Source organism: Corvus cornix, chromosome 28, assembly GCF_000738735.6.
Source record: "Corvus cornix cornix isolate S_Up_H32 chromosome 28, ASM73873v5, whole genome shotgun sequence".
Lineage (NCBI taxonomy): Eukaryota > Metazoa > Chordata > Aves > Passeriformes > Corvidae > Corvus > Corvus cornix.
The window spans coordinates 1,190,366-1,466,727 of NC_046356.1; the positions used below are offsets into that span (position 1 = coordinate 1,190,366).

Sequence of the window (276,362 nt, forward strand, 5' to 3'; positions counted from 1 at the left end):
AGGACTGTGGCCATCCCTGCCCCAGCCTCCCCCAGACTCCCATCGATGCCAGCCCAGGTTTCCTGAGGGGAGGTGAAGCTCTCCACGGGCTCAGGAAGTTGCTGCTGGGTTTGAGCTTGGGACATGGATTTTGTGGGAAGAGAGGGAGGTGACGTCTTGGGACAGAATTACCCCGGTGCCCTCCAGTGAGACCCTTCAGGTGTGAGGCATTAACCAGGGGCTTGGCTTTAACAGCTGGGGATGTTCAGCTGGAGAAGAGAAGGCTCCAGGGAGAGCTCCGAGCCCCTTGCAGGGCCTAAAGGGGCTCCAGGAGAGCTGCAGAGGGACTGGGGACAAGGCATGGAGGGCCAGGAGCCAGGGAATGGCTTCCCCAGTGCCAGAGGGCAGGGCTGGATGGGATCTTGGGAAGGAATTGTTCCCTGGGAGGGTGGGCAGGCCCTGGCACAGGGTGCCCAGAGCAGCTGGGGCTGCCCCTGGATCCCTGGCAGTGCCCAAGGCCAGGCTGGACATTGGGGCTTGGAGCAGCCTGGGACAGTGGGAGGTGTCCCTGCCATGGCAGGGGTGGCACTGGATGGGCTTTGAGGTCCCTCCCAACCCAAACCTCTCTGGGATTGTCTGAGAACACCACGGAGAGGGAGGAAGAGGAGGGCCACGAGTGGGAAGGAGAGACCCTCAACAATGTGAAATTTTTAGTTTTGTGGGAAAGAAAATTCATTCCACATTTTTGGGAGAACCATTGCAGGTTTTATTCTTTAGGTACTGTTTCTAAAAGCTCCTGGTCCCTCGCAAAGCCCCTGAACAACTGAGAGGCTCTTTTCAAACTCACTTGGAAGCCTGGGGGAAGAAACAGAAGCTTCACCTTCCCAATGTGCTTGAGTTTGTTGTGTGATTAACGTGAGACAGATGTTGAGAAGCAGAGCCCACAGCAAGAGATTCCCCCCAGCCCAGGAGACCCCCGGGCCGAGCTGGACAGGCCATGGGTGCAGGGAGGGAATGGCAATGCTGGAGTTTCATGGAGTCATTTAGTTGGAAAAGCTCTCTGAGATCATCGAGATCATTAACCCAGCCCTGCCAGGGACACCACTAAACCACGGCCCTGAGCACGCCTGCAGGGTTTTTTTGAACACTTCCAGGGACAGCGGCTCCACCACTTCCCTGAGCTCCCCAGGTCACAGCCGAGCCACCAAGGGGCCCTGGGACAGCATCTCCTCAGCAGCTGCCTCCGCTATCCTGGTGCTGGGGGGCTCTGGGGGGCTGCAGGTCTCCACAGAGGATCTCCAGGGTGCTTGGATCTGGCACTTCCCTGCCCAGGTGCCTGTGGACATCGTCGCTGTTGCTCCATGTCTGTGGTGCTTTTCCAGCTTCTTTTTCCTCTCCACTCTTCCGCAGCTTTTTTCGCAGCCCTCTCCATCTGCTCCTCTCCTCACCATTGAGCTCACAGCCCCTGGGGGGGGTTTCACCCACCACCCCCCTTTCTACTGATCCGAGGCCTCCCTGAAATGCCACATCGAGGACTCCAGAGCCCAGGGGAGAGGGAAGAGCTGTGGAATAACCTGGAAAGCCGGGTGACACGGGCTCTGTTTGCACACCAGATAAATCAGCCGGGAGCCTCCGTGCCCAGCGCACACGTGTGTGCACAGCCCTTTACAAATGAAGAGCAGGAAACAAAAACTTCATCCATTAACATAATGACAGGTATTTCCCTGTTCTTAGGCCAGGCCTGGCCGAGCAGAACGCTTAAGTACATGATTAATTTGAAGTCTAAGAGACTTAAGCACATGCTTAAGTGTTCGGCAGCCCCGGACCTAACGACAGAGGTTTCCACAGAGCAATCCATGCTCCCGACATGTTCCAGTGGTGCTCAGATGTATGGATTAAGGGTGCCATAAACAGTTGAGATATTCTGTTTAAACAATCATTTGTTGACAAGACTATTCTAAGCCCATCGAATCCCTAAGTGATAGATGTATGTTGTCTCTCTGAGTCTCATGCTGTATCAGCCATTGATTTTTTCCAGCCTGGATGCTAAGGTAACCTTTACCTGAGAGCTTAGGCAGAAAGCCATGGGTGTGTGCTCGCCACGCCGGCTGTTTGCACGGCTGGGCTCAGCTTTGCGTCCGTCCTCGTGGCACAAGGCTGCCCCGGAGCGCTCCGAGGGCCAGGGATGAAGGAGCAGCTCTGGCTGCATCACTCGGTGCCGCATGGCACAGCCTGGGGATGTCTGCGAGATGCTCCCCCCTTCCCCAGAGCTTTTTCCAGGGTCTCCCCCCAGCCCAAATCATGGCTCACGGTGGTTTCTCACCCTCCAGGGAGCAGCAGTCTTGTCCTGCCATCCGTCTCCCCACTCAGCACCCACTCCAGGGTGATGTTTCTTTCCAGAACTGCACAGGTGCTCTGCTGGCTCCATCCCTGTGTGGCGGGACACCCTTCTTGGAGATCTGTTTTAATCACATTTATACACTGTAACCACGGGAAGGAATCTATTGACAGTCTGTCTTCACATTTCTGTCAATTCTTCCGGAGACACCATTAAATCCAAGAGTGGATCTTAATTTAACGTGTTAGCTAACGGGTTATTTAATTAGTTTTCAATAACCCCCCAAAAAAGTGGGGGGTGGGGAAATGGGTTAAGTATTAAGGGGAGAAAAGACCCAGCAAACCAGAGAGCAGGATGATGAACACATCTCGGTTTCCCGGATCTGCAGAGAAATCGTCTCCTCAGCCCCTTCTCCCCTTCTCTCTCACAAGAAAGAGCCCTGTTGCGTTTTCCCCCTCTCCCCACTGTGTTCAATAATAAATGAAAACGGTAAAAAGCAATTCATACACAGTCTAAGCGTCTGGATTTATTATCAAGACAATTACACCGAGGAGAATTCCCGGAAAATTACTCTTCGAAGTCTTTCTCTGGCACCCCCTCCCAGTTTGGATAAATACAGCAGCAATTACTGCCGCGGGAGAGAGGAGGTCACGGGGAAAGGGGGTGCCAGCACCTCGTGCCCAGCCAGGCTGGGGCTTGGGTGGCATCTGCCACCGGGGGGGCCCTGCCACGGGGTGGTTTTGTGCGGCCGGGTTTCGCGGGAGGGGCGGCTTCGGGGGCACTGGATGCGCGTTTCCCTGCGCGGGTCTGTGCGGTGGTGCCGGCTGTGGCTGCTCCGCGCGTGTGGAACAGCCCCGGCTGGCTCTGAGCCACTCGGGATTATTGTGGTGACCAGCGCTGCGTGTCCCAAGCAAGTCCGGGTGGGCGAGGGGCAGGCCCGGGCATCCCAATCTGCAGGGACCGCCTGCCTGTGGCCCAGGGCAGCTGCTTGCTCTGGCTGGGGGTGGGCAGGTCCCTGCCTTCTCCCTGCTTCGTCCCCGCTGATTGCTTCACTTTCTGGTTTTCCCTCATCCCCATCTCTGCCTTGTCGCTATCCCTGCCTCGTCACCGTCCCCGCCTTGTCCCCTTCCCTTTCTCATCCCCATCGCTGCCTTGTCATCATCCCTGCATCATTTCCCATTTTCCTCATCCCCCTCCCTGCCGTGTCACCATCCTTGCCTTGTCCCCTTCCCTGTCTCCTTTCCCACTTTCCCTCACCCCCATCAGGGTCTCTGTCCCTGCCTGTCCCCATTGCAGCTTCATTTCCCACCTTCCCTCACCCCAGCCCTTCCCGCCCCCACCCCTGCCTCCCACGGCTCTTCCCGCAGGACGGGCCGGTCCCCGCAGCCCCGGGCCGGGGTACCCCGGTACCTGTTGCGGGGCTGAGCCTCCGGGACCGGGGGGCAGGGCCCGCTCCCCCTCCCCGGGCCGCTCTGCAGATGGCACAAGGCCCTGCCTTCCCTCTGCCCCCGGGAGCGGGGAGAAAAGTGTCCAAAGCCGGGATCTTAGCGAAAAAGCAGAGACGGCTTCTCCCGAGCCAGGCGAAGGAGCCTGAAGAGGCAGGAAAATACCTGCGGGAAACAGAGAAACAGAGGGAAGAAAATTAAAAATACATAGTGTATTTTTAAAATGGCATTTATATAAAATAAATCCTCTCGCTTTGTACATATATTATGTATAAGACATATATACTATAGATTATCTATATTGTGTATAAAATAACTGCATCTGGCTCGCGTGCTGTGGGTGCACAGTGGGACGCGGCGCGGCAGAAAGCACCCGATTCCTCCCCTTCCCTCAAGGTTTTACCGGCCCCGGCCCCGCCCCGGCTCCTGCCGCCAAACCCCCGAAGCCTCACAGAGCTTTTGGGGTGCTCAGAGAGGCGGGTTTGAAGGTCCCCAAAATGCAGAAGGAGCAAAAAGTGGCAGAAGGCAGAGCAGGGGGAACAAGGACATTTCGGGGCTCTGGGGGACACCCGCGGTCCCGTCCCGTAGAGCACGGGCAGACTCGTTGCATGTGTCCCGCTGTGGGACACCTGCATCCCAACCCGGCTCGGGGATGGCCGGGCCTGACCAGGGAAAGGTGGAGAGACAACGGGAGGGAGGGGAAAAACTAGGAAAAAAAATTAAAATAAAAATTCGATTGTATAATTTTTATATCTCGCATCTGGGCGAAATCCCAGAAATTTTTCAACGCTTTTTCCCCGAAATCTCCAACCGGGTCGAGCCCTCTCCGTGCCGCTTCCAGGGTGTAAAGTTCAGTGCTGCTCTGCGAGGAACTTTTGAAAACAAATTGCGGCTGAAAAAGGCTCCCGGAGATTCCCGGTGGTGTTCGCGGGGCGGGGGCGGCGGGGGGGACCCGGGCCCCGGTCCCCGGCCGAGGTGGGTGCGGAACCCCGGGGGCGCTCGGCCCCGGCCCGGGATGCGCCGCAGCTCCGCGGGGCCGCTTCCTTCGCGGAAAACCTGCGGGGCTTACATCGAAAAGAGCCACGGCCCGTCCTCAAAGTGCTCGCCCGGGGCGAAATCGAATGGAAACCCCCCCGGCCCCACTCCCCGCCGCCGCCGCGCCCTCGCCGCTGCTTCCCGCTGAGTTTCGAGGCCGCCCAAAGTTTCCGGGTAAACGAGAAAAGTCTCCGGAAAGGCCGTGGAGGGGCCGGTTCATCCCCTAGCCCTCCCCGCCGACCCCCCGCTTCGCTTCCCCCCTTTGCTGCTGCTTTTCCCCCCTCCCAGCGCGGCCCAGGCCCGACCCACCGGGACCGGGGCAAGGCGGGCGGCGGAGCCGGGCGGGGGAGGGGGCAGGTCCCGGCGGGACTCCCGCTCTGGTCCTGTCCCTAAACACCTCCTGGGCCGAATCTGCAGAGAGAATGAAAATTTTCACGAGGGCAGAGCATTAAAAAAATTGCATTATATCCCGCCAAAGAGAAAGGGAAAGGAAAAGAAGCCGGGAGGGGTGGGGAAAGGGCCTGATCTTGCAGCTGAAACTGGCTTAAAATTGAAAAAAAAATAAAAAAAAAGCCTGCCAGGGCGCAGATCTCGATGATCGGCCGAGGGGGGCCGGAATTTTAAGGAGAGGAAGCGGTCGGTGGGGAAAGGGCCGGAGTTTTTTTCCCGGCTCGATTCCTTCCCGGGGCGCCACAAACCACAGTGCAACGCGACTGGGCGCCGCCGGGAGAGCGGGGAAGGGAAAATCGCGCCCGAAAAGGCGGGACAGGGAGGGAAAGGGGCAGAAGTGCGGGGCTGCCCCAGCCCGCGGCCGGCCCGGGGGAAGCGGAGCCCCGCGGAGGGGGCGCGGTAGGGGACGGCGGGGCTGGGGGCTGCGGTCCCGGCGCGGCGCCCCCCGAGCAGCTTTCTCCATATCCCGCTTTAATGGCCCCAAATCCAGGCGGAACTTTTCCGGCGTGGCTGGGTTTTTTCCTGCTTTGTTTTGTTTTGGAAGCGAAAGCGTTTGAATCCCCTTCAAGAACCGGTATCAAAGTCTCTTTTTTTAAAAGCTATTGATTGCAAAAGTCTTATTTAAACCAACACATTTTAGTTTCTCACATTTTAAAACATCATCTGGGGCCCATTGTATGGAAAATCGATTAGCAGGAATTGCCACGCTCTTTGCCTCCCGCTTGATTGTTGGAAAATCGAGACATCCATAGGCAAAGGCTGGGCTGGGGAAGGTTTGGAACCGAAATGAAAGGGTTTGCGAGGGATCTATAGGCACTAAATAATTCACCTGCCAGGCGATGGTGCTGTTATTTTGAAGCCTTAAAGAACTTTAAGGAACTTTTTGGCTCCCGGCGGGGTGCGTGGAGCCACGTTCCGGCTCCCTCTCTTTCCTTGCCCCGTAAAACCCGACGGTTTGGCCGGTGCCCGGTGCCTGCTCGGCGGCAGCACCGTCCGCGGTGCGGCCCCTCCGCTGGGGCTGGTCCTGGCAGGGGCGTTTGTGCCTTCGCGCTGTTCCTAAGTGCGATGGGGGGGGGGGGAAAAAAGAAGAAAAAAAAAAGAAAGAAAAAGAAAAATACAACAGATTTGCGCTCAAAACAGCCCTCGAGCTGCGCAGCAGCACCGGCGGGCAGCGGTACCGGCAGGGGACCAGCAGGGAGGGGTCCCGGCGGAAATGCTCGATAACTCCCCCGGCTCCGGGGCTGCGCACCCCCCGCCGCCCCTCCGCTGCGGGCCGCCCCAAGAGCCCCGCACGGCCCGGGGGCAGCGGGGCACGGGCGGGGGTGCTGAGCGCAGGTCTGGGAGGCTGGGGGGGGGTTGGGGAGGGGGGCTGCTGGGTCGGCGCCTCTCTGCCCCTCGCTCCGCCTAAGCGAAGCCGTGGTCGCTGCGAGGACGTGGCGGGGGAGTGGGAGTAGGGGCCGGGTGGGGGCTGCCCGGGCCCCCGCTCCCCCTCCGCACTTACCGCTCTGCGCCCCCGGGTGCCCGCGCTGCCCGGCTCCGCTCGGAGCGCTGCCCGGGCGGCTGCGGAGGAGCAGAGGGAAGGGAATTAAATAGGGAGAGGGAGCTCAGGAAGAAAGAGGTGGCGAGGGAAGGGATCAATAGCATCCAGCTGGCGAATGGAGCCGGGGCCTCTCCCCCGCGCTGCGTCCCGGCCCATCGCCAGAGCCTCTGGGCGCTCCGAGGGGCTTCCCCCGGGCCGGGGCCGCCGGGCAGGCAGGGGAACCCCGCGGCTGGCTCGGACCGCAGCGACTCGGCCCCGGGCCGGACCCCGCAGGACGGCCCGGGGAGCTCCCGCCGCCTCCCCGCGCCCCGGCCCCGCGTGTCTCGGTGCCTCTCGCCCTAATGATATTGCATCGATCGGGGAAGGGCCGGGGGGGCAGGAGGGGGGCGCGGGGCTACCGCATTACTCAATTATGTCGCACTAATTACTAAAAAGTCTCTCTCTTTTTTGCTGTTTGCTCGGTGAGAAGCTCGGCGAGGGCAGAGTCCAGCGCCCGTTCCGGGGGGCTCCCGGTGCTGCGGGCCCGGCGGTGCTGGGATGGAGCGGGGGGGGGGGGGGGGGGGCGGCAGGAGCCCGGCACGGGGCCGCGGTGCGGGACGGCAGCTGCAGGGATAGATCTATCGATGGGCGGTCGATGGGCCGGTCGATGCGCTATCGCCATTATTACACTCAATGAAACCCTTCCAGACGCGGTTGCTTCATCCCTGGTTTGTTCCCCACCTCCTCCTCGCCGCTCACCACGACACTCCTGCTCAGCATCCTCTGGCGCTGCCCGACTCCGGACCTCCCTGCCCATCTCTGCCCGGCTCCGAGCCCTCCCCTGCCCGTCCCTGTCCGGCTCTGGGGCTCCCTGCCCACCCCCAGCACCTCGACTTGTGGCACCCCCGCTCATCTCTGCTGGACTCCAGACCGCCCTGTCCATCCCTGCCCGGCTCCGGGTCCCGTTACCTGCCTGGAACCCACCCCCCCCGCTGGATATCGGGGACTTCGCATCCCCGGCAGAACCCCCGGGCTGTGGTTGCCTCCGTTTTGGGGGTCCTGCTCACGGCCCGCGGGCTCTCCTGGCAGGGATAAACCGAGGGGGAGACCAAGGGAGGGCCGGAGTCCTTCCATATCCCGGCTCGGCTCGGCCCGTGCCGGCTCCAGGGGCTGGATCGCGGTGTAAGGGGCAGAAAAGGGGCTGAGGGGGTGGCCTTGGTTCATCATCTGCCCTTACTCTCACGTCCCGGGAATTTGCGGGGCTTTATTTTAATGAACTGGGCACTTAATTGACTTCTCGGAGAGGGTGTCAGATGGGATAGAATACTGTGGGATGGATGGTATGGGATGGACGGAACGGATGGGTTGGGATGGGGTGAGGTGAGATGGGGCAGCTTGAGATGGCTTGTGTTAAAAGCACTGAATTTGGACGGGATGTGACATTTGGCGGAATTACTCCCTGAGCAGCCGGGTGCCGGGTGAGTCCCCACGAACACCCCCGGAAGGGCCGGGCCCTGCTGCTACCCCGCACCGGAGCTCCCAGGTCCTCCGGGATGTCCCTCGGCTGTGGAAGCCGCCCGGAGCTCGGCAGTGGCCGGGAACTGAGCAGCCCACGAGAGGCTGGCGGCCCTCACCCACAGGAAGCTATGGATTTTATTTTTATTTTTTCGGTTTGTTCAATAAAGCTTGGGAAACCGGCACGTGCCGACCTGGATGAGCGGATGCGGCCGGGAAGGCCAGATTGCGCGGGGAGCCCAGCTCGGGGAAATGGGGCCGGGGGCAGCTGAAAACCTGTCTGGAAGGACACCGAGCACCAGCCCCTCCGGTGGCCTAAAACCGGCTCACGTTGGCTCTTCATTCTATCTTCCTCACCCTCCTTTCCTTTACCTTTCCGTTTCCCCTTTCCCTTTCAATTTTCTCTTTCCATTCTCCATTTCTCCTTTCCATTTTCCATTTTCCCTTTGCGTTTTCCATTTTCCATTTCAGTTTATCCTTTCCCTTTCCTTCTTTCCTTCCTTCCTTTCTTCCTTTTTTTCCTCCTCCACCGCTGCTGCTCAGGGCCCTGCAGCACCGTGTGTCGCCCCGAGCGTGTCCCTGTCAGCTCCCCTCCCCGTGCCAAGGCGACCTCCCCATCCCGAGGCAGTGCCAGCCGAGGGGCAGGGGAAAGGCGGTGATGGGGGCACACGCATGGGGAAAGCCGGGGCTGCGGGGACAGGATACTTGGGGTAGGCAGGGACAGCCGGGCCCTTGGGAGGGGCACGGGGTGGAGAACGGGGCAGGCAGCGGCGGAAGGGGGGACAGGCACATCCAGGGGCGGCTGGCACAGCCAGATGTGTGCACAGGGAGGGGGCTGGGCTCAGCCAGATGTGCGGGGGCGCAGGTGGGCACTCGCCACCTGCAGCGCTTCCGGACGCGAGCTGGGTACCGGGTGCGGCGGGGCGGGCGTGCCAGCCGGTACGGGGAGGGTCATCCCGGTGGCAAGGGATCACCCCGGGGCGGCGGTGTCACCGCGGAGCGGGGGGAAGGTGACCCCGGCGGGGCTCCGGGCGAGGGCGCGGCGCGACCCCGCGCTCCCCGCGCCCGTCCCGCCCCCGCCCCCGGCGGCACCGGGAGAGGTGCGGGGGGGGCTCGGTCCGGCGGGGGGCGGGGCGGGGCGGCGCTGACGTCACGCCGCGGGCCAGAGCGAGGCTGCCGGGAGCCGGCGGCCGAGGCTCCGCAGCCGCCCCGCACCGAGCCCCGCGCCCCGCGCACAGCCCCGCGCACGGCCCGCGCCCCGAGCCCGCGCCCGGCAGGGCGGGCGGCGGGCGCACCATGCCGGCCTGACCGCGGGGCGCGGACATCGATCCCCGGGCGCGGAGTCTGAATTAATCCGGGCAGCCGGCGCGGGGAGGGGGGGCGGCGGTGGAGGAGGAGGAGGAGGCGGCGGCGGCGGCGGCGGGGGGGTGGGGGAGGAAGGCAGCGAGCGAGCGGGCGAGGCAGCGGCAGAGCCCGGCGGCCACCATGGAGCTGGCGATGGAGAACCTGGGCAGCCTGCACGGCGTCCCGCACTCGCAGCCCACCGAGCTGCTGAGCCCCGCGCACGGGCGGCAGAGCTCGCACCGCAACCTGGTGCCGCACGGGCGGCCTGCCATGGTCTCGGGCATGGCCTCCATCCTGGAGGGGGGCGACTACCGCGGCGAGCACAGCCTGGGAGCCCCGCTGCACCCCGCCATGAGCATGTCCTGCGAGTCGCCCTCCGGCATGAGCCTGAGCAGCACCTACACCACGCTGACTCCCCTGCAGCACCTGCCGCCCATCTCCACCGTCTCGGAGAAGTTCCACCACCCGCACCACCACCACCACCACCACCACCCGCACCAGCGCCTGGCCGGCAACGTCAGCGGCAGCTTCACCCTCATGCGCGACGAGCGGAGCTTGGCCTCCATGGGCAACCTCTACAGCCACTACCCCAAGGACATGCCGGCCATGGGGCAGCCCCTGTCGCCGCTTCCCAACGGGCTGGGTAGCCTCCACAACGCCCAGCAGCCGCTGGCCCCCTACGGCCCCGCCGGCCACTTGCCCAACGAGAAGATGCTCTCGCCCAACGGCTTCGACTCGCACGCCGCCGATGCTGTCCCGGGGCGAGGAGCACCTGGCGCGGGGGCTGGCGGCGCCCAGCTCGGCCATGATGCCGCCGCTCAACGGGATGCACCCGCACGGCCACCCGCACGGCCAGCCCGGCGCCCTCGCTGCTGGGCGAGCGGGAGCGCCCGGCGCCCGGCCCCGGCTCCCAGCCCGGTGGCTCCGGGCAGGTGGAGGAGATCAACACCAAGGAGGTGGCCCAGCGGATCACGGCCGAGCTGAAGCGGTACAGCATCCCGCAGGCCATCTTCGCACAGAGGATCTTGTGCCGCTCCCAGGGGACCCTCTCGGACCTGCTGAGGAACCCCAAGCCCTGGAGTAAGCTCAAGTCCGGCCGGGAGACTTTCCGCAGGATGTGGAAATGGTTGCAGGAGCCGGAATTTCAGAGGATGTCGGCGCTCAGACTGGCAGGTAGGACACGGCACGGCACGGCTCGGGCCGCCCGCCCCGCACCTCCGGGCGGGTGGGTCAGCGGGCGCTGCGAACGCGCGTGGGAACCCTCGGGGGTTCCGGGGTTGCCATCGCCAACTGGGGCCGAGCTCGGGCGGGTGTTACCGACCCGGTTTGTAACCTTAAGACCAAAGGGAAGGCATTTAGATTAAAGGTGAGTTACACCTAAGGCGACCTCCCGCCTCCCTGGGCCTGCTGCTGCCCGCGAGAGATGCGGGATCGAGGGTGGAGGGAGCCGAGAGGCGCCCGCCTCTCGCCGCCGCCCGTCCGCCTGCCTCGGGGATTTCCCTCTCGGTGCCGCCGAACTGGCCCCTTGGCGCTGGGATACCCTGGAACTCCTCCGCGGTCGGTTCGGCCGCCGCCGCTCGGTACCGGGGCCGCGCTCAGGGGAATCTCCGGGCCATCCCGCCGGGGCTGCGGGACCGGGGCCGCGCTCCGCTCCCTCCGGGCACCGGCTGCCCTCGGCAGAAGGAACGAGCCCCGCCTGCCCCGTGTCTCCGGTTCCCAGCTGGGTTGAGGTCCCGCAGCGCCGTTCCCCGCGGTCTCGGGCCGGCGCTGGGCCGAGGCTTTCCGGGAGAAACGCGGGCTTCTGTGCCGAGGGTGGGCGGGGGTCACGGGGAAAAGGGCCGGAGGGTAGGACAGGGGGGACAGCGGCGAGCGGGGACGTGCCCGGTGCTCCCCGCCAGCCCCGGCACAGAGCCGCTCCCCCCGGAAACGACCGGAGCTCTTGGCTCCGCGGGGCCGAGCCGTGGCGGAGAAAACACGCGTTAGTGATTTTTAATTTATTTTTTAAGAAATCCGAGCTCCCCGTGGGGACGGACAAAGCCAGCGACGAGGACCCGCCGTTATTTATGGGGAAGAGCAGCGTTCATATGTATTTAGTGTAATTCAGTTGCTCTTTAATTAGGGCAGGGTAGTGGCATCTTTTAGTTCCAGTCGATGCCCTATTGAAAAGCAGTTAATAGAATGCAAATTGTTCCTGGCTTTACAAGGTTCTGGTAAATAAAGATTTAAACACTGCCGCGATCGGCCGTTTAATGCCCCCGTTGTTGGGGCTAATTGAGCAGCAGGCTTGGGCTTCTGGCTCGCCAGAATTGGAAATAATAATTAATAATTCAAAAATAATAATAGCAATAATAATTAAAATTAACCGTGATGGTGATGATAAAAAGGCGGCCGCAGCTGGGGGAAGCTCGGGGGGAACCCTGTTCTCGGACCGCCTCGAGAGGTCCTTGTCCCCGGCCCGGGTCAGGGTTCCCTGTCCCTGAACCGGCTCGGAGGGTCCCTGTCCCTGCTGTCACCTCTTTGCTCCTCTCGCCGCCGTGGGAGATTTATTCTCCCCAAAATGATTTTTCTTCCCCGGCGCCGCTTCCCCCGGCGCCAGGGCCGCCATGTCCCCATTATTTACGGGAATTAACCCCCCAGATTTCCGGGGAACGGGATTTGCTCATTTGCTCTCTGTGAAAACAGGAAAAAACCCACCACCAACCACCAACCCAACCTCCGGTCACGAATCCGCCCGTGGATCCGCACCTCGCTCCCCACGCGGGCCCGGGCCGCCCCACGCCGCTCGCAGAGGGGCTCGGCCGAGCTGCCCCCCCGGTCCTGCCGCTTTGTTCCCGGCCCCGAGCCCTGCTGGGTCCCGCTTTCGTTTCGCTCCTGCCACCCTCTCGCCCACCCGGGCCCGGCCGTGGGGTCCGTCCCAGCCCCTCGGGCTCAGCCCCGGCCCGGCTGCCCCGAGCAGCGGCGTCTGGGGGAAGGGGTCGCGCTGGGGGGGGGCCGGACCCGAGCCCCCCGATCGATGCAGGTGAATCCCCAGCCCGGCCCAGCCCGAGGCCTCGGGTTGACTCCGCTCGTTCTTTCAGGCTGCCCCGCGCTGGGGGCCCAGAGGGGTCCGGATGATTGCAACCTTCGCCCCCCGCAAGCAGGGAAGGGACCTGGCAAGCGAGCGGAATTTTTCCTTCCCGGTAAAAGGAAAAAAAGTGTTGGACGTGGGGCAACGGCCGGGGCAAGGACTGGTACTGGTTCTGATCCTGTTCCTGGTCCTGGCCTGGTTCTATTCCTATTTCTCTTTTTGGTCCTATTCCTCGTTCTGGTCCTGGTTCTATTCCTATTCCGATTCCTATTACTATTTCTGGTCCTATTCCTGGTCTTGGTCCTGGTTCTGGTCCCGGTCCTATTCTTATTCCTAGTCTCTTTTTTTTGTTCCTATTTTTGAACCCGGCCTGGTCCTGGTCCTGGTCCCGGTCCGGGGCCGCCCGGCCGCAGGAGTCCATCTGATGGATTAGTCCGAGTCAGTGAGCCGAGGATCGATGACCACGCCGGGCCCCTAGAAATGGCACCCGCCGCTTTTCTCCTCTTTCCACCCCAGTTCCCCCCATCCCGCCGCCCCCTCCGCAGATGAGCCATTAATTATTCAGCTGGGAGACGAGGGGGCTGCAGCTCCCGCCGCCCCGAGCTCCCTCCGGCCCCGCTCGCCCCAAGGGGCTCCACAGAAGAGGAGCGGTCCCACGGAGAAACATCTGGGCAGCAGCTGGCGGTGCCCAGCCCGTCCCCTCGGGCCATTCATCTCTGCGATTCCCAGTCGCGGCTGCAGACCCCCGGGCCCGCTCCAGATTCATCTCCACAAACTTCGTGACCACCCCACGAGGCCTGCGAGGGCCCGTGGGTGTCGGAGAGCTCCCACTGTGACACTTTTGGGGGTCCCCGCAAGGGTCTGACACCCCCACCTGCTAAACCCCTGTCCCTCGTGCCCTGGGGGCGGAAAAGGCATCGGCTTCTTCCCCGTGGGATGACGAGGAATCGGGCGCGTTCCTGCGCTTCCACCCTCGCGTGTCCGCAGAGGGCAGTGGGTGCCTTCCCACCCCGCGTGTCCCTTGGTGCCCTCCAGCCTCGCGTGGCCGTGGGTGCGCTCCCATCCCAGCGCCCCCGACATGGGAACCCCCTCCCCGCCACGGATTTATTCCGGCGCTCAGGACCAGGAAATCCGCTCGTGAATATTTTTCGGGAGGGCGACAACACCGTTGTGGCCCTTTCGCGACAAGGCGCTCCCCGCTCGCCGTCTTCTTCCATCCCTAACTCGAAGGGGCGTTCGGGGGATGCCTCCTCCCGTGGTTTTCCCCGCGGCTGTGCGTGGAATTCACCCCCGCGGGTGGGGTACGGCTGGCCTGGGCAGCCCTCGGAGCCGGGCAGTTCCTCCCGCTTTTACATTCGCTTCCCCTTTTCCCTCTCCCACCTTTCTTTTTATTTTTCCGTCAGCACTTCCACCCCTCACCCCCCACCTCCGTTTTTTCGTTCTCCATTTTAATTTTTTTGTTTTAAATTGGTTTTGTTCGTTTTGTTTGGTTTTTCTTTCTTTCTTTCTTTCTTTCTTTCTTTCTTTCTTTCTTTCTTTCTTTCTTTCTTTCTTTCTTTCTTTCTTTCTTTCTTTCTTTCTTTCTTTCTTTCTTTCTTTCTTTCTTTCTTTCTTTCTCTTATTTTTTCCTTCCTTCTTTTTTCCTTCCATTTTTCCTTTCTTTTCCTTTCTTCCTTTCTTTTTCTTTCTTCCTTTCTCCTCTCTTCCTTTCTTTTTCTTTCTTCCTTTCTTCTCCTTTCTTTTTTAATTCTTCCTCTCCTTCAGTGAATTCCTTCCCCGAACATATCTCCTTCGCAGCACAAACCGTCGTTATTCAACACAAACCCCAAAACCACCCCAAAACTGCGAACACGACCGCGGGGCTGGGCCAAAACTAATGCCCGAGAGCTTTGACAACACCAATAATTAATGTCACTAATTAATACCGCGAACTAATACCCAGACTTGCTAGAAAAAGGAACAAGATGGCGCTGAATAAAACCTCGGGAAATATAGATATATATTTAATATTTTTTCACGAGTTTTGTTTTAATTTCAGCCTCTTTCAAACGACTTTGGCCCAACGACGGCTTCTCCCGGCCCGCGGCCACCGGGCACTGCGGCGGCTCTGGGCGACCCCGGCCCCGGGCCCCCGACCCCGGCCCGGCTCCGGCCCGGGAGAGCGGCGGAAAACCGCGGACGGTTTCGCTGCTTTCGATCCGCGCGTGGCCGCAGGCGAAGGGGAAAAGGCGCCGCAGCCGCGGGAGCTTTGCAGGACCGGGAGCGAATGGGTTTTGTAGCCGTAAAAGGGGCGAAAACGAGAGTTTGGGGGTCCCGGCTCCCAGCGGCTCCTCCCGGCCCGGGAGAGCTGCCCAAGCCGGGAGTCGGAGAAAGATTCGGGAAAGGTGGCAAAGCTTTGTCCCCGTTGGGAAGAAGAAGAAAAAAAAGAGTGGGTTTTTATTTTGGTTTGGATTGTATTTTTTAAAAAACCTTGAATTTCTTGATTTTTTTTCCTTAAATTACTATTTTATCCTGCTATATTTTTTCTTTAGCACGTTAATAGAGTTGGAACGAGATGAGCTTTAAGATCCCTTCCGATCCAACCCGTTCTGGGATTCCATGAATAAGAGGAGACTTCCTCCGCCGGTGCGGAGCCGCCCGCACGGAGCAGCCACCGCCGGCGTGCCCGCTCCTCACCCTGCACCGTGTCCCGCACCTCCTCGTGTCTCTCACTGCCTGAACCCCACGTCCCGCGCCTCCCCGCACCCCTCCGTGCTCCGCACCCGCGCCCCGCACCGCGCCCCGGCCTCACTCCGCCCGCGGCTGTTTTTCTGTTTGCTCCCAATCTGCGCGTCAGAAGGGGCCAATAAACCTCCCGCAGGTTAAACATTAAATGGGGTTCCTTCCCCCCACCCCGCAGGAAATAACCTCCCCTCTCCGCGGGGTGCCGGCTCCCACCCACCCGCGCCCGCGGGGTTCTGCTCCCCCAAACGCTGCTCCCCAAATCCCCCACGGGCTCTGCACATCGGCCCAGCCCCGGGGGCCGCACCTGGGGCTTTTCTTGCTGCCTCCTTTTTTCTTTTTTTTGGGTTCACATTTTGGGTGGGTTTTTGTTGGGTTTATCTTTTTCTGGGTGTACAACACGGGGGTGATAATTTTTTTCCTTGTCCTGTCAATCGCCACTGAAACCATAAGGGAGAGATAACAGAGAAGAGAAAACTCTCGGAGTGACCTTTGAATCAATTTGAAAAACCTCATTTAACTGATAAGTCTTGAAAGGCCCAGAACTAATTTGAAAATACATCTATTAAAATCTCATTGCCGCTGCCTGGGAGCTGCTGGGAAGGGTGTGCGAGGCGACTTCCCGGGGTCGGGGGAGCCGGGAGAGCAGGTTTAAGCCCTGGTCAACAAAGAGATTGCAGAGCTGACTGCAAAATGATGGGGCTTAGACCAGGAGAAAAATAAAAATATTAAAAGAAAAGGGGTTTTTCTCTCCCAGCTGGTGGGGAAAGGGGAGATTTACAGCATTTTCCTGCCATAACCAGGCACAGAGTCTGGGATCGCAGACAGAATATTGGATTTTTTTTTTTTCTTCCCTTCACAAAACAAATCCAATATTTTCTCATTCTGCTCAGAGGCAGCTGCAGGGCCGGGGAGCCTGTGGCTCTGGGAGGGCATCCGTGCCCCACTGAGGAGCTGAGGAAGAAGCTCTGTGCTCCCATCACTTCATTTTCTGCCCAGCTTCCTTGGTGCCAAAAGAGCAGAGGAGGCAGAGGGATGGTGAAGGCAGGAGAAGACCAGAGGCAGGGCCCAGGCTCCTGTTTTCCTGCCTTGGGAATGTCCTGCCTTGCCCTGGGCATCACCTGGGTGCAAAGGGAACACAAATCCCCGCAGAAACCTCCCGGCACAGGGGGCTCCTGGTGTGAGGCCATGGTGGGCTTGGAGCAGGGTGGCGATGGCTGACTGGAAACACGAACACAAAAACAAGATTTAAAATGAAATAAACTCCATCAGAGCCTGGTTTGAATGAACTGAGGCTTGGCAGCTCAGTGGGGGTGTGGAAATCCAACTGTGCTCCTGTTCCAGACCTTGGGGTGCAATTTAGGACGCTGCTGCCTTAGGACAGGCTGCGTTCCCTGCGGGAATTGCTGCCTCCCCAGCTGGGACAGAGCTGGACCCGTCATCCCCCAGCCCCAGCACTTCGCTGCCTGGGGAGGAAGAGTCTCCTGAGGTTCCCTGAGGTTTCCTGGAAAGGTTCAGGCACCCTGAGCAGGAACGGAGGCATTGGGCAGCTTTGATCTGCCCTCACCCCATATCCACACTTCCTGCATGGCTCTGGCCATGGGTTCTTTTCTGGATTTGAGCTGAGATGTCCAAATTCCTGTAGTTTAGCATGAAGCTGAGGCTTAAAGGAACCCAGGATGAGTCCCATTAACCCAGGAGGTGTCCCATCAACCCGGGATGTGTCCCATCAACCCGGGATATGGTCTGATCCAGCTGGGATGTGCACTTGCCATGGCCCTACTTCTGCACAGCACCAAGGGCAGTGCAGAGAGGTTGGGGCCAGCCAACTGGCCCAAATGAGAAAGTTGGAGGCCAAAATTTTCCCCTCCAGCCCATCCATCCTCATCCAGAAGCAATGGGAGTGATGCAGGGAGGCGCTGGGGCGGGGAGGTGCTGGCGAGAAGCAGCTTTTGGCAGCTGAGTGTGTTTAATCCTGGCTCCGTGCAGGACCGGGGCCATCGAACGGCAAAATTTGCTGATTTAATGGAAATTCAAAAATCTTGTTAATACCTCGAATGATACAGGGTGATCTCTGTATCCAGCAGGACGTAAACCAAGTCGGTCTTGGACGGGAGAAATGGATTTTTAAAACATTTGGGGTTGTTAAAAAATAGCGAAGGAAAAAGGTGGCGTGGATTCTCTGGTGCTGGAAGGAGGGACCAGGGTATTTGAAAAATAAAGACCCGATATTAAATTTGAGAGATGTTTGTATGGGCATGGGTAAGATTTCAAGAATGACCTTAATAACTCAATCTTAGCATATTTATATATATATATATATATTCCATTAGGGACCTGCACCACTGCTCTAAACACTGGTGCTTTCTGTAGTGCAAGGAGAGGAGGTTCAGAAGTGATTCAAGAGGGATTCCATGGGGGTCCGGGTGTTTTATGGCTGCAGAAGTTGGGGTTCAAGGTGTTTCACGGGTGGTGAAGTCAATGCTTTGCCCACGGCCCCACACGGGTGGGATGCAGGGACGGTGGGCGGAGGTGGGCAGGGCTGCAGGTTGCTCGTGTTCCTTGTATTGCTCGTCTTCACTTTGGGATCTGGGGAACCTTGTCACCCCTGGCAGACTCAGGGTGGCTCAGCTCTGCCCAGCCTCGGAGAAGGAGATGGAAAATCTCCGTACGGAGCAGGAGGAGAAAGCAGGGGCTGCTGTGGGGAGGCTGGGACTGGCTGTATTCCCCTTGCTTGTGGAGAAGGGAGGAAAATCCCAACATCTGGATCAAAAAAAAAAAAAAAAAAAAAAAAAGAAAGATGCAAGAGCAAATTGCAGCTTTTTCTGCTGCTGCTGCCATGCCAGGGGTACCAAGCCCGCTGTGCTGAGCTCAGGGCTCAGCAGAATGATGAGCAAGGGGAGCTGCTGGTCTCCCATCCAGGCTGGAGGAGAACAGAGGTCTCCTGCTGTAGGAATGAATCCAGGGAGCCCTAAACACTGGGGCTTGCACGGCTGGGTGCGCTGAGGGCGCTCAGAGTGTGGCACAGCTCTGAGGGCACTGCCGGCAACCCAACGCATCAGGCTTGGCTGTCAGGGACCCTATAAAACCCCCAAATGGACCAACAGCAGGGCAAACACCTCGGGCCACAGCGATCCTCAAAGGTGATGGTGTCCCCAAGGAGCGCCCACAGAGGTGCCCAGCCCCAGTCTGGGGAAGCCAAGGGCCATGGCAAGGTTGGCTTGGGCCACTGGGAAATGTCCCAAAGCTTCCCCACACCAAGTGCCACCACGTGGAAGCAACACCAGCTGTGACGTGGCCGTGGACTGAGAGACCGAGCATCCACAACCCCCTCGTGCCTCAGTTTCCCCGGGAAACAGTGGGGATCGGGGGCTTTGGCAGCGTGGGGCAGAGCTCTGGCAGCGCCGGGTTATCAAATCCGAGGAACTCGGCGATGCCACGGAGCCTTTCAGCCGGGAGATAAGGCCCCTCCGTGGGAGTCACGCTCCTCCCGGCTGATAACGAGCAGGTAATGAGCGAAGTCTCTCCATTAGGGATAAAATTGCAAATGCACCGGGAGCTGCTGACGGGCGATAGCATCAGGGGCTGACAGAGATCTCAGCGGCTCCGGGGAAGCTGCTCCCACTGTGGAGCAGCGCAGACCCCGGCACAGGGCCGGGGAACGCAGTGGCAGCGTCCCATCCCTGCAATTTTCCCACAGATCTGGCCCTACTCTGCATTTTCCCCCATTTTCCTTGTTTGCCCTGACGTGGTGCCCCCCAGATAAATTCCAGCTCGGGATGGGGGATGGATCCCGCTGGGTTTTCCTCTGTGGATGGAGCAGCACCTGGCCCAGTTTGGCTGGAATGGGATGCTCGATGATGCCAAGGTGGTTCGGGCTTCCAAAGCCCTCCCAGAATGGGGGGTCCCTTCCCCATCTCCCCCCAACTCGCAGGGGGAGGTGGGATGCTGACACTGCCCTGCCAGGCTTCGGAGTCACCCCAAGGCCTCTGGAAATGGATCCCTGGATCAATGCCTGATGTTAACTCTCTTTTTGGGGCCAAACTGCAGGATTTTGGTGACATTTCTCAAGCAGAAGGCAGTGAATCCCTACCCTGGTATTCCCAAGGGAGCTCCTCTACTGGATTCCTGCTGGACCACCCAAGGCCACTCGCTCACTTGCCCACACACACGGGCAGCCAGAAAGAACAGAAATTGAAAAATAAATCATCAAAATCAGGGCATTTCTTTGAGGAAAGCTGATTCCAAACTGGCTCGCTTTTCCTGGAGAAAATCTGAAAGCATCTCCCCAAAACCTTTTCCACCCCAAACTGGTGATTCCTCTGCCTTCAAAACCTCCAAGAAAAACCCAGATTGTTTATTTGCTCTGGTTTTTGTCACTGTGGCAGGGTGGTTGCCCCATTGTGGGTACCTGGGGGTGAGCCAGTTTCTTCATCCTTGGGGGGGTCCATAACCCCCCTGGAAAAGGGACCTTGGGGGGACATTTAGGGCATTGGGGGGTTCAGATGCCCCCCTCAGCGTCGTACCCCAGCATTTTTTCAGGGTCTCTGGAGGGTTTGTGCTTCCTCTGGGTGATGGATTCATTCCGGTGCTCCCAGAGCCCAGCCCGGGTACCCCGGGGGTGCTGCTGGTGGGAGGGGGCAGCCCCTGGCAGCGTCACTGTCACCTGGCAGAGCCCCCCGGGAGCGTCTCCTGTTGTGCCAGAGCGGGAGAAAAGAGGCAGGAATGGAAAGGGGGACGGAAGGTGGGGAACAAAGGGGCTGCTGGGCGTTGGGCTTGGGCAGAGCTGTGGCACCCGGCGGGTCCCCTCGCTGCCTCTTCTCCTCGCCTCCCTTTGCTCTTCCTCCTCCTCGTTTTCTGTTCCTTTTACCTTTTCGCTTTTTTTCTTTACCTTTTCTTTTTCTCCCCCCCCCTTCTTTCCTTTTCCCTTTTCATTTGTTTCCCTTTTCCTTTTTCCTTTTTCTTTCCCCTTTCCTTTCCCCTTTTCCTATCTTTCTCTTTTTCTTTTCCTTATATTTCTCTTTTTCTTTTATCTTTTTTTTTATTTATTTTTCTTTCCGCTTTTCTTTCTTCTTCTGCATCTCCTCCTCCTTTTCCTCTTCTTCCTTCTCTCTCTCTTCCTTCACTTCATTCTCTTTCCTCTTGCCTCATTCTCTCTTTTGCCCTTTTCCCCCTTTCCCTCTCCCATTTTACCCCCCCCAACCCCTTTTCCAGCCACTTTCCAAGAGAAGCCATTCCCTTTAACTTCTCCTAAGCCCCTTCCCCGGGCTGTGCTGTCACATCCCACCGTCCCACCTTCGGGGGGAAGCCCTGGGGACGGGCAGCTCCCTCCCGGGGAATAGGGCAGGGAATAGGGCAGCTCCTCCGGGGTGAATCCCCCCTTCCCGCAGCCCTCCCTGCAAACCTGCCCGCGAGCTCCCGCCGGTCACGTCGCCATCAAAGTGATGTGCCAGCAATATCCAACACGCAGTTAAAGCCACTCGTGGGAGTTTCAATAAAATCGACCGGGCAGGATCAATGGGCTGCGCTGGCCCCATCCCCACACGGAATGGGGCGGGGGGCAGGAAAAACACCCAGGGCTGCGAAATGGGGGCGGTGGGAGGGGGGAGCTGATTACAAATCTATCCCATCCTTGCCGTGATTAATTGCTGCTTTACCAGAAGGAACAGCGCGGGGTGGGGGTCATTTTTAAAGGTAACGTTGAGGAGGGAGTTTCTCTGCTGTCTTTGGAGGGAAGGAGGCAAAAGCCCTTTCTCCCGTGGGTTTCCCTCCCGGCAGGATGGGGCCGGGAGCAGCCCCCCGCGGGCACGAACTGGTCATTCAGCCCCCAGCAGCGATTTGGGAGTTGGGAAGAATCCTCCCCAGCCACTCAGGGCAAGCCGAACCCCATCCAGCGGGCATCACTGGTGTCCCTGTTGTAGAGCTGGCTCAGCTCCCAGCCAGGACCAGCCTGAGGGACCAGCGGTGTCCAGTTCTGGCTGCCCCTCACTCTAAAGCACCCCTGAGCAGCCCCTTCACCCCACACCGGCACTTTGAAAAGGCTCTGCGCCCTCCCCAGCGCTCAGGGGGTCTCGGTCCTGCCCTGCCCTCCCCGGAGATGCCCAGCTCAAATTAAAACATCATCCATCGTTACAGTGGCAGCGCATAATCCCGGGCAGATCAGTGCAATTACTGCGGGAAATGCCTTGGGAGCTGAACTAATAACGCCGGGCCGGTGTATTAAGAGTCACTGGCTTAGCGCCGGCCACGCCACAGCGGCCCACGCGCGTGGGAGGACGGCCGGGGACACCCCGGGGGCACAGGGGTGGTGCCTGGGTGGGGGTTTTGGGGTGGTTTTCCTGCCCCCCTCCTCATATGTGTGGAGCAGTTGTGGGGTTGGGATGGAGAGGCGCTGGGCAGTGATGGGACAGTGGTGGGACACGGTAGAGGGTGACAGTGGAGCAGCTGTGGGGCAGGGATGGGGCAGGGATGGGCACTGATGGGACAATGATGGGCAGCGATGGGCAGTGATGGGGCACTGGGGCAGCGATGGGCAGTGCTGGGGCAGTGATGAGCAGTGCTGGGCAGTGCTTGGGCAGTGCTGGGGCAATGATGGGGCAATGATGGGCAGCGATGGGGCAGCGATGGGCAGTGCTGGAGCAGTGCTGGGCAGTGATGGGGCAGCGATGGGCAGTGATGGGGCAGTGATGGGCAATGACGGAGCACTGGGGCAGTGCTGGGGCAGTGCTGGGGCAGTGCTGGGCAGCAATGGGCAGTGCTGGGGCAGCGAGGGGCAATGACGGAGCACTGGGGCAGTGCTGGGGTGGTGCCGAGGCAGTGATGGGGCAGTGATGGGCAGTGCTGGGGCAGTGCTGAGGCAGTGCTGGGGCAGTGATGGGGCAGCGATGGAGCACTGGGGCAATGATGGGCAGTGATGGGCAGTGATGGGCAGTGCTGGGGCAATGACGGAGCTTCCCTGCCCCGCACCCGGGCCGGGCAGCTCCCGGGGCTGCCCATCCCGTCCCCCGTCCCCCCCCCCCAGGACGCGAGTGGACCGCTCCGTCCCGTGTGCGCGGAGCGGCCGGACCGGCCCATCGCGCTGAGCGTGAGGGGGGGAAGGGTCGGTCCATTGGGCAGCGGGGGGGCGTGGCGGGCTGTACCACTGCCACCGCCCCGGGGGGGAGGGCGCCCGGCCATCCGCAGGGGGGCGCCAGCGCGGCGGGACGGCCCAACGCGGCTGCGGGGGGGCGGAACAAACCATTCCCGGCTACGGGGGGGGGGGGGTCGGGCAGGACCAACGCTCCGAAATGGCGGGGGGGGGGTGCGAGCTGGGATCCTCGAGGCTGGGACCCCCCCTCACCCTCAGCCCGGGAGGAGCCGGCATCACCCTGGGCCGGAGTAGCGAGGGGAACACACCTGAGGGGCCACACCGGGCAGCAGAATGCGGTTTTGTCCCCACCGCTGTCACAAAATTCCAGAGCGGTTTGGGTTGGGAGGGACCTCAAAGCCCATCCAGTGCCACCCCTGCCATGGCAGGGACACCTCCCACTGTCCCAGGCTGCTCCAAGCCCCAATGTCCAGCCTGGCCTTGGGCACTGCCAGGGATCCAGGGGCAGCCCCAGCTGCTCTGGGCACCCTGTGCCAGGGCCTGCCCACCCTCCCAGGGAACAATTCCTGCCCAAGATCCCATCCAGCCCTGCCCTCTGGCACTGGGAAGCCATTCCCTGGCTCCTGGCCCTCCATGCCTTGTCCCCAGTCCCTCTGCAGCTCTCCTGGAGCCCCTGTAGGCCCTGCAAGGGGCTCTGAGCTCTCCCTGGAGCCTTCTCCTCTCCAGGTGAGCACCCCCAGCTCTCCCAGCCTGGCTCCAGAGCAGAGGGGCTCCAGCCCTGGGAGCAGCTCCGTGGCCTCCTCTGGAGTGGCTCCAGCAGCACCCCGTGCTCCTGATGTTGTTCCCCAGGGCAGGGGCAGCTCTGCAGGTGGGGTCTCAGCTGAGCGGGGCAGAGGGGCAGAATCCCCCCTCCCCTGCTGCCCACGCTGGGGCTCAGCCCAGCACAGGGGGGGTTTCTGGGGTCAGTGCCCATGGCCGGGGCAGGTTGAGCCTCTCACCACCAACACCCCCAAGTCCTTCTCCCCAGGGCTGCTCTCCCTGAGTTCATCCCCCAGGCTGTGCTCAGGGCCCTGCTTGCTGTGTGGAGGCCGGGCTGGGCACCTGCCAGCTGTCCTGGCTCTGTGCCGGGTGGGAACACCTGGGATTTGGGGTCACATCAGAGCCGGGCTGTGACATGGGCTGATAGAGGGCTGTGAACTGCCTGGAGATCCTGGGGGCCTCCTGGAGAGGGGCCTCACACCTTGGAAGGGCTCCAGTCTGGGATCTCTTTCCTGCTGGACCTCAGGGATGACCCAGAACAGCCGATGTCCCTGTGCAGATCATCCTGCCCACCTTCAGAGCATCCTGGAGACACAAACCTTGGACACGCCACCCTGAGGATTACAGACTGCCCTGGTTTTCCCTGCACCGCAGAGGAAGAAATCCAGCAGCCCACTGAGAAGTGACTCGGCCAAGCTCCAAGGGACCTTCCCATCTCACACCCGGGACCAGATTTAATCAGGAAATGCAGAAAACTCTTGGGTTTTTTCCCCCACTGCCTCTTCCCTCTCTCCAGCACACATTCTGTGGCTGATGATGGCTCTGGGCCCTCCTGGACACCATCTCTGCTGAGACCAGCTCAGGACCAACACAGGCTCCGATGAAAGATGTGTCATTGATGCTGAGTTTGTTCATTGTCCAGCTGCTCAGACCCTCAGGTCCAGGAGCAGCTGGAGGCAGGGACAGGCTGGTGGGAATCCCTGATGCCGAGGGGAGATCCTTGCTGCTGCTTTCCTGCATGAAGGGGCGAGGACAGAGGGCAGGCAATGCCATGAGTGTCACAGGGACGCCACCCCGGGACAAGGCTCCTTGTCCAGCATTACCTCGTTCTCACGGAATGGCAGAATCCTGGAATATCCTGAGCTGGAAGGGACCCACAGGGATCATCGGTGCAGCCCCTGGCCCTCCTGCACAGACACCCCAACAACCCCAGCCTGGGCATCCCTGAGAGCGCTGTCCAAACGCTCCTGCAGCTCTGGCAGCCTCGGGCCGGGCCCATTCCCTGGGGAGCCTGGGCAGTGCCCAGCAGCCTCGGGGGGAAGAACATTTCCCTAATGTCTGACTCAACACCAGCCCCCCCTTGCAGCTGTGACACAAATCAAACCCCAAACTCCCCTTCCCCCCCCCGCCCCCCCATTCCGTAGCTGGGGCTCTTGCACCAACGCTGAGCCCAAGTAAGTCCCACTGATTCCAAGGAAAACTTATTTCAGGGGATGGAGGTTTTCCAGCCGCACCCCCACCTCATCCCCTCCGCACTGCCATCCCTCCGGGCCCTGCCGGCTGCTGCCTGACTCCGGCACTTCATTAGCACCAATTTGCTCCCGTCACGTTAAGTGGTGCTGACTCGGAGAGAGGAGTGAGGAGAACGGAGCAGCCTCGAGCACTCCCAGGGCTCCCGTGTCCGGCCCTGCCTCACACCAGCAGCTGGGCCGGTCCCCGGCAGCAGCTCCCGATGGCCGTGGGCTCCACTGGAACAATGGAAGCAGCAGATCCTGGTCCAACGAAAGGCCTGGAAAGGGAGGAAATAGGACAAATGGGGGGAAGCGACTTTCCAGCAAAGCCATGAGCTGATCTCGGCTCCCCTGGGTGATGGGGAGGGCCCGGCAGGGCACCGGGTCTGCCTTTACAAAGGTGGCTGGAAAAGCAAGTGGAAAATGAAACCCCTGCAGAAAGGACATGCTTTTAACAACAAACTCACCTCTTTAAGTCATGTGAAACCATTTCGGTGTCCCTGAGAGGGGTTTGGTGCCAGAACAGCTCACCTGGAAAGGACAAGAATAAAAGCAGGGCAAATGTGGAGGGATGGAGCCAAGCGCAGCTGCAGCAGCCACAGCTCCTTTGTATCCCTTCAGCCGCCCTCAGACCAGGCAAACCCGTCTGCTTCAGTGCTGCGAAAGCTGAAAATGCCGCCCGTGGAAGAACAGGCCAAGCTTGAGAAGTGCAGGAGAGGAAATGAGGTGTCCTGGGGGCTCTTCTGCGTGTTGGGGCGGCTCTGATGATCCCAAATCGGGAAGACACACGACCCCCATCTCGGGAAGGAGGACGGAAGGCTTGTGCTTTCCTCTCCCCTCCTGTCCCTCCAGGTGCCAACCCCTGGGAGCCCCGGGGCTGTGGGCAGTGTGTGGGGTGGTCGGTGTGGGCGGCTGGCAGAGCCTCGCAGCCCCGTCCGGGTGGATCAGAGCTGCTCCCTGCGATGAGCCACCGAAACCCTCGGCGTGGGAAGGGCAGGGAAGAGAAGGGAAGCGCAGGCGGCAGCGCTTTGTCTCATCTCATCTCGTCTCATCTCATCTCGTCTCATCTCATCTCATCTCCTCGTTTGCAGCGTTCAGAGGAAGATTTAATTTGCTGGGCTCGGGGAAGCGGCTCCCCCTGCAGCGCTGGCTGCATACCAATGACCAGGGGCTCTCCTCGTCCTCCCCGGGCTGCCAGGGGAAGCCTGGCCCCACCGAGGCGGGGACACGTGGCACGGGGACACGTGTGGGGCTGGCAGCTCGGGCTGGGCCGTGCCGTTCCTGCCCAGCAGGGCTGGGAGGCTCTGCAGCGGCATCGCAGCTCCTGACCGCCTCTCTCGGACTCTGAATGGCCTCTGAGCTCTTTTTTTCACTGCGGAGTGGCTCAGATGCTGTTGGGACCATGGCACCCAAAATTCCCCACAAGTTTTGGAGCCCAGAAGGTGCTTTTTTTTATCATGTGCTGCTGAAAACAGGGGGATCCCAGGAATGGGCACTGCAGGGCAGGCTCTGCTCAGGTCATTCTGTGGTTGACACCACATCTGTGTGTTCGTCTGTGTTTGGAACCAAATGGGGTTTCAGAAAAAAAAAAAAAAAAAAAGAAAGGCAAAAAGAAAGTTGAAGTTTGTTTTTTTGAGCGCTTTTCCTTTGTTCTGTACTGCTCTGCCTGTCCTGTCAGCATCGTGTCCTCCCAGCTGGAGAAAATCTGAATTTCTGCTGGAGACCCCTCTTTGTGACAAATCTCGTTGGGCTCTTTTCCTACAGTGCAAAGAGAAGTCAAACCAAGCTCTCAGAGCTGCCCCAGCACCCCGGCACTGTGCACCAAAGTGGTTCTGGTTTGGAGATAAAGCTCCCTGATGTCTGCTCCAGGCTCTGCTCCAGCTTTGGGGGAGCAGATGCCCTGAGGTTCACTCCGACCCTGTGTGAGGCACTGGGCTCACCCCTGTTTGCTGGGAGCTGGAGCTCCCAGAACCTTCCAGAACAGTGGGGTGGGGGCTGAACCAGAAACACCCAGCCCCCTTCTCTGGGAAGGGGAGTGACATCACAGAACCGTGGAATTGTTAAGGCTGGAAAAGACCTCTTAGATCAAGTCCAGCCATCAACACAGCACCACTCCCATGTTCCCCACTGAAACAGGTCCCCAGGTGCCACATCCGCACCTTTTTTGAACACTTCCAGGGATGGTGACTCCACCATTTCCCTGGGCACCCTGTGCCAGGGCTGGGCAACCTTTCCCATGAAGAAATTTTCCCTAATATCCAATCTATACCTTCTCTGGTGCAACTTGAGGTCATTTCCTCCTATCATTTGTTATTTGGGAGAAGAGACCGACCCCCACCTGGCTACACCCTCCTTTCAGATCCCTCTGCCCCTTCAAGGAGAGGAGGAAACTGAGGCAGTCCAGGGGCTGGACCCGTCTTGAAGGCGTGGAGAGAAGCCAGATTTGCTCAGGGCCCATTTCCCACCCGGTGCCCACCAGTGGCATCAGCTCATCCCACCTTTGCCCCAGGGAAACCTGTTCCAACCTGGCCAACCACATCCAGGTTCCCCCTCTCCATCCCTTCCTCCACCTCCCTCTGAGCCCATAAACGCTCCTCGGTCCCCTTCCACCCCTGGGAGATGATTTGACAAGGAGAAAAAGAGAGAAACTGGTGGTTTTTGTGAGGTTTTTTTTCTCCCCTAACCTTGCTTACAGCCAGCGCACCGGCTCTGAAAGCCCCTGGCTGTCTTTTGTGATTTCAACAAATCACCAGCACTTAAGCAAAGTGGGCAGAAAATTACAGGTTGTATTGCAAGTGAATGGAGAGGGAGAGCACGCTGGGGCCGAAAAACAGAGGTTTGTGGGTGTAATAGAGCAAGCAGGGACTGGCAGGCTGCGGAAGCCTGCAAAGCCATCAGGTATTAGTTAAATGCTTAGCGGGGTTCACGCTGCGAGGCATAATCACAGCTCCTGAGCAGCAGCCATTTGATTGTCTCTATTATGTCCCCTCTGAAATGATTTGGGAGATGTTTCGCTCGGAGCTGTCAAGGTTAAGTCAAGGAAAACGTGCTCCCTCTGACGTGAGGCTCCCGGGAGGCAGAAACCCTCGGCAGAGTCCTCCGGGGAGGAGGGTGGGATGCCTCTGCTTCTGGAGCTCTTTCCTCCTGCTTTCCCTGCCCGAGGTTCCTCCTTGTCTTTGCTCCCTGTGGTTTTCCCACAGCCAGGTCAGAGCTGCCTTAGGGATGGGATTGTTTGGATTGCGTGCCTGGCGTGTGGAAGGATCCATGCTGTCACCCCATTCCACTGCGTCTGGCCTCCCCTCCTTGTGACTTCTGGGCTCCTTGGTTGGGTTTGGAGGGCATGAAATGAGCTGGGGAGAGGTGGAGGGAGGAGAAAACCCCCATTGCGGGTGAGCCCAACCCATTATTGGCCAACAGAGCATCCCCCGGCCATGGGAGACCTCAATCCATCTCTGCCACGGTTGGTCCTGGTACTGCCAGGGTCCTCTGTGCCCCAGGAGGAGCAGGACAAGCCCAGGAATAAATCCTGCAGAGGCAGGGCTGGAAATGACCCCATCCCCACCGACCACAGCTGAGCCCAGACAGCCAGGAAGGACATGATGGAAAAGCAACATTAAGCCAAGGTTGGGTTGTTTGGATCTTAGGACTTGGGGGAAAAAGGGATTTTGAAGCACAAAGAAAACACCTCACCCATGGCTGATCTGGGTGGGAGTCAGAGCCGTGCCCCTGGCTGCCCCTCGTCCCTGGCTGCCTGCGGGGACATGGGGACGGCCACCGCCAGCCTGCCTGGGAAAGCAGCGCCCAGGGGATGGGGAATGGGAAAAAGATCCTCCGTTGAGGGGTTGATGGCTGCCGTAAATAGATCTGAGCAGCGTCCCCATCGATCGCTGCTGTGCGGAGCTGTAATTAGATTGAGCTGGGGGAGAGGGGTGTTGGGCTGCGTCAGCAGAAAGGGAAATTAATAAATAAACAAACGAGCACAGGAAATGTGGGATGCGGCCGCCGGCGGCAGCGCAGGCCAAAAATAACCCAAAATACCAGGGGGCTCAGGGGTGGGGAGGGGGATGTCACCTGTGCCTGAGCAATGGCACCGGGTTTGCTGCAGGAGCCCAGTTTCACCAGCAAGGCCCTGATGGTTTGTGTTTGCCTCGGAGCTCGGGGTTGTTATGGGAGCCTGGGTTGTAACAATCACTCCTAAAAATGGGATGGGGGTTGGAATGTGAGGCTGGAAAGCTGAAAGGCTGAATCTCAGGCTGGCGGCCCAGCACTGTGGTGGGAGTGGGTGCCAGCAGGCAGGAGAGCCAGAGGACAGGGTGGATTGCCAGGGTGACAGCTGGGTCACATCCACAGGTCCCGTGGGGATGTGGGGGACATTCCAAGCACCATCCTGCAGGGCAAAAGCCCTGTGGATGGAGTGTGAGGAGCCCACCATGGACACAGGAGGAGCTGAGCGTGCCATGGGTGCCGGGAGGGCGCGGGAAGGGTGGGCGAGGGGCACAAGTGTGGGGGGAATTTTTCTGTTTGTTGTTTGGCTTGGGGGGGAAGTTTGGGGAGGGTCTTTTTTTTTTAAATTCATGTCTGGGGGAAAAAAGTCAAATTTTCTATAAAGGCTTTTTTTGTTTGTTCTTTTTGCAAGCATCTGATGGTCATAGGGTAGGTTTCCACATTCTCTGCTGGCTGTTTGAGTAAGGTACCCCTGGGACAGGGTCCCCTGGCATCACTCAGAGTGTCCCTTTGTTCCTTTGCAGCCAAACCTGCCCGGGGGGAGAAGGGGAGGGGAAGGTTCTCCACTGGCTGTACCAGGGGTGGCTGATTCGGACAGAGAGTGGTTGGTTGTGTCCAGCTCGGTGCCTCCCATCCCCTACCCCAGTGGGAGCAGAACTGGTGGCTTCCAGCACCACGTGGGGACAGGGCCAGGAGCGAGCCCAGCAGCTGGGACACAGAGCTAAATCTGCTGGATAAGCTGTCTGCTTCACTGAGCTCCAGATTTGCCCAGCTCTGGGTGGAAGGGGTGGACATCATCCTCTCTCAGGTGATGTGGAGAGGGCTTGTAGGGGCAGCCAGCTGAGGAACTACAGGAGGAGGAGCTTGCTTGTGTTCTAGTGAGGAAGACATGACTCCAAACATCCTCCCACTCCTCCTAGGCTACACACGGCCGCCCCTTGGGCTGTGGAGGTGTGTTGGGAGAGCAGGAAGGTGTTCAGCCCACGGGGAATACCTGTCCTGTGCTGCCCCATCCCTGCAGCGTTTCTGCCTTGGCCTCCAGTCCCTCCAGGCTCTGTGCTTGGAGCTTGGAACTTGCTTTGACCCCTCCAGGCCAAAGAGGCTCCTGCAGGTGCCTGAGAGAAGCCAGTTGAAATCTGCCACCCAGACAGCAAATATCTCAAGGGACCTGCGCCCTCCCTGCAAAATCCTCCAGAAGATCTGAACCGAGAAATCCCAAAGGCTGAAAACTGCTGCTGCCCTGGGCAAGAGCAGGACTTCCCCTGGCCCACGGTTTGCTCACTCTTTTCGGAGCTTCCTAGGAGGAAATGCTTTGTTCCCAGCCGTGTAGGGTCAGATCCATGCCCTGCCTTGCCTGTGGCATCACAGGTTCCTGCAGTTCCGTGTCTGGTTGAGTCCCGAGCATTCAAGTCCGTGAGCACCCACATCAAACCTCGACAGCTTCAGGGCCGACCCTGCTTTGAGCAGGGACTGGATCAGCTGCCTGCACCATTCCATAGTTTTCTAGGAAAACACCATAGCAAAGGTCCCCTTGCCCCACCTCTTCCACCAACAGTGTGCTTGATATCCCCACAGTTAAAATTCATTTATTTCTTTATTTAACTCACTCCCCCCTCTGCCCTCATGCAGTGGGGTGGGGTCAGGGGGGCTTTCCTGGCTCTCGCTGTCCTTCCCCACATGACATCCCCTCTGTGTTGACCTTTGGCTTGGGCCAAACCTGTAGGGAAGGCTTTTAATTCGATGCTGACAAATGTGCCCGAGGATCTGGTAGCAAAGGCACACAGGGGAGACAGAATTTCCTGGAGCCTCCAGTGACTCAGGCAGGAAAACCCCTTCCCAGAGCAGGTGCATCCATGATCGGTCCTTCCAAGCTGGTGCTGTGGGATGTGGAGGCTGCAGAGTGACCTTTCCATAATGTCCTTGTCCCCGGCTCTTCCCTGCACTTCCGAGCTGGCAGCTGGATGGGGTGGCCAAGAGACACCGGGTCCCTGAGTCCTCCAGGGAGACCCACAGAGGTGATGAGGAGGCGAGTGAGACCGTGCTGAGGGAGGCCGATGGATTTGGGGATGGATCCCGGTAGCCAGTCTCTGTGAGCAGAGCAGTCCTGGGCTTTCCTCAGTCTCTAGTCCCAGGGTCAGCTGCAGATGCTGACACTTCTCCTGGCCTTCCCCTGGGCTTTTGTCACACCGGTGTCACAAGAGGCCACTGTCCCATCTCAGCAGGTGCTCAGGTGCACAGGGAGGAAGAGGAGGGAGCGGTGGGACACGAGCCAGCGAGTTTCCTGGAGGGAAGGGCCTGGATTTCGGGAGGCAGCCGGGCAGCCTGCACGCGGGCCAGGGTGGGGAGCCCCAGTTAACAGCCCTGTTCTCTCTCTTGAACGCCTGCAGCTTGCAAACGCAAGGAGCAGGAGCAGCAGAAGGACCGGAGCCTGCAGCCCAAGAAGCAGCGCCTGGTCTTCACGGACCTGCAGCGCCGCACCCTGATCGCCATCTTCAAGGAGAACAAGCGCCCGTCCAAGGAGATGCAGATGACCATCTCCCAGCAGCTGGGCCTGGAGCTCAACACCGTCAGCAACTTCTTCATGAACGCCCGCCGGCGGTGCATGAACCGCTGGCAGGAGGAGCCGGGCGCCAACCCCGGGGTCCCCTCGTCGTCTACAAGCACTTTCTCCAAAGCATGATGTCCCCCAGCCCTCCCTGCCCCTTCCTGGATGTCCCCCTCATGACAAAGCCAACCCCAGACTCACACGCATGGCCTGACCGGGGTGGGTGCTTTTGGGGTGGGTCCATCAGCCTCCCAAACCCTCAGCCGGGTGTCACCCATGGATGGGCCTCGGGCCACCTCCTGCTGCCACCTTGTGCTGCCACATCCTGCCAGCTCGTGGAGCAGGGACAGGGTTTGTGACCAGGGCAGCTCCGTCTCCAGGAGGGCTCAGAGGAAACCCTTGTGGAGCAAGGGGTGGTGTGGGATGGAGGGAGGGAGCGAGGCTCTGTTTGGAAGGAAGCATCCCTGGTCCCTGGGGATCACAGAGCCTTGTCTTCACCTGCCCACAAAGGTTTTTGGGGAGAGGGGCCCATCCTGACCTCTCGCCCAACCTTGATCTCTGTCACAGCCATCCTTACAGCTCCCACAGGGGAGGGGTAAAGGTGGGGGTGACACAAGGAGTGCTGTCATGGGCTGGGTTCTGGCACAACCCCACTGGACCAGGGCCAAACCTGCCGCGGTTCAAAGCAGGCTGAGCAGGGAAAGTGCTCCTGGTGTGCCTGGAGGCCTCCCGGGCTGCTGCCAGGGCTGTGGTTGCTGGAGGTTTTCCCCTGCTGAGGTGCAGTGGGTTCCCCAAGGCAGCCAGACCCTCTGTGCCATCGCCACGTGGCACTTCTGTCCCTTGAGGGTTTTGGAAACCTGGCTGAGGACATTCCTGCACCCCTCATATCCTCTATGGGCACCTTCCTCTGATCCCCCCAGGACCCTCCCAGGAGCACCCACACCCCAGGCCCCTCACACACTCACAGCCCTCGACCCACGAGAGCGCCCCGGCCCCAGATCCCTCCCGGAGAAGCTCCACGGCGAAGGAGTCCCCTCCTGCCTCCACGGACCCGAGCACCCCCGTCCCGAGGGGACCCCAGCTGCTCCGCGCCACCCGGCGCCCCAGCAGGTCAGAGAAGCACATTTTAGCTACAGAAATCGGGTATTTAAAAATAACAATTGTTCGAAAGGAGACGGGAGGAGAGACTTGGAGAGAAGGATCTGATCTTTCCTGGTGACTGGCTCCACCTTTCACCTCTGGATTTCTGGTTCACTTTTCGGCTGAGGAATGGACACAGACAAAGCAGATTTGTTGGCTTTGCATCTCGCCCCATCCGCCCCTCGACACACACTCTTGTCCCCTCCCATCCCCCCTCTTCATCTCTGTTACCAAAGAAATTACAAAACCAAAAACCCAATGACAACAACCAAAAAAAAATTCCCTCCTGGGAACCAACATCGGTGCATGGTGGGAAAAGAAAAATCCGAGGGATCTGGTGGCGAAATCCAGCCCTGGGTGTGAGAAGGGGGAAAACTCCCCGACAAGATTGAAAGGGAAAAAAACCACCCCTCTGAAAAAAAGGAATAACAACCGAAACCACAACCAAACAAGCTCAGCAAAGACCGGCAACTTACCAAAAAGACACCAGATTTTTTTTTTTTTTTTTTGTGCCAATTAACAACCTGCCTTAAACGCGGATTTCTGGAGCAATGGTACTTAGCTTCAAAGGGATCGTTTCCTCCGAGCTCTCAATGGTGACTTGTGCCATATAAAAAAGCAATCACGAGGCCAAACCCTTACAATCAGCCCTCTCCCAGCCCCCCGAGGGCTCCGAGGAGCAGGAGGTGCCGCTGGGGACGGGGAAGGGCTGGGAGAGGCTTGGGGATGAAAGGGGAGGCAAGGTCCCCTTCTTCCCCCACCACTTGGGGAAAATATCCTCCAAAACCAACCATCAACGAAGAAAAAGGGATACTCTTGAATTTATGCGGGTAAAAAGTACCATCTGTGTTCTAGCGCTATGGTTTCTTCGATTCACTTTACTTTGAGAGTGATCAGTTGTGTCACAGGAAGGCACCTTGTTGAAAAGAAGGAAAAAAGAAAAGAAAAGAAACGAGACGAGAAGAAAAGGGTATGTGTTCACCAAAAAAAAACCCCACAAAACCAAAAAAAAAAACAAACCAAAACCAAAATCCACCCCAAAAAAAAGAGGAAAGAAAGGACGAAAGAATGAAGAGAGAAAGAAAAAAAGCCCTGCACACGAAGCCCTGAGCAGGCAGGGTCAGAGGACGTCTTGAACCAAAGAGCTCCTGGGGTAGGTGGGCGGTGGAGGGGCTGGGGGGTGTCAGACTGGACACGGTCACACCAAACTGAACCAATGCATTGCTGGACAGAGGGCGGGAGAGAGGGATCGGAGAGAGGGAAGAGCAGGAAGGGGCGGGTGCCGCAGCGTATTTTGCCAACCAGAACCCAAAACCTAATGGGAATCTCATCCCCCCAGGACCCCGCTCCCCGCCACTGATTTTTTCCCCTGATGTTGTTTCTTCGTCTTGTCGTGACGTGGTGACGATGGTGGTGGATTCCTGAACCCCATCGAGTAGTATTCAAGGGCTGAAAAGCCAGGAAGGGGGCCTTGGTTTGGGAAGTGAAAAACACAACAGGAAAAAAAAAAAAAAAAGGAAAAAAAGGAAAAGAAAGAAAAAGAAAAAAAAAGAAAAAGAAAAAAAAAGAGTAAATGCCACAGGCCCTCAAGGATGCAAAGACATTTCTAGTGAGAACCCGAGACTAAAGGCTACCTCACTTGAGTTTTCAATTTCTGTGATTTGAAAATCACGTCTGATACCAAAGATTTTGTTGCCTTGTCTGGTCTGTGCTGGAAACGCCACTTTCCCTGCTCCCCGTGGCCAGCCCGGCCCAGAGCCCCTGGCCACCCCCAGCCCCAGCCCCAGCCCTGTCGAGTCCCCAGAGAGCGAGGGAGGAGGCGAGCGAGCGACTCCGGGATGGCAGCGTGGTAGATGAGTGCCTTTTTCTTGTACCAAAGGTGTGTGGCCATTTCTTTGCTCCTCTGCTTTGATCCTAAAGACTCACTATTACCTCAGCTCTCCACAGGGACAAATTCCCACAGCTCTCGTAGTCTTTGGGTGTTGGGATGAAGGAAAGAAGCCCAACACTTGTCCTAATTGAAGAGGAAACATCCCCCTCGCTGAGGGAAAGGTGCTGGTTCCCCGGCATGTCCCCCCTCTCTGATGTCCCTGTGTCCCCCAGCCTGGTCCCCAGGGTCCCTCCCTCCAGCCCCTCTTGCCCCAGGAGCACAGACCTGGTGTCCAGAGACGCTGCTCCCAGGGAAAGGCTTTGCTCCGTGTCCTTCTCCAGCCTCTCGGTGCTGCAACCCTGCAGAAGCCCACGGGGTGACCAAGTGATTTTCCTCACAAGGTGACCAAGTGAGTTTCCTCACGGGGTGACCAAGTGAGTTTCCTCACGGGGTGACCAAGTGAGTTTCCTCACGGGGTGTTTTTGCTTCACGCAGCTCAGATTCGGGCTTCAGTTCCCGCTTTGGGTAGCACAGCTCGTGGCATTTCTGTTTGGACAGATGAAGGCAGGAGCCATGGAAAGCTTCACCAAACTCGTCCTCCAAACTCTTCCTTTAGGGAATGGGCTGGAGCTGCGAATCCTTTCAGTAGGAGCTGTTTCCAGGTCCCCAAAGGGGCGTTTTTGGCTCACTGGGGAGGGTCTCTGCAGCCCCATCTGCTCCATTCTGTCCCTTGGCTTCAGCAGGAGGACCTGCCAGAGATGTTCTTCCCCAGCAATCTCCAGAATGCCCAGTTTAGGGAAAACTTGGGTTGAATTGTACCTGCCTGGTTCAGGCTCCGGCCAAGGCGACTCCTTTGAGTTGGACCAAACTTGCCCAGGGCCAACCCTGGTGTGATTCTTGGGGCTGTCCTGTGCAGGGCCGGGAGCTGGGCTTGGTGATCCTTGGGGGTCCCTTCCAGCCCAGGAGATTCCAGGATTCCAGGATTCTAACACCCCTGGTGAGAGCAACCCCGTGCGGGTTCCCCATCCTGCTGGGCAGCCTGAGAGGGCTGGTCAGACCCTGTCACCTCCCTGTGCCCCCCGTCCCCCTCCACACTATTGCCTTGGCCAGGGCTTGCCCGCCCTCCTGGCCACGCCACCCCTCTTGTCCCCAGTCCCCACCTGGCTTGTGATACCAAAGACGTTCTCTATGCAGGAGAAAGCCTTCATTGCCACCCAGCACAGACCTTACAAGCCTTTGACAATGTTCTCTGAAATACCTCAAAATATTTAATGTATAGTTTATGTGATAAAAAAAAAAAAAATTACTTAGCTAGTTTTTGGAATTTGTGACTTGAAGCTTTATACTGTTAAATTATAATTTTGCAGAAGACGGCATGTTCTTATTTCTTTGATGCGTTCAATGGGAGACATATTGAATGTTAAGGAAATGAAAGCTGGATAGTTTCACGATTAAAAAAAAAGAGAGAGAAAGAGAGAGAGAGAAAGAGAGAGAGAAAGATTAAAAAAAAAAAGGACCCTTGGTGTTTACAGATTTCATATTTAAACAAGTCCTTTTAAAAAAAAAAGAAAAAAAAAAGAAAAACTAATGATGATGACGATACCTTTGCGTTCAGATGTGTTACTTTTCTCTGAGTCATGTCGTACAAGAGTATTTATTATATGTGTTCTGTGTTCAAATGTAATTTAAGGAAGACAAAAAAAAAGGCAAAAAAAAAAAAAAGACAAGATGAGAATTTGATTTATGCATGAAAAAAATATACTCTTTCTTGAAGTAATGTAATAATTATTCGGGGAGGGGTGGTGGGGTGGGAGCGGGAGGGGACAAACTGTGCTTTTTTTGTCCACGAGTTTTTGGTTGATGAAGATTTCTCTGCATGGATCATGGTTCTGTTCCAACTCACAACCACGGGAAAGTCATCCTTTATCCCCTTGGTTTCTTCCTTCACCTCTTTTCTTCCTTTCCTCACCCTGAAAATCGCGTGGCAGCCACAGGGGGAGGTGGGGGCTGCTCGGGGGACCCCCGGGGAGGGTGGGGGGCAAAGCCTGGCCCCGTTCCCAGCAAACAGGGTAAGGGAATCTGGGACACGGGACCCTGCCGTGCCCACCCGTCCCTCCTGCCTCCCCCTGAGCTCTGGCTCCTCACTCTGCTTTGTGGTTTCTGTTTGTTTGTGGGGGGTTTTTGGTGGGTTTTGTTTTTTTGCTTTATCCAGCTCTGTGGGTCAAATCCCAAGCGCAGCCAAGAGGAGGAGAGACAATCAGCCACCACCAGAACCTGAGCTGGCAAAGCCATGGGGCTCCTCGTGTGCTCTGAGACAAGGGAAACAGCCCTGGGCACCCCAAAACCCCTCTCAGGGCTGAGTCCTCTCCAGGTGATGCTCCCATCCTTGGGACCACCTCACAGCCCTGCCTCTGCGCTTGCCCTGCACAGATAGAGCTGCTGAAGATGGTGCTGCATCAAGGCCCAGCTGGACCCAGGGATGGAGTGACCCATTTCTGGGGTCTTTGTCCCCAAGAACGTGGTTTGGGTCAGAGGCACACCCAGTGCTCTGTCCCTGACAGACTCTCCTGTGCCGCCAGCCTGGCTCTCACTCTGTGCAGAGATGCCTGTCCCGGCTGAAGAAGAAGAGTGCAGGTGGTGGAAGAGGCCCTGGAGGATCCCAACCCAGGATCCCAACCCACCAGCTGGGCTCAGGGCATTTTGGAAGGGCTTTGGAGCTTTCTGCAGTGTCCAGAATCCACCTCCCTGAGTGGCTTCTTCCTCCCTCTGCTCCTCCTCTTCTCCCTGCTTAAAGACGGGGGGAAGGAGCAGTGAGAAGGGAGGCCAGGAGGGCAGTGGGGACCTGGAGGAGGCAGTGGTGCCATTCCCAGAGCATTTCCCTGAAACTGCTGCTTCCTCAGCCCTTTCCAACCTCTTCTCCACTCGAGGTGGACCCAAAGCTCAGCTCACCATGAGGAAAGAGATCTCAGCTTCCTCAGGCCCCACCAGAGTGGCCCCCAAAAGCCAAGGAAGGTGTTTTTCAGTCTGCAGCTTTTGTCTGGTGCCGTGTCCCTGCAGCCTCTGCCGCCAGCCCCGAGATGCTCAGCACCAGGTGGTGGAAGGAAGACCTGCTGCCCAAGGACCTGGCTCTTAGGAGGAGATAATGTTGGTTCCAGCAGCACCACTCATCTGCTGACCAACCCTTCTGTCCTCTGGGGAGCTCAGCATCTCCCCCATGTCCCATTTCCTCCTCCGAGACCTTTTCCACCATGAGAAGCTTGAAGGCCAAGACCACGATTCCGACTGCAAGAAGGTTGACCAGGCTTGGATACAGCCCCCAGTCACAAGTCCTCGGACCTTACAGAGACCAGCTGGATTCCATCCAGGGGAGACCCTGGAGAAGCCAAGATCTGAGCCCTCTTCCCTGTCCTTTGGCCCAGCGGGACTCTCTGGCTCAGCTGAGTCCTGCCCACACTGGGTCTGGCCATGCCTGCTGCCCACCCCAACCAAAATGCCTTGAGGAGCAACTTGCCACGATACCAAAGATTTTTTTTTCCCCCGCAGGTAATGACAATCTGAGCTCTGTCCTAAAGACAATTCTCTTGACCAGGGTTGCACCCAAAGGGCATTTTTGTGCTATGGGGAGCAGGAGCGAAAATGGGGCCCCGGGAACACCTCCAAGGGTGACAGAGGGCAGTGAGGAAGAGGAGGAGACCTGGGATCTCCCACTGACACCTACTGGTTCACCCTGGCCGCTGTCTCCTACTTGAATTGTGGAAGTTTTCAGGGATTTGGGTCATCCCATTACCTGTGGTGCCCCCAGCCACCCCAGTTATTCCTCGGGTGGAAGTTTTCCAACGATGGCTTTTATGCTTTGAAACCCCACCGCCGGCAGTGGGGCAGCGCTGTCCCCATCCCACTGGGAAAGCAGGAGGCTCTTGGGGTTGATTTTAAGCATCTTTACCCCACTCTGGCACAACCAGAGCCAAGCTCCAACAACAGCCGTGCCGGTAGGACATTGGCACAGAGTGAGAGAAAGAGCTTTGCCAAAAAAATCACCGTTCACCCTTTTTCCTGACCATGCCGAGTCTGGGTGGGGAAGACGATCAGCTCCTCGTTACCTCTCTCCCCAACCCATGTTGGGCACCGTTGGGTGGTCACTGCCCTGTCTGCCTGTCCCTGGCACCACCACAGCCCCCAGCGTGGAGCTGGCTCCTTTCCCTTGTCTCAGAGGACACCTGGCCACGGGGCCAGACCTGCAGGAGCTGCCACGAGGAACCCACTTCCTCTCATGTCTTTCTTTGGGGTTTTTAAAGAGAGGAAATTAAAAATGCAAAGAACAAAAATTGGGTTTGGTTTGGTTTGGTTTTTTTTGTTTTTCCTTTTTCCCCTTTGATTTCTAAAGGAAACAAAGGAGTCAGACAGAATCCACAGCCTCGGCTCTGCCAGCCCAGCCTCCTCCAGAAAACATTGCTCATTTTTCTGTATAGCAATAGGTGACGCTCGTCCTCGTCCCGTGCAGTCCGAGGGCCACATCTCTGAGTTTTTAAATGACTTTTTCCTTCTAATTAAATTAATTTAATTTTTTTGCTGCTGCTGCTTCATTGTTACTCTCATGGGATAAGTTTTATTCTACAGCGAAATGCAATTGTTACTCCTCTGTGTCTTGCAACTATATTTGTTTAAGCTATTTACAAACGTTAAAAAAGAAAAAAAATAAAATAAAAAAGAGTCTTATGTGTCAGGCACTTTATCCAAACTGTGCTGTGTGCTCTGGAGTTTGTTCCTTGTTCTTTGCAATGACTCATGCAGGGGAAGTTATCAGGAAACTTAACTCCAGCCTGTCAACAGGTTTTAAAAGAGAGAAAAAAATTAATCTCTATTTGTTCATCCTCTACTGGTCATGACTGTGTTGTAATTTCTGCAGCTTTCTGTTTCTTCAATAAATTATTTTCTAGTCATTCACCCTGGCGTGTGTGGTGTCCTGCAGTGGTGAGGGGCTCAGTTCCCTGCCCGTGCCCCCTTTCACCACCTTTCTCCTCTCCCAGATCTGGCCTGGGAGATTCGGGGATCATGCCCAGGAAGCTGGGGAAAGTTTCTCCCCATTTTCCACCTGGCAGTTGCAGCAGCGAGAGCTTTCCCAGAGGAAAGATTTTTATTTCTTGGCACCATCCAGGCCCTTCTGGCCAGAGCCCAAGGGAAACACTTTAATTCCCACAAACCCGGTGCAGATGAGGCCAAAGCACTTGTAAAACAAACCCATCGAATCACGTGTGCTGCAGGCAGGGCCAAGCGCCCATGGATGATTTAATTGTGTATCATTTTACCCAAATTTCTTGTCCTACTGTGCCTTTTGCCACTGCACGAGCACTGCTGGCACAGACCAAGAGACCACGGGACTTTCCTGTGCCTCTTTCACCCTTCGTGGTGTAGCAGAGATTACCAGGAGAGGAGAGAAGAGCTAAAAAGTCATTTTAATTAAAAACCAAATCCAAAAAAAAGGGTGACCCAGTCACCAGTCAGTTTTCACACACAACTTCTCCAGCAGCCCATGCTGGTGGCCCTGGCTCTGTGGGACTTAGCCCCTGTGCCCACCAGGCAGAACTTATCCACATCCCCCCCAGAAGTGCTTTTTGGGGCTTTGCAGAGCCTGTGGCCATAAGCCGCCCCCAAAGGCGGGGACACCAGGCCTGGGGGAGCCGTGTGGAGATGGGGCAAGGCACATAGAGGTCACCTGGCCCTGGTGCAGGGACAGCAAAGGCAGGAGGTGGGAGCGGTGGGGAGCGACAAGGAGGGGCTGCAGGAGCCAGGCTGGTCTGGCTGGAGAAGAAGAACCTGCAGGTGATCAATCAATCAATCGATCAATCACACCTGGCTGCCCCTCCAGAAGTTAGGGGACATTTTAAAGTTACACTGCTCGAGCCTGAGCCACCTGGGCTGGTGGAGGTGACCCTGCCCATGGCAGAGGGTGGCATGAGATGGGCTTAAAGGTCCCTTCCCACCCAAACCACTCTGGGATTCTGGGATTCTGGGATTCTGGAACCTGTTCTATGACAGAAAAGCCCCTGGACCAAAACCACCCCTGGTGGAGAACACAAAACAAGGTTCTTCGTGCAGCCACTGCAGCTGCAGTGGGTGGGAATGAGCAGGGGTGAGGGTCTGCACCCCCACCCAGCCCCACCGCTGCTCTCCATCGGGGCATTTAATTAATTCACAGGTGGGTTCATGAGCCTGGGTCAGCAGCATTGCTTCTGTGGGTCCAGCCTGGGTGGGATGAGCCTCTCACAGGGGGAAACTCTGGTTCCGAGAGCTCAGCAGAGGGAAGGGGGCTGGGCTGCCAGCCAGGGCTCACAAGGTGAGGGGACAATCCTGGTGGCAACGGACAGTGGCAAAGGGGGACACGGAGCCACTGCAGGGGACGCTGGGGGGGACTCTGAGCCCAGGGCTCAGCGCCTGCAGCAGCAGCTCCCCCAGGCTGGGCCAGCCCCTCTGCGACCGCGGGGGCTGCAAACCCACCAAATACCATTAAAGGTGGCCCCTGAAAGGCGGGGAGCAGCCAGCGGTGTGCCCTGCTGGCCCTGCCCCGTCCCAGCGGGGTGGCAGGCTGATGGCCGGGGCAGCTACAGCGAGGGGCAGCTCAGGGAGGACACAGCCGGGGTCTCCTCGGGGCGCAGGGCACCCGGGGCGGTGCCGGGGGTGGCCGGGGCACGCAGGCTGGCCCCCGAGGCTGTCCCCGCAGGCTGGCCCCCGCAGGCTGGCCCCCGAGGCTGGCCCCGCAGGCTGGCCCCGCAGGCTGGCCCCGCAGGCTGGCCCCGCAGGCTGGCCCCACGGCTGATGAGGCCGCCGTAGCCCTCCTGGTGCGAGAAGGCGTAGCTGGAGCGGCGGCGGAAGGAGCCGCGGGGGACGTGGGATCGCAGCTCCACCGAGGGCTCGGGATCCTGCTTGGCCTTCAGGTGGATCTTCTGCAAGGACACGGGGACATCAGGGCTGGGGACACCTGCCAGGAGAGGCCTCACCCCAAGGGGGGACATGAAGGGAGCGTAGGGGCACCTCCACCAGGAGCTGGTTTGGCTCTCAGCTCTGCAGTGACCTGATTTTCCATGGGGATGAGAGATGTGGGGATTCTCCCGGGGACGCGCAAAGCTCCTGGAGCTCTGGAGCACAGTGTCAACCCCTGCTCCCACTCAGGCTGTGGACACCTCCCAGGCAAGCCCTCACCCCGAGGTGGGACACACAGGGACACCCTCCAGCAGGACAGGGTTTGGATCCCAGCTCCACCATGACTTCATGGTGGGATGAGGAACGTGGGGACTCTCCCAGGGGTCTGCAAAGCTCCCAGAGCTCTGGAGCACAATCCCAACCCTTGCTTCCACCTGGGACTCTTTGGAACCACAAACCTGATGGGGGTGAGCTCCACCAAGGCTGGGGTGGCACCGGGACCTGCACCAGACCCCAGACCCTGCTGGGGGGTCCTGGAGGACAACTCTTACTTCAGCCAAAGGCAGACCCTCTCCAAGAGCTGAATCGGGTCTCTTGGCCCAGGCCCCCCTGCTGGGCCGTGGAACAATTTGGGGAGAGCCCCTGGAGTCAGAGCTGGGTGCCGGTGACCACCATGAGTGGGGCCACCAAGGAGAGGCGACATGTCCCAGCACTACGCTCCTGGGGAACCTGCCCTTGCCATCACCAATCCCAGACACCAACACCGGTGGGAAGCAGGACCCGCCCCTGCCGGTGCCCCCCAGGCCTCACCTGCTGGGTGGTGGCTCTGCCCAGGGTGGCACGGAAGGCGTGGACAGTGAGCGAGGGGAGGGTGTTGACCACCAGGGACAGCAGGACCACGAGCAGGACATAGGGGTCAGTCAGGGCATTCCAGCTGGCATCTGTCGACACAGGGAGCTGGGGGTGATGTTTGAGTGGGGAAGGGGGAGGGGGCAGAGGGAACAAGTGCTGGGGGACAGGCCCCCACCCGGGAAGGTGCTGGGGGCTCTAAAGAGGAGATGGCACCTAAATTGGAGTTCAAAGTCAAGACAGCAGATCGAGAAGTGGCAACGAGGACATGATCTACAGGATGGGAAACAGCTCCTAGCACCATGGGCAGGGAAGGGAAGGATCCCTGGGGCACCTCACCTGGGAAGCGGAAAATGGCGGGGGCTATCCTGAAGGCATCAACACTTTGGGTCAGGAAGGAGAAGAGGCAGTAGAGGAGCAGGCTGGCTGTGACCATCAGGAAGGACAATACTGTCCAGTACTTAGTGTCCAGGACGATCTGTGGGGACAAGGGCAGAGCAGGCAGAGCCCCATGAGAGCCGTGGTGACCCTTGTCCATTCAGCTGCTGTTCCCAAATTCCTCCTCCAGCCCAGGGAGATCAAACCCCAGCCATAAAGCCACTGGGGGATGGTGCCAGAGCCCAGGGACCCTAAAGATCAGCTGTGGGGCAGGATGAGGAAGAGCAGATCAGTGCTCACCTCCACGAGGACCGACAGCAAGGCTGACAGGGCCACTGTGACAGAGAAGGACTCGTAGTCGCCCACAGCCTTGGTGCCAACGTGGTCTTCAAAGGCCCAGAGCGCGACGTAGAAGCTGATGAGGGAGGTGCCCACCCCGTGCAGGAGGGTGACACCAAAAACGCGGTAATTGAAGAGCTCGTCCTGCTGCCCGACCATGTAGAGCTCAGGGAACTCCAGGCTCTTCTTGGCACTCACGTCCTGCCGGGAGAGCATCCCAGAGGGGATGCAGGGATTGGGAGAGGGAGAGAATCGCACACGGGCTGCAGGGATTAGGGGAGGGAGAGCATCCCAGAGAGGGTGCAGGGACTGGGGGAGCAGCATGGGGCCGCCCCACCCCACACACCCTCCGGGACAGCAGTAGAGATGGACACACGCAGTGTGGGTCCCTCTGCCCAGCGGCTCGGGGGTGGTGGGGGACAGGCACCCCAGGACTGAGGGTGAGCTCCAAATGCCCACCAAGCTGCCGATTGTGCCTTTGTGTCCTGGCACCAAGGGCTGTGCAGATGGGTGCAGGGACTGCCGGGCTGATTCCCACCTGCCGAGGGTGGCACGGGGCTGGGTGAGCCCGGTGAAGCCGTACCTGCTCCAAAAGGCCCACGGACAGCACAGGGTAGGCAGTGTAGAAAATGTTGTAGAGTGCAAGGAACCAGCCCTCATAGAGAGGCTAGAAGGGAACAGGGAGAAGCTGTGAGCTCAGAGGTGCTTTGGAAAGACTCACAAAGGATGCCTAGGCCCCAGGACACTCAGATCCAAACATGGAAATCCCCATGGACTTGCCCCATTCCCTGCATCAGCCCCACACTGTCTGTAGGGCCATGCTGCAGACAGAGGTGGAGGCTGGAGCCCCACACGGTGCTGGTCAAGTCACACTTGAGGATGGCCCTTGGGATCAAAGCTCCCATTGTGGAGGAAACCAGCTCAATGCACGTGGGATCCTGCATCTGTCCAAGGCTGAACTGCAGCTCACAAGGAGATCCCAAATTTCCCCGGGGTGCTTTTCCCAGTCCAGCCAGGTGAAAAGCAGATAACTGGTGCAGATAACCAGCTGTGCCTCAGCCAGGCAACCCCAAGAAACTGGACTTGGCAAGGGAGAAAAGGGGACTGAGGTGGCGATGTGGACACGTGTCCTGCAGGCAGTCCCAGGCACGATCCCTGCAGGGGATCCTGAGCAGGGGGAGTTGTAACTCTGGTGTAGAGACGTCCACGGGATGGATGTGACCCCTGCAGCCCTCACCTGAGCTGTGAATCCGCTGTGGAAAGCGAACCACACCTGGCCCAGGAGGCCAGCGAAGGTCTTGTAGAAGAAGTAGCGGAGGAACTTGCAGATGCGCAGGTAATTCCAGCGGCCGTGGACGAGCAGCAGGCGCTGCAGGAAGGAGAACTGGGCCAGGGCGTAGTCGCTGCACTGCACGGCCTGCAGCCCCTCCAGCCCGCTGATGCCCACCCCGATGTCCGCGGCTGCGGGTGGCAAACGCACGTCGGGAGGTTTGGGGCGAGCTGGGGGCTTGATTTCCCCGTGGGTTGTCCCCAGGAATGTGAATCCAGGAGTGACAGACAAAGGGAACCGTCCCCCTCTATCCCATGTCCTGGATATTCCAGGCGTGGTGTGCCAAGGGCACAGCTGCATGTCAGGGCTGCTGGGAGGGGCAGGGACGGCTCTGCCAGCTGCCCACGTTGGGGTTTGAAGGTTCATCAAGGTTCATCCCAGATGCCGAAAGCACACGGGCCACCCTGCACTTGTCTGGGGCTGGTCCCTGTCCTGTGCCTCTCGCTCCCCTCCCAGCACAGCAATGTGGGGAACAGGTTTGGGGCTTCCCCTCCCAGCTCCTCACCCCAAAGGGGAGGCTGAGGTGGTGGAGATGACAAACGGGGCAGCACCATCACCAGCGGGACACACCAACTGGACCCTAACCCCCCCTGCCCGAGCCTCACTTTTGATCATGTTGACATCGTTGGCGCCGTCCCCGATGGCCAAGGTGACGGCCTTCTTGTGCTTCTTCACCAGCTGCACCATCAGGGCTTTCTGCTTGGGGGTCACCCTGCAGCAGATCATGGCCTGGCAGCTGGTGGCCAGCTCTACAAAGGCCTTCTCCACCAGACCTCCCCTGTCCTGTGAGGCCTCGGCCCTGTCACAGCACAGCCACCGCCATGGCCACCCCTTCTCCTCCTTCAGCACCTCTCCCGTGTGGAGGATTTTGTCCTTGGGGGAGAGCACACGTGGTTGGGACCTCACCCATAGCCCTCAGAGCCCTCAGCTCCTCAACAATGCTCGTGAATGCTCCGAAAGAGTGCCTCTGATTTTCTCCAAGTTCATCACAGAGCAGGTGCTGTGACCCAGTATGAGCCCAGCATGTCCCAGTATGACCACAAGAGCTTGTGTCACCCAGCCCGCGTCACCCCAGAACACTGGGCAGCTTTGGTCAAAGCCCCCCAACACCAAATGGTCAGTGCAAGGTTGTTCTCCTCTCCACCCTTTGTTCCCCAGTCCCAAATGGGCTTTTCCCACCTTTCAGCAGGAGGAGCACCACGTCCTACACGTGCTGGTGCCACCCAGGACTTTGATACCGCCACGGTGGGAACAACCATCAGGCAGGGAGCAGAGAACAACATCCAGGTGCCACCTTACCAGGAAGTCCCCGCTGACGATGATGGCTCTCTGGTGGCACGGAGCCTCTGGGCGCTGCTGGGAGAGGCGGCGGCTGCACGGGGCGTCCCCACTGCCACTGAGGTTGTTGTTGCTCTCCCAGTAAACCTGGAGGATCTCACTGTGGGAGGAAGCGGGGGTTGGACATGAGCTGGGGACACTGGGAATGCTGGTGAGACCCACAGTGGGCCTTGGTCATCTCAAAGCCAGGGAGATGGGACTGTGGTGGGAACAGGGGGGACAAAGAGGAGGCTCACTGATAACAGAAATCAGCCTGGTTTAGAGGCTGGAGAGAATCTGAAACCCTTTCTGGTCAAAGCCTGCCAAGGAGGAGTGTGGGGGCAGAAACAGGTGGGGAGGCCTGGAAAAGCATCAGAGGAGGACCATGGACATCCAGGCTGGCACAGGGAAGGAGAAGCACCTCTGGCTGAGCTGAGCTCTGCCCACCCTGCCCTGGCCCCTCTGCCCTCGGGTGTCCTCAGCAGGGGCAGCACTGTCCTGAGCCAGGAGGTGACGATTCCTCACCTGACCTCCTTCTCCTCCAGGATCTCCATGTCGTCCGTCAGCAGCCTGCAGGCGTAGCCGATGTTCACTGCGGTCTCTGCAACACCCAGCTGTCAATGGGCCATGGTGCTGCCCCCAGCCCAGGGCAGCCCCCAGCCCTTGGCTCCAAGAGCCCTTGGTGGGCAGCAGCTGCTTCCCCTGCCTCAGTTTCCCCTGCTGCTACTGGGGAGTAAAGGGAGCAGCAGAACCAGTTCCTGCCCACCCCCAGCGGCCCTTCTCCTCTCTGGTCCTGGTTAGGGGAGAAGCTGAAATGTGTTGGGGGGTCTAGGGGTGCCCCCACTGACCTTGTTTGTCTCCTGTCAGCACCCACACTTTGATGTTGCCCAGTTTCAGCAGCTGGATGGTCTCGGGGACTCCATCTTGCAGCTTGTCCTCGATGGCCGTGGCCCCGAGCAGCTGGAGGGGGTGACGGGGTGTCATGGCATGGGGCAGGGCAGGATACGGGGGTGGGAATCACCCCTGGATCCAACCAGCAGCCCTTGCTGGGGGTAGACACAACTCGACAGCTACAGCTTAACACCCCGGTGTCCGCTGGCACGTCACAAAGTCACCCTGGGGGAAAACTCCTCCTGTCCTCCCACCCAGGGAATGGGCATTGGGTTGGACACTCACACCTCATCCTGGAGAGCCAAACCCCACGTGCCTGCCCTCTGGAGCACAGAGAGCTCCTCCTGACCCCGGCCCCATCCCACCTGCAGGTTCTGCTCCATCTCCTCGTAGAGCCTGTCCAGCTCCCGCGCGCGGTCCTGCAGCAGCACCGTGGCCTCGCGGTGCCTCTGGCTCCAGGCACGGAACTCGGCCTCGCTCACCTCCCTGCTGGCCACGCACAGCGTCCTCAGCGTCTCCTCTGCAAAGCGCTGCAGGGAGGAGACATCAGGACTCTCCTCCCTCCCCAGGATCACTCTCACAGGACCAGGGATCACCCCAGGCCGGGCGTGGGCAGAGCCAGAGACACTCCAGGTCCTGGGCATCTCTCTCTGGGCTCTGACTCCCTTCCCCCATCCTAGAGCATCCCCATGAGCATCCTCGGATGCAGCTGGTCCACGCAGAACACCGAAGGTGGATTCCATGCCCTCTTACCCCCTGTCCCATATGCAGGTGGGGCTCCTAGGGCAGAAGGCAGAACCCAAATCCCTAATGCAGAGGGAGGAAGAGCAGCAGGGCACTGCAGGACACCCAGCCCAAAGCCAGCAGGAGGGAGAGCAGTCCTGTCGCCCCGGGCTGGTGTGGGACTCACATCCAGCGCCCTCTCGGTGAGGGTCTCGTTGGGCCCCCGCCTCCGCAGCCTGTCCAGGATGACGGTGTCAGCACCCTTGGTGTAGAGCCGGATGGTGCCCTGGGGGTCTCGCACTGGCAGGGAGGGGAAGGACACCTTAGGTCCCCTCAGAGATGGCTCCCATTCATCGCTGTCCCTGCACAGCAGCCACACTGGCCCCTGTTGAGCCCCAGAAGGCACCACAGGGCTCGCTGGTGCTTTTCCATCTGTGGCCATGGGAAGCACAGGAATATCCCAGATCTGCACCACCACGGGGCAGGACCAGGCCTCAGGGACTGTCAGTTCCTCACACAACTCCTCTGAGCCCTGCATTTACCTCCTCTCTCTTGGCTGCTCAAACCCTTCTTTGGCTGCCTTCACCAAGGGTGAGCAAATCCACAGGGATGACCAGGATGACCCTTAAGAGCCCGGTGCCAGTTGTGGCCACCTGCAGCCATCCCGGTGCCATCCCTTATAGGGCTGAGCACGGAAGGGACCCTGGAGGTCCCCCTGAGACAGCCCCCATCACTCACCCAGCACAGACATCCTCTTGCGGTCGCTGTTGAAGTCCAGCATGGCCAGCAGCTCATAGGTCCTGGTGCTGCCCAGCTCCCTGATGGTGATGGTGTCCTGTGTCCGGGCCAGGAAGACGTAGCCCAAGTTCTTGGCTGCCAACACCAGCGCCTCCTCATCTGGGGAAGCTGCCTGGTAAACCAGCTGGTCTGCAGGAGAGGGGTAGGGATTGCACACAGGGATTCCCAGCCAAACCACACTGGAACAGCTGAAACACCCCGTTCTTACCCAGCAGCAGCTGTGACACCCTGAAGCCTGAGCTACCAGGCTGGGGAAACTCAGTGCTGCTTGTTTCATCTGGAGAGAGACCTGGGGCAAGGGCCTGGGGTGACAGGGCACGGGGAATGGCTTCCCAGTGCCAGAGGGCAGGGCTGGATGGGATCTTGGGAAGGAATTGTTCCCTGGGAGGGTGGGCAGGCCCTGGCACAGGGTGCCCAGAGCAGCTGGGGCTGCCCCTGGATCCCTGGCAGTGCCCAAGGCCAGGCTGGACACTGGGGCTTGGAGCAGCCTGGGACAGTGGGAGGTGTCCCTGCCCATGGCAGGGGTGGCACTGGATGGGCTTTGAGGTGCCTTCAAGCCCAAACTATTCTGGGATTCTATGACCCCTTTTGCTCCTTGTCCCAGACAGGATTATCCCCCTTGTGCTTCTATTGCCGCCCATGAGCTTTAAAACAGCCCCAAACACAAATCCATGACACAGGGGCAGTGGCACGAGCCACGCCTGGGCTCTCACACCCACTGCTTCCCACAGCTGAGCTTTGCTGGGCGCTGCCAAGCCCACCACAGCCCCACTGCCCTGAGGAGCAGCTCAGCCCCGCTCCCAGCACCTCAACCCACCGCCCCTGTCCTCCACCATGACGGTGTGGCAGAGGGCCAGCAGCCTCAGGAACTCCCTCAGCACCGGGTCATCGTCCCTCTGGGCGGCTTCCAGCAGCGCCACATCGCAAACATCCAACTTCTGCTCGCCGGGGTGCTCCCAGCTCAGCCCCGAGCCCTGCAAGAGGCACAGGCAGGATGCAGGAGCCCGGTGGGACTGAGCACGGGGCTCTGTCCTCAGGAGCAGCGGGGATGGGACACAGTGGCACTCTGCTGGCACGGACCCAGGGCAGAGGCTGAGCCCAGCTCTGCACTGCCCACGCCAAGGGGGTGGGAATGAAAAATCCCGAAAAATCAGAACTGCATTATTTTATAACCCTGGTTCCCCTGTCCTTAACGGCAGCTGAGGAGGGGCAAACTCGGCAGGCCCCTCTGAGAGCCTGGACCCCGCTGGGAGCCAGCTGAGCTCCTCAGCACCAGGCTGGGCCACCAGTGACAGCCCTGTGGCACGTGGGAGGGGGGACTTACGCACCGGTGGTTGTTTGTTCTCGTGGCCTGTGCCTGGACCTGCCAAAATAAAAACAACCCAGTTAATAGAGGGCTGGCAGGGGGCTTGGAGCAGCTTCTCTGGAGGGACTCGTGCTCCTGCTGGCCAAAAAAATGGCCAAAAGTCACCAATTCAGCATCTCCTCAGTGTCAGACCCCACTGGGATATCCAGGCCTCACTTTTTTGGCTTTTTGTTCAGATTTTCACCATGATTTTAATGTTAAAAATTCAGGGCTACTTTCACCTGCATTTCCTGGGAGATTCTGCATTTGGCCAAAGACTTGCTGGGATTAGGGTGAGGCTGCTCCGCAGAGGTGGAATTTGCTGCACCAGGCAGGGAAAATTTGGTTTGTTCCTGCTTAAAAGCTTTGTGAGGTTTTTTTGGCCCTCCTTTTTGCTTTTACCACTGTCCATTTGTCTCAAGCACATGATGCTTATCTCAGGGAAACAGAGCTCCATGCTAAAGCTTGGGTCTGCCCTGCATGTTGAGTTTCACTAATTTAGCATCATGACTAATCCCAAAGTGAGCCAAGAGCTGGAGCAAGTACAGCAATGAGAAGAGGAAGGACTTGGCAATTTTCAAGGTTTTATGGGGAAAATCAAGCAGAATAATTAAAAATAACAGTTTTTTTAAATGTAAAAAAAATGTTAAAAAACCCCCCAAAAACCCCAAACAGACAAATAAAAAACCCCCAAACCCAAAAAAGCAAAGAGCAATTACATATGTTCACTCTAATTAAACAACCTAAGGACAATGATAAGTTCCTCGCCTCCTCCACAGGTCACCTGAAAGCCCCAAAGTTTCCCAGATTTGGAAACCGAGCTGGAGATTCCCCAGAAAACGACGCAAAGAAGAAAAGCAACAGCTCCTCCTTCTCTACAAGACCTTAAGAGGAAACAGAAATCCACGGGCTCCCCTGGCCCCTCTCCCGTTACTCCCCTGCCTGGGCCAGCATCAGCTCAGGATTCCAGGCGGGATCCAGCTCACCCACACCGCTCGTGGTGCAGCTGCCCCAGGGTCCTGCCCCAGGCTCCCTTTTTTATCAGGGAAAACTTTGCTGATCTCAGCTGAGTTTGGGCCACCAAACCTCTCCCATGCTGGAGGCCAGGACCGTGCCCTGGCTCCGTGTGCTGGGAACACCAGACCAGAGGGACCTCAGGGGTGGCAACGCCCCAAAAACGTGGGGGATGAGGACAAGGAGAATTCCTACAGCACCAACCCAACACCAATCCACCTGTCCCAAGCACCCTGGCAAGCCAGGAGGAGTGGAAAGAACCAGCTCCAGGTTCACCTGATCCTCTACAAACTTATCCCAGCCCGGGTTACCGTAGATGGTCCCATTGACGCAGCATTTCTTGAAGCTCATGATGTTCTGTGTCAGGGTGCCCGTCTTGTCCGAGAAGATGTACTCGACCTGGCCCAGCTGGTCACTGAGGCTGGTGCTCCTGGCCTCGGCTGGAATGTCCTTGGCACCGTAATACATCTCCAGATCCCAGTTAATAAAACAGCTGTTCAGCAGGTAGATGAATTCAAGCCTAAGGAGTCCAGGAGGAGAAAACAGGGAGAAGGAGGTGGTGTTCCTCACAGCCCAGGGGCACCGGGCACCTGGCACAGGAAGGAGAGGCAGGAGGAGCTCCCCACCTTGATCCTACTGCTCTGGGCTTGGGGGGGGGCCAGAGGGTTTTCACTGCTTGTGGCCAGGCTTCCAAAAGGCTCATCACCCACTGGGTCCCCTCTGGAATTCTGGCCCTTGGTGACCAAATTCACAGACCTGGAGGTCCAGTGAAGGGTCCAAAGTTTGGAAACAGCTTTTTCCAACACAAATTGTGATTGTTGCCTGCACAGAGCAGCTGTGTCTTTCTCCTCCCCACCCTGCTGCTGTCCACAGGAAGCACAGGAATATCCCAGATCCTGCTCCTGGGGAGCAGCACCTTCCTCAGAGCCACCCTCAGCCTGCCCACGATGCCCAACACCAGCACGGGGCTTGGATCCCTGCTCTGCTTTTCCCCTGGGAAGATCTCAGAGCACGTCCTTGGTGTTTGTAGGATACACACCCCATCCATCCCTCCCCTCTCCCAGCTAAGAGAGCACCTGGGAATGACCTTGGCCACACCCTGACCTTCGGTGCAGCCCCATTTTGGGGCCGTGACCCCAGTTCCAGGTGAGGGGCATGGGCAGGGGGCGGGTGCTGAGCGCTGATCCCTTCCAAGCTCCGTGGTCCTTACGTTATGTACATGGACATGGGAATGATGATGCTCAGGAGGATGGTGAAGCCCCAGAAGTTGAGGAAGGCCTGCTGGGCAGGGGTTGTGTGCTTGTAGAGGGCAGCCAGGTAGCTGTGCTTCTCCTGGAATGTCCTGGCCCAGAACCCAGAGGCGACAGCGAGGCCCAGGGACGTCAATAACAGCACCAGAAAGATCTGGGGTGGGAAGCCAGGATGAGAAGGTCCCAAGATGAGAAAGTCCCAGGATCACAGAGCCCACCAAACTCTTCTCTAGAAGGCTCCAAAGAGACTTTAGAGCCCCTTGCAGGGCCTAAAGGGGCTCCAGGAGAGCTGCAGAGGGACTGGGGACAAGGCATGGAGGGCCAGGAGCCAGGGAATGGCTTCCCAGTGCCAGAGGGCAGGGCTGGATGGGATCTTGGGCAGGAATTGTTCCCTGGGAGGGTGGGCAGGCTCTGGCACAGGGTGCCCAGAGCAGCTGGGGCTGCCCCTGGATCCCTGGCAGTGCCCAAGGCCAGGCTGGACATTGGGGCTTGGAGCAGCCTGGGACAGTGGGAGGTGTCCCTGCCCATGGCAGGGGTGGCACTGGATGGGCTTTGAGGTCCCTTTCAAACCAAACTGCTCTGGGATTCTCTGATTCTCTGAACATGTTAAACCCAAGGTACTTTGGGCCAAATATTGCAGGATGAAGAAAATCAGCACCACCCAAGCAGGAGGTCTCTCATGAGGAGCCCTGTGAGCCACCCCAGGAGCTGGGCAGAGGTGTTTGCACCACACCCACCACGACCACCAGCCGGTCCATCATGTGGTCCAGCTTGGTCTTCTTCCTCTTGATCTTTCCACAGTTCCTCATAATTTTGGAATCAAACCCTGGGCAAGAAACATTTCCAAAGTAAAAATGCAAGTCCCCAGAAGGCTCAGCTGCAGCTCAGTGAGGCTGCTCCCCTCCATAATGACACCTCCCCTGCCCTGAAGAGTCCAGAGGAGCCCCTCCCTCCATCAGCATCCATCGAGCCGTGGCTGCACGCTCCAAAACATGATGTTCACATCAGATCTCACCCTCCCTCTCCCACAGCTCCCCACAGCCCAGCCCTGAGCTGCCCTGGGTGGGTTGGATCCGGGACGAGGTGCAGCTGGCAGATACCCTGGGCTGAGGAGAGGTTTGGCACCACCTCACCTCCCACCAGCAACCCCAACACCATCAGGAACACACCGCGGCAGCTCCTCCACCACCTTGTGCCAGCTGGGAACGGCTTGGGCAGCTTAAAACCCCCGTGATGCCAGGCAATTCCTGCCCTTCCTGCCCGGGCAGGGACACTTGCCTGCGTAGAGCACCAGGCCGTAGCAGAGCGCGGTGTTGCGGACGCGGCAGCCCCGCAGCAGGAGCCGGTCGATGTCCAGGGCGTGGGCGCGGCCCCGCCACCGCAGGGTGCCCGTGAAGGTGTGCATGCGGCTGTTGGGCTCCTCGCACGTCACTCGCCCTGGCACGGGGAAGGGCAGGGGCGAGAGAGAACCTTCCTCGCCCCCTCTCAGCCCCACATGTCCCCCCCAAAGTGGGGCCTCTCGGGAGATTCAGGGTGGGATTTGGGTGGCTTGGGTTGAGGGCCATGGAGGCACTGGGAGGTTGGTCAGTGTAGGAACCTCACTGGAGAAGGTACAAACACAACCCCCTTCATCCCCAAGGCTTTGGAGAAGGGAGTTCCGCACCCTGCGCAGGAGCAGCAGGGGCTGAGCTCAGGTTTGGGAACCAGGGCTTGGTTCCAGTGGGAAAATCCAGCTCCAGGGCAGGGGGAAGGTGCCCAACCCCGGTGGATCCATCGTGGCAGAGATGGGAAGTGCCTCCACACGAGGCCTTGGGCTGCCAGCCTCTTGTTGGGCTGATGGCGACAGGGGATCAGAGAACTCCCAAGGTGAATCCATCCCATCCCAGTGGCATTGGCCACATGCCCCCCACCCAGCGGACTCACCATCGAAGGCAGCCATGCTCTCCTCGCTGCCCAGCTCCTGGTGGGTGACCAGAAGGGCCTGTCTGAACTTCAGGTTTGTTTCCCTGTGAGCAAGAGCCAGGGAAGGGGAAATAAAACAACCCCGTGGGGTGACAGAGCTGTTCATAGCCATGAATTGCCAGGTGATCGCACGAGTGGTGGCAGCGGAACACCAGGGAGGGACCTGTGGTGCCACACACGGAGCACTGGCACAGGAAGAGCCCTGGCCCGAGGGCCCTGCCATTAAATCATCCTGCACAGGAGGATGGGCTGGAAGATGGAGACTCTGGCCGGAGGTTGCCAGGTGCTCTGTGGAAGCCTCGCCAGAGCTTTTGGACTCCCATTTTCAAAATCTGGGGCTCAAATCCCCATTTCTGGGCTGTCTGCAGGTTTGGGTTTTGGAGAATCTCCCACACCCTGTGGTTTCTGCTGAACCCTCCCAGCGGTGGGGGGCCCCCAAGACCAGGGTCTCCGGCCTCTGCCCCTGTCCCCCCACAGCCAGAGGGGTCCCTGTCCCTGTCCCTGTCCCCGTCCTCACCCATCAATGTCGGCAGTCTCCACATAGCACAGGCTGCTGGGCTCGGAGCTGCGCAGCAGGAGCAGGTCAGCCTTGAGGAGCAAAAAAGGGGGCAGAGAGCACCTGCATGAGCCCCTGGTCACCGAGCCCTGCCCAGGGCACAGCCAGCCCCGGGCACAGCCAGCCCTGGGCACAGCCAGCCCTGGGCACAGCCAGCTCCGGGCACCGCTCACCGGGACGACGCTGTCCTTGTGCAGCCGGACGATGTCCCCGACGCAGATGTCGCGCCACTTCTGCCAGCGGAAGCTGCAGGGGGATTCAGGGGACAGCTTTTTGTCCCTGCAGAGCAGTGGGAGTGGGGGCTGGGGGTGTTTCAGCCCGTGTCTGTCCCAAATTCCTGTAGGATTTGGGCCTCCAGATTGCTGTGCCACTGTGGTGGCCTCCAGAGGGCTGAGCACCGAGGGTGGCACAGGACCCGTGTGCCACATCCATGTCCCTGTACCTACAGGTGACAGGGACTTTCGGCACCCTGGCCACAGGTGGGAAAAGCTCATCCTTCCCTGGCCCAGTGCTGAGCGGGGACACGGCCCCATGGGCTGGATTTGATGCCCCAGAGGAATTCCGTGGCCAAGGAAAGCCTCCCCCGGCACACCACAGCAAACTGGGCCTTTTGTAATCCTGCTGCCCGTGACTGGAATGTCACCAATCCTACAGGAGAACCTGTGGCACATTTTGGGAGGTGATGGGAGTTTGCAGAGCCCAGGACAGTCCCACCAAACCCCTTCTCAGCTGCTCAAGGATTCTCAGCACTTCAGCTGCTCCATTGTTCCACACGGGTGTGGAAAACACGGCCAGAGCTTCCCAAAGCCCCTCACCTCGTCCCTGCCAGGATCTCACACGGCCTGCTGTTGATGTTCCTGTCACTCTGGTGACGACCCTGCATGGAGGAGAGACAGAGAGGCCAAGGATGGGCCATGCCAGGCTGTCGTGTCCCAAAAAAAACAACCCCCTTAACAGCACCAACCTCCCTCCTCAGCCCCAGACCGGCGTTCTGAGCCACGGGGAGATGTGTTCTGATGAATAAAGAGGCTGAATTCCCCCCCAGGTATTTCTGGGGACCAACTCGGCACTACAGCCAGTGGTCAAGGTGTTAAAGATGGCAGAAGTGGGGGTTTAGACCCCAAGGAAAGCAGCCACATCTTTCCCAAGGGAAACTAAAAGAAAAGTGGATGTGGTGGAGATGATAGCTCAGGGCTGATGGGTGACAGCAGCTCCTGAGCTCCAAAGTTCAGCTCACAGCAAAGGGCCCCTTCCTGCCGTGTCGCCCAGGGCCACCCCCTCACTCACAATGTCATCGATGAGGTCTCGCAGCCCCCGGATGATGAGAAGGCAGCTCAGGGGGAACAGCAGAGTGTACCAGGGCAGCGTGGAGATCTCAGGGAAGGTCTAGAGAAGGAGAATTTTACACCACTGACACAAGTCCTACCCCACCTTGGGACACTTGAGGGGACTGAGTGATGCCCTCGCTCCCCAGCCAGCGCCCGAGGGTGGCCGGAACCCATCTCAGAATCATCAAATCAACACCTCTGCTACAGATGCCTGTTCTGCTGGGCTTCCACCTCTTCTTGAGGTGTGAAATGCTCCTGGGCCTCTGCATTTGGAGGGATGAATTTCTGGTTTTGTGTGGTCAGTGTGAGCTTCGCCTACGTGGCAAACCAAACCCATTTTATAGAATCATGGAATGGTTTGGGTTGGGAGGGACCTCAAAGCCCATCCAGTGCCACCCCTGCCATGGGCAGGGACACCTCCCACTGTCCCAGGCTGCTCCAAGCCCCAATGTCCAGCCTGGCCTTGGCCACTGCCAGGGATCCAGGGGCAGCCCCAGCTGCTCTGGGCACCCTGTGCCAGGGCCTGCCCACCCTCCCAGGGAACAATTCCTTCCCAAGATCCCATCCAGCCCTGCCCTCTGGCACTGGGAAGCCATTCCCTGGCTCCTGGCCCTCCATGCCTTGTCCCCAGTCCCTCTGCAGCTCTCCTGGAGCCCCTTTAGGCCCTGCAAGGGGCTCGGAGCTCTCCCTGGAGCCTTCTCCTCTCCAGGTGAGCACCCGCAGCTCTCCCAGCCTGGCTCCAGAGCAGAGGGGCTCCAGCCATGAGAGCATCTCCATGGCCTCCTCTGGAGTGGCTCCAGCAGCTCCCCGTGCTCCTGATGCTGGGAGACTTTAATTTAAAGCAACCACACCTAACACAGGTTAAACCCCTCCGAGCTCCCAAAAGACCCCAAACACCACGGAAAAGCCACGTCCTGGGAAACCTTTTAGCCTGACTTCTCTGAACTCCAGAGAAGCCTCCTTGGGCAAACCCCTGGCTCACACTCGGTGTTCCCGTGGTGCCCACCCCACCTGGAGGAGGATGACGAAGACGAAGTAGACGTTGGCCATGCGGTGGAACTGCTCGTAGAGGTTGAGGGGCAGGAAGGTGAGGAGGTTGTACTTGGCTGTCCTGATGGCATTGCCCTGTGGAGGAGAGGGGAGTCACAGCCACTGCCAGGGTCAGCTGGGGGAAATCAGGGACCTGCTCTGCAAGTGCCAAAACATTCTGGTGGTTTTAGGATTTTTCACAGCACAAGAGATGCCTCAAAAAAATTATCAAAGCCATAAGGGAAAAGAGGGATTTATCGGGTCCAAGGGCCGTGTAAAATTGAGAACAAAATCATTCGCTTGTGGGTTTGCTCCCCATGTGAGCCATTCAGCAAGAGTTGGGCCCTTGGGTCCTTGTGGGTGCATTCCAGCTCAGGATATTCAGTGATTCTGTGATCTGAACCCCAGCTAACTGACCTCCATGGTATTTAGCAGCAAAAAAAAAAAAAAAATCTGGTTTTGCTGCCTCAACACATTTTGAAAAATCTTACTCTTGATTAGACCACCAGCCTAAAACACTTCCCACAGCTCTGCTCCTTCTCTGACAGCTCTGGGGGGCACCAGGCAGGGAGGGAGCAGCGCTTCTCCTCCCTGGGGATTGTGTGTGTGACTCTCCACCCCTCTGGAGACCCCTCTGGAGCATCTCTGCCGTGCCTCCGCAGCCACCACTGGCTCCGGGGTGAGGGGCTGGGGAAGGGAAGCCCAGGCCCCTCCTGGCTCACCGAATATTTCCTCTTGCTCAGGCAGAAGGCAAATTTCTTCTTGAACTGCCTGTGGTAGCCGCGGTCGTTGGCCCTCACCTCCCAGGTGAAAGCTGGAAAAGCAAGTGGGCATCCAGCAGTTCCCGTGGCAGCCAGGCCCTGCCCTCGGCCCCCCCGGGCACAAGGACCTGCCATGGTCACTGCTGGGGTGGCCTTCCAAGGGCACGGGGACCTTGAGAGCTGCAGGCACAGCTGGGACAGGGCTGGGTCTCAGGGTCAGTGACAGGGGACAGAGAGAGCAGGAGACCAGAACATTCCAGAGCTGCAGGAGCGCTGCCCGCACCCCCCGAGCCTCAGGGTCACTCCTTGGGCTCAGGCCACGTGCAGGATGAGCCCCCAGCCTGTTCTGGTCACGGTCACTCCTCTCCCAGTTCCGTTTGTGCCGTCCCAGTGCAGACCCTGCCGAGCTGGGAACATCCCAGCGCTGTTCCCAACACCTGCCCCCAGCTGACAGCCCATCCTCACCCCAGATCTTCTTCTTCCCCGTCACAACCGTGCCCCATATTCGGCTTCCTCATGAGCTGTCTGAAACCAGGGAAATTCCCCAAACCACACCCGCTGCACACTGACCTGGCAGCTGCTGCTTCCCACGTGGGCAGCCTGTGGCTGGGTCCTGCTCAGCCATGCTGGCACCACTGCCAGGACCTGGGGACAAGGACAACCACAGACATTTGAAACACTGAGCGGTGACAGCGTGATCCCACTGGGATGCTCCAGCTTCCCAAGGCTCCAGGGCAGGACACCCCGTGGGAGGGACATTCTCCCAAGCAGCCTTCGCCCATCCCGGCTGCCTGTGACAATTTTTGCCCTCTGGGGAAGTTATGGGAAATCATTTTCAGTCATTGGTGAGGAATTGGAGCTCTCCCTGTCCTGCCATCCCACCCGAGCTCGCATCGTGCCGGGAGAGCAGCCAGCTCCATCAATGACAAGATTTCCCTCACGCTCGGTGGCTCCGTGACCTTCCTGCAGGGATGGTGGGGAAGATTAATTAATGTTTGTGAAGTGCTTTGTGATCCTCACATGAAAGGAGCCAGTGAGGGATAAAGTATTAATTACCTTATTATTAAATAATCCCACCAGAAGTCAGCCCCTGCCGTTATTTCTTATCTCACTTCTTTGATCACTTTTTCCATTCTTTTACCCAAAGTCTCAACTTCTCTCTTGCTCCTCGTGGGTATTGGTTTGTCCCAACTCACCATGGATGCCACTGGCTGGGCATCCATCCTCATTCCAGGTGAAAGAGACCCCAAACACCAACAGCACCTCAGCCCCTGCAGCCAAGAGCTTGAAAAAAGCTTTGATCCACAAAATCCTTCTTTACCACCAAGGACTTGGTGCTGTCACTGTGCTTGGATCCTAAAAGAGCTCAGCACACAATCCCAGAATGGAATGGTTTGGGTTGGAAGGGACCTTAAAGCTCATCCCATTCCACCCCCTCCCGTGAGCAGGGACACCTCCCACTGTCCCAGGCTGCTCCAAGCCCCAATGTCCAGCCTGGCCTTGGACACTGCCAGGGATCCAGGGGCAGCCCCAGCTGCTCTGGGCAAATTTGGGCTCCAAATGTTGCTTTCTTTGTTTTCACAGCACGGCTGAGGAGGAAGGAAGGGTTTCAGGGAGCTGCTGGGGGTGGTGGGATGCTCGTGCTACATCCCAAAGCTCCTGCTACCATCTGTCCCACAGGTAGGAGGGAGCAGGAAGAGCAGGTGGATCCCTGGAGGGATGAGATCTCTTCCATACAGAAAGCCCACGGTGCCAAGACTGGCTGCCCCCACTTAATTTAGGCAAAATAGGATTTGACTCAGAGAGATGCAAATCTCCCACCTCCCTCCCTGCTGTGCCCCCACCTGTGTCCTTGCCCCAGGGTGCTGCCAGCTGGGGACACCTCTCCCTGCAGACAGACAGGGCTGGATCTGATTGCAGAGGGACAAAGGGGGGACACCAAACCCCTCCATCTCCTGCTCCTGCCAGGCACGTCGCCCTCTCTCCTCCTAACAGAGGGATGGGCTCCCCTGGGATAGGGATGTGGGGTATCCCTCAGAGACCATGAACAGGCCAAGGGATACAGGCTCTGTGGAGGCAGCTGCTCCATAGGGAACATCCAAGAGGAGACCTCAGGGAACCCAGAATGGAGGAAACTGAGTCACCTGCTCACAGCCCTCGAAGCCAGGCAGTGCCCCTTGCTTTGACTGCTGGAGGTGACAATCCCTGCCCTGATCCCATCCCCGGCAGTGTCCAAGGCCAGGCTGGACGGGGCTTGGGACAGTGGAAGGTGGATGGGATGAGCTCTAAAGTCCCTCCCAACCCCTTCTAAGGCCCCAGCTGAGGGCGGTCAGGGCAGGGCCAGGGTGGCAGCCGGGATGAGCCCTGAGCCTCAGCCTCAGTCAAGCTCCAGGGGTCCCGATTCAGGCTTGGGAGTCCAGCGTCAGGATTCTAAAGGGGACAAAGGCCGAGGTGAGGCACAGCCCATCCATTGGGACAAGACACCTCCAAGGCCAAGGACTCACAGCAAGGCCCAGGATTGCGGCCAAGCCAGAGCCAGACCCACCTTCGGGGGCTCGGTCTAGAACTGAGCCCTGGCTGAGCTCCCCAAGCCCAGGGCGATGGGTGGGGGGGTCCCAGTGCGGCTGCTCAGAGCCAGTAAGCTCCGGTTGTGCCCTCAGGGCCCTGATCAGGGGCTCAAAGCATCTTCTGCCCTGGCTCCTCTCTCCAGGACACTGATATTTGAGGCGAGGCTGACACTGAGAAATGCCAAGGTGCTTTCCCAGGCTTGCTGCTTCCAGACCTGCAACGTCGGGGCTGGACCCTGCCCTGAGCCTCACCAACACGCTGGAATTCCTGCCTTTATTTGTGGTTATCCTGGTCCCCACCACGCTCAGGATCAGGCCTGAAGCTGCTGATCCATCCTGTGCCCAGTCAGGATCACCGCTCCCCCCAGCCGTGCTCCCCTCGGCAGCTCCAGAGCATCCCTGCTCCCAGTCGGTGCCAAACAAAAGCACAGCTCATCAAGCACCTGCAGCTGGCACAGGCAGGACACTCCACGGGGCTCAGCGCCCTGCAAAGGCAGCCAGGAATGCTGCCTCTTGCCAGGGCCTGGAGCAGGGGGAAAGGGGGAAAAAAGGTGATTCAAAGCACTGGAAAAATATTTTCAAGGACGTATCCAAGAAACCTCAGTTCCAAGAAAGCTCTCAACGAAGCTCACTCATCGCCTCAGTAATTAGAGATAAAAAGTGCACTTTGGGGAGGCGGGAACAGGCTGGGAGTGGGTGCCAGGGCTCCCTGCCAGCCCCAGCCACACGGGTGGACAGCCTGGACAGCCAAACCCTGTTCCAGCCCGAGCCCGGAGCTCCCTGGGGGGCCAGGGAAGGCTAGCGATGGCCAAAGGCACAGGACATCCTGTGACCACGGCCCCAAACCTCAGCAGTGAGTTCTTAACTCATGGGATGTCCCCAAATCAACACCTGGGATGAGCCAGCTGGTCCCTGCCCTGCCCCGCAGGGAACGTCCCACCCCTGAGGTCTCCAGCTGTAAAGCATCTCCGTGGTGCTGCCGGCTGCTGAGAAGCCCCAAAGCAGGGCTTTCTCACCCCAAAAATGCCGTTCTGGGCTATTGGAGGTTTGCATGGCTGAACAAAAGTCAGGTTTAAGGAGGACCGGGCACGGCGCCACGAGGATTTGGCCCAGGGTGGTGAAACACGCGGAGATTTATGTCCCTGGCTGATCCGACCGCTGCCACGGGAATTCTGTGGAGGTTTTGTTCCTGAAATCACCGGATCAGCGCCGAGCTCTTGCTCAGAGCAGGAGTCGGTGCGGGAGTGCCGCGTTCCCTGGGAGCGCCCGGCAGGTCCGGCACAGGCAGTGCCCACAGCTGGGGGTTCCCGGTCACCTCTGTGCCCTCCTGCTCCTTCCCGGGCGAAAACTGGCGGGGACAGGACCAGCCTGACCCTTGTCCCCCTCCCGGGGCTGGCACTGGGTCCTGTCACCCTCCCCGTGAGTGCTGCTGTTGTTTCCCTGATCCCAGTGTCCCAGTGGGCAACCCCGCTGCGGCATCGCCCCCGGGCCAGCCCGCGTCACCCATCACGACAGGCGACAGTGCCAGCGGCCCAGGACGGGCTGAGCGGGTGGGTGGGTGTCACCTCCCGTCCCCGGCACGCCGGAAACGCCCCCGCGCTCCGGCCGGGTGGATCCTTAAAGCCTCTCCAGGGTTATTTCCCCAGCTCCCAGGACGTGCCCGAGCTATGAGTTTCCCTCCCCTCGCCCTATTTTCCAGCTGCTTTGATGCGGTTGCAGGTGAAAAGGCGGCTCCGCCATCCCCAAGCGCCCCTCCGTGCCCGGCATCCCCGGGGCACCATCGGCCGAGGGGCTGCCCTGGCACCCCGCTCCTCCCGGGGGGAGATGCAGCTCCCCGGACACCCCACGGGACCCGCCAGCCATGTCCCCCCGCAGCCCCCGCTGTCCCAGCCGGGGTGGGTGGCTGTCACCGTGCCACGCTCCGCTCGGGGTCCCCGTACCTTGCACCGATGCCCGGCGACAGCCCCGGGCAGCGCCGAGCTCCTGCCACCTCCGCCGCGAGCGGGACTGCTGCCACCCGTCCTGCCCCACGCGGGACCGCGGGGACAGCCCATGCCACACCTCCGCGGGGACCTGCCCGCCTCCCCTCCTGCCCGGCCCTGCCCGCGGCCGGGCGCCCCCGCTCCGCTCCCCTGCTCGGATTTGCCCGGCTGCTGCTGCAGGAGCCGTTCCCGTGCGATCTGTCCGGGCTCCGGCACACGGTGACACGGTCAGGGTGTCCCTGCCACCATCCCAGAGGAGATGCAGGTGGTCCCAGACTGGATGCCAGGGCAGGGTGGGCACGAACATCCATTCCCGGGGCAGATTTGGGCAGCCCCGGGGCTGGACTGGTGCCACTGGGGATCACCAGGCCCCCCCAGAGCCCCCCGGGGTGTGGCTCGGGGGCTTTGGGCCGGGCCCTGGGGACCGAGGAAGGCGGGAGGAGGGGACAGCGAGGAAGAGGAGGCCGAAGGCACAAAGGAGCCCCGGCACCTCCGGGCGGTGCCAGCACCGGGACTGCGGACCCAGCTGGGAACAGAGGCCACCTCGTTAGTGACGGCAGCTAATGAGGCCAGAGCCTGGTGTCCACCCCGCACTCATCCTGCACACCCGCAGTGGTCCTGCGATGGCCGTCATTACGTTAATTACTGCCCGCAATTAACCGCAGAGAGCCGGAGGCGATCGCCCAGCGCCGGCCCCACAGTCCATAAAGCATTTACTGCGCAGCCGGGAGCGGCTCCTGCGAGCTCCATGAGCGGTGCCTGCTGCGTCCCTGTGTCCCCATGTCCCCATACGTGTCCCCATGTCCCTACACATGTCCCCAGTCCACGTATGTGTCTTTGTGTTCTCCTGAGTGTGCCCACGTCCCCGTACACGTCCCTGTGTCCCTACACATCCTCATGTGCCTGTGTCCCCTTACATGTCCTCACATCCCCCTGTCCCCATGTCCCTGGACATGTCCTGGTGTCCCCAAGTGTGTCCCCATGTCCCCATACACTCCCCACGTTCCCTTGTATGTCCCCGTGCTCCGTCTGCGGCTGACACTGACATCTGCCCTGCAGTGGGGGCAGATTTGGGCACATTCCCATCCTGACAAAGAGGGAGAAGCCTCTGCCAGGCCTTGCCCCGGGGCTGCTGCTCATTGTCCCGCGGGGCTGGTGACGGTGGCACAGGTTTGAAACAAAGCTCGGGGCTGCCGGGGGGGTCCAGCCCGAGCGGAGAGCTCCGGGCACAGCGGGCAGGGAGGGAGGTTTGGGTTGGGAGGTCTGAGCAGGGCCCAGCGGTGACAGAGGGCGGAGGCCACAGCGGGGCTGGGGAGTCACGGAACCGGAGACTGCTTGGGGTCGGAAGGGACTTAAAGCCCAATTCCTTCCATCCCCTGCCGTGGGCACCTCCCACGAAACCAGGGTGCTCCAGCCTCTCCCTGAGCCCATCACCCGCCTGTCGCTTCCGCGGCGATCCCGCAGGGCTGAGCAGCATCCGCACGGAATTGCAGCATCTCAGCCCTCACCTGCCGTGTCCCGCCCGCTGCCCCCTCCCCGCCTGCCAACCCCCTCCGCGAAGGCGGCACCGGCACCGCAGGAAGGGCCAGTGGCCCCTCGGGCACAGCGGGGCCCCGAACCGCGGCGTGCCCCGGCTGTCGCAACCTCTCGCCGCTTCCGGAGCATCGGGGCTGGATTCGGAGGAAGGAAAGGGATTTCCACACCCCACCCCCGTGTCTCCCCCGCAGGCCGCATAGCGGGTGGCTTTGGGCACCCGGGAACGAGAACGGCCGAGGTCACCCTGGCAACAGAGGCCAGTGAAGATGACATTTTCCCAATCAATCGCCCTCTGCAATTAGCTGACACCGCCCCCCCTTCCCGTGTAATTAAGTGAGCGCCAGGAGGCCGGGGCAGAGGGTGTCCCTGGGGCGCCGAGGGGCTGTCCTGGTGTGTTCCCTCCCCCGGCACCGCGGGGGTTGTCCTGGTGTGTCCCCTCTCCGGGCTCTGCAGTGGCTGTCCTGGCATGTCCCCTCTCCGGGAGCTGCCCCCTGGCCGCCTCCGTGCTCACAGGGAAGAGTTAAACCTCTGAGCCAGGTTTTTCCCTCTCCTCGAGGACCGAGAGGCTCCAGGTGCCCCGTTCCGAGCGGCCGAGCAGCTACAAAGCCCCGTTTGTTCGGAGAAAAATAATAATAATAATAATTTAGGAGCTTTTCCCTGCGGGACGGGGGTTGTTTCCCAGCCTGGGAGCAGCCCCATGAGCATCCCCCAACCTCCAGCCGGTACCTCCTGGGCTCCCATTTGGTCCGAAGGTGGTGGCCCTCAGCACCCAGAACTTGCCTTCAATACCCCAAAACTCCCCTCACTCCCCTCTCAAAATCTGCACAATCCGTGGCTGCTGCCCTCCTTCCACCCTCCTCCTCCTCTGTCTCCAGCCCCCCCCCAGCCACCACAGGCCAGGGGACAGCTCTAGGGTGGGGGTCACTGGTGCTGACCCTGTTCCTTGCCCACCAGCAGCCCCAGCTCCCCAGTCTGGCCAGTTCACCTCTCACTGGTGGCTGGAGGGTGCAGAAGGACCCCAGTCCCTGTGGTGACACAGGTGTCACTCAGCTCACCCTGCTGCAGGTTTAGGGCTGGCAACAGGGACCCCAATGTCTGGGGAGCATCACAGCCCCCCTGCACTGCACTTTGGGGCACAGGGACATCCCTGGTGGGGACACAGGGCCATGGCAGGGGCACAGGCCCTGGTGGGAGCATCCCGTGCTGCCACCCAGGAGAATCCAAAGCGCGGAGCAGAGTGACCGAGGTCCCCGGGCTCAGCGCCACGGCCGAGGACCATCCCCGGGCCCAGCCGAGCAAAAGTCTGGAGGAGCGTGGAGGCAGCAGGGGCTGCTGTGAGGTCCTTGTCCCCACCGGCTGTGGCATTGATGTCACCACATGAGGAGCTCTCCTGCCTGCACACACGAGCCATGGGACCCCAGCACGGGATGGACACTCCCCGCCTGCCCTGGCGCCAGCCCTCCCCTCCTGGAGGGTCTGGATAAAATGTGGTAAAAAGCTTTTTATAAAGAGGATCGATGACCGTGGTCACCTCTGACCTGTGCCAGGTGGCTCAGGGGCAGGCAGTGACACAGACACCTGTGGATGTCCCTTGCTGGGGGGAGAAGCCACAGGACAAGGCAGATCCTGTTGCAAATCCTGGAGCATCTGCAAACGCAGGGCTGGGCGTGCTGAGCTGCCTGGTCTCGGCTGAAGGAGGGACATGAAATGGCTCTGAGCCCCCGACGGGCCCCGGGCTGCCCAAAACCTCCCTCCCCCTGTGAGGGGGCAGCTTTGGCGCCGAGGCTGCTTGGATTCGGGTTTGGCATATCCCTCCATCCTTGGGAAGGAAAGGGTGGGGTCAGGGAGCAGGGAAAGCCAGGCAGGGCCCCCCTCCAGGGCTGGGACACTCTGACAGCCCTGGCAGAGACCCTGCGGGGCACTGGATCCCTGACAGCTCCCAGGACCAGACCAGCAGCACCAGTTCACTGGTAGAGTTCAGACTGGGACAGGGGCCAGAGGCAACTCCATGGATATGGACACGGTGTGGAATCAGGGGCTGCACCCCAGTGAGGTGGGGCAGAGTGGGGGATTTGTGATCCCCCAGCACCTCTGAGCCCCTCTCCTCTTGCTGGGGTGGGAATGATGCCTTTTCCCCAGCAAGCTACTTCCTTTCATCTCCCAGGTTTCAGCTCATCCCAGAGGGTTTTGGGAAGGGGAAGGAAGGGGGTTCTGGGGTTCTCTCTGCTCCTTTGCTTCCCCCAATTCAGCTGCAGCAGAGCCCTGGTGTCACACTCAGAGCCAGAGGCAAAGCCACCCAGAAGGGGCAAACTTTCAGAGAGAGAGAAAACTCTTTCTGCTGGTGATGCCCCAACTCCAGCAGTGCCCTGGGAGACGAGATCCTCCAGGGAAAAACAGGAGGGACAGACCCCAGAGGCAGATCCTGAACGTGCTTTGGTGTCGTCGAATCCCAGAGCAGTTTGTGTTGGAAGGGACCTCAAAGCCCACCCAGTCCCACCCCCTGCCATGGGCAGGGACACCTCCCACCATCCCAGGCTGCTCCAAGCCCCAATGTCCAGCCTGGCCTTGTGTCCTCTGTCCCTCCACATGCCTGGGGGGGGGGGTAGGTGAGTGCTGCTCCCTTGGCACCAGGGCTGTTACAATCCTAAAAATCCCACCTGCCTCCAGCCTCGACCTGGAGGAGACTCCAAGGGTCCCTGTCACCCTCCAGACTCCACAAGGGCGACAAAGCAAAATGCTTTTGTCACTGCAGGGGTTCCCTGATGTCACCTCGGGCTGCCAGGTGAGCTGCAAGGGGGGGGACACAGCGGGACCCTCGGGGCTGGGATGGCACTGGAGGTCACTGCCGGAGCACCCAGCGCCACAAAAGCCCGGGGAGGTGGCTGAGAACACGCGCCAGGCGTGACTTTTACAGCCTCCGGAGCAGCCGCTGCCATCACCGAGCCATCAGCCGCGCGTTAAATAAAACACATTGCCAGTGAGGTCATCTAATGGCCCATTATTTTTTTATTTGAACTTTTTACCTTCACCTCTTCCTCCGTGCTGAATCAGCTCCTCGGCTTGGCACTTTAATTCCTGCCCCATTTGGGAGATAGACACGGGCTCCGGGGGGAGCCTGGGCAGGGCTGGGGGGATGCCGAGGCTCCATCGCAGCTCCGGGATGAGGCAGGAGGAGCCGGGATGTGCCCGAGGGGCTCGGGCACCCCTCGGGGTGTGGGGGGTTCGCACAGAGCGAGGGTCCGGCCACGGCCCCCTCTCCTCGTTCAGTGCAGGGGGTTGGGATCGGGGTTCTCTCCAAAAGGAGCGGCACCGGTTTCATCCCTTCCCCTCGGGCTCCTCGGCTCATCCCGGCGGGCGGGAGTGTCCTGGAGGGGCACGGAGAGGAGAGAGCTGGGGGCACCCGGAGGAACGAACGGAGGCTGCAAATGGAAGGGATCGTGGGATCAGGGAATGGTTGGGATCGGGCAGCACCCTGGTTCCAAAATGGCAAAGGGGGAATGGGCTGGGACCCCTCGGGGCTGGGACCCCCCTCACCCCTCAGCCCGTGCCCGGGAGGCGCCGGTGCCACCCGGGGCCAGAGTGGTGGGGGGGACACACCTGAGGGGCCCCACCGGGACCCCACGGGGCCAGCCCCAGCCTCAAGCAGCAGAGCAGGGTCTTGTCCCCACCGCTGTCACAGAATCAGGGAATGGTTTGGATTGGGAGGGACCTCAAAGCCCATCCAGTGCCACCCCTGCCATGGGCAGGGACACCTCCCACTGTCCCAGGCTGCTCCAAGCCCCAATGTCCAGCCTGGCCTTGGGCACTGCCAGGGATCCAGGGGCAGCCCCAGCTGCTCTGGGCACCCTGGGCCAGGGCCTGCCCACCCTCCCAGGGAACAATTCCTGCCCAAGATCCCATCCAGCCCTGCCCTTTGGCACTGGGAAGCCATTCCCTGGCTCCTGGCCCTCCATGCCTTGTCCCCAGTCCCTCTGCAGCTCTCCTGGAGCCCCTTTAGGCCCTGCAAGGGGCTCGGAGCTCTCCCTGGAGCCTTCTCCTCTCCAGGTGAGCACCCGCAGCTCTCCCAGCCTGGCTCCAGAGCAGAGGGGCTCCAGCCCTGGGAGCAGCTCCGTGGCCTCCTCTGGAGTGGCTCCAGCAGCTCCCCGTGCTCCTGATGTTGTTCCCCAGGGCAGGGGCAGCTCTGCAGGTGGGGTCTCAGCTGAGCGGGGCAGAGGGGCAGAATCCCCCCTCCCCTGCTGCCCACGCTGGGGCTCAGCCCAGCACAGGGGGGGTTTCTGGGGTCAGTGCCCATGGCCGGGGCAGGTTGAGCCTCTCACCCAACAACACCCCCAAGTCCTTCTCCCCAGGGCTGCTCTCCCTGAGTTCATCCCCCAGGCTGTGCTCAGGGCTGGGATTGCCCAGAACCAGATGCAGGACCTTGGACATGTTGGACCCGCTTCTCCAGCTGGGGAAAGGATGCTCCTGAGAAGCCTGCCCAGCTCCCCCCCCCAGCTCCAGGACGGCTCCAGCAACTCCCCTCCACAACCCATCCACAGGCAGAGCAGTCCCAGACTCAGGAATGTGCATCTAGTCAACACTCTTTTATTAAAAACAATTACAAAAGTTACAGGTTACAATCGTTCTGTACAACCCAACCAAACCTCTGGTGCCTGGGGAGGCGATGGCAGCCCTGGGCCAGGACTGGCTCTGACCACACCGATGTTGTGGCTGGACACGGTTCCACTTTCCCAGGGACATCCCTTGACACAGGCAACCCCCCTAGAGCCCCACCCCAAAAGCCTCAGTTTAGGCTGGACCATGGGGAAAGGAAGGGGAAATGACGGAGGGCCCGTGGCCTGGCAGGATTCCTGCCTGGAGGAATGTCCTGCCTGCCCCAGTCCCAGGAGATGGGATGGAGCCAAGCAGCTCCACAAGCACGACACCAGCACAGCGTGTCCGTGTTAGAACATCCTGCCTTTTCCAGGGAAGGAGCTGCTGTGGGAAGGCTGGAGCAGGGGCTGCCTGTCGAGGAACAGGCAAGAGGCAGGAGCCACATCTGACACCTGATGTGGCTGCTCCAGGGACATTCCATCGCTGCAGCCAGGGGTGAAGATAAATGGTGGATAAACATGGGAAAGAGGCAGAAACAGGAACAAACCTTCCCTCCCCAGTCAGGAAGCACTGAACCCTGTCCCTCCCACGGCCTGGGCAGGAACAGCCCCGTTCCCTGCAGGCTGTGGGAGAGGGGGACAGGCTGAGGTGTCCCAAGGCTGCTTGGGGTGGAAGCCCCGAGGCAGGGAAGGAGCAGAGCTGGATGTGGAGCACTAGGGGAGGGCAGGGAGCTGCATCCCCAACAGCTGGGGTAAGGAACAGGCTGCCAGAGGAAGCACAGGCTCAGCAGTGACAGGAGCCTTTACAGCCCCACCGCTCCTGGCGGCTCCCAGAGAAGCCACCCCCCTGCCTGCGAGGGCAGCAGTGGCATGGGGACAGTTTGGGGCAGGACATCCCTGTCCGGGAACACAGCCCAGCCCACGCCCCTGCCCACAGGCTGGGACAGCTCAGCGGGACATGCAGGGGACACACAGCTGTCCCCAAACCCTGAGCCCAGCAGGCTACAAAGCAGTGAGTGGGACCCGGCTCTGACAGGAACCAAACCCCAGCAGCTCCTCTGCCCCCTGGCCCCAGCCTGATACAGCCAGCCCATGCCAGGGACACAGGGACCACAGCAGCCACCAAGGGCCACAATTCCAGTGCTGCCAGGGAGGGCGAGGGGTCACTGCCTGAAGGTGCTGCCTGACCCAGCTGAGAGAGCCTGTCCACGGGGATTGTCTCCCTCAGCTCTGCTGTCCCCAGACAGCAGCAGGGTCTGGGCAGAGGGACCCACCAGTGCCATCCAGTCTGCCTGGGCTCTGCCCCCGTCACCCCAGTGTGACAGTCACACTCAGCAGCTGCTTTTGCCCAGGTGCCAAACACACAACGGGGTCCTTTGCTCTCTGCAGAACTTGTGAAGGAGTTGAAACGAAGGATTTTTCCCTATTGCTTCTGCCTGCACCACGTCCCTGCATCAGGGACAGGCTGGTGGGGTGTCCTGCACGCTGCTGAGGCCGCCCTTACCTGTACCCCCAAAAGCCTTGTTCCCTGAACACAAGCTCACTGGGGCCCTGCTGGAAGCTCAGGGTGGGGGAAGGACAGCTTGTCCTACCCTGCAGTGAAGGGATGCAGGTTCTCCCTGGCTCTGGGAGCTGTTTGTGCCCACCCTGCTGTCCCTGCCCTGCCACGTGGCTCCCTGAGGTCTGGGCCAGGTGTGACACTCGTGGTTTCCCCCTTTGCAGTGACTGCAGAACCAGGTGCCAGCCAGCCCTCAGCAAGGAGATCACCTGGGGCACAGCAGGTGCCAATTCCCAGATCCCAGCTCATTCCTCTCCCTCCAGCTGCTCAGAGCCAGCCTCCCTCTTTTGCAGCTCTGCAGTGGGATTGCACCAGGATCTCTTCCCAAGCGCTCGATCCTCAGCTCTTGTTTCCCACACAATCCCCTCACAGCTTCCTGCCCAACCTTCCATCTCCCCCTCTCCAAACACTGCTTTGGAGTACAGAGCCAGTTTAAGTTACATTTGGGGGGAAAAAAAAAAAGTAAACGATCTACCTTTAACTGAACCAGAAAGATCCTTCTGCACATCTCCAACCTACCTCTAACAAGCTTCTCCTAGGAACCAAGAAGTTCTGCTTGTGCTACTCAAAACCACCTTGCCAGGCCCACAAGGCAGGGCTTGGACCACAGAGAATCCCTCAGGTGGAGTCTGAGGATCCGAGAGCCACCACCTGGATATGGAGACTGCGGGTGTGAGTCCAGGAGTCCTGCTGGGATGGCTGGGGAGCAGGAACATGCTGCTGGCATGGGGGGACAGAGTGGCTGCGGGCATTTATTGCACTGCTTCTTCACAGAGGTGCAGGAGGAACAGCAGAGAGACACGCACAGGTCATCGCTTCACTTTCGCATCCTCTTTGATCTTCCACACCATCAGCTCCATGCAGGCTCTGGCGTCCTCGCTGGAGTCGTGTCCTTCCACTGGGGACACAAACACAGGCCTGGCAGTGACCCCTCTGCTGCCTGCTCAGCACAGCACAGCACAGCACAGCGAGTTCCCCAGACAGAGCCAGCTGCTCCCTGGCCCCTGCAGCCACAGCCACACCTGGGAGCACCCTGAGCCATGGCCAGGGATTTAAAGGAGAAGAATTCCACAGAATCCCAGAATGGTTTGTGGTTTGTTCAAGCTCATCCAGTTCCACCCCTGCCATGGGCAGGGACACCTCCCACTGTCCCAGGCTGCTCCAAGCCCCAATGTCCAGCCTGGCCTTGGCCACTGCCAGGGATCCAGGGGCAGCCCCAGCTGCTCTGGGCACCCTGGGCCAGGGCCTGCCCACCCTCCCAGGGAACAATTCCTGCCCAAGATCCCATCCAGCCCTGCCCTCTGGCACTGGGAAGCCATTCCCCGTGTCCTGTCCCTCCAGCCCTTGGCCTCAGTCCCTCTGCAGCTCTCCTGGAGCCCCTTTAGGCACTGGAAGCAGATTTAAGGAGTCCCCAAAGCCTTCTCTTCTCCAGGTTGAACAACCCCAACTTTAAACACACTTTTTTCCCACTAACCCCACACTTTTTGCTGGGCTGCAGCCTGACACCATCAGCTGTGGAACAGCCAGGTGTGGATACAATACTGCTGCTGCCATGTACCACGGCCGGGAGCTTCCCCAGCAGCGTTTGCAAGGTGCTCAGGGAAGGTGGGAAGAACAGGCCACACTTCCAACAGAAGGGTCCACCTCAGCTGGCCAGAGAGAGAAGGGAGGGCAGAGCCTGGCCTTGGCAGAGTCACCCTCAGCCTTGTCACACCACTTCCTTTGTCCCACTCAGCACAGGGAGGGAAGCAGCGGGAGCTCTGCCCTCGGAACGGGGCACACTGCGCCGGGGCAGAGGCTCCTTATGCCAGCACGTTCCCAGCCACCACACACATGCAGGGGAGAAAACACCAGGAGCAGGAGGATGGGCTTGGGGACAGCAGAGGAAGGCAGGGCTGCACCCAGGAGGAACTGGGGTGGAGGTCCACCCTGAGAGGTCTCACCATTGTCCTGGATGATGCGTTTGAGGTAGTCGGCCATCAGCGTGCGCAGGGCCCGCTTGTAGGGCAGCCCCAGGCGGTGGGGGAACACGATGGCTGTGTCCACCACGGTGCCGTGGATCAGCTGAGGGAGCAGCAGAGGAACAGGGTTATTTCCCCTCTCCCAAAGGGACAGGCACTCCTCGGGATTAGCCATGCCGCAGCACCCTTCCGGTAACCTCTGGGGCTCTGTGCAATGCTCTCGGCAGCTTCCGACCCAACCAGTCTGGCAGGAGGCGCTGGCTGGAGGCAGGATGACTCCCCTTGCAGGGTGTGTGCACACAGGATTCCCACTGCTGTGCCAGCCACACACCTGCCCCCAGAGCCCCGAAACCTCACGTTCAGGGCAGCAGAGGTTCGGGGCTGATCCAGTTCGTGTAACTCAAGCAGGACAGGTCAGTCCTTGATCCCCCGGCCTGGAGAAGCTGGAATAGCTCTGGAGTCTTTCCCAATTGAAAACTAAACTGAAGAAACAGCTGACTTCACAACAGCCTCTGTGTAAGTTGTAGCAACCTTTCAACTGCTTCTCAAGATGGAGCAGCTCAGTCCAGTGAGTGGCATCCCCACCCATGGCAGAGGATTGCAACTGGGTCATCTTAATGGTCCCTTCCAACCAAACCATTCTGGGATTCCAAGACGGGGACAGAAGTGGGCAGGATGTACACGACAAAGCAGGATGGACATCACACTGCTGCTACACAACAGGCCTGGCCTTTGGGGTGCAAACCAACCCCAAATCCTCCCATCCGTCAGCAGTGACTCAACAGGAAGTTTTTATCCAGCACCAGCTCAGCAAGGATGGAATGGAACAAGGAAATCCTATCACTGATTCATATCAGAGAGTGTTTTGAGTTGGGACCTTTTAAAGGGCTTCTACTCCATCCCCTGCCATGGGCAGGGACACCTCCCACTGTCCCAGGCTGCTCCAAGCCCCAATGTCCAGCCTGGCCTTGGGCACTGCCAGGGATCCAGGGGCAGCCCCAGCTGCTCTGGGCACCCTGGGCCAGGGCCTGCCCACCCTCCCAGGGAACAACTCCTGCCCAAGATCCCATCCAGCCCTGCCCTCTGGCACTGGGAAGCCATTCCCTGGGTCCTGGCCCTCCATGCCTTGTCCCCAGTCCCTCTGCAGCTCTCCTGGAGCCCCTTTAGGCCCTGCAAGGGGCTTGGAGCTCTCCCTGGAGCCTTCTCCTCTCCAGGTGAGCACCCGCAGCTCTCCCAGCCTGGCTCCAGAGCAGAGGGGCTCCAGCCCTCTAATCCAACACCTCAGCTATGAATTGTCCCCACGCTGGAGGAACTGAGGATGCTGAACAGGTCCAAGTGCTCCCTGCCCTGCACCAAGGGGCCTGGGGACAGCCAAGACACCCCACCTGACAGTCCATAATCATAGGGCAGGCTGGCTTTTTTTAACACTGATTTCTTCCTCTCAGGCTAAGACAAGATTAATCCCTTGCTGTCATGAACTGCATTCAGTGGGAGCTAAAGGAATGTGGATGAAGGCGATCCCATATTCTGAGCACAGGAGTGAAATGCAGGGCCTAAGAGATAAACCTGCGTCCTGACCAAGGGATGGCTCTGCAAGCCCTAACACAGATGACTCTGACAGGACCCTGATAATCCCCTCTCCTCTCTGCCTCCAGGCACCAGCTCATGTTGCAGGACAACCCCTAACTCCACCAGTTACAGCTCCCAGAACAGCTGCACTTTAACAGAAACAACCTGCTCCTCTCCTTGGAGTATAAAACTGCCAACATTATGGATAATCTCCCCTGGCCTGCACTCAGCTTTGGCACCCTCCCAGACACACTGGTAATTACTTATGTAGATCAGGAAGACTGAGGAAACAGGATAATAAAGCTTTAAATAAAACTTGAAATGCCATCAGCACTTGGAACTTGCCACAGCCATTAGTGAGATATGGCTTCACTGCCACAGCCCTCGGCCATTCCGCCGTGACACCCCACGGCCCTGCAGGATTGCTCTGGGCTCCTCCTCTTGGCAGTAGCTGTGGTGCTAAGAGAAAATCAAGCCTCTAAGAGGCCAAGGCAATCATCTCGAGCTGATCTAACTGGGAGTAATGTTTTTCTGATGATGATGAAGCCTCTCCGAGGCTGGGATAAAGGGTGCCACGGAGAGGTAAAGTGTTTTACAGGCATTAAAAGCTCCTGTTTCCAACCCAGCGCTGGGAGCTGGCAGCCACAGAGGCTTCAGCAGGAGAACTGTGGGACAAGGAACGGCTGAGGGAAGTTCTGGCATGTGAGCACAAAGACTTGGCTCCTGCCTGCCACACGCTCTCCTGGTGACCCGGGACAAAGTCCTGGGGCCTCAGTGCAGGACACACTCCCTGGCAGGACAGCAGAGGTGGCTGAGGGATGGGCACACCGGGCTGGTGAGGGCCAGGCAGGAAACAGGACAGCTAAAAGGTCAAAATAACTTCATCAAAGTAACACCACAAGTCCTACCAAAGGAGGCACAGAACAGAGAATAAATCTGGCAGGGGTGAGAGGCAAATGATTTGGGATCAGTCATAGAATCATGGAGTAGTTTGGGCTGGAAGACACCTTAGCGACCATCTTGTTCTACCTTCCACTAGACCACGCTGCTCAGAGCCCTGTCCAGCCCAGTCACCTTTGGACAGGTCTGTCCCCCTGGGCAGCAGCAGCCACTAAAAACTGGGGTGACACCATGAGTGACACACATGACCCCAACTTGCTTACTCTTCCACCACAACCAACTTCACACAGGCTCAGAGACTGGACAGACCATGGAATCCTGGAATATCCTGAGCTGGAAGGGACCCTCAGGGATCATCAGTGCAGCCCCTGGCCCTGCACAGACACCCCAACAACCCCAGCCTGGGCATCCCTGAGAGCGCTGTCCAAACGCTCCTGCAGCTCTGGCAGCCTCGGGGCCGGGCCCATTCCCTGGGGAGCCTGGGCAGTGCCCAGCAGCCTCGGGGGGAAGAACCTTTCCCTGAGCTCCATGCCCAGCCCTGACCCAGCTCCAGCCGTTCCCTGGGCTCCTGTCCCCGGTCATGAGAGTGAAAAGTTCGGTACCTGCCCCTCCTCTTCCCCCACAAGGACATTGAAGACCACAATGAGTCCCCCCTCAGTCTCCTCCAGGCTGAACAAACCAAGTACCCTTAGCTGCTCCCCATGAGCCCTCTCCAGACCCTTCCCCATCCTCACAGCTCCTCTGGACACCCTCTAATGGCTGCATGGCTTTTTTATATTGTAGTGCCCAAAACTGCACACAGGACCTGAGGTGAGGCCGCCTCACTACTGTGAACTCCTGGTCCTTGGAAATAAACAGTTCCTCAACTTAAAGGAGACACCTGACAGCCCCCAGGGTGGGAAAGCACCACAGGGAGATGTGAAGGCAAGAGCCCAAGTTACCTTTAGTGCAAATAAGTCGCTTTCCAAGCTGTGCCCTATCAATATGGTGTCTGCACTGAACATGTTCAGTAGGACGGCTTGGACATCCCGCAGGGTGATGCTCGTGTTCTCCAGGTCCTCTTCTGTCACACCTGAGAATCTGCAGAGCAACAGGAGACAGGTGGGCTTCCTTCACTTGAAGAAGGACCTCAGGGCCCAAAGCCCCTCAGCCCTTAGGGAGTGGTGGCCAGTGGAGCTTCAACAAGTGCTCCCAGCCACGCCAAGCTCCTGAGAGAGCACAGAGCTCTGTCCCAAGGCAGACCATCCTCACCTGGTGTTGTAATCCACCACCTTGGAGTCTGGCTTGACAAAGGTGTCGTAGACCACTTTCAGCTCCGAGTTGATCACAGTTACTCTTGTCAGCTCCAGTCCTTGCTTAGTGTAGCACTGCGAGGAACAGGGCAGATGTGAAGAGAGGCACAGCCCAACCAGAGTGTGGGATCTGTGGAGCCCCTCACCCAAGTGCTGCAGCTCCCAAAACGCAGCACAGCTGGTGCAGGCAGGACCAGGCAGCAGCACTGCCCAGCGTGGGCCAGCCAGAGCCTGCCAGGGCTGCACAGCCCTCAAGTCAAACATACCAATCAATAAGAGCTCATTTACACCTCCAGCACCAATATTCGGAACAGAAAGAAGGAGGTTAGGAAACAGCTTCCCTTCAGCTGCTTGTGTCACACCTCAGCCATGCCCAAAAAGCTTTGTTTTGGCTCTGGACCCACCATTTCACAGTCTAAGGCGTAGATCCCAGGGTAGCCATCAGTCGTGGGCAGCTTCTCAAAAGTCTTCACAAAGCCATCCAGGCTCTCCTTGCGCCCGTCGTGCACGTGTTGCTGAAAGGAAAGGGACAGCTGGTGATGAGAAGAACAAGAAGCCAAAGAGCCCACTCCAACAAACCTGCACTTAACAAAAGTGGGTTTTTCATAATTTCTTAATGAGGAGTAAGTTTTGCCTGCAGTGAGCCTGAGAAGTTCACAACCACAGCAAACGCAGCCATGGGCAACCCTAATTCCAAAGGCAGATCAGGGCTGGTGGCATCCACTGACAGCACATGGAGGAGCAGGACATCAGGTGCTTGGGGAGAAGGAGCTTTCAATGTGGAGCAGAATTAGTCAGGAAGGGCTGAGGCCTGACACTGATGTAACTCCAGCTCCTGGTTCCTGTGGCCAAGACATGCCCAGGGGCAGGATCCTAACCCCAGACACCCCTGTGACACCCAGCTCCAGAGCGTGTCTGTGTGTGCACCCACTCAAAGCCACTGCATTCCAGACCCAGGCAGCCCACACGAACAGGAGCTACAGCCCACCAGCACTTGAGGCAACAGAGAGCATTTCCAAGCATTGCTCCCAGCTAAGGCTCCAGGGTTAACAAGATCCAGCAGGAAAACTCAGGGAGTGATTTCACAAGTGGCTTAAGCCACTGCATGACTGAGCTGCTGTTGCAACACAGGTACTCCCACACTCCTCCACAGCACAGATCCCACTGGTTATCCTGACACCTACTCTTGGCAGCAGGAGTTGCAAGCTGGATGAAGTTTAAAGGGGAAGCAGGAACAGGTAACCAAGGGCAAAGCGGAGCCGTGCCTGCCCTTTTGCCTGCTGACATGGTTTTAGGTAAAACCACACCCAGAGGTGATGCTCTCCCTCCCTTATGACCCTGTGGGGTTTTTTGTTGTGTTTAAGTTTTGTCTGTCCCTACATCTCCATGTATTTGTGCACAACCTCAGCAGCCTGGGCACAGCCTCCTTCGTCATGCTCAGAACCACAGAACCACTGAATCCTTGAGGTTGGAGAGGACCCCCAGGATCATCAGGTCAGCCCAGCAGCCCCATCATGGTCACCACTAAACCACATCCCCAGGTGCCACATCCACACGTTTTTTGAACACTTCCAGGGATGGTGACTCCACCACTGCCCTGGGCAGCCCCTTCCAGTGCTTGACAACTCCTTCTGTGGAGAAATTTTCCCAATATCGAGCCCAAACCTCCCCTGGCCCAGCCTGAGGCCGTTCCCTCTCCTCCTGTCCCTGTTCCCTGCGAGCAGAGCCCGACCCCCCCCGGCTGCCCCCTCCTGTCAGGGACTTGTGCAGAGCCACAAGGTCCCCCCTGAGCCTCCTTTGCTCCAGGCTGAGCCCCTTTCCCAGCTTCCCCAGCCTCTCCTGGTGCTCCAGCCCCTTCCCCAGCTCCATTCCCTTCTCCGGACACGCTCCAGCCCCTCAATGTCCTTCTTGTCAAGAGGGGCCCAAAAGTGGCCCCAGGATTTGAGGTGGGGCCTCAGCAGTGCCCAGCACAGTACAGGGCTTCCCACAGGTCTCACCCTACAAGGAATGAAAGAAACTGTTCTGGTTTGTCTCAGGACTAAAGGCTGGAGAGATGAGGAACTGAGGCTCTTGTAAAGCTGGCATGTGTGGGCAGAGAGAAAACCAGAGCAGGATTTGCATATTTTCCTGCACAGGTCACTACTGCAGGTGCAGCCAGAGCACAGGAACTGCATCATTTGAAGTTAATGAGGCAGCTGGGCTGACACTGAGGCCGATCTCTCCCTGTATCCACAGCCAGCACTGCTCAAAGGCCTCAGGGATCACTGCTTCCCAGGAGGAAGGGGCCACACTTGTCCACTCTGCACCTATGGCACGGACCCTGCTCTGCTGAGGGAATGGGGAGAGCAGCTCAGCAGCCAGGAGACAGCAAACACCCCTCCCTCACAGCTTCAGCCCTTCCCTCCCTGTGTAATCCAACAGAACTGAGCACTGAAGTGAAAAAAAGTCCCCTTTGAGGTATTTTTCTCCATCAGCTGTTGTTCTGAAACTGCCCAGTTCTTCCTGGCTGGGAGGAGGGCAGGGAAGTCGCTCCTGTTTTTGAGACTCGGAGAAGCAGCAGCCTCGGGTACCACAAAGAGCAGCTGCTCCAGGCTCCCGGAGCAGCACGGCTCCATCCTGCCATCTCCTGCCTCCCTGCCTCACTGCAGCACCAGGCAGGGGCATCCCTGGGCTTGGAAAGACACACACGAGCTTTTCTAACCAGCTCCGGGCCCAGTCACTGAGAATGGTGGCTTACTACGAATATTTTCTGCTTTCAACACCCTTCTTCAGAGCTGAAGGGCTCTGTGCTCACCAGTGTCCCAACATCCCAAAATTTCCCTGCGTGCTCTGATGCTGAGCAGGCTGTGGATCCAAATCTGCCAAAGGGTGCTGTGAAAACTGGGGGCTTATAAAAAGGAGGGAGTGGGGCTTTTAATACTGGTATGGAGTGACAGGACACAGGGAATGGCTTCCCCCTGCCAGAGGGCAGAGAGAGATGGGAAATTGGGAAGGAATTGTTCCCTGGGAGGGTGGGGAGGCCCAGAGAAGGGGATTTAAAAAAATTCCTAAATTCATGTGGAAAAGAAGGAAAAGTAACAACTTGATCCCATCCAATCTAAAGGTGTAGGGCAGACTTTCATGGTGCCCAGACAGTTCTTCCTATTGTAACAAACCTTGAATTTTGCCCAGAATTCACCTTCTACCTTTAGCTTTTGGTTCTCCCCTGTGTGGCAGCTGCCAAATATAAAAATGCCACTAAAACAAGTGACAAGGAGCATGCCCAGAGACCTGAGGGAAAGGCACGAGACAGACTGGGGGTGCCAGGCTGGGACACGACTCTCCTGCTGCCTCAGGAAAGAAAAAAGCACCTGTGCAAAGGTATCCCAAAGAGAGCTCTGCTCTACCAAACTCCACATCTGAGCAGGTTTTTCATTCTTTTTTCTAATGCTAAGCTCCCTCAAAAGAAGTTCTGTGGTATTTTGGAGTTACAACAGGCTCCTTGGGAAGGTTCCTCCCCTCATTACAACCAAGGGCAGGCAACAAACAGAAAGCTGGTAAGAAAAGATTTGTCCACCAGGAGAAAGTTACCTCAGCATGGGAATCCGGGAAAGGAAAAGATGGGAAAAGGGGTTTGGCACTCTGTTGCCAAGGCTCTGAGACTGCTCCTTAAAAGGAAATCCCTTATTTCCCATTTCCTCTGTGATTCACTAAAGAACAGGAGCTTTTCTATGTCCCTCAAGTAGATGAGCTGGGCAGCTCAGGATAAATGAACCCAACTCACCCCAGACAGCTGAGTGTCAAATACTGGATTTTCCTACCTTTGCAGAGCAAAACAAAATTTAAGTTGCAATTGTTTTACCCCGTTAAGGGAAGCCACTGTTCTTCTAAAGGCTTAAGCAAGGACTTCCCAGCCACTGCCACTGTGAGCAGAGCACAAGTGTCACAGAGAATAAAAAGGTGTTGTTCCATCACTTACTTTAGCAACCTGGCAGCCTGGTGACCCCACAGCTCCGGAGCAGCAGCTGTAGTGAGTTTCCCACCCACCTGGCACTGAAAGAGCAAGAGATGAAGGGTCAAGGAGAAGAGTCTTGTTAACAAGAGACCTGAACTTCAGCTTTCACGTGCAGATCCCCTGGATGAGCACAACAATAATGTGTCAAACACAGGGGAAAAATAACTGTGGGTTCACAGGCAGCAATCTGAAGAGTTTAAGTCTCTGGTACTCAGCCAGACAAACTCCAGAAGCCACTCAGATGCTCTGATGGAAAACCAGAGCAGAGCTCAAACTAGGTTAGTGCCTTGCTGCAAATGAATTCAACCAAGATCAGTAAACTCTCCTGGGAGTGACAGACCTCTAGTGCTCCCAGACAGCCTCTTAAAAGGCTGATCTTTTTCCAAAAGCACAGGAAGGTTTTTTCCTTCACTTTTTTGAACAAAGACTGAGCACCTCTGCTGCAGCCCCAGTGTCACATTCTGGGGACCGCCAAGCCCAGCAGCTCTTTGCGAGGCCATTTCAGTGACAGGCCCAGGAACTGTCACCACCTGGCAGCGTGACAAGCCCCAAAATCAAGCTGAAACCTGAGGAAGACTCTGTGTTTGGAGCTGGAGCACAGCCAGCACGGGCCCATCCCCCTGGCAGGGCTGTACCTCTCTGCTTGCGCAGCCGCCCCCAGTGATGGACGCACTCCTCCTTCCGGATGCAGTTCCCCGAGGCTGAGACCATGTACTCGGTGCCACAGCGACAGCAGATCCTGCAGGAGGCTTGGGGACAGGAGAGAAACAACAGCCAGGTCACTGGAAACCCCTCACCTGCTTAACCTGGCCAAAGCAAAGCAAATCACAGTCACTCAAGGCCCGAACGCTGTTAAACGACGTCTTCTGTTAAAAGGGATTCCAAACGTTGTTCCAAACTCCTCTAAAGGCACAGCAATCCCTCTGAAATCTGCCCCCCAGACACTTCCCGGAGGCAAACACAACGACTCTCCAGTGGTTTTGGTCCACAGCAGCTGCCCCCCAGCTCCATCACGGTTTGCTGCATTGTTTCTCCACGCACTGCAAATTACATTGGAGTCTAACACAGTTATTTTAAGAAACAGGATAAATAAGTCATTCTTTGGACACCAGAGCTAATGAAGCCTGGTTTCCAGGGGATCTGTGCCTTGTCACTTCCAAATGACATTTTAGCTCTTCCAGGGCACAGCTTTTTTGTAAGGATTTTCCAGCAGCTAAACCCAGGAGCACTTAGGGCAGGGCCTGGCTCAGCCACCTGTGCTTTTACTGCCCAAAATTTGGGGAAGGGAGATGCAAAAAGCCACTGGGAAGAAGCTATCATTCTTCTGATCTCCATGCAACTCCACGAGCTTTGGTGTGAGCATTAAAGCTGTTAGCACATTCCCAGCTCTGCCCAACACCAGCCCACTGGTCACAGCAGCAGCAGCAGCTTTAGTTAAACAAGGAGAAATCCAAAGATCCCACAGCATCTGCAGGAAACTGCAGGAACAAAACCAGGAACGTGAGCTCAGGATCATATAAAGGAACTGGCTGGTTCCCTGGAAAAAAGGGCTCTCACAAATACAGCACATGACAGTGTTAATGCAAGAGAGCTTTTGCCCAGGTTGCTTCAGCAACCACAGGACAAATGTAGACACAAGGTGTTAACATGGATGAGCACTTAACACACTTTAGTGAGGTCTCTCCACACAGATGCTCAGGGGAGCACGGCAAAGCACCTCCAAAGAAATCCCCAGTCTGGGTTTTATCCCTGCTGCAGCACAGCCTGCTTCAGTCAGGGTCTGAGGGGCAGAAATCTTGCCAGGAGTTCAGAAAACTCAAAGGAGGACCCCATCCCATTCTGAGGATACCTATGGGATCAAGGCCAGGTTGGACAGGGCTTGGAGCAACCTGGTCTGGTGGAGGGTGTTGCAGGGGGTGGAATGAGATGGGCTTTAAAATCCCTTCCAATCCAAACTATTTTGTGATTTTATGATCATTTTGTCCAGCTGCAAAAAAGGCTTTGGGGAACTTTTTGGCCCAGGACTGCCACGAGATCAAACAGAAAACTCTGCAATCCAGAGCAGCACAGCAGGACCCCACTGCAAAGCCAGCCTGGCCCAGGGTCAGTCCTTATCCCACCGTAACAGCAGCTCACATGGATAGAGAGAGAAAAAAAATCCTTCCCTGGGAGAGGGGAGGGTCATCAAGTGCAGAACAGGAGCCTCCTTCCAACCTGCCCAATTGCTGTTCTTTGGCAGCACAGAATCATGGAATTGCTAAGGCTGGAAAAGACCTTTAGGATCAACTCCAACCATCAGCACCACCACCATGGTCACCACTAAACCATGTCCCCAAGTGCCACATCCCCACATTTTTTGAACATTTACAGGGATGATGACTCCACCACTGTCCTGGGCAGCCTGTTCAATGCTTCACAACCTTTTACACAAAGAAATTTTCCCTTATATGCAATCTAAACCTCCCCTGGTGCAACATGAGGCTGTTTCTTTTCTTCCTGTCACTTGTTACCTGGCAATTAGAAATTAGAAACCTCCCTCAGCTTCACAGCCCCACAGACTATAAACTTTGGGTCAAAAATAGCATTCTCAGGATGTGAAAGCTGAAGACACTCTCCGTGCAGGAACGCAGCAGAACTCTGCAGTCACACTCCCCGTCACAAGAGGAGCAAAGGCTCCACACTGAGACCTTCACACAAGCCAGAAACGGGCAGCTCCAGCTGTACCCAGCAAATCCTGCAGATGGAAAGAGCCAGCAGAGCTTACAGTCAATCACTTTCTTCTCCTCTGCAGTGAAGAGCACAGCACGTCCAGCCTTCTCGGGGTGAGGCATTGGGTACCCGTTCTCCTTGAGCTGCTCCTCGGTCATCAGGTACTCCTTGAGGCGCCGGTACAGGGCAGCTCCTGCACACAGACACAGTGCTGGGGTCACATCACTAAAGCAGAGCCTGGCTCTCTGGCTTTACCAAGTCTTGGTAAAGCTTGATAAACTGCCCCCACCACTCTGAACTTGCTTCCACTGCCTCAGCTCAGGATGGACAGGGGGATAGGTGTTGGGTGGTAGTTTTTAAAATCTGGTCATTAGTGCACAAGTTGATTTTTAAACTCCCTGAACAAGCAGCGTTAAGTCTGGAAAGCACAGCTGGAACAGAATTCCTCCAAAAGGCCCATCTTCAGCCTTTCTGTTACTGACAGAAGCAACCCAATTTGGGTTGGAAGGGACCTTGGAGATCATCCCATTCCACCCCTGCCATGGCAGGGACACCTCCCACTGTCCCAGGCTGCTCCAAGCCCCAATGTCCAGCCTGGCCTTGGGCACTGCCAGGGATCCAGGGGCAGCCCCAGCTGCTCTGGGCACCCTGGGCCAGGGCCTGCCCACCCTCCCAGGGAACAATTCCTGCCCAAGATCCCATCCAGCCCTGCCCTCTGGCACTGGGAAGCCATTCCCTGTGTCCTGTCAGTAAATGTGAGACTTCTCCCATACTAATGTTTAAATGCTACAGCTGATAATTGGTAACACAGCCCTCAAACACCCCTCTAAGGCCACCCACAGCTCCCTGAAAATTTCATTATCAGAAGTTTCTTCCTGCTACTGATTTCAGGCTGCTCGTTTCATTTCACAGAATAATTATAACTTCTTGCACTCTGCTCAATATCTCCTTTGGCTGCTGCGTTAAACCCTTCCAATATTGCTGGGTGCCCTTTGATGTTGCTTAGCTGAGCTATACTGGCCCTTTTAAGCTTTCTCAATGTCAATTCCTTCTGCTCCGTGGCCTCCCTGTCTCTCCTCTGATCTCCTCCACAATTTGCCTACATCTCTTGGCAACCAAAATACCCATAACTGATTTGAGCCCACATGAAAAACGCTCGTGGCACAACCCTTTGGCTATGATACGACCTTACTGTGACATTGGTGAAAGTGAAACTGAACCCTGCAGAGATGGAGATTTTTAAGTTTGCCTTTTAATATGACAGGCACATTGTAAAGAACTGCTTCAGGGCAAGAAAGTTAAAGTAAAATAATGCCCAAAGCAAAAGAGGCAGCTCTGAATGGTTATTGATGCTCCATCAAAGCCAGCCAGGCTGCAGCAGTGACCTCACAGCCCCAGCAAGGAGAGAAGGAGGACACTGGTCAGGAGTGTCACCATCCACCAAGGGACTCTGCAGCTCTGTGCTGCAGCCAGGTAATAACTTCTAACAGAGAAATCCCAGCACTTCAGATCATAAAATCCTGGAATATCCTGACTGGGAAGGACCCTCAGGGATCATCAGTGCAGCCCCTGGCCCTGCACAGACACCCCAACAACCCCAGCCTGGGCATCCCTGAGAGCGCTGTCCAAACGCTCCTGCAGCTCTGGCAGCCTCGGGGCCGGGCCCATTCCCTGGGGAGCCTGGGCAGTGCCCAGCAGCCTCGGGGGGAAGAACCTTTCCCTGAGCTCCATGCCCAGCCCTGACCCAGCTCCAGCCGTTCCCTGGGCTCCTGTCCCTGTCCCAGAGCAGAGCTCAGCCCCTGCCCCTCCTCTCCCCTCGGGAGGAGCTGCAGCCCCCAGGAGCCTCCCCTCAGTCTCCTCTGCTCCAGCTGAACGAGCCAAGTGCCCTCAGCCGCTCCTCAGAGCCTTCCCCAGCTCCGTGTCCCTCCTTTGGACACTCTCCAACAGCTTTGGACCCTTCTGATCTTGTGGTGCCCAGAGTGCCCCCAGCACTGCAGGTGAATGCACCAGCCTTATTCTGCTCCCCCCAGTCAGTGTTACACCTCAGCTCCACCCTCACAAGTGACAGCCCAGCAGGAGCAGGGTCTGACCTGTCAGATCCTCGGCTCTCAGGCTCCCTGAGCGGTTCAGAGTAAAGCTTGTCTTGGCAGCAAGCTTCCCACCCAGCACAGCTTCGTGGGACACCACCTTCTTGTTACTCGTCTCTGCAAGGAGAAGGGAACAGCAAAAGGGGACAGAGATCAGGTACCCAGTGGGTGACTTCAGTCCTAGTTTGGGACACTACACGTGGGCAAGAGGAGGACTGTGTTTATCCTCTTGGACTCTTGTTTTGCTCCAGAAATGGATTCTTTGTGCCACGTGCTGGCCCAGCATTTCCATTCCAGCACCACAGAGGGTTTTCAGTTCACACTGTCAGCCCACAGTAATTTTAAGGGCAGCAAGGACACTTTTACAGCTCTGCTAGAAACCTGTGGCTCTCCAAATGACCAAAAGCAAGAGAGGAGCCAGCACAGAAACAACTTGACCCCTTCATGTGCTGTGTGGGGGCATCAGCCACCCCCAGGGAGCAGCTTTGATTCTGGGGCTCTGCCGACCAACCTTCCACGCAGGATCTTTCAACTTCTTTCAGAATGGAGCTTCAGAACTCTAGAATATGCTCAGCACATCACATAATGGCAGAGAGGGGCTTTTTACTAATCATTAACTGGCAGCCCTCTCCTAAAGGCCAGCCTCCAAGTTCAGCTGCTCTGCCTAATGGCCAGGAACGTAATGAAGACAGAGGGGAGAAAAGGGAAGAGACCAGGGGAAAAAAATTCACAAGAACAGCACAAATTGATTGTTTAATGTACCCTCTCGAGAGCCAATAATGAAATGTCTTAACCCTCTTCATTTCTCTCTTGAAGCTTAATGTGTGTAACAGATTTCTGTGGTGATGGACGAGTCTATCACTTTGAAGGCATCATGTGAAAGTTACTCCATTAGCAGGGCTTTTCATTTGAAAGAACTTGTGCTAAAAAAAAACCCCACACGTGTGGCATTATCTCCATTTAGGCTGAGAGAGCCAACAAAGCATTGCAGGACCTGCCTCTTGAAGGCCCATTAAAGCTTGCCAGGCTATAAAAAGCTAAACTGGAGCTGTTTGCCTTTCAGCATAATGCTGCTGAGAAATGGGTTCTGGCTTTTCAACAAGTTTCTCTCTGTGGTTTGTAATCCCAGCAGGGCTCCAGTTATTAAACTACAAGGTACCTACTGTTGGTGCTGGCTGGGGAGTTGGGCACGAGGCTGCGGAGCTTCTTCAGGGTGTTCACAGCCACGTTCAGGTAGATGTTGCGGCTGGTGCTGCGCTCATAGGCCACCTTCTCCTCTGCCAGGGCCTGTGAACAGCACAAGTCATCACCACACACTCTCTTCCCACTGTTCACAGAACTCCAGAATGGTTTGGGTTGGGAGGAACCTCAAAGATCGTTTTTCTCCACCTTCCACTATCCCAGGTTGCTCCAAACCCCATCCAACCCGGCCTCGAACACCCCCAGGGATGGGGCAGCCACAGCTTCCACTGCGTTTGGAGAAAAGAAATGTTTGGCTCTCAAAATACAGACACCAAGTAGGACAGCAAACAAAAAACTGCCTGACAAATGAGTAATAAAGTGGAACATGGCACCAATATGTACTGGTGCGGGGTCTTGCTCAGGTAAGTAAGAGAAAAAAAGTAATTTCATTTTAAACAAAGTGCTGGAAAAAGCACCTTCATGTGCAACTTTCTCCAGGAGATTAATAAAAATTTCCTAATTAGCAAAAAATTACTTTCTTCAAACTTTAACATATTTTAATTTGGTGTCATATCATCCCTTCTCTTTTCCCCAATATAAAGTCTGCTGCCTCCTTGGCTTAAGCATTCCAGAGCTGTTCTTGCTACCAGGAAGATCTGACCTGGCCTTGTTTTCACCAAGTAATTCTTGATTCTTGTTCTTGGAACTGCCTGGGGAAGGCTGCTTTCCCCACTTTGGTGCAGTGCAAGATCTTAACTGGTAAGAAAAGGAAGTTTGGCAAATGGTGACTCCTTGGATGTCACAAGAAGTTGGGAAGGTGGAATCCCACAAAAGAAATCCTCGCGGTGTCTGCTTTGTTTCAGAAGAACCACGCCATGTTCTGCATTTACCCCACTAATGGCCAGGGTTTCTCAATAAAATACATTATTTTCTCAACTCTGCTTTTGGAAATCCTACTGCTAGAAGGCTCCTTAGAAGTCTCCTTAAAAGCCTTCAGATGCAGCAAGGAACCAACTCCCAACCAATCACATCTATCCCAAACACTTCCCTGTGCTCAACCCTTTCATTCCAGGAGGTGTTTCTGGCTGTTCCAGAGCAAAAGGTCTTTGACCATAATGCACATTCCCCTGCACTCCTCTCCCAGGGTTATTAAAGGGATCAGGCAAGCTTTCCAAATGAAGGGAAAGATGGGATTTCCTACTGGAAGGCCCCACTGGAATGACACCTTCTGGTAATATTTAATACCAGTTTCCTCAACAGAACTGTTTGTGGATAGAGGAGTTTTCATGGAATCAGGGAATGGTTTGGCTTGGAAGGGACCTTAAAGATCATCTAGTTCCCACCCCCAAGTTTCTGCAAGCATAAATCCAATCCAGTTTTCTGGATTTGCTACCATTTTAGAAGGTCTTGGCCAAACAGAGGATGTCATTCCCTGCTGCAAACTTTATTCCTGAGAAGCAGGGATCTGTACAGACCTTGTCGAAGGCTTCCTGGGAGGAGGAGCAGAATTTCAGGCACTCATCAATGAAGAGATTGAGATACCTCTGACGAATGTTGGTTGGGACTTTAGCACCAAATTCTGTGGGAATAACAGGCCTCTGTAAAGTGGTGCTCTGGAGGTGAGACAGAGAGAGACAAAGAGGCTGGTCAGGCTCTAGGAGGTTGCTCTGAGGCTCTCCCACTTCCTGCTGTTATTAATCATGGGGTGACTTCCTTTCTGAAAATCTGCCCAAAGCCAAACTTAACACGCAGCACTTTTGGTACTAAAAATACCACTTGAGGCTTCACCACCTTCAGTGCTTTGACTCCTTTAGAAAACAAGTGTGTTTCATTCTGAAGTCAGCCAGGAGCCAAGGGCTCCAGTGGCATTAGTCACAGCACTGCCTGCACACACAGGCATTCCAGAGCAGGGAATGCTGACATTTCCAGCAAGACATCCAAGGTTAGGATGGCACCAAGCACCACAGGCTGAACTGGAGCCATGAACACACACCACCACAAGTTATGGGCACCAAAGCCAGGTTTGGTTCTCTGGCTGTAAAGAGAGAACAGGAGGCCCCTCGTGCCGGGCTGGCAGCCACCTAAACCATCCCACTTCCTGGGGCATTCCTGCAAATTCGCTGAATTGGGGGTTTTCTTTCTTTTTTAATGCCAATCATGATGTTCCTAAAAGGATTTCCCCCTTCAATTTAACGGCATGTTCTTCAAAACCTGCGTGTTGGACTGAGCTACGAGCCACCACTGCAGTTTTCCATTTACCACCAGTTTATTCCCCAAATCACAGCACTTGCCTCTTTTTCAGAGAGGAAAATGTACATTCATCTCTAACACACCCAATTGTTTTGTCAGTTGTTCTCCATCCCACCCAAGAGATATCCATAAACCAAACCATCTGCTGCAATCTGGAATAGAAACAGCTCTGGGGAAGATGTCAGCTTGTTCCAATGGGAGCAACTGGTCCTATCTCAGTGGGGAAAGGACTCCTTTTCCCCAGGAGACTCTCACTTTGATGCCCTGTTCAAGGGGATTTGGTCCTTTTCATTAAATAAATAAATTCTCAGTCTAATATGATACCCTTAAGCACCTCTGTAACTCTGCTACATATTTTATCCTTTCAGTTACTTCTCTTCTTTTTAATCAGCTTCAAGTTCTATGTTACTATGGTGGCAGTTTGGGTGGGAAAGGAAAAAAAATGACTTTCACTCTTCTAGAAATAATCAGAGCAAGTTATGACAGATCTTGACACAGATATCATCAATAAAGGGATCTTTAATCAAGTCCTGGCACGAACCACGTTCTGCCATCCACTCCAGCAAACAGCTCCTTATGCCATCCCCAGGCTGCTCTGTGAGGAATTCTTCTCTGAATTGTCTCAGCAAGTAACAGGTTCCCAGTGCTCATGGGGAAAAGAGGAACTTAGAGAATCATGGAGTTTTGGGTTGAAAGGGACTTTAAAATTCATCCAGTGCCACCCCTGCCATGGGCAGGGACACCTCCCACTGTCCCAGGCTGCTCCAAGCCCCAATGTCCAGCCTGGCCTTGGGCACTGCCAGGGATCCAGGGACAGCCCCAGCTGCTCTGGGCACCCTGGGCCAGGGCCTCACCACCCTCCCAGGGAACAATTCCTGCCCAAGATCCCATCCAGCCCTGCCCTCTGGCACTGGGAAGCCTTTCCCTGGGTCCTGTCACTTTGCTAAGGAACTCATAGCAAAGGTACCCAAAGGCTGGGCAGAGGTCCCAGGGGCTAAAGAGAAACAGATCAAAAAACAACTAACGAAGGAAAAACAGTCTTTTCTTTAAACACCAGCAGCAGCATGAAGTTCAGTGATCACACTTTACTATCTAGGTCACAGAGGGACTTTATTCGTAACCACCTGCCTCAGTGTGGCCCACAAAGCCTGGGAAGGCCATTAATCCATCCCTGGCTTCTGAGCACAGGAGGTTCCAAGCCCCTGACCCAAACACACCCAGGCCACTCAGCACAAGAGAAGGCTCAAACTGGAGACAAGTGATCAATATTCACAGAGATCAGAGCAGCACTTAAGTATTTCTACCTTTTTAAACTTCTACCCCTCGAGTGTTTAATTTTTTATACAATGCTATCTAGGAAAACCACAGGAAGAAACAATCCCACTTAATCAACATAATCAAAACACCACTTTCAGGGAGTGCTAAGTTTGGAACAGCAGGATCAAACATCCCACCCTCCCCGGGGAATGACAGGAAAGAATTCAAATTCCCCTTACCTGTAAGGAAGGAACATGTGCTACCCTTTTGGGCACGATGGTGCTGGTGGTCTTGGAAGCCATCCCAGCCAAGGTGCAAGGCTTCAGAGGAAGGGTGGGGGCTTCAGAGTCATTGGAAGGTGTGACACTCCTGCCACCAACAGTCGTCTTACTGCTCCCGAGGCCTGCAGGGAACACAAAACACTCAGGTGCAAATCCTGCACTGGGCTTCAGGCTGCCAGAATGAACTCACTATCAAAGGCCAGCGCTGCAAGCTGTGATTTTCTCAAGTCCAGGTCTCCAAAGGGATACAAATTGGGCAATTTTACCACCTTGCAGGCAAGGATGAAGAAATCTTCTGCCAGGAAACGCGTCTCATTTGGGTTTGTTTTGGGGTAACTGAGTCAGCAGAGTTTAAAGACGTAACTCTGTCAGCTGCAAGGCACTGACACCCCACACGTCAGCTCTGAGTCCTTCCACTACAAAGGGACAGCAATGAGCGTTAATTAGCACTTCCCTCCTGCTCCTGAGACCTCCAAAGGCTTAAATGGAAGAGGGAATGAAGAGCAAACACAATCCAAGGAAGAAACAGAAAAAGGAAAGGCTGAAGTGAGGGAGGCCAGGTGAGACAGATGAGGCTGCACACGTCTGACCTGTTGCTTTTCAGAACAGGGCGGAATTTCTCAGGGAAAGACCTTCCCACTGGACACTATCAGCAAAGATTCAAGTCATGGCAAGTCCTACACATCCCCTGACAGTTTCACATCTGCTCAGGAGAAATGTAAACACACGGTGGTGCCTTTGACCAGGGGGAGGACAGGACAGCGATCCCAAATCCCGCCGCTGGCTTACTTTGCTTGGCTGCTGCGGTGAGGGCTGCATTTGGCACGTGAGCAATCCTCCTCTTTTCTCCTGGCAAACAGAGAGAGGTCTTTTGAACGGCCACAGCCAGCTGTGCTGCCTGCTGCTGAGCCAGCTGGATCCTCTGGTAACACACCTCCTGGGCCGTGGGGGGACGGTACGGCCGCACTACCGGCTTGCTCGGGGCCTCTGCCTGCACAGACAAACAGCGTTTAGGGCCAGCAGCTCCCCTGCTCCATCCACACCCTCTGCCTTCCACTCACCCCAGAAAGGTCTCTTCTCCTCAACCCCTCTGTTAGCAAGTACAGGGTTTGGAGAGGAGAAGATCCCAACTGTCTTCCAGAACAAAGTAATTAAGAATCATCCCTTGACAAAGGTGGCATTCATGATTCACGCTCTGGGAAGGCCTCCCAGCTCACTGGCACATTCCTCAATTGGCAGGTGGTATTAATGAACTGCTTTTAGAGGCGTGATGTTCCCCGTGGCTGTGCCCAGCCCAGTCCTGGGTTCTATCAACACTCTCAGCCTTGCCCTAGAACACAAACGCAGCCCTGTGCTGCCTACTTTGCTTTCTGCTGCAGTGGAAAAGTGACAACAATTCTGCGCTTCCCTGTGCCTCACAATGCTGAGCTCCACTGCTCTCTCCCTGAAGACCCCCTGCATCCACCTCTGCACCACAGCAGCTCCCACCTCTCTGCAGCCCTGGAACTGCTTAAAAGCCTCACAGATATGTATTTATGGGATGAGAGCATTACATAAACTGAGCTCTCAATTTCAAACAGGCTCTGTCCCTGCCCACTTCTGGAGGCACCTCAGTGCCTCGGCCGTTAACAGCACAGGGTCCACACGCGTTTCCTTTGATGGCCAAATTTAGGTTTGCAGGAAAAGTGCCAGAAATGATGTCAGCAAAGAGAGAAGTTTCCTAGCAGCAGAAGTGCAAGACAAGCAGCAGTAGTACAAACTTCACTCTACTTAACAGCCTTTGAAATGTGAGGAACAGGCCTTCCCTCCTGAAATCTCGGAGGAGGGCGGCTCAGTGTAACACCTGGGGGCAAGCTGGCACCTACTGCATTCCCGGCCTCTGATGCTTCTGGATACCAAACTGAGTGCAGTCAGACATTAAGTTATAATTACAGACTTCCAAGCAGGACAGGCCACTCATTTTCTGCCTCACCTGCAATTCCTTTGGCCCCCCCATTTCCCCTGGCAACCAACCCCGAATTCGGCTCCCTCCCCTTCTCTTGCTCGGTCCTTGAGCTATAAATCATGAGCAAGACTTGAGCAAATATTCCACTTGGAGGGACACAGCAAAGCACAGGCCTCAATTCTGAGGTGAAAAGTGGCAGTTCACGTGTTACAGCACCTCCTGGGCAGAGCTGGGAGCTGCTCTGAGCTGACATACTCCAGGGAATGCAGGTCCTGGAGCTGCCCTGGCAGCTGAGCACACCAGATCGGCTCTGTTTGCCCAAGCAAAGGCTGTGCTGGGGCTCCTGTCTTTGGAAAGCATTTTGGGATCAGCTGTCACATTAAGAAAATATATTTAAAGATCTGCACATGTCTAAAAGGCGCCTCTTTACAATAAATATTTGAGTTAATGAATTTCCAAGCCATTTGCTTCAGTCTCTTATCTCTTCACTTTGGAAGAAAGGGCCCTTATCAAACCACATGAACTGGCTGGAGATACGCAGTTAAATAAAACCCATTGTATTGACCCCAGAGCTTCAAATTATTAAAGGCAAAAAAGCCTCTCCTAGGCAGAGAGGAAAGGCAGAACAATTAATTTGGACTACCCAGCTCAAATTAGTGCACAAGCCTCCACTCTTATCCTGCTGCAACATAAAACTAATCTGTGCTCAGCACCTGGAGGGAAACACATTAAACCCTCAGAGAAAACATGAATTAAAATCCCAGGGAGAAAGGAATAAAAAAATCAGAATGTCTTCCTTGCTTTTTTTTTGTTTTAATTCTTCTCCTCTGTATTTTCCCAACTGGGAAAGAAGAGTATCCAAACAAATACTGCTGAGATCTTGGCTGATTCAGAACAGATGTCAGGTAATGGTTTTAAACATCTGACCAAATTCCTGCAGTATCTTTGAGATCACAAGGCACAGAAAAATACCAGCAGATGCAGAGTGACCTTGTGTCCAGTTGATTTTTATTGAAATCACTGAATGAAGCTATACTGGAGAAAAACGAACATCCCAACCTATCCCAAAGGGTTATCCCAAAGAGCAGAATCCATTCACTCTTCCCAGCCTACCCTTGGTTTTAGGAAAGTTTATTAGAGTTTTGCTGCCACTTTTACTGGATCCTAAACATGGGAGCTTTTTGAGAAACTAGAAAGAGAGGAAATAAAACTGCCACAGACTAATTCCAGCACAAACAACTCCCACGCTGCTGCCTGGCCCTGGGAGTGCAGCCTTTTCCAGGGTCAGGACAGAAAATCCTCACTTGGACCAATCTAAACATCTGCTTCTAAATCTGCACTTACATTTCCTTGTTTGACAAGATGAGAGATCCTTCTTTTTTGGCCAGGAAACAAGGTAGTTAAATTATCTTCTGTCTTTTCTTCATTTGCTTCCTCTTTGGACAGCTGGAAAACAAAAAAACAGGAGAACAGACTTGAAGACCCCTCGCAAGAGGGAGATGTGGAAAGTCTCCTTTTGGGTTAACCTTGCAGGGGGCAGGTGAGAACACCTGGTCAGCTGCTGGGCCACTGACAAGAACCTTGCTGAGACCCCAGGAGCCACCAAGGAAGCCAAGGAACAGCAGCAGGACGTTCCCACCCCAGCAGCAGCTCCATGAGCTGGCATGGGGCAGGATCAGCCTTACCTGCCACAGGAGCCTTGAGCAGCCCTCCCCTGCCAGCCACTCACACACCTCACCTCTCATGGCATTCTTACAGTCCAGGGGGTTTGGGGTGCTTTGGATTTTTTAAGAAGTTGGGAACTGACTCATTTCTGCCCCAGGCAGGTGCTGACACCTGCTCAACACCAAACCACAGTGCCCCCACCCCACATTTAGGGAAAGGAAACGTTTCTCTGCAGGTTAATCCACAGCTGTCACTGTAGGAAAACTCTGGTGACACAGCCCAGGTCACATCCAGAAACTCAGCAGGAGGCAGAAGCACCTCTCCAGCCAAAGCTGCTCCGAGCTGACACCTCAGACCTGCTCCTGGACAGGGAGAACCACTTGGAAATCTGCTTGAAATTCGACTCAGTTGTTAACTGATACAAAACACACTTCACAAGTTTATTTTTCAGAACTCCAGCTGCTCTCCAGACAATCTTGTTTTCAGTTTTTCAAAACAACTCCTGGCAAAACTCTGAGATGAGCCTGACAATCTCTGAAACTCAGCAACAGAGCCCAAGGCTGGATTTAGGGATTTAGCTCAGGCACCACTTGAGATAAGCCTGCGTTCATCACCACAGGGGCACTCTGGATGAACACTGCACCCTGAATCACTTGGCTCCCTGGGAACTCCAGAGCCTGTTAATTCAGTTACATCCCTAATAAACTCTCTCAGAGTGCAATTCTCCCAGGTGGAAAAGCACCGCACTGCCCACACACAGCTTCCTGCAATCACAGATCATGGAATATCCTGAGCTGGAAGGAACTCACAGCGATCATGGATCCAGCCCCTGGCCCTGCACAGACACCCCAACAACCCCAGCCTGGGCATCCCTGAGAGCGCTGTCCAAACGCTCCTGCAGCTCTGGCAGCCTCGGGGCCGGGCCCATTCCCTGGGGAGCCTGGGCAGTGCCCAGCAGCCTCGGGGGGAAGAACCTTTCCCTGAGATCCATGCCATCCTCCCTACACATTACTGAGGCCAAACAACACGGGGCTGTGTTGGTTTTGCACAGGCTGGTGTTTGGTAGCGGGGGGACCACAGAGGTGGCTTCTGTGAGAAGCTGCTGGAAGCTTCCACCATGTCCAGCAGACCCAATCCCTGATGGCTCTGAAGATGCACATGGCACTGGCCAAGGCTGGGCCAATGAGAGAGTTGGTAACGCCTCTGTGATAACAGAGAAGAAAGAAGAAAATCAAAACAAAGTGGGGGTAATTTGTATTCCAGCTAGAGAAGAGGAGGAGATGAGAACATGTGAGGGAAACAACAGGGAGACACCAAGGGCAGTGGAGAAGGAGGGGGAGGAGGTGCTCCAGGAGCCAGAGCCGAGATTCCTCTGCAGGCCGTGGTGAGACCGTGGGGGAGCAGCTGTGCCCCTGCAGCCCCTGGGGATCCACGGGGGATGCAGAGATCCACCCGCAGCCCCTGGGGATCCACAGGGATGCAGAGATCCACCCGCAGCCCCTGGGGATCCACGGGGGATGCAGAGATCCACCCGCAGCCCCTGGGGATCCCTGGGGATGCAGAGATCCACCCGCAGCCCTGGGGATCCACGGGGGATGCAGAGATCCACCCGCAGCCCTGGGGATCCCCGGGGGATGCAGAGATCCACCCGCAGCCCTGGGGATCCCTGGGGATGCAGAGATCCACCCGCAGCCCTGGGGATCCCCGGGGGATGCAGAGATCCACCCGCAGCCCCTGGGGATCCCTGGGGATGCAGAGATCCACCCGCAGCCCTGGGGATCCACAGGGGATGCAGAGATCCCCCCGCAGCCCTGGGGATCCCTGGGGATGCAGAGATCCACCCGCAGCCCTGGGGATCCCCAGGGGATGCAGAGATCCACCCGCAGCCCTGGGGATCCCCAGGGATGCAGAGATCCACCCATAGCCCCTGGGGATCCCCGGGGGATGCAGAGATCCACCCGCAGCCCCTGGGGATCCCTGGGGATGCAGAGATCCACCCACAGCCCCTGGGGATCCACGGGGGATGCAGAGATCCACCCGCAGCCCTGGGGATCCCCGGGGGATGCAGAGATCCACCCGCAGCCCTGGGGGAGGTGCCCGTGCCGGAGCGGGTGGGTGCCTGCAGGAGGCTGGGATCCAGGGGCAGTCCCGGCGCAGAGGGGCCCTGCTCCAGGCTGGAGCAGCCTGGCCTTGGAGCGCTGCACCCCGTGGCAGACAGAGCCCGGCGCAGCAGTTTTGGGGGGCTGTGTGCCCGTGGGAGGGGCTCACGCTGCAGCAGGGGCCGTGCGGCTGCTGCTCCTGAGTGGACCCATGCCAGGGAAGTTCAGGAGAGCTGGCTCCTGTGGGAGGGACCCCACGGCCTCACAGGGGAAGGACTCCTCTCCCTGAGCAGCACAAGAAAATCTTGGGTGACAAACTGACCCAAACCCCCCCAGCCCCTGTCTGCCTGCACTGTCGGTGGGAAGGAGGGAGGGGTTGGGGGAAGAAAAAGTGTTTTAAGGGCTTATTTTACTTCTCATTATCCTCCTCTGATTTTCTTAGTAACAAACTGGCTTTGTACCTCTAAGTTGAGCCTGTTTTGCCCTTGGAGTGTTTCCTCCCCATCCTTATCTCAACTCATGAACCCTTCATTTAAATTTTTTCTCTCCTCTGCACAGCTGTAGCAGGGCAGGGTGAGTGAGTGACTTTCATGGGTGCCTGGTGTTTGGCCAGTGTCTAACAACAACAGGGGTTCATCTAGAAAATCATTCCATAAACAAAAAAAATGCCCCATGACCAATCGCACCCAGCGGGTGCCTACTCACCCCCACCCATGTCCCAAAGAAGGATCCCTGTGCTGCACTGAGCCTCCTTCCCAAAGGAGCAGGAAACCAAACCTCAGTGCAGGGATGCAAAGGAGCCACACGTGGCTGCTGAGCTTTGTCACTCCAGGCCACAATTAACTGTTTGCTGTGAGTGGCAGCCCCTGGTTCAGCACTTTCTGAATTCAGTGATTAGTAATTCCTGCTATAGATTATGTGCCCTTCAACTATTTTTCACTTAAACTGGGCAACTTGGAGGAAAAAAAAGGCCAAAAATAAAGAGTTCTTTCCTAGCTGAGAATTAAACTAAACCCTGAAGAAAGAACAGCTGCAATGCTTAATAACTGAGAAGAAAACCATCACACTGAGCCTTATATAGAGTTTCTTCCACCCATTTTGTGTGAGTGTAAAAAAGGTCTTTAATTGTCAACAACACAGAATTCCCTGTGACCAGACTGGGGATGTGAGTGCAGCAGAGAGTTCAGCAAAAAGCTTTAATAGCCCAGCTCCTTTTCCAAAAGCTGAGCTCTGCTCCCCACACGCAGCACACACCCCCTCCTCACACCCATGCTCCTGAGTGCAAGGGTTTGCTTGGGCCACTGCACCCACCCAGCTCCACGAGCCTGGAGAGCAGCACCAATTCCTGCCTTTTGGAGCCAAAGTCAACAATCAATTCCAGCAGGAGAAACTGCCACAGGGTGGTTGTGTGGCTCCTTCTGCACTCGCTTGCACCTCCTTCCCATCCATCATCCCTAAGGGAGGCTGTCTGTGGGTGAAGGGGTCTAAACTGGGACACACTGGATGCCCTGAGGGTGCCCCAGTACCTCCATTATTTTGGGATGCAGGGGAGCTGCAGCTGAAGTCACTCAGTAATTCCTTGGATAAACTCCTGGCTTCTCCCCTGGACCCCTTCTTCCCCAGCACACAGAAGGCACCTGATTTTGTCACCTCACTTCATTAAGCCCCTTCCGGTGTCCAAGAGAGCTGGAGAAGGACTGGGAACAAGGGCTAGAGGGACAGGACCCAGGGAATGGCTTCCCAGTGCCAGAGGGCAGGGCTGGATGGGATCTTGGGAAGGAATTGTTCCCTGGGAGGGTGGGCAGGCCCTGGCACAGGGTGCCCAGAGCAGCTGGGGCTGCCCCTGGATCCCTGGCAGTGCCCAAGGCCAGGCTGGACATTGGGGCTGGGAGCAGCCTGGGACAGTGGGAGGTGTCCCTGCCTGTGGTACTGGATGGGCTTTGAGATCCCTCCAACCCAACCCATTCCAGGATTCTATGAAGCCTCCCAGGTAAGAGAGCTGCCTCACCTGGCACCCCTGCACTGCAGTCAGATGGAAAACACAGATACAAGTTTGGGATGTTTTCTCAATGTTGGCAAATTTGTCACCTTTTACATCTGTAAAGCTCTTCCCAATCCCATTCCCTGAACACCTGGTACAGCAAAATCATCCCAGCCAGGGATGCTGAGGGTGCTGGGTCTGACAGCAAGTCACACACCCCTGCCTGAGCCCAGGAGCTGCTCCCAGCTGGATGGTTTGTCTTGCTGCCCAGTGAAACTGGGATGTCAGAAGATGAAGGACGAGTTTTGTCTGCTCCTACTTCCCTGCTTCAGATGCTGTGGGAGGATCACTGCCAGAAGCTGCTTTCTAACCTTTTACATGTAGAAACATGGAATTGTTAAGGCTGGAAAAGACCTTTAAGATCATCAAGTCCAACCATCAACCAGCACCACCACCATGGTCACCACTAAGCTCTGTCCCAAGTGCCACATCCACTTGTTTTTTGAACACTTCCAGGGATGGTGACTCCACCACTGCCCTGGGCAGCCCCTTCCAGTGCTTGACAACCCTTTCTGGGAAGAAATTTTCCCCATATCCAGCCCAAACCTCCCCTGGCCCAGCCTGAGGCCGTTCCCTCTCCTCCTGTCCCTGTTCCCTGCGAGCAGAGCCCGACCCCCCCAGCTGCCCCCTCCTGACAGGGACTTGTGCAGAGCCACAAGGTCCCCCCTGAGCCTCCTTTGCTCCAGCCTGAGCCCCTTTCCCAGCTCCCTCAGCCTCTCCTGGGGCTCCAGCCCCTTCCCAGCTCCGTTCCCTTCTCTGGACACGCTCCAGCCCCTCAATGTCCTTCTCGTCATGAGTTCTCCACTCTGTTCTAATCTTCAAAACCGAGAGGTTTCCATCCTCCAGGGACCAGTCAGTCACTGCCAAAACTCTTTTTATGTAAATACTGTCTTTTTACCTCCTTAGTCTGAAGCCCCTGGTACCACTGGAAGAAATTCTACCCTCCATTTCTTGCTTGCACCACCCACAAGCTATCCAGAGATCCTCAGGAACTACCTGCAGCATGCATTTAGAATAGGAAAGAGGAATTTGGGGACAAAGTGTCGGTGACAAATACTGGACTTGCACCAACACCCTGTCCAGGTTCTACCTGTCCCTATGTTCCTTAAACTCTGCTGCAACAAGAAGGCAGTGCCCAGACTGGCAATCTCAGATTGGCTTTGAAACCCCCAAAACTCACTCCCTGCAGCCTTTTCTCCCAAGGTTGCCAAGCAATCCACACTCCCAAGGTTCTCAGGCCAGACAGCAGTAACTGATAACCCTGAAAGCTGAAAGCCTTCCACACAAAAGGGAACTGAACCCTCACATTTCACAGCAGCTTTCAACCCAGCAGGTAAACTCAGGTGCAAACACTTCCAAGCACTCAGTCATGACAAGGATGAGATTCTCCCAACACACGGAATCTCCCTCTTCAGCTGCTTGAGATAAGCAACACCACTAAACCGAACCAGCATCCTTGCACCTTTGGAGGGGAGAGCACACACACAACCAGCCCAACCCAGCATTACCTGTTTCCCCAGCCTTCCCTTGTCTTCAGTTTTCACATCTTTAGATTCATTAAAGATCCTCAGACACTCTTCCATGGGATCTGACTCGAAGTCCACATCTTTCTCAAGGATGGAATAATCAATGTCATCAGATGTTGAGGAAGATGATGACGACTTGGACAACTTGGAGCGCTTCACTTTCTTTGTCCTGTCCTTGTCACTCTCAGAGGCTGAGCCAGAGTCGGCCCCATCCGAGTCCGAGCCCACATCAAGTAAGGAGGAGGACAAAGGCCGGCCTTTGTCATCGTCATCTCCACTCTCATCTCCAAACAGGTCCACGTGACTCAAACTCTGCTGCTTCCGACCCTTCTTCGGGTCTCCTTTTCCAGCAGAACTGACCTTGTCTTTCTTTTGCTCCAGGGAACTCTTGGTCCCTTTCTCTTTGTTTTTACGACCAGAGCTTTCCTTGCCATTTTTCACATCAGCTGTTTTGCTCTGCGAGTCCTTCTTGCTGCTCCCCACTTTCTCTGTGCCCTTGGTAACACCTTCGCTCTTGCTTTTCCCTGAACTGCTGGTGGTGGACTTGGATTTTTCTTTCTTACACCCATCCACCTTTTCTGACTTCTGTTTTTCAGGTTTCTTCAAGTTCCCATCTGCTTTCACTTTGACACTTTTGTCTTTGCAGTTTTTCTCTTCATTCTTGATTTTTAATTTTTCTTCTTTCTTGAGCACTTTGTCTTTGTCTGTATTTTTATTTTTCTCCTTCTTCCCAGCCTCACTGAGGCCTGGTGTTTTACTAACATCTGTTTTCTTCCTTTTTGTTTTGTCTTTGGAGTCTTTGTTTTTATTTTCAATTTCCTTGTTGTTCTTACCAGAACACAACTTCACTGCTTTTGGGTTCTTGTCTGGTGAGTTCTTGGCAAGGTTTTTCTGTGAATTTGGAAGGTCCTCCCTGCGCTGTGCTGCTTCTTTGCTCTCCTGGGAAGCAGAGCCATCCACTTTGGTGCTCTGCTCTTTGCTGGACTCACTCGAGTTGTTTGACTCACCCTCAGAACCACCTTTTGAGGGTGAACTACCAGAAGCTGTTTTATATTCCACCTCAGCCTCATCTTCAGAGGAGGAGAACCTGGCCAACACCTCATCGTCATCAGGATCTTCACAGAGCTTCTTCCTTGATGGAGAATAAGACTCCTCATAATCAGAGGCCCTTTCCCTTTTGGACCCCTTGGTTGTGGCTTTGCCCAACAGCCTGGCAGAGTAATTGGAAAGGGGGTCGTATTCCAAGTCTGTGGAGGGCTTGGAGTCATCAATCACATATTTATTGTTAGTGACAGTGCTGCTGTATTTTTTATTCTGCACTACAGCCTTGGGGACATATTCCAGTGAGCTCCCTTTGGAGCGGGAGGAATCCAGAGTGTATTTACTGGACCGGCCAGCAGCAGCCAGAGGAGTGGGGTTGTAGTCTGAGTTATTACTGAAGTTGTAGCTCCCTGGATTATACTCCAAGGAGGCAAAGGAATCATTCTGAGGCCCAGCAGCCGACACAGGTGAGTTTGAAATGAGTGAGGAGCCCTCTGAAGCACCCAACTCCTTCGTGGTTTCCAGGAGCTCCTCGTACTTCTTCTGCTCCCTCTCCACTTCGTTCTTCACTGCCTCAATGGCCTTGTTGACCAGCTCCAGCTCCAGAATTCCGGGTGTGACATCTGTAATGTCAGCCAGGGTGCCATCCTCCGCCTCCAGTGAGGGCCTGGGAAGCTCTGGGTTGTAGGGATCATAGCCTCGCTCTGGAAAGAGGAAAGAAAATCATTTACTGCCAGCAATTCAAGTACAATTTAAAAGAGGTCTTTTCAAGGTCTGCTCTGATCAAACCCCAACACTGAATGACACAACCAGAAGCCACAGTCTTGCACCACAGAATAAATAAATGTTGGATACCAAAAGCCACCAGTGATGTTCTCTGGCCTAGACTAGACCAGATTGTACAAACTACTCCCAGGACTAAAGATCTGCTAACAAAGTGCTTTTAATACTCATGGAAAAGCTCTATAAATTAAATATTCTTCAGGGCACCAAAGAATAATCACTGTATTAGGCCCAAGGGGAGCTGATTGTGCACAGAATTATCTGCTTAATTCAATGAAGCCACCAAGGAGGAAAGAGGATTCCTGCAAGAAAATGTGGATTAGATTCTCACTTCTCACTGCCAACACCTAAAGCCCACCAAGAGCATCCAATATTCCTCAAGGCTCAGTGTTTCTCCTGGCAGCTGCAGGAAAACCAGTCTGATCTGGACTGATAAACTGAGAGCTGCTGGGAAGGAAAAATTACAACAGGCAACACAACTCAGCCATTCAGATCAACCACCAAGACAAGAACACTGAACACCCAAAATATTTCCCTTTTCAGGAAAGTCCCTTCAGTGGCCTCTCTTCCACATCCAGCCTGGAGGAGCGGAGGCTCCAGGGAGAGCTCCGAGCCCCTTGCAGGGCCTAAAGGGGCTCCAGGAGAGCTGCAGAGGGACTGGGGACAAGGCATGGAGGGCCAGGACCCAGGGAATGGCTTCCCAGTGCCAGAGGGCAGGGCTGGATGGGATCTTGGGCAGGAATTGTTCCCTGGGAGGGTGGGCAGGCCCTGGCACAGGGTGCCCAGAGCAGCTGGGGCTGCCCCTGGATCCCTGGCAGTGGCCAAGGCCAGGCTGGACATTGGGGCTTGGAGCAGCCTGGGACAGTGGGAGGTGTCCCTGCCCATGGCAGGGGTGGAATGAGATGATTTTTAAAGTCCCTCCTAACCCACACCATTCCAGGACTCCAGCAAAGACAGTGGCATTTAGCAAACCCACAGAAGCTACAGGAACATTAACGGCTGCTTTTTGACTCTGAACTGCTTTCAGCCCTTGTTTTATCACAGCGTCTCTGGATGCTGACATTCCAGAGGAACTTTTGTTCTCTGCTACAAGGACAGTACTAAAACTGGCTCTCAAACATGGGTATGCAGAAGACCCAAACAATAAGCAAAGAGATAGAAGACAGGAAATAAAAAACCTCTCAGGTCTAAGAGGGATGAGAGAATTTCTTGTAACAGTCAGAAACAAACCGTATTAAAAGAGCTGTTTCTACCATTCTCGTAAGACTGAGGCGTTTGGGGTTTTTTGGAGGGGGAGGCAGGGGTAGGTTTGGGGTTTTTTAGAGAGGATGCATGAATGCCCAGCTTCCTTTGGCAACAGGAAAAGGATCTGTCTAGCAGTTGGCAGAACTGGCCCCCAAGGAAGCAGAATGAAAGAGGCTGGGTTAAAATAAAGGCAGCGGTTTCAGAAAATGCTTTTTAACCCTTTGGGTTTGTGAAGTTTTTTTCCAAACCAATTAGCTCCTGATTGAACGGGGACTCTGGGCAGCGTGCTGTCACCACCTTCCACAGGCCTGTCTGAGCCCTGTTCAGAGCCAGAAACACGGGGGAAGAGGAACAAGGTGCTATTTCTATAAGCAGTTCCCCTCCAGCTATTGCAGAGAGCTGTAATGATGACACAAAGAGCATTTCCAAACCCAGGGTGTGCTCCTCCCTTGGACAGCCAGCACAGCCAGGGACAGAGGGAGCGAGCAGGTGACAAACCAGGACAGTGGGCACTGCACAGGCCAATTCCTGGTTAGAAACCTTGAAGAAAAGCAGGCAACAAGGAAGAAACACGAACAAAGCCATATGCAAACAGCAGCAGCATCAAGGCAAGGGTATGTACAGCTTATCAAAATGATTAGGGGTAAGATCAGCCTAAGAAGTGGTAAGGAGCAGACAGCCCTCCACGCCCACCACTCATCTCTGACCATGGTGTGAAACATCAGCTCCACACTGGACAAAAGGACCGGTGCACTGAAGCCTGGAGGAGTCAGCTACTACTCTCTACATCAGAATTGAGACCTAAAATTCGGCACAAATATTTTAAGGGAACTGCTGAAAGCAGGGCTAAATATGAGATGGTCTGCAAACAGAGAACCCAGAGTCTGGATCTAGAGACTTGCCAAAATAAAGCAACAAACCCTAACCAAACAAAAGCCATCTTGTCCATGCAGAAAACCAAACTATTTTAAATGTATCAGGATCAGGGAAAGCAGAGGGCAACCCCAGCACGGATCTGGTGTCTGGGTCTCTGCTGTTCATCTCTAGCATAAAACTCCTGGCACATTTTCTGTGGCTGGAATGGCCAGATGAAAACACACATTGTAACCTCAGGACAATCCCCAGGCTTTGAGGCAGGGCAGGGGAAGAGCTCTTGTGGAAGTGTGGGGGAGGCCTGATGGATTCTCCAGCACTGCTGATCAAAGGATGCCTGGCCATGAAAGACTTGTGTAAGTGGCTCCACGATGGCCATCAGCACCATCCCCTCTGGCCACGAGGCATCTGCTGATAATGCAGCAGAAACACAGAAGGAGGGGGGTTTATTTCTATGAAAACACACACACAAATATATATACATATATAAATGATGAGGCATAAACACACAAGTCTCCAAATCAGAGATCTTCAACCTGCTATTTGAAATCAGAGCAGCTTTTCAGCTGCCAAACTACACTCCCAGGAACCAGGAAAGGGAAGGATCTTCCTACCACTGGGATGTGACACTCAAAGGAGTCTGCTTCACCTTTTCCTTTATTCCTCTTCCTTTCACTAACCTGGCTACTCAGGGTGTACAGGAGGAGCTACACTGGGGTTGCTGCTCTGATGTACCAATGGCTGCAGTTCCTGAGGCACTCCGAGTGAAATAACTCTTTTTGGAGGGATGGAAAGCAGAGTCTGCTCTGTCCCTCAGGAATCACGAGATAATGAGACTTGAGATGCCAACTCCTTGCAGGATTGTGAACTAAACACTTTTTAAAGTACAAACTATTTTAATAAATTAATGTACCTCAGACATATGAAATAACTCTCCTGAGGCACAAAAGGTGAGGATACCATCAATGTTATAGAAAACAAGTTATTAATATTTTACACAGAACCTCAGTGAACATTTTACTTAACCCAGACCTGCTTTAGAACACACCCAACTGAGCTGTGCTTAAATCAGCCATTGCAGCACAGAAAACATGGAAGCATAAAACAAGATTCTGCCTAAAAAAAAAAACCGGGCTGATGGGTTTTTTCCCTGATTATTGTCACGCTGGTTGTGGAACATGAGGCCTCAGTTCCAAGGTGGAGCTGGATTATTACAAAGCTTCCCTGAGCCAGAGACTGACTCCTCACTGGTCCTTCTAGTTTGGGCAACAGGCAAGGGCAGTAAACAAAGCTGACATTAAAGAAGAGTGGGAGGACAAGGTCGCCTGGGTGAAGGTAAAACTTAATTTACAGTGAATCATTCCAGAGAAAAGTTTTTCCTTTTTTTTGTCCAGCCCTGCCACAGCATGTACCTGAGATGCTTTAAATACAGAAAAGCCCAAATGTGTGACAGGTGCTGGCCAATGCAAACCTGCAGGTTTTGGAAAAGGAGTCCAGCTCTTGAATGCACGCAGGGAACAGAATCCCAGGATGGTTTGGGTTAGGAGGGACCTTAAAGCTCCTCCAGTCCCACCCCTGCCATGGGCAGAGACACCTTCCACTGTCCCAGGGTGTTCTAAGCCCCATCCAACCTTGGACACTTCCAGGGATGCAGCAGCCACAGCTGCTCTGAGCAACTGGATGACAACTGCTTCTTCCAGATCCAACAGAGCTGCTCAGCTGCTGCCAGACAAAAAGGCAGCAAAAATGAAAAACTTCCAAATTTACAGCAATTAGGAATTCAAAATGAAAGGCTTTGCTGGCCAAGCTGCAGAGGGACCAGCACAGGTCAAAAGACACTGAACCTTTCTTGTAGTGAACCCACAAGAGAGACACTGAGGGGCTAGAGCTGGGGAAGGGGCTGGAGCACCAGGAGAGGCTGAGGGAGCTGGGAAAGGGGCTCAGCCTGGAGCAAAGGAGGCTCAGGGGGGACCTTGTGGCTCTGCACAAGTCCCTGACAGGAGGGGGCAGCCGGGGGGGTCGGGCTCTGCTCGCAGGGAACAGGGACAGGAGGAGAGGGAACGGCCTCAGGCTGGGCCAGGGGAGGTTTGGGCTGGATATTGGAAAAATTTCTTCCCAGAAAGGGTTGTCAGGCACTGGCACAGGCAGTGATGGAGTCCTCATCCCTGCAAGTGTTCAAAAATCGTGGGCATGTGACACCTGGGGATGTGGTTTAGTGGTGACTGTGGCCAACTGTTGGACTCAATCTCACAGCTCTTTTTGATTTTCAAGCCCTGCTGCTGCTGAAGTCACCCATTCCCTTGGGTCACCTGCAGCTGGCAACAAAAAGGTGCATTCATGGCGAGGTGGGCAAGGTGAAAGCTGTTTGGAGACTCTCTGGAAAAGGAAAAAATAAAGGCGTTTTTATTTCACGTCATCGGAACAGCTTTGTTGGTTTAAGAGCTCGCTGTGTTTACAGTGCCAGCACTCAGCAAAGGGACAACCTCTGTGATTGCAGGAGAATTATCACCGCTGGAAAATCATTCTGAGCTTTTCATTTAACACTTCACAGAAGAGACAGCAGTTCCTCAAGAACAAAATGTTTCAGAGAGGCTTTACCAGCAGCCTGAGTTCTGCTGCTCTTCAGAATTAAAGAGCACACAAGAAATGGCAGGTTTTGGCACAGAGCTCATTTGTCGGGACCCAAAGCAAATTTCCAACAATTAATTTAACAAGAATATGCAACCGCTTGGAAATAATTAACACTGAGATTTAAAATAGTACATTTCAAATAATCATCCAGAGGAAATGGGTTAGGAGGGCAGGGAAGGGGAGCTAAGAGAAATGTTTCTTCAACTTTAAACTTAACCCTAGTCCAAGGATTTGTTTTGCTCCTTTTTTGTGTTTTTGAGAAGTAAATTTAATTATAAAATTAAGCGTTAAAAGCAGAGATAACCTTGTCCTGGTCAAGGAACATCAGGAAGCAAGGTTTGAGAGGTATTGGAGGCAGAAGAATCCTGTGCACCCCACTCCTTGGATTTGTTCCTCCAGGGGAGCTATTTCATGCCACAGACTCAAAGTACACCATGAACCTCCACAGTCATTTCTTTAGTGGAAAAACGGATGCAGATATGAGAAAAGAAAGTCTGATATTAGCAAGGCTGAAAAAAAGCCTGAACAGTCATCTCTCACTCCAAGGTATTTTTAGCCCTGCTGGGACCCAGCCTGGGCAGCGCTGGTTTCTCCAGGTGTTGTGGCCAATGGGCCACCTGTCCCCGTGGGCTGAACCCCAGGGGTGACACAGCACAGGGAGGGGGTCACACAGAGGGACCAGAGCAGCCAGACACCACCTCTGCATTGTACTCTGAGCCATTTCCTCAGCTCAGCCATCCCAGACTGAGGGCAGGCAGTGGCCAGGGAGAAATCATGGAATGGTTTGGGTTGGAAAGGACCTTGAAGCCCATCTTGTTCCTGGACCCCTTCTACTGTCCCAGGCTGCTCCAAGCTCCAATGTCCAGCCTGGCCTTGGCCACTGCCAGGGATCCAGGGGCAGCCCCAGCTGCTCTGGGCACCCTGGGCCAGGGCCTGCCCACCCTCCCAGGGAACAATTCCTTCCCAAGATCCCATCCAGCCCTGCCCTCTGGCACTGGGAAGCCATTCCCTGGCTCCTGGCCCTCCAGGTCCTTGTCCGAAGTCCTGCTCTCCTGAGACAGGGGCCTGCCCAGGTGGGTTCATTGCAGCAGGAGCAGCTCCAGAGTGTCCTTCCCGAGCTGGAAGTGTTATCAGGGAACGACTCACTCAGTAGGAAACTCATGAGAGCACATCCCACAAAGCAGCTCAGACAGAAATGCCCCAGGATGCAGCACCGACCTCCTCAGTTTATTCAAGAAAACACAGTTTTGGGCAGTTTTATCTCTGGTGCAGCAAAACAAGAATCTGAAGGGTCCTCAAGCCACTGAACGTGGTAGCTTCACCCTCCTGGTGGCTTCACAGAGAGCCCCCAGAGACACCTGGGACTGTCACTGCCTCCCACAGCAACACCAGTTAAATCCAGGGATGCAAAGCCAGGACACGATGACCTGGCCCACACAAACCCCTCGTTCCCATCCCTCTATCCCCAGAATCACCGACAGTCCCACCCACGCTGGTGGAAAACAGCAAAGAGCATCGAGGTCTGTGACACATTTTCCTAAGAGGAAATCACACCATTGGCACATTTCTCCCATAACTTAGGAAAGGATGTGAGAATCCCAACTGGTGGATTGGCCAGGACAGGCAGAGGACAAAGACTGGCACCCAAAATACACCCTGACCCCATGGCCTGTCATGCACAGGCTGGAAGGAGTCTCACCGTTTGAAAATCTGGATAGTCAATGTTTGGGTTCTTTGGAGATCTTTCCATTCCCCCTCTCAGTTTAGCTCTGAAGTTACTCCTCAAAATACAAGAAAAGTTGAAATTCTGTTTGGGGGAAAAAAACCAACAAACTTAACAGAGATTTGTTTTTTTCTGTTTCTGAGAAAAAGACCAAAAAACACTTCCACATCTCCTGTGGATAGTGTTGGATAAAACTAAGGATCTACTCCAAAATGTAATTAGCAGAGCAAGTCTTTTCAAAGAAAAAAAAAGTATTTAAATATTTCAAATATTCTGGTGTCTTCTTTTCCCTCTATTCAACTCCACCTTGAAAACCTACCTCAACCAGCAGAGTCACAAGCAGCAACACCCACCTGTCCTTTAATTTTCCAGCCTTTTTCTAGTGTGCTCAAGATAAGTTATCTTCTCCACACCTGTCTCATTTCTTTAACTAGTGTGGGTGAAAAATTCCCACTTAAGACAAGAAAAAAAAAAAAAAACAACCAAAACCCAACTACTTCAACTCAGTCACAACTGGACACTTGGAAAACGAAGTCAAAAGCTAAAGAAAAGCACCTTTCAAGCTGTATTACATTAAAACACTTCAGTTGCGATGTATGAAAGGCTAAAAGCAAAACCTAAGCTGTTTTTAAAACCTATCTGGCTTCAAACAATTCAAAAGCTGGAATTAAAACTCTGCAGCTCCTTTAGGACTCAGACACCTGCAGCTCCTTGGCCACTTTTAACCACAGAACCCAACACCCCCAGCACAACCCTCACTTCAATAAAAACCCAAAATCCCCAAGGAAATGAAAACCCTCCAAAGCCAAGCTGAGCTTTTTACACACTCCACATGTTCCAGAGGCAGATGCCCAAGGACTCAGGTCTCCTGGGAAATGAATGGCGAGAAGCCTCCCTGGAGAAGTCGCTTCTCTCCAGCTGCTCCTTCCCAGCCGCACCCCCCAAACCACGACCTCACCCCGCAGGAAGCCAAAAACTTCACAGAGAGTTACCTGAGCTGCCCGGGGTCAATAAACACTGCAGATACTTGTTCATGCTGGAGCTGCCCGGTGCTGCTGAGACAGCCCGGCAGGGGCTGCAGGCAGCACGCGGTGCCCGGCTGCTGACACAGCACTTCGTGGGAACTGGGGCAGGACCCGCCCGAGTCCCGCCTTCACCCTCGTGGGCTCCCAGCTCGGTCGGGCTTGGAGTGTCTGCAGGGGCTTCCCGACCCCTTTCCTCTCTCCTAGCGCTGCTCCCCTCACCTTGGAGGAGTTCCTGACCTCCTCCTCCTCCTCCTCTCACCGCTCGCCAACTGCAGCTGCTTTTGGCTTGGTTTGAGCTGCACACGTTGGTGTGTGCGGTGGTTCCCCAAACATCCATCCCCCGGTGGTGCTGTGCCCCCAGCCCGACCCCAACACCCCCCCAGCTCTCCAGCCGGCAGGGGAGGAGGTGGCAGGGCTGGGACACAGCCTGGCCCTGCCTGTCGGTGCCTGCCCAAGCCCACGTGAGCCAGCCCAGCGCCTCCGCCTCGCCCAGCACAGGGAACACGCTCCGGGAAGCCCTGGATTAGTGAGTCGTGCTTCCCACTAGCGCGGCGGGGCTTGGCTAGAGATTAAAAACATAAATCAGAGCAAGTGTTCAAACGTCAGGGAAGATATCCCAGAGGGGAGAGGGAGGTCCCAGGAGCGCAGACAAAGGGCTCCTGGGCAGGTGGAGAGGAGCCGGGTACTCACCAGCACTGGCACAACTCCAGCTGTGCCAAACCCCAAAGCCTGCTGGCCTGATGGAGATCTGCTCCCGCCTCCTGCTTTTCACACATCTGGAATTGGCCCACGTGGGGAGACTCGGACTCGGGGCGGAATCTCCCCACAGTCACAGAAAGATCAAAAATGGGAAGTGTCCTGTGAGCCCACACTGAAATCCCGGCACAAAGGGCACCTGCACTGTCCCCCCCCAGGAAACTGCCCCAACTGACAGTGCAGGGAAATCACCACTAATCCCAAACGGCTGAGAAGATACATCCGACATCAACATCAATTGATTTTTCACTCTTCATTTCAAAACTTGGTTAAAAATAAAATCCACTGGTGGCTTTTTGGTAATTACTGTCCTAAACACAAATGTGGGGGGAAAAAGCAGAATTGATGCCCCCTCCCAGTTCACGGACTAGAGCACCCAACACTGAACACCTGCTTTGCTCTCTCAGAGAAATGATACTGAAAACACTTCATGGGCTTCTACTTCTCCTGTAGCAAATACAGTAATTAAAGCTCTTTGCTGAGATGATCTTGCACAACATCCATTCCAGGAAGGAAAATGCACTGGGAAAGACCTTTTTTTCATCCTTTTTAGGCACGGTGTGAACATGCCCTGCAATGTGAGTCACGCCAAGGCTCTAAATCCCAGCCTGTGCCACGGCTGCTCCCACCAAACAGGCACAGCCCCTCAGCAAAGTCCTGTGTGAGTAACCTGACAATAGCCCTGATCCTGTGGGGACATGTGGGGTGATTAAAGCTGGGTTTTAATTAAAGAGACTCTTTAGGTTTTACCAAGTATCACAGAACCATAGAATGTCCTGAGCTGGAAGGGACCCTCAGGGATCATCAGTGCAGCCCCTGGCCCTGCACAGACACCCCAACAACCCCAGCCTGGGCATCCCTGAGAGCGCTGTCCAAACGCTCCTGCAGCTCTGGCAGCCTCGGGGCCGGGCCCATTCCCTGGGGAGCCTGGGCAGTGCCCAGCAGCCTCGGGGGGATCATCTGGTCACAGCCATCCTATGTGGCTGCTTTTGGGCAGAAGAAGGGAGAGGTGAAGTGCCTCCTGCACCAGTGACAGGATCTGGAGATCAAACTGGGGAGATAAGCCCAAGGATTTCTCCTCTCTTGACCTGAGCCCAACAGTGTTGCAGCAGCTCATTGTGTGTCAATCACACAGAGGAGCAGAACTCTGTCCCTGACACCTTCCACAGATTTGATCCAGGTCTAACCTGCAAAGCTTTCTACGTCCAGATAGAAAATCCACACAGCAAGAAAACCTGCCCCACAAGCTTTGGACCACATGAGAAAACTGCTGAGCAGCTCAGTACACCCCACTGCTGAATAAAGTACTTCAGGCAGGGTGCTGAAAGCCTGGCTGGCTCTTCCCATCTCACACGAACACAAGGATCAGGACCTGAGGGAGTGGCTGGAGCTGGGTCAGGGCTGGGCATGGAGCTCAGGGAAAGGTTCTTCCCCCCGAGGCTGCTGGGCACTGCCCAGGCTCCCCAGGGAATGGGCCCGGCCCCGAGGCTGCCAGAGCTGCAGGAGCGTTTGGACAGCGCTCTCAGGGATGCCCAGGCTGGGGTTGTTGGGGTGTCTGTGCAGGGCCAGGGGCTGCACTGATGATCCCTGAGGGTCCCTTCCAGCTCAGGATATTCCAGGATTCTGTGATCAGAGCAGACCAAAGAGCTCAGAGCCCCAAACCTGGAAGCAGCTTTCTGCTCTGGGTTCAAAAACATCCACCTCTGAAACACCCCCTGACAGCATCAAACCAGCAAACCAGGGCTGCCTACCTTAAGATATTTATGAAGAGCTGTATTATGCCTCTTTTATGTCTTTCAGCATACTCAGGACCTCGACTTTAAAGAGAGACCTATTTTTCCCCTCTACAGCTCTTGAAAAGACGCTTTTAGGACTGAAGGCAGCTCTTCCCTCCTCCTTACAGCGCATGCTTTCAAAGCACTTCACACACATTCAATAATCTTTTCATCCTGCTCTGAAGCAGGTGGGTTTTAGTCGTCTCAGAGATGGAAAGAGCACTTCAGCCAAGTCAGGATGAGAATTTGCAATCTCCAGATTCCCAGTCCTGGATGGAAAACACCCCATCAGCCCCAGCCCCTTGCTCAGTGCTCAGCTAGCACAGAATTTTCCCAAACCTCCAAGGCAGCCACATTCTGTTACCACACAGGCAGATCCCTGCAGTAAAACACAGGAACGGATTTCCCACACCAAGCATTCCATGTTTCAGACCCCAGTTCAAACGTGCCCCTCACTCAGCATGTTTGTATTTATGGAGCTGCTTCCAGGCAGGAAGGAAAGAGAATGCCTGACACATCCAGACAGCAGCAGTCAGGGAAAACTCAGTCCTGCTGCTCCTGCAGATCTCCAAGGGGCATGGAGGGCACTTCACCACTGTCCCCCAGTGCTTGGGAGCACAGGAGCACTGCATGAAAAACAGAGATCCTGTTATGAACACCTGAACCTTGGGAAGTCTGGAACGGTGAGGGTGGGCAAAAAAGGAGGGGAACAGTGCTACATCCCACTAATTCATCTTTTCACATCCTCTCTGCTCCATCTGGCACATGCCCACAGCCCTCCTCACCCCCCCCCAGCCTGCCAGGGCCAGCTCCACTCTCAGTTTTCAAAAGCTCCTTTCAAAGCTACGAAATTGCACCAAGAGTTTTGGGGTTCCTGCCAATCCTCCGGTGATCCTCAAACATCAAAGCCAGCCCCAACCTCGAATCAATATGCTTAGCAGGCCGCTCCTTTAGATGTTATCCTTTTTTTCTAGGCACCATCCCAGAAAACACCAATCTGTGCTGTAGCTCTTGGTGTAGAAACCCACCTGCCTTGGCAAAAAAATGACGCTTTTAAAGCTTCTTTATCGAGTGATGTGATTAAATAGGTCAGATCTGCCCAAGTGCACGGTCAGGAGGCTACTTCAAAACAAGACAGGCAGTTCCCCCGGCAGGGAGCAAGTCCTGGGGGATGGAGAACCTGCTCCCAGAAGATGGTTGCCTGGTTCTGGCTGAGCTACTACACCCTCTAGTGTAAATCCTACAGATCCTTCCAGGCGGCAAGAGCCTCAGGCAGGCAGGGAAGTGACAGGAGCACTTCAACCGGAATCAGAATCGTTCCCAGGAAGCTGAGCCAAGCACTGCCTGCAAAATTAACTGCAGAAGTGTCTCCTGCTCCTACAGGAATCAGGAACATTTTGTGACCCGCTGGAGTCGGTTCTAAAAGCCTGAGATTGCAGCAGGTCCATCGCTCATCTCCCATTTCTCAATTGGAATCACAGAATCCCAGACTCGTTCCGGTTGGAAAGGACCTCAAAGCCCATCCAGTGCCACCCCTGCCATGGGCAGGGACACCTCCCACTGTCCCAGGCTGCTCCAAGCCCCAATGTCCAGCCTGGCCTTGGGCACTGCCAGGGATCCAGGGGCAGCCCCAGCTGCTCTGGGCACCCTGGGCCAGGGCCTGCCCACCCTCCCAGGGAACAATTCCTGCCCAAGATCCCATCCAGCCCTGCCCTCTGGCACTGGGAAGCCATTCCCTGGCTCCTGGCCCTCCCTGCCTTGTCCCCAGTCCCTCTGCAGCTCTCCTGGAGCCCCTTTAGGCCCTGCAAGGGGCTCGGAGCTCTCCCTGGAGCCTTCTCCTCTCCAGGTGAGCACCCCCAGCTCTCCCAGCCTGGCTCCAGAGCAGAGCGGCTCCAGGAGAGCTGCTCCATAGCCCTCTCTGGACTTGCTCCAACAGCTCCCCGTCCTTCTCATGTTCAGAGCTGCCTGGAGGCAGCTCTGCAGGTCGGCGTCTACACAGAATCAACATTAAAAAGTGGCTGGAGGCCAAGCCTGAGCTGAGACAGAACTCACAGATCCCTGTTATGCCAGCCGTGCCATGTGCTAACGTGCCAAGAGTTTGGGAAAGAGGCAGGAACAGGCTCTGAGCCGGCTGCAGGGAGCAGGAGGCAGTGGCTGGAGCTCAGCCTTGTGATCCTGCTTCTTTCACAAGTGGCAGAAACTTCCCCTTGGCAAACCAGGCCCACATTATGGGTTCTATTTGCTAAAAAAACTCTTCTCTAAGTGCTGTAGATTAGGTTGGCTATCAGGAAAAATTCCTTCATAGAAGAAGTTGTCCAGCGTTGGAAGGGGCTGCCTGGGGCAGTGGTGGAGCCCCATCCCTGGAAGTGTTGGAACAACCTGTGGATGTGGCTCTTGAGGACATGGGTTAGTGGTGACCACGATGGGGCTGGCTGAAGGTTGGAGCTGATGAACTTGGAAGGCTTTTCCAACCTTAACAATTCCATGACTACATAAACTCCTACTCCCCAAAACTCAGTCTGCTTCTCCCACGCCTCTGACACGCCCAGGCCAAGCCTAGCAAGGCATTGGGTTATTTTTGTTGCCCTTCACACTCAGCTTACACCAACACTTCCAGCCAGCTCTGGGAGCCTCACACACTTTCCAGGGGCACCCAGAGGTTTTCCCTTCCCCACTTCAAACCCCAAACCCAGCCCCAGCTGTTATCAAGCACAGCAGCACCTGGTGCAGGCCAAAATGAGCAATTCCAGCTCCAAAACTGACACTCCACAGATATTTAAAGACATGCAGGAACAGCACACTGAAAGATAATTATAATCTAAAGAACCATCCTAAAGCATCCTAGGGAGCTTTTAAAATTCAAAAGAGCACTGAAAACAGCAAAAATTTTTGTCTTTCTAATGATTATCTGCCTGTGACAGCCCTGAGAATGCTTCTTTTATTTTAAATTAAACTAGTAGTGGTGGTAAATTGGCCTGGTAACCAGGAGGCATCAAGAATTAATCCCCTTCCAAACTTGAGAGCAACCCAAAGTTAAGCAAGCACACAAAAAACACAAGCTGGGCTTTGTTTTGGCAATTTTTGCTTCAGATTATTAGAGACCGTCCACACCAGGATTATTATGCCATTATACCTAACAGAAACAACAAAGCTTTGACAAAAAGAAAGCCAGCAGGGTCCTTCTAGGGAGAAGAATGAAGGCTTTTTTCTCCCAATAAATCAGGAGAACAGCAAATAATGTGTATAAATAAAAAGACAAGAGCTGCTGGAAGAATGGACAACAATAGCTCACTATTGATCCTTGTGGGTCTCTTCCAACTCAGGATACTCCATGACTATCTGATTCACTGGTTTTTTGTGCCAGGCTGCCTTTGCTAAGCCTGGCAGTGCTCTGTGCCCCACAAACCCCTCACGGGGGGGTGTCTGGCTGACCACAGCCCCCCAGTACGGGCCCAGCCTCCCCGATCCAGCAGCTCCTGAAGGGATCTAACGGCCCGGGAGCTGTCAGCAGGTTTGGAAATCGGCGCTGACACCTCAGCGCCACGTGAGCCGAGTGCCTGGAGCGCCAAAGAACGGGACCAGGGCAGCGCTGCCCTGCTGCAGCTGGGGCTGTCCCCGGACACGCTGGGAAGCTGCTCCCCTCCACCCTGTGTCCAACAGGATCCCACCGACCCCCATCGCTCTCTCACCCGGTGCGGCTGCAAAGCTCCTTCAAACCCTCCCTCGGACGAAGGACGAGGTGACAGCGCACGGCCCGGACAGGGCTGGGCACACGCAGCCACAGAGCCGCGGCACGGGGGGGCCGCACCGGGTGATACCGACAGAGCCCCGGGGGTCACCGCACTGGGAAGGGGCTACGGGGAGCGATCCCGCGGCGCTGCGAGGGCTCAGGGGAGCCGGAGGCACATTCGGGCCCTGAAGGGTGGGGAGAGGAGGAGGCCGGGCACGGTCTGCCCTTGCCGGGGGGAAAACACCCGGGGCACGGGGCGAAAGCGCGACCGGGCCGGGGGCGGCAGGGACGGGAACAGCCGCAGCCCGGGGAAGGGGTGAGGGGGAAGGTGAGGGGATACCGCGGCCCGACCGGGCCGGGCTGTACCTGCACCGTGTCCGAGCGAGAGCCCCACGCTGGGGTCGCCCGAGGCTCCGGAGGCTCCGCACGGCGCCGGGGCCACCGGGGGGTGCCGGAAGTGGCAGTAGGGCCTGCGGCATCCCGGCCCGGCCCCGACCCCCGGCGTTGAGGAACGGGCAGTCGATGCCGCGGAAGTAGCCGGTGGATCTGAGCATCCCGCCGGCTGCGGGGCGGGAGCGGGGCCGGGCGGGAGCGGGGCCGGGCGGGCGGAGGAGCCGCGGGCGGCCGGGACGGGCTCCTGCCTCACACGAGCGGTGCCGGCCCCGCCGCCATCTTGGGAGCGCCGGGCGCGGCAGCGAGGACCCCGCGACGCCACTGCCCGCACAGGGCTGCCCACGGCGCGCCTGAGAGCGGGGCGGGGCGGGGCTGGGGCGGGGCTGAGGGAGGGCCGGGAACGGGGACGGAATCCTGGAATGTCCTGAGCTGGATCCTACAGCGATCGTGGATCCAGCCCCTGGCCCTGCACAGACACCCCAACAAGCCCAGCCTGGGCATCCCTGAGAGCGCTGTCCAAACGCTCCTGCAGCTCTGGCAGCCTCGGGGCCGGGCCCATTCCCTGGGGAGCCTGGGCAGTGCCCAGCAGCCTCGGGGGGAAGAACCTTTCCCTGAGCTCCATGCCCAGCCCTGACCCAGCTCCAGCCGTTCCCTGGGCTCCTGTCCCTGTCCCAGAGCAGAGCTCAGCCCCTGCCCCTCCGCCTCCCCTCGGGAGGAGCTGCAGCCCCCAGGAGCCTCCCCTCAGTCTCCTCTGCTCCAGCTGAATCCCGGCGTTCCCGTTCCCTCGGGGCATGGCCGGGCAGCTGGAGCCGCCATCCAGAATCACCGCTCTCAGGGATGCCCAGGGTGGGATTGTTGGGGTGTCTGTGCAGGGCCGGGAGTTGGGATCGTTGATCCCTGTGGGTCCCTCGCAGCTCAGGATATTCCAGGATTCTGTAATCCAAGCTCGGCCGGGTTTAGCACATCCCCGTAGCGAGGGGAGCCACAGGGGTTGCGGGTACAGCCCGGGGCTACAGCCACCTCATCCTGCTGCCGAGCAGCCCCAGAGTCCCCGGCAGCCCCAGAACGAGTCCCCCGGCTGTGGGCACAGTGATGGTCATGGGTTCCCTGCTCTGTGGCCTGTCAGCCCAGCATCCTCAGCACAGACCACGGTGGAGCACCACTGACCACCACACCAGCACAGCCTGCAGATCCCAGCATGGACCACTGGCCCTAGCACGTTCCAGTATTCCCAGCATGGACCGCCATGGATCACTGGCCCCAGCATGGGCCGCTGCCCCAGCTCCAGTACAGCCTGCTGCCTCCAGCATGGACCACCGTGAACCACCTCCCCAGCAAGGACCTCTGCCCTGGTCTCAGTATACCCCACTGCCTCAGCATGTCCCAGCATGGACTGCCATGGACCTCCAGCCCCAGTACAGCCCATCCGCCCCAGCATGGATCACCTCAAACCACCTCCCTGAGCCCCAGCACAGCTTGGGCCTCCTGGAGAGCAGCAGGACACACTGGACAGGTTTGGGCAGTGGCCCCAAGGCCGAGGCCAGAGCAAGAACTGGTTCCACACCCCATGAGGGCCCAGCCTGCTCCTTGCCTCAGGTAGTCACCACACCTGCATTTACCGGTGGGGAAACTGAGGCACGCAGTGAACTGAGGCTCGCACTGGCAGCACTTTGGCTGAGCTGAGCCTGTGCCAGAGCAGGGACTCAGAGCTGGGATTCAGAGCCAGCCCTGTGGGGATCAAACAGAGAAGGGCCATCCACAGCTCCTGGGAATCACCTGGCACTGCTGCTGCCTTGGGTGTTCAGAGCAGGGAGACTCCACCTCCAGCAGGTGAGGCCCTTCTGGGATATCAGCAAGGATATCCCTCCAAGGAGCGAGCCCTCCAAGGAGAAATCCCAGGGAGTGGAGCTGGACACCCCAGCCTGGAGAGATGGGATGATCCAGGAGAGCCTCATCACTTGTGCAAGGATGAGATGGGAAGCTAAGGGCAGTTCCAGGAACAGTTGGGTGATGCAGGGAAAGGTGCACAAGGAGGAGTCAGCCTTGGCCAAAGGGAGGGACAAGGGAAAGATTGCTAAAGTTGTGGCTTGTAATAGTCTTAAGTGAAAAAAATCTGCTTTGTTCTCCAAATCTGGCGCATGCTGCTCCCACGGCATCCCAGCAGAGTCCAGGAGAGGAGGATGCCAGGAGGGGAACCCAACACTGAGCAGAACCAGCAGCTGCTGACCCTGGGAAACCTGAATAATCCATAAAAAGCTTCTAAAAAGCAGGAAACTCCAGGAGATGAGCTGCCTTCCCTCTGGCAGAAACCTGGCCCTGGCACAAGGTTCTTTACAGGTACTGGAGGAGGGCTGTGCTGAGATCCCACCCACACCTCCCCAGCCAGTTGCCTTCTCCCACCAGTCCTGGGAGAGCAAGCTCATCTTTCCCCCACAAAAACAGAGTGGTTTTATTTTTATGGTATGGATAAATCTATTTTATAAAACTTCAGCTGTAACAGAGAAGCCTCAAGAAAGACACACACATAAACAAAAGCACAGACACACGGGGTACTTCACCGCCTTATTAATTCTCATCCTGTGCTTCCTCAGCTCACAAACCAGCAAAATTAAACTAAATAAAATAAACAATAAAATAAGTCATAAAATAAAATACTTGTTTCTGCCCAGACCTGGAGGACCCCACATGGAAAAGCTTCCCAAACTCAAGGCTGGTCTTGGCTATGCTTTTGCCTCCCCACCTACGCTCAGTTAACTGGGATGCCCACTCAGCTCCCAGTCAACAGCACTGGGAAAGGTCCCGAGGGTCCCTCTGCACACTGAGGCAGCTCCTCTGAAAGCAACAACCCCCAAGTTCCCCCATCCTGCTCAGCACTCCACAGGAATCCCTCCAACCCTGCTCAGGACCTAAAACCCCCCCCAGCCTCCTTGACTGAGCATGGGACCCCCAAAACTGACCTCATCCCCTCAAAGCTCCTGACCCTCTGCAGGGAAATGAGGGGTCCCCAACCCTCCTGCCCCCCTGTCTCACAGCCAAAGGCCCTGATTTCAGCTCAGGAGGGGGACAAGCTGGGGCAGGGGTGGGCACAGGGTGGGGCTGTCACCAACCTCAATCCCTGCAGGGACAAGGGGGATGGGGGTTTGGCCCTTGCCTCCCCAGGAGAGCCAGGCAGGGTGATGTCACTGCATCGGGGCTGGAGCCACCCCTGCCACAGCCCTTCCTGCTGCTGGGGGACACAGGGACCTGTCCCCTGTGACAGGGAGACACCACGCTGTGCTGGGTGACACAGGGACCTGTGACCTGTCCCCTGTGACAGGGAGACACCACGCTGTGCTGGGTGACACGGGGTGACAGGGAGACACCACACTGTTACTGCTGCTGGGTGACACAGGGACTCGCCCCCATGACAGGGAGACACCGCAGTGTGCTGGGTGACAACGACACAGGACCTGTCCCCTGTGACAGAGAGACACCACACTGTGCTGTGCTGGTTGACACAGGCACCTGCCCTGGTGCCAGGGTGACCTCACGCCCTGCTGGGTGTCCCCCACACATCTGGGACCACACGAGGATGTGGCCCAGGAACGTGGCTCCAGGGCTGCCACGGGGATGCTCCTGGTTCACTCCCCAGAGCAGAGCTCACATCCAGCCCTGGGGCTCGAGGGTTTCCCTGGAATCTCATCCCCACCTTCCAGCCCTGCCCCCCCAGCTGCTCCCTGCCCTGCTGTGAACCCCCAGCTGGGTGAACGGGCTCGAGTTTTGGGAGAAGAGTCCAAAACAATGGAAACCAGCTGGAGATGCTGGTGTGACCAGAGCCTTCCCCCACAGAGCCCCGCTCCCTGCTCCTTGTTCTGCATCACCGCATCCGAGCACCCCAGGGCGAGTTTCTGCTCCCCGTGGGGGGGATTTTCTCTCCATCCACGTGGGAACTTTTCCACTGTCCCAGCACAGTCTCGGCGTGAGGTGCCGGGTGGGGTTTGTGAAGTTGGAGAAGGAAACAGAGTTGGGAGAACAGGGCCTTCCCTGGAGCTGCCAGAACATCCTCACACGGGGCCATCTCTTCACAGGGATGGGCTGATCAGGATGGTGACATCGCTCCCAGTACTCCCAGTACCCCCAGCACCCCATCCAGGTACCACCGTACACGTAACCCCCCACGGTCCATGTCCCCCATGGGAGTTGCTCACCAGACAGGGGGTCTCTGTGGCACCTCATAATCCCCTCCACATCCTGGATCTATGGCCTGGCTGCTGCATCCCACCCTGCCCAGCGGGGTACCAGTCACCCTGGGCGATGCTCCAGCTCCCCACGGGTGTTTCCAGCCCCTCAGGATGCTCCTGGCACCCCAAGGGGATGCTTTGTCTTCCCAAGGCCTCCTGGCACATGAAGGGGATGCATCCCAGCCCCTCCTCCAGGATGTTCCGCTCCCTCAATGGGATTTTTCATCCCCCCAGGATGTTCCTGGTGTCCTAAAGGGATGCTCTGGCCCCTACAAGGCAATGCTTTTACCACGGAGGTGCTGCTCCCAGCCCCCCACGGGGATGCTCTGGCCCTCCAAGGGGACATTTCGGTCCCACAGGGTGGTCCCAGCCCCACGAGGACTCTTGTCCCAGCCCCGGTGCGTGTCCCACGTGTGCTGTCCAGGCGTTGTCACCGCGGGGCTGTGGCAGCCCGTGGGCCTCCCTTGGCCGTCCCAGCCTCCAGGCATCGCTCAGGCATAGGATGACAAAGGGAAGCTCACAGGGGGCAGCGGGCCCGGCCCCGCACTCCTCCGAGAGCTCCTGCGGACAGAGGAGAGACGTGAGGGGAGAGCAAGGAGCCTGGGGAGCTGCAGGATCCGAGGGAGCTGGGGGATCCTGGGGAGTTGGGGAATCCTGAGGAGCTGAGGGATCCGAGGGAGCTGGGGGAATCCTGGGGAGTTGGGGAATCCCGGGGAGCTGAGGGATCCGAGGGAGCTGGGGGATCCTGGGGAATTGGGGAATCCCGGGGAGCTGAGGGATCCCATGGCAGCTGGGGCATCCTGGGGGATCCCGTAGAGCCAGGGCAGCTACGGGATCAGAGGGAGCTGGAGATTCTCAGCCTGCCCCACATCTCCAGGAGGTGAAAACCTTCCCGTGGGTCTCCCCGGTGCAACCCAGAGCCCTGGCAGCGCTGCGGTCCCTGGGGATGGTTTGGGACGTGGCAGGTGTGAGGTGCCCAGCGGTGCCGGTGGGTGCAGGGACTGCGTGTGGAACCCGAGGGGTGAGGAGAGGGGCCAGAGGGGGTGTGGGGCTGCTCAGGGGGTGAGTGCACATCTATGTATGAGTGCACATCTGTGTGAGTGCACATCTGTGTGTGTGTGAGTGCACATCTGTGTGAGTGCACATCTGTGTGTGTGTGAGTGCACATCTGTGTGTGTGAGTGCACATCTGTGTGAGTGCACATCTCTGTGTGTGTGAGTGCACATCTGTGTGAGTGCACATCTGTGTGTGTGTGAGAGCACATCTGTGTGTGAGTGCACATCTGTGTGAGTGCACATCTGTGTGTGTGTGAGTGCACCTGTGCGTGTGCGTGAGTGCACATCTGTGTGTGAGTGCACATCTGTGTATGAGTGCACATCTGTGTGAGTGCACATCTGTGTGTGAGTGCACATCTGTGTGTGTGTGAGTGCACATCTGAGTGTGAGTGCACATCTGTGTGTGTCTGTGCACATCTGTGTGTGTGTGAGTGCACATCTGAGTGTGAGTGCACATCTGTGTGTGTCTGTGCACATCTGTGTGTGTGTGCACATCTGTGTGTGTGTGAGTGCACATCTGTGTGTGTGAGTGCACATCTGCGTGTGTCTGTGCACATCTGTGTGTGTGTGAGTGCACATCTGTGTGTGTGTGAGTGCACATCTGAGTGTGAGTGCACATCTGTGTGTCTGTGCACATCTGTGTGTGTGAGTGCACGTGTGTGTGTGAGTGCACATGTGTGTGTGCATGCAGGTCTCTGCAGGGCTGTGCACACACGTGTGTGTGTGTGTGTGTGTGGACACGCGTGCAAAGGTCCCTGCGTGCAGGGCTGTGTGTGCTCACCCATCCATGTGCACACGCGTGTGCAGGTACACGTGTGCTGTGAGCACACGGATCTGCACAGGCACAGCAGGGTGGGGCCATCCCATAGTTTCCCACCCAGGCCCAGGGTCCCAGCCCAGCTCAGAGACCCTCAGGGACCACCACCTGCCACCCCTGTCCCCAGTCCCAGCCAGCAGCGCAGGGCCAGGTGCCCCCCTGGTTCTGGGTGCCGCTCATGACGTGTGGGTGCCCCCCAAAGTTATGGGTGTCCCCTCAGGGTTGTGGGTACCCCCAGGGTGGTGGGTGTCCCCAGGGTGGTGGGTGCCCCTGCCTCCCGTGCCCCTGCCCCCTCACCGTGTCTCGCCAGGGAGGTGCCGCCGGTGTCGCGGTGCAGCTGCGGGCGCGTCGGGCTCTCACAGCTCTGTGCTGCTCGGGGAGTGGGGACACGGGCTCTGCTCCCCCACATCTGCCCCCATCCCTGTCCCTGCTGTCCCTGCTGTCTCCAAGGCCTCCGCCTCACTCGTCAGGCAGGGCAGAGCCAACGAATTCTCCACTCTCCTTGTCCTTTCCTGTCTCCTTCCCGCCACCTCAGCCAGCACCATGCTCTGCCCCTCACCCTGGCATCCCTTTTCTGACGCCGTCCCCTCTCCCAGCCCGACCACCAACGGGATCCTTCCCCTCTGCCCTTTTATACCATCTTTGTTCATATGACAAGCACGTGGAAAACCAGAGCAGAGCTCGGAAAAAAGCTCCTTAAGATGCTTTAATTCAGTTTCCTGGATCCCATGACTGAGCTCGGCCTCTGAACGAGGTCTCATGACTGTGGCACGCAGGCCCCGGCCATCAAAAGCCTCATTTATGCCCCAAAAGAGGCTTAAACCCCTCTTGGCCGGTCACCCAACATCCCCCATGCCTGGCCTGGGCTCCTGTGCCCCCCTGGCTGAGGGCTTCAAACCGGACAGGGGGACACCTGCCCTGACCCAGCTCTGCTGCAGCTGCAGGAGGGACTTCAGGGACACTCAAGGCCTGGCTCTGCCTTTCCCCTCCAGGGAAAGGACACTGCAGAGTCCCCCTCCAGGCACCAAACCCGTCCAGCCCTGTCCCCCACCCAGTGTCCTTCCTTCGCCCCAAACCACAGCACCAGCGGAGGGGACAGAAGTGTCATCCCAGAAGGGACAGAAGTGCTGTCCCAGTGGCTCTTGGCTCAGTTCAGTCCCAGGAACCCCAGCCCACACCCTTTGAGGTCCCTGCAGCTCTTGTAGGGGTGAGTGTTCCTCTCCTCACTCCAGCTGCTCGGTGAGGATGGAGCCTCCATCCTGGGCCAGGAGAAGTGGCAGAGCCAGATCCAAAGCCCTGATCCCAGTCAAGGCTCCCCACCATGGAGGTGGCACCCAGCAATGACGATCTCCATGGACTCCCATATTCCCAAGCTGGCTCTAAACTTTGGAGACCAGGCTGAACTTTACTGACCTTTTGCCTTTGTTTTAAACTGAGGCACAGGAAATACTATCCCAAGCCACCCCGACATCCCCCCAAACCCAACGAGCTCTGAGACGTCCCGCCAGTGAGGCAGAGCCGCCCCGAAGCATCCGCAGCTCAACAGGAAACAGGCAGCAGTAAGAGGATAAAAATACCCTGGGTGCACACAGAACGTCTCTGTGCCGGGATTAGGGAGCCCTGGGACAGCGCAGCCGGAGGGAGCCGGGCTGGGCGGCTTTGGCTTCCCGCACACGTGTGAGCCCAAGGCTCCCAAACCACCTGGCCACTGCTGGCAGAGGGATGGGGAAGGAAGGACTGGGGGGATGTGCAGGGAGAAGCCAGATATCCCAGCTCCTAAATCCCTAAATCCCCCAGGAAAAGCAGTGAGGCTCCCCCCAGAGCCACTCGCATCCTCTTCCAGCTCCTGCACAGCCCCAGCAGCAAGGAAGGGTCATCCCTCCTCCTCTGGAACAGGCAGCTGTGGTCCCGGGGGAGGTGAGGGATGTGTGGGGAGCACAGGGTCCCTTGCCCCCCACCTCGGCCCACCCCAGCTCCCAGCCCCAAACAATAGGTGCATTGGAGTGCTCGGAGCGTGGGGGTGCAGCAAGGCCCCCCCGCCCGGCCCCTGAGCCCCTAAGGAGATTAAATCCCTCCTCACATGAGGCTGGCGGGGCCCAGGGCCTCGTGTTGGGGAGGGGACACCAGAACAGGGACAGGGAGGGGAAGGGGAAGGGGCAGAGCAGTGTTTTGCTGTTTGGGTTGGGGCCAGGGATGTCCCGGAGGAAGGAAAACACACACACACAGCCCTTCCCGGGGCTGTAAGAGCAGGCGGTCCCAAAAATCACCAGCCTGAGCCTCTGCCTTTCCCTGGGGCAAATTCCCTGTGCTCCTGGGAGGACTCCACGGGACAACCCTGCACCTGCCCCATGGCCACTGCACCTCCAGAATCACTGAGGTCCCCACACAGCTGGGGGCAGAACTGGGCACAGAGTAGGTCAAAAATAAGGTTTGCTCCCCCAGGACCATCCCATGTGCCCCAGGACCACCCTGTGTCCCTCGCTGTGCTGGCCTGGTACAGAGCAGGCCATGGGGATGTCCCCCTTCCCCTGTGGCACACCCGGCCCCCCACAACTCCTGGAAGGCTGAGGCCATCCTCCACCTCTGCACCCGTGATCCCACGGGATCCCCTAATGACACGGGACAGGGGCTGGCAGGGGAATGGGTTCCTGTTGTCCCCAGGTCCCACTGGACACATAGACCTTTGCAGCCTGGTCTCAGGGGCCAAGGGCATCTTCCCCCCTCCTGCTGGCTCCTTGGGGCCACCCAGTCCCCAGAGGAGGGCGACAAGCATTGGGGAGCTGGCCAAGGGCAGGGAAGGTGCTGAACAGGGGGAACAGTCGAGGGGCCGGACACCCCGGGGCTGAGTCATGGGCAGGAACCCCCAGGGGTACCCAGGGAAAGGGCACACACGGGTGAAACGTTAAACCTCTGCTCTTTATTCGCTGCCTGGTTCCCTCACCCCGTTTCCCCGGGCGAGTGGTCCGGAGGAGGTTTTCCAGGGGTAACCCGAACACCAGGAGTGCTCTGGGAAGGCTGAGCAGCGCCAGACTGGAGGAGGTGTGGGGCAGGGGGGCACCTCCTCCATGCATCCCCATAGTCCCCTTGGGGACACGGCTCTGCCCCAGCCGCGGGGTGAACACCGGGCACCACCAGCGCTGGTCCCGGGAAAGCTCCATGGAGAGCGGGAACTGCCACCTCCTCTGTCCCGCCCACAGGGACGCCAGGGAGGGGCCGGGCCCCAGCCCCTCTCCAACTCGCCTTATTGCTATGGTCAGAGCAGCAGAGCGGCTGGGAGGGGCTCGGGGCTTCGCCGGTTCGGGAGAGGAGATGAGGACATGTCTGAAGCCAAGGATCCACCGTCGGAGGGTGGGCTCATGTCTCTGGGAAGGGGGAAGGAGGGAGCTGCCGTCTCTGGCCAGCCGGGCCGGTGGTGCCAGCAGCGCCGGGGCTGGCACCGGCAGGGAGGAGAGCTGTGCTCGTGTCCGAGAGCAAACACTGTCCATTCCAGGGCCTCCTGCCCTCTGCTGAGCCTGGAGCCGAGGCTGAACAAACTCATTACAGCTCCAGCAGCAGGGCCTAGGGAGAGCTACCGGGAGAACTGGAGAAACAAGCAGAACCCCCCTGCCTGTTCCCCTGGCTAGTTGCGTTGGCTGGCCAGCTCCTGGGAGATGAATTTCCGAAGGCGCTCGAGGTACTGGCTGTAGAGTTCAATGTCATTGTGCCCGGCCCCGTCCACCCACAGCGGCTCCACGGCCTTGGGGCAGCGCTCGAAGAGCGCCAGGCCGTGGGAGAAGTCGATGACTTCGTCCTCCGTACCGTGGATGATGAGGACAGGAGAGGTGATTTTGGAGATCTTTTCGATGCTGCCAAGAGGGTGGATGGGGAAGAGAGGAGAGAGGGGGGGTAAGCACAGGGAATGAGACATTCCCATTCCTCCTGCCCCCAAAACATCCCCTGGGAGAGGGACCAGGAAACACTCTTTGATCATGGCAGAGCACAGGGACAGGGAGTGACACAGAGTTTCTGCCAAGGGTAAGATCTGCCCCGGTGTGACAGACAAGGAGCAGACAACAGTGACAACATCCCCGTGGGACCTCGGCAGGGCTGATGGGAACTGCTCCAGGACAGCCCTTCCCTGCCGGGATCAGCCCTGCCGGGCTCTGAGGAAGGGAAGCACGGCTGTTCCCAGCCCGGTCCCAGAGGCCACACGAGGCCATCGGGATGCAGAGCGTGGGCTGGTGGCTCCCTGCCACAGCTTCCGGCTCGGGGACTGTCCCCTGGGCCCCACGGGCCGGGCTGCAAGGGAGAGGCAAAGAAGAGCTCGTCCCCTCAGCACTGTTCCTGCCATCTGAAGAGCAGGAAAATCCCCAAGGAATTACTCTTGGGGGAGAGAGGAGTCTCAGGGACACCCAGGACACCTGACAAGGAGCCAGTGGCACAGCCCCAAAGCTGGAGGGCAAAGGCACTGGGACAGGGTGGCCAAGAGGTGATGCCATAGGGTACTGGGGCACACACATGGCACGGGCCTCAGGAGGGGCACAGTGACCCCAGGAAGGGCTAGGACCCCCAGAGGGCACCAAATACAGGGCAAGAAGATGCCGAAGGGGATGCCTAAACCTATGACGAAAATGGGGCCACGTGTCACATGTCCCCTGGCTGTAACCAGAGCTGGTCTGGGCACTGCCCCTCCAAAACCCCCATTCCCTCTGCCCAGGGCACTCACTTGGGGAAGGCATCGAACCAATAGGTCTTCTTGGTGTCGGGGAAGGCGACGCGCATGCCGGAGGTGAGCGGGGAGTGCAGCACGATGGCCGCGCACTCGTAGCGGGAGGCCAGGTCAACCGTGGGCACTGTGCCGATGCTCTGTCCATACAAAATGATGTTCTCCGGGCTGATCCCATACCTGGCAGAGGACAGAGCAGGTCAGTGGCCAGGCACATCGCCAGGAGATACAGCTCAGGGGTCACTCCGCTCTTGCCACAGCACCCACAAGGCTCCCGGGAGGGTCTGGGGTCTGTCCCCCTGACCTTCCCCCAGTTCCCCATGGCTGGGCCCAGTGCAGTTCCCTGCACTCCCAAAGGACCAGGGAGAAGCCAGGGCTGAGCTGCCAGGTGAGTTCTGGGGGTTTTCAAGGCTTTCCCTCACCAGGTCAGGGTTATGGGGGATTCACAGACCCTGGACTGCAGCCATGTGGGGCAGCCCCACCTCTGGGTCACACTGCGAGCCAGGCCTGAGGAAGAGGAGGCAGAGCCTGGCATGGGGCTGCATCCCAAACCCAGCAGGGGAACCAGGGCTGAGCCTGGCACAGCGAGACAGGAAGCACAGCTGTGCCAAGGTCATGCCCCGCAGCATCCCTACCCCTTGGATTCGCCAGCTGCTCCCTCTACAGCTTTCCAACCACCCCTTCCTGTCGCAAGTGGCCCAGTGTTCCCTTTCTGGGAGACTTCCTGTTTTCCAGACTGTTGGAGCACAGGGTTTTCCTGAGGGCAGCAGGGCCGTGCTCCCTGCCCCGGCCTGCCCGGCTCACCGTGTCCGCAGCGCCTGCCACGCGGCGTCGATGTCGGAGTAGAGGTTGCGCTCCGAGGGCTTGCCCGTGCTCACGCCGTAGCCCGAGTAGTCGTAGGAGAAGATGTTGCAGTTGATGCGGGTGCCCAGCCCGATGTAGAAGCTGCTCATCTGCCCCAGGTCCACGGCGTTGCCATGGGAGAAGAGCACCGTGTACCTGCGGCACCGGGACACGGGGACGGAACGTTAATCCCGGGCTGGGCCGCGGGGCCGCAGCTCAGGCACGGATATCCCTGGACGTCTGCCTTGGAGACCAACAACCAAAGCCCGGGACATAAAGGGCCAACACCCCTCTGGCCACCAAGGAAGGTCCTCGTGACACCCAGACCCTTCTGCTGCCGGAGCCAGGGGCTCGCTCCCAGCGGGAACAGGCAGCTTGAAGGCAGGATGATGATTCTGTTCAAGTTTTTGAGTCTATTTTTGGTAAAAAGCTCAGGATTTGGGGCCATTTGCCCAATGGGGATTTCAAGTAAGAATTCTGACAGCGGGTTTTTTTCTCTCCTGAGCCTGGCAAGACACCAGATGCTGAGAGAGAAGTGAATTGTGGGAGTGACAAGGCACAAGAAATTTCCACCATAAGGGGGAAAACAATGTTAATCATAAAAATTAACACTAATAGCAGATTGATGGGAGCTTGGCTCCCTTCTGCCAGAGGGAGGGAGCAGGACCCACTCCCTGCTGAGCCCCTGCAGCTGGTCCGAGGGGTCTGTGGCCAGGCTGAGCCTCCAATGCCGGCCTGGATGCCCAAGAAGCCCCAGCTGGAAGTCAGTGACAGGACGAGCTGCAGGAGGTCAGACAGCCAGCAGCACCTGATACCCCGGGGTTTGGGAGGTCTGGTTCCCCCCAGCCCAGGTTCTGCCCTCCAGCCCTGCAGCTGGGATGCTGGTCCTTGAGGACCTGTTGCTCCTGGTAGGATATGGGAAAGGGGTCAGCTGGGGTGACCTGGCCTCCCTCTGCACCTGAACCCCCAAACTGTGCCACTGCTTGGGGAGCAGCTGCCAAGTCCCCTCCTGCCCAGCCACTGGCAGCAGGAGGAGGTCTCCATCTCACACTCCAGGCTGCCTCTCTCCAGCTTCCCAGTTCACAGACCCACGGGAGTGACCAAGCCCCTCCTGGCTTTCACTCCCATCACTCTTTTCCTTGAGGAATCAAATGTCTCTGTGAATTTGACTAAACCAGGCTCTCCTGGCTGGCACAGGCAGTTGTCCATTCCCATGGTCACCACAGGGCTGGGGACAGGGAGGAGCAGCTGGTGCAGCCACCCCGGTGCTCCCTGAGAACCAAGTTCTGTGCAAAGAACTGGAGCGTTGCACCACTGCCGTGACACTGGGGGACTGTGAGACAGCCTGGGGAATTCCCACATCCCTGTAGCCGCTGGCTTTGCCTCTGCTCCTGCTTTAACCCCATTCCCAGTGAGGCCACAAGCCAGACCGGTCCTAGGAGCCCAGCTCGCCCGTCGCACCGGACGCCTCCAAAGCCCCGCGGCAGGGCCAGCTCCTCCCATGACACTGAGCCGAGGGACAAGAGGGGCCAGGAGCCCCCAGCGCGGCGCCAGCCCAGTCCAGCCCAGCAGAGCGGCAGCTGGCACACCCACGGGTGACTCACCTGGCGCCGGGCACGCAGCGGACGTACATGCAGCCGACGCGGTTCCCCCGGCTGCTCTTGGTGACGAACACCTCGATGTTGTCCAGCTCCCGCTGGGAGTACTGGAAATCCGCCCGGTCCTTCAGGTGCAGCTTCCAGCGGCCCGCGGCGCCTCGCAGGGAGCCGGTGCTGCCCACTGGGCTCGGGCTCGGGCAACCACGGCGTAGGTGGGCTCCGGGGGCAGGAAGGCGAGCTTGGCCGCGATGCGGCTGGGGCAGGGCGGGCAGCAGAAGAGGCAGCAGAGTTGGCTGATCGACAGCCCGTTCATGACGGCGGCGAGGGCGGGAGGCGGCCGCGCCCGGAGCGAGGGAGGATCCGAATCGGACAGAGGCCGGGAACGGACGCCGGCCCGGAGACACCGCCGTCCTCAGCTGGCCCTGGGCACGGCTGGCGCCGGCCGTGCAGCGCGGGCCGGGGCGTGCGGCGGGGCTGCGGTGTCCATCTGTCCGTCCGGCGGCTGCGGGGGCCTGCGGGCAGGGCGGGGGCTCTGAGGGCTCTGTCCCCTCCGTGACCCACGGCCGGGGACAAACGTGCTCCCCCAGTGTCCCCCGCCTCGAGCACCCCCGCAGCTCGCAGCCCCCACCGAGCCCACGCAGCCCCCCCCCCCCCCCCAAATCAAACCTCCTGCCACATTCGCCAGCCCCCGCGGCGGGGGCGAGGACAAGCGCAGGATCGCACACACACCACCCCCACAGCAGCCACACGGCTGCTGGGACAAAGGACACGGCTCCCCCGGGGCCACCTAGGTGCCGGCACAAGCGTGCGGGAGTGCCGAGCTCCCGAGGAAAAAGGGGAAAGGGGAGAGAAAGACGGAGAAGGAAAAAAAAAAAAAAAAAGAAGAAGAAAGAAAGAAAGAAAGAAAAAAAAAGCAACTATTTTCTGCAAGTTTGGGCACAGGCTTGAGCTGAGGAATGTCAAACCAGCCCACACCCCGAGGAATTCGCTCCATCTGCTTCCGAAGGGCTGGGAAAGGGGAGGAAGGGGTGGAAGAGGGATATGGCACTGAAGCTGAGATACGGCACTAAAATATGGCAAAATACTGGGAGTGAAGGGTGCCCCGTGCCCCGGGGGAGACCAGGACCCCCTCGGGCTGGTGACCATCCACAGCAGGGCCGGGGCTGGTGTCACACCTGGCACGTGGCACCCCAGGTTTGGCACCCCATGTGCCACTGGGACCAGCCGCCGTGGGTGGGCAGCCCTGCCCGGCCCCTGCCCTCTCCCCACGCCTGCTGTGGGGGCCCGACCCACCACACACACACTGACCCCACACCCACTGACCCCACACCCACCCCACAGCCACACAGGGGGCATCCACACCGTACCCAGCCACTGACCCCTGTGCGACCCCCCCCACTGACTGCTGGGTGCTCCCCCCTCCCTGATAGGCATGGGACCCCCATCCCACACACACTGACCGGGGTGGCCCTTCCCCCCACTGCCTGCTTTTAGCCTCCCTCCCACCACTGACCCCTCCCCACCAACCCACCCGTGTGGCTCCCCCACCACTGACCTTCTCCCCTCACTGTCCCAGGGTGGCCCTCTCGCTTTGCTGACAAGCACGGAGACCCCCCGACCCCACTCACATTGGCCCGTGGGGGCCCCCGCGACTGCTGCGGGCCTCGATCTCCTCCCTGATCGCTGGGGGACCCTCCCCAAACACACACTGGCCAGCGGGACCCCTCCCCGCTCACGGGGGTGTGTCCCCCACAGCCCCACCGGACCCGTACAGGCCCCCCGACCTCCTCGAGCCCCCTCCCGACCACGGAGGAGCCCCCACGGGCACACACAGACCCGCGTGGGTCTCCCCCTGCCCCCACCGCCTGCCGTGGGACACCCCGACCACCGTAAGCCTCTCCCGACTGCTGGGCGTGGTTCTCACACACACTGACCACACTGACCGGCCCCCCTTCCACTCACCGGCGTGGACCTTTCACCTCTCACTGCCTACTGGGAGGGTCCCACACCTCCACTGACCCGCGCGCGGCCCCCCACAAACACACACTGACCACTGTGTCCCCCCCACAGTGCCCAGCGTGACCTCCCCCGGCAGCCCTGGGCCTCCCCTCCCTCTGGCCGCGTTGTGGGACCCCCCACAAACACACACCGACCGCCCCCCGCCACCGCCGCCGCTGGACGACGGGACCCCGATCCCTGCAGGCCCACCCCGTGTGCCCCCCCCCTGCCCGGTACCTGCACATTCTCCCGGCCCCCCGGCCCCCGGCCCCGTTCGGCGCTGCCCGAGGCCCCGCGGCCGCTGAGGCCTCCCAGGCGGGGGCGGCGCTTGCCCCGCCCCGACCGGAAGTGACGCCATCGCCCCGCGCCCGTTGCCATGGGAACAGCGCGGTCGCCCCGGCGCCTCATGGCGGGCCGCGGCGTGGCCCTTCCTCAGTCCCTGGGTCCCGAATGGGGCTGGAAGGGATCTCTGGAGAACATCCAGTCCAACTTTGGCACGTGGAGCAGGTGGGATTGGAATGTCTCCAGAGAGGGAGACTCCACCGCCTCCCTGGGCAGCTGTTCAGTGCCCTGCCACCCTCAGTGTAAAGTTCTTCCTCGTCTCGAGGTGGGACTTCTTGTGGTTTAGTGTATGGCCATTGCACCACTGGAAGGAGTCTGGCACTCACGTGGGAGATATTTATACGGATTGGTGAGATCCCCTCTTGTTGGAAAATATACCAAGTTTAAAATTCTTATTTTATAACTTGAGGAAAGGGCAGTCAATAGCTAACTCATGTAAGCACAGTTAACTATTGGGAGACAGCAAATGTTAGTTCAGACAGCAGATGTTAATTACAAAACCTAAGAAGCTGAATTCACCCTAATCTTGTCAAGATAGAGGGGACAAGGATCATCTCAGAGACCGCTGAATCATTCCTCAAAGGACTACGCATGCCCAGGGAGAAAGGTGAAAAGGGCACTGTGAGGATGACTACTGATCTTCATCAGAGAGACCCCCGAGGAAGAAGAGGAGCGACCACCAGGACACACAGCGTATGCGTGACCCGTATGCTAATGATATTAATGACTTCCAGAAATAATTTGTATAACCACACCTGTCCCAAGGAATGTGATGAATATTCATAATTTAGCCCATAATACTGTGTTGTAGAGAGCACCAGGTGTGTGTGTTTGGAGGAGCAATCCCCACACACCCGGCGCCGAATAAAGCAAACACCCACTTCTCTGACTCTGTCTCTGAAGTGTCTCCTGGCCCGGTTTGGGGCGATTCAAGATCCCCTCCTGTTGGAAAATATACCAAGTTTAAAACTCTTATTTTATAACTTTAGTCACATTTGTTCGCCTTTGCCCCGGGGGAAGGAAGTTTCTTTCCAAAGCATTTTCCCACCAGGTGAGGCCTGATGAGTTTAGCATCTCAGGGGACTGAGAACAGCACAAGAGATAACACAAGAGATAAAGGCCATCAAGGGCCATTGACGAACCATCAGCAAACATCAGCGAACATCTACTCCAGAGCTGCCCTGGTTGGAGACACCTGGTCCGGAAAAGGCTGATAAGGAAATCCAGGAGTGAAGACTTAATTAACATCAGAGGCGAAGAAATCCGTATCCAGTAGGAAACCAGCTACTAAGAGCTGTCCGGCTTGGGACCAATGAAGGTTAAACCAATGGATTTCATGGGTTTTGGACTGCATAAAGCGGGGTCAGAATAGAGAGTAGAAACTGGTAGAGCTCATGGAGCGCGGTCCCCTGCGGCTGAAGGGCAGCGGGGGCGCCCCGGGGGCCGGCAAGCGGAGGAAGAAGAAGAAGAAGGCGAAAGACAAAGCTCAGATCGTGAGCAGCAAGAAGCAGGAGGAGGAGAAGCAGCACGGGCTGGACAAGCGGACCCCGGCGCAGGTGGCCTTCGAGAAGATGCAGGAGAAGCGGGTAAGGCTTTAAAAACCCCCGCCAGCCCTTGGGGCCGCTGAGGGGGCTGCGAGGGCCGGCAGTAAGCGGCCCTTGTGTGTCTCCTGCAGCAAATGGAGCGGATCCTGAAGAAAGCGTCGAAAACCCACAAGCAGCGAGTGGAGGACTTCAACAGGCACTTGGATACTCTGAGTGAGCATTACGACATTCCCAAAGTCAGCTGGACCAAATGACCGGGCTGCTTGTCACGGCTCTGGAGCTGGACTCGTGTTCTGTTTGTATCAAGCAAGGTTGCTGTGTAAATCTGTCTGTTCTCCATCTTGTCTAATGTATCTTCTGAGCTTTTATGACTTTATCCTGTCCTATTTTATAGTCTTGTTTTTTAAAACCAAACATCCAACACTCTCAGTCTTCCTTGGACTAACCAGGCCCAGCTCCCACGGTCTCTCCTCATCACAGAGATGCTCCAGACCCCAAATCATCTTTGGGGCCTCTGCTGGACCCTCTCCAGTAGCTCCTTGTCCTTCTTGTCCCAGAACTGGACACAGCACCCCCGATGTGCCTCACTACGGCCGAGTAGAGGGGCAGCATCGCTCCCTGCCCCGCCGGCCACTCTTCCCGATGCCCCCAGGGTCCCATTGTCCCCCCTGGCCCCAGGACACGCTGCTGGCTCAGGGACAGCTCGTCATCCACCAGGACCCCCAGGTCCTTCTCTGCAGAGCTGCTCTCCAGTGGGTCACCCCCAGCCTGTGCTGGCACTTGGGGTTATCCCTCCCCGGGTGCAGGACCCTACACTCGCCCTTGTTGAACCTCCTCAGGTTTCTCCCCACCCAGCTCTCCCCCAGCCTCTCAAGGTCCCTCTGAATGGCAGCACAGCCTTCAGGTGAATCAGTCACTCCCCCGGCCTGAATCATCATGAAACCTGATCAGGATCCCTTCTATCCCTTCAGCAGGTCGTTTCTAAACAAACTCAACGAGGCCGGACCCAGTACAGAGCCCTGGGGACGGAGCTGACCACAGGTCTCCATGTGGACTCTGCTGTGCTTATCAGGCCCCTCTGAGCTCTGCATTCAGCCAGGCCCTCCCCCCAAATCCATTTATCCCACATTTCCTGAGTCTACCTACGAAGATGTCATGGGAGACAGTGTCCAAAGCCTTGCTGGAGTCAGTCCTGGTGCCAAACACCGCCCGAATGCCCCCACATGGGTATGGGGAGGGGGGGGAGGCTTTGGGGGCCCACGGGGGTCCCACTGCAGCCCAGGGAGGTGACAGCAGCCAAGAAGGAACCCGGGAGGACCTCAGAGCCCCTCAAACCCCAGCCGGAGCTTCCTACTCAGCCAGAAGGGAAGAATCCCAGACTTAGAGAATTGTCAGGGTTGAAGTGACCTCTGGAGATCATCCAGTCCAACCCCTGGTGGATTTGAGATCCGGAGGGTGCAGGTCCAGGGTGCTCTGACCCCCGGCCAGCGCCAGGTACTGTTAATGATGATCCACAGGGAAACTGAGGCACGGAGCCCCACAGCCCCCCTGAAAGAGCCCAGAGCTGAGTGGTGCCCCCACAGACATCCCTGCCTGTAACAGAGCACCCACAGCATCCAAGCAAACTAGACTGTGTTGTATTTACACTCATGGACAGGGAGGAAGGAACAGGGAAAAGGGCGGTGCTGGAGAAGCAGGCGGCTGTGGGCTTTCCCAACGGATCCATGGGAGCTGCTGCACTTCCTCGGGGCTGGTGGCTGCAATTCCTGCTTCCCTTGAGAGGGAGGGATCATCCTCAGCCAAAAGCTCAGTGGCAAACCCAGCCTGGCCACGCATCAGCTCTGTGCTGATGGCCCAGGTGTGTCCAGGGGTAACACGTGCAGCCACTTGCGTGCTCCAGACATAATGTCAATGTTATCCAGAAGGAAAAACCTGAGGAAAAGGCTGGCGAGAGGCAGCCTTGCTCCTCTCTGTGCTCTCTGTGCTGGAGGGGGGGAGTTTGCATCAGTTTGGGAGGATCGGATGCTACCGGTAACACCACAGGATGGCTGGCAGCTGGCACAGCACACACTGCTTTGGCTGGAGCAGACTGGAAAAACCAAACACTCGGAAGGGTCCCCCACCAGCACTGGGGCAGAACTGCCACAAGCAGGGCAGGAAAACAGCCCTTGGAAGGAAGGAGCTGCTGAGATTTCCCCTGGCTGGGCCTGCAGCTCTGCTCTCCGACACCAAGGGAAATGCTTCCAAAGCGTGGGATGGCCAGCAGTGGGACAGAGGCTGCTGCTTGTCCCCCGGGACGCATCCGGATTTCTCTGCTTGTGAGAGCCAGAGCTCCGTAGCCACAGCCCCGCTCCTGGTATTCCCAGGAATCCCCCGGGCATGGAAGAGGCTGTGGCTGTGCCCCAGGAGCCTCTGCCTGAGCTCCAGGTCCTCCCAACAGAGCCCTCTGGGTGCTCTTTCTGGAGCGGTACTGAGATGGCATTTGCCTTTTCCTACACCTCCCTTCGTGTGTGTGTGTGTGTGTGTGTGTGTGTGTGTGCACTCCCAGAGCCTTCCAAGTGCCTTTTGGGGTGCTTGAGGCCTCTGAGTATGTTCACTGTACCCCAAAGTTCTCCCTCTGCCTTCCCTTACACCCCGGAACCCTCCCTGGGCCTTGCAGCACCTCAGGGAATTCTAGGAGTTTCTCAGTGAGCCCAGAGCTCTCCAAGCACCCCTTCCTGCTCCCTGGGGCTCTCCACAGGTGCTTCTGAGCCCCCACCTGGACTTCTGGGCACCCTGGGACCCTCCTTGTGACTTTCCCTGTGCCCCAGTTCCCTCTGTCTGGCTTGCAGAGCATCTCCTGGGGACCTGGCCCCGCCTCTCATCCCACAGGGAGGGAGGAAGCAGGAGAGGGCAGCTGGGTGGGCTCCCCGAGCTCTCCCCATGGCCCACATGGGAGGAGGGGACCCCACTGTCACCTGGATGCAGGGGCAGGTCCAGAAGCAGAGGTGTGGGGACCTGAGCTTTTGTGCACAACCCTGATGAGAGTGACTCGTGTAAGGCAGAAGGCAGGGAGAGAGGAGAAAAGGGAGAGGAGAAAGGGGAGAGGAAAGACGGGAGAGAGGAGAGCAGGCACACACAGTGCTGAGGGACACACACCTTGCTGGGAAAGCAGCCGGGGTGAACCAGGGGTGCTGAAGCAGGAGGCTGGAGCAGGGGTGTCCCTGGCTCCCTCCCTGCAGAGAGAGGCACAAGGCAGCAAGCGGAACCTCCTGGAAGGTCCTGCCCACGTCACTTCAAGCCACAAAATAACTTCCCAGTGCCAGCATCACTGCTCAACCCCCTTGGTGCTTCTCCAACAGCGTCACAGAGGGTGGGGAGGGGGGTCTGGGGTGTTGGAACTACGGAATCAACTTTTCTGCATCTGAGAGCAAACACGTCCCGGGGAGCAGACGGCAGCCTGGCTGCCAGGATCCCCCAGCTCCCGGGTTTACAGGCAGTGGGAACAGAGTCCAGCGGCTGCTCAGGGACTGCGGCCACAAGCCCTGGGTGGTCTGCAGGACTCGGAGCCGCCGGGAAGGGAGAGGCTGCCCGGCAGAGCCCGGCCGCTCACGCCGTGCAAACCACCCGGTAAGAGGCAAGTCTGAAGGTCTTAGCGCTGGAGCAGCAGGGCAGGACGGTCCCTTTTCCTTTGGGAAGCTGGTTGAGAACACATCAGCTGAGCTGTGGCTGTCGGACAGGCAGGAAGGGAGAGGAGGAACACCAACTGACTGCTAGAGGTGCAAGGAGTCCCCATGTCCAGGTGCCGGTTCGTGTGCGCTGCCGGAGTCACCCTCGCACCACTGCAGGGGCTGGGAGGAGGAGGAGGAAGGCTGGGAGGAAGGGGAGGAGCACCAGGCCGCCTGGCTGCAGTTTGAGCTGCTCAGACCCCTTCACAACTTCTGGATCTTCTCGGCAATAACGATGGGGTTTTCCTTGCGGATCTTCTCGGCAGCTTCTGCCTTGTAGTCGTAGGGGCAGGCGTGCATGTCAGAGTACCGGTGAATGGCACAGAACAGGTTCCCGCAGCGGCAGTCGAAGCCTGAGGGGAGGAAGAGCAGGGACAAAGCCACATCAGGCCCCATCCAGCTGGGCAGGAAGGCGGCAGGGCCTGGCTCCTTCCTGCCACGCCAGGAAATGCCACCCATGCAGAGAGAGGGGCAGAGGAGGGGGGGGGCTGCTGTTCCCCACAGGCCAAAGGGACTTTTCATTTGGGGAAGGCCATGGGTGGCTCTTTGCTTTCCTCTGGCTCAGCAGCTCCGCGTGCTTTGGGCAGCCCCAGCTGTCACATGGTGGGAAACGCTCCCAGAGCAGCTGCTGTCCATGTTCCCCGGGGACAAGGGACATGCCAGGCACTGCAGAGTGCCAGATTGCTAATCCAGACCAGGCTCCCCAGGCAGCCTGAGCTGGAGCTGAGCCCTCCGAGCCAGCCCAGCTCCCCAGGGTCACACAGCAGCACCTGGACTGAACAGCAGCAAGCAGGGGAACTGTCACCACGTCAGGATCATGTTTGAGCTCCTTAGGCTTCAAAACTCCCAATGTAGTCACTTCACCCAGGGGCAATGCTCAGAGTGCACACTAACACAGCACCCTGGGAAACCAAGACAGGAGTGAGCAGGGGATGTGCTGCAGGACAGCAGGGAATCTTGCTGCCAGGGAATCATGCTCTGTCCCTTCACATCTTTCCAACCGCAGGCTGTAAAGCCCACAAACACCTTGCTCCAAGGTGCCAGTTTACTCCTCTTTGAGAGAACTCATTTTATCCTAAATGCCCTGAATTCACAGGAGTTCTCTGCAAGCTGAATCCTAAAGAAGGGAACTTCTCATAGTTTAAAGCTCTTAAGGAAACACTCATCCAGGAAAACAATCCTCTCTGCAACCTGAAGGCTGGGCACAGAGTACCCTGCCCAGTTCCAGGTTTATAGACCCACCCCTATTCTAGGACAGTGCCTGTGGATTTCCAGGCAAGCTCAGGCTACAACTTCCCAGTCCAGACTTTGCCAAAGCCTCTTATATCCATGCAAACAGCCAGTCCCTGGCTGCTGGATGCACCAAGGAGGCTACAGAAGCAAGTGCTCTGCCAGAACAGCATGACCTGCACAGCTCCAGAGTCAACTTTTTTCCAGGGAAGCACTAAATGCCAGAGATAATTTAGGAGAATTATGTTTTTATTAACAAACCACAGCCAAATGAATTGCTTCACTTTCCAGGAGCAGTTTTCCCACTGATAGCAGTGCCCTGACACCATCCCAGCACTTCTCTCTGGCTTTACAGGCTGCATGCTGAGAGCCATCCTGCTCTCAGGAAGCTAAGAGTGGAAATCAGGCAGCATTAACAAATGGGATGAGCCTTGGAGAGGGATTTTTCATTTGGGTCTAACTCAGTTCATGTCACTGTTACGAAAGCTTTACCGCAGACCTGACCGGGAGCAGATTCCGATCCACAGCGAGCTCTGCCTTCCTCGACAGCAGCTTTTGCCAAGAAGCAGAGACAACAAAGAGGTGCTGCTGCATCCAATCCTCCTTTCAAGGGCTGCCAGGACCCTGGCAGCGAGTGGGATGTTCTCCAGGCTGTTGCCTCAGCCAGTGCTGTCGCAGGTTGGAGCTCCCCTCCCTCCTCTCCTGATGGATTTGGGGGCAACCTCCAACCTCTGACCCCCCAAACCCAGTGGCACCGCAGCACTAGCAGATGTGCTCACAGGGCTCTCACTCTGGACTGCTTAGGGCACAGGGAAGCTTTCCCAGAGCCAGGCACTTACCAGTCAGCCCAATCTTCTTCCGGCAGGTGAAGCAGCGATTCTTCTTCGGTTTTGGTTTTTCCGAAGCCGTCTTGCCCTCAGCCGTGTTCTGGGATATCTCAAGCAGGGTACCTGAAACAGAGGCAAGAGTTTTGCTACCCTTCTTGATAAACCAAACGTTCATTTTATTACAGGAGCTGCTTGAGGCTCTAATGACTCTCCATGTGCACACTGCCCTGGCTGACATACCCCCAACTGTGAGATTTGCCTTGTTCCACAGAGATCCCCACCTCACAGCTTTCTCTCTGTTTCAAATGCCTTAAATCCAAGGCTGGAGTGGCCACTGGACACTGGATAGTCACTACAGCTCAGCTGCTGTACAGCAACACAGCTGTCAGCTGAGCCCACAGTTAATCTTCGTAGGGAGAAGAAAAAAGTTAACCCCTTGTAAGTACTACTGATTATTTTTGCTGACTCTTATGTAAGTGTTCCCCATATGTAGGTCTTAGAACGCTTTACACAGATATCCATCACTGCCTCTAATCTACCAAAGGGAAAACTGAGCTCTCAAAGCCAGATTGTTAAAGGTCACTGATGCTTAGCAGGATTTCCTCCAGCACCTAAGCAGGTTAGAGAAGTCAACAGGAGGGAGTAGCTCCAACTGCTCGTTGGAGCACCTGTGGTGCAGGCTGCTCTGAGGAGACAAAAGAGAGACAGCTTTGTGGAGCTGACCCTAAACAGCCTCCTAAAAACTACACAGGCAGAAGAAAGGGGCAGGCTCTCCCAAGCCTCTTTTTACGGTCTCTCACCTGCCTGTTGTAAATTGTCTCCTGGGCTTGCAGGCAAGGGATTACCAAACCCAAAATGCCCAGCCATGTGTGGTGACTAGAGCCTGGCTTTTTAGCAACCAACAGCTCCTGGGTTTTTTTAGCTTTCAATGCAAGCAAGCTGTCAGCTGAGCAAAGGAGGGTGTCTGCATGCAGGATCACGGGCTTATGGCATCAGCTGGAGGATGTGCCACGCTGGGCAACGACTCTGGTGTGCCTCAATCACGTCAGGGCACCCACTGTGTAACACTCCCCCAAGGGACAGGTGCCCCCATCACACGGGGTGACAACAACGGGCCTCCACTACCCCCAGGCACTGTCACAAACGAGTCTCCCTTCTCCAAGACTCGGGTGGATCCGTCTCCCTTCCTCCCCCTCGGGAGCTGGCAGGGGAGTGCCGCCAGCAGCAGCCACGTCAGGCTGTGGGACGCTCCGGGCTCGCTGCCATTCCCTGGGAGAGGCGTCATGGAAGATTATCCTCCTGCCAGCCACTCGAGGGCTGGCAGCCACTCAGCCCTCAGCCCACAGAGAAATCTCTATCAGCCTGCCCTCAGGCACAGCATTTGCTCTCCTCCCTGTCACCAAAACAAGAGTTTCCTCTTCAGCTCTTAGGTGTGCCTTTACACGGGAGGGGACACACCCCGGGGTCAGCAGCTGTCCCTGCTGCTCCAGTGGACTCCTGAGCTCGGTGTCACTCAGACCTGTGAAAAGGCCAAAACAACCACCCTACCTGATGAGGAAGAAGCTGATGAGGCTTCATCTGTCTTGCTGAATTCCTCTGTCTCATTGCTGGTTTCCTCTCTGGATATGCTCATGGCCGTCATCTGATGGGTCACAGGAGTCTGAGCGCTGGGAGCATGTGCAGCAGACAAACAAAAAGAGAAAACACAAGTATCTTCATTTGATGGACAGTTATGTGGGAGAGACCTTCAGCCCTTAAAGTTTATTTCCTTATATTCAAAAGTAGGTCAGGAGTACAGCGGGTCAATCCCCCAGAAGATCTGGGATCAAAGTTCTTTATAGACATAAATGGAACGAATCTGTGATGATCTCAGTTTCCTTTTCCACCCAATTATATCTCAAAGCCCATCCAAACAAGTCCAGGGGCAGGGAAACAGAGTTATGAGTCAGGGCTGTAATGTGATGGTAGAGTTCAGGGCAGCTCTGTCCTCCTTCCCATCAAACAGACCCAAGGTCTCTAATCCTGCTGTCACAGCTTCCAGACTGGGTCAGCAGCAGGTGCTTTCACTTAGAATCACATGATATCCTGAGTTGATGATCCTCATGATCCTTTCAAGTCCAACTCTTGACCCTGGACAGGAAAACCCCAAAAATCCCACTGCTTGCGACTGACTGAGCAGAAGTCGAACAGCTGAACAGAGCAAGGGACAGACAAGGTGCACTGGCTCCAGGAGATCCAAGATGCCACTGAATCTACTACCAACCCTCTGGTACACATCAGACAGCAGCAGGGACATCTCAATCTTACAAATAAACCAGAGTCACAATGCAGAGCTTACCCAGCTCGTTTACAGACTGGCCACATGAAGGATGACAGCCTGTCCCTTGTATCCCAGAGCTGGATTTTAGCAGGGTTTAGATCCCCTCCCCTCCAGACTCTGCCCCTACCTGGCTTTTGCATCCTCAGGTGTGGAGTCTCCCTCCGCGCGTTGTCCTGCGATCGCCTCGGAAGCCATGGGGCTGCTGCTGGGACCACTGGGTGCTACAACACAAGGGCAGGCTTGGTCAAGTCTCTGAGAAGGGTCAGCAAGTTCCTCAGGTGCTTGACAGCCAAGGAGAAAGCAGAATGAGCACTTCCAGCAGGTTTTATGCTCCTGTTCCCTACTGGAGCTGGAAGAGCACACCCCTGTTGGGATCACTCCCATATCCCTGTTCCTACACCCTCCCCTCCAAATTTGTGCATGGGACTCTGTGGGGTTAACAGACCAGGGCTGTCTGGACCCTGAACCCAATGGCACTTTGCAACTTCTCCAAGGTCTAAGAACCAGATCCTCATCTGCTGAAAGGAACCAGCTTCAGCAGACACGTGTGGGTTTGCGTCAGCTGAGGATCTAAGTTGGGGTCCTAAGAAAAACTCTTTGTCAAGAAAAGTCACGTTCCTGAGCATATTTTGTGTGGGTGACTCGAGGAAAGCCATGATTACCCTCAGGAATAAACTGTGGAAGAACCCTCAGAGGCATTTCTCACGCTGTACATGGGGCATCTGCACAAACCCCCAGCAAAAGAAATCCCTGCTCACGTTGCAGAGAGCATCCTTCCCCTGCTCCCATCCCAACTGCAAGAAACAAAAAAAGTCATGTCACACTGTTAAGGTAAGAAAATTATACAGATAGGCCAAATAAAAGTTCATTGTGGGGCTTTGTCATGGCTCCCAGCAGTCAGCTCCTACCTCAGGGAGCAGGAAATAGCTAAAAGCTGGGATCGCCATGACCACACAGGAAATTTTACAGTCTACTGGAAGGTGCTGGCTGGGTTCATAAACTGGTGAGACTGGGAAGAAAACAACTGCCCCACCTGACGGGGAACAGAAATGCTCGAGGGCGTGGGCCCTTGACCTAGAACCTTGGGTATGCATGGAAAGGGAAAGATGATTTTTACCAGGAGGGAGTAAATCTGCTGGCAGCCAGGTACCAGTGCCGTGCTCTGTCGCAGTTGCTGAACACAGTTTGTATCCAGACACCCATTTAAGACAGATTTCCAAAAAAAAATCCTCTACCTGGAGGGCTTATCCGGTCACTGCTCTGCTGCCTCTGCAGGAACTCCTTATAGCACACGGAGCACATCCCGTTGGTGCGGGGGCTGCCATAGAACCCGCAGCCCGTGGTACACAGCAGAGGCACCTGCGTCTGGTTTGTCTCCTGAGCCATCCTCGCTCCTCTGAGGCACCGAGCTACAACCAGGAAGCAAAAATAAACCCGGGACAGCTGTGAGGGCCGGAGCGCTCGGGCATTGTGTGCTGCAGCTGATCAGGAAGGAGCACAAAGGATCCCAAGAGAGCCCGGTTCCCGCACGTGCACAACAACACGACCCCAGGCCCTCGAGCGCTCGGGGCTCCTAAAATCCGTGTCCTGGAGCCCTGAGCCACCCCCAGAGCTCGGCGGCCAGGAGTTGCCCAGAGCCAGGAAAGCCAACAGGAAGCTGGCTCCTGGTTCTCCCTCCTGCACCATGAGGCTCCCTACACTCCCGGTGACAGACGAGCACATCAGACCCGAACAATCTGCTCTCCACCCGTACGAGATGAGCCCCCACAGCACTACTGATGCCCCCTGTGAACACCCACACCTCCAACGCCCAGTGCAGGCCCAGTCAGTCACATTTTGGTTTTCATTTCAAGCCTGGTTTAGTTTTTTAATTCTCAGGAAGATGACGCAAGCGATGCAAAAAGAACCCACTGACGCTCTGTTCTGACATACGTGGGTAAGGGGAACATTAACATGGTTAGGCTGGAAATTAAGGATACAGTTTTCTTTCCAGCAGCAAGATGCAATTCCAGAACACCTTCCCAGGAAAAACAGCTGACACAGTGGAACCTGATTTTAAATTTAATCTTAATAATTTCTCTCTGGATCACATGCAGTTACCTCCAACCCCAGGAATCGGCCCCTTCCAGCCACACACGGTGTAGCATTTACAGGGCCAAACCCACCGCAGCGCTCCAAATGAGAACCATGAGGCACAAACAAAAACCACACACAATTCCAATGTGTGTGGACAACGTGGCTGCAGCCGGTCTAGCTCTGACACAGAACAAGGGGAGAGGATGTGTGCAGGACCATGGTGGGTGCGGGTGGCTCCAGCTCGGGCACAAAGCCACGGCGTTGGTACCAGGAGCTCCCAGCAGTGCTGCCTTTGTGGGATACACAAAGTACCCACCACATCCCAGCCAGCTCTGCCGCTTCCCTTCCTGCTCCTACAAAACTTGCTTCACCAAGGGAATAAACAAGAGGAACACGAAACCATTACCCTGCCAAGGAGCGCTCCCGTGGGACGGAACCGGATCACCTCTGGTTTATTCCTCCTCGTCCTCAGCTGGGGGATGCGGGTTTCGGCTCCGCACCCGGGGGTCCCTCGCAGAGCTCAGACCAGCGCTCCCATCACCGCACCGGGATCCTCCCGGCCCGAACCGGCCTCTCCTCGGGCACTCGCAGCGAGGGCAGCCCCGGTAGCAGTGGATCCCTCGGGGGTCCCGGCTGGCGCCCGCTGCCACACGGACAAACCTTCGGGAGCTGCTGTCGATCGAGCGTCCCTGCAGAAAGACGGGGCCGCGGGCTCAGCCCTCCCCGAGCGCCGCACGGCCCAGCCGGCCGGCCGGCCCGAGCCGCGGCCCCCGCCGTGCCCGGGCGGCCCGGGGTGGCCGGGACCCCCCTCCCGGCCGGGGACAGACCCCCGCCCGCCCCCTCCCGCGGCTGGCCGCGGCCCGCCACCCCCCCCGCGGCCGGGCCCCGCGCCCCGCTCCCGGCCCGCGGCGCTAATCGAGGCCGAGGCTCCGCGGCCTGCGCGGAGCGGGAGCCCCGGGCCGGGCCCCGCTCGCCGGGCCCCACTCACCGGCGGCGGAGGAGGGCGGGCGGCCCCGGGCCGGGCCGGGCCGGCCCCGGGAGGCTCAGGCGGGCGGCGGGCAGGGAGCGCTGCCGGGAAACATGGCGGGCGCGGGCCCCGAGCGCCTCCCCCGGGGAGGGCCCGGGACGGGGGGACGGGACGGGGGGGACGCGAGGCCTGGGACGGCGCCGGGGGTGGAGGTGTGCCCCGGGGACGGGGGGCGATAGGCTGCGACACCCCCGGTACAGGGCGGGGGTGTAGGGGAGGGGGCTGGAGTGTGGGTGTGCTCCAGCAATAGGGGAGGGGGCTGTGAACCGCCGGCTGTAAGGACAAGAGTAAAGGTGTGCTCCGGGAATAGCGGAGAGGGCTGTGACACCTCCCTCCCCCGGCTATAGGGACTGGGGCATAGGGGAGGGAGCTGGGGTATTGGTGTGCTTCAGCAACAGGGGAGATGGCTGTGACCCCCTGGTTATAGGGACTGGGGTATAGGTGTGCCCTGGCTATAAGGGAGGGAGCTCTGACCCCCTTGGCTATCGGGCGGGGTTATAGGTGTGCCCCATCTACAGCTGAGGAGGTTGAGACCCTCCTGTGAGTATGTCGGGTGGGACACAGCCAGACTCGCCTGTAGAGAGAGGGATCTGGGAGCCCCTGCTGGAGGGGCTGGGTCACAATCAGACCCAGGCTGTAGGAAGGGGGCGAGACCCTTGTTCCTCAAGCTATTGGGGCTGGGCTCCAGATATTCCATGACTGTAGAGCCTGGGACACTGCTGGGCTTCAGCTGTAGGGCAGAGGACTGGGGACATGGCTGTAGCTTCTGGGGGGACAGCACTCTGCTCCCCCCCATCCACAGGGGCGGGATGCAGCCGGCTCTACCCCAGCGGTCGGAGCGGGGCTGGGACCCCCAGCTCTGGGTCTGGGGCCATACACCGTCCATAGTGTGGATGGGTGGGATGCTTCAGGGGTCTCCAGCTGGAAAGAATTCCCGGCTACAAACCGTTCCTGTCGCTCTTCACCAAGCGCTGGATGATGTGAGGGTTTATTCAATCAAAGCTTTGCTCAGGTGGCCCAGCTGGTCACGGAGCCCATTCACTTCTGAGCTTGTGTGCCCAGCCTTGAATCCAGGACTCTCCTCCGAGCCCGCGTGTCTGTGCCGGGGGTCCAGGACTCTCCTCCGAGCCCGTGCCACGGGTCCAGTCCTCGCCACGGCCATCGCGATGGGGTTCCCCGGGGATGACCCCGCAGGAGAAAACGCCCGCTGCCAGCTGAGCTGGGGCTGGGGAACACCGAGGAGCAAAACCCCCGGAAAGCCACGGCCAAGCCCTGCTCGGGAGTCTCCCCAGCACCTCCCTACCCAGGGGGACTACAAAGAGCTTTACCCTGAGCTTCGGCGGGCTGGGCGCGGGGTTCGGCTCGGTTTTGGTTTGAGGAGAGGCGCGGGCCGGGCTCCGCTCTCGGGGTGCCCTTGCGGAACCTTCGGGGCAGCACAAAGGTCCTTGCCGGGACATGTTGGGGCATTTCCCACCCGGGCACCCCCGGACAGGGGCCGCGCGGCCACCAGGTGGCACCAGGAAGCCACGGACGTGGGCGCAGGGACCCGCAGAGGGTGGGCACACAGGTACATAGAGATGGTGGGCACACAGGTACCCACAGAGGTGGGCACACAGGTACATAGAGATGGTGGGTGCACGAGTACCAGGGGAAGGTGAAAGTACAGATACCCGGGATGGTGAGTGCACAGGTACCCACCCAGGGTGGGCACACGGGTTCCCATAGAGGTGGGCACACAGTTACCTGGGGATGGTGAATGCACAGGGAAGGTTTGTGCGTGAGTAACCAGGGAAGGTGTGTGCCCTGGTAACGGAGGGGGTGGGCGTAGAGGTGCCCATGAAAGGTGAGGGCACAGGTAACTCACTCACCCTCACCTGCAGCCTCCCAGGCATCCCTCGCTCACTGCCAGCCCCATGCTCCAGCCAGCCCTACAGAGGGGATCCCTGGACCCTACTTTGTTAATGAGGGCCGCTCAGCTAACAAGGCTCCCTTGGCTAATGAGGGTCCCTTGGCTATTGCAGACCAGGGGTCCTGGGGCTGCCAGCTCCAGCACAAAGTGCCCCTGGCTCTTGGGGCTCCCCATGCACCCTCTGGTGCTGCTGTCCCTCTCCCCAGGCCCTTCAGCTTTGGGGGTCAGGGCACCTTTTGGGGGGACAAAGCCCCAGCAGCCCGGCTGGGTAGGTGGAGCACAAGGGCTGCTCTGTGAGAGCAATTACAAGGGGACTGGGAGGTCCCTGACCTTGGGGACTCTGAGATCCCACCCGTGGCCAGGGCAGCATGGCAGGAGCTGGGGACACCGTGCTGGGGAGGCGGGGGGCACGCAGAGCAGGGCAGGCCGGGCAGTGGGATATTAATACACATCTTCCCGTGATGCTCTGGCACAATTTTCAGAGCCAAAGCCGGAGGGAGTTCCTGGCCGACACAGCCAGGGTTTGTCCCTTCCCCACTCCGCTCTCCCCTCACCCCCAGATCCGCCGGTCCCCCACCCCTGTGACTCTCACAGCACCAGGACATGTTGCTGGAGCATCATCTCCATCTGTCCTTGAGTCGTGGGAGAGGAGAGGAGGGGAGAGGAGAGGGGAGCTGCCTCCATCCCTGCCGGCATCAGCCCTCTCCACAGCATCTTCTCCGCCTGGGTTATCTAATGGCTGTGGCAGAGCCTTTAAATGTCACCCACTAAAGAGCACGACGGCGTCCGGGAAGGGAGGGGAGGCTGGGTGAAACAGGATGGGAGAAACAGGAGCAAAACAGTATCGATTTCCAGCCAATTATCACTGTTATCAAAGCAGAGCAATTAAAGGATGACAAACCCAAGATCGCCAGTAGCCGGCTGCCCCTCCGAGGCGAGGCGCGGGCTCACCAGCTCTGTCAAACACACACAAGTACACAAACACATCCAATGCCTCCGGACGTGTGTGCCCGAGTGTGCTCGGAGCACACGCGTGTGCTCACACACAGACGCGCAGGGGTCCTGAGCTCCGCGGCGTCTGCTGAGCTTGTTTTCCCCGTGGAGTTAATCTCCCCAGCCCGCTTCACTGCCTCGTTCTCCGTGCAGCCTAGATGTGCCTCCATCTGCCTCTCGCTGAGCCCAGGGAGGGTGGATGGCGCTGGGGACGGCTGGCAAAGCACTGCCCGCGGCTCTCGCCCGACGAGGGGCTGGAGCTGCGGGAACTTAGCTCATATCTTCTCCTCAGGTCGTCTAAAATGTTTTCTCCCCGTGTGCCCATCCCTCCTTCTCCCTCCTCCTTCCCGCTGCCCCAAGGCGCGGGGACTGGCTCCGACCCTGCTGCGCCTCAGGGCTCTCCCAGGCTGCCAGCCGGGCACTCGCCCTACGGCTCCTTACGCTCTTGCAGGATGGATGTCCGAGTAACACAGCTCCGAATTACACCGTCCCTGACACTCGGTTTGTTCAGCTGGAGCAGAGGAGACTGAGGGGAGGCTCCTGGGGGCTGCAGCTCCTCCCGAGGGGAGAGGAGGGGCAGGGGCTGAGCTCTGCTCTGGGACAGGGACAGGAGCCCAGGGAACGGCTGGAGCTGGGTCAGGGCTGGCATGGAGCTCAGGGAAAGGTTCTTCCCCCCGAGGCTGCTGGGCACTGCCCAGGCTCCCCAGGGAATGGGCCCGGCCCGAGGCTGCCAGAGCTGCAGGAGCGTTTGGACAGCGCTCTCAGGGATGCCCAGGCTGGGGTTCTTGGGGTGTCTGTGCAGGGCCAGGAGCTGGACTCAATGATCCTTGTTAGTCTTTTTCCACTCGGGATATTCCACAATTTTATGATTCTATGATTCCATCACTGGTGGGTGGTGTTTGGGAGCACCAAAGATGCCAGCAGGGACCAGATCCCTGGCTCAAAATGCAGCCCAGAGCAGTAATAGGGATTACTCATCAGCCATACAGTGTGTCACAACACAGTGATCGAGTGACCCTGGCACAGGGTGTTCAGAGCAGCTGGGGCTGCCCCTGGATCCCTGGCAGTGCCCAAGGCCAGGCTGGACATTGGGGCTTGGAGCAGCCTGGGACAGTGGGAGGTGTCCCTGCCCATGGCAGGGGTGGCACTGGATGGGCTTTAAGGTCCCTCCCAACCCAAGCCAGTCTGGGGTTGTACAAACACCCGCAGTGTACAGCTTGAGATGTGGCAGTGTGGTTCCAGCACTGAGAGGGTCAAACCCAAAGCCAGGGTCAATCCCTGGTTGGGCAGACCCCAAGGCCTCCCCTTCCTGGCCTGGCAGCCTTGTCCCCAAGGGCTGTGCTACCCACATCCAGTGGCACAGCTCGAGAGCAGCATCTCCAGCAGCCACCCCAGGAGATGCTTTCCGAGCATCTGGGGAGGAAGGAGAACTGGGATCTGGTCCTATTGCCTGGGAGGGAGTTTATATGGGAAACCATGGAGGCTGACAATGGCAGGAGCCCTGTGTTCCTCGTCTGTCCTTGGCCACACTTCTCTGCATCTCAGGAGCCCCATGCCAGCCCTCACCACTGAGAATTGCTGCTTCCCCAGAGAATGAGCAGGACCTGAGCCCTGACACCCTGCCTGGGCACTGGTCATCCACACTCCCCTGTCCCCTGGATCCCGGCCGTGCACAGCTAACACATTAACCTAGTGCTGTGCCAGCCCCCGGCCCCGCGCTCCCTGCCTGCGTGACACACATCTGGGTGAGCAGAGAGGTGTAGGGGGGCATCAAATCCTTTTAAAAGGCTCAGTGGGTTAGAAACCCCCTTGCAATTACCACCTTCTCCTTGTCTGGCGCACACAAAGGACTCTCCGGGGCGCTGGGCATGTTCCTGACAAACCCAACACAGCCGCAGGAGCCGGGAGGAAGGGACGGATGCAGGAGCCTTTTCAGGCACTGCTATTTGGTTGCAAACTGCTTAATTTCCTGAACAAAATGATATTTTTGTTGTTGTTGTTGTTTTGATGGAAAGGACAGCACTTTTTTGGCATGGTACAATCCCAGGGCTATTCATCCGTCACCACAGCAACGAGCTCCATCAATGGCCATCTGAGATTGCGGATGATTAGAGACAACATGTAAAAGGTGGAAGACGCTGGGCACCTCACAAACCTCATCTTCCCAAATGACTTGAATTATCCTCATTATTTCTCCCCGGCCAATTCTCTCCCCGGTCCGCAGGAGACGTCGCTGTTATATAAACACGGGAAGAGCCAAGTTATGAGAGCAGGCGGATGAGAAGGGAATGGTCCCTTCTGGTGGGGACTGACCTGGAAAGCTCATGACATGGAGGATGAACCCTCCGAGATGCTCAGGGAGTTCTTCCCATGCCCGGAAGGGCCATGCAGGAGTGGGGCCACGCCGCTGTCGGGGCAGTGGGGACCATGGCTGAGCCTTGGGGTGGGGTGACCATGACCTCTGCTTTTCCCTCATCCTGCAGGACCTCCTGCAACTCTTCCCTGAACTGTGCCAATCCATTCTGGGGACACAGTGAGGAGCTTCGTGTTGGTTTGCTCTTGTAGAACTTCAAGGACCCTGCCCATCACCACCACCAGTTTTTGGGGTAAACCAGAGAGAAAGAGGTCACTGGAGCCTGGCGAAGGTGTGGCACATCCCAGCGGAGGGACTTCCTGTGGTGACAGGGTCCTGAAACATGGCAGCCCTGAAACTTTAATGCCCACCTGCAATATTCATGGTGCTTTCGACGGCAGCAAGGCAGGAATTGTGCAGAGCAGCCTGAATATTTCATGGGTGGCTCTGCACTGGGATTTTGGGGATGGTTTCCTCCACTACCACCGCAGCCCCACCCTGCCATGGAGTCTGAGCTATCCAGTGTGGAGGAAGAGTGATGACAGCCTGATTTGCAGCCAAAGAGTCCCTCAAAAATAATCAGTGCATGTTTTGGCCCCTGCCCAGGGTGAGAGGAGAGGTCATGTCCTTTTGGGCATTTCCCTGCTCTGGGAGGATCAGGAGACCCCAGGTGCCAGGCTGTGGGTCTCCAGGGTGACCTCCCAAACTGGCTTTGGTGAGTGTCCCCCACTCTGAGTCCCAGAGCACCACAGAGGTGCCTCGAGTGCCCACCCTGGGCTGGGCTGTCCTGGGGTCACTACGAGGGGCAGGGAGAGCAGTGCTGTCCTCTGTGACTGTTGCAGGGTTGTTCCCTTGCTAGAGGTCCTTGTCCCAGGGCCATGTAGCAGCACAGGAGGTGACAGCCACACAGGTGGCTGGGATCCAGGTTAGCTCTCCACTGGGACGTCCCCACTGTGAGCCAGGTGCTCACAGCCAGTGTTACACAGAATCCTGACCTGAACCGACCCAGCCCAGGACGGCAAAAGTTCCCCAGCCCAGTGACACCACAGTGGTGGGGGAGGTGATGGTGACAACATCAGCGATCTCTGCAGACAGTGAGAACACCAGGTGAGAGCAGCCCCTCCCTAGCCCCTCTCTAGCCCTTCCTGAGCACTCCCTGCCTGCTCTGCAGCAGCTTTGGGGGGCTGCTGGGGGGTGGCTGCCTCTGAAGTCCCCTTAGCTGGAGCCCTGAGGGCAGCAGAGGTCCCCCATGGCAGGGGCAGGGCTCAAGCACCCTCATGGTTCCAATGATGCCCCAGAGCCACCAGCTCTGCAGAGCCCATCATGGTGCACATCCCCTCCTCACTCTGTGCCTCAGTTTCCCCTCCGTATCCTGGGGATGGGCCCTCTCTCCGGGGTGTTTTCCAGGACCACAGGCAAGAGAATGGGATATCCGTGGGCTCCTGACTCCATCCAGGGCCAGACCCCAGCCCTGAGCACACTGATGGGAAGGGTGGCCACGGCACACGAGTGCCCATCCTTCTCTTCACCCACTGGAGTGGCACGAGGAGGCAGAGGGTGGGTGCTTCCCCTGGGCTCAGCACCAGGCAGGATCAGCTTTGCTTCCCTTCTGGAAGGATGTTGGGGCTTGTCCTTCGAGCAGGGGACTGGGCACTGCTGTCACCTCCCCTGAATGGCTCCTGAGGAGCAGGGACATGAGGGACAGCTCTGCCCCAGTGAGGGAAGGTGACTGTCCTTGGGGCAGTGGTTGGTCCTGGAGAGTGAACCCTGCACTGTTTTGACCTTCTCTTCTGCCAGAGCCACCATTGCTGTCCCCCAGTGTCACATGTGAGATGCTGGCACCTCTGCTCTGGGACATTTGTGCCAGTCAGGGGTCCATGTGCTGGCTCCGGGCTTGGGCTCTTCCCCTCCTTGCGTCCCCACCGTGTCCCAGGTCCCCCTGCTTAGGGAGCACCCCTGGCCAGGACCTGCACCCCAAATCCCACCTGCCCCCAGCTCCCCAAGTTTCCCTTTGGGTCCCATCTGTTCCCCAGTAGCCCCAGCACCTCAGGGCAGGGGAGGAACAGCCAAAACCACAACAGGGCCTTGGCAGGGAGCCATGGCTCTGATCAGGCTCGACTGGAGCCGATAATTAACAACCAGAGAAGATCGATAAGGGAAGCGGCTGTGCTGCAGCCAGGGACAGGGACTGGGCTGGGGCCCCTCCTGCCACCCAGAGGGTCCATGGAGCCACTCTCTGGCACCCTCTGCCACCTCAACGCCGGCTCTCTGCTCCCATCCCGCATTCTCAGAGGGGGAGGATGGGAGATGCACATGTACGGGCTCAGCCGGCTCCCCCGGGGAACCAGCCCGCCACCAGGCTGGGGGTGACAACGGGGGGACCCCCCCTTATCCCGCAGACCCCAGGCCACGTGGGCGACGGAGCCGGAGCCGACACTCCAGGTCAGGGAGCTGCGGAGTGGGAGAAGGAGTTAATTCCTACACCGAAAAGCTCTTTGCCGGCATCTCATCTCTAATGGAAGAGTCATGTCGGATTAGCGGGCGGGCGTGCGAGGCGCCGAGCGAGCGCCCTGCCTGCCGGCGCCCGGCCCCGGGGACAGCCGGGGAAGCCATGCGGAATGGCAGATCTGGGCCACTGGGCCAGCGCCGGCGGGGGCCGCGACCACGGCCAAGGACGGGCGCGAGGAGAGCCCCGCAGAGCTCCCACGCGGGTTCCCATCCCCATGGCGGCGCCTCGGGCGTCCACTCCTGGTGCCCAGGGATGCTTCTCCTCTGCTCCCAACTGAGCCAGAGCAAACGGGGGTTGGAAGGAAGGACGCCCCAAGCCTTGGCGACTCTGCAGCCGCTGCAATCCAATCGCCGAGGGTGAGCAATGCCCGGGCGATGGAAAAGTGGGTCAGGCACATTGGACACCATGTGCTCCTCCTCTCCTTTCACACTCCTTATCGCAGCCCCGATGGTAAATAAACCAGCCCGTCTCCCCAGCAACCCAGCCGGGCGCTGGGCTGTGCCGGGAGCGGAGTCCAAGGTGAGCCACGGTGGCAGCCATGGGAGCCAGCCCAGCCAGCTGGGAGCCAGGGATGAGCGGGAACCCCCAGGCCATGGGCACAGGATCTGTTCGGCAGGCAGGGAGCACCGTCCCGGGCTGGTGGGGTGGGAAACGTGGGGAAGGCCACATCTTGGTGTGATGCTGCCTCTGCAAAGGGCACTGAGTTCTCTCGAGCTGTTCATTGGTTCTGGAAATGAGCCCAAGATGGAAAAACTCTAGAAAATGGGAATATTTGCCACCAAGAGGTATTTGAGGCACCTCGTCTCCCTTGGCATCTGTCAGCAGGAGCAATGGCTGAGAGCATCACAGCATCCCTGACCCACTGACCTGTAAAAACGAGGCATCCCAGGGGGCCCCACCCTGTATCATCCCACTGAGCATCCCCCTCCTCAGGTAACCCCAGTGGCTCCCCCGAGGCAGGGGTGGGCTGCTGCCACCCCCCCTCCAGCTGCTTAAATCAAGCAGAGCCCTTTGTTTTCTCCTTTCATATTATTTAATTCTCCTCTCCTCACTTGCACTGCAGGGGCAGTGGCTAAGCCCAGGGCTTTGCTAAGCTGGGATCGTATTAAAAGAACAGAGAGGAAGAGAGTTTCTGGTGCTAAGCTGCTTGTGGTAACAAAGATGGATTTAAGGAAACTGCTCCCATAGCGATATTATTGCCCAAAAGCACCCAACCCCAAGGGAAAGCAGCTGGGGATGCAGGGAAAGGCCCTGGGAGGTTCCTGCTGGGATGCACCAGCAGCAGCACCGGCACTGCAGTGCTGGGGGTTCTTGTGTGGGGCCACCAGGTGAAGCCCCCAGAGGCCACAGCTGGAGCTGGGACCCATAACCAGAGCTGAGCCCCTCAGCCGGGGCTGGGACCGGCCCACGGGCAGCGGTGGGTGGCTCACCTGGGCTTGGCTGTATTAAAAGCTAAGCCCTCTGGCACGGCTTTTTCCAGAGCAGCAGCCAAAAAGGTGCTTACGGGGCCAAGGCGGGCGCTGCCAAGCCCTAATTAGGGCCGCTCAGCGGTGCCGGCGCTAATGCGCAACCTTTCGCCTCTGGAGACCGGGATTTAACGCACCGGGATCGCCTCGGCGACCGAGTGCTGGGCTTGGCGTGTTTGGTGAGAGAGGAAAACCCCCCTTCCTTCCCAAAATTGCACCAGGTCGGGAGCTGCCAAGCCTTCCTGGGCCACCAGTGTCCCAGGACCCAAACCAGGGGGATGCAGAGTGACCAGAGCCTGGGCACGGGGTGGGCCAACAACAGATTCCTGGGCACTTTCCTCTCCCCTCTCTTTCCCTCACCTTCTCTCTGCATTAACATGTTAACTTTGGCCAAGAGCTTTTCCCACTGACCTACTGATCTTTCCTATTTTGGTCCTGGAATTAAGGGATTGCTGGGATTAACTTGCACTAAAGCCTCCAGATCGGCTCTGGAGCGGGACGCCCAGGTATGGGCGCCACGGGCAGCCCAGGGCACTGGGGGCAGGAGGAGGGAGCCCGGCGGTGTCCGACGGCTCCAGCGTGGGTGGGACAGGGCAGCACCCCACACCGAGCAGCTCAGGTGCTGTCAGCTCCTGCTTCTCCCATTCCCAGGGTTTTGGCCCCGCTGTGGTCAGGGCCAAACAGATGATGGGGAGGGTGGGGTGCCCAGAGCCCCCCAGCAGGGATGGATGGGTGCTCTGAGAACCAGGCCCTGTCCTGGCAGCAGGGATGCTGCCGAGGGGCTGTGCAGCTCCCAAGCCCCTTCCCCAGGGAGCAGCTGGTTCCCGTGGCAGAGCCCTGAGTGGGCAGCCAGGACAGGACCTTGACCAGCACCTTTTTCCTGCCACCAGCCACAGCCTGGGGTCCCACGGTCATGCCCAGCTGAGCCCTGGAGGGGGGATGCTCCTGGCACCCAACGAGCCTGCACATCCTGCCACATCCTCTGCCTGCCCCACAGGGTGATGCCCCAGTGTCACCAGCCCCCAGAGCCTCACTGTTGGTGACAAACACAAGGCCACCATCTCGGTGGCCCTGAGCCCTGGGCTATTTGTTTGCAGTGTTTCCACAATATTCCAATTTGGGGGCAAAGTAAAATATCCAAATATCCCCTTTTCACCCCAGTCTGGGGCTTCCCCTCAGAGGCAGGTGGCTTTTCCACCTGGAGGGACCATCCCACATCCCTGCCCCAGCCCTAGGGATGTGTCCCTGCCACATGGCCCCATCTGCCCCAGGACCCCCGTGCTCGCCGCCGGGCGCGGGAGAAGCAGCATCACATGAAACTCAGCAATTTTGTGACTGGGAAGTTCAAAAAGATGGAGGTGAAGGAGGGGCTGGGGGGGGGGGGCAGGAACAACCCGGCTTTGAAGGTGCCTGGAGATTAACTCAAGGCCATGGTTGAGGCTCGGAGACTTTTACAGCAAAACCTCATTAAGGCGGGAGCGGGGGGAACGGGGGGAGCCAGGAAATCTTCTAAGCAGGAGGAAAAATGTTTGATTCAGCAGAAACAAGTGGGAAAAAAGCCCCCTTGAGTCCCCCCACTCCGCTTTTATCTGTCCCGGGGGGATCGGGGCGGAATATGAAATCTGCCCCTTTCCTCTTTCCTGTTTATCTCCTAATTATTACGCTGGAGATTCGGCAGCGCCGCGCGGTGCCCGGGACGGTGCCGAGCGGAGGCTGCGCCGCCCAAGCCGGGGGCGAGCGCTGGGGGGAGCTGCCCGGGGAGCCCCCTGCACCCCACGCCGCCGGGCTGAGCCCCCCGGGGCACCAGGGAGGGAAGGGGTGGCGTGGGGGGGCCAGGACCGTCCTTCAAGTGCCAATTTGGGCATCATTTGTGCGATGAGGTGAGTCAGGGCTCTGCAGTCTGGGCCAGGGAGACGATGCCTTTGCCCCCTCCCCGGGGATCACGGAGCCCAGTGGGGTGAGCAGGGGGTGGGCTCGGCCAAGGGCCGGGGCAACCAGGGATAAAAGGAGCAAAGCCCCCCGGGGCACGTGCTGCAGCCACCCACGGTCACCCAACACCGTGGCCCACTGACCTACTTGGAGCATCACTGCACCACGGGAGTGCAGGATGGGGATGCAGGGGGGGGTGGGGATGTAGGAAGGGATGGGGATGCAGGAAGGGATGGGGATGCAGGAAGGGATGGGGATGCAGGAAGGGCTGGGGGTGCAGAGAGGAATGGAGATGCAGAGGGATGGGGATGAAGATAAGGACAGGGATGCAAACAGGGATGGGGTTGCAGGAAGGAATGGAGGTGCAGATGGACAGGAATGCAAACGGGGACAGAGGCAAGGATGGGGATATAGGAAGGGATGGGGATGTAGGAAGGGATGAGGATGTAGGAAGGGATGGGGATGCTGTCCTCCACCCCAGTGGACACCCACAGCCGCTGCCCGGGGCACAGTGGGGTCCAGCCTGGCCATGACCCGGCCGCCCCCCCCAGCCCCTAAGGAAGGCTCAGCAGCTACTAATTGCTTGGGACACCCCTCGGGGTGCAGGGTGAGACTGAATGTTCCTCCCCCGGCAGCTCTGCTGGCCACGGCTCCAATTAGCCTCGTTATCCTGCGTCGCTGCTGATTAGGGGCCGGGTAATTGCCGCGGCGTTGGGTGTCCCTCAGAGCCACATGGCAGCAGCTATTGCATAAGCACCGGGCAGGCGTTACGTGAGCCGTGAGCGGGTCAGGCCAGCCCAGGGGCTCCGGTTACACCTGGCTCTGCTGTCCCCCAGCCCCCGGCACCGGGCAATGACAGGGACAGCCCCGCACGGGCTGCAGGAGTCAGGGGTGCACCCCACTGCTGCCTCAGTTTCCCCCTTCTCCATGCTCTGCTTTGCACCCGCAGTGTGCTCGAGTGGCACCCACCCTGCACCCAAGGCCCCGTGACCCCACAGCCCCATCCCATGGCCCCAGAGCCCCACACCACAGCCCCACAGCCCCACAGCCCCATCCCATGGCCCCACAGCCCCACACCACAGCCCCACAGCCCCATCCCATGGCCCCACAGCCCCACACCACAGCTGTTTGCTATGGCCCCATTAGCCCACGGCCCCACGCCACAGCCCGTGCCAGCCTTTGCATAAGCAGCACCGAGGTGCAGTGACTCACACCGCTGCAGCGGGGCCACGTGCCCAGCACCATGCCCGATCCCACTGGCTGCCAGGACTGGCACAGCTGGCCAAGCCACATCCCATCCCCATGGTCTGAGGGCACTGCCCTGTTTGGCGCAGCTGAGGGACCCTCATCCTGCACCAGCGAGGCGCTCCGGCAGCAGGGCTGGGAGGAAGGGTGGCACTGACACCACGGAGAGGGCAAAGCAGTGGGACCCAGCCCCTGAGCAGGGGGTGCCCCCTTGTATCACCCCCACAGCCGGGGGGACACAATGAGGCTCAGTGGTTGCAATTGCTGCGGTTCCCCCCGGCCCCCCACTGCTGCCCCCGCCCCCAGCCCGGTATGGGGGGACATGGCTGCACCCTCATCCATGGGGCACATCCCCCTGCCAGCAGCTGAGGATGAGGTTTGGGGACACCAATGCCGCGTTCACCCCGTGACCCACTCCCTGCAGGGCAGGTCAACCATTCCCCATGGGAAACTGAGTCACGGCAGGCGCCTGGCAGTGCCCGTGGCAGGGAGCCCACGGCAGAGCCTCCGCGGGGTCCGGCCGTGCCGGCCCGGGGCTCGCCGAGCTCGGGGCTGCTGTCACAGCCCTGGCGGTGATCGCCGAGTGGGGCGAGGGGCTCTGGGTGTGGGGCGGGCGATGCTGGCAGAAGGTTCCCCTCTCGCTGGGTGGGGCTCGAGGGAGAGCAAACAGTGATTAAGGCGCGATGGTGTCATCCGGAATTCCTGCTCACCTCCGGGCCAGCCAGAGGCAAGCTGGGCTGATCCTGGCGGCAGAGCCGTGCCAGTGGTGGCCACTTCAGTGTTGCCACAGGTTGGCAGTGCCCCGCCGTCTGCCCTGGCCCTGATCACAAAGATTTGGCAGCAAGGCTGGGCGAGGAGGAGAAGTGCTGGATGGTGGCAAGTGTCAGTTTCTGCTTCCTTATCCCTTCCTGGTGGCCATTTCCTTCCTCTGCCACTGGTGCCACCTGCACTGGGCTGGATCCAGCCCCGCTGGACCTGTCCCCCGGCATTGCCCTGGTGGGTGCAGCTCCTGGCACCAAGTCCGGGCCTGACACCACCCAGGAACCAAAGGCCCTCCAGCCCCACTGCTTCCCATCACCAGCAACAGCACCAGCAGATACTGGGGTGAGGGTCCCTGCACCAACGAGCTGTGAACGGAGCTGCACCAGCTCCTGTCACAGCCTGGGGAGGGGGAGAGGGTTTTTGGAGGTTCTGTCACCTCCAGTGCTGCCACAGCAGAAGCAGCCCCGGGCAAGGCCGCTCCTCTCTCAGGAACAAATGTTACTGCAGGGGCTCAGCCACCAGTGAACTGGCCCCACCTCGCTCTGGCTTTCCTGGGGCCAGGACCCCAATTTAAACCCGGCCAAGTCCATGGGGTGAGACCCTGCTCACCAGAAAAAGGGGTCCTGCTCTGGTAGAGCCTCTCCACCTCCACGCTTGGGGCCCCAAAACCACGGGGCCGAGTCCCAGACCTGCAGCACCCAGCAGCTGCTCAGGTAACCCTGCAGCATCTCCTTCTCCCCTGGGTCTTTCCCCGGGTCATTCCCGAACCTGTCGGTGCCGGACCGGGCGCCGCACACGAAGGGTTAAAGAGACGGCGGCGGGGAGCGGGAGCGTGGATGGGTGCGTGGGTCCCGCGTTGCTCACGGCAGGTGTGGTGCCGCTTATGTAACCTCCTCATACTTTTGGGTTGCGCCGAGCACTCGGGGAGTATTTTCGCTCTCGCTCTGGCGCGATTCAGCCACGGCTGTCCCAACAGCAGCAATCGGCGACCGCCTTTTGGGAGGGGCGAGTTCGCCGGGGCCGGACCCTGCGTGCCACGAAGAGTCACTGCGCTGCTCCCGGTCTCAGTTTCCCCATCTGAAATGGGGCTAATGAGGGTGACCTGCTTCGGGCAGCTCCCGTGACCCCGGGGGACGGCAGCGGCCTCGCCGCGCACGCCGCCGGCTCAGGGGCTGCCCCTGCCCGGGGCGCTCGGGATGCGCACCGGGGTGGGATTTCTGGCTCCATCCGGGGCTGTGCTACCAGGAGCCGTGCTGGAAGCAGAGCCTGCGAAGAGCGAGGCGAGACGTCGCCCCGCGTCCCGTCTGCGTGCCCATCCATGCAGAGGGGGCAGGAAAGCCGGGAGGAAGGAGCGAATCCGACCGGCGAGAGCAGCGATCCGACCGGCGAGAGCAGCGAACCCGTTCCCAATCGCCATCAGCAAAATCATGTCAGACAGCAGCACTGGAGCGCGCTGGGCGGCTCGGCCCCTCCGCCCCCCGCACCTCCCGCCCCCAGCCCGTGTCCCCCTCCCTGCCGCAGCCGCTCCCGCACCGCAGCAGAGCCGGGCGGCTCTCGGCACATGGGTGGGAGCACACAAAGTGCCACCACGGCTCAGCCCCAGCGTCCCTCTGCTACCGCCACCTGCCCGTGCCAGAGCAGGGGGACAGTTTCAGGAACAGCAGGGGACCCCCTCTGCCAGCGGCCCATCAGCATCCCTGCACCCCCGGCTCGGCTCAGCCTTTGGGATGGATGTGGGCTGAAATTGCCCTCTTCAGCTGCGATTAAATGGTTTCATTTGAGTGTTGGGGGGCTGAGGTGTCCCCACAGGGCCTAGCTGTGAGGGCAGGAGGCCACCCAGGGAGGAGGCAGGGATGCCATGGGTGGTGATGGTGGCTGCATCTGTGCCTGTGGTGGGTGTTGTCTCCATGTCCATGGCTGATGTGGCTGTGCTATGCTTGTGACCACGACTGAATGCCATGCTCACAGCAGATGCCACTTCCATGCCTGTGGTGATGCCAGGTCCACACCCATGTTGGGTGCCAGGTCCATGTCTGCAGTGGGAGTTGTGCTCATGCCTATGGCAGATGTCTTCTCCACACACATCAGGTCTCCAGGCCAGTGCCACTGTCCCCAGGACCCAGGCATCTCTGGGCACTGCTGAACACTGACCCTGGCACCTGAGCCCAGCGTGACCAGGACCAGCCGCCTCCACCCCTGTGATGTGGCACCAGGGAGGACTCTGGTGACCTGGTGCACCACAAACCCCAGCCAGGGGACTTTGCCCCGTGCCGACATCTCGGGCTCTGCACAGCGAGGCTGCGTTGCGTGGTCCAGAGCCACCATCTCTGCATGTCTTAGGCAGTGTGTCCCAGTGTCCTGTAATCCGGAGTACAACCCCCGGCCCCAAAGCCATCCGTGTGTAACCCAGCATGAAGGACAGGGTGGGAATGCCTCCCTGCCGCCTTCAAAGCTTCCCACTACTTCCATGGCACCATTCCCGACCCGCAGGTCTCCCAGGTGGGATGTGCCCCCAGACCTCAGCATCTGCGCTCTGGCATGGGCACCTGGGGCAGCCGCATGGGGGTCCCCCCGCTCTCCACACCCCCCCAGCGCCAGGTGTTGCACCTTCGGCCAGAGGCCCCCCGCCCCGCCCCGCCCCGCCCTGCCCTGCCCTGCCCTGTCCTGTCGGGGGCTTGTGGGGTCCCCGCGCCGAGCCGGGGACAGCGCCTGGCGGGGGCAGCGGGGCTGCACGGGAGCGGAGTGAAGCAAGGGAGCGGTGATTCAGCGGGACACGCAGCCGGCCCCGTGCCTGGGCGAGCCGGGGCAGGACGGGCACCGGCACGGCCCTACCGGGGGGCGGGCAGCCCCGGGGGCAGCTCCGAGCTCCCCGCGGCCACAGCCGAGCAGGGGTCGCGCAGACCCCGGTCCCGGGGAGGCGCCGGCAGCGCCCGCGCCAGCCGCCGAGCACCGGGCGGCGGAGCGGCGGGGATGGGGATGGAGCGGGAGGAGGAGGAGGACGAAGGGCAGGAGGTGGGGCTGGAGTGAAACCGATTGGGGGGGGGGGCGGGGCGGGCTCGTCATGTGAACGGCCGCATGCTCGGGCAGAAGTGGGTCACGGCGCGGCGGAGGGGCAGGTGCCAGAGCCGCCCGGTGCCGCCCGGTGCTTCCCGGTGCCGCCCGGTGCTCCGGTGCCGCCGCTCTCCGCCGCGCCCCGCGCCGCTCCGGACCCCCGCGCCGCCCCATGCGCCCGCCGGCGCCCTGACCGCGGCGGACACGATGCGAGGTGGGTTCGGGGGGCTGGGGGCTGAGGGGGCAGCGGCAGAAGTTTGGTCCCGGTGGGGATCGGGGGGACCCGCACCAGCCTGGAGGAGGGGGACGGGAAGGACCCGACGTCAGCCCGGACTGGGATACGGGGGATCCGCATCAGCCCCGCGGAGGGGGCCGGGGGGACTCGGTGTCGGCCTGGACAGTGACAAGGGGGGACCCGCATCAGCTTCGCTGGAGGGGGACGAGGGGGACCCGTATCAGCCCCGCGGAGGGGATGGGAAGGACCCCGCACCAGCCCCACTGGGGACACGGGGGACCCGCATCAGCCTGGCTGGAACGGGACAGGGGGGTCCCACACCAGCCCCGCGGAGGGGAACAAGGGGGGAAGGCGCACCAGCCCCGCCGGGGCCGCTCTGCCTCCTCCAGCTCCCCCTTCGTTAGGAATAAAATTCTTGTTTATTTTGCTTTGCTTTCCGACGCCGGCTTAGACGCACTCTTAAGCTTTTCCCCGCACTAAACCCCTTAATCTCCTCTTCAATATGTTGCTCCCACCAGGGCTGGATTTATTGTAGTTTTTTCCCCCTTTTCCCCCTCCCCACGGCGTGGGGGGCAGTTTGGGAGGCTCCTACAGGGATGGGCGAGGAATCAGGTGCAATTTTGGGTGCCCCTTGTCCAGGGCAGGGGTGAATCGTGCCAGCACCTGCCTGGTTTTACCCGTTACCAAAGGCAATTCCTACTTTTCACCCCTCTGCTTTGCCAAGCAGGCGGTGGGGAGGAGGAGGATGGAGGGAGGAAGGCTCCAGCGGGACAATCCAGCGGGGCCTGGTGATGGTGACGCAGCGGTGGCCGGGCTCAGCTCTGTTCCCAACATGCTGGGAGCACCGCTGCAACCTGGGCTGCGATTTTCATCCTCCTCTAAATCATTTTTCCATCATCCCCTGCCTTCCCCGAGCCCTTCGCCCTGCCAGGACTCCTTCGTGCCCCTCCATGGGTGTGTTTTGGGGGTGCAGGTCCTGGGCACGTTTTGGGGTGTGGGTACCAGGACGTTCATCCCCGAGCTCCTCAAATCCTGTTTCCTCCCCGCACCGCGGGTGCTGCGGCTCTGCCCCCACCGCACTCTTGTGTAACGGTGGGGCCGGGGTGGGTGAGGAGGGCGAGGAGAGCCCCCCACATCCCCTTCCTGCCTCACGACATCCTGGGTTTTCACCTTTATTAGGACGGAGGAAAGCATTAACGCCTGTCTAATTACGAACACGCCTGGCTCTTACGTAGCACTTGCACAGCCAGCACCGGCTTAATTAGCAACCGGGAGAACTTTTCCTTTTTTTAAAAAATATTTTTCCTTGCCCCCCTGAATTGCTGTGTGGTGACCCTAATTTAGGGCCAAACCCTCCTGATATCCCACCATTCCCCTCAGTCGGGCGTTTTTCCCGCAGTCCCGCGTCCTCATCTCTCTCGAAGCCCAAATGCCGCATGGCGACGCCAAATTGATTCAATCTCCATTTTCCTTCCCAAAACCGCCACCGCTCTGCCCCGTTCCCCCGGGGGCCACAGCAGCTCCTCGCTCCTGTCCTTCCCTGCGCCGCGGCTGCGCCGGGGCCGGGGAAGAGGCTTTGCCTTGTATAATCCTATACGGTTTCCAGCCCTCCTGCTCGCTTGTTTTGCAAGCAGCGTGGCGAGGAGCGTGCGGTGGCTCGGCAGCCTTTGCGACTTGTCCTAGTGACCTAGATCTGTCATTGGAAAAATCAGAGAGGGCGGAGGAGGAGCTTCCCTGCCCGTTTCGGCGGCGTGCACACGCTGGCGCGGCCGAGGGCGGCTGGCACCCACCGGCCCTCCCGCACGACGGCTGCGCCTGTCCCGGGTACCACAGCGCAGGGATGGCCGTGCCTGGCACTTCCCAAAAAACAAGCCTGCAGGAGAAAGCTGTCCACTGGCTTTATGGGGTCCTGAGGGGTCCCGACGGGATTTGGGATCCCCCACCCCGATAACCCCAGGGGGAGTCAGCACCTGGAGAGGAAAGAGCAGTGGTGGGGGGACGGTGGTCCCTGTGCCCAGCCCAACGTCCCTGTCCCTGCTCCCTGTCACGTTTAACTTTGAACTCGCAGCGGCTATTTAAAGAGCTGCTAATGTCTAAATCAGCACGGTTTATCGGATGTGGTGAGCAGAGCTGCTCTCCTGCCTTTTTTTAGCCCCAGGGAGATAATTCCCCCCGGTTTAGCAGCAGTGCTGGAGGGGTTCTCCCACCGCAGCTCTGTCCCCACCCTGGGCTGCCACCCCCCTCCCCGCTGCCTCACCTTTGCCACCCTTCTCCACCAGCCAAAGTGCAAAGGGCTGCGTCCTGCGCCGGCGGGGCTGGCCTTGGCACGGAGCTGCGTGGCACGGGAGCTGCTGAACCGGAGCTGCTGAACCGGAGCGGCCCGGGCAGGAGCCGGGCGGCCCTGGGGGAGCCACATCGCCCATCCGGCGCTACGATTTCCCTGTTGGGGGCACACAGGGACAGGGAAAAACAGCACTTTGCTGGAGGCTGGGGAGAATGCAAAACTTCCGTCCGCGTGGCTGCAAGGGAAGGTGGCCAGAGGTTGCCCCAGGGCAGGGTGAGAGCAGCTGAGCGCTGTTCTGGCCCAAAGTTTCCAGGAAATCTTTGCTAATCAATTAGGAAAGCAGTTCCCCCCTCCAGCATCACAGCCCGGCACGGGGCCGTGGTTTTGTCATCTAAATTTTCCCTACTGCCCACTTGGCCTCGGTGCTGCCGGTGCTGCCCGTGTCTCTGTGCCTGGAGCCGGGGCTGTGAACACCTGGCTTGTTTGGGGTTCCCCGGGGTGCATGCATGGGGATGGGATTTTTTGGCAGCGATGGCCAAAAATCTCGGTGCTGGGAGACCCCGGAGTGCTGCAGCACTGGAGTCTGTTTAATAGCAAAGCCAACAGCAGATGTAAAGGGTGATAATTCCCTTTATTTCCTTATTTATTCCTACCCCAACAGCAAAACACAGCTGTGGATGGGGGCTGTGGGGAAGCTGTTGAGGGTTGAGGTTGCTGCAGGGGATGCAGGAGCGGAGCCGGGGGTTACGGCAGGAATGGGAAGATGGGGTGGCATCGTAGGTCCCTGCATGTCCCTGTGGGTCCCTGCGTGTCCCTGTGCAGCCTGGACTCATCCTCCTCTCCCTGCTCCGGGTGCACCAGGGGGATGCTGAGTCCCCGTGGAAGGGGAGAAGTGGTGGAGGCAAAGCATCGGAGCATCCCGGTGCCCTGGCTGGGGCTGGGGTGTCCAGGGGGGCTGGCAGGGCTGCTGCCAATTACCAGAGGTGCCTGTCCTGCGGCATCGATCGAGGCCGGCAGATGGATGGGGCGTGAAGCTGCTGTCCCAGCAGGATCACTGGGTAACGAGCCTGGGCACTGGGGAAGTGCCGGGGGTATTTGGGGCAGGGATGGCCCCAGAGGCATGGAGACACCTCTGAAATACTCAGAGCTGGGATGCTCACCCCACTACCTCTGGCAAGGGCACCACGGCCTCGCGTGGCCCCAACCAAGGGAAGGGGTGGCCATATTCTGCCCCTGCGGGGTGACAGCTGTGCAGGCTCACCCTGGGGGACGGTGCAGAGGATTGTGCAGGGATTTGCCAGTGCACCCCAAACATCCCCCTCCCAGGAGACCTCACCCCGCAGCCAGGGGCACCCAGTTCTCCGATGGGAGCGGGGGCAGCTCCAAAAAGCCTCCAGCAGCAGTGGGGTCACCACATATCCCGAGGCTCAATGGGGTGCTGAGGATTTCGGGGTGATTCCCCAAAGCAGTGAGATCATACGGCCGAGGGGAGGGATGGGGGGACGAGGAGGAGGAGGATGGGGCCACCGTCCTCCCTGCACCACAGAGGGGGGTCCAGCCCCCCGTGGCTGCATCCTGCAGGGCCTACCTTGTTTTGTTTTGGGGTGCAAGGGATGCCCGCCCTTGGGGCGGAGGCGATGGAAAGGAGGGTGTGCCGGCGTGGCACCAAGGCTGGTTCCTGCTCCGGGGAGGGCGGATCTGGCTCTGCCGAAACCACCGGAGCCTCCAGCATGGTCTGGGGCGAGAGGTGCTGGGCTGGAGGGGACACACACAGCGGGGTCTGGGGGGTGACAGGCGACCCAGTCACTGTGCAGGGACAGACCTGTGTCCCTCACCTGGAGCTGCAGCCCAGGGTGGCAAACGGGAGGTATCACCCCAAAATGCCCCAATATCCCCGCTCCCCGTGGCGGGAGGTCGGGCTGCTGCCCGGAGCCCCGGCCCGGTCCCGGTGCGGCCGCGGCCCCGGAAGGGTTAAGGGCCGTGGTTACACAAGCGCGCGTGGCCACGGGCAGAAAGTGTGTCAGTGGGACAGGATGGCTCCAACCGCGGGGCCACGCGCAGCCGCCGCACCGGGGGCCATCGCCCCGCCACGGCCGGGCCCCGTGGCCGGACCGTGCCACAAGGGCCACTTACATAAGGGCCGGCCGGTGGCAGCGGGCCGGGAGTTGGGCAAGAAGTGTTTACAGTGGGAGGAGAGCAAATACCACCGCCGGGACATTTTAATTGCCGGCTGGAGATCATTATTACTTATTTTTTTAACCCTTTTGTTGTTTCTTTTATCCTGCTCCCTATTTTAGCCCCATCGGCCCCAGGGTGGAGTTTCCCTGCTTCCTTCCCCAGAGGGGGAAGAGGTTCACCCCCTCCTAAATGCCCCCCCCCGCCCCGTTCACAGTGTGGCCGATGCTGGCACGGTTGTGGTGGGAGGAGATGCCAAACTCTCCGGTGAGGAAACTGAGGCACGGGGGGAGGCGGGGGGGGGAGGACTATCCGGGATTTGGGGTCTACTGTGATGTTTCCCCTGATCACAGTGAGATTTAGGGGATGCAGGAGCTGCTGTGGCCACCTCACCCACACCCGCATTCCTCATCCTTCTGGATCTGCCCCAGGAGGGTGTTTGGGGGTCGCAGGGGAGATGGTCCGGCCGCTCTGGGGGTTCGTGGCTGCGGAACGAGGGGACACGGATGGAGCCGGCTCGGTGATTCAGCCGGGTTTACAATCGGAGCAGCAATTAACCGTGCTGGGCTGTAATTGCCATCGCCAGGTTACGGCCCTATCTCCACGTCAGTTATTTGGGGCGAGCGTCTTACGAGCGGGTCAGGTGCCAGCGGCGGGCACGGCCGGGTAATTAGCAGGACGGTAATTAGAGCCCCAAAAGGCTGCAGGCACACGGCAGGTGCTCAGGGCTTCTCCTTCACCAGGACAGCATCATCGCCATCACCCTTGGCTCCGGCTCGGGGGGCTCTCGGGGGGCTCCCCTCCGGCGCGGGGGCGGGATTTGGCCATCGGCATCACACGAAGCTTTCGGGATCGTTGGTGCTTTTGAGGCATTGCGGGGCGGCATCGCTGGGCTCTGCTGGGTGGGTGCCGGCGGTACCGGGCCGTGCTCAGCCCCGGCGCTTGCCGGTGCCGGTAATTCCGGGTACCGGAGTATCGGCCGCGGGCGTGAGGGCGCGGCGGCCGCGATGCATCACCCGCGCTGCCGGCGGCTGCAATTAACGTTGCATAACGAGCCGACGCCGCTTCCTGCCGGGGGTGGCACCCCCTCCCTGTGCCCCCCGCGATGCCACCACCTCGGTCCCATCCGGGCGATTGGGGCAGGGTGTCGGAGTGGGGCGGGGTCCCTGAGGTCCGGCAGCGTGGGGGAAGATGGCAGCAGGATCCAGGGAATTGCGGGGTCATCGGAGCTGGGTGATGATTTGGGGGTGGCCACACGTGGCCCTCCTGGTGCCTCCGTCCCCCTGCCAAAGGGGTGGCCCTGCGGCTGCGGTGTTGGTGCAGCTGTGGGGGATGTGAGGATGCTCTGGACATCCCCGCCCTGCCCTGCCCGGGGAAATCAGCTCTGCTCTCCCAGGCCCAGAACCACGACAGAGGATTTGGGGAGGGGCACGGATGGGATGTGACTCCCTTGAGTCGGAGGGTGGGGGACAACACACAGCCCTGGGAGAAGCCCAGCTCAGCAGCCTGGGGAAGGAGGGGTGAGCCCCCAAATCCCCTGGTGCGTATGGGGCATTGGGTTAAGCAGTGAGTCAAAGGATGTAGGAGGGATCCATCCCTCTCCTTACACCTGGACTCGGAGCGAGCCCTTCCCCAGTGTGGCCGGAAGCAAACCTGCCCCAGGGGCTACAGGGATGCATTCCTGGGGGAGGACTGATGGCATCCCTGGGGGTACCAATGCCATCCCTGGGACATTGAGCATCCCTGAGGGACTGATAGTGTCCCTGGGAGGGACCAATTCCATCCCTGGGGAACTGAGCAGCCCTGAGGGACCGATGGCATCCCTGGGGGACCAATGGCACCTTGGCTGCTCCTTGCCCAGTGAGGCTTCACTGCCCCATGCCAGCCTCCCCCAAGCAGCAAGGGACCCCAGGACCCTGCCGGGTGCTGGGGTACGGGTGGCACTGGCCAAGCACTGGGATTGTCACCCACAGAGGCGGCCCCACAAAACACATCCCTCGATGAGAGCCAATGGCTCCCAGGGGAGAAGAGAGGCAGAAGGGAATTACCCGAGCAGGGATTTGCACACGCCCAGGAGATTGGAAATAACCATAATCTGGCCAGGGGGGTTATTTTGGTGCAGCGGTGGCTGCCCAGCACCCTCGAGAGCAACGCCAGGCTGAGCCCGGATGGGGGTGTGGGGGCTGGAGCGGGGATTAGAGGGTGCAGAGATGCCGGGAGGCACGTACGAGTCCCGGGAGTGCCGTGCGTCCCCCCCGCACGGGTGGGGAGGGCAGAGCCAGCCCAGATTTGGGGCAGCTGGAAAATGAGGAGGACGAAGCCTATTAGCAGCTCAGTGCCAGCGAAGCAGAAGCGGGGAGGGAAGCGGATTTGTGGGGGGAAGGGGGCTGGGACCTTGAGCTGGGGATGGCTATATCGGTCCTGGGTTTCACAGGAGCTGCTGGGGGGATGGGGGGGCCCAGACCCTCTGCTTGGGTCAGACCTCCAGCGGCAGAGCATGTGCTGCTGCAGGGATGGGAACGGTCCCTGTGCCAAGGCTGTCCCTGTCCGGGGCACACATCAGCTGAAAAACAAGGGGAATGATTCCAAAACAGGGTCCGGGGCAGGCTGGGGAAGAAATATCCCGTGGTCTCCTGGATCCAAGGGCTTTCTTACCCTGTCCCTCACTGCTGGACGGGATGGGGGTACCCCACGCCCTGTCTGAGCTTTTTAGGGACCTCTCAGAGGTGCAAGAATCCTTATGGATTCTGTGGGAAGGGCTGTGCTGCCGGTGGGTGCAGCTCTCGTGCCTCAGTTTCCCCAGGTGCTGAGCCAGCCCGCGGCTGTCATGGACGGGAGGCCACCTCCCTCCTCCCGTTCAGCAGTGACCATTATTAACCACCGTGCTTTCCCCCCTTTCCCCATCCCCCGCAGCCCAAATCGAGGTGATCCCGTGCAAGATCTGCGGAGACAAATCCTCAGGGATCCACTACGGTGTCATCACCTGTGAAGGCTGCAAGGTGAGCCCGGGGACGCCGGGAGCCGGGTGCCGGCAGCGGGGTGGGCACGGGGTCTGGCTTCCAGCCGGGCACTTTCCCAACTCCTCCCGTCCCATCCCGGGCAGGGTTTCTTTCGGAGGAGCCAGCAGAACAACGCCAGCTACTCCTGCTCCCGGCAGAGGAACTGCCTGATCGACCGCACCAACCGCAACCGCTGCCAGCACTGCCGCCTGCAGAAATGCCTGGCACTGGGCATGTCCCGCGACGGTGAGTCGTGCACCCGAGGTGCCCCGGGGTCCCCAGGGGCCACCTGCTCCTCCTCGGAGCGAGTCAGGCTCTCAGGGTGAAGCTGCTTTCCCCGCAGGGCCAGCCCGGTGCAAGGAGAGTTTGGGAAGCAAGAAATGCTTTTGTGTTTTCCACGGGAAAATCTAAACTGGTTCTGTTTGGTTTGACCCAGGGTTGGTCTGGGGCGGGGGGGTGCAGCCAGTGGGGTCCCAGCCCCACTCGGGGCTCACAGACCCCCAAACCAGGCCCTCCCCGGGGAGCCAGGACGTTTCCCAGGGTAGTGGGCAGACGTGGCTTTGCTCTGGGGGGTGAAGCTGCCCTGACACGGCCGCTGTCTCCCCCTGGGGCAGCGGTGAAGTTCGGCCGCATGTCCAAGAAGCAGCGGGACAGCCTCTACGCCGAGGTGCAGAAGCACCAGCAGAGCCAGGAGCAGAGCGGCGGCACCAAGGATGAGCCCGAGCCCCTGAGCCGCGTCTACACCACGAGCGTCAGCAGCGGCCTCTCGGACCTGGACGACATCTCCACGCTGTCAGACGGGCTCCTCTTCGACTTCCCCCTGACCCCCGATGGCAGCAGCACCTACTACAACCTGGACCTGCTGGCCTCGGCGCAGCCCTCGCCTGACCAGTCCAGCCTGGACGTGGCTGATGCCACGCTCATCAAGCAGGAGTCCATCTACGAGCTGATGCTGGAGCCGGCGCTGTTGGCACACGGGGCGCTGGAAGGTGCCCAGCTGCCCCCCGACATCTCTGTCCTAGAGATCGGTGAGCGCCAGTGCGGTGCAGGGCCCCGAGGGTGGTGCTTGGGGCCACCCCAGCACCTTGCAGGACACACCCAGCTCTGGGTACACTCACCTGGTCTAGGGAAAGGTGTCCCTGCTCACGGCAGAGGGTTGGAACGAGGTTTAAGATGAGTAAGTGGATGGGATTTAAGCTTCCAACCCAAACCATTCTGGGATTCTACGATAGTGAGTCCAGCCTCAGCTTTCAGAGCAGCCCCAGGGCTCCCTGATGGAGCTCAGCACACCCAAGGTCATGTGGCACATCCCTCGCTTGCTTTAGGCTCAGCCCCTGCTGCCCAATCTGTCCTCACACCCCGGTGACACCATGTGAGAGCCCCTCTACCCCTCAGCCCTCAGCCCCAGCCGCCCCACAAGAGAGGATGGGGTTGGGGTCCCCAGGTCTCACCTCCCGCTGTCCCCACCTTGCAGACCGGGTGGCCCAGAACGTGGTGAAGTCACACCTGGAGACGTGCCAGTACACAACGGAGGAGCTCAAGCGCCTGGCGTGGAGCCTCTACTCGCCCGAGGAGGTCCGTGCCCTGCAGAGCAAGGTGAGTGCCACTGTCACAGCCCCTGCCACAGCCAGTGTCCCCTGGGGCTATGCCGAGCTGAGGGTGAAGGTGAGGAGGGTGAGGAGAGTCTGTCAGTGCTTTGGGAGCTGCCCAGATGGGGAGTTTGGGGTGGCAGCTCACATCCCAGATGTCCTAATGCCACCATCCCCCATGGATGGCACAGCACTGGGGTCTCGTCCCTGCCCCATGGGGTCACAGAGCCGGGGTGCCGGGGTGCCAGCACACCCTGAGAGTGTCCCCCGTGCCGCAGAGCTGCGAGGCCATGTGGCAGCAGTGCTCGCTGCAGATTTCCAACGCCATCCAGTACGTGGTGGAGTTCGCCAAGCGCATCGACGGCTTCATGGAGCTCTGCCAGAATGACCAGATCATCCTCCTGAAAGCCGGTAAGAGGGGGGGACCCCACCACCCCCTCGCGTCCCTGCCGCCCCCCTTCACGTCCCCACTGTCCCCCTCGCGTCCCCAACACCTCTCCTGAGTGGCAGCTGCAGGGCCAGAGGCAAATCTTTTCTCTTGGCTGGTGCTTTCCTTTCGGGGGTCCCCTCCCTCGCTGCCCCAGTTCTCCCAGTGCTGGGGGAGCAGGTGCTGGGCTGGAAGGAGCTGAAGGTCGCGTTTAAGGGCGATGGTGAAGGGGGGCACGTGGGGAGTGGCTGCCTTGGGCAGAGGCTTTTCTCCACAGCCGCCCTCATCCAAATGTCACCCAGAAACTGGGATGGAAATGGGAACAGAAGGTTTTCCCCTGGGAGAAGGGGTGCCAAACTCAAACGGTAGCAGGAAGGATTGAGAGAAAAGGATTGGCCTCTTCTCCCAGCAAGAGACTGGGAAGAGGAGGATGATGGCAGCGCGCACCCACGTTCCCCACCCTTCCATCTGCCCAAGCTGGCGATGCTGTGCCCAGGCCGGGGAGCTGAATGTGCAAAATCCCCAAAACAGTGGAAAAACCTCGTAGTTTCTAATCTGTCAGAGCTGGGGAGCTGAGATTAGCACCCAGCACTGGGGACATGTGCCAGTGTCCCAGCGGGGTGCTGTACCCCAAAGCCAGAGCTGGCCGTGCCTGATGCGCTGGAGTTTAACTCATTCTTTCATTTCTTCCTTCCATTTTCTTTTTATTTATTTTGTTTTCACCCTTTCCTCTCTCTCGGTGCTCCACCACAACCTCGGTCTCTCTGTGCCTGGCTGCGAATGACTGGATAATATTTCCCTATGGTGAAATATTGTGGTCACAATTGGACACCTAAAAAAACCCAACCAATCCCAAAACCCAAACTGGATTTGTTGAAATACGCATTCTGCTCTTGGGAATGAACAATTTGGACCTCAAACGTGCACTGGGGGCTTTCCTCTTTCTTACATTTGGTCCTGGGGTGATGGAAACCCCCCGACCTTGCCCGCCCCACCCTGCCCTGCCCTGCCCTCGTCTGCGCTCTCTCTGCCTACATCAGGTTGCCTCGAGGTGCTCCTGATCCGCATGGTCCGCGCGTTCAACCCCTTGAACAACACCATTCTCTTCGAGGGCAAGTTCGGTGGGATGCAGATGTTCAAATCTCTCGGTAAGAGCTGCCTCGCTGCCCCTCCCTCGGGGCTCTCCTCTCCTGCTCTCCTTCCTCTCTCCTTCCTCTCTCCTTCCTCTCTCCTTCCTCTCTCCTTCCTCTCTCCTTCCTCTCTCCTCCTCTCTTCCTCTCCTTCTCTCTTTCTCCTCTTCCTCCCCCCCTCCCTCTCCTCTGTTTTCCCTCTCCCTCTCCTCCCTGCGTCTGTCCCTCTCCTCTCCCCCTGCAGCCCAGGCAAGGCTGGAATTTGCAGCCAGGTGAGCACCCAGGACCCTCCTTCACCCATTTCGTCTCCCAAAACCTTTCCAAGCTCTGGGTGCTGCTGGGCTCTGCTGATGGCTGGGCAGAGCAGTGACAGTGATGTCCCTGCTGTCCCCTGCTCAGGCTGTGACGACCTCATCGGTGCCATCTTCGAGCTGGGGAGGACCCTGTGCCGCCTGCAGCTGTCGGACGAGGAGCTCGCCCTCTTTACCGCTGCCGTCCTGCTCTCCCCAGGTACTGGGGGGCCGTGGGGAGAGCCCCACATCCGGGGGTGTCCTGTGGGGAGAGCTGACCCCGTAAACTTCAACGCTGCTTCCTTGGTGGATGATTTCTGTTATTCCTGGGAGAAGAACTTGGGGGAAAAATGCATCTAAAGATGCACAAAATGCATCTGTCAAATCTCCTCAGTGGGAGGAGGAACTGTGTCACACACAGCAGGGAGTGTAGAGAGGAGCCAAGCGTCCCCAAAACCATCCTGGAGACCAGGAAGGCTTAAAAGAGCCAGGGGCCACTTCCCTGTGCCTGGGGGAGACCCTGGGGTGACTCTGACCCTGTGGTGACTCTGTCTTTTGCCTCTCGCAGACCGCCCGTGGCTGACCGAGTCCAAGAAGGTGCAAAAGCTCCAGGACAAGATCTACGTGGCCCTGCAGCACGAGATCCAGAAGAAACACTCCGCTGAGGACAAGCTCTCGAAGGTAGTGGCACAGGAAACACAGCCAAGGGTGCCAGGAGGTGTCTGAGCTGGGGGACGTGGCTGTGCTGGAACTCCTGAGCCACACACAGACATTTTGGGGAGTGAGACCTCAAACCTGTCAGAGGAGAAGAATTTCTCCTTCCAAGGGCCATGAATCTCCGTTGTGGTGCAGGCAGAGGCAGCACCGTGCTGCTGAGCCTGGCAGTGCATCGGGGAGTGGGGATTTTTAGGCAAAATGAGCCGTTTTGGGAATGCCTTGGAGCTGTGGTGGGGAGGAGCCCCCCCTGTGGAACGACGTGGGTTTGGGGGTGAGGCCAGGTTGCTGCCGGGCTGTCCAAAGGTGGGGAATTTGCTGGTGCCCCAGTGCCAGGCAAAGCCAGTGATCCCCAAAGCCACCCGCGGTGCCCAGGGAAGGGGGAACAGCAGTGCAAGGGACACTCATTGGGAACCCAGTGGTCCCCAAACCCCCCTGCTTGTTCCCAAGGGAGGGGGAGCGGTGGCAGCAGGGCCACTACACCCAGGATCCCAGCGGTCACCAGTTCCTTCTCTCCCTGCAGATGGTTTCCAAGCTGCCCTTGATGAAGACCATTTGCAACCTGCACTTGGACAAGCTGGAATTTTTCCGTCTCCTGCACCCGGAGACTGCCATGAACTTCCCCCCCCTCTATAAGGAGGTTTTCAACTCGGAGCTTCAGTACAGCGACCCCCGGGAGAGCTAAGGCCGGGAGCCAGCGGCCCCCTTCGAGTTCCCCAAAACTTGGAGACGAACTGCACTTCAGAGGTTTGGGGCAATTTATTTAAATCAAATAATCAAACTCAAGAGAACCCCGGGGGGGCTGCGGTGCCTCCCCGGCCCCGTCTCCTCGCTGTGGATTGCAATAGCTCTTGAATGTAAAGCACCTTGAAGGAAAAAGCAAATGGACTTTGCCATACCAGTGAAATGAATGTGAAATCTCTGCTCGGGAGAGGAGATGCTCCCGGCAGTGGTGAGGGACCGGCTGCTCCCGGTGACACGGGAGGAGGGAGCGCCCTCCCCGCTGTCCTGGCTGCACTCTCCACCTCTGATTTTTATTTCTTTATTTTTTAATTATTATTTTTATTTTATTGTTTGGTTTGTTTTTTTTTTTACCCAAACACCAGGCATGGGATAAAGAAGGGGCAATGCTGACTCAGCTGGGTGGGGTTGGGGCTGGAGCTGAGGAGAGGGAAAAGACAGAGCCTTTGCTTTATTTCATGTCCCACGGGTGCAGCGGGCCCACGGGAGCTTGGCCAAGAAAGGTCTGGCTGTGGCCAGCGGGGGATTCAGCACAGGATTTTCCTGTGGAGGAGGCTGATTTGAAGGAAAGGATTCCCAGTGCAGCAGGGGAAAAGTTTTGCAGGGTCTCCATGCCCTCCATCACAGCATTTTCCCAAATTCCCAACCAACTCCTCGTCCAGCTGGGCGACCACCTGACTTTGCAGAGTCCATTCAGCAGTTCACCTGCCTCGTGCCACCTTTCTGCATCCCAGAAGCTTTTCCAAGCCCGTGTGACTTCAGCCAGAGATCAAATCCTGGCCATCCGTGGCCACTGGAGGGGCTCCAGGGCTGCCCCCATCCCGCGGTGGCCGCAGCAGCCGTGGCTCTCTGGGTACTGCTGTGTGTGTAGTTCTCTTATCAATCCCATTAAAGCCACCCCACAGTTCAGCACCCAGAGGAGGGTTTGTGACCCTTCCTCCACCCAGACCACAGCTGGTCCCATTCCCAGGTTCCTCCTTCCCACACCACACGTGGGAGCACAGATGTGGCTGCCTGCTGTTGCTTGAGTTGGACTCAGGCTTTCCCCTCAGTGAGCTCCTTAGAACTGTTATTTTGGGGGTTGTTCTCGAGTTAGCAGGATTTAGGAGCTTTTTAGGGGGAGAAACTTCCTCCTGGAGTCAAGGGGAAGTGAAAGGTCCTTATTCCTTCCTGCCAAGGAATAGGGGTGGTTGGAAGGAACGTGGTGTGTTTGGGGCCTGCTGCTCCTTTTGGGAGGCTCAAAAGGGGGTGAAGGGAAGGATTTGTGGGGTGATGCTGTTATAGGCCACAGCAGCAGGGGATGCTTGAGAGACTCCGTGGCTCTGCAGATGGATTTTCCCGTCCCAGTTCCTGTTCCTGCTGTAGCAAATGCCAAAAACTACAAGGGAAAAATCTGCTCCGAGGCAGCCCCAGTTTCTGCTGACAAAGGGCTAAAATCCCAAGCCCCTTTCCTGCTTCGTGCTGATTCCTCGTGCACCCAATCCCATCCTGCGGCAGCTCGGATCATCCCCGAGCGTGAGCCAAAAACCTTCAGTTCCACAACTGCACCCTTTCAACCAAACGAGCAGCTTTCTTAGTGACCTGAGGGACATTCCTGCTTTTATTAAAAGACCTCCTAGGGAAGACCATGGACCAACCTTGACGAGGGAAGACTCCCCAGGAAGCTGATGGGATTTCTGCTCCGCTCGAAGGCAGAGGGAAATTTGGGACCGCGCTCCTTCCCAGCAGCTGCCGCCCGCCTCGCGCAGCCCTGAGCTCCCTGGGTTTGCTGACCACATCCGAACTGCTTCTGGGAGCACACTGGAGCCCGCCAGCCTTGGCTCCCTCTCCACTGGAGCCAGGTCTCTGGGAAAAGGCTGCCGGCCCTCCCACGGCCCCCCGCGACGTCCAGTGCCAATGCGTCGCTGTCCAGCGCAGCGTCCACGGGGTGGGGATGTGCCCGGCTCCTCTCCTGCCCTCTGCAAAGCTTGGACAGAAGTGAGAAGTCAGAACTGCCTTTTACGTCCTGAGGGTTGTGCCTTTTTTTTTTTTGGAAGCATCACTTCCGACAGCACCGTTCACTTCCCGGGAAAAGCACCCCCAGAACCTGACTGTGCTTCTTCACAGCGCCGCCGTGCTTGGAGGGAGCAGCCTGCGGGTGTTTTGAAACGTTTGGGGACAAAGAGGAAAAAAAAAAAAGCACACACCCTTCTTTTCACCCTCAGTATTCGTCAGCCAACAACGCCACCGACTTCATTTCATCCGGCAAAGAACCCAGGAAAGCACCTTAACTCGGGAACAGGCGGAGCCCTCGCCGCCGGCCGCGTTTCTCTGGCTCACGACACAGCGTCCATCCCGTGGGGCGAGATTTGGGATTATTCTGAGCAATAAGAGCCCCCCGTGGGAACCTAGGGAAGACTGGAAGTATTAAATGCGTGTGACTCGACCTGCCAAACCGCGGGAACCTGCACTTTTCAGTTCTCTTTAAAGGAACCGACTTGATTCGATGATTTCTGGGGAGGGGATAAAGTGATTCAGTGTCAATTCCGTGATTCCTGGCCTGGGACGGGCGCCGCGCATGGAAAGGGATGGCAAGGGATGGCAGCCCTGCTGTGGGCTCGCCAGGGCTGTGCCAAGGTCCCTCACACCCCGCTGGGCCACCCAGAGCCCCGAGCTCGCAGGGAAAGGGCGAACGACAAAGCCTGGGCAGAGATGCCTGAAAAAGGGAGAATTCCGCTCTGTGGCCAGTGGGGAGGGTGCCCAGGAGCCCTGAGCCCCGCTGGCTCCGGTGCTCCGTGCTCGGAGGCGTTCCCATCCCGACGTGGGATGTTCCTTTCCAGCAGCCCTGGGCAGCCTCGGCCGCCAGCGATGGCTCTTTTCCAGACCAAGATTGATTTAGTGTTTGTTTGTCTGCTCTGGCAGTTTAGCTGAGTGTCCATTTCCACCCACAGAACCCTCACACTGTGTATAAAGATGGATCAAAAATATATATAATATATATTCTTGTGAATGTTGGTGCAAAAGAGAAAAATATATAAAGTTTCAGTCGGCTTAATGTTATTTTTTATCTCTATGAATGAAAGGAAGAAATGGAAAACCTTTTATTTCCATTTACCACCCCTCCACATACACCTACCTGTAGATACCAACAGGTTTTATGGAAATGTTTTACTTTTTAGATTTAGGAAAATGCTTCTGTTCTCATTGAATGTTCTGTCTTGTAAGATTGTAATTTCTATTTTTTTAAAGAAAAGAAAATAACTAAATAAAATTTCCTCTTTCAGACCAGTCAGCTTAGGAAGGGAGGGCAGGGGAGGGAGAAATGTTTATTTAAGGACAAAACTGTTGTTGGAATTTTTCATAACATTAAATAAAAAGTAATATAATGTATGGATGACAACCTTTTTCCTGAGGTGTGTTCTGTAGGTACATAGATGTATATTGCACAAAATTTATGGGAAGAAAAATAAAGTCTGTTTTACAAGGTAAAAAAAAATATATAATGTTGGAAATAGTGATTTTAAATTTTAGCAAAGGGTGAGAGTGGAAGCAAATCCCTCGAAGTGATGGGAAAATCTTTAATTTCTTCTTTCAGGACCCAACTGTACCAGAATCCCACAATGGTTTGGGTTGGAGGAGACTTTAAAGCCCATCCAGTGCCACCCCTGCCATGGGCAGGGACCCCTTCCACTGTCCCAGGCTGCTCCAAGCCCCAATGTCCAGCCTGGCCTTGGGCACTGCCAGGGATCCAGGGGCAGCCCCAGCTGCTCTGGGCACCCTGTGCCAGGGCCTGCCCACCCTCCCAGGGAACAATTCCTTCCCAGTATCCCATCCATCCTGTGCAGGATTGGGACATAAGGGGAGATTTCAGACTCTGGGAGATGTTCTTGCTTCACTTAATGCCAGGAACACAACAAAGGGAGCCAGGAGGAGGCTGGATTTGTGCCCTGTGGGTGTGTGTTTGGTTTGGAGTCCTTGGAATCACTTCCCAGCCCCTCTGCATGCTCCAGCCTGGGCACTCCAAGGAAGAGCAGAGGTCTGGGAAAGTCCTTCATCTGGGAATTCTGTTTAAGCACCCCTGAGCTGAGGGACAGGGACAGCACCTGGCAGTACCGGGGACACATTTTGAGGCAGGAGATTTGGGACAGGTCTGCAGGGATGGTGCATCTGTGGGAAGGAATCAGGGACAGCCGAGGAGCATTTGGGATTCATTTTCAAACAGTTCCCAGCCCCAGGAAGGAACAAATACCCCTGATATAGCAGGGCATTATACATGGATGTACCTGTATGTCCTGGATTTAACAAGGATGCAACGCCAGGGACAGGAGCCCAGGGAACGGCTGGAGCTGGGTCAGGGCTGGGCATGGAGCTCAGGGAAAGGTTCTTCCCCCCGAGGCTGCTGGGCACTGCCCAGGCTCCCCAGGGAATGGGCCCGGCCCCGAGGCTGCCAGAGCTGCAGGAGCGTTTGGACAGCGCTCTCAGGGATGCCCAGGCTGGGGTTGTTGGGGTGTCTGGGCAGGGCCAGGGGCTGCACTGATGATCCCTGAGGGTCCCTTCCAGCTCAGGATATTCCAGGATTCTTTGAATCTCTGCTCTGGGTGCAGACAGGGATCACTGGATGTGAAATGTGCAAATCTCATCCTCGTTTCTTTCTGCTTCCCCTGCCAATCTCACCAGGTGCCCATTCCCTGCTGCCTGGGCAAGCCCAGGGCTGTGTCCCTCAGCAGCACAGCTGGGCTGTCCGGGAGCTGTGGAGCAGAGGGGAATCATGAAAAGGGATCCTTGGATCAGTCAGGGTCAGTCAGTCGCAGTTCCCATTGCTGCCCTCGGCCATTCCCGGGGGACGACACGGCTCCCCCTCCACCTTCCCACCCATATGGAGTTCAGGAGAAATCCTGGCTGCTACCAAGAGCTGCGAACAGCCTGAAACAGGGCCCAGCCTGTGGAGATGTTGGGAAAGGCCATCACCCACTTTGGGGACGGAGGGAGCGGAGCTGGGGTGTCCAGGGAACCGCTGTGTCCCACTGGGACCACCAGAGCTGGGGGTGCCACCCTTGGATTGCTGCACGCTGACATTTTGGCTTTCATTAAAAAAAAAAAAAAAAAAAAAAAAAGTCTCTTTTTTCACCCAAAAAATCCTGTTTTTTGGTGTATTTCACAAAAATAAAATAATAAATTAAAGCATGGCAATTCCGTTTAAAAATTCCTTGCGAAGAGCTGCTCCTTAAGCAAAAAAATGTTCGGGAAAAAATGGTTCCAAGGGAGAAGCTGGGAATTGTCAAGGAGGTTTCACAGCTGAAGTCCGGGGTCAGGGTGGGCTGTGGTGGGACGGGATCCCTGTGGTTGTCCCAGGGGACAGGAGTTTGGGGGTGGCCCGGGCGGTGTCCCCTCCCCGGGTCCGTGCCCCGCTGTCCCCCAGCAGCGCTCCCGCTCTTACTGGTCCAGCAGCACTGGATTTACTGGGGCCGAGTGACCTCTGCTGGTTCACACCCAAAATATTCCCGGCGTGCCGATGATCCGCATGGATGGGAACAGCAGACCTGACCTTTCCTTCCCAAAAAAACACCCGCCCCGCTGGAAAATCCTGGAGCCAGTGGCACTGCCCGTGCCCGCTTTGGGGACAATCCCCGGCAAAACTGGGCAGCCCACCCAGAGCAGGGGCTGAACGCAACCAGTGAGCCCCGGGAGCTGGATTCCAGGGAAACCTGGTGGGGTTTGGGGAAATGGTAGGGAAAGTTTTACAGAGAGAGGTCTCAGCATTTGGTCAGCTGAGAGGGATGAGCCTGACACTCCCTGGGGCTGGGAGTGACAGAAACCACGGCCCCAGCGCTTGGAAATGACTTTTAAAGCCGAGTTGGGGTTTTATACACCCAAATTAACAGGATTTGCAGAGCTGAGACCTTGGAGGGGGATCCCTACTGACATTAAGGAGTCTAATGTGGTGAAAATAAGAATGTAAGGAGCTCTAGAACCAAACAAAAGTGTTCAGGTTGGAAGGGACCAGAAAAAATAAATAAACTAAATTAAATTTCCTGTTTCAGACCAGTCTGCTTAGGAAGGGAGGGCAGGGGAGGGAGAAATGTTTATTTAACTACAAAACTGCTGTTAACTGTTGTTTGAATTTTTCATAACATTAAATAAAAAGTAATGTAATGTATGGATGAAAATCTTTTTACTGAGGTGTGTTCTGTAGGTACATAGATGTATATTGCACAAAATTTACAGGAAGAAAAATAAAGTCTGTTTTACAAGGTAAAAAAACCCAAGCTAATAATGTTGGAAATTGTGATTTTAAATCTTAGCGAAGAGTGAGAAAGAAATTTTAGCAGAGTCTTTAACTGGAAAAATGTTCATTTTTTCTGTGCTCTCGGGACCGAGCTGTACCAGAATCCCAGACTGGTTTGGGTTAAAAGGGACCTCAAAGCCCATTCAGTGCCACCCCTGCCATGGGCAGGGACACCTCCCACTGTCCCAGGCTGCTCCAAGCCCCAATGTCCAGCCTGGCCTTGGCCACTGCCAGGGATCCAGGGGCAGCCCCAGCTGCTCTGGGCACCCTGTGCCAGGGCCTGCCCACCCTCCCAGGGAACAATTCCTTCCCAATATCCCATCCAGCCCTGCCCTCTGGCACTGGGAAGCCATTCCCTGCGTCCTGTCATTCCAAGCCCTTGCCGAAAGTCCCTCTGCAGCTCTCCTGGATCCCCTTTAGACATTGGAAAGGCTCTAAGGTCTCCCCGCAGCCTTCTCCTCCCCAGACCGGGCAGCTCTCGCAGCCTTTTCCCATGGGAGCGATGTTCCAGCCCCTGGAGCATCTCCCGGTTCTCCCCGGCGGAACCTCCGGGCGGGGTCGGTCCCGGTACTTCGGACAATTCTGTCCCTCCCGGCCGCCGTTCCGCGCCACCGCCCCTCCCCTTCGCCCTGCCCTTCACATGACAGCGGCGGGGGGTGCGCCGCGGAGCACGCTGGGAGTTGTAGTCCACGGAGGAGGACGCGCAGCGGCGGCGGCTATTGGCGGGACTCTGTTTCCCAGTGCGCCCCGCGGCGGCCCGGGAGGAGTGGGACCGGGCGCTCGCTGAGGTGGGCGCGGGGGGATCGGGCCGGGGGCACCGGGCGGGCCGGGGGCGGCCTGGGAGGAGGGATGGGGAAAACGGGGGTCGGGAAGGGGGAGCGGGGTGGGCGAGGTGGAACTGGGGGCCGGGAGGGGGAGCTGAGGGTCGGGGGGGCGGCGGGGGAGTGCCGGGGGAGCGGGAGCTGGGAGTCTGGGGACGTGAGGGGGAGCAGTGGGCCACGGAGGAGGGACGGGGGAGCCGGGAGCGGGGGCGGAGCTGGGCGGCGGGAGGGGTCGCGGGTGGTGTCGGGGGCTCGTGGTGTAGCGGGGGCGGGGGGGGAGCGGTGGCACTCCCTGAGCCCGGGGGTGTAACGGGGGGTGCCCGGGGAGGGGGCGACAGAGGAGGGGGCGATGGGGGAGGCTGTGCTTGGGGAGGTATCGGGGACAGGTCTGGGGGGACGGGCCGTGTGTGGGGAGGAATCGGGGACAGCCCGGGCGGGAGAGGGATCGGGGGCGGCCCCGGTGGGAGCCGCTATCGGGGGCAGCGGGCGGGAGGAGCCGGGCCGGGCCGTGTCCCGAGTGCCGCGGTGGGTGAGACCCCCACCCCCGGGGGCGCTCGGGAATTTGCCTCCCGCGGCTCCTTCCCGGCTGGGACGCGGCTGGCGGCGCTCGTGGGGACGTAGGGGGATGGGGTGACATAGCCCGGGGGCCCCGCTCCCGCTGGGGAGGTTCGTGACAGGGATTCTCCAGCAGCTGTGAGGGTGAACCTCTCTGATGTGCGTGCTTTGGGTACCGGAGATGCGTGTGTTGCCCTCGATAGACAGCACCTGGATGTTGTAGTTTTATTTCCCCTTCTAATTTCCCCTTCTCATTTCTGGTCCCGGTGTTCTGTAACTCTCTCAAGAAACTCCTTTGTGGAACCTGTGATGAAGAGAGCAGTGGGTTAGAAATTAAGCAATAGGTGGATTGATTTATCTGCATTTCAGTGTTATTCTGGGCTAATTAATATTTTTGCTGCTGTCTGCAATCCAATTCTTCTGTGTGAGGCCAGTCTGAGCAGGTGGCAAGGGGTGGAACAGGCTTGTGTCCTAAGCACGGGTGTTTCTGTGCTTTCTGTCTTCTTGAGCCTTTTGAGTTTCTGTTCCTGAGCGGCCACGCTTCACTCCTGGATGTGGTTGTACCAAAATGAATATTTGTCTGCTGTGGGTTTTGCATAGCCAAATTAAGGCTCCTGCCCACCTGCTGCGGCAGCAGGGCTGTAAACAGGCTGGGGGAGCCCTGAGGGGAATTGCTTCCAATTCTGCTGTCTCCCCAGCTCCAGGATGGGGGGAGATGGGGCAGCAGAACCCCCAGTATAGCCAGGAATTCGGAGCTGATCTTGGAATGACGTGGGAGGGGTGTAACCCTTGTAACTTCACTGTTACCTGCTCCTTTTCTCAGGGCACTGCTGCCATACACACACAGAGTTTCCCCGTTCTCCCTGGTTGTGCTGGGTGGCTTTTGGAGTTATTTTTTGGCTGGTTGTGTCACTGCAGGGACAGTGTCCCACCCTGTGAGGGCTGGTGGTGCGTCAGGGAGAGGAAACACCACCAAACCCAAGCTGTGTCAGCTCTGGGTTTATGATGCTGAGTTGATTGTTTTGGAGTGGCTGCTGCAGCCTTGGGCTCTCTGAGAAGTTCCTGGTAAGAGCTGGGCATCTGAAAGAGGCTCAAACCCAGCCTTTTATCTTGAAACCAGTGCAGAGCCACCACTTTTCTCTTTAAATTCAGCTGGAGAGATCATGAGAAAGGCGTTTGCTTGTGTGGGAGCTCCGGAGGCTGTGTTGATTCCCTGCCGAGCCAGGTGATTTCAAATCCAGATCTCCTGGATCCCTGCAGGGGCTCGTTTGTTTTAGGCTCTTCTGAAAGGTCTGGGGTCTGCTGGCTCAGGGTGAGTTCTGAAAGCCTGGTAGTCTGATGGTCGTCCCCAAAGGATCAGCTTGAACCACCGTCAGGAGATGTGTGTTGTGCCCAGGTTCCTCATTCTGCTTGTGTTCCCATCGTTAAATCCCTGTTAATGAGGGAGTGTGGACAGTTCTGCTCTGTGCTGGGATCCTGCCCCTCTGCTTGCTCTTGGCAGAGTGCTCTGGATGAAACCCCGGAGTACAGGATTGTGTGGAAGCTCTTGGCCTCACTGCATCGCAGAATCACAGAGTCCTTAAAGTTGGAAAAGGCTTCCAAGGTCATCAAGTCCATCCTGTGACAGATCCCCACCAGCCCAGAGCACTGAGTGCCATGTCCAGGGCACTGGGACACTCCAGGGATGGGGACTCCAGACCTCCCTGGGCAGCCCCTTCCAAAGCCTGACCACTCCTTCCATGGAGAAATTCCTCCTGATGTCCAACCTGAACCTCCCCTGGCACAACTCGAGTCCATCTCCTCTTGTCCTGTCACTTGTTCCCTGGGAGCAGAGTCATCAAATCAGAATGAAAATAAAAAAGCAGTACAGAAACTGGGGGGTTTGTTGGATGGCAGGCTTGGGATATTGGGCTCTTCTGAGATTGGCTGGGATCTGCAGGGCACAAGAGAAGCCAGTGTCCTGTGAATCTGGTCATGGGGACGTGCCCCAGGTCACTTGGTGGGTTTATGGCAAAGCAGGAATGAGTTCAGCTCTCCCACTGCCCTGTCACTGCTCCTCTTTTGGCATGGCCTTTGCTTATTCTCTGCCACCTTTCTCTGGTTCTGGAGAGAACAGTAGGGAGAAATAACAAACTCTTTGAACTATTTGATATGGGCAGAATAAAGAAGGGGACTGAGGAGTAGCGTATGCAGTAGCAGGAATGCAAGGGATACTCAGTAATTTCTGATGATACTAAATTGGGAGGAGCTGCTGACCCCGTGGAAGGCAGAGAGGCCCCACAGAGAGTCTCTGCCAAACGCCGGGGCTGAGCAGCCCCCAACCCTGTGAGATGGGACAAGGGCAAGTGCTGGATCCTGCCCTGGGATGGGGCAGCCCTGGATGCAGGGACAGACTGGGAACGAGAGGCTGGAGAGCAGCGCCGTGGGAAGGGACCTGGGGATCCTGGTCGGTCCAAGTTGGATCTGAGTCCCCGGTGTGTCCTGGCAGCCCAAAGGGCCACCGTGTCCTGGGGGGCACCAGGCCAGGGAGGGATTGTCCCCGCTCTGCTCTGCACTGGGGCAGCCTCACCTCCAGTGCTGGGGGCACTCTGGGCACCACAAGATCAGAAGGGTCCAAAGCTGTTGGAGAGTGTCCAAAGGAGGGACACGGAGCTGGGGAAGGTCTGAGGAGCGGCTGAGGGCACTTGGCTCGTTCAGCTGCAGCAGAGGAGACTGAGGGGAGGCTCCTGGGGGGCTGCAGCTCCTCCCGAGGGGAGGCGGAGGGGCAGGGGCTGAGCTCTGCTCTGGGACAGGGACAGGAGCCCAGGGAACGGCTGGAGCTGGGTCAGGGCTGGGCATGGAGCTCAGGGAAAGGTTCTTCCCCCGAGGCTGCTGGGCACTGCCCAGGCTCCCCAGGGAATGGGCCCGGCCCCGAGGCTGCCAGAGCTGCAGGAGCGTTTGGACAGCGCTCTCAGGGATGCCCAGGCTGGGGTTGTTGGGGTGTCTGTGCAGGGCCAGGGGTTGGATCAATGATCCCTGAGGGTCCCTTCCAGCTCAGGATATTCCAGGATTCTGTGGTACCCAAAATGTGCCTCAAAGCAGATTCCCACAGGTATTCCTTCACAACATTTTCCCTAATGTGAGATGGTGCAGCATCTCACACTGTAGTCACATTCAAAGGAATGGTGGTGTTGTCTGCCTAGAAAAACAGCACTGCTTGTGTTCGTGTCTTGGTTTGAGAGGGAAGTGGTGTCCCTTGAACTGACACAGGGCATTTTGTCTGCGAGATCCTGGTGAAGAAAAGCTCCGACTGTCTCCAGTGGACTCCTGAGTCATGTGCGTTGGACTGCGAACTTCGGAGTTACTCATTGACCACGGATGAACACAGTGGAAAAAGGAAGTTCACTTCACACCAGAGGTTCCTTAGCGTGTATGGGATTTTCCTCCCTCCACAAGTAGTGGGTTATAGATGAAGAAAATCTCTGCAGTGGGTACAGGGTGCTGGGTTTTACCTATTCCCAGTTAAACTGAAAATGTCCAGGTGAATAGAGATCTGATTTACATACTGGAGAGGGACTGTTTATAAGAGGGTGTAGTGACAAGGCAAGGGGGAATGGCTTCAAACTGACAGAGGGCAGGGTTAGACTGGATATTGGGAAGAAATTCTTGGGAAGAAGCTCCCTTTCCTTTTACCGGGAGCTGGGAAAGTGAACACATCTCAGGAACTGATTACTCAGTGTAAAACACGGCCTTGTGTGCCTGTCCTTGCTGAGAGAAGGGTTCTTAACGCTGCTTTGTGGATCCAAACCACATCTTTCTGTAGGGAAATTAGTCATTGTCCCAGGAACTTCTGTGAGATTACTCATGGAAGCAAGATGGCTGAAGAGGGCAGTATCCAGAAGTTTCTGTTGTAGCTTCATTGTGTGAGAATCCTGGAATCTCCTGAGTTGGAAAGGACCCACAAGAATCATCGAGTCCAAGCCCTGGCCCCGCACAAGAAAATCCCAATTTCATGTGCTCTGTCTTCAAAGCACCGAAGTGTGGCTGGAGTTTGTTAGGAAAGGAGCAGGTGGATAACAACAGCTGGGTGAAAGGAGAAGGGGGTACCTCACCAGAATGCTGCTTTGTCTGGGGGTTTTATTTATTTATTTGAGTTAAAGCCTTTCAACAGCACCACAGGTCTCCTTGAGAGGAGGGAACAGGAAAACCATTGTTTGGCCATTGCAGGAAAACTCTCTCAAGCCAGGAATGTCCCCCTCAGTCTTTCTTTCTGATCCCTTTTCCAGTGGACAGACACCTCTCTGCAGCTGTAGGACACCAACACTGAAGTGCAGCAGCTAAATAATCCTCTTCTGAAGAAGGACCTTATTCACTGGCTCATTTTTCAGTAAAAGATTCCTCTCTCTTAGCGCTTTAGTGTAGCTGCTGTTCATGGGCCATTTGTTCTCCCCCCAAAATTCACGGATCTCAGCCGGGAGCAGCTGCAGAAGGGGGGGGTGAAGTTTTAATGGTGTTCTTAACTGTCTTCATCCTTTATTTTCTATTCACACATTTGAAAAATGCAAAGCAGAAGGCTCCCATTTCCAAACCATCAGTTACAAACGCTGTCAGGCACGGGGCAGTGCCGGTGTTGTGGGACAGCCCGGAGGCCTCAGCTGTGGCAGGGATGGATCCCTGAGCAGCTCCCAGGGGACAGAACCTCCTGTCCACACTCTGTGGCTTCCTTAGAGGCCGGCCCAGGAAAGTGGTATGTTCTCCTCTGTGCAGACTTATTTAAGCTTGTGCATCTCTGCAGAGGGAGAACAGGCTGCTTGTCCAGTCCCGGGTGCTGTTGTCTCCACGGGCTGGGTTAGAGTAGCTCAAATGAAAAGCAAAGCAGCCCAGCAAAACAACTGTGCCAGTGCAGAACCGTGCAGCCTCCAGACCTTACCCGGGGCACACGGGAGGAGAGCACGGAGGTGCAGCAAAGGGGAAGCAGCTGCTGTAAATCCGGAGGGATTTGGATACAGTGTGGCTGTTCGGACCCGCTGCTGCCGCTGCTGTCGGCTGTTCTTAGGGGCAGTTTTTAGTCTAGACTGCCTTCATTTCTGTCAGACTCCACAGGGCTGGTTTGCAGGGCTGGTTTGTGTGTTCTGTGTTTCCATTCTGGGATTTGCAGGTAGGGACACAGAGATACATGGTGTTTTTGTCCTTAAGGAAGGAGGGGTGGAATTAAAGCTCAGCAAAGACCTCTCTGTGTATTTCATCTGTGGGATCAGCTCTGCCAAAATCAGCAACACAGCTGATGCTGGGTAAACTTCCTAGGATTTGCTTCTGCCAGAGTTACAGCCACGCTCAGTGGTGGTAACAGGAAGAATGAATCTGCATTTGTGCAGAATTTCTAAAATAATGAGGGGTGTTGGGTTTGGTTCCAGCTGATTATTTTTTTGTTAAGCAGGAGTTTAGTGCCCAGCTAACAGGGATTATCTGTTTGTTCCAGGAGTTGGGAAGCACCACAGAGAGCCAGGAGCCAACAAATCATCTCAACACCTAAATGAGGCATTAAGTCTGGTGAGCTCTACACATTTCTCTTCCAATGTATGAGCTCTGCTGGGTCCCACCCTGACCTGTGTGGCTGCCCCTGGAAGCTGCAGGTGTTCTGGCAGGGGCTCCCTGAGCATCCTCAGCCTTTGCCAGGGAGTGCCAGGGGCACATTTGTTTGCTGCTGGACAACACAAACCTTCCAAGTGGCTGAATGAGGTGCTGCCAGAGCTTCCTCTGCCCAAGGAGAAATCAGGATCCTTTCTGTGAGGCTCCAGCCTTCCTCCTTTGGGTGACTGGACACGAGTAGTTTGTAGTGGGAAGCCCAAGCTCTTGTTTGTCACACACTGGGAGCATTCCCAGTTCCAGGAGGTTCTCTGGGGGCTGGTTAGTGACATGTGCTGACCTGATTTTTTTTCTCCAACAGATCCGTTGCTCTGTCTGAAACCTCACGAGGGAACACAAGTATTAGACATGGCAGGTAAGAGCACCTCAGATCTGGCAAGGAGGGAGAGTGGTTTCAGAGAGTGCTGTTCATGGTGCTGTGGTGGCTGTAACGTGTCAGGAATGTGACCTGTGTCCCTTCCTGAGACCTTGGTGATCCCTAAAGCTCTTCAGCTACTTCTCTTGCCTTGCTCACATTCACTTTCCTGCTGTCTCCTGATCTGTCTCCTGAGGTTTCTGCCCAAGTGATAAAGGCTCAGGTGTGACTCACTTGAAAGTTTTATGGGGGTGGAATTTATTCAGAAAAAAGTACATGAGAATAAGTCCTTCTTTCCAGAGGCTTTCCATGGTGTTCCTGGCTGTGCTGTTGACATTAATCCATCTGAATTTTACTTGCAGTGAAATTAGGAACAAAATTCCAACTTTTTTTGAAGTAAGAGGAAGTCTGGAATTTGCCTCCAGCTGCTGCTCATGGGTGATGCAGTTTGGTTTTTGAAGGCATGGGGTGCATTTGCTGATCTGATGGGTTGATCCCAGCCTTGATGGGAGAACTGTAGCACTCCAAGCTCTGCAGACATGAAAGGGGATATTTTCATGTAATTTATTTTGTCTGATGTCAGAAGTAACCCAGAACAGCTGGGAACTGCAGGGTCTCAGGGTGGGAGGAGGTGGGCAGCAGCAGAGGTGTAATCCCCAGTCCTGTGTACCTAGCAAACAATCGTGGGGGTGTTTGGACCATTTTATGAGCTTGAAAAACGACAAACTGCAGTGGCTGGTTGGTTTTGGCCCCACCATGTGGGAGCTCTGCACTGGGAGCTGGCAGCAGCTCTGCTCTCCATGACAGAAAATGGGAGAGAGCAGAACCAGAGGAACAATCTGCAGCTTCAGCTGTTGGAGAGGAACAGAGCAAAAGTTTCCTCATCCCTCAGAAAAAAAAAAATGGTTAGAGAATCTGCTTTTACTGTGTTTGATTAATCTTGGTCTTACTGGCTTCCCTAGAGAGCTGTCCCTTCAGCTTTAAAAGCTGTGTCCCCCCCTTTCCCTTGATCCAGCGTTGTTAAATCCCTTTCTAGGCTGCAGGGACACACTGTGCAGGAGAAATCCCATTAGGTGTTTTCAGCAAACAAAAAATTAATGCAAAGGAGTCCAAATTCCTGTGGACTTTGAAAGCATCTGTGGGCCATCAGCTCTCCATGGGATGGAGTCAGCAGTGGTGTTAACCAGTAACTCAAACCAGTTTGGAGGGCATCTGAATGAATGTAAAATGGGTTTAAGGGAGATTTGTGAGGAGAGGCAGAAGGCTTGATGTTTGTTTTTATCAGGAGAAGTCAAATTGGGCTGGTGACTTCAGTCATTATTCCATAGCTACTTCTGATGTATTCCCAGTGGGCGTTCTCACCATATTTTCTGTGTGAAAATATGCATGAGGGAAAGCCTTTTTCCTTCCTAAAGCCTGGCTGCAGCTCTAGGCTCTTCCCTGCCAACCTTCAAACGGAGCTGAGGAGCTGCTCCTGCAAAATGTCTCCTCAGCCGGAGATAATGGGAAGAGAAGGGGAACTCTTGTGCTGACAGTTCTTGTTCAGACATTTCCTCTCATCTCCTGTGCCATTTGGAGGTTTTCCCAGGACATTCTTCATCTCTTCCTCTGGTTGTTTTTAATTCTGTTTACTGGGGCTGAAGGAGGCTAGAGACAATTAGTCACAATGCCCTGGAATCAAACTTTAATCAGCTCTGGAAGGCAAGAGCAAACATTCCCAAACATGTAGGAACACACATCCAGGCACACACAGACAAATCCGGGAGCTGACAGCAGCAGAGGATTCAGGCATTTAATTACTTGGTTTTAAAACAGAAATTCTTCCCAAGGTAGGGTTTTCTTCACCATAAAGCTTTTGGCAGCATTTGCTGATTTATTGTCTCTGAATGCAAAGCTTTTGCTTTTTTTCTTTGCTTTTTTTTTTTTTCCCCCTTAGGGCTTAACCTTGAAGGAAAAACTTGAATGTACCATTTTTCCATTAAAAATCATGTGTGCTTTCAAAACAAGATCATCCCTGACATAAAACCATGGAATCCCAAAATGATTTGGGTTAAAAGGGACCTTGAAGCCCACCCAGTGCCACCCCTGCCATGGGCAGGGACACCTCCCACTGTCTCAGGCTGCTCCAAGCCCCAATGTCCAGCCTGGCCTTGGCCACTGCCAGGGATCCAGGGACAGCCCCAGCTGCTCTGGGCACCCTGTGCCAGGGCCTGCCCACCCTCACAGCCAGGAATTCCTTCCCAGCATCTGACTTACTTCCCTGAACTGGATGGTACCTGGGTACAGAATTCCAGTTTGGGGATGCCTTCAGGCACCCTTCCTTATTGTCCCAGGCTACTGCATGTCCCAAGGCCTGACCCATGGCCAGGACATGCTCCTGCCTGCTCAGAGCTGGTGGCTGAAGGTAGCTCTGCTTGTCTGGACACTGACCAGCCTTTCTTTCCTCTTGCTGTGCATTTCTGAAGGGCTGTAACTTATCACCTCTGTGCAGCTGTTTCCCCCAGATGTTGCTGACACCTCCCCCTTCCTGAGGAAACTCATCCTGGAGCTTATTTTAAGGTTTTTTTTTCCTTGCAGCACCTTTCACACAACCTCACACTGATGTGTAAAGGTGTTGAATCCACCTGATGTTTGTTAGCTTGTTCCTATTCCCCTCTCTCAGCCTTGTGTGTAGTAAAATAAATGTCCTGTTGACTGCTGAGGAAGAAAACCAAAATATTTGTGGTCCAGGGAGAGCATGAACATGCAGCACTGTTGGGAAGGTGTGGAGGATCTGACATATTTCTGCTCCCAGCTGAAATCTGTGTTCTGTGTTCCAGAAAAGGTGAATAACTTCCCACCGCTCCCCAAGTTCATCCCTTTGAAACCATGTTTCTACCAGAATTTTGCTGATGAAATTCCCATCGATTACCAGTTTCTGGTGAAGAGAATCTATCATGTGTGGATCTGTAAGTTGAATAAAAAAACTTGTGCTGGAAAAAGGTATTTGTGTAGTAAAACCCCATAGATCTCAACGATTTATGTGCTTTAAAGTTTTGACTGCAATTAGTTGGTGAGGAGCAATGATCCCCCTTAGAATACTCTGATATAACTTTATGCCTGAATTTTAAACTGTGCCTTGAATCCTTGAAGGATCTTGGAGAAAGGAGGGTGTCAGTGCTGGCAAAGTCTGTTAGTAAATCTGAAGAGGGAAAAAGCAGAGCATGTTTGATACCTTTGTTAATGTCAAATGATCATAGAATCCCAGACTGGCTTGGGTGGGAGGGGACCTGAAGGATCATCTGATTCCACCCCCTGCCATGGCAGGGACACCTCCCACTGTCCCAGGCTGCTCCAAGCCCCAATGTCCAGCCTGGCCTTGGCCACTGCCAGGGATCCAGGGGCAGCCCCAGCTGCTCTGGGCACCCTGTGCCAGGGCCTGCCCACCCTCCCAGGGAACAATTCCTGCCCAAGATCCCATCCAGCCCTGCCCTCTGGCACTGGGAAGCCATTCCCTGGGTCCTGGCCCTCCAGCCCTTGTCCAAATTCCCTCTCCAGCCTTTTTGTAAGCCCTGTTTAACTCCCAAAAATAGCTACCTTAAGGAAATTCCCAGTTCCCCTAAGGTAAGAGGAATAGGAGAATTTTAGACAAAACAAATGTGGCCCATTTGCTGCTACCTGGCTCCCCACCTCGCTCTTGGAAGGCTAAAATTCCCTCTTATCCCCTGATTTTGCTTCCCAATGAAAGCAGTGTCTTCTAGCTGCCTGCTGGCTCTTCCTTAGCTATCCACAGCCCCCAAACACTCCCCATCCTGCTGGAGTTGGGAGCTGATCCTCTGTTATGGCTGGTGATGTGCTGATACTCTGTGTGAACAGAGCTCCTGGCCCTGGGCTCCTGTTTGCCTCAGCCATTCAGAAACCAGGAATGAAAATTGACCATTCTTCTCCAAGGAATGAAATCGGTGTGGCAGGCCTAGGAAACCACAGGGAATGCTTTGGAAGATTAAGAATCTTTTTGCCTTGCTTATCGTTTTTTCCCCAAATGCTTGTCATCCTCTTTACCCTACTCACTGAAGGAAAGCTTGTTTTCTGCCAGCTCTGCATTTGGTGGCGTGGCTTTTATTCCAGATGCACGGGATGTGTGTAGGAGAGAGATTTGTGTGCATAAATAATGGCATAATCCATGGCTCCATTGTTCTTTGGTTATGTGGAGCTGCTGCAATGAGCTCTGTAATTTTCTTGCCTGAAGAAGCTGCCTGTCCCTCCAGACTCACTGGTGCGATGTCGAAGCTGTAAAGCCGCCTTTGTCCTCCCCTCTCCCAAAACAAAGAGTCCCTCAGTCGAGTTAATGGCAGGCTGGAGGAGAGCCAGGGATTTGGGCATGGCCAGGAGAGCTGCCATCTGCACCAGGAGTTTCACATTTCCATCTGCAGCGCGCTTCCTTTTGGGGTCTCCCTAATTTTTTGGCATGGGTTCGAGAGAGACACGTAGAGGGAAGGAGGTAAACAAGAAAAGGCCGGTTTTGAAAAGTAGAAATGCACGAGTCGTTGCTGGAAGGGTGATTGCTCATTACTTTAATTGGATGTGAGCACTGGATTAAGGTGGAGGGAGGTTTGGGGAAGGCTGTACCAGAGCTCCCACTGCTGGAGACCAAACTCTGACCTGAGGCACAGGGAGAGCCAAAAGTTCCTTAAAACTTTGTAGATGCTCTTGGCTTGGCATTGTTTTGTTGGGTTTTTTTTTTAATTAAGTAACTTTTAGAGAATAAATACCTTCTGAAAATGAATATTTGGAGAAGTACAGCTAATTGGTGTATAAATGAAATATCAGATTTGTGGAATCCCAGAACAGTTTGGGTTGGAGGGACCTGAAAGCTCATCCAGTGCCACCCCATGCCATGGGCAGGGACACCTTCCACTATCCCAGGGTGCTCCAACCTGGCCTTGGACACTGCTAGGAATGGGGAATCTACAAACTGTTAGTTTAAATACCTAAAATTAATTAATTTAAATAATATTCTTTCTTCCCCCCCAACATTAAGACACATCCAAACCATTGTGTGTTAAGCCTTGTTGGCTACTCAGAAGACATTTTCTTTGCAGTAAAACAGTGTTTTATTTTACTCTCAGTGTAAGTCAGAAGTAGCAGCTGGGTGTAGGTTTCATTCTCCTGCGTTGTCAATATAATTTTGTGACCATAAAACCTTGCATTTGTTTAGGACTCCCAGGCTGTGTGAAGGCAGGTGGGTCAGTGCCCAGGAGGAGAGGGAGGAGTCAGAAGGACCAAGGCAGTGATGTGCAGATGAGCTGCAGAGCCATGGCAGGGGGTGAAGCAGGGAATGGGCAGGACCCTTGGCACAGGTGAAGAGAAATTCAGGGATTTAATTTTGCCTGAATAACTGAGGCCAAGGTCCAGAGTGTTCCCATGAGCTCATCACCAGGCTGTGCTGGAGGGTCTTTGGTGTTTGGACCTTCCACTGTCTCCTTTCTCTGTGCTTGTTGATACAGGTTACCACAAAGGGTTTGAAGAGTCACCACCAGTTTTCCAAAATAGGAGCTTGTAAATTGGCCTCTTTGACCCTGGCAGTGCCTGGGGGGATGCAGGGACAGGTACAGGGAGCCCTGGCTTGTGGCTGAACCCCCTTTCCAGGGATGTGAGCTCCAGAAAAATGGGGGAGCAGCATCCCTTCACGTACTACTACTTACTGCAGCACTGCTGTGCTCTGGGGGCCTTTGTCAACTGTTCCTTTTTATCCAAGTGACAGGAACGGGAATGTGAAAAGGCCTCTAAGCCACCCCTATGGTCCCATATTCTCAGCCTGATTGGAGTTTGTTTATCCCCTTGCTCAAGGCAGCACTTCAAGCCCTCAAGCTGGTATCCAGGCTTCCTCAGAGGCCCAGGGAAGTGGAGAGAGAGCCTGCAAGGCACTGAGCTGGCTCTGAGATAGCTCCTGAGGCAGCCCCAGCAAGCACAGAGTCATTCAGAGGCAGGGGCAGGGTTACCCCCCTCTCCTCTCACAAAGGATTTTGCTACAAATGGAGCTTAGACCTTGCTCATAATTCATGATAACACTGGCCTGAGTCGTGTGTTGGTCACATCAGTTGCTACCCAAGCTCTCCATCCTTTGACAGGTTGTAAAAGAGTTCTCTCATCCCTCTGCTGCAGGATCCCTCTGGAGCTGGATGTTCCTGTGCTCCCAGCTCCAGGGTCACACAGGAACCTGCGACTCGCTCGGAGCAGCTGCATTGCTGCCCCAGGGACCTTTCCCATTGGAATCCTGGGGGCTTCATAGAGTCCTGGAACATCCTGAGTTAGCAGGGACCCACAAGGACCATCAGTGCAGCCCCTGGCCCTGCACAGACACCCCAACAACCCCAGCCTGGGCATCCCTGAGAGTGCTGTCCAAACGCTCCTGCAGCTCTGGCAGCCTCGGGGCCGGGCCCATTCCCTGGGGAGCCTGGGCAGTGCCCAGCAGCCTCGGGGGGAAGAACCTTTTCCTGAGATCCATCCCAACCCCCCTGACACAGCTCCAGCCATTATCTTTTGTTTCCTTTTCTCATGAAGCCCTGAAACTGCCCCACCCCACGTTTTCTCCTCTGCCCTCTCCCCAGTTTACTGCATCACGCTGGCCGTGAACCTCATCGCCTGCCTGGCCTGGTGGATCGGGGGAGGCTACGGGGTCAACTTTGGCCTGGCCATCCTCTGGCTGATCCTCTTCAGCCCCTGTGGCTACGTCTGCTGGTTCCGACCTGCCTACAAAGCCTTTCGGTGAGTAGGAGCCCAGGAGGTGCTTCTGGTCCAGTTTTCTCTGGAAGCTTCCCCAGTTGTTACTGGGTGGTGCTGCTGGGGAGATCTCTCTGACTGGGATGAAGGTTCAGCACTTGAAGTCTGAATGTCTTGTTTACTTTCGAAATGAAGAAGAATGTGGCTACTTTTAAACACTAGATACGGGACTGAGGGTCACATAAGATTGGAGGTGAGCAGTTTGCCACTTCTAGGGGGGTTAAATTCATGTTTTACTTAAATATCTCAAACTTAGCAGCACCCTCATCTCAGTGCAATAGGTGCTAATTTGGTAAAGCTTCATTGAGGCTTATTTTGATGGAAGACTATTAAGTTATTAGTTTTTGAGAACTCTTCTGATTTCTGTCTCTGGCTACTTGAGAGCTTGTCTGCTTGGCTTTTTAGATAAAAGCAGTTCCCTGGAGTCAGTCCTTCTGAAACTCCACAAATATTTAAAACCATTCTACATTTTTGCTTTAATTAATAATCATTTGCATTTGCTGTGGACCACGAGGCATCACTCAGACATTAATGTGTAAAGCCTGGCAGAGCTGGGAGGGTCCTGAGCAGTTCCCAGCCTGACACAGGGAAAGGAAGGACCTGGCCAGTGCCACCACCACACCCCACACACCAGTCAGGGCTTTGCCCTCTGAAGGTGAAGCTCCTCTTGGTAGGATACTCTGGATTTTGATTATTCACCAGACCCAGTGATGAGCTGGTTTGGGTAACAGCAGAAGCAGCTGATGGAAGTGGGAGGTGGCAGGTGGGTCCTGTCTGTTTAGTACACGATAAATTGTTTAAATGCGCTTCTGAATTGATGCTTTGTATGCCCACAGCACTGGGCAGGTACTGATAAAACACCAGTGGCATCGTGGAGTACAGGGGAGGGTCATTTCTGCTGGAAACAGGAGGGTTGGATTTGTCTCAAAGTTCTAAAGGACATGAAAATCCCAGCTCTGAACTCTTGCCCTCTGGAGCCGGAGTTTGTCCCCATCCTGAGCTCAGAAGCCCCAGGGCCTCCAAGTGCTGGAGCTCTGTTCAAAGAGGAATTTCCATTCTAAAGTCTGGGAAAAATTACTCCTCCCTGCCGACCTCCCTCGGGCTCCACAAGGGCCGTTTCTCATTATTCCTTGAACGTTGTTTGGATGTGTTTATGCAAGTGAATGCTGAGAGGTCCTCGAGGTTACTCTGTGCACAGACTTGCAGTTAAATAAAGACTCAACCCCAGGGACAGAGAGGGGAGCCCAGGGATCATCCCCTGGGACAGCAGTTGGGAAGAGGCGTGGAAATCACTGCGGAGGGGCAGCACTGATGGGATCACAAGTGGTGATTCCAGAGGCAAAATCAGACCCACTTGTCCTGGAGGGGGCCACCCTTCAGTGCTGGCACCCTGTCCTGCAAGGATGCTTCCCTAGAACCTTCGTCATCCCGCTGCATCCGAAATTAAATTAGCTGCAGAGCTTTGGCGCTAGGGCAAAGCTGTAGCAACTCTGCACCAGAAAGCTGGATGAGAAATCACCTTTTCTCTGTATCCTCACTAATTCCTGCAGATCCTTTCAAATGAAGACTCCTCCAGCCCCTTCAGGTCGGAGTTGCAAGAGTCTGTTTGAAGGCTCAGCCTCGAGCCTAATCCTTGTTAATTGGATTCTGACAGGCACCAATGTCAGCAGGCCCTGCCTAAAGTGTTTCTTTCACATTGCTGTACTCTGAGGTGGTATTTGAAGGGTGGGATTGTGAGGATACTCAAGGATGACAAATCTTGCACAACCACCATTTGAGAGCTGACAGACACCCAGACCAACACGGGCAGCTCTGAGGAGCGTGGGCCTGGCTGGAGGCTTCTCCACGTGCCTCACCTCCCTCATCTCCTCCCTAGGCATCAGGGGCTAGAATTGTAATACTAACAACCATTAGCATAATAAAAATAATTAAAATAATAAGCATTTAAATACTTTCAGGGCTTAAGCAGGAGCTGGCAGTGGTTGGAGCTCTTTTGTTAACTCCCTTTTGCACCAAACTCCCTCATAAGCACCTGAAGTGTTTTTTGTAGATAAATCATTGGCCCTTTGAGTTCCTTAGAGTATGGGAATCATTTGCATCAGTAAAAATGATAGTTTGAGGAACTTTGAATGTGCCTGATGTGGCTGGTTTGATGGGATGAAGATGCACTGTGGTAGAGCCCAAACTTGGGCAGGGCAGTGCTGGGCCCCCAGTGCACCCATGACAGAGACTGTGAATGTCCCTGCTCAGCATCTTGCTTGGGGTCATTTTGTACCTAATTATTGTACCTGCATAAACTCAAGGACCTCACCTGTACATCCTGAGGATGGGGAGCCTGCAGAGATGGGAAGTGTGTCTCTGCTTTCAGGGTGTCACCCAGCTCTCTCATGCCTGCTTTCCCTCCTATGATGTCCCAGAGCTGGATTGTTTACCACGGGTGTGGGAACATGATGGCAAGCAGACACTGAGACATTCCCAGCTGGAATTCTCATGCTCAATGATCGCTTCTAGTGTATGGACAAGCTCTACCTGGCAGTGTCAGGCCCCTGTGTGCCCCTTGCCAGGGGCTGAGCTGGGCAGGTATCAGGCTGGGCTGATGTTTGGTCAGAGAATGATTCAGACTCTCTGTGTGGGAGACTCGTGTCCCTCCGCCTCTCCTTGTGTGTCATCATACATGCAATTCCTTGGGGAGAGCAACTGCAGGAGCCAGGTTATTGGGAGACAGTCTGTGCTGCTGAGTCATGGAGCTGTGTGCTCTCACTGCCAGGGAAGGGGAAGAAGCCTCCCAGCACACAGCTGTGGAGGGATCCCTCTGGAGTCCCCACTGTGGAGGGTTTGAATGTGGTGGTGGGGTCAGACACAGGTGTGAAGCAGCACAAGGTGCCAGTGCCCCCCTGACCTCCTCTCTTCCTCCACAGGTCGGACAGTTCCTTTAATTTCATGGCCTTTTTCTTCATCTTTGGGGCGCAGTTCCTGCTCACGGTCCTGCAGGCGATCGGCTTCTCCGGATGGGGAGCGTGGTAAGCAGGAATGTCCCAGCAGGCCCGGGAGCTCTGAGCTGTGGCCGTTTCCAAGGACTTGGAGAGGCTGATGGGAGTCTGTACAGGGTGGAGAGGAAGAAGCTTTCTGATTTCCCCAGTGGCACAGCTGTATCTGCTCTTGGGGTGCACGATTCAGGTTTCATTGCTGTGTTGGCAGAAATCAAGGCCAAGCTGGATGGGACTTGGAGCAACCTGGTCTAGTGGAAGGTGTCCCTGCCCTTGTGGTCTGGCTGGGCTTTAAGGTCTCCCTTCCAACCCAAACCACTCTGTGATCTTCACCTGGTTGCTCTTTGTAGGCTCTTCCCTCAGTGTCCATTTCTTTCACCATTTAACCAGCTCATGTCAGGCTCAGCTTTGCCCTCAGAGCTGGTTGGCAGCATACGGTGAGCAGAGTGTGTGACTCACTGTTGGCCCATGAGAAGTACTGTGAGAGTTCTCCTGTAATAAATGGGAGCTTGTTAGTGTCTGTCCCTGGTTGTGTTATAATTGTTTGGCATTTTAGCTTCCTGTCTTTAGAGACTTGAGAGCAATTCCTGCTGAAACTACAAGTAATGGAAAGTCCTAGCACTCCATATAACACTCTGTTTTCAGAACTGCTGATGCCTCACCTGGTTTTTGCCAGCAAAGGAATGGAGATGGAGTGTAAATCACAGGACCCTGGTGTTCCCTGATCCCAGCTCTGGTCTCTAGATGCACAGCCAAAAGCACCTTGGGAATATATCTTCTCTTCCCAAACTCCATGCAGCTGGCTGTCCCTTAAAGCTCTGAGACTGGCTTAGTGAGGGATGCTGGCAAGTGAGAGTTAAGATCTTGGGGAAACACCTGCATTGAATTCTGTCAATTGTCTTCATTGTTCGTTTCATTTTCAAGAGCTTCAAAGCTGCCTTGTAATTTCTGGGTTACGAATCACAGAAACAGAGAATGGTTTGGGTTGGAAGGGATGTTAAAGCCCATTCCATCCCACCCCTGCCATGGGCAGGGACACCTTCCACTGTCCCAGGCTGCTCCAAGCCCCGTCCAACCTGGCCTTGGACACTGCCAGGGATGGGGCAGCCCCAGCTGCTCTGGGCACCCTGTGCCAGGGCCTTATAAGCAAGTAAACAGTTTTTCTGATAACAAGGACACTTTGAAAAGCAGATTATTATGATATTGTATCTCTTTTTCTGTTTCTTCCAGTGGATGGTTGGCAGCCATCACCTTCTTCAGCACCAGCGTGGCAGCTGCTGTGTTCATGCTCTTCCCTGCCATCATGTTCACAATGTCAGCGGTCGCGATGCTCATCTGCCTTTTAAGGGTAGGTTCTTCTAGTGGAAGGTGTCCCTGCCCATGGCAGGGGGGTGGAATGAGAGGAGTTTTAAGGTCCCTTCCAACCCAAACCATTCTGGGATTCTTCAGATCTCTCTGACTTGGAGTATCCCTGCTGTGTGTAACAATAATGCAAAGAGGCAGCTCAGCAGCCACCACAAGGCATCATTGCTTTGAAAGGTTTCACAGTGCAGTCAGCTGATGTTTCTCAGAGTTTCTGGAGGACAAATCCAGACAGCACAAGACAGCTCAGGCTGGAAATTGTCACGGTGTCGTGTGGTGATGTTGCTTTATGTCATGCAAAGCAAGCTTCATGTGGAGCAACCTGAGGCTGTGTGAAGTGGGGAGGTTTGGATTGGATATTAGGGAGCATTTATTTTCACAGAAAGGGTTGTAAAGCATTGGAACAGGCTGCCCAGGGTAGTGGTGGAATAATCATCCCTGCAAGTGGATGTAGCCCCTGGGGACATGGGCTCGTGGTGAACATGATGGTGGAGCTGGCATGATGGTTGCACTTGGTGGTCTTGCAGGTCTTTTCCAACCTCAACAATCCTGTGATTCCATGATTTGTTGCTCTTTGGGATGGTCAGTGGTGAAGCATCTGCAGTGGGGACCAGGTGGCAGGGTGGGAATTGGGTCTCTGCAGAAAGAAGGATTTGCAGTAGGAGTCTCTGGAAAGCTTTGGCAGATGGGGAAAACAGAAGCCCTGTGGAAGCAGTGGTGTCTGTGTTGGAGAGGTTTCAACCCCCTGGCCTGGGCTGGCTGCCTTGCTGTGGGATCCTGAATCCTGGGCATGCAGCTGAGATGGGTTCAAGTGTTGGGTTGATATTCTCTATCTGCACCTCTGTTCACTGCATTATTGCATTTTTTGTGCTTTTGTTCCTTGGAAATCCAGCTCTTCACGGAGAGAGGAACAAATCCACCATCCCGTTCCCAAGTGGCTCTGCAGGGGCACAGCTCTGGGCTCCTGGTGCTGACTCTTCTCCTCTCCTCCCTTTTATCCCTTAGGTACATAAAATCTACCGAGGGGCTGGTGGAAGCTTCCAGAAGGCTCAAGATGAGTGGAACAGCGGCGCATGGAGGAACCCTCCCAGCAGGGAGGCCCAGTACAGCAATTTTTCTGGGAACAGCCTGCCAGAGTATCCCACAGTGCCCAACTATCCCTCTGGAAACCAATGGCCTTAAGCAGCCACAGCTGCAAACTGCCTGGATTCTCTCCTTTTTGGTCTTTTTATTCTTGTTATTGGAAAAGATCATTTGCATTCCCCCCAAGCACCCCACTCATCTCGGGGACCTCTCTGGTTCTTGTCTCCTGATCCCTGCGGAATGTCCATGCTCTCAGCCCTTCCCACCTCCACTGCACTGCACGGCTGTGGCAGAAAGCTTTTTGTTTGCCTTGAGTCACCAGTATTTGCCTCGTTGCAGACTGAGAACAAACCCTTCACTGCCCTTGCTTGAGGGAATCCTCTCCTGACCATCCCTGGAAAAGGCTCAGCTTCCCCGTGATGGCAACACTACCACAGCTGCTCCTGCTCCTGCTCAGCTTCCATGGAATGCACAGCTCAGCACCACGCCGTCTGCAGCAAATGCAATCAGAGCATTGGTAGCAACTGGTGTTTATTCTCCTGGATGAATAATGTGGAATTTTTCACTCTAAGGGAAATGCAGCCCTTCAATTACTTGGTACTGGTGACACTGACGTGATTTGTGAAAGCCCCACCCCCCGTGGGAGGATCCCTGCAGGTAACAGAGCGTGCCCTGGGTGAGTCCTCGGATGTGAAGTCCCCCCGAGTCCTCATTTGCCTGGCTCAGACTGTTGTGATGCTACAAGTCTTGCTTTCCCTGCTGCCAGAACTTCTCGCCGGATCCACACGTTCCAAAGGTGCAGATTCATCTCCTTAGGTTCAGGATTGCTCACTAAAGCCTGAATCAAAGCCCAGTGGAAACCAGTGCAGAGCTGACACTGGGCCTTGGTGATGTTCACCCTGGTACAGGGACTCGGCACGAGATCTCCCCACTGTGTAACTTCCAGCCAGGTTTTGTGCTGGCCCAAGGAATGCCCCACTGGACACACCTTGTCCTGTTGGGACTCCCTTTTCCCGGGTTCCCAGCCAGGAGCCGGATGCAAGATAATGATTGATCTCAGTGCTGGGGCCCCAGTGTGGTTTGGAAATGCTTCTGTTACAATGAATAGTTTAATTCTGCCTTCTGCTGGTGTGGTTGAACTCCAGACATTACAGTGGGGTCTGGGAGACCAAGGGAAGCTTGTTAGTCCTCATGGCTGCTGTTGGCTGTGGCTGGCAGCACTTCCATGAGAGAGAGATTCCTGCCTTTCTCCAAGGATCAGCTGAAGGGAGGATGAAGCTATTGAGAGGGATTGTTTTCCCTGAGATTATCCTCCACCTTGTCATTCATCTCCATTCTGTGCCTGAGCCATCCAATTCCCAGTGTCCTACAGCAATCCAGGCAGCAAAGGCTGCGGTTTCCTCTTCCCCCCTCAGCCTGCTGTGAATTTTTTCAAACCCGTCCCAACTGGGAGGTCAGTTCCCAATTTTTTTATAGGGAGTGAGTGTTCCAAGTCTTTGGCGCTCAAAGTTTTGGCCAATGATCCTGAGTGCTCCATTTGGGAGACCCAGGAGGGTTTGGGCACCCTGGGGATCAGACCCGGAGCCTGCTGCCTTGGCAGGCTGCTGATGGGGTCACTCCAAATTCACAGTGAGCAACTGGAAAACAAAACTGGCTCCTGGAAAGGGACAGGGACATGGTCCTAGCTAGGTGGAATTGATTTGCAAGTGATCTTTTGAAAATTTTTCTCTACACGTGCCTTATCTAATGAAATCACAGTTCACAGAGGAGAGCTCCCGCTTCCTCCTCGCCCCTGCAGAATTCCCTGTTTCCCTATTAACTTGTCCTGTGTCACACTGTAAATAATGAGGGAAGCACAGCCTGGAGTCTGCACGACCCCTGTGTTACCAGGGCCAAAGCAAAAGCAACCCTGGATGGGAGGGCAGAGCCTCCCCGAATTTGCGTTTACAGCCGCACTGACCCCCTGCTGCAGGAGCAGCCCTCCGCTGGCTCTGGGACACCAACGTGCTCCCAGCACCAGGGGTTTTTCCTGGAGAGTGTGCAATGCACTTGGGAGGATGAGCTCTTGGAGCCTTCTTAACAGAACACGACCTGATGGTGTTGTGAAGCTTTTAGGTGCCTTTGTCCTGTGTCAAGTGTAATTTTAAGTGTTCTCTGTCGCTTGCCATCGGAATGATGAAAGAACTGCCTGGCGTTGACTCCCTGGAAATACGATGGATGCACCACGGGGTGAGGGTCAGCGGGGCTGAAGGTGGGATTGGCCACACTTGGGAGCCAGGACACGGTGCATCCGTGTCCCTCGGTCCTGCCCCTCGCCATCCTCGGCCTCTTGCCAAAATTCTTCAAAACCCTTTGATTCCTGCCCCATTTTAGTGTGTCAAGTTGGAGGTTTCGAAGGAACCAAGAGGAGAAGCATTGCTGGGAGCTCCACATCCTCCTTCTCTTTGGGATTTTCCCCTTGGAGAATATGGGGGCTGTGTTGAAGCACCCACCCTCAGTCACACTGGAAATGCTTGATGCAAGGGGAGGAGGTGCCTGGGAGCCTGCCCAGCGGAATGGTTGGAGCTGGACACCAGAACCACCCCCCATTAGCCTGCACTGCCTGAGATCCCTGTGGAGCTCAATGCACCCCCAGGTGGGATCTGCCATCTCACCCCCCTCCCTCCTCTTCAATGCCAGAAACCGTAATTCCAGAAAGTTGACCCAACATGCTGCCTGAACAGCCATGGCTTAATTTTTTTTTTTTTTTTTGGACTCCTCTGTATGTTTTTAAATGTTTACAATAGATCTCTAAGAGTTCTTAACACCATTAACCCGGCCCTGGCTCCTGGTGTGGTCGGGCGTCACGTGGCGTGTCTGTGTGCAATGTTTCATGTCACCCGTGGAGCTCTGGGTTTTGTTTTGTGTTTTTCTCCTAATCACAAGACAATAAATGCTCATCCTGTGCTTGATGAGGAGAACTGGCCGCATTGGAGAAGTGTCTGTTCCTAGGTAACCGGAGTTATCTGGCAGAGGGAAATGGCAAAAGCTCTATTTTCCTCCAAAGTCTCCCACTGCATGTTGTTCTCTCTGTGAAAGAACAGCATGTTGATGGATGAGGCTCATCCTCTGTGCTGGGGATGGGTGTGAGTGGCTCGTTGTGCTTTGTACTCTCAGAGACGCCCCATCAACTTTGACCAAAGGTGCTGCTCTTACTCCCATCTTCTAACAACGGGATTGGAGAGCAGAGTGTGGACAAAGTCCCATCTCCCAAGCACTGAGGTCATTTTTGTGGCCTTTCCACAGTGCAGAGAGCCTCGTGCTGGCCCCTGGCAGTGCTGGTGTCTGCTTTCCCCAGTTCCTGCCTGGAAGGAGACCATTATCCCTGGAGTAAATGGGCTTGGACAGTGAAGGTGAGTTGACTCCCTTTAGCACATGGCTGAATTTATTACCCAAAATGTTTTTCCAAAGTTATCACAGAATCCCGGAATAGTTTGTGTTGGAAGGGACCTTAAAGCCCATCTCGTTCCACCCCTGCCATGGGCAGGGACACCTCCCACTGTCCCAGGCTGCTCCAAGCCCCAATGTCCAGCCTGGCCTTGGGCACTGCCAGGGATCCAGGGGCAGCCCCAGCTGCTCTGGGCACCCTGGGCCAGGGCCTGCCCACCCTCCCAGGGAACAATTCCTTCCCAATCTCCCATCCAGCCCTGCCCTCTGGCACTGGGAAGCCATTCCCTGGGTCCTGGCCCTCCATGCCTTGTCCCCAGTCCCTCTGCAGCTCTCCTGGAGCCCCTTTAGGCCCTGGAAGGGGCTCTGAGGTGTCCCTGGAGCCTTCTCCTCTCCAGGTGAGCACCCGCAGGTCTCCCAGCCTGGCTCCAGAGCAGAGGGGCTCCAGCCCTTGGGGCATCTCCGTGGCCTCCTCTGGACTCATTCCCACAGGTCCATGTCTTTCTTGTGTGGGGGCCCTAGAGTTTGACACAACACTCCAGGTGGGAATATGGAAATCACCATATTGTGGTGTCACACCCCAGTACCACTCCGTGGCAGGTATTTAATCCTAGAAGAGCCATTTCCATCACAGCTGTTGATGGGACATCTGCTGAACTCAGTGTCTTCCCTTTCTCCAAAGCCCTGTGCCAGGTTCCCCTGCCTGGCCCTCACCATCCCTCTCTCTCTGACAGTGGTTCCCCACAGCTGCTGCTGTGCCCTGGTGTGTTGAGCATGAGGATGAATTGGATTTTCCTCAAATTCTTGCTCCAGGGCCTCAAAATCTGAGCACGAGGCACATTTTAAGCTCCTGCTCCAGCTGCCACTCAGGCAGGACCTTGGCACTTGGAATGAGGGGGTTTTTTGCCTCTGCTGCAGGAGGACTGGGAAGGGTTTGTGAGGAATGCGCCCGGATTCGGGAATGGGGGTGGTTGTGCAGCCAAGCTCAGCCCCCCACCCTGAGGAGCTCCCAAAAAGCTCTGGATCCCTGGCATCAGGGCATGAAGGACACTGTGAGGGCCTGGCTTCTCCTTTTCTCTGGTTCCTGCTGTGTTTCTGTCACTCTCCAGTTTCCCAGGCCAGGATGTTCCAGCTGGGAAGGTGTTGCCCACCTGCCCTGGAGCAGCTCGTTCTCCCGTTCTCCCGTGCAGTCACAGTGGTCCCTTTGTGTTGTCTGCTTGTGAATGAGCCTGAATTGTCTCATGCCCACAGGAGAGGGACAGGGTTCCTGGCTGGATGCTTTCCCAGCAGAAATTCCCTGGCTTTTCTTGCTCCCCGCGCTGGTTCCGTGGCATGAGCTGCTCGTGTCTCTGCAGGCCTTTGGCACACCGTGTGCTCACCGCTGGAGATCTGCCTTGAAATAAAATCAAACCTCCCTTCTTCCCCACTCTCCTGCTTCAGAGGGTGGTTCAGTTCTGCAGCCAAACGTCTGAACAGCTTGTGAGTTCTCAAAGTGTGTGAAATCGCCACAAAATCGCAGACTGGGGGGGTGGGATGGGGCAAAGAGGAAAGGGAGGGTTTCAGTGTGATTTTATCCTCTCCAGAAGTGATTTTATCCTCTCAAGGGGTGGTTTTATCCTCTCCAGGGGCAGGACATGGGGCATGGCCCCTCACCACCCTCCTGAGCTGTGTCACAGCACAGGAACAGGATGGGAGCAGCTGGAATTCATGCTTTCAGAATTTTCCTGGTTCTCTAAAATCAGCATTTTTTTGTAGGAGCAAACACCCACAGGGAAAAGTCCTTCAGCCAAACGTTGTGGGGAGAGCTTTTCCCTGCAACATTTCTGTCACAGGAGAGAGAACCAACTCAAGCAGTGGGAAATGCTGAAATGGGTACTTGGGGTGATGCCGGTGGCTGAAGACCTGATTGTCCCCCAAACCCACACAAACTCATTTTCCCATTGCCTGAAAATCCTTTTGGGGTGGATCTGCTCCATGCTGAGGTGAAGGTGAGACCAGCAGGGTTGTGCAGGGGTGTCCCCTCCCTCCAACCTTACCCTGAAATTCTCAAACTTGGGGGTTGAGAAAAAAAGGGGTGAGAAAGAAACGATCCTCTGGCTGTGCCCTCCTTCGCTGAGGGGGTTCGGGGATGGAGTATTTGTCCCCAGGTGATCAATCAGAGGAAAATGAAAGGCTTTAGGAGGCGGCACTGGGGTCTGCATCCCTGCCCAGTTCCTGTGTCCCTGCCTGGCTCCTGTCCCAGCAGATCCCACTGTCCTGGAGCTCTGTCCCCTGCGAGGCAGCAGGATGGCAGTGGGATGGCAGCAGCTCTGCCTCCCTCAGAGTGGCTTTGCTCAGAGCTGATGTCCCCAAAAAGGCAGCAATGCCTGTAAAATCCCACCCCAACTCCCCTCTGTTCCCATCGGAGAGGTACCACAGCTGTGCCCCCTCTGCGGGACCCCCATTCCCCATCCCGAGGTTGCCCCAGAGGGCCTGTGGTGGGAATGGATGTGAGGAGGGAACTGTGCCCCAAAAAGGGGCTGTACCCCAGAATGGGGCCATACCCCAGAGCAGGGGCTCTACCCTAAAACAGGGTATCCTGTTACCCTGTATCCAAACATCGGGGTTGTACCCCAAAACAGGCGCTGTACCCCACAACAGGGACTCTACCCCAGGACGGGGTCTGTACTCCGCTGAGGGGCTCGCTCACATATTAGGGCCTGTCCCCTCTAACTGGGTCGATACACCCCATGCTGTCCCCGCAACAGGCCCGTACCCCACCCGGAGGACGGTGGCATCCAAGTCGCGACAGCACCGCGACAACCCACGCCGGAGCCGGACCCTACAAGGCACACTACAGCGCGGCCTGTTCCCTGTGTGAGAGCTGCGCCCTCCCCCCCTGCAGGGCGCTGATGCAGCGCTGGCCCTGTCGCGATCAGCGGCGCTTGTCGCGATCAGCGGCGCCGGGCAGCGCGGGGTTAACCGGGGCTGCCGTAAAGCGCGCGGCGCTGCCGCAAAGGCACGCCGCCGCCTGCCGGCCGCTATTCCCGAACGCGCGCTACGCCAGCGCCGCTGCGCCGCCACCCTCGCGCCCGCTGCGCTTGCGCCGCGCTCCGCCCCGCGGGCCGTATTCACGAAGCGCGCTTGCGCCGCTGGCGCGCGGGCGCGCACGGGCGCGGCGCGGCGCCTACGCCGTTGGCGCAGCGCGGGCCGTACGCCGTTGGCGCAGCGGCGGAGGGGAGGCGAGCGGGGCCGGGCCGGGGGCGCCGCCATGGGGGAGCGGCCGCGGGGCAGCGGCGCCGCCGCCCGGCGCTGAGGGACCGCCGAGGTAACACCGGGGGAGCACCGGGGGACGGCGGGGGCCCTGCGGCCGCGGCTCCGCACGGCTGGCACCGGGGAGGGGCGGCCGGGCCGGGCGGCGCCGCGGGCGGGGGCGGCGGGGCTGGGGCGGTGGCGGAGGGGGTTGAGAGCCGGGAAGGGCCCGGAGAGAGGAAGGGGCTGTGGGGATCGCGGGAGTGCCGGGGAAGGCCCCGGCTTGGCCTGGGGAGGTCGCCGGCCGGTGGGGCTGAGGGGGGGTCGGTCTGGGCCGGGGGGATGGGGGGGCTGTGGGGGTCGGGGTGGGATCGGGGGGTGAGGGAGGCTTTGGGGTCGGACTGGGCCGGGGTCTGAGGGCCCAGTGCCGCCTCGCCCCGTCCCCTCCCGGCCGTGACTGTTTTGTGGCCCCGGGGAAGGGGTCCGAGCCCCCCGGGGCCCCCCGAGGCCGGGTGGGCGGCAGGGATGGGGTCGGATCCTCCCCGCCGTGGCCCTCGGCCCGCACCCTGCCCCGGCCTGCCCGAGCCTCGCAGGATGTTGGCTCCTTTGTGTGTGGCTTTCCTCTCTCCGGAGGGGTTGGGAAGTGTTTATTTGGGGAAAGGACTGTGCTGAACCTGGTATTTAAAACGGCTTTTTTTTCTTCAACGAAGCGGGTGAGGATGAATGTGAGAAACGGGGAAAGTGCCCTCCCCCTCCTGCCCCCAGCAGACAGGAGCCGACTTGAGCTGTTCCTGAGGTTTGCAGATGAGGAGCAGCTCTGCCGGGGAGGCCTGTGGCTCCTGTCGCTGGCTGGCAGGAGGGAGCCGAGCCAGGGAGCTGGCTCTTGGATCTCGGGGAGCAAACCACGGGAAGTTGTGGGGGTGGTCAGGAAGGTGCCTTCTCTTTTATGCACTGGGCAGCATGAGGACTTGCCGTGTTTGGTGTGTTTTGGAAGTTAAAAAGCAAAGTTTCACAAACCCCTTTCGAGTTGCCATGATATTAGTCCATTCCAAAGAGTTCGAGTTAACTGGGTTGAAAGATGTGTAAAACCTTTGGAAGTTGCCTCCTTAACGAACACATTTGTTTTCCTTCCTCACAACAAGTGGTTGGAGATGTGGAAGTGCATTCTGAGGAGTGTGTGAGTTCACCTGCCAGCCAGGCTGCCCTGTCAGGCCGCCACACACAGTGTGCCCCCATCTCCCTGCACACAGGTTTAAAAATTGGGCCTTATGTAACAGATTGGAGCAAACATTTGGTGTTTGCCAGTGGTCTGACAAAGAATTGCTGCAAATTAGGGCAGGAGGCCTCCATGGGGAGCCTTCGCCGTGGTGGGATAGGCTTGGCTGCTGTGAGGAACTTGCCAAAGATTTGTTGGTTTTGTTTTAATTTGGTACATTGCAGATAAGAATGTTGTTTGGTCAGTGTTTTATCACTCCTGAGCACCTCTGGGGTGCTGGGAGGGTTGTGGTTCTGGCTGGTCTAATGCCAGCATGCTCAGGTCTGTGGGGACATGAGGTCTGGGGAGCCCCCAGCTCTCTAGGGGTTGTCCCTCAGCATGGAGAGGTGGCTGCCCTCCTGTGCCTTAGGGTTTGATCTCCTCCTCGTTATCTGACAGATCTGTGAGGCCTTATAAATCACTTAAAAATCACTTGTGTAGTTCCTTTGCCGAAGCAGCAGCTGTTCTGCTTTGCCCCTGCATCCACGGGGTGCAGCTGGTGGCGGTTTGCAGGGCAGACCTTGTGTCCAGCAGTTTCCCCGGGCAGACTGGAGGGAGCCGTGTGCTCTGCCCCTGCAGCATGCTGTGTGCTGGCTGCTCTTGGTGCAGCTCCTGAGAGGAGGAAGCGGGCCCTGGCAGCTCAGCAGGTTCCTGGGTGCCGCTCTCCGGAGCGGCTTCGCAGTGCCCCTTGTTTTGTATTCTGTGTCAGAGCTCCTGTGCAGCCCGGGTGTTGTCAAAACTGTTAATACGGGAGTGACTCAGCGGATCAATGGGAATGACATGAGGGTTGTGCTCATGGACAATCAGTATTTTCCCCCCCCTCCAGCCCCACTGGGCTGGAAGACACAATGTCTGAGAGCAGCTGCCAATAAACATCTTTGCTGGACTTGGGCCTGGCTGTGCTCCGGAGCTGTCTCCCCCTGCCCACCCCCTCCCCCCGTGGTTTTCCTAGCTAGGAGGAGCTGGGATGAGCTGTGCTGGAGCAGCACTCCTGTGCTTTGGCTGGTCCCTCCAGGTTTGTGCCCGACCCTCGATCCAGGCCACTGCTGCAAGGCCCAGGCCCTGTGCGAGCCAGGGTGGGTAGGAAGCTGTTTATCTCTGCCTTCAGACAGGAACTGCAGCTACACAGGCACTAAAGGCTTGGTGGGAAGGGTGAGGGAAGCCTCGGGTAAGCAGCAACCCCTGATGTGCTGTTGTGGGGTGTGCAGGAGAGGTGCAGCCCCTGGGCTGGGGAGGAGACCCTCCCCTCGCTCAGCAGGGCTCAGCACTGTGGGGTTTGGTACCAGAGGGCAGTGGCCTGGTTTGCCCTGTGCTACTCCTGTGACTTCCAGCTGCAGTTTGAGGAGTCAGACCCTCTTCCCTTGTAGTGCTGCTGAGCGGGGACAGGCTTGGGTGCCAGCACAGAAGCTTCCTTCGTGTGTTTGCCACGGCTTTTTTCTGAGAGCCTGTGGGAACAGCTCTGCCCACAGCCCTGTAATTGGGCTCTGACTGGGCAGACGTGGCTCGTTGTGGGTGCAGTGAGAAGCTGTGAACCTGAGCCTCCTTCCTTGGCCCAGACATGGTGTGACCTGGAGTCTGCTTCAGTCCAGCTCTACCCTGTGAGCTGGGAGGGCAGGGAGGGAGAGCAGGTCCCAGCAGCTCTGGGGTTCTGCTGGAGAACAAGTCATCTTCCTGTTAAAAAAGCTGTGTGAATAGTTTTGGGGTTTCATGAGAAAGGCTGTTTCTACTCCTGCTGGCACTTGATGTCTCTGGTGGATCTGTTGCTATAGAGGAGCAGCAACTTTGGTTGTGAGGGAGGTGAAAAGCTGCTGGGGCAGGTGAGTGTGGAGCATCAGGGTCCTCTGTCAGGCTCCCCCATTCATGCCAGCTGCCCTTCTCCTCCTGGGGAATTCTAAATCCCTGCCCAGGCTGTAACCCCGCAGCCCTTCCTGTGGGCAGCCCCTCCCTTGCATGTTACATTGATGCATTATTCCTTAATAACTGGCTTTGAAAAAGCAGCCTGTGCATCAGGAACTGGAGTGACAGGACAAGGAGGAATGGCTTCCCCCTGACAGAGGGCAGGGTTAGATGGATATTGGGAAGAAATTTCTGGCTGTGAGAATGGTGAGGCTCTGGCACAAAGCAGCTGTGGCTGCCCCGTCCTTGGAAGTGTCCAAGGCCAGGTTGGATCAAAGGAGCGTCCCTGTCCATGGCAGGAGGTGGAACTGGATGAGCTCTAAGGCCCCTTCCAACCCAAACCATTCTGTGATTCCATGCGTGGAGCCAAGGTGTTCCAGCACACCCTGCCTTGTCTGTCCTACGCTGTCAGGTTCCTGGGTGACACCTGTGGTGCTCAAAGCTGTTGCTCCCCAGCGTGGTGGGGCAGGAGAGAGGGAGGTGCAGTGGCTGTAAAACCACAGGACGTCTCTCTGCCTTCCGCTCGCCGCGCTCAGAGCGCGGCAGCAACAGATCAGCACCCACAATGAGCCCTGTGTGGTGTAGGAAATGGCTCTTAGGTAAGGTGAAACTTCTAGGTAAGGCTTTGCAGGGTGTTTCAAAATGCTACATGGAGCAAGAAGTCTCTGATTTCATCCACTGCCCACGGTAAGGAGAGTTTGCTCCTGGAGTAGAGGAATTCAATTAGTTCTATAAAGACTTTAAATTGGCTTCTTTGGCTCCAGCGAGATGGTGGACAGAAGTTCACCGTGTGTCCAGGAAGATCTCCCAGTGCCTGTGGAGTCTGTGTTCTGCTGAGAGGTTGGTGGCAGTGGCCTTTCCAAGCAGTGCCCTGCTGACATCTGCCTTCCCCACCGCATCAGGCCCCTGGCACTTGAAATGTCACAGCAGAAACATCCTCCTTGTAGGAAACACAGGTCTTGAGGCCACTTCAGTGGTGACAGTGAAACCAAATGTTCTCACAGTCCTGTCTGTGAAAGGCTTGCACTGAGATGGTGACATGGGGAAAGCCCAAAGTCCTGTCCGGTGAGGTCCAGCTGAGCTGACCCCAGGCTGGGGAAGGGTCCCTGTGCCACAGGCCGAGATCTCGGCTTCCCCTCAGTGTGAGCTGTGAGACAGCAGAAACACATCCACTGGGGTCTGGTGGGGACTGTGCTCTGAAAGAGAGCTGGGCAGTGCTGTGTGGTGTTTAGTGTCGGCAGGGCAGGGATGGCAGTAAGTTGGATGTGAGAGCAGGATTTGGGATGAACCATGACATTGTTGCCTAGGAAATAAGGTGCCATTGGCCTCCCAGGGTGCTGGAGACACTGGGAGTCTGGAGGAAAGGAGCGTTAATTTTTGAGTCATTCATTTTTATGTGTCCACCAAGCAAAGAATGTCCTGTAGCCCTTTGTTACTTAATGTTATGTAATGCTTTTTAATGAGGCGGGCCTGGCCTTTGCTTTCCCAGTGGTGAATGAGACAGTTGGCAGGTGATGCACGGGCTTTGTCACCCTGAGAGGGATGTTCTTAAGTTAATAAACAGGGGTTAAGGTTGAGCTTGAACTTGGATTTTGTGCAGCTTTCCTTTGGAAGAGCTTTGCAGCCCTGCAGCTGAGCAGCTCTGTGCAGCAGGAGTGGTGCTGGGAGGGGTGTGGGGGTTCCCTGGGAGCACAGCCAAGTCTCTGGGGGTTCATTTCGTCTTCCCAGGCTGGGGGCTGCAGAGTCTTGCTAAGAGGGGCTGCTTGGGTGTGGGTGGCTGAACGATGGGCTCAAAAAGGTCAGTGGAAATCTAATTTAAACCCGAACAGAGCTGTGTTTGTGCTACAAAAGCTCCATTCTTGCAGACTCTGTCCTCGCCCAATGTTTTCAGGTAAAAGAATCTCACTGCTTTTGAGGTAGCACCGAGGTACAAACAACAAAGCAAAAAACCCTTTCTCTTATCCGTTTTTTAGCAGGGGCTGTTGGCAGTGATGAAGTTTATACTCTGCCTGGTTTCCCTGGTTTGATGCAGGGAGAGGATGGTGCTTTCCAGCACCTTCTGTGCCCTGTGTGTGGGTGAGGGGCAGGCTGAGGCTCTCCTGGAATCCCCCCACCCCCATCTCTGCCAATTTCTCTCATCCCGAAGGCGATGGCAGTTTGAGTTGAAGTCTAGCTTTGGTGTTGCCAAGTACAGGGAATGTTAAGGAAGGACTGAGGCGCTGGGAGCGGAGGTAGGGTCCCTGAGCTGGAAGGGGCTGCTTGGAGGCGGGAGCTGAGGAGCAGCAGTCAGCTCTGGGAGTGCGGGGTCAGTGTGCTGTGGGATGAGGAGGTGTGGCTGCTGACAGGTACAGGCTGGTCTCTGCCTGGAGCCTTGGAAATTCTTGCTCAAACTTGCTGGAGCTCGTTGCTCTATGGGCTTCGGTGGCTGGGGAAGGAATAGGAAGTGCTCAGAGCTTTAACATTTCCCCCAGGGTGACTCGCAGCTGGTTTTAAACCCGTGCTGTTTTCAGAGGGGTGTCTGCCCCATCAGGGCATCTCACTGAGAGGTTGTCAGAGCCGCCAGCAGATTCCCCAGCTTGAAGTGCCATGGTAAGTGTCTTGGAAAGGAATTAGAGAGGAATTCCAGCACAGCAGACCGTCAGAGTTCCCCATCTCACAGAACAGCAGGGGATGTTGCCAGGGAGCAGCTCTCCACTGCTCAGTCCTCTCCTGCCTCCCAGGCCTGCTCAGACCGGGCAGAGCTGAGCAAGGTGCTCCTGGGCTTACTGGGTCCACAGGAGAGTGAAAGGGAAGCTCATTTAACACACCCCATGCTAAATTTAGCAGGACGTAGAACAAACCCTGCGAGTGTGAGTTGGTGTGTAGCACATCTGTGCCATGTAACCTTTCTCAGGGTAACTGTTGTGGTGTTTTCGGGAGAAGCAGTGGGCAGACCCCTGGTGTTGGAGCGGACTCTGGTTTGGGGTGGTTTTGGCAGGGGCTCTTTGGGACCTGCCTGCAGTGGGGGTTGATGGAGCAGCCCCTCTGCTCAGGCTTGGATCAGCAGCATCTGGACGTCACAGAGCTGCTCTGGGGTGCAACGAACCTGGCTCTGCAGGGCTCTGGCTTCAGAGTCATGACAGCAGCTCTGCTCCCCTGATCCATGTAGAAAATGCCCATGACATCCCAGCGCCTGACCGGTGCCATGCTTCAGGTGTACAGGCCTCAGTGCAGGTTTCTTTTTCCTCCTCACCCTTCCCTCTCCCTTTTATTGTGCTGCCATCTCTCTGGCTACTTGGACTCCTACCTTGCTGGGATGTTTTCTTACAAGAGCCAGCATGTCCATCAGGAGCTGGGCTGCCTGCAGAGCAGGAACAGCCTGGAGCATCTTCTGCACTGAAGAGCTGGGCATGGCTGGATGGAGAGGTGGGCACCTTTTGCGGTGCTGGTGGTGCAGCCAGAGGCGGGAAGGACAAGGTGTGCAAATGCCCTGGATGGCACCCATAGTTCCCAGCAGGTCTTCTCCAGTGTCTGTCTGAGGATCTGTAATCACAGACCTGGAAACGAGACTCAGGCTGATCCTGTGCCCGGCGCAGAGGATGCACTGCAGCAGCCTTGGCTGGGTGACAGCAGACACCCGAGGTGTGAGAAAGCACGAGCAGGGACAGTTCCCACTGCTGGTTGTGGTCCTGGCAGGGGACTGGCAGAGCCTGAATCTGACTTCTCCCAGGAGAAGAGTGTAATGCTCAGTGCTCTACTCCTATTTTTGTTCAGAGCCAGAAATCAAAGTCCAGAGCAGTGCTTCTCCAGCCAGAATCATTGAAAGGCACTTGCTGTTGTTTTAGGGCCAATATTTAACTTGTGCCTTCCATGAGGAATGCCTGTTAGACTCCAAATATTTGCCTTAGGGAAGAAGTTTGAGGGAAGAATGTCCAGTGCTGGCGGGGAAGCAGGAGGGATTCAGGAAATGAGTCGAAGGCTGTGCACGTCCAGGTCTGTGTGGCACAGCCTCCGTTGCCTCTGGCACGGCCCTGGCAGGTACGAGGCAGCTCTGGCCGAGCCGCGGAGCGGGAATGGCTGGGAGGAAATGTTTGTGTGCTCCAGCGCTGGAGTACAGGGCGTGTCTGCTCCCACAGCCCCCGTCCTGCGCTGCCAAGGGATTTAAAGGCATAGGCTTGGAGCTGCTCTCCAGCTGGGGCTGGTGTGGGCAGCCGGGCTGAACTTCCCGATAAAAGCAGCTTATGAGAAAAGAAACGCTCTGCTGCTTTTGCTTTCGCTGTGGTCTGTGGTGGCAAGGGTTCATTAGCTGTGAAATCCTCTGCAGTGGAGCCTGCTATAGTAGGATTTCCCATTCCCTGGGCTGGCTTGATGAGGTGCTCATGGCTTCTCCTCACCTTTCAGTGTGATCCTTCACCTTTGTGTGTGATCCTTCTCGCAGGGTGCCCTGAACAACCAGGTAAAGCCTGCTGCTGGTTCAGTGCTGAGCTTGTCCCACGTTTCTGGGAGAGCAGCTGAACGGGGCTGTGTGCTGGTGCATGTCACAATTCGGGTCAGGTTGTGGTGGCATCTCAGGCTGCTCGGGCTGGTTGTGGTGTGTGAGGACACGGCGATGGAGAGGAGCCTGATCCTCTTCCCAGCCCCTCTCTGCAGACAGGGCAGGTCAGGAATTCTGGGTCTGGCTGGGAAGTCTGGGCTTCCTTAGCTCCATGGTAACCCTCTGCCCTGACTTGTCATGCTCTGTGCTGTTGATTGGATGGTTTTGGCCGGGCTTGACTGTTTTACGCCTGGATACAGAGAAAACATGTTTCCTCTTGAAGCAAAACCAAAGGCACGCGGCTGTTTGCAAGGGGAAGGCTTTGCCTGGGCTCCTGCGGGCAGAGCTCAGCACAGCTCTCAAAGGTTGAGAACTTCTTCGTGCCAGTGTAACAAAGGGCTTGCAGGCAGCCCTCGGGCCCAGCCTGACGCTGTGCCAAAGAGAGCCAAGCCCAGCCAGAGCATGGCTCTGGCTCTTAGTCACAGCTTTGGTGCTGGGGAAGCAAAGAGGAGTGAGAACCCCATCCAGCTTGGAGGATAGTGGGATGCTGAGCAGCTGTGGGAAGTCTTGGTCCCTTTCCATAATGAGAGTTGATGGGTTTAGGCCCACAAATTGGCTGCCTAATGAATGAGGGAGCCAGGGGAGCTGTATCCTGTCTGCAGGGGTTGAAAGAGGTGATGTGAACCAGAAATATGAGTAATTAACTCAAAAAAAGAGGAAAGGTTGGGGTTTTGGATGGAAGCGTGTACTAGAGGAGGGTGAACGTGTGTTGGCTGGGGTTTCTGGGACAAACCAGAGAAGTGAGAGCCCAGAAACAAGGGAGAAAGGACAGTCTGTTCGTGCAAATAGTGTTCCAGGTATTAATAGCAGCAAGATGAAATGGGTCCTCCTGGGGGTGTATCCTGCATGTTCCTTCATTGGAACGATCCCTCTGATTTTATAAATTAAGCCCTTTGTGTAGGGTTGAAAGAAGCAGGTAAGGGGAAGGGAGGAACCAGTGAGGTTGCACTGGATGTACCTGTTTGAGAGAGTATTTTGGATGAACCCCTTGAAAGTTTCCTTTCCCAGTGCACAGCACCACCTCTTCAGCTGTAGCCAGTCCTGTGCTCTTCCTGTTTCAGTCCTTGCCTTCTCATCCCCTGCAAAATACACACAGGTGGGGGATGAGGGAAGATGAGAAAAAAACTTTTGGAATGTGCCTTTGTGATGTGGAGGTTGGTGCAAACCAGACCGAGCCCTTAATCCACAAAGCTGTCCCAGTGCTTAATAAAGGGTTGTGAGGCTGTGATCCTCTGTGTGAGGGATGGAGGAGTGAAGAGATCCTGCACAGCTTGTGGTGTGACCGGGAATGGGATGTAGGTCTCCGGTCCCTCTGTTCTGAAGCTTCTCCCTCCCTGCAGGCCAGCAGACGGGTGCTTGCCTAGGCCTCAGGAATTTGTCCCAGTTAGTCTCCAGTTAGTTGGGAATCTCTGTTCTCTATCCTCTTTTTTTTGCCTCTGAGATCAGCGATGCTTCCATGCCCATCTGTGAAATAAGCAGGTCGCTTCCATACCTTTGAGAGGTTGCAAGGAAAACTGTGATGGATTGAGCTGCTGATGGTCCTGTAATAGAGGGGGTGGGAAGATGAACGCCTCGTGGATCGCTCGCTGCTTCCCTGAAGATGCTGCTGGCTCTGGCACGGAAGCTGATGGATGCTGTTGTGCCACAGAACATCCCTCTGCCCCAGTTATTCCGCAGGAAAGATTAATTGCATGGTGCTGCTCTTCCTCCTCATGGTCTGGGCTGTGGGTCCTGCCTGTGGCCCTGGAATGCTGTCCCTGCTGGGTGACTGTCCCTGCTGGGGAGGAGAGCTGGGAGCCAGGACCGCACCGAGTGAGCTCCTGTGTGGCTCTGCAGCAGGGAAGTGATTTTGGCGTCTCAGCACATGGAATTTGACAGTTCTTTGGGGAGAGGTTTCCTGGTTAGTCCTGCTGGATGCTTACCCTTACCTCCCCTTTTTGTCCCCCCGCCAAATTTGTAGGATTTGGCAGTTATTTGAGGGGAAATGTGCGGGGCTTGGAGCAGCCTGGGGAAAAAAACAGAGGGGAGAATGTGGGACAGCTCAGCTTGGCAGAGCTGCAGCTCTGCCACCTAGAAATGGAAACAGTCCTTGTCACCAGTGGGAATGACATCCCTTCCGCCCACCCTGCTCCAGGACTCTCCAGGACAAAGGGTCTACTCTGGAGCAAAGGGACTGGGCTGGGACAGAGCTGAGCTGGTGGTGTTCCCCCTTTCCGTGCGACCTTAGGAGAGGTGGGGAAGTTGTGATTAACTGTGGTCTGGTGATTGAAGAGATAACTGGATTCAGGCACCCCTTTTTTCCCCTGCCTCGCCTCGCAAAAGGCCACCCCAGATCTGCCAGTGCAGCTGCTTCCTAACCTGGTTCTGTCAAGAGGATATGGGTTAAGAGAAAAAAAAAATCCTACAATTAAAAGTGTTTCTGCCAACCCAGATCCTGCTGACAGGAAAGGGGTTGGTAGCACTACACATGACAGGAGGCCAAGCAGATCTGTGCAGAGTGACAGTCCCCAGATGGCTGAGGAGCAGGGAACCCTGCTGGCACACACAGCTCTCGCCATCGCAGTGCTCAGGCCTTTGGCAGCCGGGCTGGAATTGTTCTGAATCTGCTGAGTTGGAGTCTTTGTGGGTCCGTTTCTCCCTTTAAACTGTGGCTGGTGTGTAGGTGGCTCATTAAAAACCCCTTCCAGAGTACTCAACTCGCCCCTTGCCCCCATTCCCTGTGGGATGAGTAGCTATCCCAAGTCTTGGAGGTGGGAGATGAAACTGTGGTTTTCATTCCTCCAGTACTGTGTGTTGTCTCTGCCTCTTCCTCCCCTGGTCCCAGGCAGGGCTGGAAAGGAGTCCTGTTGCTTGAAGTACTGGGCAAATCTGTGTTACAGCTCTTGCCCATGGGAAGTGAGCATGGAATCCCAGAATCATTTAGGCTGGAAAAGATCCCTAAGACTGAGTCCAACCTGTGACCAATCCCCACCCTATCACTCAGCTCAGAGCACTGAGTGCCATGTCCAGTCTTTCCTTAAACACCTTCAGGGGTGGTGACTTTACCACCTCTCTTGACAGCCCCTTGCAGTGTTTAGCAACCCTTTTAAGGAATAAATTCCTCCTGATATCCAGCCTGCGTTGATGAAGGTGACAGGGAAAAGCTGTCTGGTTTCTCAGAGCCACCCAGGTGGGCTTTGGCTCTCCTGTCAGGAGCTGATTGCTTTGCCACACAGAATTTCCAGCCCCTCACTGGGTCTGCCTGGAGCTGCTGGACTGATGGATGGCACCTTCTTCTGACTGAGCTTTTGGATACCCTGCGAGTGCTCCCAGTGCTTCCCTGGCTCTGCACTGGGTTCTCTGGGTGGTACAGAACAGCTCACCCTCCCAAAGTTGTTGGATTGGGAGTCCCTCCTTTCCCACACCTCTGTGGTGACAGCTCTGGAGCGGCAGAGTTGGGTGGTGTCCCTCTATCCCCTGGCAGGAGAGCAGCAACTCTTAAGAGGTGGTGGTTGCCTGCGGTGGCACTGGTGAGGAGGAGCAGGAGGAGGGAGTTGTGGGCTGCAGTATCTGCTCCATCCACCTCCTGGAAATGTGAACCAGGAAACAAATCTGAAACCAATCTGGCAATCACCAGGTCAGGCCTCTGACCCGCTCCTGGGGCTGTGCCGGGTTACTGCCCTGTGCCAGCTTACTGCCCTGCCTGCAGAAGTCACCTGTGGTCAGGGCGGCCATCCCTGCAGGTGACCTTAGAGGGCACAGCAGCCTTTGGGGACTGGGATTTTCTGCCTCTCCTGCCACTGCTTTCTGTGTGACATGTGGCAGTGTTGTGCCTCAGTTCCCTCTTCTGTAATGACACTTCCTTGGTGACCTACTCTGAACCAGCTGCTGCAAGGAGCGATGTAAGAGCTGGGGGGGCATTGGTCTGGGAAGCCCCTGGAGCCTGTGACGAGGGACATCGGGAAGATAAGATGGCTAATGCTGCTGCTTGGATTGTTTCCCAGCTTGCTGGGAGAGAAGGAGGTGTGTGTCCAACCCCCGGAGCCATATGGTGTGGATGCCAACACAGGAGAGCGGATGGGGTCTCTTCTGGGGTGTCCCACCTGGTGTGGCATGTAAATCTGAAATGGCAGCATCCACACCTGGTGTCATCTGCTCTCCCTGGTGGCCTGGACTCTCCTGGAACAGAGGGGATTTTCTCATGCATGGGTGCTTGGAAAGCTGTGGTTCAGATAAGACAAGGCAGTCTGCTGTGGCCATGCAGCAGCTTGAGCAGTGGGGATGTCCTGCCCTCCAGAGATGGTGGTTTCCAGAAGAGTGAACATCACCTGTGTCCCTAGCACAGAAATTGTCAGGCTGGCGCAATCTGCTGATGGTATCCCTCAGATTCCTTGTCTGTCCTCCTGTGTTGGGATCCCCCTGCTCCCTGTGCCTTGCACAGGAGGGGCTGTGTTGGGATCCTCCTGCTCCCTGTGCCTTGCACAGGAGGGGCTGTGTTGGGATCCTCCTGCTCCCTGTGTTTTGCACACGAGGAGGCCATGCAGACAGAGTGGAGGGAGTGGTTTTGCTCATTCTGTGCTCATTAGAGGCTGCAGGGAAGGGAAATGGAACCACTTCTAGTTCTCTACTAAATTTTGATCTCCCACTCCCTGCAAGTTTGGGAGCAAGCTGGGATACCCTGGGTTGTTCAGTGTTGTTCCACAGCCATTTGTGCTGTGGGGAGGCTCGTGGTGTGAGTGTCTGGGGGCAGCAGTCTGTTCCCAGTCTCCTGCTCCTGAGGTTATTTAGGAGCTGATCCAAAGGCTGTGGAGGGGAACAAGTCCTGAGTGTGTCACTGTGGTGTCCCACTCCGTGGGGAGGAGGGTGCTGGGCTTGCCTGCGCTGGTTTTCAGTCAAGTTCCTCTGTGGGGAGGAAATCTCTTCCAGGTGGATGAAAGGTTTTCAGACCCAGCTTGGGCTTGGAAGAGGAAGGGAAGCAAAGAGAGACATGTGCATCCAGAAATGTGCTTTTGTTATGGGAGAGATGTTGGAAAATGTCTCTTATCCTTTGGAGAACAAATGTTGATCCCCTCACCCTGACTTCAGCTGATCCTTTGCAATGCCAGAAGGAGTACCTGTGGGATTTGAGGCTGTGGGATCTCTGAGGACATCCTTGAATGGGTTGTGTTCTTCCTCTGCTCTTGCACATCTCCCACCACCTGACAGCACTCCCTGTGAGACAGCGCTTGGATGGCCCTGTCATCCCGTGTCCTCCCTGCTGCTGCTCCTGGCCCGTGGGATGCCGGCGTGGTTCACGTTCTGGAAGCAGAGCTGTCCCACGAGGAGCTCTCCCACAGCATGTGGGGGGACATCCCACCCCACTGTGTGCTCAGACCCTCTGACTCATGCACACCAAAACGCCTCTGCCTGGGCTTCCTCTGGAGCCTCATCTTGCTGTGACAAGGTTGGATCATCCCGTGGGCAGTGTCCCCCTCCAGAATGCCCACGACACCAGCGGGGTGGCTCCCAGAGGAGAGGGGGTGGGTGGGAGGCAGGGCTGGCTGGGGAGAGCAGTGCTTCTCCAGGGAGCCCTGTGGGACAGAGAAAGCCATAACTCAGGGTGTTGGGGGCTGTAGGGGGTCCCCTTCCTCGCTGTCTGAGAGCTGCTCTCAGCTTTCTCATGTGTGGGAATTGATAAAGGAGTTGCTAAAGCTGTGTCAGCAGGGAGCTGTTGTGTTGTGCACTGGCTGCGCTGATGGCTGAGAGTCCAGGGCTGTGTGCCACAGGTGGAGACTCACTCTGTAGCTTGTGGCGAGGGGTGACAGTGGCACTGCAGCCCCTCCTGGGGCATTCTCTCCTGTGACAATGGCTGCTGTCATGTCCTGCCTCAGTTTCTGTCCTCAGGGGCCTGTGGTTGCATAAAGGAGGAAGCTTTTGCTGTAGGGCCTTCTCAGTGGGTTGTAGTGGAGAGTGTGGACCCTGCTCTGCTGTCAGTGCAGTGGAGAGAAGCAGTGGCACTGTGCACAGCGTTGTGTGTGATGAGGCTTTGTGATGGACTGGCCTTGTGGTGACGTTTGGGCTGTCCCAGGGCAGGGAGAGCAGGACACCTTCCCATCCTCCTGCTTTGGTGGGAAGAACTGATTTCATGGACTGGAATTCGGAGATCTCTGGTAGTTTGCTGTTACAACCATCTGACTTGGCGCTAATGTTTAAATACATGTGTGTGCTCTTATGTGTTACTGAAAATTCAGGGGAGGGAGGGAAGACCCCAAAGTTTAACAGCAAGCAGTGCAACAAGTGGCCTGGATGCCAGGCTGGGAAATAAGCCCATCCCAGCGTGTTGAGAAGCGGATGGTCGTTTGCTAAGACAGCTGCCCCCCCCCCAGCCCTGGTGAGGTGTGTCAGCAGTGCCAGCTCTGTGCTGTTCTCCGTGGGTCCCTGTGCCCACTGACTCCGGGAGATGCTGAGCAGGTGGGCTCAGGATCAGCTCTTGGATGGGCACGTTGTGGCCTCACAGCTGCTGCAGCGTTCCCCTCTCTGCTTTGCTGGGCCATTCTGGGCCAGAGGCATGTTCCTCTGATGTTTCCTCCTGCTGCTGCCTGCATTTGTACCTGCTGTTCCTCTGGGCTTGCTGTCAAATCCTCTTGCAGCAGGTTGTTCTAAGCCTTGTCCTTCAGCTGGGCATGTCCTGCAGCCCGTGCCTGGAGCTCTCCGGAGCCAGGGCAGCTCTCAGCTGCGTGCCTGTGGCTGCACAGGAAAGGTGCAGCACATCTCTGGCTGCAGTGGAGGTGGGGAGAGAGCCTTCCCCTGTTCTCCCTGGGAAACTGATGGCAGCTCTTCTTCCACATCCATTCCTGTGCGTGCTGCCGGAAGTGCATTAAGATCCCTTATCAAGGGAAAGGCGAGCATCTTGTTTTTATGAAAAGTGTTGGCTTTTAAAGGCGTGGGAGTATTCAGGGACAGGGCTGGGGAAGTAGCATGCTGGTAGAGATGGTCTTAACCTTATTTCAGGCTACAGCAGCACAGGAGGAGGTGTTCCAGCCTCAGATGGAAATGGAAGCTGTTGTTCCCAGCTGCTGGGTGAAAATTATCTATTCGTCTAGAAGCCTGTTTTGTCCCACTGCCTGGTGACTGTGAAGCTCTGGGGAGGGGAGGACGTGGAAGGGGAACTTGCCTGCTCAGAAACCTGCCATCTGAACACAGTGCTTTCCTGCCTGATTCTTGTGGCCCAGCACAGCGACCGTCATGGCCAGGCTGGTGATGTGGGTTACGGTGGGGATGAATTTGTGTGTTTGTGACATATGTAGGATCATACCTTTCACAGACAGGCTTTGCAGGGGAGTCTTACAGCTGCCACCTGAATCCGAAGGTAAATCTGCTCTTGAAACTTCTGTGGAGCTGGGGATGGAGAGGGCTCAGCGATGCCTGTTCCAGCTGTGCTTGTGCAGCTCCCATTCCTCATCAGCCAGCTGCCCTTGGGCTGGATCCCCGTGGTCCTGCAGGACAGGCAGGCACTTGGATCTGTCCTTGTTCAACCTCTCAGGGAAGTAAAAGGGTGCCTGAGCTGTCAAGGCTTTGGGTATCTTTCCCACAGCATCCAGTGGCAGAGGGTGAGGTACGGGATAGGGCTGCCTGCCCTGAGGGTGCTGTGGGCTCTGTAGTCTGTGCTCAGCAGCTGTGTGAGCAGCAGCTCTCCTTGGGCTTCTCTATTTCCCAGGGCACAGATGTGACTCAGTGATTTGGGATACAGACAGTGCTTTGGACACCTGCTTGCAGACAAAGCCTGTTTTGTGGAGAGTTACCAGGCGTGAAAGCAAAGCTCAGGTTTTGCAGGAGGTGAGCACTGGGGACCTGCCCTTTCCCAGTGTGTCAGTCAGACCTGCCTGGGTTGTTCTGCTCTGAAACTTCTCAGATTCGCTCTTGGTTGTGCAGCTGAGTCTTGGGCTTTATGCTCTGGGCATGAGTGGATTAAAAGCAGTGTTGGGTCTTGACTAGAAACCTTTGCAGGCTCCTTCCTGAGATCAGCACACTTGTGATAATCAATCTGTGCAAGAACTGGGCAGGATGGGACTGGTTGGAAAATGTAAATGTGTGGATGGGGGAGCAGGAGAAGCGGAAGCCATGGGACTGGTAAACAGCTTTTTGCTGGCCAACTGCTGTGGACTTTTGGAAGGCAGCTGGTTCCTCTGCAGCTCGGTTTTCCAGCAGCAGTATGGATTTAATTAGTATCCGGTGTCTCCCTGGAGCTTGCTGCGTTGGGGGTGCATTGTCTCGTTTAAATGGAAAACCCCGTGGCAGAGCCGCCAAACCCAGCGCATGCGAGGGGCTGAGGGCTGAGACCACTGGGTTGAGTCAGTGGCTGTGACTGGATCCAGCTCCTGCCGTGGCGAGCGGGGGCTGGAGAGACGACGTCAGGTCTTGGCCGGGGTGGCTGCGCGTGTCCCGCGGAAACGCCGGAGCAGATGGGAAGGGACGAAGTGCTGGGAGCTGGACTGTCCTTTTAAGGTCTCCCAGCCAGAGACTCGGCTTTGTCTGTAATGAACTTCCTTTCTTCCAGTGCTACAAACTCTGCCTTAGTAAAACCGAAACCACTTTGACATCCTAATTGGCTTTTTCTGCGTTGAACTGGTGAGATAGATTCTGCAGAATTGCTGCACGGGCAGAAAGCAAACCTGTGCCTTTGTTGTTCAGAAGGAGGTTTCCTGTTCTGCTTACCTGTCTGCTACCTGTGCCCTTCCTCTTACGGTAAGAGCAAAGCAAGTTGCAGTTCCCCAGCCAGAAATTGTCCCGTGTGAGCAAGGATACCAGAGTGACGCTGGCACGAGCAGTGGGGCAGTGCTCTGAAGCCGGGTCATTTGCTCATCTTGACATCTTCCAGCTCCATGCCAGAACTTTTCCTGGCCTAGCAGCCTTGAGGACGGCTGTTGCTGGTCGTGGAGAAACGATACTGAAGCGGAAGGTGATGGTAAGATCCCAGAGGCATCATGGCAGGGCTGGATGGGAAGGTGGGAATCGGGTACTAATTGCTCCCTGACTCCCTCCTGCAATCAGGGGTTTTGCATTCCCACCACCCACACTGCTTTGGTGTTCCTGCTGTTTCCATGCAGTGGATCCGGCATGGCGACCATGGGAATGAGTCCCAAGATGGACATGGCCAAGAACTGGGAAGGGGCTGTCCTTGGGCTTCGCTGGGCACATTCACATCAGAAAAGGTGTGAATCCAAATGCAGACCCCTTTTGTGGAGTCTGTAAAGTAAACCAAAAAGCTGCTTCCTTTAAGTCATTTCTCATAGAGCTTCAGTGTGTTTTCTGGTTGTGAATTCTGTAGCTGGAAGTTTAAATTTGTGCCTGATGAACCCAAAAAGTTGAGTCAACTCTCTTGGGCACTTGGTTCATGGATGGGTTTGTCTGACTTGGGCTGGGTTTGTTATTTCCAGACTAGTTTTCAGATCTGGTCTTATTTTAGCATGTGTGTATTTACTGTTATTATTTTTCCTAGAGAAGTATTTTCAGCTTTTTGCTTGGTTCCTGTGCTGCTGCTGAAATTTCCATCGTGGTATTTCCGGCTCCTTGGTGGAGCACAGTTTAATATTTTCCATCCAGGTGTAGCTGTTTTGGATGAGGATCCAAGGAAAAGAGTGAAATTGTGCGTTGGGCTGGGAGTGAGTTGGCAGCTCATGGGAGTGGAGATGCTTCATGAGGGGTTTTTTTTGTGGCTGCTAAGAGATTTAAAGTGTCCTTACTCTGCAGGCTGGCATGAAGATCTGGGCTGTTCTGAATTTGGGTGTTGAGGATCCGAGTTCTGCGTTTGGACTGTCCAAAGTACATTGATTTCTTTCTGCTCATATGTGCGGGGAGCAAATGTCATCAAACAGTCCCACTCCTGTTGGCTGAAGAGGGACCCGGTTCCTCCTTAGATATTTTTGGGTGCTAAATGACTCCTGCTGACGTGCTGGAAAGCTGACACTGCACACACATCCCGCTGCCGGGCAGGGATTCTCCTCGTCCACCCTGAGCTGTGGTGTGAGCGGTGAGACTTTGGGGTGAAGTTCTCCAGCTGCTGCCCCAGGAGTGTTCTGGCATGTGGCTTGTGGAGCCTTTCCGTGCTCATCTCGAGAGGAGGAAGTTTTTTGGTTTAAGATCCCACCGGTGTAGGGAATTCACACCAGCTCTTGAGTGGTACCTTGTGGTTCCACTGGAAACTGAAAACTCTGCTACTGGTGGTTTGCCCCCATCTTTTACTTCTCTTTTAATTTCGTTATGTTTAGAGAACAGTTGCAGTTTTGCTTCCACTCCCTTTAGGAGCCCTTGCATGGGGGATGTTGTGCCCGCTCTGGGTCCGTGGGCACACCCAGCTCATGGGCTGCAGGAGTTTGGGATGGTTGGGCTGGAGTTTGAGGAACAGCTGAGATTTTGCTTTCAAGGCATCCTGATGGTTTTGAATGTCACCTGGTGTCCTTTAGAGATCTCTGTGAAACCACATGCAAGTCATTGCTGGGTGTGTGTTGTGAGAATCTGTGGGTGAGACTCTGAGGTGGGAAGCAGGACCCCCCCCTTCAGCAGAAGCATTTCCCTGCTGCCACGTTGAAAGTCCACTCTCCTCGTTTTTACAGGGGGAATGGTGTGGCACAAACATTTAAAAAAATATTGAAAATTCATAGCAATCCATTAAAAAGCCATATTTGGCTTCAGAGGCTAGGAGAAAATAACTGAAACAATTTGGAGCTTGATTTGTTGTAGATTGAGAGCTGCCCAGAGTTCACAGTGTCATAAAAGTCTCGTGGGGGAGGGAATAACCAGTAATAACAAGAGAACATTTCTAATTTGGAGAAAAGTTTAATAGACATGAGAGCTGGAAGAGGAAGCCAGAAAGAAAAATCCATCTTCTTCACAGCACAGCTTAACTGTGGGGGAAAAAACCAAATGCTTTATTATTTTTTAATTTATCTTTTAAATTTTTTTTTTTTCATCCTGGTGGTTCTGTGACTTGGATGTTTTTATGGATGTGGCTTAGAGCCATGGATGGATACCTGGGTGGAACCCTGAGGTGTTGGGGCTGACTGATGGCCTGTGCTGGGAGCAGGGCAGCCCCTGCACGTGGTAACTCCTTTAGTGTCTTAACGAGCTTGGCACGCTCCTGCCTCGTTTGCTGAAGTCATTTTTGTTTGTTCTGTGTGACCGGTGTGGCTGGAGGTGATGGTGTGGCTGGTTGTTTGCTCTGAGAGTGGATTTATGTTTTTAATTCCGGTGCTGGGAGCGGTGTTGGCTGTGTCTGTCCCTGGGGCCACACAGGGGGAGGGCCAGAGCCCGGCCATGGGGCACTGGCTGGGCTGGAGGTGCCAGAAGTGTCCTGTGCCCACTGCTCTGGCAGCTGGGTGGGTTCCTCTCTCCTCACGGACACGCTGTATTCTCAGTAAAGAGCCGGGAAGCCAGGAAGGGAGGGGAGGTTTGGAACAAGGATGCTGGGATCATGTTGGATTAAAAGCTTTGCTGCCACAGTTCAGGGTTTTTGTTTCTGTTGGTTTTTTTTTCCTCTGAACACAGAAGAAATTCTGGTAGAAACATTAGCCTCGGCTTTTTTCTTGTCTTCTTTTCAAAAAGGAATCTGGATAGAAAAAAACATCTTTTGGACAAACTGCCCATGCAGATTACTTAATTGTAAATATTGGGGTGCCAGAGTGAAACCCTGCTGGGCTTTTTTGCTGAGGGAGAGACCAGCCAGCACTGTCAGTGCTTCAAACACTCCTGGTGCAGTGGCCATGGTGACAGAGCTGTGTCTGCCGTGTCATCGATGACTCAGCCCGGTGGCACCGCACGATGAGCCGGGGTCCGTGTTTGGGGGATGAGGGATGCAGCAGGTTCAGGAAGCGGTCAGGGAGGTGGGCTGAGGGCTGCTCTGTGGGACCAGCCGGCTGTGGGGCTGATGTGGGGATTGCAACAGCAGATTTGTGACCATTGGATGTTCCCTGGCACTGGCCGATGACCCTGCGTGCGGGCAACAGCAGCACAGGTGGGGTGGGTGGGTTTCTGGTGTTGCAGCTGGTGGGGCAGTTCCCTCACTTCTCAGTTCTTGTCTCTGCAGATGCCTTGGAGAAGGCAGGGGAGGGCTTGCTGAGCTCTCAGCACCGTTCAAAAGCTGAAAAAGAGCCAGGTGTCTCTCCAGGGACCTCAAATGGACGAGGCTGATGCAGGGAAGTTATCCCAGTGTAACAGGTGGGCTGTGAAGGGCCAGGGACTCCGTACATGCCCAAATCGCCAGGGAAGGGGTGGCAGAGCCAAGAGCCCTTAAATCCCTGAGGCTGAGCTGCGAGGCTCCCCCAGCTCTCGGAACGCGCTGCACGTTCCGCCTGGGTTCCCCGGTGGCTCTGCATCAGCAGTTAAGTAACAAACTATTTAACAAGAGCTTCCTGTTGTGCTGACACCACCACCAACGTACAAAGGAGCAAGCGGAGTAAACAGCTGTGCTGGCTCCTGCCTCGCTGGAGGCTGGAGATCAGGAGGAGGCCGGGATGCCATGGCTTCTGAACCCAGCCTGCTGGGCCAGGGATGATGTTCTTGTGGCTGCACTTGGCAGAAACTGCTGGGAAAGTGGCTGCTTCCAGGACTGCCTGGTTTTTAAGGGAATTTCTGGATGGAGAAAGGCCCCTTCACCCTTTGCCCTGCTGCTGGAACTCCTCTGCAGGTGCTGTCTCAGGACAGGGTGGGCACAGCTCTCACAGCTCTCAGAGCTCCTAATGTGAGATGTTCACATCCAGAACTCCCATCTGCACCAGGTTCCTGGAGTTCCTCAGTCAGAGCACTGAAAGTCCTTTTTTCTTGAGGGATCCAGAGGAAGTGGGGCCAGAACAAGCCAGTCCTCCTTTGCCATAAGGAATGTTCTGCTGCCCTGGTAGGTTTGCTTGAATCTCCCGTGACTGACGCTGTCGCTGGTGGAGGTGCAAGGTGGAGTGAGCTCTGGGGACTGCACGGCCCCATTGCCTCTCAAGCCCATGGAGAAAACTTCCCTGTGGGGTCAGGATGAGTTTTCTCCAAACAGCACATCCCAGGGACCTGAGTTCCAGCGTCTTCAGCTGCTATGCCCAGCTCGGAGGAGAGGTGCATGTCCAAGGGTGGAGGAAGCTCAGGAGATCTCTGGAGCCTGTTGGATGGTCACCTGCTGGATAATTGGCTGCATGGTCACACTCTAAGTGTTGTGGTTGGCGCCTCAATGTCCAAGTGGAAACCAGTGACAAGTGGTCTCCTCAGGGGTTGGTGCCTGTGCTGTTTTATGTCTCTGCTGGTGATATGGACAGTGGGACTGAGGGCACCTCAGCAAGTTTGCTGGTGCCACAGAGCTGTGTGGAGCGGTCACCTGCTGGAGGGAAGGGATGGGGCATCCACAGGGACCTGGAGAGGTGGGATTGTGCCAAACTCATGAAGTGCAACAAGGCCAAGTGCAAGGTCCTGCCATGTGCTGGGACAATCCCAAGCACAGACACAGGCTGGATAAAGGATGGATGGAGATCAACCCTGGAGAGAAGGATTGGGAGCTTTGATGGATGAGAAGCTTGATGTGATGCAGCCCTGTGCGCTGGCAGCTGGCTTGGCTGTACCCAGTGCAGGGCTCCCGTGGGAAGCCTGGTGAGGCTTTCCATGACCCCCTGTTTTGGGAAACCTCTATGTGGTGGCACAGGCACAGCTTTCCCTGCTCCATCACGAGCAGGGCTGGCTGTGGCTCTGCAGGCTGGAACATGTGTTTAACAACAAACCCTTGCAGACATCGTTTGGGACCATCTGTAGCTGGCTCTTAAAGATGTTTTAAGACTTTGCTTTGTTTTAAGACTTTTGATCTCCCTGTAAGCTCAGCCTCTTCAACTTTTAGAATTTATTGGGATTTGGTTTCAGCTGTGTAAGGCCACTGGTTGCTTTTTGGTCTGGGTTTTTCCATTGGGAGCCAGCTGATGGGTCATCCTTTGGGACATCGGGGTATTTGTGATTATTTTTAGCCTTTAATTGGCTGTGATCTGTACTTGGAGCCGCAGAGTGTCAAGGGCTTTTCTCTTTGCGCTCTCAAGAAGCTTTCCTTTCTCTTTCATCTGGATGCAGCTGTGTTTCCCTTCTGCTCACAGAGCGCAGAGTACATGGGGAAACCATTTCCAAGGACCATCCCAAAGGCTGGTGGGGATCAGGGAGCAGCACCCGGGGATGCCGGCTGCTCCAGAACACCTGGGCCCTGTACCGAGCAGCACCATGGACCTGTTCCCTGACCTTCACCAGCCACTTCCCTGCTCCAGGCCGCTATTTTTTTTTCCCCCCCCTTCTTCCCTTCTTTTGTCTTGCCCCGTTTAGCTGTAACCTCTTTCAGGCAGGAACACGGTGTATGTGTTCATATAAAGGGCTGAGAACAATGTGCCCCAGATGGTTTGTACAAGTGCCTTCTCGGCAGCAAAGGGGTTTCATTCTACAGGAAAGAAATTCTTAAAAATACAACTCCTCAGCATCTTATGCTTGCAAATGTGGGCAGGAACTTCCCGAGCCTTGATATTTTGGTCCAAGTCAGAGAGACAAGGGGTAGCACTACAACTGCAGCTTTTCTTCTTTTAAGGAAAAAAACAACTCCCCCCCCCCCCCCCCCCCCCCCAACCCCAATTCCCCTTTTCTCACCCTTATGTCTGCAGGCAAAAGCTTGTAAATGTGACTGGAGCAGCTCTGACCTGCTTAAAACCAGATGGCAAAGAAAAAGGACCCAATATTTCAGAGAGAGCACGATGAACTCCCTCCTTGGGAATCAGAGGATGTGTGGGCTTGCCCCCTTTTTGTGGCACTTTCTGTGCTTCTGAGGTTCTGGTTTGGGGGTGCTGAGGCACTTGCACTTGCCTGCAGTTTGTTTCCCTTCCAGGTTCCCTGGCTCGGAGCACTGGCACTGCAAACACCACAGGGCACTGCTTATTTGCTTTAAGACCACAGCTTGCTTTGGAATTTCTTCTGCCAAATTTGAGGCAAATTCGTTTTTTTTCCTTATTCATCCCACTCCCTCCCAAAGAGAGAAACAAGTTTTCTTAGTCTCATCTTGCATCAGATTTGATTCCAGGCCAACAAATCCAGCCTAGAAGGTGCTTTCCTGAGGCTGCTTGCCTCGCTGTGACCCTTTGGGTGAGGATTCCTATACAAAATGGACCGATGTGACATCAGTTTTATCCAGGGAGTCCTCCTTCCGTGGTGCTGCTGCCTGAGGAGGATGGGTCAGGTCTGGGTCCCTGTTGCCCATCCAAAGGCTGCTGTGTTTTAACAAACACAGGGTTTTTTTGCTCCAGAGCAGTGGGAGTCCTGGGATTTTACCAAAAGTTTCTGTTTCTAATTAGGTTGTTCTCAATTTTAAAGGCCAGTGATCCCTTTATGGCACAGGGTGGAAAACCTGAGCAGTCACTGACATTGCACAGAGGTGGGTTCTGCTTTTGTCCTGAGGTCCAGGGAGCCACTGTGTCTCCTTGGCACTCCTGAGATGAGAAAATAAATTCCTCCCAGCCCTTGGCTCATCCACAGGGGAGGCTGGTGGGCAGAGTGCGAGGGAGCATCACTTGCCCTGGCCTGACTCACACAGATGCGGTTCAGGGACTTCCTGCTGCTCTGACCGCCCGGCTTTGGGAAAGGGAGAATTGCAGCATGGCAGCCCCGGCGCGGGGGGCTGGGCTGTGGCCTCGCTGGGTGCAAATCTGGCCCAGATGCCTGGAACTGGGGTTTGGAGCCAGGCCCCTGCAGGAGGGCTGCTCCTGAGGCTCCGCAGGCAGGACCAGTGGTGCTGTGCTGCTCCCCGTGTTTGTCTGGGCTGGGAGAAGGCAGCACAGTCTCCCTGTGCTCACAGGAAACAGGATTTAATTTTTCCCTTCTGTCTCACTTCATTGTCTGAAATTCCCTTGCAGAGGCTGGCCCATAACTCTTCAAAGAAAATAATCCCAAGCGCTGGGGCTGGAGCTCCCTCGGCTCTGGCTGTCGGCCGCCTGACTCTGTGCAAACAGTCTGGGCCTGGAATCCCCTGGGACTGAGCATAAAGGTCTGATTCAGAAGGAAAGCAGGTTATGGAGCAGCAGGGCCTGTGCATCACCGGCTGCTCCCCTTTCCCAGTGTGTGGCTGGAGCCATGTCCAGGGAAAGTGGCTCCCGAAACGCCGGGCAAGAGCTGCCTGCTCTGGGAGCTGGGAGGCCATGGGAGAATGGCTCCGGGTGTCCTGTGGAGGTGGGAGAAGCATGAGGAGGTCGGGAGGGCAGCACCATGTGCTGAACCCAGAGCGGAAATTATTGGGGGAGCAAAGAATGAGCAGGATGTCACGTGTGGGCCGTGCGCACTCGGGGCTGGGGCAGAACAAAGCTCAGGGAAGCCCTGCTCCTGCCGCTCCCACCCCGCTTCCTGCTGGCACGGAGACGCTGCTGGGGGAAGGGAGCATCAGGGCAGAAGCCAGCCCGGGGCTGCCCACCTTTGGGAGAGCTGGAGGGCTCCGTGTGCCTCCGTTTCCCTCGGCTGAGGTGTGCTGGGTGCAGCAGGATGGTCCCCAGGTGTTGGTGTCCTGGGGCTGGCCTTGGAAGGCCAGGCTGCTGTGCTCTAGGGATGCTCCAGAGGTGTTGGATGGAGGCTGGAGCCTGTGGGGGCAGGAGGGGGCTCCCATAACACATGAAAGCCCTCTTCCCCTGTGCTTGAACAGGCAGGTCCCACAAGTGGGACCCCAGCACTCTGCGCCTTTGGAGCAGCTCTGGTCCCTCCTGGAGAGCAGTGGCAGTGTGCCAGGATGCTGTGGAGAGTGAGGATTCAGTGTCAGGAGAGGGCTGGGAGCAGGACAGCCCCAGGGAGCTCCCTCAGGGGCTGTCGTGCCCCTGGACCTTGCACAGCCCGTCCTTCCCCCTGCTGAGCTCTGGCTTTGGTGTCTTTTTCCCTCCGTTGCTCTTAGAGCTCCCACATTTCCCTCTGTGCACCCTTGAGCACAAGAAGCTTTTTTTTGTTATTAATAGCTATTGAGAGCCAATAAGAAGTTTTATGGGGTTTGGCCAAGCGTCAGAGCTCGCAGTGTGTTCATTTCCTGGAGCCGAGCACTGGAGGGGGTGGTTTGCTTGGATAACCCGCGGGGTTAGCGGGAGTCTGCGGCGCTGGGGGCTCTTGGGAGGCTTTGAGTGCTGTCACAGGGGCCCGGAGAGGAGCAGAGGAAGGTGGTGAGGGGGAGAGTGGGGCTGGGAGGGAGGGGTAGGAGGCTGGCGAGGGTCAAGCTGGGAGCAAAACCAGAGTGGGGGGGAAATGGAGGTGTGTGGGTCTCTCCTGTGCCCTCCCTGTGTGCACCCGCCTCCTGCTTGACCCCCTCTGTCCATGTTTAGCTTCCTGACTGTCCTTCCTGCCTCCCACACAGGCATCCCTGCAAGGAGGGACCCAGCCTGACCTTCCCCCAGTGCAGGGGCAGTCCCACCCTGGTGGAATGCTGCAGGGAGGGAGAGCGCAGCTCCCTCTTGGGCACCTGGTTTCTTGAGCACGGAGCCGGTCGATGGTTCTTGTCGTCCCAGTCTTGTGTCCAGAAGGAAGCAAGGAGCTGGTTTGGCCTTGATGTTGGGCTGTTGTACCCACGTGAGCACAGGCAGCTGCACTGGGATGTGTGTGGAGCTGGTGTCATGGAATCATGGAATAGTTGGGGTTGGAGGAACCTTTAAAGGTCACCTCATCCAGCCCCTGCCATGAGCAGGGCTGTGCACACAGAAAGGAGCTCCCTGATTCAGGGGGCTGAGCTGAGTCCTGCCTGTTTGTGGGAGCTGAGGGGAACCCAGATAACCCCACCAGCAGCGTGGGGCTTCCCAGTAACCTCACTGGGAGCACATGAGGCAGGCAAAGTGCTGCACCCCTGAGCAAACCAGCTCCCCAAGCGTCCATTGCTCTGGTGAGTGTCACAGCATTGGCCCAGGCTGCAGCCAAGGGGCCTCGCTCCCAGCTTTGCAATTAAAATCAAGGTTGGTTGATAAGAGCAGAGGAAGAGGCAGTGGGGTGTTAGTAAGTTCCTGTTTGCCAAGTGGGTGTTTTCCCCCAGCCCAGGTGAGCTGTGGTGGGCACCTGAGTGTGGCTGTTCCCCAGAAGCAATGTCCTGGGCAGGGCTGCTGGCACGAGATCCCAGCCCACCCCAGCAGAGGCTGGTGCTGGAGTGGAAAGTGCTCCAACTCTCCTGGCCCCTGCCCCTGGATCTGCAGGGACCCTCCCAGCCAGGTGAACATCCTTTCCACTCCATGGGAAGCCCCACACCTGGCATGGTGTGCCCGTAATGCTGGGTTCACATGTGTCCTCTGCTCTTGGGGGCTCTCAGTCCCTGGCTGGTGCTTCTGAATGCTTCCAGAAGCTGCCAGCAGCCCTTCCCCATGGGGACAGTTTTGTCCCCACATCACTCTTAGCTGGCTCTGACATGGCTCATCAACCATTTCACCTCCGGCCAACCAAGCTTTTTTAAAATTCATTTATTTGTTTATTTACGCCAACATCTCAGGCATGGGGCACTCTGGGATGATCCTGATGTTTATCCCAGCTTCTCCCACCCCTTAACTGCAGCACTGTCATTGTTGTAGGAATCACCTGTCTGCAGGGAAGGTGCTGGAGGGGCTCTGTGGAGCTGGGGGCAGGAGCCCAGAGCCCACAACCCTCTGCTGTCCTCTGCCTCCTCATACTGATTTTCTCCCTCTCTTTTTCCACAGCTGGGAGACCGAGGAGCTGCGCTGGGAGGACCCTGTCTGCAGGATGTTCTCTCCACCAAAGAACTCCCTGTGACCGGCGATGATGACAGTCCCGGCGGGACCTTGGGAAGCACTAACATTTCAGTAGCCCAGCACCCGTGGACGGCCTCTTACCCCTCCTTACCCTCCAGACCCCAGCCCTCCCACCGCTCACCGGGATGGTGTATTAACCAAGAAGAACCCTGCTTCTTTCTTCCTCACCCTTCCATTTTCGGCAGCTCTGGGATTTGTATGGCAGCAGCGTAACCGTGGAGAGGCCGGGGTATCACAAACTTATGGATTTTGATAAGAGAGGAGGGAAAGGGGAGCTGGAGGAAGGTAAAAGGATGTCCAAGACAGGTGGAGGAAGGAGTGGTCATGGAGGCCGGGGTGCTGGAACCAACTCGGGAGTCTTAATGGTGGGTCCCAACTTCCGTGTCGGCAAGAAGATTGGATGCGGCAATTTCGGGGAGCTCCGTCTAGGTGAGAAGGATCATCTTTGTCCTCATACTCACTCGTGCCAGGACTGCCCTGGCATCCTCCTCCTGCAGCGGGGGGAGCTGGCACAGGCTGTGGCCATGGGCACCGGGGTGCTGACTGGCCACACAGAGTTGAAGTGTTGCCCCTCGCTGGTAGCTCTTGTTCTGTCACAGAGGTTCCACTCCCTTAATCCTTTCACACTGTGCTTGACCTACCAAGGCCCATCCCAGCCCAAAGGACTGTTTGCAGAGGTGTTTCCCATCTTCTCCCCGTGCCTGTCGCTCTCTGGGTCTGTCAGGGACAGCGCTGCAGTTCGAGTCTGTCTGTTGTAAGTGGTGGTGGCTGTGGAGATCTGGGTGTCCCCCAAATCCAGGAACACTGAGTGAGGAATGATTCAGGAGATGCCCCTGTGTGCTTACCAAATCTCACTCCACTTGTGCCCTGGATGCTCCCCTTCCACTGTGCCTTGGGACAGGGGATGGAGCGTGGGGGCCTGAGGGATGTTCACTCTGCTGGGACAAACGTCTGGGGAAGAGAATCCATCTTTTATCCTGGGTGAATTCTTCAGTTGTTGAAACTGGTTGTTTGAGAGACTCTCCTGAAATTCCATTCAGGGCACTTTGCATGGTCACTTTCCATTTTGAACCAAGTTGATCAGAAAACTCCTCAAGCAAACTCCGGTTTGGAGGGTGGGGAGGTTGCTCCTCTCCCAGGACTGGGAATGTCCCTGGAGACTCAGCAAGCTGTTAACCCTTTGCTTGGCATCAGGCAGCTGGGAGCGGTCTGGCAGTGCCAGGCACCTCTGTGCCAGCAGCACAGTCTGGCTGTCTCCAGGAATTCATACTGGATGTGTGGGTGGAGTCCCTGCCAGCTGTAGCACTGTCCTGGGCTGTGAGTGCTTTGGGATGGGGCTTGTGCTCTGGGAAGAGGGAAGAGAGGCAGTCCCCAGAGCCTGTGACAGCCACAGGCCTTGTTGCTCCGTGATATTTTAAGCAGCGCCTCTCAAACCGAGCTCTGAGCTAAACCTGCCCTGACCGTGGGCCTGGGGAGGAGCCGCGGCCGCCCCGGCTCGGGTGGGGTCAGTTCCCCACCTCCCTGAGTGGGGAGTTAATGTCAGCTCTTCCCAGCGTGACAGACTGGCTGGTGCCAGGCTCGCCCGCCCCGTCCCTGCGCTTCCCGGCGGGATTGTGGCATAATTGCTGAGCTGGGGAAATGCTCTGGTTAAAATCCAGCCGAGCAGTTCCCAAGTTCAGCAGCCGAGGGTCTGTCTTCTCTGTCATGAAGAGCTCTGAGCCTTCCTCCAGACCCAAGGCTTGCGGAAGGAGAGGTATGGGGGGATTTTGCCGCACCAGCTGCTCCTTTCAGTTCCCTGGGTGGATCTGGACACTCCTGCTGCTGCTGCCTCCCTGCATGGCCAGTGGACAGAGAGCCCTGAGCTGTGCAAGTTCCACCTGTGTCCTTGCACCTCATTCTCCCTGCTTGCCAGTGAGCATCCCGCAGTGGATCCGTGTTTTGGGGTGAGCTGGATCCCAGGATCCTGTTCTATGCAGGAGGCTGCGGCCGTGTTGCTCTGCCGTGCTCAGCACTGAGGGTCAGTGTGACCCCCCTGCCTTGGCCTCCCCCTCATTTTCCAGGGGCAGCACCGAGGGGACACGAGTCTCACATGGACCTGAGGAATGTCTGTCAAACTGACAGTCAGGCTGCTGCAGGGACCTGGGAGCAGTTGGGCTCGGTTTGCTCGTGGCTGGAGGGACAAGCAGTGAGCTCTCGCTCTGGGGCTCTGCAGTGGTCGATGCTCACAGTGAGAGTTTGTCCTTGCCACCAGCAAGAGAAGCTTCCAGTCCCTTCACGTGGCTTTTTTGCTCTGTCACACCCTGCAGTGCCTGGCCATAACGTGGTACAGGCCTGAGCACAAGATCGCATCACGGCACTGGAAGCCGCAGCGACGTGGCTTCTCTCCTAAAATCACATCTCTCTTCCTTAGGTGTGCCTTCAAACTGCATCAGGGCTCAGGAATGCTTTCTGGATTTAGGGATTCCTCCAACTGCAGATGAATGGCAAGGGACCAGAGGGCTCCTGCTGTGAAGTGGTGACATGAGCAGGGACGCTCCCCAGCTCTTGCTGGGCACTCAGCTTTCCCCTGGGAACAGAGAATTCAGTCCTCAAGGCTTTAGAGGCCAAACTGTAGCTCCGTGTTTAAAAGCTCTCAGCTCTTCTTTGGTCTTTTTCCTTTCATAACAGAGGCCAGGAGATCTTGCAAAAATGTACCTGGAGGTGACTCCTCTGGCTCCCAGTGGTGGGGATGGAGGAAGGGGACACTGTCTTCCTCAAAAAGGTACCACATTGCCCTATTTCTCCACCACACTGAGAGGCATGTGGTGATCTGTCCTTAGGGTGCCTCAGCTGAGCTGCCCCAGGTAGAGATGAGTGTCCACCCATGTAGGAGGTGTCCAAAATCAAAAGTGATCTGTTTAAAGATGAAATATAAAAAAAACCAATTGGCATAAGGCATTTGTGGGAAGCCAGAAGGGGAATGACGTGGGCAGGAGTTGTGGCTGCCAGGGCTGTGCGTTTGGATCCTGCTTCTCCTTGTCCCCGCTGGCCTTGGCATCCTGGGCAGTGCAGGGACATGGGCCAGTCCCAGTCTGGCAGCGCTGCCAGCCAGTTCTGCACTGGACCAGTGTGACTGGAGAGCTGTGCTGGGAGCTGGAGCGGGGTGGCTGCCCCAGCCCTCTGGCACAGAGGGGCAGGTTTATGTCGTGCAGGTGTTGGGTCCTGTTACCTTCTTATGTCCTGGAGCTTCACCCTGAGCTGGTGGGTGCTCATCCCTCCCCCTGCCAGCTTCCAGCTGTGGTCCAGCTCCTCCTGGGCCTTTCCAACAGCATCCCTGGGCAGTGCCTGCTGCCTGCAGCCCCCTGAGCTCCCCCTGCCCATGTGCTGCCCACAGCCAGCCCCACTCCATGCCAGGGTGGGACACTGCCCTCTGAAACACAAGGCAGCAGGACGCTGGTGGCAGTGGGTGACCGGAGTGTGGCTGGTGGCTCGTGTGCCCTGGCCCTGGGCACAGCCGAGCTGCAGCCCTGCCAGCTCCCTGTGCCCTGGGAGCGGGGCCAGCACACTCACAGAGAGGATTTGTTGGAGCAGGTTCCCCTTAGCAGCTGCTCAGGAGTGCTTGGGATGGGCTGGGGCAGGGGGAGAGGAAGAAAACCCAGACATTTAAGCAGAAAGGTCAAAACTGAGCCCAAAGCACCTGGGTGCTGTGCAGGTCCTTCCCTTCTTCAGTGCTGCCTCAGCGCCAGGAATTGCCCTTAGTCCTGCTGTGCTCCCTGAGAGCCCCTTCCTGAGCCTGGCCCAGGGCTGGTGCTCCTGCCAGGCTGTGCCATGGAGCTGCCCAGGGCAGCCTCAGCCTCGAGCAGGGTGCAGGGAAGGATGGAGGACCTGGCAGCAGCTGCTGCTTCTGTTCTTCCAGCAATAAACTTCTGCAAAGGGGCTTTTTGCAGCTTTTCAGTGCCCACCCCTCTCTCCCAGCCTGCTGCATGCATTGCTGCTGACAGCTTGGAGCCCCAGCAGCTGTTTTCCTTGAAAATTAAAAGCTGGAAGTTAATTATCTTTTAAAGTGAACTCAGGATCTTGGAGGGAAGAACACGGGGAGTGGGTCTGGGCAGTGTGTAAGCCAGGAGCAGGCCCCAGCTGAAGGGTCACGTGCAGGTGCTGGGGACATTCCCAAGCTCTCCTGAGCTGTAGCTCTCGGGCCTGTCCTGCTGCCTCCCAGGAATTCACAAGGAGTTCCTTGGGGGCCACAAAAGGTGCCTTCTGAAAATGTGTCTGGGGTCAGCTCGTGCAAGGACACCCTCCTTGTCTTGGGCTCTGCAGAGACCTCCCTCTGAGCACCTGCAGTGTGGCCAAGGGCTCGGCCACCTCCCAGAAGCCGGAGCCACGGACCCACCACATGCCAGAGGTGGCACACGGGTGTCTTTGGAGGCTTTGGGAGAGAGGAACCCACACAATCCCTGCTGCTCCTGCCTCCCTTGCTGAAGACTTGGACTTCTTTTTCCTCCTGGTTGTTCAGAGCCTCCTCTAGAAGAAGGTCAAGCTCTAAAATAACATTTTTCTTCTGATGGTGTTAAACCCCAGCGCTCCACAGAGGTGTCATTGCTTGGCCTGGTGCAGCCAGTGTGACTGGAGCTGCAGTGCTGGCAGGGCTGGGCCTGGCTGCTTTTGTGTGGAGCTGCCTCGTCCCGTGTTCCTCCACTGCATTGCCAGGGACTGGGAAGCCAAATTCCCATCCAGGTGCCCCAGCACAGCTCTGTGCTGCGGCTGCTGCTGCACAAAGGGTCCTGGCATGGGCACTCTGGTGCTGTGCCACGGGCAAGGGACAGCCTCAGTGCTCACTTTTCCCCTCACAGTGAGGACACTGAGGGGCTGGAGCGTGTCCAGAGAAGGGAACAGAGCTGGGGAAGGGGCTGGAGCACCAGGAGGGGCTGAGGGAGCTGGGAAAGGGGCTCAGCCTGGAGCAAAGGAGGCTCAGGGGGGACCTTGTGGCTCTGCACAAGTCCCTGCCAGGAGGGGGCAGCTGGGGGGGTCGGGCTCTGCTCGCAGGGAACAGGGACAGGAGGAGAGGGAACGGCCTCAGGCTGGGCCAGGGGAGGTTTGGGCTGGATATTGGGAAAAATTCTTCACTAAAAGGGTTGTCAAGCACTGGAACAGACTGCCCAGGGCAGGGGTGGAGTCTCCACCCCTGGAAGCGTTGAAAAGCGTGTGGATGTAGCACTTGAGGACATGGGCTAATGTGAACATGGTGGTGTTGCTGCTTGGAGTGGTGATCTTAAAGGTCTTTTCCCACCTTAATGACTCTTTGATTCCGTGATTCTAAGCTGCTTGGATGGGGACCCAGCTGGGAGCCCAGCGCAGAGCCCGGCTCCTCCTGGGCTGCCGTGATGTGCAGGAGCAGGTGCCAGGCGCCGCTGCCAAATCCCTGGGGAGGGGACAGCCGGGAAAGCCACCTCTGGCTTTAACACCCCCGGCCTGGCTGCCTGCTCCCAGCGTTGGCCCCGTTCTGATCCCACACATCCTGCAGGTGCTGGCAGCTGGATTCAGAGACACCTCCAGCACCGAGCCGGGCAAAGGCCCCTGCAATGCAAATATTTGCTTTCTGCCGCCCATCTCACCACTTTTCCCTTTTATTTCCTTTCAAAAGCACCTTTTGTGCTGCAAGTGCTGCCTGCTCTAGTCCTCCCAGGTACTCCCTGGGCTCTGGCACATTTTGGGTGTCAAAGTTGCCCCCTTGTGAACACTGGGCAGAGCGAGTGGCTCCAGGAGCTGGAGTGGTGAGTTCCCTGGTGTGGAAGGAATCCTCCCTCCTTGCTCTTTTGCTTTTTCTTTTCTGTTGGTTTATTAATTTCATGACAGGCCAGTTCTGCTCTTTGCACCTTTTTTAATTTGGAAAGGGGAAGCGGAGGGTGGTGATTTGACCAGTCCATACTCTCTCTGCTCCCCATCTTGTCCATCAGCTGTGTCCAAGCCCCCCAAGGAAGGGCTGAACCAGGGGAGTACCAAATGCTCTGGACTCGTTTTTGGGCTGGGAGAATGCTGCCAGCTCCAGAGCCTTGTTGCTGGTAGCTTTCTGTGCCAGCGAGCCACAGGGGTCTCATGTGGCAGGGACAGGATAGATGCCACTGTGGGGGATTCTCCTGCTTCCATCCCTTCTCCCTCCCTGCTGGGCTGAGTCCCTTTTGCAGTGTCCCTCTGGCAGTTTTCCTACCATGTTATTTTTTTTCCCCCTTCAGAGCCTGCCTGACCTCAGGGAAAATCCAGCTGTGAGTGTTCTGGTTGCATGTTGCTGCCCTGAAGGCAACAGTAATTGTTTTGGACTGAACTGTACAGCCCTGTGGAGCCATGCACAGGTCTGGGGGCGTCCCACCTGCTCCCCAGGAAATGTCAGTCCGTGATGGGACAAACCCCCTGGATCTGGCGCACACTGTGTTCACCAGACATTCCTTCCTCCCTCCCAAATCCCCTCCTCCCTAATCGCTGTGAAGGGATTTACTTTACGTAGAGGCAGGAGACATAGTGGCTTGGCAGAGATCCCCTGGGATGGGAGAGGGTCAGGGAGGCAGCAGGATTGAGCCCCTCCTTGGCTGCAGAGCCCATCCTGGGAGGAGCTGCTCCATTAATATCTCCCATTCATCCCTCTTCCCGTAATCCTGCCGCCGACTGTGGCGCTCAGCAGCTGGCTCTGATGTCACCCGGCGAGGATTTATTGCTGCTTCAGGTGGAGCAGATGAAATCTTACGCCAGGAGGAGCTTGTTCCCTAAGCAAATTGCTTGGAGAAAATCCGAGGAGACAGATGCAGCTCCATCAGATATGCACATGCCAGGCAGTGGGATCGCTGGGATCTGGAGTCAGCTGGCTCTGGAGGGACCCTGCTGCCCTTAACTCCCACCTGCCCGGGCTCCTGTGGGCTCTGGCACAGGGAACACCCGGAGCTGTTCCTGCAGACCTTTAATCTTTGCCTTTATGGGCCTGGGCAGAAGTTGTGCTGGCGCTTCCCAGGTGTGTCCCCTTTTCCTCGGCCCCCTGGTTTTGGGGGGTTGTGGAGGCACTCTGAGCTCAGCCTTCCTGTGGTTACGGGTGTGAAGAGTCCCATGCATGTGTGGGGGGTCATGTACAGGGTGCTGGGTGCCACAGCTGCTCCTTCAGCTCCCCTGGGCACTCCCTGCAGCCTTCAGCTCCTTGTACAGTGTGGGCCGTGCCATGGGCCTGCTCCTGGCTTCCCTGTGCCCTTGGGTGGGCGGGAGCATCCCCAGGGATGAGGCTGATTCACACACACACACAAGCGTGTGCCATTCCCAGGAGTGACCCCAGCTGTGGGGGAGAGATTTCCACCTGCCTCTGGTGCCCTCAGACCACTGCCAGCTGCTCCAGTGCTCCCAGGGGTCCTTCCTCCCTGCCGCTCTCCGTGGGGTCCCACTGGCCATAACTCAGTGTCCCCCGACTCTGGCCATCCCTCTGTAGCCCCCTCTCCCTGTGGGGCTGTGTCTGGGAGAAGCACCAAGTCCCAGCCTTGTCCCTGCCTTGCCCAGTCGCATCCCTGCTGCTGCCTCTCCTATCAGCCTTGGCTGCAGCCCCCAGGAGCCTGCCCATCCCAGAGGAATCCACATACCCCACCTGGGGATAATTAACAGGCATGTCACAACTCCCCACAGTGGGTTCTGCTCCCCGCTGTGCCTTGAGGCCCCTTCAGGTGTCGTGGGAGCTGCAGAACCTGTTCAGGATGTTTGTGAGCCCAGGAGCCCTCAGGGACCGCGGCGAATGTGTGGTGGGGGTGATGCAGGGATTGCTTTTCATCTCCTTTTTGTGTCTCTCCCTGCAGGAAAGAATCTCTACACAAACGAATACGTAGCTATCAAATTGGTGAGTAGCTGTCAACCCGGGGAGCTCCTCCATGGTCGGGATGGGGGATGTTCAAGCCATTGGGAAGGAGGTTTCTCCCCCTCCCCAGGTGTTGGGGTGGGTGGAGCAGGTTGGGATGTGATGGATGGGTGGATGGGTGGCTGCTCAGAATCGAGGGCAGGCTGGGAACACACGTCACTGCAGATGGGATGGTCCGGGTCTGGGCAAGAAGAGCTGAGTCTTCTCCCAGCCCTCACCATGGCCTGTGCTGTGCTCAGCCAGTGCCAGCAGCAGAGGGGGTGGCCCCACTGGTACCTGCTCCCATTAATGTTTTCCCCTCTCCGGATGGGATGATCTGGCTCCCATATGGGCTGATTTTCTCTCATCATCCCCTGAGCCTTCATCTCCATTTTATACCCATTGCTCCCAACCCCAAATGCTCTCAGTCCAGCTGCTGCCAGCATGTGAAGGAGGTGTCTGACACCAGACACCCTGAACATCCTGCTTCCTACTTAACTCTTCTCCTTTCTCTCCTCCAAGGAACCCATAAAATCCCGGGCCCCCCAGCTGCATCTGGAGTATCGGTTCTACAAACAGCTCGGCAATGCAGGTACGGGGCCAGGCTGAGCTGCCCTGGGGAGCTGCCTGCCAGGGGCACTGCTGGGAGAGAGGCTTTCCCTAAATGTGACTCTGCAACTTCACTCCCGGCTTGAGCTCCTGCCCATCTGCTCCGCAGGGAGAGGCTGGTTCTACACAGAAGCATCGTCTTATCTTTGATCTCTTTTGATTTAGTTCTTTCCCCCCACCGCCCCCGCGGCAGAGTCAGGGATGCAGATGGAGCTGCCTCCTTCCCCCTGCTGCCGAGAGCAGAGCCAGGCTGGCTGTGCAGGGAGGGCAGCGCAGGGACATCCCCCCTCTGCAGCCCCTGGCCGGCAGCAGCGTGGCTGTGACAGCATGGCCCTGCTGCAGCCCTGCACAGCCCCTGCTCCATCTCTTGCAGAAGGAATTCCTCAGGTTTACTACTTTGGCCCCTGTGGGAAGTACAACGCCATGGTGTTGGAGCTGCTCGGACCCAGCCTGGAAGATCTCTTTGATCTGTGTGATCGGACCTTCACGCTCAAGACCGTCCTGATGATCGCGATCCAGCTGGTGGGTGCAGCACCTCCACCTCCCCTGCAGCCCTGCACAGGTCCCCTGGCCCCCTGGCTGCCCCGGGCAGCAGGGGATGTGTGGGCACCATGCTCAGGCAGCACGGGCATCCCACAGGGAATGGGGAAAAGATGCTGGCACATCCCAGCCCAGCTCACCCATACCTCACCCCCTCCCTGCTGAGGGAGGGCTCTCCTCCCCCTCACAGCCCCTCTCTGAGCCCAGACAAGCAGCTGTGTGCCCAGAGCCTCTCGCTGTGCCCAAGGTGCTGGCCTGGGGCTGTCTCCCGTGGTGGGAAGGAGCCAATGTGCCCGTCCCTGGGGCTGGGGCCAGGCTGAGGGGAGCAGGGGTGAGGTGGCCGGAGCAGGGCCCAGGGCAGGAGCGTGCAGGACATGGGGTGGGTCTCTGCTCTGGCACTGATGTCTCCTCCTGCCCCAGATCACACGGATGGAGTACGTCCACACCAAAAGCCTGATCTACAGAGATGTCAAGCCAGAGAACTTCCTGGTGGGGCGGCCGGGCAGCAAGCGGCAGCACACCATCCACATCATCGATTTTGGCCTGGCCAAAGAGTATATTGACCCCGAGACCAAAAAACACATCCCCTACCGAGAGCACAAGAGCCTGACAGGGACAGCGCGTTACATGAGCATCAACACCCACCTGGGGAAAGGTGTGTGGGCACAGGCAGCCAGCCCTGCCCCCTGGCTGAGGGGAGGGACTGCAGGGCAGGGGTGCCAGAGGTCGGCTGGGGACAAGCTGCCTCTCCTGCTCTTCAGGGTGCTGGCAGGACACATGGGGTGCTCCAGGACCTGGAGGGGGGGGACAGGGCCTGTGGCTGTAGTGGGAGCTGACCCATGTCTCTTTTTCTCCATGCAGAACAAAGCCGCAGGGACGACCTGGAAGCATTAGGGCACATGTTTATGTACTTCCTCCGTGGGAGCCTTCCTTGGCAAGGCCTCAAGGTAACTGCCAGCTCCTGCTGCCCCTGGGCATGGCTGCCTGTGAGCCTGGCTCTGCCCTGGCCCGGAGACGGAGAAGGTTTGGCCCCTGGAGTGTTGGAGGGTTGGCATCCCACCAGCTCTGAGCTGCACGCCAGGCCCTTGCTGTGCTGAGCAGCTGCAGGTCTCCCTGTGTCCCCCCACTGTGTGGGGTTCCCAGCTGCTCTCACAGTGGCTGTCCTGGAAACCCTGGGGTTTGCCCTCCAGACCTGCCCTGGGCGGGGAATTCCCTGGGAAGGAGTTACCTGGGAAAGGGGGTCCAAGAAATCATACACGGTGTGACAGCACCCAGTGCCTTCCCCCGTGCTGACGCTCCTTGTCCCTCCAGGCCGACACGCTAAAGGAGAGGTACCAGAAGATTGGTGACACCAAAAGAGCCACCCCGGTGGAGGTGCTCTGTGAGAACTTCCCAGGTGAGAGCACTGCCCAGCCCAGCCCCCAGCCCTGAGCCCCCTGTCCCCTGTCCCCCTGAGCCCCCGTGTCCCCGCAGAGGAGATGGCCACGTACCTGCGCTACGTGCGGCGGCTGGATTTCTTCGAGAAGCCCGACTATGACTACCTGAGGAAGCTCTTCACAGACTTGTTCGAGAGGAACGGTTACGTGTTCGACTACGAATACGACTGGGCAGGGAAACCTCTGGTGAGTGCTGAGGCACCCCAGGGAGGAGGGGCAGGGGGGTCGGTGGCAGCAGCCAGGGAGGATGTGGCTCTCAGCCATCCTTGCCACACACTGTGTCCAAGGGATCAGCTCCACCCTCCTCACCAGTCACCGGCTTCAGGGCTGTGACATGGGAATTTGCGGCTCCTGGAACCAAGGGGACCCCAGCAGCCAAGCTGGCACCTCACTTTCTGCCGTGGGCACATTCCATGGACTTGCTGCAGCCAGATACCAAGCGTGGCACTGCTGGGGTGGGGGTAGGGGCTGGGATCAGGCCCTGGTTCTGGGGGTTCGGCATGTTTGGCCAGAGGCTGGATCTGGCTGCAGGGTGCTGGGAGGGCTCCGTGCTGCACTGACATTGTCCTTGTGCCCCCAGCCCACCCCCATTGGCACGATGCACAGCGAGGTGCAGGTGCAGCCCTCGAACAGAGACAAAGCACAGCCACACACCAAACACCAGGTGAGCAATGGCACAGCCCGGCCGGGGCACGGGGCCATGGGCATGGGCAGCTCGGGCTGCAGCTCCAGGGACATGGAGCCCAGCAGGGGTGGTGGCAGGGGCTGGAGCATCATTTTCACTCAGTGCTGTCTGTGGAAGGAGTTCCCTCCCACAGCTCTGGGTCTGTAGCTTGCCAGGGGCCCAGGGCAGTGCCCCTGGCAGAAGAGGGAGGAAGCACTATGGGGGCTGTAGCATGACTGGGGGTGCCAGGCCTGGGCATCAGCTGGTGAGGGTCCAGCCTGAAGTGTGGGGGAGTGCTTGGTGCAGGCTGAGCCACCTCTGCTAAGGACGGCGTCCCCATGGAGTGACTCGCTGCTCTGCTCGTGGTGCCCTTCCATCGATGGGACAGTGACACAGGACAAGGGAGGGCAGGATTGGTGGGGCAGCTTGGCAGCATTTTGCCCCACGCTGGGGCTGCCTTTGCTGTGGGAGCAGGCTGGGCACAGGGAGCCTGGGAAGAGCTGTGTGGGAGAGGGGCCGGGCTGCTCAGAACTGCTCCAGTGCTGTGGCCTGTCCTGCCCTAGTGCAGGACACATCTCTGGCACTGCTGCCACCAACAGCAAACCTGGTGTATTTCCCAGCAGTCCTGTACAAACCCTTGTCCTCCCAAACCTCCCTGGGGGCAGAGCACCTGCAGAGGGGCTGGAGCCAGGGGTGCAGCGCCCTCTCCTCCCCAGGCTGCTCCTGCCCAGCACAGGGAGCCTGGCACAGCCCTGGCTCTCACTGGCAGCGCTTCCTAAGGAGAGAGAAACATCTTCAGATCACCTCTGGCTCGTTCTGGGAACTGGCTCCCAGTAAGGTCTGCTCTCTGCCTCCAGCACCAGGGAAATGCCATGTTGGACATCCCTTCCCCAGAGCAGGGGGAAAAGCAAAGCACAGAGCTCCTGGAGCGTGGGAGCAGTGTCCAGCCTGGGGACACAGGGTGTCCCTGCAGCTGTGGGGCCGTGCCATGCTCACTGGGGGACGGTTTGGCTGTGGGGCAGCCGAGCCCTGGAGGAGCAGCACAGCTCGTGCCACACAGGCCCCGCCAAGCGCTGCGTCGTCCTGGGGACATGGTGTCACCTGGGCCCGGCTGCGGCCCCGGTTCTGCTGCCCCAGCTCGCTCCCAGACACGGCCACTGGCCCTGCTGGGGGTTGGCCCTGCTCTGTGGAGTGGCCCTGCTGGGGGCTGGCCATGGGGGCTGTGTGTGTAGGTGGCAGGGGGACACAGACCCCCATTGTCACTGCAGGGACCGCTCTGGGAGCCGCCGGGACAGTGCTGCACGGGTGCCCTCCGCAATCACCAACTCGAGCTGCTCCGGTCATGTTTTTGCTTTTGCATGTCTTATTTTCTCGACTCCCTTTGCCACTTCTCCCGCCCCTTCCCTCCACTTCTCCCTTCTCTTCCCCATTCTCCCTCTTTTCTTTTGTTTCTTTTCATTCTGTTCCTCCTGCCTGTCGCGAGCAGCCGCCCGAGGGGACGGAGTTGTGGGATCCTCAGGCCGGTGGGCAGCCTGCCGAGGAGCCTTTGGGAGCTCACCTGGCAGCCGGCAGGCTCGGGGGGTCCGTGCAGGTACACGAAACCACGCGCCTGGGGCAGGGGCGGGTGCGGGAGGGAGCGGAGCCACCCTGGGCCTCGTGGCCGCCCGCGGAGCCGGGATCAGCCCCGCTCCCCCGCCCCGGGGCCACACATCCCGGGGTCCTGCCCCGGCTGCAGCGCGTGCTGCCTGTCCCTGTGGTGCGACGGGACGCTCACGGCTCGCAGACGAGGCTGGTGCTGCTTCCCGGGGGCTGCTGGGCTCCCTTGGTGCTGCCACAAGGAATTAGAGGGTGGTTGGAGATGGATGGATGGATGGATGGATGGATGGATGGATGGATGGATGGATGGATGGATGGATGCCACACTGCGGCACGGCAGCTGGGTGGGCATCGCTCTGCCCCCAGTGCCACTCCTATGAGCAGGGACTTCCCTGCGCCTCCTTGACTGGAGCCCTGGCTCCGAGTCCTGCTTCTCCTCCCTTCCCGGGCTCTCCTTGGCCGTGTCCCCCTGCCTCGGTCCTGTGCTCGCGCCGTCAGCCCCGTGCTCGCCGCCCTCGCCGCCTCCTGCCCGCTGCCGCTCAGCCCTACCTTGGCCTGGGGGTCCCTCCCGTATGGATGGTGGAACATCCATGCTGGGTCCCCTCGGCTGGGCCTGCGCTGCTTCCTCCGTCTCTGCTTCCTCCCCGCCGCTCTTGCTCGTTCCTGCTGCTCCGCAGTGACTCTGCTGGTGCTCGGCCCCAGGCTTGGGCACAGCTCCCACTGCTGCCGTCACGGGCCGGGCACTCCGTGGTGCCAGGCAGGCCGTGGGGCCGGGCACTCTGAGGGACCAACCAGCTCCTCCTGTCCCACATTCCCTTCCTCCTCCCCGCTCCCGCCCCGCAAACCCTCCTGCCACGCTCGGCCTGCGCCCGGCACTGCGGGGGTGACGCGCGGGGGTCTCTGTGCTGGTGTCAGGGGCTGTAGCCTGACGTGGCCCTGCTGGCTGGGCACTGGCTGTCGGGTGGCAGGTCCTCCATGGGGCTGGGAAAGGCTGAGGCTCCTCGCTGGGGCTGAGCAGCTTGGAGAGTGTTTGGCCTGTGCATCCCCAGGGAGCTTCTGGCTTTGCCTGTGGGCAGCAGGCACAGGCTGGCGGTTCAGGCACCTCCCCATGGCCTTGGTGGCTTGGAGGTCCTCCTGGCCCCGGCACTGTGGCTGACCCTGCTGCCCTGGTGAGCGGGCAGGAGCTCAGGGACTCCTGGGCCTGCAGGGTGGGCACTGGGCTGAGTCTTGGTGCTGGGAAGCCGAAGTTGTGTCCAGATGCTCAGCTGTGGGAAGGGCTCCTTGGAGCTGTCAGCTTTCCCAGGCCCTGTCTCCTGCCCATGCTGGAGCTGGCTGCCACCAAGCCCCTCTCCTGGTGCAGGGGCTCCCAGGAGCTGGGATCCTTCCAGGGGCGTTGGCTGAGGGGCTCAGAGCTCTCTGTGCAATGGGGCTGTTGGGGAGAGCTCAGCACCGAGGCCAAACACTGCGGTCTGGGCGAGGGCACCATCCTGCCGCCAAGGGCACCTTGGTGCTCCCAGGCAGAGCTGGGTGGTCTCCTGGGCGGCTCCTGTGCCCTGTGGGGAGGGGAAGGGCTGCAGAGCCCCGGGCTGCCCCTGCTGACACTCATCTCTCCCCAGGTGATGAGCTCCACCAACGGAGAGCTGAACACAGACGACCCGACGGCAGGACATTCGAACGCCCCCATCACAGCCCCCACCGAGGTGGAGGTGACAGACGATACAAAGTAAGGCCCCAGCCTCACTGCCCCTTTGCCAGTGCCAGGCTGGAGGAGGGGTCAGCAGCTGCCATGGGATGCCTTGTCCAGTGCCCTCCGGGGAGCAAGAGCCCAGCTGTCCCCTGGCACCCCATGAGGGGTGTCACTGCAGCACCACCCTCAGCCCTTTCCACCTCCCCTTGTTCAAGGCTCCTGCACAGCAGGCCATGGACGGATCTGGGACTGCTCCTTCTCCACAGCCCCTGCCTGGCCCTGGCTCTTGGCCACATGGCCAGCCTTGTGTGCCATGGTCGGTGTCACTCCCCTGGTCAGCGCCCCTTGCTGTGGCAGGTGTCACTTTGGTGGCCGTTGTGCTCCCAGTCCAGCCCCTGCCGTGTACCAGGGGCACTTCCCGGAGCAGCTCTGCCCACGTGGGGCTCACCAAGGCACCGAGGGCTTTCTGTCCTCCCTGACCCCGCGGCTGCTGCGCCCTCTGTGCCATGGCCCAGGCACTGACAGGTCCCCTCTGTCCCCAGGTGCTGCTGTTTCTTCAAGAGAAGGAAGAGGAAAACCACCAAGCGTCGCAAGTGAGCTGCCGGGGCCGGACGGAGCGGCGAGCGATGGCTCCTCTCCCTCTGGCCGTGGCTGGATCTTGACCCGCGGAGCCAACGGCCCCTCGGGCTGGACGGGGACTGGGGGGCCGGGCCGGACGGGCTCCCCCAGCGCCCCACGCGCAGGTGGGGAGCGGGGCCTCCCCAAACTGCTTGTCCTTTCCTCCGCCACTTGTGGCCGTTTACTCGAACCAAGCTCAACTTCGCTGAAGTTCCTGCGTCCGTCAAACAGAAAAAAAGAAAAAGAGAAAAACCCACGGCATCACTTGCTTTGAGTTTATAACCAGTCTGAAATGGGGATCAACTACAGACTCTGACCCGTCGCTGTCAGAAGAAGACGAAGACAATTTCGAGAGCAGTGGGCTAAGGAGGAATTTTTTTTTTTTTCTGTTGCTTCTTTGTCTCTTAAGTTAATTTAAAGTGAGTCTCGGTGCAGAGTGCTGAGTCGTCAGTCTTTGACCGTCATCTTCAGTGTTACCGAATTCTGCTCTTCCTTCCGGCCCCGCCCCGCGTCCCCCGCCGGGTCCCCCTCGGTCCGGCCGTTGGTGACGGCTCCGCTCCGGCCCCGCTCGGGCGGGGAGAGCCGGGGGCGCGCGGGGCGGGGAGAGGAAACGCGTTTACAGTTCATTTACGATGCACTTTTGCGAGCAATACAGGCGCCGTCCTGTCCCGCCGAGAGCAGGTCAGAGACTCCCAGGGGCTGGGGGACACAGGGACAGGGACGGCCGAGACCAAAGGGACCCATGAATGGCGGTGGCAGAGCAGGGAGGGGAAGCAAAGTAGCCTCGTCTCTGGTGCTGCCGTGTCTTGGGGCCGGATGTTTCCAAAACAGCTGTAGGTGTGGGCAGGGCTTGATCGGCCTCTTGGTTTTACAGCATGAGACCCCCGAGGCCCCGCAGCCGCTCCCGGAGGGCCGGGGCCGGGTCAGGGGGCCGGGCCGGGCGGGGAAGGGCGCCGGGGTGGAGCGGCTCTGCCAGCGTGGCATCCCCCTCCATGGCATCCCCCTCCATGGCATCCCCCCTCCATGGCATCCTCCCGCCAGCGCCAGGGCCCGGCCGCTCCTGGGGCGGGGGGAACTGGAGGTTTTGGAACTGACACACGGACACCCCGCACCCCCCGTGCTCCTCGCCACCCCCAGGGCACTGCAGCTCCCCACTGACTGACCCCGTGCGCTGTCGTGTGTATTGATCGTGACACATTGGGGGGGACACACACTTATCTTTACCAAAACCCTGTTGTTCTGCCCCAAGAGAAGGGGCTGAGGCTGTGCTGGGGGGGCGGGGGAGGGATGGGACCATCTGTGGCTGCTTCGAAACATTTGTCCAAACTGACCATCTCGGGGGGGGGGGAGGGCTGGAGACCCCGGATTGTGGAGGGGCTGGGGGGGCGTGGGGTCTCCCATGGGGCCGTGCCCTCCCCAGGGCCCCCTCTTCATCCTAAATTCGGGATTGACCCCAGCTTTGGCTTGTCCGGGCTGCGGCAGCCAGGGCAGCCCCAGCTGCTGCTGCGTCCCTGGCCACGGCGGGAAGGGGACGTGCAACGTTTGACCTCGTGTCCCCAGCGAGGCGAACAAACGAATTTTAAAAATCGCCTTAAAATTTTCACTGGAAGTGGCCCCTTGTCAGCGCGTCGGCTCAAAGCAGCCCCGGCAGAGGCCGAAGAGGAGCCGCGGAGGGGAAGGGAACGCGGCCACGAGGGTGTGCCCGGAGTGCCCGGCTCTGTCCGCACACCCTCGGCCGCCGGGGACGTGGCCCGAGCCCGGGACTCTCTGTCCTTCCAGCGAGGAGTCAAAATACTGCGATTGTACGTGAGAGCGTTTGTTCCATTGCGAGTTTAGTTACTGCTTTAAAACCAAGTGTACAGAAACGGCATTTCAATTTCTCTGATGCTTCCTGGAAGCCATAGAATTTAGGGGCTTTTTTTTTAAATAAAAACAAAAAAAAATAAAATAAAAAAAATCTTTAAAACCCAACACATTCTTCTGTGCTTCATTGTGTGGCTCACAAGGTTGAGGACATTGCCCAAGCACCCCCTTTTCGTTGGAGGCTCCCCCAACAGAGGGTGGGAGCAGCCCCAGCCCCTCGCAGGGGCTCCCTACCCAGGAGCCTTTCCTGAAGCAGCAGGAAGAAAATCTGTGGGGGACAGGTCGGGGGAAGAGCAGCAAAGCCAATGGCTCCAGGCAGCGCTCCCCAGGCTCCCGGCTGATGCTCCTGTAAAGCCCGTGAGGAAGGCGATGGTGCAGGAGGGCAATTCCCAGCTGGAGCCGTGTTCCAGCAGGGGCAGCGCTTGGAAAGAGGACACAGCCCAGAGCTGGGTACAGGAGCTGCGGGAGCCCTTGGCTGAGGACGAGGAGGAGGAGGAGGAAGGCCAGGACATTGTGCTGAGCCCAGCATGATCCGGCCGAGGCCCCAGCACCGTGTGGGCAGGGTGAGAGCCCCAGACAGGCCGGGCCGGGCTGGACTCCCCCTGGCACTGCAGGGCCCCGAGGATGAGCTCCAGCAGAGTCTGCAGCGCTGGGAAGCTGCCCCTTGCCCAGGGGCTCACGTTCACCACGGCCCCGCTGTTCCCTGCAGGCAAAGGGCAGGGCCAGGGCAGGGCTCTGGTGGCCCCGCGGTGCTGAGTGAGCCCAGCCCTCGCCCCTGCTCCAGCAGCCCCCCCCCAGCCTCTCTGTGCTGTGAATCACAGGGCACAGGAGCTGCCTTTCCCCCCTAGGCCTGGACTGGTCCCTGCAAAGGCTGAGGCAGCTTTTAGTGCATTTAATTGTCAAAAACCTCCAATTAAGGTTCAAGAACTTCAGTCATAAAATGACATCACAAAGACCAGAGTGTGCCCACCCTGTGCCACCCTGCTGCCCTCCAACTACCACCTCTGGTGACTGCTGGGCTTCAGGATTCCTGAGGATCCGGCTCATCCCACACTCCATGGATGGGGAAGCTGAGGACCCCACACCCCCGGCTGTGGGAGATGGGCCAGGAGCCGGCTTGGCCCAGATTTCCCCTCCACCATTCCAGTGGCCATCATTCTCCTCCCATCACAAAGAAACTTCGGAAAGACAACCTCGATGTCTTTATTGTTTTCCTATTTACAAATCACAAAGCTGGCCAAAAGCAGAGTGTGAACACGGGACGAGAGCATCGGATACATTCATCAAATAGCACAGGAGCCGGGCCGGGCCCGCTCTGCTCGGAAGGTGACGTGGTACAACAGAATGGCTCATACTTCTGGGAACAGGCATGTCCAACAAGGAATTACATTCATCTATCTACAAAAGCCGGAATTGCATCAAACTGCGGGAAAGCTGTAAGAACAGAAATTGCTCAGGTGTAGTTCAGAGTTTGACTCCTCTCCCTCTGTGACAGGACAAGCTGCCAGACCTGCCCCACACGAGGAGGGCAGGAAGGTGGGATTTGGGAAGAGAATTTGCATCACAAAAAAATAGTGAGAACAGAACTTCCAGGGAGCAGCCAGCGGGAGGCACCCACTGCAGCTGGGCAGGGCCAGTCTGAGCCCCGCTCTTCCCAGAGCCAAGTGCACTGCTCTGCTTCTCTCAAATTCCAATTATTCCACTATTTCCACCTGTACCTGACGCCCCGAGGTGCAGAACCCAGATCAGACCCCCCGGGGAAGGTGCAGGCCCCAGCACGGGGCCAGCAGTGACAGTCCCACCACCTTTGGGGGAGGGGTGGTGACAGGAGCGGGCACAGTCACTGACATCCCGACGGACACGGAGCCTGGGCTGTGAATCCATCTCACAACACTGTTTGCATTGCACAGAGCTGGGTTCAGTCACCAAGTCATGGACCCAGGGTTGGGGTTTTTTCTATTTTTTTAGTACTGGCCATATTAGAACCATCCCACCTGGAAGCAGGCTGACAACACACAGCTCACACCATCACCCTGGAGCATGGAACACGCTCTGGGCATCTCTAACAGCTACTGGTGAGGAGGTTCAGGGCATTCCCAGGCTGCTGCTGCACAGCTGAGGAGGAGACTCCAGCCAGCACAGCCCCAGGATCCTGGCTGGGGCAGCAGGAGGAGGAGAAGCCATGCTCCAGCCAAGGACGGCCAGGTTTCGACTTCCAGCAGTGAAATCCAGAGGCAGCAGCTCCCAGAGAGCGGCAATGGCTCTGTGTGCTGGAGCAGGAGGTCGGAGAAGGGGCCCTGAGGCAGCACCACCCCAGCCAGTGCCCTGCAGACTCTGGTGGCTCCAGTCTCACTGCCAGGCTGAGCTTAACTCCAGCTTCCTCTGCAGAGGAGGGGAGGAAGAGTCTCGTGGTCTTCACTTGTGGGCAGTGAGGGTGGGGCTGGTCAGGCAGCCCAGCACCAGCCACCCTCTCTGTGACAGCCACGGGGACCAGCAGCTGGCCCTGAACGGGTACAAGGGGTGTCTTCAAGGGCTTCACAGCTCACCAGGTGATGGTTGTGATCTCCCTCCTGTGCCTGGCCAACAGGCAGTGTGCAAACCAGCACAGAGAGTATTCCACGTTTTCCTGAACCGTTTGGTAAATCCTTGTCCAGCTGCTGCATTACAGGTAACAGGCAGGTGCACATCCAGCCTCTCTTCCTGCTTCCATCAGGGCAGCAGGGACGGGGCAGCAATGCACAGGAACAGAGGGAAACGCATGGAAACGTGCATGGAAACTGCAGGGCTGCCTGGGAACAGGTGAGGCAGGTGCCCTTCTGCTTCAACCGACAAACCCTGGCACTCTGCAGAGGACAATGACCAGTAATAACCAGAGCTGGGGCTGCTCAGGGCTGAACTGAGCATCACCCAGCCTGGAACATGCCAGGGGTTTGGAAGCAGCACCATGGGGACTCAGAATGCAGGAGGGCCCTCCTGGCCAGGCTGCTGCCCCTTCCCATGCTGTAGGGAGGTCACCTCGCTGTCACCAACTGCCCGAGGTGAAGATTGTCACAGATCAGTGAGAAGGGCAGGAAAACGCCACGGTCCCTCCGGAGGAGCTCAGGTTTGAGGTCTCCAAGCCTGTGTAGTGCTGGAACAGCAAAGCCTCAGGGAAAAGGCCACTTCCCATGACTTCTGAAGGCGGCTGTGTGTGCTGAGGCTGCTGGCAGGGAGGGAAGGTGCCGGACACGGGCTGGCCAAGCCCTGCAGTCTGGCCTGGACTGCTGAGCTGGAGCAGAGCAGGGGCCACCCAGCCCTGACCGAGTCTGTCTGCAGGACCATCTCCTCATGGCAAGTGAAACCACAACCAGAGCCACTTGTTGCCTCGCTTCTGACTGGTGGAAAAGCATCTACATTCATTACAGTCCAAAAAACGCACGTTGTTAGATAGGGTTAATCAGGAGGTGAAAAACAACAAGCCACAGACAACCTACGAATGGTACTGGGACACCAGCTGGGCTGCACTGGGACACCAGCTGGGCTGCACTGGGACACCAGCTCGCCTGGCACCTGAGAGCAGCAGCAGCACTAGCACAAGGCAGAACATGAGCTTTGAAATGATTTCACTGAGACCTTTGGCTAGTGTGGCTCCAATTGGTGTGGTCAAACTCAGCCAGAGATTTCGTTTGGGAGGTGATGGGGAAGAGTCGAGTCCAGGCTGGGCTGGGCAGCGGCACTATGTGTAGAAGATGATCTCTGGGATTTGTCCATCCTCCACGGAGGTGCCGTTGTTGTTCCCAGCCGCGTAACAGAACGTAAAGCAGGTTTTGGCTCCTGTTGTTGGTGATTCATGGATCACTTTGCGCAGTCCTTTGGTTCCATAGTGGGAATCTGGACCCTGTGGGGGTCACGGAAGACAAGAACAGGTCAGGACCCTGCTGCTGCCCAGGCTCTCTGGTGGGTTCGGAGCTTTGGAGATCTCAGTTCCTCCCTTTTCCTCCTGGATTTGCACCTCAGGTATTCTGAGCTCAATCTCATCTCTATCAGAACTTAACACTAATTTAACCAGGTCTCAACAGCTAAATATGAACTTTTTGAGGCCACTGCAGCACGCTCTGGATTACACACCTGCAGAACTGACAGCTCAGCTGTACACACCAAAAAATCACCCCATCCCCTCCTCAGAGAAACACCTGTTCAGGGCTGTGAGACAAGTCAAAAACCAGCTCTGAATGCTGGTGGTGAACAAGCTCATGGCAGCACCAGGTTCACACAGAGACCCTGGAGATTGTACCACTGGCCTCGAAGGACACAGAGCAAGGCCCAGGTTGCACTGAAGACCTACAGCACGTGCCCTCACCTGCCTGCACCTCACCCCACCCCGTGTGGTACCTTTAGAGTAGCACAGGCTGTGTAGTTGACGTTGGGTAAAATCTCCACAGGCTCCTTGAACATGACCCGGAAGGTGTTGGACGATCCGTCACAGCTGAAGCCGGTGTCGTTCTGCCCCAGGACCGTGTTGCTGTCCGTGTGGATGATCTGCAACACAGGGTCAGCCTTTCACCTGCAGGGTTAGACACTGCCAGCCCTGCCCACGAGTGTGTCCCCGCGCTGGGCTGAGCCCCAGGCACTCCCAGATTGCCCAGCCCTGTGATGACTGCACTGTCCATTACTCATGTCCCTCCTCAATGATCACTATGATCAGAACTGCAGAATCCCACATCTGGGTTGGGAGGGACTTTAAGGATCATCCACCTCCAGCCCCCTGCCACAGGCAGGGATGCCACCCACTATCCCAGGTTGCTCCAAGCCGCATCCTGGACATGAACTTCCAGGGATGGGGCAGCCACAGCTGCTCTGGGCCCCTCTGAGCTCACCACAGAGCTGTGGGCTCAAGTCCCAGACAGCACAGGACACCCCCTCCTCACCCCCAGGCTGGCAGAGCGCTGCAGGCCCACACTGTGCTTAGACCCTTCTCCCCCAAGAGCTCAGGGCAGCAGGATGAGCCCTGACAATCAAGGAAGAAATGCTGACAGCCTGTGCCCATCACACCGGCCCCGTGTGCTGCAGTAACTCTCCTGGGGACAGTCCTCCTCCAGTGACCCAGACTGGGGTGACACACGTGCACCCAGACCAGGCACACAGGATCCACGGGATCCACCTGCTCTTTGGACAAGATCACGATGGACTTGAGACAACTGAGCCTCCCTCAGCCTGCTTGGGGTGGGAAATCATGCACAGCTTCTTCATAAACTGCCTCCCAACTGCCCCAAAGCTGGGAGCAGACCGGGGGAGGTGCTGCAGTGACATGCAATAAAATCAAGAGCAATAATCCTTCTGATCCCCAGTGCCCCATCTGGCCCTTGCTACATCTGCCAGCCCCCCTGCCCAGGGACACACAGAGTCCCTCTGAACTTCAGGTTTTGTTGCAGGTTCACTAAAACACGTTTGTCAGCCCCTAAAACAGCCAGGATTTTTAAGGCAGTTGAGAGCATTACCTGTATATTTACTTGGTAATCCGTTGGCCCGTGTATGGATCCGTATAATCCAAACCCAACTACAAATATCCTTTTGTTTACTGAGAACCTGCAGGAACAGAGCAGGGAAGTCAGTCCAAACTTGCCACTCCTGTATTGCTCCAGTACAAAGCTGATACACAGGTATCTCCACTTGTGTTGATTATACATCTGTGGTTTAACCAAACCTATACAGATTTAAGTGCAGCCCTTACTAAGAGGTGAAACCCTGCACAGAAACCATCAGCTGCACACTCACACCTCTGACTGGCCCAGTGGGCTTGTGTGAAACACAAAGCTGCACAATCCCATCACCAAATGTTAGGGTCCAGGCTCAGGAAGTGTTTCCAAGTTGTGGCAAAACATCAGCATCCCCAAACGCCCGCCAGGCCCGGGCAGGGCAGCCTGGGAGCAGGGAACAGTGCCCACCTCACAGTGGTCCAGCAAACACCACTCAAGTGCCACTGGATATTTCACTGCTGAGCCCTGGGGAATTGTTCATGTGCTGCTGGGTATTTGCTGCATTCCAAATTTACCAAGAGCAGAAATAAGGATTCAGTGACTCCTGAGTGCAGGAATCCCTGCTGCCCAAGGAAGAAGGGGAAGGATATTTACCCCACTACAGCTCCACCTTCTCAGGCAGCAGAAGCCTCAGTGCTGCCAAGCTGCCAACAGCATTTCTTCATCCGTCCACCAAGTCTTTTAGCCCTGTTGTATTTCCAGAACAAACACCTGGGGCAGGCTGGAAGCCTCTGCTCTGCAGCCAGCATGGAACATTCCGTGTTGGAACTGACCCTGATGCTGCAGAGGCTGAACCTGAAGTCAAACCCAAGCTCAAAAAGGTCTGTGAGCGTTCGAGTCGAGAACAGGAAGTGTTTGGAGCTGGCAGCAGTTCCCACTGCTGGGGATGAACAGACCAGAGGATCCCACCAACAGCTCCAGTGAAACAGAACCATCTTAGAAACTGTGAAGAGCTACACTGCTGGGAGTCCCCTTCCACCAAACATGTATCAGGAAAGAACCAAGGCTTCCTGACTCCCTCCTGTCTTGCTCTCATTCCTTGGCCCCACAAGCCTTGCAAAGCACCATTTGCCAGCCACACCTGCCAGTCCCTTTCACCATGACTGGGCTCTGCTGGTTCTCCACAAGCTCAGGTCTGAACAAACTGGGTGTCAGCAGAACTTTATCCCAACCAGGAGAGGTTAAGGGGCTTCAACAAGCCACACTGACACCTGGAGCAGGGAACCAACCTGATGGAGCAATGGTTACCTGTCCCCCACAAAGCATGGAGGGGGGACAACTGGTGACTCCTTATTCATGTGTCCCTATAGCTGCAGGGGTCACTTCCCTCCCTTTCCAGGGGCCTGTGCTGGGGGGGTCACGTTTTCTGGAAACCTTTGCCAACAGAGATGCAAAGTGGCAGCAATGTGCAGGTCAGTGCATCGGGGGGTGGTTCTGCCCAGCAAAACACCTTCCCTGTGGGGCTGACACGGTGGAAAGTCAGGGTCTAGCACAGAATCTCGCGTGTTTAGAGCTAGAGCAGTGGAAAGCTCAGGAACACCAGTCCAGGGGTGGGAATGAGCGCGAGAGCTGACCTGATCCTGTCACTCGTCCCACTGTACCCCCAGCGGCTCTCCACCTGCTGGAAGCGGCTGATGCTGCACTCCTTGCCCCGCAGGCAGCACCGGGGCCGGTCGATGAACTCCACCCGCGGCTTCGGGTTCACGGTGAAGTGCAGGAACAGGCTCACCACCTCCCGGTCCGTCAGGATCCCCGACTGGGCAGGCCCTGCACAGGGGAGGAAAGTGGCGATGCCATCAGCCTTAGGGAACCACAGAGTCCTGGAATATCCACGTCAGGAGGGATCCTCAGGGATCATCAGTGCAGCCCCTGGCCCTGCACAGACACCCCAACAACCCCAGCCTGGGCATCCCTGAGAGCGCTGTCCAAACGCTCCTGCAGCTCTGGCAGCCTCGGGGCCGGGCCCATTCCCTGGGGAGCCTGGGCAGTGCCCAGCAGCCTCGGGGGAAGAACCTTTCCCTGAGCTCCATGCCCAGCCCTGACCCAGCTCCAGCCGTTCCCTGGGCTCCTGTCCCTGTCCCAGAGCAGAGCTCAGCCCCTGCCCCTCCGCCTCCCCTCGGGAGGAGCTGCAGCCCCCAGGAGCCTCCCCTCAGTCTCCTCTGCTCCAGCTGAACGAGCCAAGTGCCCTCAGCCGCTCCTCAGAGCCTTCCCCAGCTCCGTGTCCCTCCTTTGGACACTCTCCAACAGCTTTGGACCCTTCTGATCTTGTGGGCCCCAAAACTGCACAGCCAGAAGGAATCCCTCTGGGATTTTCATGGGGAAACAAGCCTGACTTGCAGCTGGGAGCAGGCTAAACCCCCATCACAGATGGGATCCCAGTGGTGCATCAGGACATTAAATCCCAAAGGTGCTGCCCTTTATCCACATGGCAGTCCTGGGCTGCAGAGCTTTCACGGAACATGGAACTGTGATTAAGTGCCCAGCTCTGTGGAGCCCAAATGCACTGGGCTACCAAAAAAAAACCCAAAAGCATGCAGCTGATCCTTGCCCCACTCCCTCTGGAAATAACACTGGTAAGAGACAGGGATTTCCATACATCCACACCGGTGGTTCAGACACGATGGAAGACCATGAGGACAAGAGAGAGGGACTGTCACCCAGTTACCACCAACTCAAAAAGTTTAAGAGCATTTTTACTCAAGACCAAGGTGGTTCAGCTCATTCCTTCAGGCATTTAACCCACATTTTGCATTTTAATACCTTTATTGTAGAACCTTGGAGAAAATGCTAATTATTTTAGTAAGAGTTGGAGCACTTTCTCATCTTTTCTCCAGTAACAAGACATTTTTTCCAAAGTGATCACAGAATCACAGAGCAGTTTGGGGTGGAAGGGACCTTAAAGCTCATCCAGTGCCCCCCCTGCCATGGGCAGGGACACCTCCCACTATCTCAGGGTGTTTCATGCCCCATCCAATCTGGCCCTGGACACTTCTGGGCAACCAACTCAGTGATGCTAAACTCAATCTTTGCAAATGACTTCAAACACTTTCAAAAGTGAAACTGGATAAAAATTAGTCTGTCAGCCTAAGACTCAAAAGCCTCTCTACAGCTCTGTTTGCACAAGGCTTTGAACAGAAACAAGACCACTGAGTACTGGGGAAACAACAGCAGTTAAAGGCTCTTTAATGTGGGGAGCAAATGCCCAGCTACTCCTAGGTCCAAAACTACTTGTAGCTGGTTAAATTCAGCATGATGTTACCCAGACATATCCTGGTCCAATGCTGCAATGGGGAGAGACTCATGAATTCAAGGAAGTTGACTCCTCAAACTTAAATGAGCTTTGGATACTTTGTTCAGCAAAAAATCAGCCTCATTGATCGTGTCTGAACTTATCCCGTGTTGCTGCAACTCACTTCTGCAATGTTTCACATTACCTGCTCTAAGGGGAGGGAGGGACACATTTGCCAGTTAAAACATCTTCATGCAAAACCCCACGTTTGATACCAGATTATACAATAAACTGGTGAAACCACTGCTGTAAAATTCCCTTTTTTTTTGGCTTTTGGGAGAGAGGGGTGTGGAGGGGAAAGGTTTCCCTCTCCTGCCTCTGCTGTGATCACCACAGAAATCAGAGTCACTCAGAAGGAGGACAAAGCTGAAGGAATTCCAAGTTAATTCCTTTTTAAGGAACAGCTGATCTTTGCAGTTCCTCAGGTTTGGGGGCTTTGTTCACCTTTTAGGTTAAAGTGGATGGAGAAAACACAAGAATTTCTCTTAAAGCACAAAGGTACAAGGGGGACAGGCAGTTTGTGACAGACAACATGGGGAGGGGCACCAGCATTCCCAGCTCAAAGCCTGCAACCCAAACATGCCAAAATTAACACTTTCCTTCCAGTGAGAGAATGATACAAAGTTGCAAGGAAGGGTTGAAAGAAACGGGATCTGCAGAAAAATACAAAGATCTCTGCTTCACTAAGCGAGCTCCTTCCCAAGAAACCCACATCCCTAAGGCCACATCACAGCTGTGACAGGACAGAGAGTGGGGACCAAGTCTGAAGCACCGATTTTCTCCTTACTAACAGCCCTCCTCACATGGGAACAGGGACATTAAGGACTGACCAGCTGACGCCAGCACTGCCCTGAGAAGTGACCTGCAAAGGAAGGGGGTCAGTGCCCCTGTTTGCTTCTGTGTACACAGCACTGCAGCCTGAAACAAGCTGCAGTTTGGAAAATGGCTCCACTGTGTCTTTTTAGCATGAAAACTAGTTAAGCCGTTGCCAGCTTCCAATCCCCGGGGAATCACCAGAGGATGAAGTCAAAGACAACAGGCAGTGAAAACAAAACAAGGCAATCTATAGTCCAAGCTGTGAAATGAGTGAGACATCTCTGTAGATCAAGATCTTAATGTAAACTTGAAAAATGCTTTGAGACACAGACTAAACAACATCAGCTCAAAGAACATTTTCAAAGTTTTGCAGATATGGGGCTCTGTTCTGAACAGCATTGGCAAGACAGGGCCAACACCACCACAGGCAGAGGATGGGGAGAAACATCCCCATTTCTCTTTGGGAACAGGCTATGATCAACAGCAATTATTTGCAACTCCATTAGCTTTGTGTAGTTTAAATGCTCGGGATGGCTGGAAAGGGGAGCAGGTGAACCCCAGTTTGGATCTTTGCTCTCAGCTGAACGGGACAGTAACCACCCAACCACGCTGTGAGAGCAAACACAGCTGTGATCCCCCTGCTCTCCCAGGGGAGCGCCACAGGCTTTAAAATGAATGAATGAGCATGGATGGAAATGGCACTTAGACAGTAAATTTTGTAATCATAGAATCACAGCATAGTGTTGGAAGGGACCTCAAAGCCCATCCAGTGCCACCCCTGCCACGGGCAGGGACACCCTCCACTGTCCCAGGCTGCTCCAAGCCCCATCCAACCTGGCCTTGGGCACTGCCAGGGATCCAGGGGCGTCACAGCTGCTCTGGGCACCCTGTGCCAGGGCCTCGCACCCTTACAATACAGAATTTTCTCCTGATATCCAGTCTAACCCTGCCCTCCTCCGTCAGGGGGCCATTCCCCCTTGTCTTGTCACTCCACGCCCTTATGAAATGTCCCTTTCCAGCCTTCTTTTAAGCCCCTTTTTAGGGGAGAATGAGGGAAAATGGGGAGGAATGTAGGGGAATCTCGTATTTCAATTACTACAAGATACACAGAGAAAACCCTCTTTCACGTGACTTAGCTGAGGAAAAGCAAAGACCAGGATTGCCAGAAACACCTTTGTTGAGTTACCTGCTGCAAACTCCTCAATAGTCATCAGTGGGAAGCGGATAAGGGAGAGAGCTTTGCCCAGAACCTTCCGCTTGTTCTCTGGAATCACCTGGAGCTGCTGCCGCTGACACTCGGCCTCCGACCAGCGCACCACGGCATTGAACAGGCGAACCTCCCGGATCCCCAGGGTGTCCCTCTCCAGCACTGCCACCAGCGTGTCTGCAGGGCAGGACAACAGGCACAACTTCAGGCTCTAACCCCAAATCAGCCCCTTTCACCTCGTCAGGAGTACCCCCTGCACAACCAAGGTAGAAGAGGAAGCGGCTGAACCAACAGCATCTCCCAAAAGTGCTGCCTGCAGCCTCTGAGGAAGATTTATCTGTGTGTTCCATCAGCAAGGAACTCACTGGAGCAGCAAACAGAGCCCATTTAATTGGCATGTAAATGCAAGTGCAGGAGGATGAACTGCAACTTGCTTGACGTCAAATTTGGATGAAACAAGCAGTATGAAAGCCAGAAGGTGACCCGTGCCTTACCTCCACAGCCCATCTCATTAGAAGAAGGTTAAAGCCCGAATTTTAATGTTCATTAACTGTGCCCAGCAAGTTTGGAAACTGCAGATGGTAATTAAAATAGCCAGTTCTTGCTTCCAAAAGCACAACACCTTTTTAACTCCAAAACCTGACAAAGACTTGGGGAACAAAGCCAACTCTACAAAAAAAGGCAAGTTTACACTCACCCAAAACCTGCCAACATCAACACAGGAAACGGGCTTTATGTCATGCCCAGAAAACTCAACTTGCACCAAAGTAAGCAGATTCCAGGGTATTTCTGCAGGCAAGGCAGCAAACTCTGGCAAATTCCCTGTCTCCAGCCACTTTGTGCCAGAGACTGTTCAACTGATTGCTCCAGAACAGCCAAGCCACAAAGTGCCAAGCATTAACCTGTAACAACTTTGGAGACAAGCTGGTTATGAAAGCAGGGAGAGAGAGGGAGGGGTGGAAAAGAGCTTACCCAGGTCAATGTCTGTAAACCCCTCTGCATTGATGGCATCTGAGGTGTTCTTGTCTATGTTCTCCAGGCACAGGCTGGCCAGCTGGGGCTCATCAAACAGCCGGGCCTAGGCAGGAGAGAGCATCATTAACAGAAACGGTATTTTAAAGTTTACACAGAACCCCCCTTCCCCTGCCACAGCCCATCTTCATTAGCAATACCATGCCTGACTGCACCAGGAATCCACTGGGCCTTTCACAAGCAGTTAAGCATGACAAGGCAAACACTAGAAAATTCTGTGTTTGGCAGCAGCCCTGGTTCAGCTGTGCGTGTCTTCAGGCACGTCTTTGTTCTAACAGGGCCTGGGTGCAGGCACCGATCGTGCTTTCTAGCACCATACTGACCCTGTCAGCTGAGCATGGGCAATTTTTACATCACCCTTCTATTTACAAGAAAGCTTTGCCCAATGACTCCAGGCCTGCTTGCTCTAGGAATAATGCAGAGGCAGCTTATTCCGTAAGAACAGCCACACTGATCTCGTGTATTAGCAAAAAAGCTGCAGCAGCAGTGCCTGTGTGTCCTGGGGAGCCCTGCAGGATACACAGCCTGCTTAGTGCATTTCCATGTTTTCCACAGAAACAGCTACTCTAATCCAGTTACCTTAAAGAATTTGTCCCAAAATAGGTTACTATTCCAAGCAAAGCCTGCACACAGCCTGGAGAGCTGCTCAGAATTTCTCTGCTCAGCTTAAGTCTTGTAACAATTTTGCTGCCACTTCAGACCACCCTGGACTGCCACGTGTTACCAGCCCTGTGCCCAGTGTAAGCAGAAATGGGGTGGAACACACAAAAAACACTAAATAACCTCTTACTTCCAGTGCTTTGGTTTTGTTGTTTATGAAGGAACTGCCTTGACATTACACCTAACAAGAATACACCAGGACTTGAACTCGCTGCCACAGGTAAGGTTTAAAACTCATGTTTTGGGCTGGGAATTCCATCACTCAGGAGGCACCTTCAAGCATCTTCTGCTTCACCCCTGCTTGTGGGATGCAGAGCTCAGCAAGGCCAACCTTTGCACTGAGACCTCAAGAAGCTGAAACAACAATTTCTCAGGGCCCAGGGAAACTTCAGCAGTTGTCACCTGCTCCAGGGGCTGGAGGGCTGCCAGTGCCTTTACACTCTTGGCATCAAGAGCTGTGACTGACTCAGACTTTACTACTGTAGTGGCTCTTTGGACACGTGAGGACTTTCACTAAGCTCTCAGAGCTCTCCCCCACAGCAGCTCCAGGCAAGCTTTATTTCCTTGCTGATCAAAGTGACACTTGGATGTACGTCTGGCATGAAAGAGGATCACTGCTCTCTACAAGGCACAATCATTTAGGAAAGCTGTTTGCCTCTGATATTTCTGCCACTGATCAGCAGTTGCTTGAGACAGACAGTGACACAGCTGCTGGACCAGCAGATTGGGCAGACACACACAAAAGGAGGTTTGGGGCTCTACCTCAGATCTCAGGTCCATGATCTTAAGGCTATTGTGCAATGCCTTGTACAAGATTATGTCAGGTCTGTAATTTACTGAAGAGGTTGTTGGCTTGATGCAGTGAAAGCAGAAAACAGGCAGGTTTTCACAGTGCAGGACCAGAAACAAGAGGTTTGTGAGAAGAGATCCTTTCAGTGAGATGCAGCCAGTCATTGAGATCAGACATTTCTCAAACAACACCTGCCTCAAACATCTCAGACTCGATACAGAGCAACAATGAACATAAAACTAGATGGGAATCACCACTGATGATTAATCAGAATGGACAAGCCACAAACAAAAGGAATCAGGAAAGCCTTTCCCCTTCTGGCATTTCACCCACCTCAGTGGCACTGATAAGAGTGCCAGGCAGTATTTTGGTTTTGGCACCTGAAACACAAGGAAACCTTCTTCCTTTGCCAAAGAAGGACCTATGTGACCTGTAAGGAAGTCACCATAAACCTAAATATTACCTTGCCAAAGCTACAAACTCAAGTGCAGAGACACAGGAAGCCACAAAAAACCTCTGCATAAGGAATACCACCAAAACCCAACACCTCTAACCCATCATGAGGCAATGGCTAGCCTAAGATGCCTCCCCAAAACTTCACCTATGGGAAAGATCTGTTCCCAGCCCTTGGCTAACAGCTCCTGATCTTTTCAGATTGCAGCTGCTGAACCCAACAAACGGGAGAGCTGCAGCCGAGGAGCTGCAGTCGTCCTACCATGCATCAGACAGGAGCACAGATTTGGCTGCCATCGCCCAATCAAGAGCCTTCAAGTCCTGAATCTGCATCTGGGAAGTGCAGAGCGGATCCCTCCACATCCCGGGGGCTGCCTCATTTGCTCATGGCACGCAGAAAGGGGCCAGATTAAAGAGGATGTGTAAAGAAGGCCATGGAGTGTTGCAGCAGTAGCTGAACCCAAGCAGTGAGACAAGTGCCTACCTACAACAGCAGTGTGACATGGAACTACTTTGAGAACTGGTCCAAATATTTAAACTGAAAAAAAAATCCCAGCCTAATCCTGAGCAAAGAGCTCAGCAGTGACTGCTTCAGGCCAGCACTGCTTCAATATCTGCAAAACTGCTGGTGTAGCCACTGCCACCCACATGGTACCTTACAGCCAGAACTTGAGATACCTGGACTCCTGACAAGGGGGAATAATCCAGCAGACAGGAATGCTGGGCAAGACAGGCACCCAGAACAGGGTGTCCCTGGCAGTGCCAGACTCCCCCATACACACAGCACTGTGGATGTCACCAACATGGCATCAGCTATCCAAGAGAGTGGCAGGGACCAGAGAGAGAAGATAGGGGCGGGAAATGAGAAGGACAGTGATACTCATTTAATCAACCTGGATGCAAAGTCTGATTTTTTCCAACCTAAGCAGAAGTTGTGAACACTGTCTCCTACTTTGCTGCTTCAAGAGTCAAATGGAAGGTGGAGGAGCCCAACCCTCAGAGACTGGATCAGACGCAGGGCCAAGGAACAGCTGCTCTGACACACTGGGTCTGTGAGCCTTCAGTGCAGGAGGCAGAGCTGGAACAGGCTGAGGAAGAGAGCACCTTGCTCCTCTCCCAGGAAAATAAACCAAAGCACTCATGAAAAAGTTTTCTTTCACCCCCACTTCAGGGGGTGCACAAAAGTCCTTCAAGGAATGGCTGAGCAGCCAGACACAGCACTGAGAGAAAGCTCAGCATTACCAGTCCTGATTCTGTAACACATGGAAATCCTCTCATTCCACTTTTCTTCTTGGCAGATGAAATCTTTCCACCCTGTTAACTCCATCCCCAGCTCACACTCTGGGGGGAACCACCTGCCACAGTGAAACAGAAAGATCTGAAACAGCAGCAACGTTTGCTGTGTTTTATTGTTCTTTGTAAGACCCTGCTCAGCAGTGCTGGACTCATGTGAGGAAGAATTCAAAACGACCCAGAACTGCTCCACTTTGGATGATCAACTCTGTAACACCAAGAAAACTCCTGTTTTCTGACTGTGCTGGACCTTGCTGAAAGCAGATGATCACAAACTCACCTGAGTTAACAGCATGAATGCATTGTCTGCTCGGAGGTTTTTTTTAAGGAACTCCACACAGTGAGCTTCAAGGGCTGGAACTGCATATTTCTTAGCTGTGTAAAGTGTTGTCATAACAGTCTCTGGTCCGATCTGAACTTCGTCTGAATAAAGAAATCTGAAAACACGCAAACAAACATTGCTGTGGTGAATTAAGGTAACAGAGTAAAACCCCTGCAATTCATAGAAAACATGTTTGTGCCTCTGCCCATCATCCTGGTCTATTTCCTCTACTGGGGAGATAGAAGGGTTTTCACATCCTTTCCACTGACTCTGCTTTACCAAGAAGAAGATTTTTTTTTCTTTTTTTTTGTAACAGACATTTTACAGTATAACTTCTAACAGCTGGGATTTCCACTGAAGCAGCTCAAGCTGCCTTGCATCCCACCACCAGTGAGCTCTTAGCCTGCCCCTTACACCAGGCTAAAACAGTCCCTGGCCAAGTGTACCCCTTAAAATTCATTTTTTTTGGCTGTTCAATTAGAATAAACAAGGACAAAAATTCAACCTTGCCTGCCTCCCTCAGAAGAGAAACTCCATTCTACAGTACTAATTCAGAAGTGCTGAGAAGCACTCAGATGTATCCATCCACTGCACGAGGTGCTTTACCCACACTCCCCTTTCTCATCTCTTCACTTTATAGACTGAACTGTTTCATTTCATGGCACAGCTCCCAATGTAACTTCAGCATAAAGCAAGAGTTAGTTGCAGTGAAAAACAAGGACTGCCATGCTGCAGCAAAGCACCAGCCTTCACTGTTAGGCCAAAACAAGGAAGCAGATTCACGATCTGAAAAACAAAGGTCTTCCTAGGAAACCTGACTGAACCCCCTCATACCTGAACTCACTGACCAGAGACAGCAGGAACTGAGAGGCTGAGCTCAGTAAAACCAGTGACACACTGGTGTTAGTTAGTCCTTTTCACAGAATCCGAGACCGGTTTGGCTTGGAAGGGACCTTACAAGACTGTCTTGTTCCAGCCCCTGCCATGGGCAGGGACACCTCCCACTGTCCCAGGCTGCTCCAAGCCCCAATGTCCAGCCTGGCCTTGGGCACTGCCAGGGATCCAGGGGCAGCCCCAGCTGCTCTGGGCACCCTGTGCCAGGGCCTGCCCACCCTCCCAGGGAACAATTCCTTCCCAAGATCCCATCCAGCCCTGCCCTCTGGCACTGGGAAGCCATTCCCTGGGTCCTGCCCCTCCATGCCTTGTCCCCAGTCCCTCTGCAGCTCTCCTGGAGCCCCTTTAGGCCCTGCAAGGGGCTTGGAGCTCTCCCTGGAGCCTTCTCTTGCCCAGGCTGAACAGCCCATGCAGAGTTTTTGTTTACTGTATTTCCTTTAACCAGTGGAGCAGTTTGCCAGTCGGGATCTCACAGGCACAAAGCACAGAGATGTGATATTGTGTTAACTGTGCTTGGCATTCCTATTCCACAGGATATTTTGGAAACTCCAGCAATTTCTTGCTCTGCATTTCTCTGAAGGGGACACAGCAGCAGCAGGTTGTGTGGCTGCTGTTCCTGGAAGCTTCACACAGCAGCAGGGCTCTTCCAGGGGAATGCCAGACAGCATTCCCATCTGCAGCAGAGGAACTCCTGCTCCTCCAGCTAGAGAGGACCAGGATGCCATTCAGTGAAGCATCAACAGTGGGATCCACAGGAAGGGAAGCACTCTCACTGCTGAAAGCAGGCTTTTGTGCTGCTCCAGGGCATTTGTCAATAGCAGCATCAGGCCACAGGTTCATCAATGTATTTTGCACACATCCCAGCCCCATTTGCACTGAGCAATCCTTTCTATTCCAAGATCAAAAGCACACAGTGGCTCTAAAACCAATTATTTGTTTACTGCAGGGATGTGTCAGTATTTCTGATTACCACAGTCCAGTGTGTGCTAAGAGGGACAACAAGAGAGGCTCAAACTGTGCAAAAGCCCAGTATCAATTTAAAAAAACATTTAGACTAACCCCAGACAATCAGAAGTGTTCTTATCTTTGGGTTAACATGAAAATAATAATAATAATGAAAAATAATTTCTTCCACGATTACAGCAGAACTATTAAAGGTCACTAGCCCACGAACTCCATCACAATCCAGCATCCAGATGGGACCTTCTGCAGAACATTCAGGATGGGCACTTTGTCCCTGGATTAGCTCCTGATCCTACAGCATTAGATCATGGCTTGGACCAAGTCCAGAGACACATGTAAGGATCAGCTGCCATTCCAGATCAGTGTTTGGAGGGATTGGTTTTACTCCAGGAACACATACCACATACTTGGGCAGTTTTCTCCTAGAAAGCAGCACCCAAACTTCCTCCGGCACATTTAAGCTCTGAGCATTTTGAAAACAATTTAAAAGTTCAGTTCTAGATTCAAGCACCCAAGATGTCACTGGACCATGGGCACAGCTACTGCAGCATAACTGCAAGCTCCGAGGCACTGAGGTAATCCACCAACGACTTCTTCCATAAAAAAATATAAATATTTCTGTTGAAATCCACCTAAACTCATCACTTTGTCTTTTGAGATGATGGGTCTCTTCTGAAATCCCTCTGTTTAATTAAGTGCTGAAATCTCAGCACTGGCAGGGAAAAACCAGGATTTTTGCCTCCAGTTCACTGGATATTTGGGCCTCACTAAGACTTAAAGATAGTTACAAGCTCTGCATTCCAGAGAGATCCACATGGCTGATAGGCACACACCAATTAGAGGGATTCCCCACATGCTGATGTCTGGTTTAAAGCGAGCCAAAGGGGAGGGGGCTCGGGGCTCCCAATTATTTCTGGCCTTTCATTCTAGCCCAGATCAATTTTAAAATATTCCAAGACAGCACAGGCATGACCAAAGCACTTTCTGAAGGTAAAGCAAAAAGTGTGCCAGAGCTATATATAGTCACTGCTCCCAATAGGAAGCAAGGGGGGAACATGTCAAGAGCACGGGACTGGAAACCCCTGGAAGTAGGTTACAGAAATCCTATAGAAACAGGACAATGACTTTCCAGCATCCATTCAGGACTGCTGCTGGATGTTGTACAGCACCAGCCGAGCTTAAAGGAATTGGTGAATAGGACATTACAGCCCCTTCCTCCTCCTCGTCCAGCACACAGACTTGCAACGCACACTGGAAATGTAAATTCAAATCCAGCTCTCCAAAAGAGGAATAAAACCCACACAAAGGGTGCTACCACATGGAATGGCTGACATTTATTGCATACCCCTGCTTACCTGTTACAACTTGTTCATAACCTAAACAAGCTCCAAGTATTTGTAACTTACAGAGCTTTCAGAGGATCACTTTTCCCCTCCTCTCTCAAAGAGCATTTGGATGAAACCAAACCAATTAATGAATAAGGATCTGTAAGACAATGGCCAATATTATATATATATATTTATGCAGTAGCTACACTAGACTCTTACCCAGGAAAACAGGGATTTAACACCAGCATTTAAATACCCTTGAACAGATCAAAGAGGCATTTTATTTTGGAAGTTAACAGTCTCCACTCTACAAATACTTCCCTGCTTTCATTAAAAACATTATTTTCTACACTAAATCCGTGCATCCCAGTTATCCTGTGCTTTAGAAGCAGCTTACTTGAGCAGAGCTAGGAAGGCAGCAGGCTCCACGTCAGGCAGCTCAATCTCTGTTGAGGTTGTGGCCATCCCACCATTAAACATCGCATCGAAGACAGCGCTGCCCACGGCCAGCACGAACCTAACGTGGAAAAAACAAACATGCAAATAAAACCTTATGTTAAATCATATTTATATTCCAAAAAAATCCCAGGCTGGTTGCTAATCCCCAAAACCACCCTCAGGGAAAGCAAATCATTCGTGGAGTTAAAGCAAAAGTGTTTTGCAAGAGCAGGGAGGGTCAGGCTGGCTGCTCCTGGACTGCAAAGCACCAAAGCTGCAAGGAACTTCTCTCTGAGCTCTGTCCTGGGATACAGCACAGTAATGGTTCCCCAAAGGCCAGGTTTTGGGAATTTTGGAATAGAATACACATGGCTGTTTTGCAGAGCTCCTGTAGGAGCCTATGTATCATCCTGAGGTTGAGAAGCAAAGAAACAGCAAAGTTAAGGAGTTCGAGTTCTTTCAGTAAACAGAGCCCAAGTCTTGCTGCAATTCCCCACAGTCACCTACTGGAAACACTTATGGAAAACTTGCCACTGCACACTCCCCATCCTCTTCCCCAGACCTAGGCACACATCTTTGGTGATGGCAGAGCAAGCTCCCGAAACACAAAATTGCACCAGCAGCAGCACCAGGAGCTGCAAATCCCAATCCCCGGCACGGGAGCTGCCCTCCCCAGGCATTTTGGTGAGTCCTTCCATGGATAACCTGCTCTGGGCTTAGCCCAGAGGGAAGAACAAACCTCCCTAGGAGCAAACCAGCACAGTGAGGTGCACACAAACCCTTCAGCACTGCTGGAAGCTTACATGGTAATTACTGGCACAGAGAAGAACGTTATCGGCTCTAAAGAGACGGGAAGCAGGAACTTGCACAAAACAGGTTTGTGACCAAAAATTATATCTCAGCAAAGAAGATGATTCCCCCCCGATAGACAACATCTCCTGTTTTAGGAGGAGGCCCAGACCTGGGCTGCTGAGGGGCCTGTGTGTATTTAAGCTGCTGTACCTGCCTCAGGACTTAGCCATTTTGAGAACTTTCTTGTTCAAAAATACAGAGATGAGCTTTTGCCATGAAGGATTCCTGGTGTCTGCCACCATGCAGCTCCATGAAGTTAAACTGAAGGTCACAGCTCAGCAGTGTGGGGCAGCAGAGCAGCCCAGGCTGCAGGAGATGACTACAACCACTTCTCCACCAACTAGGAAAAGGAAAAAGCTGGAATATTCCAGACTCTTGCTTCAGTGGTGTGATGCACACTTCCAGAGAAGCAGCAAGAACTGTAGGCAGAAATCCATACAAGACAGCAGGCATGGGGCCATGAAACCTCCAGCCCAAGGAAAGTCCAGCACTAAGGGGGAATTTCAGTCAGATTTAGTAGGAAATGACCTTTTAGAAGTAGGAAATTTCCATTTAAACAATGCTTTTATTTTCACTCCCCTCCCATCCAGAGGAGGCTTCCTAGGGATACAATGGAGTGAAGCTCCATGGATGTGCCAGGCTCGTTTGCTGTGACGAAGTTTGGCTGACGAGCCGGCTTATTGTTCCTGATGGGCTCAGGGAGCTCGGGACAAACAACAGTGGCTACAAAAAAGTACACACATGCATATTTCTGTCAAACCATTCTCAAGAAAAATGTCAAGAACAAATAAAAACCTTCCTCACAATACCAGAATTGCCAGATGAAACAAAAATCCTCGTTCCTCCAAAAGCAGCGGCGGTGGCAAAACAATCGCTGGCTTTGTCTGATACTAAAAATTAACATATATTAATTGCACTCTCAAATTTTCATTCTCACAGCCAGCACAGTATAGGTCCTCAACGAGCAAGAGCTTTCAGAAGCTATTTGAAAAGGGCATTCTCTCAAATGTTTGCTTCCATTTCAGTTGGGGACAAATCAGTTGGATTTTGTAAACTGCTGAGCCCTAATAGGATCCCGGGAGGTGCCAGAGAAACACAGGACTCCACATTTGAAGTTTTCTTAAAATGTTAAGAGAACATAATCAACATAAGAAAATCCCTCTCTCTCCAGTGTTTTCTTACTCTTCCTAAAATGAATATTTAAAGCTGCTCTGAAGACACCCTAGGAAAAGCAGGGATGCACACCATTCCTCCCACACGATCCACCAGCTTTCCCCAACCACGCAGGTCTGCAGAAGGAAGAGATGGGGCTTGTTTCAGATGGGAAAATCCAGCAGAGGGTTATTTTTAAACACTTCCGTGGCCAAAACAGAGTGGACTACTGAAAGGAGGCAGAGAAATCAGCAGAAACAGAAGAACTAAGAAAGTAACACCTGATTTCTCCTCATTCCCTTTGCACCAGGAAGAGCCAAAGTAAACTGACTTTCAGCAATAAGAGTCACAGGAACTTCCTTGAGGTTAATAATTTGATTTCTCTTCAAAAGGATCCAAAGCTGACTCCACAGGCTGTCGAAGGCTTGCAAGCAAATGTCTCCTTCTGCTGTTTTGCTTCCTACCACAACTTTCACTGCTTCATGTTCACCTTGGCACCTCCACTCGTCACCTGGTTTCATCTGCACGCCCACCAGTGCTGCTCCCTTTCTAGGCACTGCAGTAACACCAATAATAAAAGAAACCACTCAAAACCCACAACTACCCCACTGCTGCTGCACCAGCTCCCTCCTCCATCCGCGCCACTGCGGAGAAACCTTAAAATATCTATTCCAGAAGAGCTGGCACAGGAACAGAGCAACACGTGACGTGCTGGAGCTCGGTGACACCGTAGGTGATGAGAAGCTGCTGATGATGATTGTGTGCTGGCTGCAGAGGATGCAGACCCCAGGCAAAAGGAGCAGGAGGCAGGAGCAGCCCTGCCCAGGAGCAGGAGCCATGGGACACCTCGGCACACGACGCTGCAGGAACTGCGAGTGAATACACGTCCAAGAAAAGACAGGATGGGCTCAGAAGAGACTTCTGGAAACAACAGCCGAAGTATTACTCAGGCTGTCTCCAAACTCTAGATCTCCCTGGCTGGAGCACACACAGGGTTGCATCCCCACACACTTGCCCTGCTCACTCTCGGGCCCTGTTTTCTGGCCAATTAACAAGTTTAATTATGACACCCATCCAGCTTCTGGCTGATGAGGTTTAGACATTTCTAATCTCATTGATATTGTGCTCAATGAAGCAGATCTGGAAAGACAAAAAGCCCTTCCCTCCTACTGCTGGGTCTAATCAATGTGTTGACCTTGGTCATGCTGGCGCCGTGAAGCTTCAAGGCAGCTGCTTGGCCCAGCCTTGACATTGAAAAATATTAAGGCCATCCCGTCTTCTTCATGGCTGATTCAGCAGCAAGAGGGAACGAGCTCCAGGCTCAGAGACAGGGCCTGCTCCAGAGCAGGCAAGGAACTTCCATGGGGTCTGGAGCCTCCTCCAGGTGGAAAACACCTGATGTTCTCAGGGCTGCAGATGCTTGGACAGGCGACCCTTCAGTCCAGCCCATTTACACCTTTTATCTACAAACTGGCTCTCACACACAAAATGAATGCTTGCTCTTAGTTGCTCTGTGAAGTTTCTTTTGTCTGTCTCTGCGGCTTGATGTGAACTGCTGAGCCACAGAATCCCAGACTGGCTTGGGTGGGAAGGGACCTCGAAGCCATCCAGTGCCACCCCCTGCCATGGGCAGGGACACCTTCCACTATCCCAGGCTGCTCCAAGACCCATCCAACCTGGCCTTGGACATTTCCAGGGATCCAGGGGCAGCCACAGCTGCTCTGGGCAACCAGGGCCTCACCACCCTCACAGGAAAGAATTCCTTCCTGATATCTAATCTAAATGTCTCCTCCTTTCAGATTAAGGCCATTAACTGAATTTGCCAGGCACACTCAGAAACACACCTGAACCTACAGCTATGTCAGAAACCTCTTCCTTGTACCAGCACCTGTGGACAACATCAGCTGTCCTCACTGGGCACATGCCACTTCATTACCTCAACCTACAAACCCTCCATATCCCCTTGGCTCCATCCTGGAGAAGCCTGACCAGGATGACCTGCACATCACTTCCAGCTCCCACAGGACTGCATCTCTCGGATTATTTGTGCTTCCCAGTCTGCTGACAAAGCCATTCCTAGCACACCATGAAGTCATACCAAGGATGACAGGAAGGATGCTGCAGACCACTCCTCAAGGCAACAAGAGGAGCTGTCCAAGAACCCTATTTAGGAGTTGCTCCTCCTGCAATCACGCTTTGTACCTGGCTTGGTCTGAAAATTTACACAATTAAACCAGACTACCTGGGAGCTGTACACTATTGTGCCAGGGGAGGCTTAGATGAGATATTAGGGAAAATTTCTTTACAGAAAAATTTGTAAAGCACTGGAATGGGCTGCCCAGAGCAGTGGTGGAATCACCATCCCTGGAAATGTTAAAAAAACCTGTGGATGTGGCACTTGGGGACATGGTTTAGTGCTTCTGGGCTGATGGTTGGACTTGATGATCTTAAAGGTCTTTTCCAACCTTAATAACTCTGTGATTTTATGATTTCAGACATCTGACAAAGCACCAACACCTCCCTGGTCACTGAAGCAAAACAGCACTTCTCCAATGGAACTCACAGTTGCTTTGCAACTCAATTCCAGCACAAAGTATCTTCTGCTGTTAAGCTGCTGTGGGAGAACTGAGCACAGAAGGGGTCTGGGTGGTTTTATTTTAAGCTCTCTTGTTTCTGAAATAACCACAGTACTCCATGAATCACCAGGATATCCCAACTGTAACATCACACGGACAAGTTTTACTAAAATCTCTAGAATCCTTAGATGGGATGTCACACCATTCTATCTTTACCACCCAGAGCACCAGATGAATTTCAGAGCAATTAAGCAGCATCTCACTTTGGGCCCAATTTTTTTTTTTTTTTTTCAAAGCTTCATTTATTTTACATTTATTTCTGGGCTGAACATCACCTGTCCCCACCCAGCAAGCCTAGTTCTCAGGACAGGAGCAAGCTTACCCAAATACTAATTAAACTTCAAATTATTAGAGAGCAAAGCTGACACCCTAAACACTCAAACCAGCCTAGAACAAGTGTGGTTTGTTTGGAAAGTGAGAGAGAAGAGGGAAATCTGAAGATGAAACTTCCAGGAATGTGAGCACTTCGGAGAAAAGCAATAGTTTGAAACCATTTGGAGCAAAGCTCCCTTTGCCAAGCACCACTTCCAGGAACACCAAGGAACCTCCCTCACCCAGTTAAAGTTGGTTCCATCTCTGAGCTCTTCCCTGGGAGGCCCTTCCCAGGGTAGGGGGAAGGGGGTGGCACACATGGATTCACCGGAGCTCCCCCAAGGAACCAGCCAAATGTCAGTCAGCCACGTCAGATCCGCATCATCCAGGTGGAGGCGATTCCCAGCTCCTCTGAGCTGCAAATTCTTAAATGGCAGCTCAGCCTTAAGCAAACCCTCCATGGGTTACTCAGGCCCAGGTGTCATTCTCAACAAAGCTCTTCCAGCTCCTTATGGCAGTGGATTAACCCCCAAAATACAGGGCTTCAGGAAAGATTCGATAAAGGTCATTTTAAAATTAAAATGTTGTTCCTGAAATTTGGGTTCTCAAAGCACTGTTCTTTCATTTCCATTCCCAGTGCTCTCACTGACCACTGTCAGCAGGGATCAAGTGGCCTGGGAGATTATTCCTCCTCTCCTCCACTTCCCACTAAAACCAACGATTACTTCCAAGCGAGATCCAGGGATTTGGGGTTTTCAGTGCTGTGCCTGCCCTACTCACGTCATCCCTCTGGAAAAAATACTCTCACCCAAACCCTGGACCCATCCTGGGCTGGTGACCGTGAGGAGAGGCATGACACTGACCCAAGGGCTGGGAGAGATCTGGGGCGACGCTGACTGGCCACAATGGGGGTCCTGAGCTCAGGATGTGCCCCTGAGCAGGGGGTGAAATGTGGGGTGCAGTTATGTGACCGCCTTGTCTCTCTTCACATGGGAGATGCAGCAGCCCAAACCCTGCACCCCTGTACCCCACTCGATGGCACATCACCCCCTGAGGCTGCAGGAGAGCCCACAGCCCTCTCAGGGCCATCTCTGAGGGGCAGTTTTGGGGATGAGGGGCGATCCCTGAGGGAGGGTAAAGGGATCATCCCTGAAGAGGATGAGGGGCCATCCCTGAGAAACAGTTCTGAGAATAAGGAGACATTCCCTGAGGAGCAATCCCTGAAGGGCAGTTTCAGGGGATAAGGGGGCAATTCCCTGAGAAGAACATGAGGGAGCAAAGGGAACAATCACCGAGAAGCAGTTTTGGGGGATAAGGGAGTGATTCCCTGAGGAGCAACTTGGAGGGGTGAGGAGAGCAATCTCTGATGGGAAGTGAAGGGGATAAGGAGGCAATTCCCCGAGGGAATAAGGGAGCAACTCCCTCAGGGGATAACGTGGGGGCAAGACGAGCAATCCTCGAAGGGCAGTTTGGGGGATGAGAGGGTGATCCCTGACGGGAGGAGCAGCGATGCCTGAGGGGCAGTTTTGTCAAATAAACGGGCAATTCCCTTTTATCAGTGTGGGGGGGGGCGTGAGGGGACGCCCCCAGGGCCATCGGGCCAACCCCTACGACCCTCCCGAGGCCCGGGACCCGCGGGCACCCCGCAGGGCCATGGGGCTGGGTCCCCCCACACCCCATACCCCACATCCCTCCCGCACTCCCGGCTCCCCACGCGTGGGACCCCCGCGCCCCCCGCCCCACCTGTGCGCCGGGATGCGCTGGGAGCCGCGGCCCTTCCCCACCAGGAAGTGCACGTCGCTGAGCACCTCGTTGTTGAAGAGGAACGCGAACCGCTCCTGCACCGTCGGCTTCGTCGCCTGCCAGTTGTACACCGGCTCCCGCTGCAGCGCCCCGCCGGGACCGCCCGCCCCGCCGGCCGCCCCCGCCGCCCCCGCTGCCGCCGGGCCCCCCGCGCCTCCGCTGGCCGCCGGCGGGTTGGCGGCGCCGCTCTGGTTGTAGGTGAGGCCGGGCGGCGAGGCGGGCGCGCCGTTGGTGCAGGCGGCGGCCGCGGCCCCGTTGCCCGGCGGGGGCGGCGGCGGCTGCGGGCAGGAGGAGGAGAGGCCGCCGGGGCCGCCGCTCCCTCCGGCCGCCATCTTGTGCGGCGGGGCCGCGGGGGCGGGCGGCGCGGGGCGGCGCTGCAGCAGCACCAGCACCAGCAGCGACGGGCGGGACACGGCGGCGGGCGGGACGGGGACGGGGGCGAGGGCGGCGGAGATGTCGGCGGTGGCGTCGATGGCGGTGGCGTCGATGGCGGTGCGGATGCAGAGCGCCGGGCAGCAGCGGCGCATGGGGCGGGCGCCGCCGCCGGCCGGGCACAGGGGGAGCGGCGGAGGCGGTGGCGGGGCGGGGAGAGGGCGTGGGGCGGCGGGCGGGGCCGGCACGGAGGGGGAGGATGGAGGGCGAGGATGGAGGGCGATGCGAGGGGAAGTGAGGGGGTGATCCCTAAAGGGGTGATTCCAGAGGGGGCGATCCTTGAGGAGGATGAGGGTCCATTCCTGAGGGGCAGTTTTGGGGATGAGGGGGCGATCCCTGAGGGGCACTTTTGAGGGGAAAGGGGCATTTTCCTGACGAGCAACATAGGGGAGCAATCCCTGAGGGGCAGTTTCGGGGCACAAGGGGATGAGACCCTGAGGAACCAGTGTGGAGGAGTGAGAGGGGCAATTTTGGTGGGCGATCCCTGAGGACAGTTTGGGGGATGAGGGGGGAATCCCTTAGGGAGAGTAAGGGATGATCCCTGAAGGGCTGGTCCCTGAAAAGGATGGGGACTATCCCTGAGGGGCAGTTTGTGGGACAAAGGGGGCAACCCTTGAGGAGGTGAGGGTCAGTCCCTGAGGGACGGTTTTGGGAATGAGGGGGTGATCCCTGAGGGGGACTAAAGGGATGATCCATGAGGGAGTAATCCCTGAAGATGATGAGGGGCCAAACCTGAGGGACAGTTTTGAGGATAAGGGAGCATTTCCCTGAGGAGCAACGTGGAGGGGAGTGGCAAGAGGAGCAATCTTTGAGGGGCAGTTTTGGGGATGAGGGGACGATCCCTGAGGAAGATGAAGGTACATCCCTGAAAGGGGCCATCTCTGAGGAGCAAGGAAAAGGGAGTGATTCCCTGCGGAGCAATGAGGCGGGGCAGGGGGTGAGGGAAGCAATCCCTGAGGGGCAGTTTTGAGGGATAAGGGGATGGCTCCCTGAGGAACAGTGTGGGGGAGTGACAGGAGCAATCTTTGAGAACCAGTTTGGGAGATAATGGTGATTCCCTGAGGAGCAACTGAGGGGGGCAAAGAGGAGCAATTCCTGAGGGGCAGTTTTGAGAGATAAGGGGAGCATCCTGTGAAAGGGGTGATTCTGAGGAAGATGAGGGATGAGGGAGCCTGGAGAGCAGTTTGTGAAGGGACGAGAAATGGGGGTGCAATTCAGAGAGGAGGTTGGGAGTTAAGGGGCTGAAGGGGGTCAGTGCTGGGGGTGAGGAGCCAGGGAGGTTTGGGCCGTGTGGAGCGAAGGTGAAGTGGGGGTTTTCCTTTCATGCTCTCACACACCAGCCGTTCCTCTGCAGCAGACCTAGGCCTCCACCATCCCCAGGCCCCTGCTTTGTGCCCAGCAATTCCTCACAATAATCAGCTCGGAGTTACTGGCTGCTGCTGCAGACACAGGCCTGGAGCACCATAGGACACCACATTGCCAGGCCCACCACAGGTATTACCCTGCACAGACCAGGGAGCTGCAGCACCGTGATCCCTCACCTGCTCATGCCCTGCTGCTCCCAACATCCTGCTGGACCTGCTCAGCCAGAAACCACTGGCCGGTGTTGTCCCCACCGATGGCATCTCCTCGCCAGGCAGCACGAGGTGGAGATGGCGCGGGGGCAGGAGCTGGCTGCAAAGGAGAAGATTATTTAAGAGGCCATGCCACTGCCTCGCTGTGATCTCAGTAACTGAACCGTTAAAGTGATTTATTCTTCGCAGGGTAATTACATTCCCCCTCTCTCTGTTATCCATCCCCTGATCTGTGCTGCACACACATCCAGTCAGGAGCAGGCGTGTGGTCCGTGAGTCGATGTGTCAGGGGGGAGATGGCCTGGCTGCCCCTTCTCCTTCCTGTGCCTTGCTTCTGTAGCACACAGAGATGTGCTGTTTGTATGGATTGTGTGCTGTTTGTATGGACTGTGTTCTGTTTGTATGGATTGTGTGCTGTTTGTATGGATTCAACGCTTCCAGACCCTCGCACAGCTCCGGGATCTCCCCATGAACCACTACAGCCGGACACAGCAGTGCTGCTACATCACTAATTTTTATAGAGAGCTTCCAACCTGGCTTTGTATCATGTTATCAATACCCATTTCTGCTGCATTCTGTGCTCTCAGGTTTTTTGCTGCATTTTTAAAGCTGCATTTCACATGGACAAGTTTGGGAAAATCCTGTGCAGAGTTCAGAGCTCCCATCTTAACAGTCCCTGTGCAGGCAGGAATGGGTAGGAGCCTTTGGAATCAGAGAATCACAGAACCATAGAATCATTAATATTGGAAAACATTTTTAAGATCATGTCCAACTGTTAGCCCAGCACCGCCACCATGTTCACCACTAAACCTTGTCATCACATGTTTTTTGAACAGTTCCAGGGCTGGAAACACTTACAGCATTTTAGAGCAACTATTTAGAGTATTAAAAAGTAGTATTTTTCAGAGGAACAGTCATTTTCCCTGTGAAATCTTGTTAATAATAACCAGGCGTTCAATACAGCCGCATTCTCTCTTAAAACGCTGCGTCCTTTACTCTTTCACACCGTTTGCTCGGCACATCGCTCCCCCTTTTCTGGCCCAGCTGCTTCCACGCATTTCAGCGTCAGGCTTTTCCCTCGGGGCCGCGCAGCCTGGCCCGCGCCCCGCTCAGGCCGGTCCTGCTTGCGGGTGCTCCTTTCGGGCCAGGAACGTTAGAGGGAGCTGGAGACTCGCTCTGCCCGGCTGGAGGGTTGGACACGGCTGGTGGCTGGCAGGGATGGCCTGGAGGCGCGTCCCAAGGGCCGGGGGGCACTGGCTGTGTGATCCCGCATTTCTCCAGCTCCAGGACTGCTGCCGGAGTGCCACTGAGGGGCCCCTGCCCTGCCTGGGAGGTGCAGGATCGCCCAGCCCAGCCCATGCTGGTGCTGGAGGCTGAAGCTTCTTCACCATAGCATTCCCTGCTCCCAAATCCCAGCAAATTCATC

At 56.7% G+C, this 276,362-nt stretch overlaps 10 protein-coding genes and 2 long non-coding RNA genes across 18 annotated transcripts; 5 read left to right on the forward strand and 7 right to left on the reverse strand.

The window, feature by feature from the left end:
* The first annotated feature begins 9,747 nt into the window (after positions 1–9,747).
* ONECUT3 (one cut homeobox 3) lies at positions 9,748–34,165 on the forward strand. The gene is given in 4 exon segments (XM_039565956.1): positions 9,748–10,365; positions 10,367–10,489; positions 10,491–10,798; positions 31,382–34,165. Coding segments are annotated over 4 exon segments (1,323 nt in total). The 5' UTR covers positions 9,748–9,766; the 3' UTR covers positions 31,675–34,165.
* Positions 23,925–25,913, reverse strand: LOC104696906. The gene is made up of 3 exons (XR_753100.3): positions 25,238–25,913; positions 24,780–25,048; positions 23,925–24,402 (listed from the first exon to the last, which is right to left on the reverse strand). It is a non-coding gene; the product is annotated as an uncharacterized LOC104696906 (long non-coding RNA).
* Positions 34,166–41,148: 6,983 nt separating the features above from the next.
* Positions 41,149–61,921, reverse strand: ATP8B3 (ATPase phospholipid transporting 8B3). The gene is made up of 28 exons (XM_039565961.1): positions 61,845–61,921; positions 57,908–57,982; positions 57,299–57,390; positions 56,559–56,672; positions 55,507–55,605; positions 55,035–55,096; positions 54,393–54,465; positions 54,181–54,251; positions 53,625–53,707; positions 52,980–53,138; positions 52,439–52,527; positions 51,662–51,855; positions 50,763–50,971; positions 49,421–49,455; positions 48,910–49,066; positions 48,033–48,221; positions 47,482–47,594; positions 46,937–47,101; positions 46,529–46,640; positions 46,206–46,281; positions 45,663–45,801; positions 44,969–45,236; positions 44,271–44,494; positions 43,617–43,700; positions 42,995–43,234; positions 42,656–42,794; positions 42,278–42,408; positions 41,149–41,490 (listed from the first exon to the last, which is right to left on the reverse strand). The coding sequence occupies exons 2-28, from the start codon at positions 57,960–57,962 to the stop codon at positions 41,149–41,151; spliced, it is 3,714 nt and encodes a 1,237-aa protein (XP_039421895.1). The 5' UTR covers positions 57,963–57,982; positions 61,845–61,921.
* A 6,060-nt stretch (positions 61,922–67,981) lies between these two features.
* REXO1 (RNA exonuclease 1 homolog) lies at positions 67,982–114,525 on the reverse strand. The gene is given in 17 exon segments (XM_039566168.1): positions 67,982–70,467; positions 71,513–71,633; positions 74,941–75,079; positions 75,251–75,366; positions 75,696–75,806; positions 79,250–79,323; positions 79,921–80,034; positions 82,050–82,187; positions 84,085–84,198; positions 85,245–85,368; positions 86,739–86,876; positions 89,010–89,173; positions 89,841–90,042; positions 92,341–92,442; positions 98,310–100,072; positions 114,276–114,403; positions 114,405–114,525. Coding segments are annotated over 17 exon segments (3,696 nt in total). The 5' UTR covers positions 114,464–114,525; the 3' UTR covers positions 67,982–70,378.
* Positions 114,526–116,749: 2,224 nt separating this feature from the next.
* LOC120411459 lies at positions 116,750–120,984 on the reverse strand. Its single transcript, XR_005603758.1, has 2 exons — positions 120,692–120,984; positions 116,750–119,083 (listed from the first exon to the last, which is right to left on the reverse strand). It is a non-coding gene; the product is annotated as an uncharacterized LOC120411459 (long non-coding RNA).
* Positions 120,985–123,289: 2,305 nt separating this feature from the next.
* ABHD17A (abhydrolase domain containing 17A, depalmitoylase) lies at positions 123,290–127,951 on the reverse strand. The gene is given in 5 exon segments (XM_010411479.2): positions 123,290–124,239; positions 125,100–125,279; positions 125,904–126,098; positions 127,547–127,734; positions 127,737–127,951. Coding segments are annotated over 5 exon segments (906 nt in total). The 5' UTR covers positions 127,854–127,951; the 3' UTR covers positions 123,290–124,013.
* Positions 127,952–129,963: 2,012 nt separating this feature from the next.
* LOC104696905 (protein FAM32A-like) lies at positions 129,964–131,838 on the forward strand. Its single transcript, XM_010411426.4, has 2 exons — positions 129,964–131,466; positions 131,556–131,838. Exons 1-2 carry the CDS (start codon positions 131,275–131,277, stop codon positions 131,676–131,678), a joined length of 315 nt encoding a protein of 104 aa, XP_010409728.1. The 5' UTR covers positions 129,964–131,274; the 3' UTR covers positions 131,679–131,838.
* Positions 131,839–133,039: 1,201 nt separating this feature from the next.
* LOC104696904 (AN1-type zinc finger protein 5-like) lies at positions 133,040–142,625 on the reverse strand. Its single transcript, XM_039566167.1, has 7 exons — positions 142,573–142,625; positions 141,991–142,273; positions 140,744–140,917; positions 139,636–139,729; positions 138,737–138,855; positions 137,201–137,311; positions 133,040–135,484 (listed from the first exon to the last, which is right to left on the reverse strand). The coding sequence occupies exons 3-7, from the start codon at positions 140,892–140,894 to the stop codon at positions 135,336–135,338; spliced, it is 624 nt and encodes a 207-aa protein (XP_039422101.1). The 5' UTR covers positions 140,895–140,917; positions 141,991–142,273; positions 142,573–142,625; the 3' UTR covers positions 133,040–135,335.
* A 16,334-nt stretch (positions 142,626–158,959) lies between these two features.
* LOC104696946 (nuclear receptor ROR-beta-like) lies at positions 158,960–174,011 on the forward strand. The gene is made up of 10 exons (XM_039566322.1): positions 158,960–159,042; positions 166,436–166,521; positions 166,626–166,767; positions 167,136–167,549; positions 167,996–168,117; positions 168,389–168,521; positions 169,578–169,685; positions 170,067–170,177; positions 170,526–170,638; positions 171,195–174,011. The coding sequence occupies exons 1-10, from the start codon at positions 159,036–159,038 to the stop codon at positions 171,354–171,356; spliced, it is 1,398 nt and encodes a 465-aa protein (XP_039422256.1). The 5' UTR covers positions 158,960–159,035; the 3' UTR covers positions 171,357–174,011.
* Positions 174,012–178,379: 4,368 nt separating this feature from the next.
* On the forward strand, positions 178,380–202,082 carry SCAMP4 (secretory carrier membrane protein 4). 6 transcript variants are annotated; one of them, XR_005603736.1, is made up of 10 exons: positions 182,037–182,462; positions 184,512–184,582; positions 184,980–185,033; positions 187,853–187,981; positions 191,624–191,780; positions 194,714–194,815; positions 196,013–196,130; positions 197,150–198,023; positions 200,513–200,619; positions 201,905–202,082. XR_005603736.1 is itself a non-coding variant. In XM_039566199.1 (9 exons), exons 4-9 carry the CDS (start codon positions 185,027–185,029, stop codon positions 197,324–197,326), a joined length of 690 nt encoding a protein of 229 aa, XP_039422133.1. In that variant the 5' UTR covers positions 182,042–182,144; positions 182,303–182,462; positions 184,512–184,582; positions 184,980–185,026; the 3' UTR covers positions 197,327–200,192. The 6 variants fall into 6 exon arrangements, 5 of the variants coding, with proteins under 5 accessions (XP_039422130.1, XP_039422129.1, XP_039422133.1 ...); XM_039566199.1 differs by lacking the exons at positions 200,513–200,619; positions 201,905–202,082 and having other exon boundaries at positions 182,042–182,144; positions 182,303–182,462; positions 197,150–200,192; XM_039566197.1 differs by lacking the exons at positions 200,513–200,619; positions 201,905–202,082 and having other exon boundaries at positions 182,043–182,144; positions 182,236–182,462; positions 197,150–200,192.
* Positions 202,083–203,889: 1,807 nt separating this feature from the next.
* Positions 203,890–247,282, forward strand: CSNK1G2 (casein kinase 1 gamma 2). 2 transcript variants are annotated; one of them, XM_039566441.1, is made up of 13 exons: positions 203,890–203,960; positions 230,253–230,753; positions 238,124–238,164; positions 238,684–238,753; positions 239,144–239,292; positions 239,731–239,965; positions 240,172–240,257; positions 240,622–240,706; positions 240,784–240,932; positions 241,327–241,410; positions 242,897–243,001; positions 244,623–244,729; positions 245,236–247,282. In XM_039566441.1, the coding sequence occupies exons 2-13, from the start codon at positions 230,567–230,569 to the stop codon at positions 245,288–245,290; spliced, it is 1,353 nt and encodes a 450-aa protein (XP_039422375.1). In that variant the 5' UTR covers positions 203,890–203,960; positions 230,253–230,566; the 3' UTR covers positions 245,291–247,282. The 2 variants fall into 2 exon arrangements, with proteins under 2 accessions (XP_039422375.1, XP_039422376.1); XM_039566442.1 differs by lacking the exon at positions 242,897–243,001.
* Positions 247,283–248,353: 1,071 nt separating this feature from the next.
* On the reverse strand, positions 248,354–273,457 carry BTBD2 (BTB domain containing 2). The gene is made up of 9 exons (XM_039566440.1): positions 272,871–273,457; positions 266,135–266,254; positions 262,511–262,667; positions 258,975–259,080; positions 257,982–258,179; positions 254,265–254,457; positions 252,652–252,739; positions 251,546–251,692; positions 248,354–251,051 (listed from the first exon to the last, which is right to left on the reverse strand). Exons 1-9 carry the CDS (start codon positions 273,455–273,457, stop codon positions 250,890–250,892), a joined length of 1,758 nt encoding a protein of 585 aa, XP_039422374.1. The 3' UTR covers positions 248,354–250,889.
* Positions 273,458–276,362: the final 2,905 nt, after the last annotated feature.

Coding starts and splice junctions, on each gene's coding strand:
- ATP8B3 (XM_039565961.1), bottom strand. CDS start 57,962: ATGGCTGAGCAGGACCCAGCCACAGGCTGCCCACGTGGGAAGCAGCAG. Junction 53,708..54,180: donor GAGACTGCCGACATTGATGG/GTGAGGACGGGG, acceptor TCTTGCTCACAG/GGAAACAAACCTGAAGTTCA. Junction 42,795..42,994: donor TGCTGTCGGTCCTCGTGGAG/GTGAGCACTGAT, acceptor TTGTCCCCACAG/ATCGTCCTGGACACTAAGTA.
- LOC104696904 (XM_039566167.1), bottom strand. CDS start 140,894: ATGGCTCAGGAGACAAACCAGACGCAGGTGCCTCTGCTGTGTACCACG. Junction 137,312..138,736: donor ATCAGCTTCTTCCTCATCAG/GTAGGGTGGTTG, acceptor CCTCTGTTTCAG/GTACCCTGCTTGAGATATCC. Junction 135,485..137,200: donor GAAGAAGATTGGGCTGACTG/GTAAGTGCCTGG, acceptor TCCTCCCCTCAG/GCTTCGACTGCCGCTGCGGG.
- LOC104696946 (XM_039566322.1), top strand. Junction 169,686..170,066: donor GCAGATGTTCAAATCTCTCG/GTAAGAGCTGCC, acceptor TCCCCTGCTCAG/GCTGTGACGACCTCATCGGT. Junction 170,178..170,525: donor TGCCGTCCTGCTCTCCCCAG/GTACTGGGGGGC, acceptor TGCCTCTCGCAG/ACCGCCCGTGGCTGACCGAG.
- SCAMP4 (XM_039566196.1), top strand. Junction 187,982..191,623: donor AATCTATCATGTGTGGATCT/GTAAGTTGAATA, acceptor CCCTCTCCCCAG/TTTACTGCATCACGCTGGCC. Junction 194,816..196,012: donor TTCTCCGGATGGGGAGCGTG/GTAAGCAGGAAT, acceptor TGTTTCTTCCAG/TGGATGGTTGGCAGCCATCA.
- BTBD2 (XM_039566440.1), bottom strand. CDS start 273,457: ATGCGCCGCTGCTGCCCGGCGCTCTGCATCCGCACCGCCATCGACGCC. Junction 252,740..254,264: donor GGGACGAGTGACAGGATCAG/GTCAGCTCTCGC, acceptor CTGTTCCTGCAG/GTTCTCAGTAAACAAAAGGA. Junction 251,693..252,651: donor ATTACCAAGTAAATATACAG/GTAATGCTCTCA, acceptor CCTGTGTTGCAG/ATCATCCACACGGACAGCAA.
- LOC104696905 (XM_010411426.4), top strand. CDS start 131,275: ATGGAGCGCGGTCCCCTGCGGCTGAAGGGCAGCGGGGGCGCCCCGGGG. Junction 131,467..131,555: donor AGAAGATGCAGGAGAAGCGG/GTAAGGCTTTAA, acceptor TGTCTCCTGCAG/CAAATGGAGCGGATCCTGAA.
- CSNK1G2 (XM_039566441.1), top strand. CDS start 230,567: ATGGATTTTGATAAGAGAGGAGGGAAAGGGGAGCTGGAGGAAGGTAAA. Junction 238,165..238,683: donor AATACGTAGCTATCAAATTG/GTGAGTAGCTGT, acceptor CTCTCCTCCAAG/GAACCCATAAAATCCCGGGC. Junction 238,754..239,143: donor CAAACAGCTCGGCAATGCAG/GTACGGGGCCAG, acceptor CATCTCTTGCAG/AAGGAATTCCTCAGGTTTAC.